Below are 209,986 nucleotides of genomic sequence, written 5' to 3'. Positions count from 1 at the left end.
ATATGCACACCTGTGTGCTGGGCCAGCTGACTCAAAGTCTAAATCTACCAAAATATGATAATAGTACCAATAATCTTTGTGAGGATTTAATGACTTCATTCATATTAAGTGGTCAGAACAGTGCCTTTAACGGGCAGCACTCAGTAAATGTCATGGATAGTAAGATGCCTGTGCTAACCTTGGCAGGGAAGGGGTGTAAATGTTTAGGGGATTGGCTGAATCCCTTCCGCTGACCCAGTGAAGTTTAGAAACTTTTAGGCAGCAACATCTCTTCCAAAAAACTTTTATTTTTAAAAAAAAAGAAAGAAAACATTACAGTCAAAAAAACAAGTCCACCACAAAACCTGCCTTTCTTTTAAATAACGCGGCATGGAGCAGTTTGGTGTCCACTCTATTGCACGTAGTCCGGCCTGGTTTTGTGAATCAGGAAGCTCCTGGGACTGGGTTCCTGCCAAAGAAGTGGGGTTCAGCCCGGGGAGAGGAGACCAGCCCCTCCCACCCCCTTGAGATGTAAGAGGCAGAGCCTGGGATTCCATAGCTACCAGGCAGCACATCCCTGTCATCCTTTGACAGGCCCAGCTTCATCTTCCCTGAGGCTCTAGTGGTCACAAGGGGAGTGGGAAGAGGAGGGAAAGGCAGAAGAATTGCAAAATGGCAAATCTGACTCCCTGAAACAGAGTCTCATTAAGGCATTTGGAACAGATAAATTAATTCAGGAAGACCCACCTTCACAGAAGGCTGGGGTAACCAGATACACACACATGCAAGATGGTTTGTGGAACCCTGAAATGGGGAGAAAGAAGGCCATGGTCACTGCCTAGAGCCCCCACAAAATACACACATACAGAGTTGTATCCAGGGACTCAGCCCACCAAAACTGAGAAGAGGAAGGAAGCCCTCCCTCCAAAGTTTTAGGACCCCAGAATGATTTCCATGATGTGATCCAGTTCATTCCACTCCCAGGACCCTGGGGCACAGAAGAGGTTATGAGGGGGATCTGAGGGGACCAGTGCGGGCTCCTTTTCTACTGCTGATGTGTCAATGTCCAGAAAGAAGTCATCCAGGCCAGAATCCCCCAGGTATCGGGAGCTGAGCGCTTCTAAGAAGACTGGATCAGGCTGGGCCAGAACTTCACTTTGGGGATCCGGGAGAACCACTGGGTTCTGAGGGGGCTCAGTCTCATCCATGGAGGTCTCCAGCTCCCTGAGAATAGAGCCAATAGTGGCTGAGAGGGAGAAGTCCTCCTCGCCCAGGAAGAGGGGCTCTGGAGGCAGGGCCGGTGCAGGAGTCAGGCGAAGTGCCGTCTGGAGCTGCTGGAGGGTGTTGTGGATGAGAACATGTCTGCGGAGGCAGGGTGCCCGGGGGCCCAGGTCACGCTGGACCTTGTCTAGAGAGATGCGGAGAAGGGCTTGCTGATAGCTCCGCAGACCAGCAGGACTCCAGTCCCACTTCTCTTCTTCCTCCTCCTCCAAATCTGAATGTTTCCTCTTCAAGCCTCCCACCATGATGTCCTGTGGAGAGAGGGGCAGGTCAGACTCAGCAGGGATAGTTCAAATCCTGCTTTCTCGCTTGTATGGCTGTCCGGGATTTTAATTTTCTGAACCGGTTTCCTCCTCTACAAAATGCAGACATTAGGAATCCCACAAGGCTAAGGAGGGGAATAAATGCATGTAGTTAGGAAAACAGCATCTGCACTTAAGACAGAGCTAAGTTTGAATCCTATGTGGCCTCCAACAGTTTTTTCTTAACCCCAGACTGGGTTTATTTATTTGCAAAACCTGGGTCCTATATCTCAAGCCCCTCTGAGTCACAAAAACTATTATCGCTACAATACTAATTTCTTTCAACATGTCACACATGGGTTGTGGAGTATGGCGCCCTGGATTGGAAGTAGAGACTCCTGGGTTTGAATTCTGCCTTTGAAATGGCTCGGCTGTGACGTTGGAAAGTCGCGTGTCTAGACCTTAGTTTTCTCATCTGTAAAATGAGGATTGTAAAAATATTTCTCATCACATCGTCAAGATTTCCCGCGTAATATGCACAGAATCTTCAACAGGAAGTGCTGAATGAACAAGTTAAATATCATTTATTCATTCAGTAGTTTTATTTATTGAGCGCCTACTATATTCGAGCCACCTGACTTTCTTGGGGCACCCATTTGTCGAGATTTTTATTACCAGAACGGACATTTGTATAGATGCACTCTTCCTTAACTGACCGGGAGAGCTCTCCAGACAAGGGAGGATGCCTCCCCCACTCCCTCCTGCACCTTCGGCTTCCCCCAAAGCTCGCCCCATAAGAAAACTTGCTACAACTCAACTCAGGCCAAGGCCCCGCCTCCACCCAACCAGACCTCCGGCCTCAACAAGCCCTGCCCCCCTCACTGGTGGCTAAACTCAGCATTCTGTCACGCCCCAATTGGGCCCAAGGGCTTCTGGGAGATATGGGCCAGTTGCCGCCAGGTACAGGACTTAACGTTGAGCCTAACTACAATCCCCAGAGGGCCCCGCCGCAGGACCGACACTCCCCCGCCCTCCCTCAGGGCATGCGCACAGGGGCCCGGAGTGGGTGGGGGAAGGGAGTCCGGACGTCCAGCTGCCGAGCGCCTGCCGAGCCCCGCCCTCTGCTGCCTCCGGGGCGGCGAGTCTGAGCTCCAAGCCCGGAACACCCCTCCCCCACCCCCAGACTCCGGCTCTCAAACTGCTTTCTACCGGTTCCTCGGTCCGCAAACGACCCGGGATTCTTCCCCTAAATTGCCCTCGGACCCAGAGACCCAACACAACCCCTCAAAGACTACAAACGCTCGCCGATTCACCCGGTTCCCGAGACTAGGGATCCCAATATTGAGCGTTCCCGCAACCCCGCCAACTTTGCCCAGTTCTCTCGACTTTGAGATGCCCCGGACATCGCCTTTAAACTCCCTCTCCGGCTCAAGAATCCAAACCTCAAACTCTCCCAGCTCCTCCCCCACCTCCCCGTCACTGCGTCTGGGAGACCAAGATTCCCCAACCCTCGTTGCTTCGCTTCTCCAAATTCTCGGGATCCCACCTCTCGCACTTTTCCAGAACACTGGAGCCCCGAATCCAACCCGTCAGGGAGACCTCAAAGGCCCCAAGTTTTTAGATTCCCTGCCACCAAAGTTCCTTCCCCTGTGTTTCTCTCGCTTCTCCAAACACCCCGTGTTCCAGCTTCAAATTCTCTCCATTTGAAGATCCCGCCCCGGACCTCGAACTCAGCCTCCGGTCTCCAGACACCCCAAATCCTATCTGCCACCCTTACTCCGCGCCCCCGTCCCGCCCAGACCCCGCCTCCACAATTATTCGAGCGACGCCTCCACACCCCCCGACCCAAGGCAGATTCCAAATCGGGCGGCCACTCCTCACCTCAGCTGCTAGGTTGCAGAGCGACCACCTCCTAGAGCGTCTGCAGCCTTGCGACCCACCAGTGCCAGGCAGGGGCCTCGCTCACTCTCCCCCGCCTCTCGGTCGGGCTTCTGGCCCACCCGGCTCCGCCCCGGAGCCCAGCCGCAAGCTGCGATTGGCTGGATCTGCTCGCCGCAGGGCGCCGATTGGCTGGGCGGAGCCTTCCGCCTGTCGCCTGGAGACACCCTCCCCGCCCTAGGCGCCCGGGACCATTTAAAGGATTCCGCTTCGCCAGGAGGCGGGGTCATCCCTCCAAGGGTGGGGGGCGGCGGGGGCATCAAGACCCTCTGCTTCAGTTCAGCTACCCTCCTTGCTCCAAGATAGCACTGCCTTTTGAGGTCCCTTTATATCAAGCCTGGACCCCGTCGTGGTGTAAAGCTAGATGACACTCCCTTCCCCACTACGCTCTCCAGAAGGGCAGGACTGAGCAACTCGCAGAGGCCGCGCCCCCGGAGTTCCGAGGCCTGACGCTAAAGAGCGGGGAAGGTGACGTAGCTAAAGGCCAGCCAATAGGTTGACGCGGCCTGTGTTACCTGGGCGACCATAGCCCCGTCCCTCACCCCCCCCCCCCCCGCCCCCCGGCACCGAAGTTACCCCGCGGGCTCCTAGATAATCGTTTTCTCTACCTGTCCTTCGGTTCTCCCTCCTAGACCGCCCTGAGGCTTTATCCTTCCTCTCAGGGTTGCACCTCCGCTCCTGGAAACTCGTTCCTGACTCCCCACTGCCTTGGGGATAAAGTCCAAACTCCTTACTTTTGCCACAAAGCCCTTCGTAGCTGGCCTGATGCGCCCTCCTTGTTCTCTACGACCGTGCCTCACCGAATCGCGTTCAGTTTTTCTAAAATGGCTTCAAGCGCCACCAGGAGCACAGGAAATCTGTTTTCTTCCTTGTCTTATACCCACCCCACCCCACCCCACCCCCCAGTGCCTACAGTAATGCTAACTGGAAAGAGAATGAAAGGCTTCTGGGGTTTTAAACTTGTTTCCTTATCCTGAAAATGTACCCTCAGTTCCCAGGCTGCCTCTCGTATTCATAACTCCTCTAGAAGGTTCCGTCCTCTCGGAAGCACTCTCTGATACCCCAGATTGGGGTAGAACCCATTCTGAGCTTCCCTCATCAGGGTCCCAAGGCCTCTGCCTGTGCCTTTCCCCTCCCAGCCCCGCCCACCCTGGGCTATGACTGTCTGGACCGTGGGCCTACTGAGGACAGGCATCAGCATTATCTCCGCCATTTCTTGGTCCACCCAGCAGTACAGCGCTGAACACAGAGGAGGCACCAAGTGAAAGTGTGTTATATGCTCTGGCAGTGTGACAGAAAGACAAAGGGAAGAGCAGAAATCAAAGGTGACAGTGCTCGGAAAGCCTGAACCATTAGGGCCTCACCCGCACTCCTTTCTATTAAGCAGGGTGGGGGTGGGGTGGTTTTCTCCAGTCCACTCTTGGAAAGGGAGGTTTAAGGCTACTCAGACCAGTTCCTGCCGGTTGGAATTTGTCAACCAAGTCACCCTGTACTTTGCAGAAGCAATGTATGACTGGAATGGATTTTTCAGTGGAGTGAGGGGGATAGGGAGGGCAGGATTGGATGGAGGGAGGGAGGGAGGAGTGGCTCAGCCAGCTCTGGAAAAGGTGCCCCCAAGGAACAAAGCAAGGGAACAATAGATTTCAAGACAGGGACATGACTAGGAAGGGAGCAACTCTTCTCCTCCCCCCCTCCCCATCTCCAGGGTCCCACCTCTCAGGGGTGACCCCCTGTAACCCCATCCCCAGATGGCAGCTCTCGGGTCCTTTCTGAATGCTTCCCTCCCTTCCCTACAGCCCGTCCACTCAAGCTCATGGGGGCCCTTCTCACCTACTTCTTGCGTCCCAATGGCCCCTACCTTTATCTACCTTTGACCCACGTCCACACAGTGGCCCTAGGAAGTTTTATAAAACCCAAACTTGCCAGTGACCCCCTCCCCCGCCACCGCCACTCCTGACATAAAACCTTGGGATAAAACTCAGCCATTTTTACAATGACTCTGCACAGTTTACCTTCCAGGGATCAGCCTCTCCGGTCTGACCACTCTTTTCCTCAGAGCAGTATATTAACTGCAGGTGAGCAGGTTCAGTTCTTCAAAGGAGCCCCATACGTTCCCACCTCCTGGCCTTCCCCATGTTGTTCCTTCTGCCCCGAACATGGTCACACCTGAAGACCTTCCCCTGCCTCCTTCCTGAACCTTCAGGTTTCAACTTAGACATCCCTTCTTCCAGAAAGCCTATTGTGCTCCTCAGGCTGGTCAAGTCTGGGCTTCCCCTACCTGAGCCCTGGCCACTCTGGGCTGTCACTGCCTGAGGCAGGGTTTTCTCCCCTTCTAGATGTGAGATCTGTAAAGCCAGGACTCATGGCTTTCCCCATCACCTCTGGGTCCCCAGCACAAGACCAGGCACAGAACAGGGACTCAGTAAACTTGCTGAGTGAATGAATAAATGAACACACAGAAAAGCTTACAGAGGAAGACTGAGACACTCAGAGATACCCAGACAAAGTCACAGAGAGGGAGAGTCACAGAGTTGGATTCTCTGAAATAATTTGAAGTGCTTGGCTCAAAATTTATTGCTCTTTGACTCGGGGGCTGCTCCCTTTTGTTTCACATTTCCCAGGATGCCATCCTCCTGCATCCCCCCCATCCTAGAACAGGGGTCCTAGCTGTACTGGTGAGAGGGGTAGGTTCTATGCCCGTCGTACTCATCGGTGGTGAGGCAGCGCAGCATGAAGTGGCCCAGGTCATGTTTGGAGATGACCCTTGAGGGCCCTCGTCCATCCAGGGTCACGGTGTAGGCCCCCGTCAGTGGCTCGTCCCCTGTGAGGTAAAGACAGAGGGGACAGGTGAAGCACCTTACAGACCTTCCCGAGGCGCCTCCTGGGTGCTCAGTCACCAGCAATGTATGAAACCCTTCTCATGTGCAAGGTGCTTGCCTATGTCTTCACTACATTCATTTGACAAATCCTTATTATAACTCCCTATTCTGTGCCAGGGACTGGGTGCACGCAGCAAGGGACAAAACAGACAAGAAGCCCTGCCCTTAGGAAGCAGACGTTCACTAGGAAAAGGTAACTAATGAGATAAAAAAGTAAACTAGGGTGGGCCACAGTGGCTCAGCAGGCAGAGTTCTCGCCTGCCATGCCGGAGACCCGGATTTGATCCCTGGTGCCTGCCCATGCAAAAAAACAAAAAGAAAGAAAGTAAACTAGGTAGTATGTTAGATGGAGAGACATAAAGCAGAGAACAAGGCTAAGAACTATTGTCAACCCCACTTTATTGATGGGCAAACTGAGTCTCAGAGAGAGGAAGGCACTTCCCAGGGAGGCAAAGCAGATATGTGGCAAAGGCTAGTTTTGAGCCCAGCCCTGTGCTAAACTTGATGATGCTTTCCTCCCTCTATACCCCTCTGGGAGGACTGAGTGATGTGTCCAAGGTGTGGGTTAGCATTTTATAGGGAGTGGAAGAGGAGATACGTTTGTTCAGGATTGAATCATGTCCCCAGAAAGACTTGTTCACTCCTGACCCCCAGGCCTGTGGATGTGAACTCATTTGTAAATAGGATCTTTGAAGGGCCTATTGAGATGAGGCCAAACTGAATCAGGATGGGTCTTAATCTAATCTGGCTGGAGTCCTCAGGACATGTGGACAGGGTAGTAGGGGTGAGGAGGAGACAAACAGCCATGGGATGGAGGGAAAGATTGATTGCTAGCAAGCCAGCTCCAGGGTGCCAGAGCATACATAGAAAACAGGGGCCATGAACACCTTGATTTTGGACTTCTGGCCTCCAAAACCATGAGACAATAAATTTCTGTTAAGACAACCATTCTGTGGTACTTGTTATAGCAGCTCTGGCAAACTAAGACAATCTTCTGACCTTGAGAATAAGAAGTTGGCATTTCCTGAGGCTTGAGGTACCACTAGATCCTTCTCAGACAGTGAGGATAACAGACAGGTATGGCTGCTGTTGAGAAGGCATCTAGTGGCTTCATTAAGACAATTAAAAATAATACTAATTGAGAAATTTCCTTTTACAACGGGGTGCAACTGAATTTAGGCATCAAATGCAGCATCACCCAGAAACGGACAACCTGGGATCACATGCAATAAGAAACACAAAACCTCGCCCATGTGGCATTTCTACCAAAAATGTTTACCCTGAATCTGTGAGAAAAACAATCGGAAAAATCCAGAATGTGGTACATTTTAAAAGACATGTGGCCTGGCCAATGTCATGAGAAACATTAAAGAATTTAAAAAAAGACAGGTTGAAAGTGACATGATAACTAAATACAATGTTTGATCCTCGATTAGATCCTGATGGGGAGAGGGTTGGGTCAGGGGTGGGGTCGAAAATGTATTTTTTTAATAATTGTGAACATTTCAATATGGAATGGATACTAAAAGATAGGAAAGAATGACCGTTGACTCTCCAAGGTATGATAATGACCCTGTGGTTCTCATGCAAATATATTTCTTCATGGGAGAGTCCTGTTGAGATATTTAGCAGTGAAAATCTAAATATGACCATGTGTTCCTCTTACTCTCAATGCATCAGCAAAAAAAAAAAAAACAAAAAAAAACCCTGTCCGTATACACACAGAAAAAGAGAAATAGAGAGAGATTGAAAGCCAGCAGGGTAAAACATTAATGACTGACCCTAGACCTTAACCACAAGCTGTAAACCTTTAATTCCTTCAACATTTCTGGAGGTTTGAAAGTTTGCATGCAAAGCACATACGAAAACCTACAAAAATGTTACGGTATGTCAAATAATTTTCAGGCTTGACCTGGGAGGTCAAGAAATTAGTATTAACCTAGTCTAAAGTGGTTAAAATGGGAAATGTTATGTTGTATATATGTTACAAAAAAAAAAGCAGCATTATGATCCCTGTTTAGGACAAGGAAACTGAGGCTCAGAGGTGAAGCCATTGGCCTGAAGACCACACAGAACTAGGGCCTGGGTTTTCAACCAGCTACTTCACCAAGTAGCTTCACTGCTGATTCTAAATTTAGGATTCTGGTCTAAATACAGCTCTGAAAGAGCCCCCAAAATGGAACCTAAACACTGAACTTTGTTTGAATCCTTAAGTGTCAGGGGCCCAAGACACAGAGCAAAGGAGACTTGCTCTTCCAGTGGGCAAGCAAATGTGCAGGAGATATAAGAATTTGCCTCAGGGCCTTTGCACTGCTGCAACCTCTGGCAGTCCTCTTTTCCCCCAGATAGTCACTTAACTTGCTCCCTCCCTGCATGAAGCCATCTCCTTAGAGAGCTTATGCCAAATAAAGAGTAATCCATTACTCCCTTTACTGTGCTTTATTGTTTCTTCATACCCAAATTAATACCCTATCTTTTATCTCTGTATCTTTGCATATCTGTATCTATCTGTCTGACAGACTGTCTATCATCTACCCATCTAATGTATGTCTCCCCTAACAAAGCAGTAAACCTCATGAGAGCAGGGATTGTATCCCAGTGTTTATAATGGTGGCCAGGCACACAGTTCACACACAAGAAACATTTGTTGAATGAATGACTCTGTCTGCAAGCCTGGCTCCTGTTTCTCTCTCAATATTGAAAGCAGCGCAAGTAGGACTGAGTGACTTCTGTCCTAAAAGAAAACACACCTTCCACCAGGCTCTGTCTCTGGGGACTCTTGCCCTATTCACCCAGCCGCCCTGCTGCAAGGCCACAGGTCGGTGTGCCGGATGGAACCCCGACTGAGATCCCAGCCGGCAGCCTGCACCAACCACCGGACATGTGTCACCACGGGAGCCCTCCAAAGATTCCATTCCCAGTTCCCATCCTGTCGCAGGACCTGGAACAAGGACCCCTTGCTGAGCCTACTCAGCTCCCAGGAGGAGGCAGGAGCATCATAGTATATGATTGCTGTTGAGGTCACATCTCTAAATTTTGGGTGGATGGTAAGCAATGATAGCTGATCAACCGCGACATCAGAAAGGACGCCAGATAAAGCCAGGAAGGAGCATAGAAAGGGTTAGAACGAGGCTGGCAATTTTAGGGGATGTGGTAGATAGAATTATGTCGTAGACGGAATCATATTCTTAATCTGAATTCACATAACTGTGGGCCAGAACCCACTGCAAACAGGACCCTTTTTTTATTTTTCATTTCCTTCATTAATTTTTTTAATTGATATATATTATATAGTCACATATCATGTAATCATCCAAAGTGTACAAACAATGGTTCACAATATCATCATATAGCTGTACATTTATCATCACAATGAATTTTTTCTTTTTTTTGTGAAAAATAACATATATATATACAAAAAAGCAATAAATTTCAAAGCCCACCACAACAATTAGTTGTAGAACAGATTTCAGAGTTTGGTATGCATTACAATTCCACAATTTTAGGTTTTTACTACTAGCTGCTCCAAGACACTGAAGACTAAAAGAAATATCAATATAATGATTCGGCAGTCATACTCGTTTATTAAACCCTACCTTCTCTGTATAACTCCACCATTACCTTTGATCTTTCTTCCACTCTTTAGGGGGATTGGGGCCATGCTCATTCCAACTTCTTCATGTTGGAAGGGGCTGTTGATAATATGGGATCAGGAATGGAACTAGCTGATGTTCTGGAGAGGCTGGCCCCTCTGCATTTCAGGACTTATCTGGTCCAGGGACCCATCTGGAAGTTGTAGGTTTCTGGAAAGTAACTCTCATGCATGGAAGTTTTGTAGAATCCCATATAACACCCTAGGTGTTCTTTAGGGTTGGCAGGAATGGTTCTGGTTGGGGTTTGACAAACTATGACAGGTAGCAATGCAAACAAGACCTTTTGAAGATACTATTTTTAGTTAACGTGTGGGCCATCTGAGGATTAGGGTGGGCCCTAATCTCTAGTACTGGAGTCCTTTATAAACAGAAGACATCTGGACCGTGAATCAGAGAAGGCCATGCAGGAAGAAGGGAAGAAGCCAGGAGTTAGCAGAATCAAGGAAAGAGAGAGGTCAACATGTGACGGGAAGCACAGATGCAAACCCAGGAACCCCAAGGACTGAGGCAAGCGAGCCTCCAAACGCTACAGTCTTTGCGGAAAAAGTATGGTCTTGCCTACACCTTGATTTTAGACTTCTAGCCTCCAAACTGTGAGGCAATAAATTCCTGTTTTTAACGCCAGCCAGTGTGGTATTTGCCGCAGTAGCCTGGCAAACTTAAGACAGGGGTGTGGAAGGGTGCATCTTCTCAGAGGGCGGGAGGGGGCAGGCTGGTGGTGACAGAGCTGCTGGGTCCCGGCCCCACTCACCTATGTGCGGTGGCATCACAGCCACGTACTTCAGGCCCGACTCCTGCAGCACCTTGTGCATCCGAATGTGGTCATCAGTCACGTCCTGCAGCCTTGGGGGCACCTTGGCCGGGTCCCAAAACAGGAAGGCTGGGGACAGGGGACAGGCCATGGTTAGCCAAGGTGTCAGAGCAGCCTGACCAGGCCCATAGCCCCTTGGTGCACCATACCTGCTGGGCTCTCAGGTCGTGTGCCAGTACAAAACCCTGCAGTGGCTCCTCCTCATTGCTTTCTGGCTGCTCAGTGCAAAAAATGGGAGTCGCCCCACACTCCTTTGTTTCACAGCCCAAATAAGAGCTGTCAGCAAATCACAATGATTCCAAATCTGATCACTTCTCAACCCAACCTGGTCCTAACTATTGTCACCTCTTGCCCGGACCATTGCAGCAGTCTCCTCTCTGGTCTCCCTATGCCCCACCCACCCCCCTGCCCCAAGCAGCCAGAGGGACCCCGTGTGAGTCACATCAGGGACCTCCCTGCCTCAGTGCCCCTATCCCACCAGGTCAGGCCCATTGCCTCTCTAACCTCACCTCCTACTGCTCTCCCCTTCACCAGCTGTGTTCCACATCATTCCCACCTCACAGCATTTGCAGCTGCTGATCCCTCTGCCGCCAATGCTATTCCCTCTCATGGCCACAGGGCTCCCTCTCTCCTCGGAGACTTTCTTTAAAGGTCACCTTCATTCAGGTGAAGCCTTCCCCAGCATTCTATTTCACGTGCCAAATAGGCCCACCAGCTTAGCCGATCCCCTCTACCTGCCTTGCCTTTTCCCTACAGCACTCATTACCTCCTACCACACTGTAAATTTACTCCTGTGGCTTATAATCCTTGGAACAACCTAGAACACTGTAGATGCTCACTATTTATTGAAGAAATTAATTACTTGGCCTCAAACTATCATAAAGGCTGACATTTACAGCATAGTTACTACCTACCAGGGACCATATTAAGTTTTAGAAACAATTTGATGAAATCGTTAAGAGCTTGGGCTCAGCCTCGGTTCAAATCTGGATCTACCTATGGTCAGCTAATTACTTCCAGCTGCCCGTTGTGAATTGGGATGACAGAAGATGCTGGAAGATTCAAGGAGTTGCTGCTCACAGCAAGGTGTGGCTCAGAGTAAAATTCAAGAAACACTCACTCTGTCTCCCTGGTTCTCAGCAGCAACCCTCTGAGGCAGGGAGCAGGATTCCCTTTTCACAGATGAGGAAACTTCTCTCAGCAAAGACCCCAGGACGCCCCTGTCCACACTGTCAGTGGCTTTAAATCCGAACGGTAACTTGCCTGGGGTTTCTTTCTAAACTTCAGTCACCTCTTTAAAAAACAATTCTCCCCAGGCTCCCGAAGCTCTGAGGATAAAATTCAAGCTTCTTAGAGGACAAGGATCTTTCTAATCCTCTCTCTTGAAATACGAACATGAACAGAATATTAGACCCCAGTAATTAAAGGATAGAGAGAATTAGTATTAACTTTCTCCATGGTTCTAGAAGAGAAAATCCCTTTCTTAGGAGATGGTGAAGGGGTAAAGTGAAAGTGTCTGCACCTTAATTTCAAAGAGTTTAGCAAAACAAAAATATCTGTGTGTGTGTATAAAGCAATTAGGAAAAATATTAAGTTTTTGAATCAAGGTGGAGGGAATATAGGTGTTCACTATTCTTTTAATTTTTCTGCTTGAAAATTTTAATAATAAATAATTGGGAAAATGTGTTAAGGAAATACACACTAAAAAAAAAGGACATGGGCGGTGCGACCGGGGCTCAGTGGCAGAGTTCTTGCCTGCCATCCCGAGACCCAAGTTCAGTTCCTGGTGCCTGCCCATGTTAAAAAAAAGGACATGATGTATGTGACTTTCCCTTAAATATAGGTAGGGGGTGGTTAGAGGGAGAATAAGATAAATATAGAAAGATATGGGTGCTCGTCAACTCTTCTTTAGCTTGAAATTATTTCCAAATTAAAAAAAACCCCAAAAACAAACCTGGACACACATGAGAATATGTTCCCAAGGTAAATAATATTTGAAAGCGATATTTAAAAAAAATCAACATGAATGCAAAAAATTCACAATGAGCAAAATTTCAAAATTTTAAATAAAGGCTAGTGTTGTGCCCACACCTAAAGAATTTAACATTAAAAGAAAAAAAACCCGACATTACAACTTTTTCATACATTACAATAATGTCTGTATGGGTTTTTTTTATTATTTTTGCAACTGTTCTGTAATTTGAAATGACTTCAAAATGAAAAGTTTATTTAAAACAAAAGAAATCCTATATAAAAAAAATCTTAAACAAAAAATTTGGAAAAAAGAACAAGCAGATAAAATCCAATTTTCAAATTCCTTTCATGGAAGCAAAAATTGTTTGAAACTCCCAAATCAATCTTTAAGACATGGATGAAGAAAATGAAAAATTAAGAGCAGCCACTCTAAAATGGCAGGTTTAATATTACTTTTACTATTTTAAAGCCTGGGTAGGTAGAAGCCATAAAATAATTTGTCTCCTGCCCTCCAGATAAAAGGGGCTTTCTATTAGGCCAGGTCTCCAGGCCTTGGCACCTGCTGCCCCCTCGGCTTCCTGCAGCACTCTCACTATGCAGACTACGTCCCATCCCTTCTCAAGGAGACTTTCTGTGTGATAAAAACAAGGCGGAGAAGAGTGGACTGTGGACGTCTGGGCTAACAGCCCAACTCTGCCAGCTAGCAGCTGTGGAAAACCTGAAAGCCCACTGGCCCCCTGCACCTCGGTTCCTTCAGTTATACAAGGGTGTATACAGGAGAGAGTAAAAGCAGCTAGCATTTATTGAGCAATTACTATGTGCCAGATGATTCCCAGTACCTTACATGCAGCTAACTCAGGGGCTTCTGTGCAGACTAAGTGGCTTTCACCTCTCGAGTACCCACACAGCGTTTAGCACACAGTAAAGTGTTCAGTAAACGCTGTTAGCATGACCTGTTTCCTGTTGTGTACCTTGGGGTCTTCCTTTGGGTTATTTAAGGCCAACTGTCTGATTAAATGTTCATGTCCCATAAATGGGGAGCTCTTTGTGGCCAGAGACCTGTCCTGTCCTGCTCATAGCTCTAGCACTTCCTCTGGGAAGAACTCCCTGATCACTTCCCAGGCTGGGGCAGGCACCTCCTCCAGGCACCCACAGTCCTCTGCGCCTCCCCCATCGCAGCCCTGACCCTTCCCCATGCCCTCCCCCACCCCCACCCCCAGACGATGTGTCTATTTACCGTCCCCCTCCCCTCTGGTCTGTGAGCCCTGTTAAGGCAGGCCCCAGAGCTGTCTTGATAATCGCCATGCCCCCAGCAAGGTTCGGGCACACAGCTGGTGCTCAATAAATGCAGAAACTGGGCATGGCTTCAGGGGTCTGTGCAGAACCCAACCCCCCAGCTCAGTGCCACCCCCATTGCCCCGCCACCCACCCGAGGTACAGGCCACGACCTTGTCCACGCTGTGGGCCTTCATGGCAGCCACAATGTTCCGGGCGCCCTCGGACATCACTGTGGTGGGACCTTAGAAGGGACAGAGAGTGGCTGTCACTCGTGGGTGGCGGAGGTGGCTGGGGTGGCAGGGGCGGGGCTGGAGGTGGGGGCGGTGCTGGCGGCCGGGGTACAGGGGAGGGCCGTGGGCAGAAGGGGGGTCCAGTACTGAGGTCGCTGCCAGTGCCCAGCAGCACGATGACGGCATCCTGCCCAGCCACCGTCTTGTCCACATCCGCAGCCTCCCGAACGTCACCCACTATCACGTGGGCTGGCTGCGGCCCCTCCGACGGCAGCCTGGAGGCGTCCCGCACCAGCACCGTCACTTCATAACCTGCGGGCAAGGAGGGCAGAGAGATAGGTCAGTGGGCTGGGGGCTGGCACCCTTGGGCTCCAGGAGCTGGGTCCTGGACGGTGCCACAAACCCCCAAATCCATCTCCCAGAACCCCAGTTCTGGGGCAGTGGTCTTCAAACACTGCCGCTGGCATAGCCACAGTTGATAGCCAGCTGGTTTTTAAAATATGACACTACTTTCATGCTGGTTCACGACCAAAATGCCCTGAGGTCTGCAGGGGTCTCTCTCAGGCCTTCCCAGACTTCCCCACCACCCAGGAACTAAAGGGTTAACACCTAGCCCTGCACTGGTCTGTGCCCTGCTCCATGGTCCCCAAGGAAATAGGTACAGAGAGCAGGATGTGAGCTGCCCAGGGGGTGCCTGGAGCTGGGGTTCGCCCTGGACCCTGCCTCTGGGGATCTCACTTCCGGAGGACTAGTCCTGCCTCAGTGGTCGTTAAAGATTTGGAATCCCTGTAGGACCCTTCCCCAAATAGTCTTGGACAACTCTGTCCCACCATCTCCCCCTACCCTCAACACACACACACATTTGAAAGTTGACAACTAACATGTTTGTTTTAAACAGTGACAAAGGATGTTAAAATTTGAGTGTCACGTAAATGGTGATATTTATAAAATAAAAGTATTGATAGTGGTTGCTAAATATCATTTTCTAAAATAAACCTAAGGTCCTTGGAGAAATGGCTGATCCTGGGCTGGGGCAGGAAAGGGACACGATGAGCCTGCAACATCTCACAGCGCAGGCAAGTAAGGGAATGCTTAAAAAATGATGGACCACGTTGACACAGGAGCCACTCAAAGGGGCTCCCACTGGGCAAATCAGGGACAGTGTATGTCCAAAAGAATACAGACAGCAATAAACTAAAACACATCAAATATATAAAAATCTGTTCATAATGATACTAAGAGGAAAAAAAAACCTGTTTGGTCATCACTGGCAGCAATGAGGAGAATAACCCATTACTCTGAAACGATAAAGGAAAAGGAAAAATATTTATTTTTTTTCATTTATCTTCACAGCCTCCATCATCTATTTCAAAAACAAATGATGGTAAAGTTAGGTTGAAAGAAAAGAAAAAAAAATGATGGAGGGAAATGACAGGAGATTCTTACACTCTGGGATGATGATGATACATATGATTTCTAGGGCACTTACTATGTCCCAGACGCCAAGAGTCTTACTTATACTAATTCAATCCTCAAAACAACTCTGGGTTTGAATTGCAGCCCTACTAGTCAGTTGTGTGATCCTGGGCAAGTCATTTAATTTCTATGGGCCTCAGGGACTTCATCTGCAAAGTGAGAATAATAATTTAAGTCTCTACTTTAGAGTGTGGTTGTAGGTTTAAATAATATATCTAAAGGTTCAGGGTTGTCAGGTGATTTTTGACCAGGGTGCTAAGACAATCTAATAGGTAGCAATATACTTTTCAACAAATAGTGCTGCAGCCACTGGATGGCATAGAAAAGAATAAACTTGGATCCCTTACTCATATCGTATATAAAAATTAACTAAAAAAGATCAGAGACTAAATGTGAGAAATAAAACTATAAAACACTTAGAAGAAAACAGACATAAATTTTCACAACCTTGGATGGTTTTTGAGATATGACAGCAAAGGCACAAACAACAAAAGAAAAAAATAAGTTGGTCATCTTCAAAATTAAAAACTTTTGTACTTCAAAGGACATCATCAAGAAAGTGAACAACACACTGGATAAAAGGAAGCAGGAAAAGAAAAAAAAATGGGACAAACAGAAAACATAGCAAGATGGCAGACAAATCCAACCACATTAAGAACTACATTACAAATAGATTATCTAAACATGTTAATTAAAATACATAGATTGTCAAAAATGGATAAAAAAGAAAGAGCCAATTATATGCTCTGGACAAGGATGACGCAGATAGGTTAAAAGTAAAAGGATGATGTAAATTGAGTAGATTGAAATACTAGTGATCGGCGAAAGGGAGTGTGGTAAGGGCATGTATGGCATGTATGAGTTTTTTCTTTTTTCTTTCTTTTGGGGGTATAACGTTTATGAGTTTTGTTCTGCTGGAGAGATGCAAATGTTCAAAAAAATTACCATGGTGATGAATACAAAACTATGTGATGCTATTGTGAGCCATTGATTGTAACCATGCTAAGAATGTTGGTATGTCAAGAATGTTTGTATATTTGTTGTTTATAATAAAAATATTTTTTTAAAAAGGTAAAAAAAAAAGAAAGTGAACAAACAACCAAAAGAAAGGACTTGTGCCTATAATATATAAAGAACTCCTACGACTAGACAATAGAAAGACAAATAACCCAATTAAAAAGTGGGCAAAAGATCCAGATTTTTTCCAAAGAAGATATACACATGGCCGATAAGCACATAAAAAAGGTACTTAATTTCAAAAGCCATAAGGGAAATGCAAATCAAAACCACAAGGAGATACCACTTCTACTCAGAAGGATGGCTATCAAAGTGACAGATAATTGTACGGCCACTTTGGCAAACAGTCTGGCAGTCTCAAAAGGTTAAACATAGTTATCACATGACTTAGCAATTCTACTCCTTGGTCTATGGCCAAGAAAAATGAAAACATTTGTTCACCCAAAAACCTGTACACAGATGTTCACAGTGGCATTATTTATGACAGCTAAAAAGTGGAAGCAACCAAATGTCCATCAACTGATGAATGAATAAACAAAATGTGCTGTACCTAAACAATGGAAAATTATTTAGCAACAAAAAGAAAAGAGGTACAGATATGTTTTACAACCTGGACAAACCTTGAAAACATTACATTAAGGGAAAGAAGACAATATCTAAGGACCAAAATTTCTAGGAAATGGCCAGAATAGGCAAATCTATAGAGAAAGAAAGTAGATTATGGTTGCCTAAGGCTGGGAGATTGGGGACAAATTGAAGGGTGACTTCTAGGGGTTTCTTTTTGGGGTGATGAAAACATTCTAAAATTGATTGTAATGATGATTGTACAACCTGTGACTATACTAAAAGCCACTAATTGTACCCTTTAAATGGGTGATTTATATGGTATGTGAATTATATCTCAATAAAGCTGCTATAAAAATGGGACAACATAAATAAATAAATAAATAAATAAATAACTGAAAAACAGGAACAAGCACTATAAGGGTGTTTGCTACTTTTATGCCTTTTAATCTTATCCCCAGCACTTTCTCTCCTGCCTGCCCCCTGCCCTGACTCCTGCCCTGGGCGGCTGGTTCCTGGCCCCAGTCTCACCCCCTCCAATCCATCTCCCACTTGGCAGTAAGAGACCTTTTCATGTTTATATCTAAGTGCAGCCCACTCTGCCTTCTGTGACCCACCCCCCAGTGCCCTGGTTTGGATAAAGCCCAGGCTCACCATAACCTTCAAGGCTCCTAGGGATCTGCTCTCTCCTCTTCTGTCTTTGCTGTAGCTACTGCCCACTTCTCTCTCTGCGCCTCTTTCAGTTCCTCAAATGCACCATGCTTAGTTTCCTGCCCCCTGGCCTTTGCAGCTGTTGTCCCTCTGCAGAACATCCTTTACTCTCTTTCCCTAGGCCCCCGGGGTCCCTTGTGCTTCCTCTGTCATGGCTCTAATTATGATGACCTAGAGGAAAACAAGTGCTCTGGGGTTCAGGATGTCACAGGGGTTCCCAAGAACCCAGGAAAGCACAGGCTGTACTGTCCCCACAGCCCTGGGCTCAAACCCTGGCTGTACCGTGCTGAGAAACCTCATGCAAGTCTCTCTGCTGATTGGGTCCCAGTTTCCTCATCTCTAAAATGAGGATCACAATATCCAGCATCCCTATCACACATTCCACCTTTCACAGGGAATGACACAAAACCTGTGCCACCCTTGCACATCGGTGCTGCCCATGGGACCTGGGAACACAGGGGTTTTCAGGCATCCAATGTGGGCATCGGTTGGCATCTGCCATCATAGTGGTTAAAATGGACCCCAGGAAATTGTGGGTCTTTTTGGAAGAAACATGTCCTCATGGGCAGTGATAAAGGATTCAACAAGCCAATGCATATAAAGCTTTGACAAAGGCCCAGCACAAGGATCCAAGCAGGACAAGGCTACTAGAGTCACATTATTGGTGATTGGTGACCAAGTGCTAGCCTAACTTCTTTCTACCCACAAATGGGTTGTTTTTTTTTAAAAAAAACAACAACAACTTAACTCACATTCACAAGACCCAGATTCCCCAATCTTTCTTTGGCTTCATCCTTCTCTTTATGTGTGTGTGTGTTTATTATAGATAATACATTATACATATTTTAAGTGTTTTCCTAAACACTTAAGAGTAACTTGCAGAGGTCATACCCTTTCAAACTCTTTTGATCTCAACCTTTTGATACAAAATGGATTTTACAGTGCAATCCAGTATACACAAACCAAACTCATGCATATACAATTGAAACAAAAGTTTCAGATAACTACTATTTAACATGTGATACACTCTGACACTGTTTTTAACAACAAAATATATCTCAGAACTCAACATGACTCAGTTTTTAAAGCACCAGATTCCAACATCCTACAAAGGTTGGTCATATTATCATTCCCATTTCCGAGGATGGGGAAACTGAGGCAATTTTATGTCACTGGACTATGTTCACACAACTAACAGCTACAGAAGGTAGAATTTTAAACTAACTGAATCTGGTCCAGCCCGCAGAATTCAATGCTAGGCTGCAATTTGAGTTTACTCAACCTAGGAGTGTTATTTAGTGCCAAATATGCGCCAGTCCCTGTTCTAATCACTTTCCACATATTATCTCATTTAATCATCCCAAGAGACCTCAGGGCAGATGCTAAGTGCACCACACTTCACAGAAAACATACATGACAAGGCAATTGGCCACACAGCTGGTACCTGGTGGAGCTGGGATTTGAATGGGGCTTGACTGTGGGCAAGCTAGTGCCAAAGTGTGTGCCTATCGGGACTCTTGGGCCTACAGAATTGTCGAGGTAAATAAAATCCCGGCCCATTCAAGCCCTTCCTTTTTCTGATGGGGACAATAAAGCTCAGAGCTGTGAAGATGCTAGTCAGAGCCACCCACAGTGAGAAGGCAGAGCCTCTCCCAGGCCCCAGTGCCCAATTTTCCTGGGTGCAGTTCCAGCTGTGACCAGCAGGGTGAGCAAGTGAAATTCTGGATAAAAGAGGCAGTATATGACAAACTGGAGTCCCAGGATGACTCAGCATTTCTTAACTTTCTCCCAGTTCCTCACCCCCATCCCCAACCCTGATTCCCCCACCCTCAAAATGTTTATCAGCAAATTTATTTCTCCCCTCACGAGGAGTCAGGAGCCTCACGAGGTCTGCCTGGGGAGGGGGGAGATTTCAGAGATGTTAGGAGTGGGATCCAGCTGGCCTCCACCCTATTGGGGCGCCCAGATAGCCATTATCTTCCCAGTCACTGAGCCCAGCATGGGTGGAGCCCAGTATCTGGAAGTTCCAGGTCCTCTAAGGGGTTGGGGAAGTCTAGGCTGGGAGGTGGGGGCCAGGAATGCTGAGATGCTTACCTCCTTTCCTGCCCCCTTCTGCTGGGGCAACTCTGAATCTTCAACCCTCAACTGGCTTTTCCAGAACCGGTGCGCCCAAGACTTCACCATGCCTCGGTGATCCCCCCCTTACCATTAGGTGCTCATAGCACACAACGACACCCCCCCCCACTCCATCCCCCCAAAACTTTTTTTAATTTCCAGCCCCCGTGCCCAAGTTAAGAGTCCTTGGACTTTGGGGTGGGTAACAGCACCAGCTGGAGTTAAATCCCAGCACTGCCATTTACCAGCTGTGGAGTCTTGGGCAAGTCACTCATAGGCCTCAGTTTTCTCATCTGTCAAGTGGGGTAATAATAGTTCCCAACACTTGTAGCCTTGGGATTTAATACATTGGCGAGGGTGCGTTCCTGGTAGGCAAACAGACACCTAGCTTAGTGAGCCCTCTCTATGCATGTGCCAATAATGCAACATTTATAACATTTCACAAGAGCTCTGCATTTACTCATAATCGTGTCACCTGGGGTCCCCCAGACTCCCAAGGCAAATTCCTAGGCCTTGGATTGGATCTCGCGGCCTCCCTCACTCTGTCCCCGTGGTCAGCTGTTCTGAACTCTCAGTCCCTACACAACCGAGGCATTTTAGTCCCCAACCAACCTCGGCCCGGCCCCCGATGCCCCTTTTCCCAGTGCCCTGCCCGAGAACCCCGTGACATCCCCCGCCTGTCCCACTCATGCCTGCTTGCACCGCCTGCGCCAGGGTGGTGAGCCCGGTCTTGCCGGTGGCTCCAAAGATCGCGATCTTCTTGACGGCCATGCCGCAGGGCCGTGAGGGTGCGAGGTCTCTGACTCCCTGGACGCGCGGGAACCCACTGGCTGCCAGGCCGCCTGCTCCGCCCTTCTCCAGCCCGTGGCCCCGGACTGGGCGGGGCGCAGAGGGCCCCACCCCCGCCCGCTGTGCTAGCCGAGGGGCGGGGCCAAACAGTCCACAGCAATAGCTGGGGCGCAAATCGGTAGGTGGGGCAGCTGTCAGCCTGTCACAGCTCGGCGCCCACCGCGCTCTCCTGGCTGGCAGCTTGGGCTGCGAGGCGGAGCCTCCACGTAAGAAAAGCGCCGGTGGGCGGAGCTGGCAGAGCTTCCTGCCTTTGCCCCGCCTCCGCGCTCCAGCCTCCCAGGGCGGGGCGGGGCGGGGCGGGGCGAGGCGAGGCAAACACTGGCCACCGCCTCCCGCCTTTCCCAGCTCACGCCCCTTCCCCAGCGTCTCGAGGCCCTAGTGGGACGCTTGCTTACGCGACACCCCAGGGCCTCCTCGCTGCTGCGTGGGGAGAAAGCGAAGGAGGAGAGTGTGACACTGTGTAACACTGTGCAACTTGCGTGAATGTGCATCTGGGTATAAACCTGTGTGACTGTGCGTGTAACCCCAAGGGAGAGCATGACTGTGGGTGACACAGTCAGGCACTGATGTTCTTCTGTGACCTTGTGATGACAGTGCGAGTCAGTCTGCGATGCTGCATGCATCCGTGATACCGTCTGATACGGTGTGTGTGACATGTGCAAGATGGGCTGTATGGGAGTGTGTGACTATTAGGCTGTGACAGTGTGTGTCATGAAGGATGTGTGACACTATGATCCCATTTGAGTGCGTGGTTGTGGGTGTTACTGTTCCTGTGATGCTATTTCTAATTCTTTGTGACCGTGTGATGTATGCATGTGTGACAGTGCGGGACGTGTGACCCCATGTGAGTGTGAGGCTAGTGTGACTAGTGACTAGTGTGAATGTGTGACACTGTGATTGGGGACTGTGATGTATGATTATATGATATTCTGTGACTCCACGGGAGTGCGTGATAGTGTGGCATATGTGTGGTTGTGTGTTACACTAGTTGAGTGTGTTACAGTGTGTAACATTGCCAGACACTGTTCCAGTGTGGGACTCCGCTTGAGTGTGTGACAGCATGTTTGACTGTTTGACCCTATCGGACTCTATATGCGGAGGTGACACGTGGGAGCGTGTGGACGTGTGTGCGACGCTATTCGTGACCCCATGTGTGTGTCAGTGTGGGTGACCGTCTGTGTGACTGTGCGTGACGCTACCTCTGCCCCCCGCGAGTGCTTCTGTGTATCACTCGCCGTGGCCGGGTGTGTGAACGCGCGTGGGCTAGCGCTGCAGGCTCCGGGGGAGGCAAGGGACCGCGGGCGGGAGGGGGTCCCGGGGGCGCGCGGAGCGCGGCGGCCGCGCGATCTGGGGGAGGCGCGGCGGCGGCCACGGCGGCAGCGGCGCATGCGGATCTGGCCGAGCCGCGGGGCCGGCGGGGCCGAGCCGAGCCGGGCCGGGCCGGGGCGCGGACGCCGACAGGGAGGGCGGCTGGGCGCGGCAAGCGGCGGGGACGGCGGCCCCGGCGGCCGCGGGCCCAGGTGAGCAGCGTTAGGGCGGACAGCCCTTCCCCCTAAGTGTCTCCCCAGCTGCCCCAGCATCCCTCCACGGCGCGTTGTGGGCATGGTCTGAGTCCCCGGGGTCTCACCGGCTGCGGGGGGGAGCCGAGGGTCGAAGGCAGAACAAGCCCCCCTCCCCCAACCCAGTCCGACCTCCACGCAATGCGTGGATCTTGCTCCCAGGCCTTGCCTTTCCAGGTCCTCTTCCTTGGGAACGGTGACTGGATCTCAGGGAGAGAGGCGTAGCCTGCAAAGGGTTAAAGCATCGGATCTGTACCCTAGCCCGGGCCCGAGCCAGCCCTTGCTGGGGCCGCAGGACACCCCTCCCCGCCCCCCTTGCCCCCCCCCCCCCCCCCGCAGCTTTCTCCCTTCCTGCTCCAATCCATGCACAACGGCCAGGGGTGGCCTCGGGCCTGACAGAGCACTCACAAACTGCTAAGCGCCTCTCCAAGCCCAAGTATCCGCCATCGGGGAAACAGTTGCTGTCACCATTTAAGAGAAGAGAAACTGAGGTTCAGAGAGGCCAACTTAAAGATACTGGGTTAAAGACAGAGCAGGACTTGAACTCATTTCTCTCTGACTCTTTAACAGGCACTTTGATCTGCTAAGATATATGACCAGAGGATGAATAATAGTAACAAGGAAGGCATATTGAGGGCTTGTGATGTACCCAATAGCTCTTTACCTGTAATATTAACTCATATAGTCATTTTGTTCTCAAACACCCCAAGAGCATGGGTACTATTATCACCCCCATTTTTCAGAAGACTTAACTGAAGCCCAGAGAGGGGAAATGACTTGACCAAGGTCACACAGCTGGTAGGTAGCCAACTTTACATGGGAGAAGGAAAAAATAAGAATGGATTTTGATGTGTCCACCAAAAGGGACAGTCTCCATCCCACTGACCAAGACCCAGAACCCTACTCTGCTAGAATCTAGTGAGTTAGCAACTGTCTGGGTCTTTTGAGAAGGGGGACCTTGATCTCCTCCCAGTTCTCTGTTTTCTTAATCTGAGGATCGGCCTGGGGTTACCGATTAGAGACATATCTGAGTCACCCATCCCCTTAAATGTCATATTTACAATCTAGGGGTCTAGAGCATAGTTCTGGACTCAGATGATATTTTGCCCTGCTATGCCACAGTAACACTGCATAACCACCCCCAAACTAGTGTCTGAAACACTAAGCATTTTTTTAACCCCTGAGTCTGAGGTTAGCGATGTAGGCTGAACTCAGTTAGCCAGTTCTTTTGGTCTCAGCTGGGCTCACTCACATGTCTGGGGTGGGGGGTGGCTCTTGGCTGATCTTGCTGGCTTTGGCTGGAACAATTAGGGCCTTGGACCTGCTTTAGTCCAGGGCATGTTTTTCTAATGGCCACAGTGGAGCCCAAGCAGGAACACACAAGATCACTTGAGTCTGAGGCTCAGAACTGACACCCCATTACTTCCACCTAATTCTAATGGCCAAAGCAAGTCACATCGCCAAGTCCAGAGTCAAGGGGTGGGGTATGGTCCCTCCCCTCTACCTCCCAACCCTCCATCTCTGCCTTCCCACGAAAGGGGGACACTGAGGAAGTAGGTTCGAAATGCAATCAGTCTAACAGTGCCTGTAGTTGAATCCTGGATTCCCTGCTTACTGGCTTTGTAGCCTTGGGCAAATGAAAGCTCTTGTGTGCTTCAGTTTACTCCTCTGTAAAATGGGTCTAATACTAGCCTATCTTTTCTTTTCTTTTTTTTTCATGGGCAGGCACCAGGAATCAAACGGGTCTCCAATGGCAGGCAAGAAATCTGCCACTGAACCAGCATCACACAGCCTATAGCCTATCTTTAAGGAATTAAATTTGTGGGAATTAAATGAGATAAGGCATTTAGAGTACTAATGTAAGTGCTCAATAAATAGTAATTATTTTTTAATTGCTGCACTATAGAGTTCTCTTGATAACAAATATTGTCCTAATAGTAACAGTGACAGTTTACCCAGCCCTCAGTGTGGGCCCGGAGCTAAGGTGGGTGCTTTACCATAGCCCTGTGAACTGTTCAGCGGGACCATCATTATCCTTATTAGATCTACTTTAAAGACAAGGAAACTGAGTTCCAGAGAAGGAACGGGACTTGTTCAAGGCCACTCACAGGCAGTCGCGGTTAGAAGCGGGGCCTCCGCGCTCAGAACCGGTTTCCAGCCCTAACCTGCCCGTCCCCACTCCAGGCCTCGGCTTCCCCGATGGCTCAGGTCCCGGGGGAAGTGGACAACATGGAGGGCCTGCCCGCCCCTAACAATAACAACCCGGCGGCGCGCTGGGAGAGTCCGGATCGCGGCTGGGAGCGGGAGCCGCCGGCCGCCGCCACCGCAGCCGCCTCCCTCTTTGAGTGTTCCCGGATCAAGGCCCTGGCAGGTACGGGGTGGGTGGGGGTGGGGCTGGCAGGTACTGGGGGGTCGTGAGGGGTGGAAAGGAGGCGGAGGGGGGTCCTGCTGAGATGGTGTCTGTGCGCCTCGGTGCCTAAGAAGCTTGGGGACCTGGAGTGTGGGGATGGAGCTACACAGGGAGAACTCCCGTCTGTAGCCCCGCACTGTCCCATAGAAAGTTTCGCAGTGACAGCGATGTTCTCCACCTGAGATGGGCGATATGATGAGCCCTTGAAATGTGGGCCTCAGTGCACATATGGGACTGGATTTTTCATTTTGTCTCATTTTAATTAATGTAAATAGCCACATGTGGCTTGTGATTGCTTTAGGGTGTGGTCCAGCCTTAGAACCTTAGAAATGTAGGAACCCCGAAATGTGGGACCTTAAAGCATCCTCCCTTAGAATCCCAGACCTTCAGAAATACAGAATTGTTGAATCTTAGGATCTTTTCTTTTTCCAGATCATGTAAGGCATTTAATTGTTATCTTTTTAAAAAGATTGTTGTAAACTATATAGAACATGAAATTTCCCATCAGCCACCCCCACCCCGAGCACATCCATGGTGTTGTTCTACTGTCTCCTCCATCCATTGCCAGAACTTTCCATCATCCCAAACTGAAACCTGGTACCCATTATGCATTAACTCCCCATCCCCCCACCTGCTCCTAGCACCTGTACTCTGCTTTCTGTCTCTATGAATTTGCATATTCTGGTTATTTTATATAACCAGAATAGTAGTAGTCAGGCAATAACTGTCCTTTTGTGTCGGGCTTATTTGGATCTGAGTGTGATGATCTGAAATTATCATACTCAGAAGTAATTTGAACTCTAGACTTATTGAAATGGAAACCCTTGGAAACTCAGAACTTTTGTAATCACAGCCCTTGGAAATGTTCATCATTAGCTCCTGGAATCTTTGCTCCTCATTAACCTAAACTCTAATATACATAGAACCTTAGAACTTCATAATGATAAATTTTAGTATCTCAGGTTAGAAAACTAGATCCAGAGAATTTGGATAGAGGGTAATCGGCTTTTCCTGGTTTGCCTGGGACTCTCCAGGTTTTAACACTGAAACCCTCAATCTTGGGTAAGTAGGACAGTCAGACACCCTACTTTGATGTCTTAGAACAATATAAGCAAAGGCCAGAGAACATTCAAGTTACAGAATCTTAAAACTTTAGACCTTTACAACTGTAGACCCTGAGTCTTAGGACTTTATATTCATAGGGCTTTAGAACCTCAGAAATGGTTAATCACCAGCATTAACATTTTATGAACAAATACTCTGTGAACCTTAGGCTCTCAAAGACTTATAACTTAATAATCAGAGCTCTTTAAAACATTAGCCCCTTAGCGCCTTTGACCCCAGGAACCTTAAACCAGTATGAACATGGAGCGTTATAATCATAAAACATAGATTGCCATATTCACAATATCTTAAAACCCTGAAGTCAGAATTAGTTTCCTCGGATTCTCAGAACTTTCTAGTGACTCTAGTAACTTTGATACTAAGATTCCTGGAAATTTGCTATTATAAGATGCAGACTAGGGGTATAAAACTCAGATACCTACAGGGCAACTGCTGTCATAAATGACGGGTGAACTAGGGGATGAGGCCCTGTCACTAGCCCCAGCCATGGGGGAGTCTGGCCCAAAGTTATTAGTTCTGGTTTTTATCTGAAACTTCCCATTAAAAAAAATCCTTATGTGCCACTAAGAATGAACCAGATCCAGGTCACGAGTTGCTAGTTTCCTCTGAGCTTGAAACCTAGACTCATAGAAATCTATATTCATGAAACTTAGAATTGTACTCTTAGGCTCTTAGAACCTTCAAAAATTGGGAATGTATCAACTTAGAATTCTAGAATTTATGATTTCATCCATAAAATATTGATTAAGTGTTGGCTTTGTGTCTGGCCCATGCTGGGCAATGGAAGGGAAACAGTGGTGACTGAGATAACCCCAACCCTACCCCCGTAGGGTTCCTGTGCCAGTGGGAGAGAGATTTGGCTGAACAGTGATGACACACAGTGATCAGGGCAGCACAGGCAGAGGGGTCAAGGGTGGGATCAGGAGCTGTGGGAGCCCAGAGGAGGTCCTGATCCAGCCTGAGGAGTTAGGGAGGGCTTCCTGGAGGAGGAGATGCCTGAACTGAGGCGTAAACTCTAAAGGTAGAGAGTGGAAGACTATTCCAGAACAGTATGGACAAAAACCTCCAGACGTTGGGAGTGGCTAGAGTGAGTACAGCAGGAAGTAAATGATGGTGTGGGAGGAGCCAGTGGGAGCCAGCTGTTAGATGGAGGGCACTAGGGAGCTACTGAATGATCCAGAGCTGAGCTGGGATGTGATAATAAGGGAATTTAGGACTTTTCAAATCTTAGAACAACTGATTCAGAGAACATCAGCACTGGATGTTTTAGAGAGCAGAAAGTAGGGGCCTCTTTTAAGGAAATCATAACATAGACTTTCTGTGTCTACTTAATTGTAATTATGATTTCTATAAATGCACACAAATATACAACTCTGTTGAAATCTCTTATGAGTACAATTCTCATTCAGCTCTACATTAAAACACATTTGCAGAGGAGCTCCAGATCCAAACCACACACCCAGGAATATGCAGGTAACAGCAACTTCATGATGGGATTGTACTGCCGAAATTAACTGGCTACACAAAATACCAGTGTGATGCAGCTCACTATTGTGCATCTTCTTCTGCATCCCTCGGCACACTTCTCTCTTCAAACTAACACAACACCTTTGATCAGCGTCATCTATAACTTTCTCTTTTTTTTGTATACTGTATGGCAGGGTCACATTTCATTATTTTCTAAGTGCATATCCCATCATTGCAGCACTATTTGTTGAGTGTCTGTTTGTTGGAGGAAGTGCATGGAGCAGGAATCGAACCCAGGTCTCCTGCATGGCAGGTGAGACTTCTACCATTGAGCTACCATTACACCTACTTTCCACAACATTTTATAAACCTGTTTAGACCCTGTGTTCATGGAGCTCAGTTAATCACTCTCCTCTGTTTGTAGCTTACCATCATTACTGATCTATGCGAGGCACCTCTTCCCTCTAGTTGCTTATTCTTTTATCTCCATATTTCACACCCATTCTTTCTTTGCTGTAGGCAACCATTCTCATAGGTTTAATGCGAATATTTTTCTTCACATGTGGGTTGACTTTGCAAAATGTGTGTTGCTAATTAGTATGCAGATATTTTAATCTTTATTGAAGTATTAAACACATATAGAGAAGCAGATGAACTATCAGCATCTAGCATTTCTACAAATAAGCAGTCTTTTAACCAGTACCCAGATCAAGAAACAGAATATGCCACCCCAGAGAAGCTCCCCATCCTCCTGTTTCACTGTCACTACACCCCAAGTAAGCGTAAACACTCCCCTAATTTCTAACAGCATAGATTAGGCTTGAACTTCATGTAAACGGGAGCATGCAACATATACTCTTTTGCATCTAGCTTCAATCCCTTTACATTATGTTTGTGAAACTCGTCCACATCTTCTTGTAGCTGTAAATCATCCCTTCTCACTGCTGTATAGTATTCCCCAGCGTGACGTGACCACAGTTTGTCCATCTGTTGATTTATTGGTGAGCATCTGGGTTGCTTTCATTTTGGGTCTTTTATGAATGTTTAGTGGGATAGATGTAGATCCAATTTAAGTTTAAGTTAAGTAGAAACTGCACATTTGTACCATTTTGCATCCTCACCGGCACTGCATGAATGTTTCCATTGCAACACCCTCGTCAGCTCTGGATGTGGTCGGTCTTTTTAATTTTCACCTTGCAGGTGGATGTGCTTTCTATTGTGTTTTTTTTTGGGGGGGAGGTGGGACTGGTGAATAGATGGGGATTTGAACCCCAGTCTTCCATTCGCTGGGCAAACATTCTATCACTGAGCTGCCTGTGCACCCTCCATTGTGGTTTGACATGTATTTCCCTTAAGACTAAAGACAACGAATGAGCTGAAGCACCTTTTCATATGTTTATCAGGCATTTGAATATGCTCTTGTGAGGTACCCATTCAAGCCTTTTGCCCATTTTTCTATTAATTTGTCTGCCTTGTTCTGATGATCTTGCAGGAGTTTTTATATATTCTGGGTACGTTCTGGTATATTCTTTGTCCGATATATGTGTCAGGAATATTTTCTCACATTCAGTGGCTTGTCTTTTCACTCTCTTAATGGTGCCTTCTTATGATGAGAGCATCTTAGTTTTAATATAGTCAATTTAAAAATTGTTTCCTATGTGGCTAACATTTTTTGTGTCTTATTTACAAAATCTCTGCCTACTCCAAAGTCGTGGAGATATTCTTCAGTGTTTTCTTATGAAAATCTTATTTGTATTCCTTTCACATTTAGATTTACAAACTAAATAATATTTATTTTGGGGTCTGTATATTGTGATATAGAGGTTTAAGTTCAATTTTTTCCCTGTATGGATATTCAGTCAAACTAGCTCCATTTATTGAAAAAAATGTCCTTTCCATCCTGAACTTTGAAGTCTTTTTTGTCATTAATCAGAGAACTATGTACGGTTTTATACATTCAGATATTGTTCATTGATGCAAGTTTTATCATATTCTAGATTGCGTTTTTTCCTGCTATCTTTTCATTCAGAGCTGTGCCTTGAGACTCATCCATGTGGCTGGATATGTGTCTAATCTGTCGCTTCCAGCTCCTACATGAAGTTCATGATGTTTACTCACCGTATATTTTTTAAAATAATTTTTATTTTTAGAGCATTTTTAATAGAAAAATTGCTCAGAAAATACAGAGACTCCCCCATACACTGCCCCCATCAACACACACATATGCATGTGTAGTTTATCCTATTGTTATTCTTTCAGTGTGATATATTTGTTACCCTTGATGAACAATATTGATATATTATTGGTAACTGAAGTTCATAGTTTACATTAGGGCTTACTCCTTGTATGTACAGTTCTATGGATTTGACAACCATGCTGGTATCGTACAGAATAATTTCCCTGCCTTAAAAATGCCCTGTGCGCCTCCTGTTTCTTTAGCCCTTCCCTTACATCACCCCCCAATCCCTGGCGCAACCACTGATCCTTTTACCATCTTCATAGTTTAGCCATTTCCACGCTGCCATTTAGTTGGAATCAAACAGTACATAGCCTTTTAAGACTGGCTTCTTTTCCCCAGCAATATGTGTTTGAGGTCCCTCATGTTATTTTGTGCCTTTTTTTTTTTTTTAACTCTGTAGCTTGACAGCTCATTCCTTTTTATCGTGATTGATAGTCCATTGTATGGATGTCCCAAAGTGTGTTTATCCATTCACCTATTGAGGAATGTCTTGTTTGCTTCCAATTTTTTGGTAATTGGAAATAAAACCACTGTAAACATTTGCATGCAGGATTTAGTGTGGACATAAGTTTTCAACTTTGTAACGTAAATGCCTAGTAATGCAGTTTCTTTTTGGGAAGTCTGTATGGAGCTTAGTAAAAAACCACTGGGCTGTCTACCACAGTGCCTGTCCCAGTTTTCATTCCCACTAGGAATGAGAAGGAGTTCCTGTGGCCCCAAATCCTTGCCAGCGTGGGTGTTTGCCCACTGTTTCAGTTTGCTAAAGCTGCTAGAATGCAATATACCAGAAATGGATTGGCTTTTTCAAAGGGAATTTATTAAATTACAAGTTACAATTCTAAGGCCGTGAAAATGGCCAAATTAAGGCATCAACAAGAGTTTCCCTTCACCCAAGAAAAGCTGGTTGCATTTGGGATTTCTCTGTCACATGGGGAGGCTCATCTGCTGTCCTTCTCTCCTGGCTTCTGGTTTCAAACGGTTCTCTCAGCTGCTGGCGTCTCCCAGAGCATTTCCTTCTGCATCTTCAAACGTCTGTCTTGGTTTCATCTCTCTGCTCTTTTTGGCTCTGGGCTCTCTCTCTCTCCATGAGCTCTTTTAAGGACTCCAGTTAACTAATTAAGACTCACCTTGAATGGGCGGGGTCACATCTCCATGGAAAAACCTAATCCAAAGGTCCCATCTGAACAGTAGGTCTGGCCCCACAAGACTGAATTAGGATTAAAAGAACATGGCTTTTCTGGGGTATATAACAGTTTTAAACCAGCATTCTCACCCTATTTGATCCTTGCCCTTTCTAGTGGTAGACACCGGGGTGCCTCCAACTCTCCCACATCCCCAACAAATAACACTGCCTTGAACATCTCCCTGCTCGGCTCCTTATGAACCAGTGTGAAAAAAGTTCTTAGGACGTATAGGTGGGCAGAATTGCTGGGTCATAGGACATGCACTAATTTAATCTGATTTAGGAATGTCATATTGCTCCCACCAGCAGGCTTGATGGATAGGTTATCCTCTCCAGCTTCCTAACTTTTCCCAGACTAACAGAAAACAATATGATTTCCATGTTGTTTTTATTCTTTCCTCCTTAGAGGGTAATGGATAGAGGGGTAGTTATTCCTCAGTTCTGTGATAGTCTCAATTTATTAAATATATGAATAAAGTAAAGTCTTATTCTAAGGACACGCAATTCACTTGTGACTACCACAGTGGAGATAAATATATGAATGACAAAATGATTCAATGTGAGTCCAGTGGAAATGGTAAGACAATTGTCATTTGGCCAAGAATCCTGACCACCAAAAAGTATCTGCCTGCTAGGGTCCTGGCTGGAAGCAGATGGTCCCTCTCAAAGGGATAACTGCAGAGAGTTTAATGAAGGGACTCCTAGGGTTAAGAGAGCCTTTGGGGATGGGAGGAGGGCAGGGAGGGCTCCCAACAGGAGCTGGGGCTATAGACAGAGGAGTCAGACACTTCCAGGCGCTAGTTTGGCAGGGAGGGAGCAGGAAGAAATAAATTCCTTAATTCCTTGCCCCCCCCCCCCCGTCCCCTGCCCCACCAATCTCCTGCTGACCAAATCCTGCCAGAAAGCAGGGGAGCCCATTGTCACAGTCCCACGGGCCAGCCTCCCTGGGCCCTGAGCAGGTGCAGGAGAGTGAGGGTGACATTGGAGGAGCAAAAGGAAGACACTGCCCAGTAACCGAGCACACTCACCAACACAGTAAGCATTCAGTGTCATCTTAGGTCAGAAGTGACGCTCCGAGACACATTTGGTTTTACCCCTACCCCCATCCCGCACTTTATAAAAATGTAAATCTGTTGCCAACATTTAAAAATAGGGAGATTATGTCGTAAAAAAAAAAATCCAACTTTTTGGCTGCTCATGAAATATCATATGAGATGGCGACATTGGGCTTGCATTCCTGCAAGGCTCCAGTTGCAGGGGCTGCGTGGCTGCTGCGAGGCCCTGCTTCTCTCGGTTTACATGCTCTGCCAGGTCCCTGTGGCCATGCTAATTCTTGCCTGCCCCATGCTATCAAGACTGTAATCACAAGTATTGAAATCTCTTGGCACATTCCTTTATGAAGTTGCCATCCAGATGGTCCAGGACATGTTTCTGTTGATTTTCTCTTAATATCATCAAAATGAAATGACAATATAAAGACTATTCTTATGGATCCCTCTTGCCCAGCATGACTTCTCAGACTCCCAGGGTCCCCCAGAACCCATGAAGAACCCAGAACTTGGTCTAGTCCAAGACCATGATTTTACAAATGAGAAAATAGAGGCTCAGAGAGGGGAGAGGACCTTGTGAAGTCCCCCAGCTGGTCATCAGTAGAGGTGGGACTGAATCCATTTGTCCTCACTCTCCAGACAGTGCTCTAACAACACTCTGGGAATGCACTAAGGTCCCACTTTGGCTTCAGTATTAGCCGAAAGCTGCCATTTGGCATGGACATCAACTATTAGAAGGCAGAATAACCAAATCAACACCTTCTCTGTTATCCCTTTCTTATGAATGTAGTCCGCAGCCTATCCAATCCACTCAAAAGCGATGTTTAAACAAGCAAGATATTTTATTTGGATTTAGGTTAGAAGTATTATAGGTAAACATTCAAGTTGCAACTTGAAGTAAAAAAAATATATAGGTCAATCAGTTGACCTCACAATTGTATTTTTGACTGCAAGAGAAAAATGCTGTAATATTTAATAATGTTATAAAAGGTGTAAATTTTATGAAAAAATTATCAAGAGGTTATGAAATAAAGAGATTTCAGAAGGTTAAAAAGGGAAATAGACTAACAACACAAATCTTTGTCCCTGCACAAATAGGAAACTGTAAAAAAATGACTATATAATTATTCGATAATAAGATTCTAACAATAACTGTGAGGTTAAACTGCAGTGTAACAAACAGACCCAGCAATTCAGTGACTTGGGAGATGGAAGCTTAGTTTTCCTTCCTGTTTGGTCCTGATGAGCTGTCTGGTTGGCAGGGAGGCTCAGCTCTAAGCAGTTGTCGCAGGTCCCTAGGTGCTTCCATCTTGTGCTCTGCAGACCTGGCATTCCAGCTTGTGAGGGTGGGGGGAATTCTAAAAAATTATAAGTTCTCAGGAAGTTGCAGAGGTAGTACAGACACAATGCAACAATAAAAGACATCCAATTAAAAAGTGGGTAAAGGATAAGAATAGATATTTCTCCAAGGAAGGCATACAAAGGGCCAATAAGCACATGAAGAGATGCTCAATATCATTAGTCATTAGGGAAATGCAAATCAGAACCAGAATGAGCCACCATTTCACTTGCACTAGGATAGCTGGAATCAGAACAACAGACAGTAACATGTTGGTGAGGATGTATAGAAATCAGAAACTTGGGCCACGGTGGCTCAGCAGGCAAGAATGCTTGCCTGCCATGCCAGAGGACCCGGGTTCGATTCCCGGTGCCTGCCCATGTAAAAAAAAAAAAAGAAATCAGAAACTTCATACACTGCTGGTGGGAATGTAAAATGGTAAGGCTTATGGAAAACAGCCTGGCAGTTGCACAAAAAGTTAAACATAGAGTTTTCATATGACCCACCAATTCCATTCCTAGATAAATACCCATGAGAACTGAAGATATAAATCCTCATAAAACCTTGCACATGAGTGTTCATAGCATCATTATTTATAAAAGTCAAGCACTGGAAACAATCAAATGTCCATCAAATGATGAATGGGTAAACAAAATGTGGTATACCCATACAATAGGATTTTTTAAACTTTTTTTATTGTATAGTATAACATACACAAAGCAAAGAAATAAAAAAGCAATAGTTTTCAAAGCACTCTTCAAAAAGTGGTTACAGGACAGATCCCGGAAGTTTGTCATGGGCTACCGTGTGGTCCGCTTATATTTTTCCTTCGAGCTGCTCCAGAATATAGGAAGCTAGAGGGTTTAAATACTTTTGTATCATCACAACCGATTTTTTTTTTTTTGTGAAAATAACATATATACAAAAAAAGCTATAAATTTCAAAGCGCAGCACCACAATTAATTGTAGTATGTATTTCAGACTTTGACATGGGTTACAATTTCACAATTTTACGTCTTTACTTTTAGCTGCTCTAAAAAACTGGAAACTAAAACAGATATCAATTTAAAGATTCAGTATTCCTATTCATTTGTTAAGTCCTATCTTCTATGTATAATTTCACCATCGACTTTGATCTTTCCATACCTCTCATTGGGGTTGTTTGGGCTATGGCAGTTCTAATTTTTTTTTTTTTTTTTTTTGCATGGGTAGGCACTAGGAATCGAATCCGGGGCACCGGCATGGCAGGCAAGAACTCTGCCTGCTGAGCCACCGTGGCCTGCCATAAATTTTTTATATTGGAAGGGTCTGTCACTAATATGGGGAAGAGAGATGGAATTATCTGATGTTCTGGAGAGGCTGGGCTAGGTTACAGGACTTATCTAGACGAGGGACCCATCTGGAGGTTGTAGGTTTCTGGCAGGTTACTCTAGTGCCTGGATCCCTTGTGGAATCTTATAAATTGCCCTAAACATTCTTTAGGATTCGCTGGAATGGTCCTGGTTGGGGGTTGGCAGGTTATGATAGGTAGCAAGGTCTACCTGAAGCTTGCGTAAGAGCAACCTCCAGAGTAGCCTCTCAACTCTTTTTGAACTCTCTCTGCCACTGATACTTTATTAATTACGCTTCTTTTCCCCTTTTTGGTCAGGATGGAATTGTTGATCCCATAGTGCCAGGTCTGGATTCAACCCTGGGAAACCTTTCCCTCATCACCAGGGAGACTTTCACCCCTGGATGTTATGTCCCACGTAGGGGGAAGGGCAATGATTTCACTTGCAGAGTTGGGATTAGAGAGACTGAGGCCACATCTGAGCAACAACAGAGGTCCTCCAGAAGTAACTCTTAGGCATGCCTATACGTAGTCTAAACTTCTGTGCTACCTACAAAAGCTTCACAAGAGTAAGCCTCATGATCGAGGGCATAGCCTATTGATTTGGTTGTCCCTAAAGTTTGACACAGTAGCAGGGGATTCCCTGATGGTAAGGTTTAATAGTTTCATAATCTTTCTCCCCTCCCTCAGGGGATTTTCATGCAATGGAATATTATTTGGCCATAAAAAGGAATGAAGTACTGTTACGTGCTACAACAAAGAGGAATCTTGGAAACCTTTTGCTAAGTGAAATAAGCCAGACATGAAAGGAAAAATATTGTCTGATTCCATTTATATAAAATTCCAGAATAGGCAAACCCATGGAGACAAAAAGTCAATTAGAGGTTGAGAGGCACTGGGGGAGGAAGTGATTGTTGGGAAGGGGGAGTGACTGTTGCTGAGTATGGAGTTTGCTTTGTGCAGTGATGAAAATGTTCTAGAATTAGAGAGTAGTGATTGTTACACTATCCAACCATGGACGTGTAAACTTTTTTTTAATTTTTAAATTTTTTTAAAATACCAAAAAAAACAAACGCAAACATTCATAACTTTTGATCATTCCATTCTTCATATATAATCAGTAATTCGCAATATCATCACGTAGTTACATATTCATCATCATGATCATTTCTTGGGACATTTGCATCTATTCAGAAAAAGAAATAAAAAGACAACAGAAAAAAATTCAAACATACCATACCCCCACCCCTCCCCGTCACCGATCACCAGCACTTCACTCTAAGTTTATTTTAACATTTGTTCCCCCTATTATTCATCTTTATTCCATACGTTTTACTCGTCTGTTGATAAGGTTGATAAAAGGAGCATCAGACACAAGTTTTCACAATCACAGTCACACTGTGAAAGCTATATCATTATACAATCATCTTCAAGAAACATGGCTACTGGAACACAGCTCCACATTTTCAGGCAGTTCCCTCCATCAAGGAAGTGTACACTTTAAAAGGGTGAGTTTTATGGTGTGTGAGTTGAATCTCAATTAAGCTGTTATTTAAAAGACATTATAGCACTGAAAGGTGCAGAAGCCCTCACTTCACTTTAAGCACATGAAGCAAAAGCTAACCTGCACCCCTACCCCACTGGTGAGAACTGAACCCCCAGAGAGGTGGGGAATGCCTTGGGTAGCCCACAGCCCTGGGCCCACCTGTGGAGCTTTGGCTCTGAAGAAGAGATGGGGAGAAATGGTTCTTGCCCTCAGGGAGGACTCGGTCCTCTAGCTATTCCTTCCTCTTCCTCACGACCACAGCCTGTCAGCCTCCTCTGACAATAACTCTCTGATATGCTCCCTCCTTCCAGCTTCTGCCCTGGTCTGGTCTCATCCCCAGTCTCCTCCCTGGGCTCCCACTAGCCGTTTTGATCACCCGTTCACACAGCAGCCAAAGAGATACTCCTGAAACACTGCTCTTGTCCCGTCCCACCCCTTCCTTAAACCCTCCACGACTCCCCAGTGTCCACGTGGGCATCAACGGTGCACCCTTTGCTCTGAGCTCTGTAAGGGAGGGGGGCTCGTCTGCGTGCACGGGGCCTGCAACCCTGGCGGGCACACAACAGGAGCTCAGGAAGTAATTGTTCATGAATTAATGAATGAAGGTGGCAGCATAAGAAATGAGGGGAAGACTTCTGGTGGAAGTGGTATCTCGGGAAAACTTTTCCGGGCAGGTGGGGCGGAGGGGGCGGGGAAGGTGTGGCAGGCAGCGGGCGCCGCCCGGGCAGAGGTTTGGCAGTTCAGAGGGCTGGGTCTGGTCAGAATGTGGCTGCGGTGGGTCCTGGGCGGGAAGGAAGCTGGAGAGGTTGGGTGGGAACCATTTGGGGACTTGGGGTTCCTGGAGACTCGGGTGCTCATCAGGACCTTCACCCCCCAGATGAGCGGGAGGCCGTGCAGAAGAAAACCTTCACCAAGTGGGTGAACTCGCACCTCGCCCGCGTGGGCTGCCACATCGCCGACCTCTATGCGGACCTCCGCGACGGCTTCGTGCTCACGCGGCTCCTGGAAGTGCTGTCGGGGGAGCAGCTGGTGAGGGGCCCTGGGGGCTCGAGCTGGTGGGTGGGCATCCCTGGAAGGGCTGGGGCCTGGCTAATGTAACGGGCTGAGCTGCCTAGTGGGACGGGAGGCTCAGAGACCCCTTTTCGCCAGTGCAGAGGGCCAGGGGTGGAGCTCAGCCACGGCGATGCTGGGGGCGTGGCTTAGGACGGAGGCGTGGCTCTGTCCGGGACGCGGCTTTGAGTATGGGTGGTGCTCCGTTGCAAGGGTGGAGCAATTGGAAAGGGGAGGAGCTTCGTTAGAAGGTACAGGCCCTTGGTTGTGCGAGAGCGAGGGCACTGCTATTAGTCAGGAGCAGGGCTCTGTTGCGGAGGATATAGACAAGGGTGGTGCGAGGGAGTCTAGTCTGGGGGGCGGTCCTCATTACAGGGTAATAGGTCCAGGGATCTTGGGGGGCGCTACAGAGTGCAGAGGAAACTTATTTCGTGTGGGGATGGCTTGTTTGGGGGGTTGTGTTGTGTTTCTGGGCTTGGGTGGAAATCCATTGCAAAGGATGGACTCTGATGGGGCTTTAGAGATTCACCAATGGAGTTTGGGCCCTGAGCTCAGGGAGGGTGGAGGGGCGTGGCCACAGAATAGGAACAAACGCCATGGGACGGAAGAACCGTGGGAACTAGGGAAGAGTCCTGGAATAGGGCGGGGCTTGTCTGAGAGGGGCGTGGCTCTAAACCTGAGAGCTGGTGAGGGGTGTGGCTGTGGGATTCGTGGGGCGGAGATCCAGCGGAAGGAATGGAATGTGGCTACAGGCAGAGGGCCGAGCTTCAAGGTAAAGGGCCTGGTCCTCAGCGCAGTGGAAAGGGCAGGGCCAGGAGCTTGAGTAAACCTTGGAAGGACTCCACTCTTGAAGGGGTCTGGCTATCGGAAGGGGCAGGGCCTCTTTTCAAGAGGTGGGTCCTGGGTCTTGGACTAGTCTGCAGGGGCGTGGCTGTAGGAGCAGCAGCATTTCATGATAAGTTTTGGTTATAGGGCAGCAATGGCGTGTCCTTAGAAAGGGAAGGACCTGTGACTCGAAATCGGGCAGAGTGTGGCTGTGGGAGGGCGTGGCTGCTTTGCAATCCGAGAAACCAGGAGAATGGAGGGTCCCGAGCTTTGGATAGCCTAGGGGTGACTCCGTGAGGGGCATGGTTTCCTTGGAACCGGCAGCGTCTGGTACTGGCCTGCTCGGGAGGGATGGGACTTGCCTGGAAGGGGTGGGGGCCCGGGGCCAGGACCCTCGGGGGGCGTGGTTATGGAAGGGGCGGGGCCTGGGGGAGCCGTGCTCTTGCCCTAGCCGAGGCCCACGCGTGGCCGCATGCGGATCCACTCGCTGGAGAACGTGGACAAGGCGCTGCAGTTCCTGAAGGAGCAGCGTGTGCACCTGGAGAACGTGGGCTCGCACGACATCGTGGACGGGAACCACCGGCTGACTCTGGGGCTGGTCTGGACCATCATCCTGCGCTTCCAGGTGATCCCCAGTGAGCCCTCCGAGGGCGTTCCCCGCCCGGTCGCCTACTCATTCATTCATTCCAAAAATATTCGTTGCATATCTAATATGCTCCAGGAACGTGTTCCAGGTACTGGGGTTGAAAATAATAAACATAATAGTAATTACCAGCACCATCACTCTGATCATTTATATATTGTTAACTCTGTTCCAGGTACCACTCTAATCACCTAACATTTAATTCACCCAATAACCCCACAAATTAGTAATTATTATTATTCCATTTTTACACATGAGGAAACAGACCCAGAGATGTTAAGAAGCATGCCCAACGTCACACAGCTCGTTGGTAGAGCTGGAATTCAAACCTGGGCAATCTTGCTCCAGTATAGAAATAAAACGGTTGAGTGGGGGAGACAGATAATAAACAGAGACATAAACAAGACTAGTATGGGAAAAGAACCAGCTGTAGGCAGAGAAGAAGAAAAAAAGAGATATGCAGAAAAGAATAGATTATGATAAAGGAGTAAAAGAGATATAAAATATCAGGTTGTTGGTTTGAAATTTTAGACATGGTGGTCAGAGAAGGTGACATTTAAGCTGACAACTGAATGACACATGAAGATAAAGGGAGAAAGCGTATCAGGCAGAAGGCATAGCAGGCGCAAAGGTCCTGAGGTGGGCATGAGCTTTGCATGTTGGAAGTATAGAAGGAAGCCAGCATTGCTGGAGAAGAAGAGTCAAGGGGGAGGCAGGGAGGTGAGCTCCTAGGTGTTGGCAGGACCTAGATGAGGCAGTTGCCTTCAAGGCAGTCTGGATTTTATTCTGATCGAATGGAAAGAGTTGGAATTTTATCAGGGGGAGGGGCACAGTCAGGTTTACAAAGATCCCCCTGGATGGGGGGGGGGTTGGAATCTCAGGGAGGAGTTGGTGCCAAGGAAGACCAGGTTCGTGAGAGACATGGAGGCCAGTTTGGGACACGGTGGTTGTGAGGCCTTAAGGACACCTCTGGAGACATCTAAAAGTCCACTGGCTCCTAGGGAGAGAGCAGGAAAGGCGCAGGGCCTGCAGCCAGGCATGGGTGTACTGTCAGTACTGAAGGGAGGAGAGCCAGTGGGGAGATCACCGCTGGAAACCTGCTCTAGGGGGCTGGCACCTCCTTTGAAACTGGCTCCTTCCCTTGGAGCCCAAGTGCCAAATCCAGCTCTTGAGTCCAAGACCCAATCTTGAACACCCAACCTGAGCCTCTAGAACCCGTTTTGGATTCTGGGCCATTCAAACCTTTATTGAGCACCTTCTAAGTGACTCAGCAGTGAACAGAAGAGATAAATACCCCTGCTGTTCTGAAGCAATTACCTGTTGGTGGGAGAAACAGTAAACCAGATGAACAAATGAGATGTATAGATGGTGAAAAATGTGAAGGTGATGAGAGAGCAGGGAAGGGGGGTATGAAATGTGGAGTGCGTTTTGAGATTTAAACTTAGGTGGTTGGTGAGGGCTCCACGAAGAAAGTGACATCTGAGTGAAGACCTGAAAGCAGGTGGGGCAGGCGGCTCTCTGGAGGATGGCTGTTCCAGGAAGAGGCAACAGCCAGTGCAAAGGCCCTGAGGTGAGAGAATGCTTATGGATTTAGTGAGTAGGCCAGCAGGTCTCTGGAGCCAGGTGAGTAGTTGAAGATGAGGTCAGAGAGGTGATGAGGGGAAATCATATGGACTTTGGCTTTTGCCCTGGGGAGGACAGAGCCACAGGAGGGTTTTGAGCAGCAGAGAGCAGAGGAAGCTCATGGTCTGACTTGTGTATTCACAGGGTCTCTCCCTCTGCTTTGAGGGAACAGGTGTGGGGCAGGATCAGGGAGGTCTAGGAGGAAGGCACAGCGCTAGCCCAGGTGCCAAGTTTGGAGACTCCCTGGAGACTGAGACCCAAATCCACAACTGCCTTCCCCAACTGGGGGTGTCCCACAGAATCCATCCTCATACTCCTGGATCCCAATCCCGGCCTGAAGCCATCCCCATACCTCCTCTGTCACCCGCCACTCACCCTGGAGGCTTCGAGCCCTCCAGCCCAGCAGCTGTTCCTTGTATCCTCACAGATTCAAGTCATCAAAATTGAGACAGAGGACAACAGAGAGACACGCTCGGCCAAGGACGCGCTACTTCTATGGTGCCAGATGAAAACGGCCGGGTAAGCCCCCGAGCCTGGGCCTCCGGGGTTCCAGGACAAGAGTCCAAGGGACAGGCCCTGCCCTTGGTGCCCTGAAGGTAACAAACTGGTAAATAAAATAAGTCCACTCCTCCGGCCTTGACAAATAAACCATAACAGCCTGGAAGGCCAGGTTCAAATGCAGACTTCTTGGATTCCTCAGAGTCCAGTGCTGCAAGGGGGTGGGCTGTCCCCTGCCCATGCCCTTCCCTCCGCCTTGTCTCATCCCGCATCTCCACAGGCCTCCTGTGCACCTGTGCACCCTCCCCGCCACCCTCAGCCCCTGTGTCTGAGCTCTGGCCACCCCCACCGGCCACAATCAGCCACCCAGGGAGTGGGTTCCAGCTGCCGGCGAGGGGATTTCAGGGTCCGGGACCCTTCAGTATGGTTGAGAAGTGGGGCTCAGGCTCTGGTGGACATGTCCCTTTGGACCGCTGAGGAGGGGAGCCCCTGGAAGGAAGGGGAGCGGGATGACGACGTGGGGTCGTGGGCTCTCTCTGACTCTCACCCTTCTCAGACTATCCCTCTGTCTTGCAATTCCATCTGCTTCTCTGGCTGGCTGTCGTTACCTCTCTGCATGCTTTTCCTTGTTCTGTCTCTGCCTCTGTCTGTCTCTCCTCCCCCCTCCCTCTCCCTCCCCTCTTCTCTCTCTCTCTCTCTCTCTCTCTCTCTCTCTCTCTCTCTCTCTCTCTCTCTGTGTTCCTCATCTCTACCCATCTCTCTTTATTTCTTACTGTCTCTCTTCCTTATTTCCTCTCCCTCCTCCCTCTCTTTTTCTCTCCTCTCTTGTCTCTATCTCTTTGGCTCTCCCTATCTCTCCCCACCTTCCTGCCTCCCTCCCTCTGTTGCTCCCTCTCTCCTTTGCCTCTGTTTACCCCCCTCCATGCTGCTGCCCGCAGTTACCCCGAGGTCAACATCCAAAACTTCACCACCAGCTGGCGGGACGGCTTGGCCTTCAATGCCCTCATCCACCGGCACAGGTAGCGCCTCGCGTGGGGAGGCCCAGCCCTGGCCTGCACGCCCCCCCATCCCACCCCCATGTATACACCTATATACGTGCATATATAGACACACCCATGCACACAAGAATCCAACCCTTCACCCCGATACACACACACTTATTTCTCTTCATACACACACCTGCCCTCACATTTACACACTTGTACACTGATACTCAGATACTGCACCTGCCCGGATCCTCGTCCAGGCCACATACCCTGTGCACATCACACGCACCCTTACGCAGATGCATGCGCACAGCCAGCACCTGCTGCTCAGCAGCACCAGGGCGGGAGGCTCCCCCACCACGGACTGTCCACTCTGGTGTGTCAGAAAGTCCTTCTGCTTGGCGAGCTCCAGAGAACGCCTCCCTGGTTCTCTGCACACTCACCTCTGCACACTTCCAGGCCTGGGCTCAGAGGGCTGGTGGGTGGCCCCAAGACAAATTACACTTGCGTCATGATTGTGGGAAACTGAGGCCCAGAGGATGAGAGGACTTGCTCCAGAACAGCCAAAGCCAGAACCCAGCTTTTTCTGCTCTGGATATATTTTCACTCGTACTTCTTACTTGTCACACATACATACACTCCTACACAAACAGGGAGACCCTGTTCCATCTATATACACCAACACCCACACACTGTAACTGGGGTCATGCCCACAATAGATAACTTTTGCCAAGTGCTTTCTATTCTAAGTGCTTTTCAGGAGCTTTTTTTTTTTTTTTTAAAGATATTTTTATTGAGATTTCCTCATGCACCATACTGTCCATCCAAAGTATATAATCAGTCGCTCACAATATCATCACATGGTTGTGTTTTCATCACCATGATCATTTTCAGAACATTTGTATCACCATGATCATTTTCAGAACATTTGTATCACTCCGGAAAAAGGAATGAAAAAAACGAAAAAATCCATACATCCCATACCCCATACCCCTCCCTCTCATTGACCACTAGTATTGCAACCTGCCCAATTTTTATACCTCTTGTCCCCACCCCCATTGTTTTTAAATTTATTTTTGTGCTTATTTTTTTGCTCATTTATCCGTGATCTGGATAAAGGGAATGTCAGCCACTTTTTCACTTTTGTGAAAACAAGGTTTTCTCAATCACATGGCCACATTGTAAAAGCTGTAGAGTTATACAATTTCTTCAAGAATCAAGGCTACAGTTTCAGGTACTTCCTTCCAGCCACTCCACTACACCATAACTATAAAGGGATATCTGTATAATGCATAAGAATAACCTCCAAGATACCCTCTCGACTCTATATGAAACCTCTCAGTGACTGAAACTTGACTTTGCCTCATTTCTCTCTTCCCCCTTTTGGTTAAGAAGACCTTCTCAGTCCCATAATGTCAGATCCTGGCTCATCCCCAGGAGTCTTGTCCCACATTTCCAGGGAGATTTACACTGCTGGGAGTCATGTCCCACGGAGGGTGGAGGGCAGTGAGCTTAAAGAGAGAGGCCACATCTGAGCAACAATAGAGGGTCTCTGGGGGCGACTCTTAAGCATAATTATAAGTAGGGCTAATTTCTCTTTTGCAGGAATAAATTTCATAGGGGCAAATCCCAAGACTGTGTGCTCAGGAGCTCATTTAATCCTCAGAATGATCTTATTAGCCGAATGCTGTTATCTCATTTTCAGATGAGGAAACTGAGGCACAGAGCAGTGAAGTAGCTCACTCAGAGTGACCTAGCCAGGAAGTGATTGAGCTGGGGCTTCTAGCCACTATGGCATATTGTATATAACACACCCAGGTAGACACGTGTGTTTCATGGAGTTACGTGTGCACGCACCCTCCCCCAGCACACGTCAGGATCTGAACACGTGAGACATATGCACACTCCCATTGTCAGAGGGCTTCATGGAGCTGAACTTACAGTGAGCTCATCTCTTCAGTGCACCTGCTGCTGACCTGCCTATGCACCTGTGCCCACTTACGTGTGCTCAGAGACAGCTGCACATGCGCTCGCATTCCTAAGAGTCCAGGGAGATATGCCCAGAGTCCATCACACTGACATTCACAGATACGTGTGGCACTGACATGCACCAGCACACACAGCTTTCCCCCTGACTGGGTTTGTGCCTCCACCTGCCCCTTCCCTTGGGTGGCGCTTTTTGCCTGCTTGCCCCTCTGCTCTGAAGCCTGTCTAGTGCCTGCCTGCTCTGTGCTCCTGCTCAGGCCGGACCTCGTGGACTTCAGCAAACTCACCAAGTCCAATGCCAACTACAACCTGCAGAGAGCCTTCCGTACAGCTGAGCAGCACCTGGGGCTGGCGCGGCTGCTGGATCCTGAAGGTGAGCCTTGCATGGCCCCAGCCCAGACTTCGTTTTGGGGGACTCCCGATCCCGATGCCACTTCAAACTCAACTCCATCCTAACCCCAACCCCATCACAAATCCCAAGGCCGTCCCAAATCCCAACTCTCCTCCAACCCAAACCCTTCTCTTTCCTCACCCCCAATCTCTCCCCTTCCCAAATCCCAATTCCTTTCCTATCCCCAACCCAACCCTACTCCCAACCCCCTTTCTCTCCCCAACCCCAAGCGCCAAACCATCTCCAGCCTCAACCCAACACTACCCTCAATGCCATCCCCAGCACTAACACCATCCCTGTCTGCAGCCCCATCCCAATACATCTTCAGCTCTAACTCTGTTCTTACCCCCATTCCCAATCGCATTTCGAACCCCATTCCTATCCCCAGTCCACCCCGAGGACCATCCCCTCTACAACTCTATCCTCACCCCCAACCCCTTTCCCATTTGCAGTCTACCCCCAATCCCATCCTCGACTTCATCTTTACCCCCAATTCCTGGTCATCCCTAGATCAATCCCCCATCTCTGGAATAACAGCTGCTCCCTTTTTATCTGAATATCTACTATGTACCGAGGGCTGGAAACTTTACCAAAACTGTTCCCTTGTATTCTCTCAAGGACTCAGTTGGCTAGGATGGTTTTAAACTGGTAGAAACAGAGGCTCAGAGAGGTGAAGTCACTTGCTTAGCATCATCAGGGCTTTATGGTCCCAATATTCATGATCTGAATCATCCTTGTATCCTGCCTCTTCTAGCTGTATTCTGTGCTCTGTGCCTGGCACACAGTGGGTGCTTAAGGGATGCCCATTTCATGAAATAGTGAAGAATAAGCAGCAAGTACAATGTTGTGCATTCAATAGGCAAATTAAAATGGTCATGTGAATTTGTTGAGTGCCTCCTCTGTGCCAGGCTATTCTTTCTAATACTCAGTGTCCCTAGAAGGCAGGTACCATGTTTATTCTTATAGTAACAAGGGGAAACATAGGCTCAGAGAAGCGAGGGCCATTTCCTGAGGGCACAGAATAAGTATTTGATCTGGGATTCAAGCACCTGTTGCCTTCCAAGCCTGTGTCTTTAACCTCAAACGTCAGACCCCATTTATATGCTCAGTAAATATTTATTGGGCTCCCACTATGTCTGGGCATGGTAGGAACTGTGGTTCAAAAAATATATATAAGCATAGTCCTTGTGCTCATGGAGCGCAAACTCTAGAAAACCATAATCACAAAAGTGAATATTTAATGACAAACTGTGTTAGGCCCTGGGAAGGAAATGATAAGATGCTGTGAGGGAGGATAGCATGCGACCAGTTCTAGACATGGTAAACAGGGAGACTTGCCTGAAGAAATTTAAGTGCAGCCCTGAAGGGTGAGCATAGCTTAGGCAAAGAAAAGAGGGAAAAGCATTCCAGACTGTGAGAACAGCCTGTGCAAAGGTTTGGAGGTGGGTGGTAAAATGGCTTGTTCAAGAAATGATTATAGATAATTTCTTTATGTGATATATATATGTGTTGGGGACTATTTAACTACATGAGGTAGATCCCCATTTGGCAGATACAAAACCTCAAGAACAGAGAGGTTAATTATTTTGCCCAAGGTCACACAGCTAGTAAGTATGGGCTCTCCCCACCCTAACCCGATGCTTCAGTGCCTCTGTCCAGAATGCAGGCTGTCACCCTCCCTCACTCTTCTCCCCCTGCCCCCAGATGTGAACATGGAGGCTCCAGATGAGAAGTCCATCATCACTTATGTGGTCTCTTTCTACCACTATTTCTCTAAGATGAAGGCTCTGGCAGTGGAGGGGAAGCGAATTGGGAAGGTATGAGGAGCCAAGGAACGGAGTGGGTGGGGGTCTGGGACCAGCTGGGGACATATGTGGGATGTGGCCAACCTGCTCCTCCGTTTCCTTTGCCGGCTCAGGTCCTGGACCAGGTTTTGGAGGTGGGAAAGATCATTGAGCGCTATGAGGAGCTGGCGGCAGAGCTGCTGGCCTGGATCCACCGCACTGTGGGCCTCATCAGCAACCAGAAGTTTGCCAACTCGCTGAGCGGGGTGCAGCAGCAGCTTCAGGCTTTTACGGCCTATTGCACGCTGGAGAAGCCTGTCAAGTGAGGCCCAGCTCAGGAGCGAGGGTGGCAGGTGGAGGTCTGGAGGCCAGGCTCCTGAGTTCCTGCCCCTTCAGGTTTCAGGAGAAGGGGAATCTGGAGGTGCTGCTCTTCAGCATCCAGAGCAAACTGCGGGCCTGCAACCGCCGCCTCTTCGTGCCGCGGGAGGGCTGTGGGATCTGGGATATTGACAAGGTGAGGCTGGGGATGGGGGGGGGGGGCGCGAGGCAGGGTTGCTCTGTGGAGTTGTGTAGGTTGTGCACTGCTCAAGAAAGCCACTTGCGTTGTAGGCATCGTGGATTTGGAATATTCCTTTGGACAGTTTCCCAGCAGTAAAAGTGTTCTGAGGTAGCGGCAATCTTTCCCAATTTGGACAGAAGTGCCATAAAGACTAGGAGTTGCCTCAGATCGGGGAGCCAGGGCCTTATACTGTGGGGCATTGCGGGAGCTGACTGCCTTCTCCTCTCTCCTCCAGGCGTGGGGCCAGCTGGAGAAGGCAGAGCATGAGCGGGAGGCTGCTCTGCGGGCTGAGCTGATCCGTCAGGAGAAGCTGGAGCTCCTGGCCCAGAGGTTTGACCACAAGGTGGCCATGAGGGAGAGCTGGCTGAATGAGAACCAGCGGTTGGTCTCCCAGGTACAGGGGGTAGGGCTTGGCTCCGGTGGGGGGAAAGGGAGGGAGGGAGGGGCTGACGGCCCTGGGACAAGGGAGGGGAGACGTGATCTCCTAAGTAACAAGGAAGGGTTGGATTAGTCTCCTAGGTGACAAATGGGGGTGGGAGGGGAGAATCAGCCTTTTAGGTGATTGGTGGGTGAGGGGAGTGGGCCTGGCCTAGGGTAATCAGAGGGGGTATAATTAGTCTCTTCAGAAATAAGGGGAGTTTAAACTAGACGCTTAAGTGACAAAGGAGTTGGTATCTGGTATCCATGGTAACTCAGGAGGATAGAATTTGTCTCCTAAGTAACAGGAGAGAGGAACCCTGATGCCTACTCTCTAAGGCAATGGAAGGACAGGCGACAATTTTAGGGTTGGAGATGTTGTAATGGGAGGATGGGGCTGGTCTCCAGGGTAACAAGGGAGGATGAGGCTTGTTTCCAGGGTAACAGGAGAGGGTGGGGGTGTTTCCAGGGTCACACAGAGTCAGGTAACAACGGGTGGCCGAAGCAGCACGGGTGAGTGTATGTGGCCTGAACTGCCCCAGGACAACTTTGGGTATGAGCTGCCAGCAGTGGAGGCAGCCATGAAGAAGCACGAAGCTATTGAGGCCGACATTGCAGCCTATGAGGAGCGGGTGCAGGGTGTGGCAGAGCTGGCCCAGGCTCTGGCCGCTGAAGGCTACTATGATGCCCGGCGGGTGGCAGCCCAGCGCGACAGCGTCCTGCGCCAGTGGGCCCTGCTGACCGGGCTGGTGGGTGCACGGCGGACGCGGCTCGAGCAGAACCTGGCCCTGCAGAAGATCTTCCAGGAGATGGTGTACATGGTGGACTGGATGGAGGAGATGCAGGTGTGGGGGCCAGGTCAGGGCCCAGGAGGGGCTGGTGTGCGGGGAGGTGTGCATCCTGAGAGAGATGCTGCGGGAGAGATGAAAGGGAGAGAGAGAGGGGCAGAAAGTGCCCCCACGGGTAGTGGGGGCAGGGGGCTACGTGACCAGTGCCAGAGGTCTGCTCAACGCTGTGGTCCTGCCCCCCTTGCAGGCTCAGCTGCTGTCCCGGGAATGTGGGCAGCACCTGGTGGAGGCGGAAGACCTGTTGCAGAAGCATGGTCTGCTGGAGGGGGATATCACAGCCCAGAGCGAGAGGGTGGAGGCACTCAATGCCGCAGCCCTGAGATTCTCCCAGCTGCAGGGTAAGTCTGGGGTTGGGGATTGGGGGAGGGTGGAGATTTCCAAAGCCGTGCTAATAGAGGCGGAATGACTCCTGAGGAACAGAAGGAAGGAATGAGCTCCCTGTCCACGGAAGCATCCAAGCAGAGAGTAGGATCACACTCCTTTAGGGATATTATGGGAGTGGGGGTGGATCAGCACACAGAGTGGGAAGTTGAACCACACAATTTCGGCCTGCTTTGAGATTCTCTAGCAATAGTTCAACATGTATTAAACATTTGCTCTGTGCTAAGCCTGATTGCAGTGAATACATTAAAAAAAAGAAATCAAAACTATGTGAGGTAATGTATGGTCAGGGCAAGTGATAAGAAACTTGGTTCACACTGGCATAAGAGGTAAAGGGAATGTATTGGCTTCTGTAACTAAAAGGTCCAGGAAGGAATGGGCATGGCTGGAGCCAGGGCTGGTTTAGGGATGCTATTAGGGTTCCATCTCTCTCTCTCTCTCCAGTCTCTGGGTTGGTGTCACCATTGGACAGTCCCTCCCCTTGCGGTGTAAACTTGGGACCACTGAGCCTCACATGCACATCCCAGCAGCTTAGCAGACCCTGAAGGAGCAAGGCCCCTTTCTCTCAACAGTCCTGACAAAAGGTCCAAGGAAAGCTTTCATCAGCCACTGCAGTTTGCATCCCTATTGCATCTCCTGGGGTACGCAGCGTCAATGTGACATGCTCACCCCAGGGCCAGGAGAGGGGTCAGCCTCCTCTAGTGACATGGAATGAGAAAGAGGGAGGTTCTCCAAAGAAAAGTGGGGTGCCATTATTGGAAGCAGGAGACTCGGATGCTGATAGACAAAGTAAGGCCTGGCTGTAATAGGGCTTCTTGTTTCCTGATGTCAAAGCTCTCCAGCCAGAGAATACCAGGAATCCCCCAGTAGTCTGACAAAGTTGGGTTTTTGGCTTTGTGCAACAAAGGAGATTACACAATGGAGGGCTGTTAGGCATCTTGGTAAGAGGTTGATCAAGGGGCTTGTTTATAGGAATTAGGCTTCTATTAGGTGATCGGCACCTGATTTAAAGAAGTGTGCTTTGGTTCTGGATTGGATGCTCTGGGGAGGTGGGGTAATTTTATGATTGGGCATCTTAATCATTGTTTATCTAGGCGGTGGGAGGAAATGAGCAAGGCTAATGCTGTCAGTTGGCAGCAGCAAGCGCCTTAGCCAGGTGACGGAGGTGTTTGGTCATTTTTGTGGTTTGGTAGGGGGCCTTGCTTTTGCCTGTGCTCAGGCGTGATGAGGGGAACAGTCATGGTTTTCTTCTTAAACTCCAGCATGTCATGGATGGCTTTGCTGGATATTGAGGTTCTGTGAAATGGTTTATGTTCGGGCCCATTCAGCTGAAAGCAGTCAGGGCTGAGAGGGAAACTGAGGCCCGGGGCCGCAGAGCTGATAAGAGAGCTTTGAGTCTGGTCTGTCTCCTTCCATGTGGATGGCTGCCTCCTTTAGCCAGAGCCATGGCCCTTTGGAATCCTGAGGTGCTGTTAGAACAGGCTGGCAGGACTGTGGAGGAGTTTCTGGCCCTCAGGGGGCGGGGGCATGTCCTCAGAGCAATCGCTGAGGAGGTCTTCTTCTGGGCCCCAGAGCCGACACCCCAGCTCGGGCTCAGCCCCCTTGCAGCTGCATCGCAAACTCAGGGCATCCAGCTAATTGGCAGTTACAGCAATGACTTCTGTGTATACAGCCCTTACTGCGACTTGATGTCATTTACTCCACACTACCATCCTGTGAGGCGAGTGGTTCTTAGGATCTTCTCCTCAACTCAGGGATGTTTGTCCCAGGAGGTTCCTTTCTGTCTTCTGCTCATGAGGTCTCACTACCTGGTGACCCCAGCAGTACCATGGATACAGCCATGGGCCCAGGATGGGGTGTGCCTTGTCATGGTGACGGGAGGCAGCGCTGCCCGAGGAATGGGCCCGCGTGTGGCCTCCTGAGCCACCACTCCTGAGCAGATTCTGGGCAAGCAGCTTCCCCTGTCGGAGCCTCAGTTTCTTCTTCTGTAAAATGGGGCTTATAAAGGACACTTGCCTCACAGGATGGTTGTGAGGACTAAATGACATCAAGTCGCAGGAAGGGCTGGATACACAGAAGCTGTTGTTGTAACTGTCGTTCAGTTGGATGCCTTGGTATTTGGGTCAACATCAGCATATGTCCAGAATTGCAGAAATCCCACATTGCATCTAGGACAGTGGGTCCCAGACTTTTTTGACCCAGTAGGAAATACATGCCATTGTGACCCAGAGTTCATGCACACACACATGCTCCTGCATACACATGCCACACTCACGCAAGTATTTTATAAGACAATACTTCCCCTTACCTCGTGGGTTGCTTTATGATATTGTCTATTCATTCTATTCTATTCCATTAACTAAATGCTGGCATGTGACTCATTAAGGTAATTTCATAGTTCTCTAGACACAAGCTAGAGATCTAGGAGGAAGGTAGACTATCTGAAGTAAAAAGGAGTGTAGGTCATCACTGGGGTTAATAGGTAAAGCAACAGTAGATGAGAGGGAAACCTAGAAACATGACTGAGAGTTGAGCAGTTTTGTCATCAGCCCACTTCTGACCAAAACACAATTTACACTAAAATGCAGATTCTGGGTACCCCTGAATTTCAGTTTCCATCTGTCATTCAGTTAATAAGTCAACATATTCACTAGGTTAAGGCATCCTGTGCCGGGCAGTGGTGGGGACACAGTGGGACACAGACAACTTTCAGGGCTCCAAGTCCAGTAGGGATGGAGACAGAGCAGAGTGGTCAGGGCTGGGATGGGGAAGCAGAGAGGGCTGCAGGAGTCCAGAGGAGGATTGGTCCCAGCCTTTAGGTGGTGGTGGTGGTGCTGTATCAGGGAAGGCTACCTGGAGGAGGAGGTTTTTCAATTGGTACAGGTGAAGTCAGGCCAAGGACAGGACAGGTATCCCGTGGCCCCCTCTCTTGGGCAACCCCAGACCCGTGCCCAAGCTCGGATCCGCCTCTTCTCCCGGTCCAGGCTATCAGCCCTGCGACCCGCAGGTCATCCGCAACCGCGTGAACCACGTGCACGGCTGTCTGGCGGAGCTGCAGGAGCAGGCGGCGCGGCGGCGCGCGGAGCTGGAGGCGTCGCGGAGTCTGTGGGCACTGCTGCAGGAGCTGGAGGAGGCCGAGAGCTGGGCACGCGACAAGGAGCGCCTCCTGGAGGCCGCGGGCGGCGGCGGCGGCGGCGGGGTGGGCACGGGGGGCACGGCTGGCACTGCGGGCGGCGCGCACGACCTGCCCAGCACCGCACGCCTGCTGGCGCAGCACAAGATCCTGCAGGCCGAGCTGGGAGGGCGGCGGGCGCTGCTGCAACAGACACTGAGGCGCGGCGAGGAACTGGCTGCGGCCGGCGGCGCCGTGGGCCCGGGCGCGGAAACCGTGCACCTGGTGAGCCTGTCGGAGCGCGCGGCGAGCGCGCGGCGCCGCTGGCAGAGGCTAGAAGAGGCGGCGGCGCGGCGCGAGCGGCGGCTGCAGGAGGCGCGGGCGCTGCACCAGTTCAGTGCCGACCTCGACGGGCTCTTGGACTGGCTTCGCGATGCGTACCGCCTGGCGGCCGCAGGCGACTTCGGCCACGACGAGGCGTCCAGCCGCCGCCTGGCGCGCCAGCACCGCGCGCTCACCGGGGAGGTGGAGGCGCATCGCGGGCCCGTGGGAGGCCTGCGGCGCCAGCTGGCGTCGTTGGGGGGCGCCAGCGGGGCCGGACCTCTGGTGGTGGCGCTGCAGGTGCGCGTGGTGGAGGTGGAGCAGTTGTTCGCCGAGGTGACGGAAGTGGCCGCGCTGCGGCGCCAGTGGCTGCGCGACGCGCTCGCAGTCTACCGCATGTTCGGCGAGGTGCACGCGTGCGAGCTGTGGATCGGCGAGAAGGAGCAGTGGCTGCTCGCCATGCGCGTGCCCGATTCCCTCGACGACGTCGAGGTGGTGCAGCACCGGTGAGCGCGCGCGCGCGCGCGCTTGTGGGACAAGAGGAGGGATTCCCAGGGCCACTTCCTCACGCCAACAGTCTCTCCTGCGTTGGTTCAGCTGTTCGTACCCATATTGCTCAGCTGCAACCGGGGCTTCCCATCCCGGTTTCGTCCTTAACCAGCTCTGTGACGTTCTGCAACTTGCTGTACCTCAGTTTGTCCATTTGTAAAATGGGGATGATACTGGTCCCTTCCCCACAGGCTCCTGGAGAGTAGTCCATGTGTCAGTCCTGTAGAGCACTAAGCACAGTTGGGAGCAGGGGAGGTGTCTGGGAGACCTACACCAGGGGTTCCTGCTACTGCTACCTGGCAGACCTTCACCTAGCATGAATTAACCACGTGACCTGCCCAGGGGCATCCGGCCTGGCCCCTTCCCCAGGACTCCCAGTGCCCCTGCACGAATTTTACCTTCCCGGCTAATAAAGTGGCTCCAACTCCTGTCACTTTCTCTCCCCTTACCCTGCTTCACCACCAGGTAACATAATTGTCTATTAGCTGCCTTATTAATGAGTTGCTAAATGAGTGGATGAACAATGTCTTTCTCCCTCTGCATCTCTCTCTCTCTCTCTCAGCATCTTGTTCATTCATTCATTAATGTATGCGTTCATTCACCAGCTATTTATCATTACCTTCTAGGTTCTAGGTTTCATGCTGGGCATTACTAGAAACTCAGGCCTAGTCCCTGCACGTCCCTTGCTCGCAGTTACCCAAACTGCAGTCCTGGGCATTGTTTTAAACAAGGGAGGGCCATAGTCAGATGAAAAAAGACCTCCCTGGCTGTCATGTGGAGGGTGGGTTGGAGGGTGTGAGAGTGGTGGCTGGGAGCCCAGAGAGGCAATGAGATGGGGTCCCAGGTGGGAGGGGATAGTGCTGGGCTGGGTGGTGTTGTGGGGAGGAAAAGAGGGAGTAGAAGGGAGAGACACGCAGGAGGCCAAGTGGATAGGCTCTGGGGCCTGACAGGCTGGGGGCAGGGGCACTCAGTGTCCAGCGCAAGGTCCAGTTGGACTCTGGCCTGAGGTAGAGAGGAGCTGTCCCCGGGAAAGGGACCCAGAGGAAGAATTAATTTGGGAGAGAGATGCCAAATTCAGTTTGAGTCATGGTGGATGTGAGAGGCCCAGAGGTAGCGTCCGGCAGGTTTTTGGGTTGGGGCTAGGGAAGCATCGAGGCTAGGGACAGAGATGTGGAGGCAGGAGTGCAGGGATGGGGGCCAAGGCTGTAGGGAGTAATGAGACATTCCTGGGAGAGTGTGAGGGTGTGAGGGAAAACCCAGGGGGCCCAGGACAAAGCCCTGGGGGATCTAATATTAAAGAGACAAATACAGGAGGAGCCAGCAAAGTTGCTGAGAAGATAAGACTAGATATTTAGGAAGGTGGCTTCAAAGAAGCCAAGGAGTGGGCAGATCCCAAGGGTCCAGGTCTCTGAGCACCTCCGTCCTCCTCCCACAGATTTGAGAGCCTGGACCAGGAGATGAACAGTCTGATGGGCCGTGTCCTGGATGTGAACCACACGGTCCAGGAGCTGGTGGAAGGAGGCCATCCCAGCTCAGACGAGGTACGCTCCTGCCAGGACCACCTCAACAGCAGGTAGGCGGGGGCTGGGGCTGAAAGTCCTTCTTGGTATCTGACACCAATTCTTTTCATCATTCCCTTCCTTATTCACGCAACTGTGGAAAGATGTGCAATTCATACCCCTGAGATGATAATTGCCTCCTGGCAAATCAGGAAAATTCTGCAAAAAAAAGCAGTAATACCCAGTGCTGGTGTTGATATGGTAAAATGAAGCTACAGTAAATTTACTTGGCTATTTGCTTATTTGTTCACAAACTATGTATTGAGTATCTACCATCTGCCAGGAATTTTTCCAGGCACTTCACATATCTTATTTTATCTCAATATCCCAATGCCCATAGTAAAGTCTCCAGAATTCAGAATGCACTAAGAATAGTAACAAATCATTATTGTCCCCCACCCTCACCCCGCACTACCAGCAGTTCCCCACGTGTAGGTAGGGGTCACAGATGAAAACACATATCCAGAAGAGAGAAATCCTTATCCAAGATTACTCGATCTTGTAAATCAGAATCAAACTTCGCTGTTTGTATCCAGAGCTTCAGTTCTTTATTATATATATTGAAGTCTTCCCAGCAACCTTGTGAGGTAGAAATTACCCCATGTAAGAAAAAATGAAATGGGCTCAGAGAGGTGAAGACACTGGCCTAAGGTCACACAGCAATACTTTAAGGACTGTGCCATTAACACTGTGCTGCAAGATCCCAGTATCCAGGGATTCCAAAACCTCTGTAGCCTAGACAATCCCAAAATATCATGACCCTAAAAACTAACAAAAACAACAACAATTGACAGCATTTGCTGAAATCTATGTGCCAAGTGCTTTAGCTCATGATCTCATCAAATACTCAAATCCATTCTATGAGGTAGACATTATTATTATCCCAGCTTCCAGGTGAGGAAACTGAGGATTGGAGAGGAAAATGATTTGCTTACGGTCACTTGGTCAGTCTATGGCCAAGCAGAATTTGAACTCAAGTTTTGAGCTCCATCCCTGTGGCATGAGGGGACAGAGTCAGTTAACTAATAACAAACAAAGTTAGAGTGGAAAGGAAATAGAGTATTATGCAGGAAATAGGGTGTCCTGATAGAATGTAACTGGGAGCTTGGGGATAATTTTAGATCTTGTGTTCAACATGACATTTTTTTTGAAACAACTTTTTAATATTTAAAAATTGCAAATGAAATTTATAAACAAATTACCTGTCCAATATCATGCCCATAGCCTTAAAAAGGGATGAAGAATCTCCCAATGTACAGATATGGAAAAGTATCTAGTCTCTTAGAATTGACCCCTAAGAGAAAAAGTGTAATACTTTTTTGTACAAAAAGTGATGCAAATTTATATATGGTATTTGTATTTGCTCTTATAAAATAAACAATAAAATTGATTACCTATGGGATGAGATGGTATAGAGAATGATGGGAGTAGGACTCCTCAATTTATATATATATTTTTCAACTTTTTCTATTGTATAATACAACATATATACAAAGCAAAGAAAGAAAAAAGCAATAGTTTTCAAAGCACTCTTCAACAAGTAGTTACAGGACAGATCTCTGAGTTTGTCATTGGCTACCATACCATCATCTTAGAGTTTTCCTTTTAGCTGCTCCAGAATATAGAAGGCTAGAAGGAACAAATATTTTTTATCATCACAATTAACTTTTTTTTCTTTTTTATGAAAAATAATATATATACAAAAAAGCAATAAATGTCAAAGTGCAGCACAACGATTAGTTGTAGAACAGATTTCAGAGTTTGGTATGGGTTACAATTCCACAATTTTAGGTCTCTACTTCTAGCCGCTCCAAGATACTGGAGACTAAAAGAAATATCAGTTTAGTGATTCAGCAGTCATATTTGTTTGTTAAACCCTACCCTCTCTGTATAACTCCACCATCACCCCTGATCTTTCTGTCTCGCTCTTTAGGGGTATTTCGGCTGTGCGCATTCTAACTTTTTCATGTTGAAAGGGTCTGCCATTAATATGGGATAGGGAGATGGAACTAGCTGATGTTCTGGAGAGGCTGGACCCTCTAGGTTTCAGGACTTATCTGGCCCAGGGACCTATCTAGAGGTTGTAGGTTTCTGGAAAGTTACCCTGGTGCATGGAGCTTTTGTAGAATCTTATATATTACCCTAGGGGTTCTTTAGGATTGGCTGGAATGGTTTTGGTTAGGGTTTGGCAACTTTGATAGGTAGCCATGTCTAACTGAATCTATCATAAGAGTGACCTCCAGAGTAGTCAACATGACATTTTGAGTTGCAACCTGAAAGCGAATGACAAGAAGCCAGCCATGGGAGAAAAGGGTTTATGGATGGAGAGGAAGAGTACAGAGCATTCCAGGCAGGGAACAAAGGCCCGAGGCAGGTAAGGGTGTGATATGTTCCCGAAGATTGTCTTTAATCAATAATAGTGACAAATGGAGCCTGTATAAAGCACTGAATAAATACTCATTTAACTCTCACAACACTCCTGTGAGGTAGGTGCTAAGACTGTGTCCATTTTACTGATGGGGAAACCAAGGCACAGAGAGAGTCACTTGCCAAAAGTTTACAGCTAGGAGGTGTCATACAGCTTGGATTTGACCCCAGGCAGTCTGGCTCCAGCTCTATGCTGATAACGTACCACACACATGCTGCCTGGGAAGGGGGAACTGAGGCCAGAGAATTATTATCTCTGGCCTGAGGGTAACTGAGCAATGCATGATTTTTTCCATTAATTTATTTTGAAATAGAGCAGCTTTGCCTTTGTACCACTATGTCTCAGCACCGGTTTTGTAGTAGATACTCAGTAAATATTTGTTGGGCCCAACATATTATCTGATTGTAGTGAAAAATCCATTGTAAGCCAGTGGTTCTCAAACTTTCTGGGATCAGAACCTCTTTGTGCTGTTAAAAACTACCAAGACAGGGTACAAGGGTAGTTCCGCAGTAGAATTCTTGCCTGCCATGCAGGAGACCTGGGTTGGATTCCCAGCCTGTGCACTGACTCCCCACCCCCACCCCCACCCCCCAAAAAAACCCAAATTCAACAGATGGTGCTGCAATAATGGGATAGTCACATGGAAAAAGAATGTAATGTGACCCCACCATATGGCATGCAGAGGGTCTCATGGGCTTATTTATGTGGCTTATATTTATCAGTATTGACTATGTTAGAAATTCAAAACAATACTTTAAAAAAAAATCAAGTTGCTTAAAACTAACACTAATAAGTATATTACCTGTTAATGTGCGAAGGTATTTTTTTTATAAACAATAACTACTTTTCAAAACCAAAAATATAGCGGGAAGAGTGGCCTTGTTTTATGTATTTTTTGGAAATCTCTTCAATGTCTGGCTTAAGAGAAAGCAGCTGGATTGTCATGTCTGTTTCTGAGTTCAGTCTTTTGTGAAATAATTCTAGAAGCCTCTACTATACACTTTGGAGGAAAGGAGAGTTAAAAAGAATATGTGTTGGGGTGCAAGGGTGGTAGAATTCTTGTCTGCCCTGCAGGAGACCTGGGTTCGATTCCCAGTCCATGCACTTCCCCCCCCCCCAAAAAAAAACATACTCACATGGAAAAATAATGAAATGTGACCCTGCCACACAGCATACCAAAAAACAAAACAAAACAAAAAAACCCCACATATCTTAGTATTTTATGAAAATCGTTCCTGTCTTTCCTGGATCAAAGGTTGAGAAGGCTGTTTTTAAGTGATGTGCTGAATAGGGTACCATTTAAGGAGGGAGAAACTAGGGCCCAGTGAGATCAAGGGACTTTCCAAGGCTGTATGGCCAGGGCCTGAATTTGGCGCCTGCCTTCCACACCCAAAAAGCCCACCTAACCTCCTCAAGCCGCTCTCTTTCCCCTGGGCAGGTGGAACCGCATCGTGGAGCTGGTGGAACAGCGCAAAGAGGAGATGAGCGCTGTGCTTCTGGTGGAGAACCACGTCCTGGAGGTGGCCGAGGTGCGCGCCCAGGTGCGCGAGAAGCGGCGAGCAGTGGAGAGCGCTCCCCGCGCCAGCGGCGCCCTACAGTGGCGCCTTAGCGGCCTGGAGGCGGCTCTGCAAGCGCTGGAACCACGCCAGGCCGCCCTCCTGGAAGAGGCGGCCCTGTTGGCCACGCGCTTCCCAGCGCAGGAGGCGCGGTTGCGCCTGGGTGCCGAGGAGCTGGGCGCCGAGTGGGGTGCTCTGGCCAGCGCGGCTCAGGCCTGCGGCGAGGCGGTGGCGGCGGCCGGGCGCCTGCAGCGCTTCCTGCACGACCTGGACGCTTTCCTGGACTGGCTGGTGCGCGCCCAGGAGGCTGCGGGCGGCAGCGAGGGGCCCCTGCCGGATAGCCTGGAAGAGGCCGACGCGCTGCTAGCGCGTCACGCCGCACTCAAGGAAGAGGTGGACCAGCGCGAGGAGGACTACACGCGCATCGTGGCGGCCAGCGAGGCGCTGCTGGCGGCCGACGGCGCCGAACTGGGCCCGGGCCTGGCGCTCGAGGAGTGGCTGCCGCACCTCGAACTGGGCTGGCATAAGCTGCTGGGCCTGTGGGAGGCGCGCAGAGAAGCGCTGGTCCAGGCGCACGTCTACCAGCTCTTCTTGCGCGACCTGCGCCAGGCACGCGCCGTGCTTCGCAACCAGGTGCCCGCTCGGGGTGCGCGCGAGTGGAGGTCGGAGGCCGCGCGGGGTTGCGGTGACAGGGAAGGGTGTGGGGGGATGCGTGGGAGAACTGCTGGGCTAGTGGTTCATCTCATGAGGGTGGGAATTGAGAGGGTTTGGAATGGATGACTGGGATTGTGGATTATCCGGTGTGACCGTGTGTAGGCATTCGGGTAAGGGGCTTTGAGGATTACGGTTTGTGGGTCCTGGGTGGTTGTTTTTTTTTCCAAGGTGGCTAACAGTTCTTAGACCTCCAGAGTGAGGAACAGAGTTTGGGATTTATTGCAGTGACTTGCTGGGTTTGTCAGGAAGGAAATAAGTATGAAGATGATTGATAATGATTAATGGGGTTCAAAGAAGATCCATTGAACCCCATTCTGAATTTGTCCCATTCAGAGGACAAATATTATAGGGATGGGTAAGTAACCCAGGGTGAGAGATTATTGGGAGCCAGCAAGTGATTATGGATTGTGGTGCATGAATTTGCAAAGTACCTTCATCATTGGGGATGACAATTCACAAATTCTTTGGAGAAGGTAATTGTGTTTGTGTCTTGAGGAACCAAGTTGGTGATTCCCTGAGGACAGGAGGTGCAGTTTGGAGATCATTCAGGAACAGGAACCAAGTTTGAGGATTTGGGCAAGATAGAGTACCCAGTTTTCAGGTTGTCCAAAAAAAGGCACCAATGTTTGGGGATCATCTTAGAAAGGGTGACCACCTGTGCTGGTTATCTAGGGTTAGCTAAACCAGTTTGGGGATTATCTGGAGGGCCTAACTGGGGAGCTCCTAGAATCATGAAGTTGCTGAATATCAAAGCTGAGCTGATGGCCTTTAGTAGCCCTTTGTGACACATTCATTTTACAAGTTGGAAAACTAAGCCCAGAAGGGAAAAGAGCTTCCCTGAGGTCCCACAGCACCCAGACCTTCATCTATTAACCAAATGTTTGCTGAGTGCCCAAGCACAATTCTGGGTCTGAGCACACACCAGGAGACAAATCACAAAAAGACACTCTCATGGGGCTGACATTCTGGCAAGTATGTGTAAGGGAGAGGGGAAGAGACAGTTACCAAGTCATCAATGCATATATGATAGTATAAGGCAGGGTAAAGGGATGCAGGTAGGGTGGTCAGAGACCTGAAGCATGCGAAAGAGCAGGTCCTGGAGGCGCAGACTACCAGGCAGCAGCACAAGCATGGGCAAAGGCTCTGAGGCAGGACCATGCATGAGTGCGAGAACACAGCCAGAGGGAGGAGAGTGGTAATTTCAGGCTGGCAGCCTCTTCCAGGCTACTGGAATGGAGAGGGGCTGACTCCCGGCCCCCCTTCCCAGGAGATGACACTGTCAGGCCTGGAGCTCCCAGCCACAGTGAGGTCAGTGGAGGAGGCATTGAAAAGGCACCGGGATTTCCTCACTACCATGGAGCTGAACCAGCAAAAGATGCAGGTGGCCGTGCAGGCTGCAGAAGGCCTGCTGAGACAGGGCAACATCTACGGAGAGCAGGCCCAAGAGGCGGTGGCCCGGCTGCTGGAGAAGTAGGTTCCCCAGACCTTGGGGAACAGGGGGTGGGGTCTCGGGAAGGGGGTGGAGTCTAGGCATAGGAGGTGGCAGTCTGGGTCCAGGGGTGGGGTGAGGGAGGCCTATTCCGCTCTCCTCCATCACAATTTCTGCTTCTCTGACCCTCTCTGATGGCTACTAAATTCCAAATGGCTTTAGGTTTAACTTCAATTTATGCTTTATTAAAAGGTGACACATGGTTGTTAATCCAAAAGGCACAGAAGGATAGACAGTGAAAAGTTCCTCTCCCACTCCTCCCCTCAGTTTGGGAGAACATATTTCCTTAGCATATGTGCTGAGAGTAGAAATTTGCTGTCCTTAGATGCCCCACATCTGCCCTGCTGCTCTGCCACCCCACCCTACCCCCAGACCTCTCCAGATCTAGCAACCAAAGATTAGGCACAGGTTCTGCCCCAGCTGTCCACATGGGACTGTGTTCCCCACCATGCTGGTTGTCTTATATTAGAGAATGAGCACCCCAGCCACACAGTCCTCCAGGAAGCACCTAGGTCTGTCTGTGTATCTGTGTGGTCTGTCTTCTGTGCTCCCCCTTGCTTTTTACCATTCTCTGCTTCTTTTACCATCTGTTTCTCACTACTGTCTAACTCTTGTTTTTCTGCCTCTAATCAAGAACAGGCATTTATTGAGCATCTACTGTGTACCAGGCCCTGAGCAAACCAGAATTCCACCCACCCACCCACCCCCCCCCGCCCCTTAGAATTCTGGTGCTCATGGCACATCCTTTCTAGGATTTCACCCAGTCCCTCAAGCCTGGCCTGGCCTGGAACTTGGGCCAGCCCTACGTGCGAGGTGCTGCTCTTCAACACATTTTTTAGATGAGGAAATGGATGTTCAGGGAGAGGAAGTACCTTGTCCAAGGTCACAGCCAGGAAGTGGCACAGCTGGAATTTGAACCATTTGTGTGCTCGGAGACTGGAAGGATTGGCCTCATCCCTAGGACTGGCTGACTTGACAATTTGGCTGATAAAGGCATGGAAGGAATGATTTCAGTTCAAATTCAGAGGCATTTCTGAGCTCCTGAGCTGAATTGGGGCCTGAGGGAGTCAGGACTTTACTTGCTTGTCTTGGCCCTTTCTTTCTCTGCAGCTCTGCTTCTTTCCCTCTCTACAACTTTCTCTAGTACTCTCTGTCTATTTCCCTCTTTCTGTCTTTCTCTGTTTTTCTTTTCCTGTTCTTTCTCTCTATATGTTTTTCTCTCCCCCATATGCATCTCTCTACCTGTCTGTCTTGACTGTTTCTTCCTCTCTTTTTTTCTGCCTCTTTCTCAGGCACTTTACTTTGGTTTCTTTCATCTACCTCTGTATGTCTCTCTTGAATTCATTCATTCAACAAATATGTATTGATCATCTACTGTGTGCTAGGCCCTTTTTCTAGCATCGGGAACACAGTTGTGAGTAAAACAGGAAAGTTCTTGCCTTTTTGGAATGACATCCTAACAGGGGAGAGAGACAACACAAATCAGTAAAACACAGTGTGTTAGCTAGTGACGAGTACTAAGGAGAAAATTATAGTATTGGGAGTGGTCAGGTGAGGCATAACTAAGGAGGTGACATTTGAGTAAAGATCTGAAGGAGGAGAGGAAGTGGCTGTGAGTAGCCCTCCAGGGGAAAAGCTTTCCAAGCAAAGGACCCTCAGGTGGGCATGGCGAGTTAAAGGAACAGCAAGGGGGCCAGTGTGGTTTTCCCCAAGTGAGTAAGGAGAAGAGGGCCAGGGGTGTGGGGAGGGCCCAGAAAGTCCCAGAAGGACTCTGAGGGAGCTGGGAACCTCGGGAGGATAGTATCTGTCTGTCTCTGTCTGTTGCAGCCCTGTCTGTCTGTCTGTTGGGCTGTGTCTTTCACTGGTTGATGTTTTGCCACTTCTCTGCCTGCCCCCTCCTGGGCTGTCCCTGTCCTGACTCTCCCTGTCACTTTCCCTCTCTTTATCTATGCCCCCTGCCCCTGCCCCAATCCACCCCATCTACTACTCTTTAACTCTTTCTTTCACTACCCGTGCTGCATTTCTCCCCGTGTCTTCCTATTCTGTATCCCTGGGTCTCTTTCTCTTTGTCTCTCTTTCCCAAGGCCACCGTCCCCATATCCCTCCTCTCTAGGCCTCTGCCAGTCACCCCTCAAGATCTCTGTTTATCTCTTTGTCTCTGGACTTGTGTCTGTGTATCCACGTGTAGCTCTTTCAGTTTCGTTCTCTCTTTAGATCTTTCTTCTTCTCTTTGCCTCTCTCTCTCTGTATATATATATATATATATATACACATATCTCCCTCTCAATATCTCTCTCTCTCACTCTCTGGGTTTCTGTCTGTTGGTATCTCTCACACTGTCTCTAGATCTCTGTTATTTCTGTCTGGGCCTGGGTCTCTGTGTGTGTGTCAAGGTCTCTGTATCTCTACCCCAGATCTCTCCAGGTCTCTCTCTCTCAGGACCTCTGTCTCTGTCTCTACCCGGCTCCAGCTCTCTCCCTGGTCATGCCCCACTGACATTTCTTTGCCTCTTCCAGACTGCCTCTTCCTCCCTTCCCTACCTTGGTCTCTACCCCTCCTGTCTTACATGTGCGCTGGGCTCCCCTACCCTTCTCAGAAGAATGCCCTCACAGACTAGTGCTAGCGCCTCCTGTCCCAGGTCTCCCCCCATCTCCCATCTCATCATCTCCAGGAGCCAAGAAAACCAGGTACGGGCCCAGCAGTGGATGCAGAAGCTACACGACCAACTTGGGCTGCAGCATTTCCTTCGAGACTGCCACGAGGTAGGACCTCCAGCTGTTCCCGAGTGACGTGACCTTTCCGAGGGATGGAGGGAACTGCTCCTGGCAGAGGTGCTGTGGGGGCGGGGACGCCCAGTCTAAGTGGGTCGCGGAGCGATGTTCGATCTGCGCCGCCAGGAGGCGCGCGAAGTCCGTTCTCCTCAGTGCGCATGTTTCTCAGGGCCTCCCCGCCCACGCAGGCACTGGGAAGAGGGGTGGAGCCCCTGGGCGCCCCTGGCAACGGCGCGCGTCCGCGCCTACGGGTCCCGCGGGAACGCGCGCTGATCTCACCTTTCACTCTGGAGATTTGTGAGAGGCACCCCTGCTTGGGGAGAGAGGGGTGGAGGTGGCCCAGCAGCCCAGACCTTCCTTGGCTCAGAGATAGTCCTGAACCAAGCCTTCGCCTCTTTTAAAGGTGTCCAGGAATCAAGCCCGTGCCCCCTTAAAGATGATTTACACACCTATCGGGATCGTCTTAAATCAGACATGGTCCAGACCTTTTTCCCCATTAGAGACAGTTCAGGAGACACATACACACACACACACACCCGCCCTTTCCTTGCATGCCATGAGAAGCTGTACATTAGAGATGGTCCACTTCTTCAAACGAGATGGTCCCGGCCCAAGCTCCTCCATCTGTGCGAGCTAGGATCAGTCTCCCTGCCTTTCCTGGTAATCCAGAACCTAAGTTTCCCCCAACCAAAGTTAGTTCAGGAACCAGGACCTGCCCCCACCTCCAGTTAAAGATGGTTTGGATCTTTCCATGGTGCACCCCCATGATGCTGTCCCGTATATGAAGTGGACAGGGGCCCCCATAATCTCCACTCCCATATAATTTAGGCAGATCAGGACTCAGGCCCATTAGAGATGGGTCCAGGAACCCTTCTCCCTCCATGGGAGATTGTTCTGGACTGTAGTCTTATAAGAGATGATCCAGGGCCCCTTCCTATATCCAACACCCCCATACAGCAGAGGTAGCCTGGGATCCAAGCCACTCCCCATTCGCGTTGGTTCGGGAGAACCCCAATACATATACTCCCGACCTTCACACAACCCAGGCCCCAGGCTCCCCCCTCGCCATTAGAGATGGTCTAGGAGCCCCCTCCATCCCCACTCATGTGAGATTGTGCTGGAGTAAAGAGCAATCATCTGAGATGGGGCAGCACGCCCCTCCCCGGTACTTTAGGGAGGGTGATGATCCCTCCCCCACCAGCAACTGGGGCCCCGGGAGGAGGCGGGCACGGAGGCAGGCATGGGGCGCGCGCGCGGGCGAGCGCGCTGTCGCGGCGCGGGGGAGGGGGCGCGGGCGCGCGTCCGCAGGAGCCTCAGCTGTCGCCGGCGCCGCGGTCGCAGTGGAGGGGCGAGCGACCGCCCGCCCGCCGCAGGGACGCCCCGCCAACGCCGCCGCCGCTACAGGTCTCGGGGGCGCCCAGGGGAGGGGGCTGACGCGCGCCCCCGCCGAGAGGGGCGGGGAAGGGGGCTCCAGAGCGTGCTCGCCCGCCGGGGCTGCGGGAGGGCTAGACTCGGGCGTTGCGGGGGCGGGCCAGGCAGGCGCCGAGACCCCCGCCCTAGGGGAGGGCCGGGGAGGCCGGGAGCTGTCCGCGGTGCTGGGCGGGCGGGACAGAGGGCCCGGGTCCCAGGGGAGGGATGCGGGAGGAAGAGAACTTCTAAGGCTACACCTGGGGGAGTCTGGATTTGCCGTGGGGGGTAGGGGCGTCTCATTCTCTCTAGAGGGCTCTTTTCTGGGTGCTTGGGATCTGAGATTTTCCCAGGGGTTGGGGGACTCTCAACCTTTTGGATTTTTTTTTCCCTTGGTTTTGTGGAATCTGTAGCCTTGGATAATGGAGGTGAATCACTTTTTTGGTGGTGGTCGTTATGGGGGGACTCTGCCTGGGGTGTTGAGGGGCCTGGATTTGCTCTGGGTTTGGGGGCTTTGACTTTTGGGGGTTCTCCATTATCAGTTGAGAACTCTGGCTTTGCCCTCAGTGATGGGGGGGGTGACAGTCAGCTTGAGGGCGGGATACTGTCTCCTGTAGGGGGCTTTGGCCTCACTGTGGGGCTGTGGCTGTCATTGGCAGAGTCTTCTCTGCATGTCGGGGACCTGTGACTTGAGTCGGGGGACGCCGCATTTGCCCTGGCACTAGAGTGTGTGTGAAGGAGTCTGAAGCTGTCCTGGACCCCTGGGAAGCACATGCTCAGGGACGCGGGGTGGGGTTTGGCCGGCTGGGAATTTGTCCTTGGCTGCGACTGCGTTTGCCTTCCGGGACCGCCAAGCTGGAGTCGTGTTGTGTTTTTTTTCTTTTCCGGGAGGGAGGAGGAAGACCTCGTGACTGAAGCAGGGTGGGGGGGGGGGGGAGAAAGGGGAGGAGAAAACAATCCCAGGTGCCAGGTTTTGAAATGAGTGAAGAGATTCTGGCTGGACTTGGGGGGCAGGACCTGTTTATTTATTTTGGGGGGGGGTGTTCAGAAAGCACTCTTATGATTAGTCCCACCCAAGGTGATGAGAGAGGCCCATTCTTTTTGGGGGGGAGGGTACTCTTGATACTTGCATTTTGGGAGACCGGTTTGGGCTGGTGGAAGTAGAACTGACTTTAGTTTGGAGGAGGCTGATCTGGGAGGTTCTCTCTGTTCTGTGTTGGGGAGTCTGGAGCTAGATTTTGGCATAGGCTGGTTTGGGGAGCCAGAAAGCAGCCTCAAGGCTCATCTTTGAGGGGTTGACTTTAGTGGGGGGCTAGAACTGATCATGGCTTGGAGAACTGTGGCTTTGACATCTGGGGGCTGGATTTGGAGAGCCATGTGGACTCATATGGGGGAGGGCTGAATCTGGGTTGTGGGGGATGGGTCTACTTCAGATTGAGGGGATGGTTCAGAGGGAGATAAGACTTGGTACTTTTTGGGAGGCTGTCTGGGATATTGAGGTGGCCATACAGGAGCCTGGGGCTAGATATGGGTCTTCATTTGATACATGGGGAATGAGTTGGGGGATCTTGAATTGGTTCTTATTGAGAGTGGCTAAGACTGAGTCAGAGGACCTAAGTGCTGGTATTGGGAGAGGGGGGCTGGATGCAGGCTGGTGGGGAGTTGAGGAAGGCTGCCCTCAAGACAGAGAGGCCAAGGGACTGGGTATTCTGGGGACTTCTCCAACTATGGTCCATCCCCTAGAAAAGAGCTGGAGTTGGTCCTGTAATAAAGTCCTCACTTGCAAAGAAAGGCTTTTCCATCCCTTCCTCCTTCCCATCCTGGCAACCCAGGCCCTGAACCTGGGAGGTCGTGGAGGGGATGGGGGCCTTGCCAGATTGGGGGGGTCCAGCTGAGCCCCCCACCTTGTCATGCACAGCTGGATGGCTGGATCCATGAGAAGATGCTGATGGCACGGGACGGTACGCGGGAAGACAGCCACAAGCTGCATAAAAGATGGCTCCGGCACCAGGCGTTCATGGCCGAGCTGGCTCAGAATAAGGAGTGGTTGGAGAAGATTGAAAGGGTGAGGATGCAGCAGGCCCCTCTGCCTGTGCATGGTGTTGAAGGCCACCTGGGACCCCTGGCCTTGGTGCCTAGACTCTCCCTTGCCTTGGCTGTTCTCACATCCCTGAAGTGGTTCACATCATCTCCAGGTCTGCTCTAAGCAATGTGGCCTTGAAGAATTCATATAATGTCTTTGGGCCTCAGTTTACCCATCTGTAAAATGACCAGAATCTCTTCTAAATGGTGCCCATACCCTCTACTTGTTAGATATCTTCACCCTGCTTGTACTCTCCCCTACTAGCCTTCCTTCCACACTGTGTGAGGCATCTGAGATGGAAAGTCTGGGAGACAGGGTGGGGAAACCCTAGGAAGCTCAGGGTTAAAATGAGCTTTGGATTCCTACAGGCCTGGGTTCTAATTGTGACTGTGACTATTACCTGCTATGGAGCCTTGGAGAATTGTCTTAACCTCTCTAAGCCTGTTCAGTCTTCTGTAAAATTAAGGGAATAATAAATAAGGAGCTGTAATTACTATGGTATTGTCATTTTAAGTATATAATTATAATAATATATGTGGCTCTGGGCCACCAAGAAGCTTGACTTCAGTCTTGGAGGGACCCAGGCAGATGTTTGTTCCAAGTCTGAACCCCAGAACTGCTTCCTCCTCTGGCTAGATGGCTTGCCCTGCAGCCCTGGATACCTCTGCCCTCCTAACTGAAGCAGAAAGCTGCAGTGCCCTTTAACCTTTGACTGGCCATTGATACTCCATAAATGGTGGGACATGGCAGAGCTTCACCTCTTGGCTCAGAGTTTAATGGAAGTTCATTATCTCTCTCTCTGTCTACTTCTCTCTTATTGTCTCTTACGGTCCCTGCCTCTACCTCCCTCCCTGCATCTCTCCCTGTGTCCCGTTGGCCCCCATCTTTCTCTGTCCTCCCCACCTTCTTCCCCCTCCCCTTTATCTCCCACCCCCCACCGACTCGGGGCAGGAGGGCCAGCAGCTGATGCAGGAGAAGCCAGAACTGGCAGCCTCAGTGCGCAAGAAGCTGGGTGAGATCCGACAGTGCTGGGCGGAGCTGGAGAGCACCACCCAGGCCAAGGCGCGGCAGCTCTTCGAGGCCAGCAAGGCTGACCAGCTGGTGCAGAGCTTTGCTGAGCTGGACAAGAGGCTCCTTCACATGGAGAGCCAGCTACAAGACGTGGACCCCGGTGGGGACCTGGCCACCGTCAACAACCAGCTCAAGAAGCTGCAGGTATGGTTTGGCTGGCCCAGATGGGGGCTCCCTACACTCACACCCTACTCAAGGTATTTCACCCAGAGGAGGTCTAATACAGGGATTTATTTCAAATGGCTTGGAAGGGCTGAAAGAGCAAAAGGGAACACTGAGGCAATCTAGTATTAGCAACTGTTGGAAACAGCCACCCCCCCAAGGCAAGGGGTACAAAGGGAGGAAGAAGAGTTAAGATTGAGGAAGGAGTAGGTAAATAACCAGCACACTGAAGTCTTCGACTAACACCCATTTCCCAGATGGAAAAACCAAGGCCCAGATACTGAGTAATCTTAAGGGCATCCACTGAGTACTTCCTCTCCCAGGCTCTGTGCCGAGCACTCACCAACTCCTCCTGGCAAATGTAGGAGGTTGGCACTATTATTATCCCCCATTTCACCAGTGGGGAAAATGAGGCACAGAAGGTGATGTGCCTGGCCCAAGGACACATAGTTTGCTAGTATCTCCCTTGTGAAACTGGAGACTCTTAGAGAACAGACACCATGTCTGATTTATCTGGGCACCCATCCAATGCCAGTATGTGACTGCTGACGTGCAGAGACTTGGAGGGGCGAGAGTGGGAGTTGCTTCTCAGCTCCCACGATGTGAGGACTCCTGCCTTCATGTGCTGGGAGCACTGCACCTGACAGAGGGGAGCCTTCTTCTACCGGCAGGAGACCGAGGCTCCGGAACATGGACTTATTCCTGGAGGGTAGGAGGGGCAGAGCCTGGATTCAAACCCAGCTCCTCAACTCTTTCCTGCTCTTATTTCACACCCTCCCTCTTTATTATGCTTATAGAGCACTTGGCACAATGTCTGGCAAAAAAAAAAAAAGTCTACTAATAATAAAACATTGACACCAGTTAGTATTTATTCACTCAGCCATGCATCCAACATTTATTGAGCACCTATTGTGTACCTGTTGTGTACCAGGCACTGTTCTAGGTGTTGGGATACAACAGTGAACAAAAGCAAGCAAAAGCTTGCTTCCCTCCTGGAGCTTACAGGCAAAAGGGCAAAAAGACAAGTAGGGATGAATCTGCTGGCTAGTAATGGCATCCCTTCATATACACCAGCTTTTCCCAAATGCTGTGGTCTCCAAGACCCTTTGATAATCACTCAATATCCTGAGATCCCCAAAGAGCTTTAGTTACATGGGTTATATTTATTGACATTTGCTATACTAAAAATTAAAACTGAGAAATATTGAAGTTGATTAATTTAAAAGTAACATAACAGATCCATTAAACATGAAAACAAATAACATTTTTATGAAGAATAATTCTATTTTCCAAAACAAAAAAAAATTTCAGTGAGAAGATTGGCAGTGCCGTCACTTTTCCAGCTTTTTTTAACATCTGGCTTACTTGAAGAGAACTGGATTCTCATATCTGCATCTACATTCAGTCTGTTGCAGTGACACAGATTGTGTAGTCCCTGGAAAACTCCACTAGACACTTGGGAGAGAGTGAGAGTGATAAAAGCAAAGAGCTTCTTAATGTTTTTATTAAGATAGTTGACCCGTGGACCCCCGAAAAGACCTTGGGGGCTCTCAGGGCTCCCCAGACCATGCTTTGAGAACTGCTAATTTAGGCTACACGCCAAGCACTGCGCACCCTTCCCGCCTCCCCAGCAGCCTACAGGAAGGAGCTGCCAATGGGGGAACCACAGCACAGAAAGGATGAGTGGCGACTTGGCTCTTGGTTCCCGTTCCCCCTCCTTCCTTGCTATTCCCAGGCCCTGCTGGGGAAGCTGAGTCTCTCCTGGCTTCTGAAAAGTCATGCCCTGCCTGAGGTCTGGCCCCGTCCACTGGGCAGACAGTGTACACACAGCAAATGGCTCCAATTTGGCTCTGAAGAATTGCCCAAAATATTAGCAGAGAGCAGAGCAGCCAGTGGCCTTGGTAGTCAGCCAGAGGCCAAATGACGAGACCTTGGGCATTGGAGGGAGACAGACTTGGGTTCAAATCCCAGCATGGATGCTTGTTTATTCCCACCCTGAGCTTCTGTCTTCCCGTTTTAGGTAAGGATCTACCAGGGCCTCAGGGCCAGGTGAGGTTGTATGGGGCAAGTGTCACTTAGTGTGCTGCCTGGGTTGTGGTGAGCGCTCCCGAAGTGAGGACCCACCAGTGTCCCTCCCAGAAACAGAAGCGGATGCTCAGTTGAGAGAAATTCGAGGAGGGCTTAATAAAGAGTCTTGACAAAGGTGTGAACAGGGTGAGGGGAAGCCATGAGGGAGAGTACAGCACCGCAGGGCTGCCAACTGCTGGAAGGGCAGGAGCTGGGACACCCCCCAGCACCCTGGCAGCTGTGCAAAGACTCAGGGAAACAATACCCCGGCCTCCCTCTCCTTGCTCTGCCCAGCCTCTTCTGGCTTCCTTAGGCCACCCAGGATGGGTTTCATGGACATGCACTTAGAAGGCCCCACGCTTGATTATCTTCAGTTGAGGTCTTGAAATTCAAAATCATTTCTGAACAATGGGGCCTGCATTTTCGTCATTTTCCTTTTGCACTGGGCTCCACAAATTGCGTAGCCAGTCTGAGCCCAACACGCCTGCGAGTCAGAGGGCAGGGGAGCCTGCCGAGGGGGACCCCGCAGGTCACCCCCTCGCCGTGGCCCAGGACAGGTGGAGGAGCTTGGTGACCGGAGCAGGGAGGAGGGAAGCAATGGAAGACATCACCTAGCAACAATAATGACTAGTTTTTTAATTGTTTTGCTCTGGTTATTCATTCTTCCTGGGAGCCGGGACCCAGGCGGGCGGATTGAACCAGTTGCATCACTTACTAGCTGAGTTGAGCAAGCAAGTGACTTTGCCTCTTGCTCCTGACCTCCATGGGCAGTGAACTGGGCAGCCCTGAGACTCTAAGCCCCTCACCCACTGCAGGCCCGAAGGAGGCGGCGCTGCATCTCGGATGCTGGAACCAAGCTGCCTGGCCCTGCCACTGACCAGCTGGGCAGCCCTGGCAAGAAACTTTGTGCCTCTGTTTTCTCCATGGTAAAACAGGCATAGTGATCCCACTGAGCTCAATAATAGGACTGACACTGTAGGATTCGAGGACATATCGCGTAAAGGAGTGTGGAATTGCTGGTCCCTATCATCGTGAAAAACAAATTATAACTGGGGCTCAGCATTTGCTTTCAGGTGTGTCTATTTAAATCGTCTTTAGCCTGAGGTATACATTGTCACTATACTGTGTTCAGAAGTTACTTGGGTTAGTTATGGCCCCACTTTGGGGTTATGTCATTCATGTGATACAGGGTTCCTTCATCTTTTGTTTCTGTTTGTATTCCTTCTTGGACAATCTGCCCCCCACCCTTTGTTACTTTTTAGATTTATCTGAAGGAAATGGTAGGTGAATAATGATACAGTGTTAAAAGTCAGAACTATCTTCAGTTCACTTGATTTTGCCGAATTGCTTGCCTGGGTCCTTGTACCAATTGATGAATGCTCCCCCCAGCAGTGAGTGACACATCCTGTGTCCTCTCATCCTTGCCAACACTTGGTATTGCCACATTTTAGATTTTTCCCGGTCCCATGGATAGGAACTATCATCTTACTATGGTTTTTGCGTTTGCATTTTTTTTCTGGAACTCGAGCCTCCTTGTATCTGTGTATTGGCCATTTAGGTTTCAGAGGGAGGATTTGGGGCCTCCTGCTCTGAACAGGCCTGGGATCCCATGATGTGGGGTCCCTGAAGGGATGGACACCGGCCTAGGGTCATGCAGCTCTGGGCGCCCGGTTAGGCCCCAGCGCGGGCCTCCTGGGCCTCTCCCCAGCAGAGGGAGCCCGAGACAGGGAATGTCAATGGGCCCGGGCTCCAGATGGAGCCCAGCTGGGCCTCGGGAGCTGCCCAGGGTGAGGGGAGAGGCCTCCCAGGCGCCACCGTCCCCTGGGGCACGCCCGAAAGCTGGGGTGCTGTGCGTGTGCGGGAGTGGGGGGCGGCTGCCACCCGCCTGGCACATTTCCTGGCTCCTTCTGCTCTTCAGGCCGCTGGGGTCAGGCTGGATGGGGGTGGGGGTGGGGTGCTAACCTCTGGTCTGAGGGGGTGTGGGTGGGTAAGCAATCCGTTCCTTTCCCCCCTTCTAGATCTCATCTCTGTATTTCTCCGCAGTCTCTCGGTGTCTTTCTGTTTCTCTTAGAAAGTCTGTTAACTTCTGTGCCTCCCCACCATCTCTTTCTCTTTCTCAGATTCTGTCTCTGTCCATTTCAGTCTCTCTTTGTCCTTCTGTCTCCATCTCTGTGTCTTTCTCTTTATTTCTCTCTGTCCTTCTCTCTCACTCTCTTCTGTCTCTTTTTATTTGAATTTTCCATCTCCGCCTCCCTCCTTCGGTTTCCCCTCATCCCCTGTGCACCCATCACGTCCTTCCCTTGTCCCCCACCCCAGCTGCTGCAGCAGACCCCCAGCCCCCCATCTCCAGGGCCCAGGCCACGTGACATAGCGCAGCCCTCCCGCAGCGCCTGGGGCCCGGCTGCCCGGCCCAGCTGAGGGGCCAGATGGTGGAGTCCCAAGTCCTTGCCTTCCCTGGGCCCGGCCAGCTGGTCTGGCTCCGCCTCTGGCTCCCGCTGGAGGTGGGGTTGGAGGGGGGCTGATCTCCTGCCATGTGAAGGGGCCAGCCAGGGGAAAGGCTCTAGAGGCTTCGCAGCTGCTGGGCTGAGTCCCAGGGGGGCCCCACCACCCCCACTTCCACTCCCACCTGAGCAAGGCTCTTTCTCTGGCCAAGGAAACACCGTCCTCCCCACTTCTCTCTGTCCCACATTTCCTTAACCAGCTCACTGTGGCCTGGGGAAAGAACCCAGTTTGAGAGCCACACAGTACGGGGTTTGAGGGCAATGGACCCCACCTTTCTGATCTTCATTGTCCCCAATTATAGAGAAGCAGACTGGTCGTAAGCTTGGGTTTTGTGGTTACATTCAAATGTAACCTGGGTTCAAATCTTGGTTCTGCTATTTTTTACTCTGGGCTGGTGATTTCGTCTCTCTGAGCCTCAGTTTCCCCAATAAGCAGCAAAGTGGCTCCAAGCGGGAATCATGTTGATCCAGGAATCAGGGCTTACTGTACCTCACCAGTGGTGTGGCAAGTACGTGAAGTTATTTTGGATGTAGGGTCTTCTATTCATCTTTGTCTTTTTATTTTTTTTTTGAATCTTTGTCTTTTTAAACCATTGATTTTTAAAAAAAAGAGAGATAATAGTCACATATGCCAAAATGCACATTTTAAAGTATACAATTCAGTGTTTTTCTTTTTTGTGTTTTTTTTTAGTTTGCAAAATTGCACAACCATTACCACTGCCTAATTCCAAAATATTCATTGTCATTACCCCAAAAAGAAGCCCCTCTACCTTAGCAGTCATTTCCCATTCCCACCTCCTTCAAGCCCCTGGGCAACCACTAATCTACTTTCTGTCTCCAAGGATTCGCCTCTCCTGGACATTTCACATAAATGGAATCATACAACATGAAGTCCTGTGTGTCTGTCTTCTTTCACGCAGCATCATGTTTTCGGGCATGGTGTAGCAGGCCTCAGAACTTTATGGATCCTTGGGTTTTCATGGTTAAAGTTAGATCATATATTTTTTAATGTACCTTTAATATTGCCCGGCTGAGAGAAGCAGAATAGCCTGATGACTGATCGAAGAAACGCAGTCAGAACCCATTTCTGGGGCGCCAACTGTGCCAGGTGCAGGAATCCAGCCGTGAGTCAAAGACAATATCCCCGTCTTCTTTGGCCTCATAGTTGTGAGGATTGAGTGAGTTGATCCTTGTCAGGTGCTCAGAGCAGAGCCTGGCGTGGAGCAAAGACTCAGAATGAATTAGCCATAAACGGAAGGGCAGAAAGTGAAAAGTGAAAAGTCTTCCTCCCCCTCACGCACACGGTTCCACCCCCAGAGATGTATCTGTTCTTCAAAGTTTCTTCTCTGTCCTTCTAGAAACACTCTTTGTGCACACACCAAACACGTGACACACATACACACTGGTACGTGCTTTTTTTTTTTTTCAATGCCAAAATGTCCTGAACATCCTTCCCTATCACATAATATGGATATACCCCAGTCTTTTGAACTGCTGATGAATGTTCCACAGTCTGGTTTGATAATCTTTTCCTTAACTAGCCTTCTCTGGGAGACCTTTAAGCTGCTTCCAGTCTTCTGCTAGTAAAAACAGTGCTAAATCCTTGCAACCTAGCAAGGATCTAGCAGCCTAGATCCTTGTGCGTAGAATTTGGGCCTGTGTGCAAATAGCCAACTTAGGTTTCACGCCCCTCCCGACACAGTCCCCGGGGCTAGGGTGACTCGTGTCTTCATTGACCAGGCCTGGTCCAATGGACACCTTTGGAACTCTGGGTTTCATCAGCCCCTCTGGTAGTTCAGAAAAGTGGATTTTAGGTGGGGGCAAGGGAAGGATGGGTGCTGGCCAGGCAAACCCAAATCAACCAGCTGGGCACCACCAAACCTTGGAACGAAAGTCTTAACTTGGTTCTTGAGTTTTGGTTTGCAGTCATTTGCTGTAATCTGTTACCACTTAATTTCATTATTATTTTGTTTTCGTCTTTACTGGCTTCCCCCCATCTGTTTAGAATCACACGAGTAATATACATAAATATATTCTTCGCGTAATGACTGAACTAGCCCAGATGTCTTCCAGAAAACAGTGTCCCTTACACACACACACACACACACACACAATCCCACAGGCTAAAGGGAACTAACTAATTTAAAATTTTTAATAAATAATAAATTTTTACAGTTCAGAAATAAAAAACTACACTAAAAAGTCCTACATAAAAGTCTCTCTTTCAACCATGTCCCCCATTCACTAAGTTCACATCAGCCCAATAGGTGCCATCTGTTAATGATTTCTTATTTGTTCCAGAGAATGTTTATGCATGTGAAGCCCAAAACAAATATATATTCATATGCAGCTTCTAAATGGCTTTTTCCTCTTAACAGTCGGCTCTGGCTATGATTCTGTACTGGTGTGCATTTGTTTCATCATTTCACTCTTGAGGTTTTTTCCAGTTTTTCATTACAAACTCTATTACAATGAACATCCCAGGACAAACATCTTTGTGCATCCATGCCAATATCTCCTTAGTACATATTTCTAGAAGTAGAAGTACAAGTGCTGGGTCAAAGGATATACCGTTTCGTATTTTGATAAGACCTGCCAAATTGCCTTCCAGAAAGACTCTATCAGTTTGCACCACCACCAACAGTGGCTGAGTGTGCTCATTTCCCTGCATCTTTGCCAACACTAGATATTGATCTTTTAATTTTTTTGCCAATATGATGAGTAGAAAAGATAGCTTGCTTTAATTTTCATTTTTCTGCTGAGTAGTGACAAGGCAGGGCATCTTTTCTTATGTTTATTTCTTCTGTGCATTGCTTGTTCACATCCAATGCCCATTTCTATTTGGGGCTGTCCTTTTCTTTTTTGATGTCATTCATTATTAATAAATCATAATTGAAGGCCTATCATGTGCTAGGCACTCAGGAATACAGGAGTGAATTCTGTATAGCCCCTGCCTTCACAGAGCTCATGGTTTAAAGCCAGGAGACCAAAGAAAAACACACATGTAAAGGCACAGTTGTCCAGCAGGATAAGGCGGAATTCTGTGATTGTTAAAGAAAGTGGTTCCTTGCTCTAATATGTATGAAATATTTTTCCAGTTTGTCATTTAGCTTTTAATAACATCTATGAAACTTTGATTGATGCAGAAGTATTTTTATTTTATGTGGTAAAATTTATAAATCTTTCCCTTTATAGTTTTTATGGTTGGAAAGGTTTTCTCCACCCTGATTGTAAAAGCATTCATGCATTTTTTTCTTCTAGTGCCTTATGGATTTACTTATTCAATTTAAGTCTTTAATCCATTTGGAATTGCTTTGGGGGCAAGGAGCAAGGAAGGGATCCAGCTAAATTGGTTAGCCTGTTGGCCCATGGCCTTTCACTGAATAATCCAACTTTCCCTTGGGGATTTGAAATGGCAACTATAAAATATATGAATTCTCATGCATATTTAGGACTGTTTTTCCACTTTGTATAACTATGGCATGTCAACCATTTAAATCAATGGAGCTCTGTATTTTATTTTGACGTCTGAAAAGGCTGGTCCTTTGAACAAATTACCTAACCTCTCTGGGCCTCAGTTTCCTCATCTTTATTCATTTATTTATTTATTTATTTATTTTTCCTCCTCTTTAAAACAGGGATGAATACACTCATCTTGATGTATTGTTCTGAGACTTAATGAATTAATAGACCACTTTAGTTCAGGGGTTCAAGTAAGCCTCTGTGAGAACGTAATATTTAAGCTGAGGTCTGATTGACAAAAGCAACCTGGTAGAGGAACAGCAAGGGCTAAGGCCCTGAGGCAGGAAGCAGCCTAGTTTGTGGCAGTGCAGTGAGGAGGGCAGAGGGATTGAGGACCGCGAGAGCTGAGCGGTGCGTCGCGGTGATAGTTTTGCAGTCACCTTAAGGGTACCCAGGAGCCGCAGCAGAATGGGGAGGGAGGATGGGGCCCGCTGACTCTTTATCTGTTTCCACAGTCAATGGAGTCGCAGGTGGAGGAGTGGTACCGGGAGGTGGGCGAGTTGCAGGCGCAGACGGCGGCGTTGCCGCTGGAGCCCGCGAGCAAAGAGCTGGTGGGCGAGCGGCAGAGCGCGGTGGGCGAGCGCCTGGTGCGCCTGCTCGAGCCGTTGCAGGAGCGCCGCCGCCTGCTGCTCGCCTCCAAGGAATTGCACCAGGTGGCGCATGACCTGGACGACGAACTGGTGAGGACCGACGCAGGGATCCCGGGCGGGATCGGGATAACGCACCGGGTGGCGCGTGAGTCCGCGGTGTGAGACCCGGGGCGGGACCAGGGGAGGAGAAGCTGGGGAGTGGGAGTGAGGGCGGGGCCGGGGGCGGGGCTGGGGGCGGGGCTAGGGGACCCCGTGAGCCGGAGGGTGGGGTGACTGATGGACCCACCCCCTCCTTGGTGGTAGACCCAGTCATTCAGTCCTTCAGTTATTCATTCATTTTTTTCCCTAGTTCATTCACTTTTTCACGTGCGTTAATGTCATCCAATCACTTTCATTCGTTGATTTGTTCATGAAGTCACTCACTTGTTTTTCATTTATCCATCATTCCTTCCTTCACTCATTTATTATTCACTAATTTATTCATTTCTGTACTCAAGCACACACTTCCTGATTTGCTCGTATCCATTCAGTCACTCACTAATTTGCTCCCTCACGTGGTCATTCTGGACCCAGCCCTGTGCTTGGATAATGCTGGGCATATCTGAGACGGGGCCAGACCCGGTTCTTGCCCACAGGGGGCCCAAGAGTCTAAAGAGAAGAAACACACTTGTCCTCAGACAGTGATGACCTGGGGGGGGGTGGTTAGGGCTGGGATCAGGGAGCCTAAGGAACTATGGGAGCCCAGAGGAGGCAACTGTCCAAGCCTCAAAGTCAGGGAAGGCTCCCTGGAGGAGGAGACATCTGAGCTGAGGCCATAAAGGAGAAAAATCAGTGAGCTAGGTGAGGGAACAAGTGGGAAATTCCAGGAAGTTTGAACTCCATGTGCAAAGTACAGAGGTAAGCATGAACCTGACCAGAGAGCAGAGAGTTAGAGCATGTTAAAAGAGGAGGCTGAGACAGTGACCAGACTCTCAGGTGAAAAAAGGGCTTTGGATACTGTGCAAAGGGCTTAAAGTTTTGTTGGGAAGCAGGGGTCCGTGGGTGCATTCTCCCCCTGCCCTGCCCCCTGTTTCTTCTCCAGGTATGGGTCCAGGAGCGGCTGCCCCTGGCCATGCAGACAGAGCGAGGCAGTGGTTTGCAGGCTGTCCAGCAGCACATCAAAAAGAACCAGGTGAGCAGAGTCAGGGAATGCGAGTAGGCCAGGACACATACAAATGCAAATGACAGAAAACACAGTTCCAGGTGATTAAACCCCCCCCGCCAAAAAAGGAAAAGACCCCACATACACATACATCCGTGTACTTACCTGATATTGTCATGAATTTCTCAGCTCCATTTTTCCCTGTTACCTTTGTCCTCAGACCAACTCTCCTCTTCTGGGGTAAAAGACCTCCACTGGATTCAGATTTACATCCCACCAGCAAAACTGAAGGGAATTTCTCCTTGTTAATAAATTCAGCAGTACTTCCAGGAATGACTCCCTGGCTCCACTTGAGTCACCTTCCCAAGTCTGAACCAGTCACAGTGGCCAGGGATTCGGACTGCTCGGATTGACCCGGAGTCTGCTTTAATTATTTCAGCTGAGACGGGGGGAGGGGTGCCCCAGATCGGGGTGCAGTGACTAGAAGGAAGGTAATGGCTGTTGGGCAAGGAAAAGAAAAGCAAGTAAACAAAAATGCAAAACACTCCTAAGGAGAAAGAACATAAGCAGCAGGAGGGTGCCAGCAGAGAGGGTGATGGTCTGATAGGGAGCTTTTGACCAGTGAGAGCAAATGGGCCCCTAAAATCTCTGCGGATCTCTGTCCACCCCTCTGAGCCTCAGTTTCCACACTAAACAAGAGGATAGTGGATCTAGAGCAGTGGTTCCCAAACTTCTTGGCAAAGGAACCCTTTGGTCAAAGCAGCTTTTTCACCCAAACCCAAATTAAGACACACAAGATAATTACAAGGACAGTAACAATAATAATGGTAAATGATGCAATGACTAAAGATTTACATGTGTCAAGTACTGGCCTAGGGAGTTATGTCATTTTTTTAGATTTAATTCCCACAATAACCCCCTATGAGACAAATACTATCATCACTCTCATTTTACCGAAATATAAGTTGGGAGAATGAACACTGAAGAATGTTGGCAGGAGGGAGGAAGTCCGCAAATTATTTGGAAAGGTTTCTGGTCATACTGCACTAGATAACTTGGGCTTTTGTCTGAGATTTTGTTTTCTATCTTGATGACAGTGCTCTTGGCTTTCAATGATGTGGGGAACAGAACTGGCCCATCATTTTCACAACTGAGGAAACTGATCAAGTGCACTTAATAACTCAAAATTAGGCCAACCCAGTTGTGTGTGCTACCTTGGCCCTTAAACGGACCCAAGCGGTTAATATTGATTGCACACTTACCACCTTGTGGGCACAGGTCTAAGTGCTCACAAGCATTTACCTCCTTACAACTCCCCCATAAGGCTGATATTAGCAGGCCACCACTTACTCCAGTACCTCAACCTCTCCGGACCTCAGTTTCCTCATCTGTAAAATGGGAATAGCAATAATGTCTGACTGCTGGGTTTGAAGCTCTTACTTCGCAAAGTGCCTTGGTGGGCAGGGGGCACTCAGTAATTATCCCTGTTTACCAGCTAAGAACAGTGAAGCCCAGAGAGGTTCAGTAAGGAACTCAGTTTTAGAGCTGGGTGAAGGACCCTCTGGGGGTAACGGTTGGGTAGTGGTTACTCAGATGAAGACGTGTAAAACTGTGCAGAACTGTTCAGCTCAAGTCCTGCAGTTGCTGTGTGTAAAGTATACCTCGGCTGAGCTGACACAGCCCATTCTCAGCCTGCATTTCAACCGTTCCGTGGCACGTTGTACCACCCGGTGTCTTGGCTTGGAGTAGTCTTTGGAGCCAGCCTCCTGAGTTCCAAATCACGTCAGCCCTTGCTAGCTATGTGTTCTTGGGGAACTGGTTTCACCTCTCTGTGCCTGTTTTCCCACCTGCAACATGGGGGTTTGAGAGCGCAAGAAACGGCAAAACGCAGACATGGCGCCCGGCAGGCACCTGCCACGAGACCCGAGGGTGCTTAATAGTTTCTGCGTGGACCGCGCAAGGTGGTGGAGGCGCGTGAGGTCTTGCTGGCCTCTGAGCGTCCCCTCCGTCCCCGCCCCCAGGGCCTGCGGCGCGAGATCCAGGCGCATGGGCCGCGCCTGGAGGAGGTGCTGGAGCGCGCGGGCGCCCTGGCGTCGCTGCGCAGCCCGGAGGCGGAAGCCATGCGCCGCGGCCTGGAGCAGCTGCAGGGCGCCTGGGCCGGACTGCGGGAGGCGGCCGAGCGGCGGCAGCAGGAGCTGGACGCAGCCTTCCAGGTGGAGCAGTACTACTTCGACGTCGCGGAGGTGGAAGCGTGGCTGGGCGAGCAGGAGCTGCTCATGATGAGTGAGGATAAGGGCAAGGTGCGCCCGGGCTGGGGATGGTCCTGGGGGTGCTGGAGTCAGGGGCCGGCCGCTGCCACCTCATCGCGGGTGCCGTGTGCCCCCAGGACGAACAGAGCACCCTGCAGCTGCTCAAGAAGCACCTGCAGCTGGAACAGGGCGTGGAGAACTACGAGGAAAGCATTGCGCAGCTGTCACGCCAGTGTCGGGCTCTGCTGGAGATGGGGCACCCGGACAGGTGGGTGGTCAGGGGGAGGCGGGGAGGCGGGGAGGCCGGGAGTCCTGGGCTTGTCCAAAGGGTGGGGCCAGGAGGAGGGCAGGGCAGTATTTAGGGAATGGTGAAGAGAGGCCTAAAGTCTCGGTCTAAAAATTGGGGCAGGGTCAAAATTAGAGAGTAGGGTGGGAGGGGACTTCATTGGAACCATTGGATTTTGACTAGCGGGCGGGGCGGGTTTCGGGTGGGGGACTGTCATTGCCTAGACATAGTTGAGAGAGTGGGACCAGGAACAGTGAGATTTGGGTTTAGGAATGGAGCTTCGTTGGCGGGGTTGGGGGGCAACATCTAGGCCGGAGGAGAGAAGAAAAAGCCCAGAACAGGGAAGAGTCCTTTTCCTACCCTGTGTCTTGGGCAGTGTCTGGGAGGACAAGAAAGCTTGGCATGCCAGATTAGGTATGGGGCGGTGCCGCCTGACTGATGTCAGGGCAGCCTGGACCAGGGATGAGCTCTGAGAGGGGGCGCAGGGTGGCACCTCAGTCTGCATGAGGTGCGGGAACCCAGAGATCAGGCACAGGAGGCAGAATGGGTTGGCTGAGGACCCAGGAGGGGAGTGGGGGGTGGAGGGGAGGCATGGAATGAGAGTGCAGTTAGAGATAGAGTGTTGCTTAGGGGAGGAAGTTGGAGTCCGGGAGGCCGAACTTTCCCTGGGTGCAGAGGTCTGAGATGCAAGGTCTGGGCTGCGTGAATCCAAGTGCAAGGTGACATGGCCCTGCCCTGGGGGCAGGGTGGGGGCATAGGAGGTTGTGGCCTGCCTTGGCATCCTCAGGGGACTCCATCCCTGCCCTTCCTGGTCCACACCAGCGAGCAGATCAGCCGGCGGCAGTCACAGGTGGACCGCCTATACGTGGCGCTCAAGGAGCTGGGCGAGGAGCGCAGGGTGGGTCTGGAGCAGCAGTACTGGCTGTACCAACTCAGCCGCCAGGTGGATGAGCTCGAGCACTGGATCGCAGAGAAGGAGGTGGTGGCCGGCTCGCCCGAGCTGGGCCAGGACTTTGAGCACGTCACGGTGAGCGTCGTTAATTATGATACATTTGGGTGGGCCACGGTGGCTCAACAGGCAAGAGTTCTCGCCTGCCGTGCCAGAGGCCCGGGTGCGATTTCCGGTGCCTGCCCATGCAAAAAAAAAAATTTTAAAAATAATGATACTATTTCCAGCAGCCATTCTGAATGCTGCGAAGGTTCTCTGGGCCTCAGTTTCCCCACCCATGATGGGAGTTTAATGATACCACCTAGCTCATGGCTCTGTTATGCAAACGGCTGGTAGACCATAAAGCAGATAGGATGGTCCCTGGCACACACAGTAAGCGTGCATTATTATTATCTTATGGTTTTTATTATTGTTGTACAGTTGTTCCTAAGTGCACAAAAGTGTTAGATACTAACTAGGATCACTATCATCGTTCATTATTGTTATTATTATTATTTTTTTAATTTTTAAATTTTTAAAAAAATACCAAAACAAACTCAAACATTCGTAATTTTTGATCATTCCGTTCTACATATATAATTAGTAAATCACAATATCATCACATAGTTGCATATTGGAACATTTGCATCTATTCAGAAAAAGAAATAAAAAGAAAACAGAAAAAAATTCATACATACCATATCCCCCACCCCTCCCCCTCACCGATCACCAGCATTTCACTCTAAATTTATTTTAACATTTGTTCCCATTATTCATCTTTATTCCATATGTCTTACTCGTCTGTTGATAAGGTAGATAAAAGGAGCATCAGACACAAGGTTTTCACAATCACACAGTCACATTGTGACAGCTGTATCATTATTCAATCATCCTCCAAAACATGGCTACTGGAACACAGCTCTACATTCTCAGGCAGTTCCCTCCAGCCTCTCCACTACATCTTGACTAACAAGGTGATATCTACTTAATGCGTAAGAATAACCTCCAGGATAACCTCTTGACTCTGTTTGGAATCTCTCAGCCATTGACACTTGGTCTCATTTCACTCTTCCCCCTTTTGGTCGAGAAGGTTTTCTCAATCCCTTGACGCTGAGTCCCAGCTCATTCTAGGATTTCTGTCCCACATTGCCAGGAAGGTCCACACCCCTGGGAGTCATGCCCCACGTAGAGAGGGGGAGGGTGGTGAGTTTGCTTGTTGTGTTGGCTGGAGAGAGAGGCCACATCTGAGCAACAAAAGAAGTTCTCTTGGGGGTGACTCTTAGGCCTAAAAACTTAAAAGTTAAAAGTTAAAAACTTAAAAACGTAAAAGACTTAAAAGTAGGCTTGACCTATCCTTTGTGGGGTTAAGTTTCATATAAACAGACCCCAAGACTGGGAGCTCAGCCTATAGTTTTGTTTGTCCACACTGCTTGTGAGAATATCAAAAATTCAACTTGGGGAAGTTGAATTTTCCCTCTTTGTCACCATTCCCCGAAGGGAATTTTGCAAATACTTTTTTATTCATTATATTGTTATCATTATTATTTTCACCTGCCACAGAGGGTGAGGGGGTGCTTTGCCCATGCTGTGCTCATCCCACCCCCGACTTCCCGGTGGCAGGTGCTGCAGGAGAAATTCTCAGAGTTCGCCAATGAGACGGGCACGGCAGGGCGGGAGCGGCTGGCGGCTGTGAACCAGATGGTGGATGAACTGATCGAGTGCGGCCACACAGCGGCAGCCACAATGGCCGAGTGGAAGGACGGGCTGAACGAGGCCTGGGCCGAGCTGCTGGAGCTCATGGGCACGCGGGCCCAGCTGCTGGCTGCCTCGCGGGAGCTGCATAAGTTCTTCAGCGACGCCCGCGAGCTTCAGGGACAGATCGAGGAGAAGCGGAGGCGCCTGCCCCGCCTGGCCACCCCGCCTGAGCCGAGACCCAATGCCAGCTCCATGCAGCGGACCCTGCGCGCCTTTGAGCATGACCTGCAGCTCCTCGTGTCCCAGGTGGGGCGCCGGCAGCTGCAACTGGCAGGTGGGAGGGCCTGGACAGCATGGCTGAGGGATGTGGGCAGCTGAGCAGGTAGAACTTGGGCACTGTGTCTTGGGCAGTGTCTGGGAGGACAGATAGAACAGAACAGATAGAAAACAGGCCACAGATCAGGAAGAAGTTGGATGATGGGGCAGATAGAAAATGGACTGATTGCATGATGTAAAGAAATCAGGCAGTGGCAGAAAAAAAGTTGTATAGGAGGTCAGATAGAAATTAGACAATATTTCTAATGAAGAGTGGGCAGCAGTTCTCCTAGAATTGGAGAAGTGAATCCTATGTAAACCCAGGATTCACTTCTCCATTTCTAAGAGTTTACATAGAACCTGTGTAAACCCAGGGTCTCAAGGGAATTGCAACAGTGCTAAGAGAAATCTGGCCGGGGGCAGATAGAAATTAGACAGCGGGTCTCTGATAGAAATCATATGCTTTTTCTGAAAGAAATATGATAGAGGTGGATTAAATAGAAATTGCAACAGAGCTCACAGAAATCAGGCAATGAGTCTGACAAGAATTGGAAAGTAGGTCTGAAAAATCAGATGGAAATAAAGCTGTGGGCCTCATAGAAGTCAGGTGGCTGAACTGAAGGAAATTGGGTTGCAGGCTTAATGAAAGGTATAATAGAAATTGGATAATTGTTTTTATATAAGTCAGACAGATGACTGTTAGAAATTGGGCTGAGAGATCAATAGTGATGAAGTGGTGGATCTGATAGAAATGGAGTGGCCACTCTGAAAGAATTCAGGTCAAACCATTAAATAGGGCAGGAGTTGTAATAGACATGATTGAATCACCATCCTGAAAGAAATTGAGTTGTAGGTAGTGTGTCTGAAATCAATTGAGTGAAATAAAATAGAAAAAAAAAATTGGGCAGCAGGTCTAACAGATGTCAAGGTGGGAAGGAATTTCCTGGAAGAGATCAAATCAGTCTGAAACAAGAAGGAGATGGGCCTGAAAAAAATAAGGTGGCAGACCCAATAGAAATAAGAGCTTTCAGACCAAAAGAAATCAGACAGTGTGGACTGAAAGAAACCTGGTCATCAGTCTGAAAGAAGTCAGAGAGCAAAGTAAAAAAGAAATAGTTCATTCCGTCATGAGGGAAATCCAATTTGGGGAACCCAGGGGCTCAGGCTGCTTGCACGTTGGGGCTCTTCACCCAGCAAGCAGATGGGAGAAAGAGCAGGTGGAGCCCGGGCCTTGTGGAGAGCTGGCACTCGACCTGGCTTGCACTGCAGGTGCGGCAGCTGCAGGAGGGGGCAGCCCAGCTGCGGACGGTGTACGCAGGCGAGCATGCGGAGGCCATCGCCAGCCGGGAGCACGAGGTGCTGCAGGGCTGGAAGGAGCTACTGGCAGCCTGCGAGGATGCCCGCCTGCACGTCAGTTCCACGGCCGACGCTCTGCGCTTCCACAGCCAGGCCCGCGACCTGCTCTCCTGGATGGATGGCATCGCCAGCCAGATTGGGGCAGCCGACAAGCCCAGGTGCCCCTTGTCCCATGGCAGCCTTCGTATCTGCGTCCCGGCAGCCACCAGTCCATCAACAGTCCCCTTCCCCTAAGAAATCTTGACAGCCAATACCTCTGGGGCCCTTCTGTGCGCCTGGCGCTGTCTTAAGTGCTGTCAGACCTGGCCTTGGGGATACAGGGCAGGCTAAAACCAGGATAGGAGCAGGGGAGGTTGGGGGTGGTATTTGTCAGGGTGGGCAACCAACTAAAATGGTGGCTTAATGATGTAGGTGCTGATATATTGTCACAGCATAGTTTAGGGTGGGTGTCCGGCAGGAGCCTCTCCCACTCTGATTGAAACCCAGGGTACTTCTTTCACTCAGCCCTGGGAATCATTTTCCGGAATCTCTGCATCCTACTGCAGATGGCAAAGAGAGCAGAGGTGGGGGGGTGGGGGGTGGGAATCACAGGAGGTCTTAGGGACCAGGCCTGCAGCCCCATTTTGTCGGGCAAATGGCCCCACCCTGTCTGCAAAGGGAGACTGGGAAATTTAGTCCAGTGGGGTACTCAAGAGGAAAATATCCTCAAGAGAGTAGTGGACAGTTGGCATTGTTTCTGAGGTTGCACAGCCTTGAACCTACCTTTATTTACTCAGCAAATCTTCATTGAATGCCTTCTTTGTGCCAGATGGTGAATGAGACCAGGTCCTTGCTCTCATGCCACTTACATTCTGAGGACGGAGACAGGCAACAAATAGTAAACAAATAAACAGACACATAATCCTATTTCAGGTAGTGCTAATGACTGGAGAAAGATAAAGCAAAGTGAGGGAAGGGGGGTGGAAGCTATGTCAGGGTGGTCTGGTAAGGACTTTCTCTGAGGATGTGACATTTGAGTGGAGATCTGAATGAAGTGGTGGGTGAGTCAGGGAAAAGGTTTGGGAGATGGGTGTTTTAAGTGGAGAGAACAGCCTGGGCAAAGGAAAAGCAAGAAGATTCTCATGGCCAAGGGAGAGAATGAGAGAAATGAGGTGGGGGTGGGGGGTAAGAGAAGCCAAGGTGTGAAGGGTGTGCCTTTTCTGCACGTTGAAATGGGAGTCATAGGAGAGTTTAGAGCAAGGGAGTGATGTGATCTGATAGACATTTGAAAACAATGCCTCCAAATGCCTTGAGCAATGAGGAGGCTATTGCAGTCATCCTGGTGAGAAAGCTTGGTAGTTTGGACCACGATGATGATGGCTGCAGAGATGGAGTAATTGGTTTGGGGGATGAAAAAAAAAATCCTTTTCTTATGAAAAATTTCAGGCATGTGCTAAAGTTGAAAGTTAACATGAAATGGCTTCACCAGCCATCAACACTTAGCCAATCTCGTTTCATCTGTACACTCCTCCTTGCCCTCTCCACCTCCACTGAACTATTTTAAGAGGTTTCTCAGACTTCATATCATTTCCCAGGAGGTGTCTTAAAGTTTTAAATGCCCAGGCTTGACTGACGAGGGGCTGGAGAGGCTGAAAGAAAAGAGAGGAGTTAGAGATGAATGAGGGGTGAAGTTACTGAGATGAGAACATCAGGGAAAGGCTTGGAGGTTAGGAGAGAATCAGGAGGACTGTTCTGAACATATTGTCTTGGGAATCATTCTACGGTGGGACCTTCAGAAAGAAGTTTGGACATATTAAGTTTTATAAAGATACAGTAACTCACTGGCCAGAGCTTCAGAAATGTGCATTTCCAAAGGTTTAGAACAGCACTGCCCAATAGTTTTACAATGCAAGCTGCAAATGCAAACCACATAGATAATTCTAAATTTCCTTGTAACCATATTAAAAAAAGTGGAATTAATTTAGGATTATATTTTATTTACCCCAATTTACCCCAAATATTCTCATGTTATATGAAATCAATATTAAAACCATTGAGACAGCAGACATTCTTTTTTTTATATATACCAGATCTTCAAAATCTGGTGTGTATTTTACACTTTTACACATCCCAGTACAGGCTAGTCACATTTCGGGCGCTCAGTTACACACGTGTAACGTGGCTGCCATATCGGACAGATATGGAAGGTTGGAATCATTGGCTCGTGGAACCCTCAGAATCATAGCTATAGAAAGCTTTAAATTTATTATTATTATTAGATCCTAAAACCCTAGAAGGTTAGAATGGACATGTGTCGAATTTTAGCACCTTGTAAGGTTGGAATCCTTGAATCAGTGAAGGACTTTGGACCCTGAGGACTTGGTCATAGAAGGCGGGTGTCCCCAGATGGTATGGCAGTACAGGCTCAGGGATTTGGGCCACCCAAAAGTGGTGTGTAGAGGGTGGGCCTAGGGAAGCTGTCAGTGGCTCAGATCCCTGCCTGCCCCCCACTGCAGGGACGTGTCATCGGTGGAGGTGCTCATGAACTACCACCAGGGCCTGAAGACTGAGCTCGAGGCGCGGGTGCCTGAGCTGACTGCCTGCCAGGAGCTGGGGCGCTCTCTACTGCTTAACAAGAGTGCCATGACAGATGAGGTGGGGAGGGATGCAGGGCTTCTTCCCCACCCCACCCCACGACCTGGGCCGGCTGGGGTGGGAGCCTTGCAGCACCCCCTGATGCCTCTCCAACCCCGCCCCTGCCCCCCTCCCCCCAGATTCAGGCACAGCTGGACAAGTTGGGAATCAGGAAGGAGGAAGTGTCAGACAAATGGGACCGCCATTGGGAGTGGTTACAGCAGAGTGAGTGGGGGCCCCAATACCCTCGGCTCAAGGGCGCAGGGACACACTCTGTGGGCACGGGGTTTGCATGCCACTTGTGAGTCCCCTTGTGCAAATATGAGCGCCTGGGAGCGTGGACAAAGGGGGGCTACCTTGCCACAGAATCCCAGGTGGCAGATGTATGCTAAACCCTTAGGGGGTGCCCTCAGGCACACCCCCAGGCTCCCCCATTCCTGCAGAGCCCAGAGGGGTTAGGGCTGGGCTGGGGAAATCCTAGGCTGAACGAGCAAGGCTCTGACGGGGAACCCAGGGAGATGTTCAAGGCCAGCAAATTCATCCAGTGCCCCACGAAGGGCCCACAGGTGCCCCCAGCACCCTGCCCCCCGCATGTCTCCCCTCAGTGCTGGAGGTGCACCAGTTTGCCCAGGAGGCGGTGGTGGCCGATGCCTGGCTGACGGCCCAAGAGCCGCTTCTGCAGAGCCGGGAGCTGGGCAGCAGCGTGGATGAGGTGGAGCAGCTGATCCGGAGGCACGAGGCTTTCCGAAAGGCAGCGGCCGCCTGGGAAGAGAGGTTCAGCTCCCTGCGGCGCCTGACCACGGTCAGCACCCCAGATCCTGCCCCACCCACCCCAACGCGGGACAAACCCTCCCAGGGCTCCCAGTCCAGTAAGGGGACAGACCTGTCACTAGACAGTGGCAGCCCAGAGTGGGCAGGACTGGGATGGGGAAGGCACAGGGGACTGAGAAACTAGAAGAAACACTTGTCCCGGCTTGGGAGAGTCTGATCTGAGACTTGAAGAGAAGAGACCATTGTAAGAAAAAGTCTTAAGCTCTAGGAAGGGGCATAAAGGAGAGAAGAAAAAGGGGTCCGACAGGCACCTAGGGAAATTGATGATCCAGCGGATTCTTTAACAAGTAATAGGTGTTCGCAGGAGGAAATAGGAATTACATTCCCGCCTACGGTAAATCCTAGGCCTGGCCAACCTTGCGTTTTCAGGAACTAATAAACGGTCCGGACTGGGTGGTGAGGCAGACCGAATCCAGAATCGCCTTCCCAAATTACGGTTCCCCGCCCCCCACCCCCCCACCTCCGCTTCCGTCCCCAGATCGAGAAACTCAAGGCCGAACAGAGCAAGCAGCCGCCCACCCCACTGCTGGGGCGCAAGTTCTTCGGGGACCCCACGGAACTGGCGGCCAAGGCAGCGCCCCTGCTGCGGCCAGGGGGCTATGAGAGGGGCCTGGAGCCCCTGGCCCGCCGGGCCTCGGACACGCTGTCGGCCGAGGTGCGGACCCGGGTGGGGTACGTGCGCCAGGAGCTCAAGCCCGAGCGCCTCCAGCCGCGAATCGACCGGCTGCTGGAGGTGCCGGGGAGGGTGGAGCCCACGGCGCTGCCAGCCGCACCCGAGGACGCGGTGGAGACTCCGGGGTCCCCCGCGGTGGTCGAGCAGGTGCAGCCGCGGCCGGAGCGCCAGGAGTCAGCGGATCGCGCGGAGGAGCTGCCCAGGAGGCGGCGGCCAGAGCGCCAGGAGTCAGCCGATCAACCCGAGGAGGCTGCGCGCAGGCGGCGGCCGGAACGCCAGGAGTCCACAGAGCACGAGGCCGCACACAGTCTTACTCTGGGCCGCTACGAGCAGATGGAGCGGCGGCGCGAGAGGCGTGAGCGACGCTTGGAGCGGCAGGAGTCCAGCGAGCAGGAAACACCCACCAGAGGAGACCCGGTCAAGGGGTGCGGCCCTCTGTGGCCAGGGAGTGAGGGAGGTGGGGCGGGAAGAACTCCTAGAGCTGCGCAGACCCAGAGGAAGGGGTTCTGGGCTCAGAACTATCAGAGGGAGGTGCCATCTTGGTACCTATTTTGAGAGGTGTAAACTGAGGCTGAAATAGAGTAGGAGGCTCTTCCTGGTGCCAGAGCCCTCAGGTTCTCACCACTGGTGCTGACCCGTGCTCTAAACCTCTGGGTGGCCTGGGAAGGGATCTTGTCCTCTCTGCACCTCAGTTTCTCTGCTGGGCTAATGGTGGAACCATCACCTCTCTGGCTGGATATAAGATTCTTTATCATAGTGTCACTGATGCCTCTCAAGAACCTTGTGGGGGCTGTTGGCATCTCTACTTTATGGATAGAAGAACTGAGGCGCACAGAGGGCAAAACACCCAGCTTGCATGAACCAAGACTTGAAACAAACTCTGGAATTAACCAGAGTGTGTTAAGGAGATCAGTCTAATCAAGTTTTGTTTCCAAAGAGAGACCTTTGGTCAAATATATTTTGGAGATAGTGCCTTCTTAATGTCTTTTAAATCTGCTATTTCACGAACATTTGTTGGGTGCCCACTCTCTGCCGGGTGTTTGCTGGGGACGCCATGACTGAACCAGCCCCAGCCCTGCCTTCATGAGGTTTAGAGTCCAGTGGGGAAAACAATCTGTCACGGAGCAACAATGGCCCAGAATAATCAGCAGTGGGATAGAGAGGCACAATGAGCTTGGGAGCTCAAGGGGTGAAAAAAGGCAGTGAAGGTAGTTTGCATTTTGTTCTCTGTGCTGCTTAAAACTCAAAGCGGAGATGTGCAGTCCTCCATTCAGCAGACATGTCCCAGGCCTCTGCAGTGTGTAAGGCTGGCATCTGTGAGACCGCTGCAGAAGTGGACACGGGCTGCACATTCCAGGCTAATACGTGCAGGAGGCTCCTTGGTTAGCCAGGTTGGACACCCAGAAGACACCCAATTCCATCGTGTCTTTCTCCCTGCCCACTCCCTCTCCAGGAAGGCCACGCTGGCTGACATTGTGGAACAGCTGCAGGAGAAAGAGGCGGGTCCAGGGCTCCCTGTTGGGGTAAGTTGGGTCTTGGGATAGGTGAGGGCACAGGGGCCTTCTCAGGGCAGGGGTCAGTGCCCCACATGGACCCTGCTGAGACACCACAGACTCCAAAGGATAGTGAAGGCCCTTAGAAGCCCCCCACAATCTGACTTCTCCCTTAGAAAGATGCCCTCCTTCCCTGCCTGACCTGAGATGCAGAGACACTCTCCCAGACCTGAACAAACAGGCTCACCAGACTTTTCTTACAACTATGCTGGACTCCGTATTTCTCCACAGCCCAGTGGGGTCCCAAACTTCCTAACAGACAAATGGGCCGGGTAGCGGTGTGGGGAGTCCTGACATTCCCTCCTCCCACCTACACACACAGAAGGAAACCCCAGATTCCTGCTAAACACAGCTCCCATAGATCAGCCTCCTCCAGACAGGCGCTCCTCCCGGTGCACCTTATCTTCCCGATAAAGGGGGATTCCAACTCTATGAATCCTGACAGACTCACTCCCGAGACGAGTGGGGCCCCGAGGATTTGGCCTTCTAGCCCTGAGGTCCCCCCAGGCTCCCCTCCAAGACAGACGAACCGCAGATAGAGGGGATCCGCGGGCTCATGAACCTCCCTTGGACAGCACGCCTTTCCCCCTCCTTTCACACAGCCGTCGCTGCCTCAGCCTCGCGAGCTTCCCCCCGGCCGCCTGCCCAACGGGCTTGAGCCGCCCGAGCGGACACCTCGGCCGGACAGGCCGCGGGCGCGGGACCGGCCCAAACCGCGACGGCGGCCACGGCCGCGAGAGGGTGGTGAGGGCGGGGGAAGCCGGCGCTCGCGCTCGGCCCCGGCCCAGGGAGGCTCCGCCCCTGCGCCACCGCCCCCACCCACTCACACCGTGCAGCACGAGGGCTTCCTGCTGCGCAAGCGCGAACTCGACGCCAATCGCAAATCGTCCAACCGGTGAGCGGGCTGGGCGGGGCTTTGTAAGGCGGGACCAAGGGCAGGCCGAGTAGGTCGGCCTGAGGAGGGGCGGGGTCCAGCTTCCGGCCGTCCAACCGGTGGGGAGGTGGGCGGGGCTGAGGAGGGACGGGGCTCAACTTCAAGGAATTCGCTAAGGCGGAGTAGTGGGCCTAAATTTAGCGCACCCAATGGGAGAGTTGCACCTGAGCAAAAGGTTCCGGTCGTGGATAAATTGTGGCCCAATCTCAAAAACAACCAGCCCTGGAGTTGGCTAGGCTAAGTGACAAAATGGGGGTGAGGCCTAGCCAGCAGGTTCCAATGGCATGTGAGGTGGAGCCTGGAGAGGTTATCCCACCAGCGAGTGGGGTGGCTCCAGCCCTGAAGTTTCTAATTAGGGGAAGATCTGAAAAAAGGCGGGGCGTCCAATAGGTGAGCTGGATGAGAGGCAAATGGAGGGCTCCACCTCGGGCCCACGGTATAACAGTATAACAGTGTACCTTTGGAGTCCAGCTCCTTGTCCTCTAACCCCCTTTTGTCCAACTGGGAGACAGCTGGACAAGAGAAGTGGGTCCAAAAAAGGGAAGCCCTGGCCACCTAGTGGAGTGGGATTTAGAGGCAAGATGCCAAGTGGGCAAGACTGCTTGAGATTTTGCTGGCGGGAACTGGGGGTAGTCTTTCCTCCTTGTCCCTGAGCCAAGGAGGGGATAAATAGGGCCACCTCAGTGTAATTTGCTCTTGGGGGATTTCCTCTTGGGTTGGGGATGGGGGTGGGTGGGGAGACAGAAATGCCTCTTTCTGTATAGCAGACTAATAGGTCTTCCTTCATGGAACTCTGGGGGTGGAGGAGGAGTATTATAATAAGGTTGTTTTGGGGCCAGGGAACTGGCCTGAGTAAACTTTTAGGAGGAGAAGGCTTAAATCTTGCCCTCAGGAAATTCAGTATGAGAGGGAGGGCCAGCCAGGGCCAGTCGCTCCTCTCAGCTCTAGGAACAGCCAAAAGGAAAAGCACCCCGACATAGGGCTCAGCTTTGGCATGTTCAGCCCAGGAAGGGTGTTAGTGAAGCACACTCAGGCAGTGCTGGAGCTCTGCCTTGAGCCCTGTCTCATTGCCCCAGGTCATGGGTGAGCCTGTACTGCGTGCTCAGCAAGGGGGAGCTGGGCTTCTACAAGGACTCCAAGGGCCCGGCATCGGGGGGCACACATGGCGGGGAGCCACTGCTCAGTCTGCACAAGGCCACCAGTGAGGTGGCCAGTGACTACAAGAAAAAGAAGCATGTCTTCAAGCTCCAGTGAGCCCCCCCCCCAATGGACAGGGGATGGGAGGGCATCCGAGGCCCAGCTTCCCCCTTCCAGTAGTATCCTGGGTCTCCTGTAGGATGGGTGGTGGGTGAGTAGTCCGTGCCCCTGCCCCAGGTCCCCCAATTCCTGTGTCCCCTACTGCAGGACCCAGGATGGCAGCGAGTTTTTGCTCCAGGCTAAAGACGAGGTGAGATCTGGACCTTTCCCTCCCCTATGTGGGCTTCAGGAATGACCTAGCTGGCTCCTGGGCCAAGTGATGGGACTGTGATAGGAGAAGCACAAGCCAGAGCTACAAGAGCTGCGATGGGGAAGCCCATGGGCTATGAAATGGGTTAGAGGAGGTTCCTGACCCAGCCTGGGGTGGGAGGGGGTTGGGGGTAGGAAAGAAGATGGGAGACGGGGAAGACTGCCTGGAGGCCCTCAGTCCAACGCCTTCCCTTGGCCCCAAGATGCAACTAGAAAGACAAGAGGAGTCAGCTAAAAAGGAGTTGCAGGGGTGAGCCAGGCAGAAAGACCTGCAAGTGCAAAGGACCAGAGGTATGGAATTACAAAAGTTTAACTGTGCTGGAGGACAGAGTTCAAGAAGGAAGGCTCCAGAAACATTCTTATAGGGTGGCCAGATCTCGCAAGATGTTGTTGCCATTTGGAGGTTGGACTTGTCCCGGAAGCACTGGAGAGCCACGGCAGGGCTTTGAGCCAAGGAGGGCTACAGTAATGCATAAGAAAAGGTCTCTCTGGCTGCTACTTGCAGGGAAGGTAGGAGGAGGCGAGGGTGGAGGTCAGGAGCCCAGGATGCAGCCAGCATAGGGTCCCAAGTGGAAGAGGAGACAGCTGGATGGGACAGGCCTGTGGGGAGGGGAGAGGGTAGCACAAGAAACAAGAATCTGAGTGGATCTCCGCAGGAGTTCAGAATTCCTGGGGGTGTGTGTGTGTGAAGGAACAGGCATAGATCTGGCTTGAAGAGATGATGTGAACAGAAACATTTATCACATTCAGTCCTCACAGGAGGCTATGAAGCAGGCCTTATTTTACTTATCTGTACAATGCAGATAAAAAATAATTCCTCATTATAGGGTCATTGTGAGAATTAAATGAATGGATACATGTAGACCACTTGGCACATGCCTAGTAAATCTAAGTGTTGTCTGCCACTGTATCACCTTGGGTTTTCTGTTATCTCCATATGGGAATTATTATAATAATACCTGTTGCAGGTATTTAGGATTAAGCAATTTAATCCACCAAGTACTTAGAAAAGAGCTTTGCATATATATGGTGACTGCTCTGTAATTGCATTATTATCATCATCCCATTTAACAGATGAGAAAACAGGTTCAGAGAGAGCAGTCTGATTCCAGACTTATCTACTACTGGAGCTCCTCTCCTCCCAATATCGACCCAGTTATCCATTTCTCCCCCTAGGAGGAGATGAATGGCTGGCTGGACGCAGTGGCCACATCGGTGGCCGAACATGCCGAGATTGCGCGCTGGGGCCAGACACTACCCACCACGTCCTCCACAGACGAGGGCAACCCCAGGCGAGAGGCTGGGGAACGCAGGGCCAGCGGGCGCCGAAAGTGACTCCCCAGCCCCGGGGCCTGATGTGTCTCCCTCCCTCTCCTCTCTGCATCGTGGGCACAAAGACTCTTTCTCTTGCGCCTGGGTCTGGAACCCCTAGTTCCAACACTGCGGATGTGGATGCGGCATGACGGGCGCTGGCAAGGAGGGGACTTATCCTGCCCCTATAGCCATATCTCGGCCCCTTCCCGCTCGCCACCCCCACCCCAGGTGCTGGGGCTCTATTATTTTTATGCAATAACTGAGCTTGGGGGGGGGGCGGGGAGGGGGGCCAGTTGAGCCAAGCCCCCTGCCCCGACCCCCAGATCTTGCCTCAAGGAGCTGGAGTTGGGGGGCAGTCATTCCTGCCCCCCCCTCTGCCCTAGGGGTGGGAACGGGGGGGGGCGCTGGTGAGGTCCCCTGGACCGTCCAGGGTGCTAGGGGGTGGGGAGGGGGCACCCCCTCCCCACCTTTACCTCACTTCCAAAGCTGCCTTGATCTTTGTCTGGGAGGGGGGAGTGAAGGGGGCCCTAGCTCCTGCACTCTGCTGCCTCAGAGCCATGCGGTTAATTCCTTATTTTTTTTTGCAAAACGTCGACCTCCTCCTCTCCCACCCCGTATCCTGAAGGCTTTAAATGGGAGGGGTGTCAAAGCTCAAAACTGTCTTCCTCTCTCCTCCCCCCTCCAGCTCTAAATGCCCCATCATGAGGGGAGGGGCGAGGGGGGGCTCTCCCCCTGCATGCTTCTGGCTGGAGCACCTCCTGGGGGGCGGGGGGGGGGACCAGGGTCGTGAGTAAACCGCATGGCCCCCAGGAGAAGTCACTGGGGCGCGGGGGTGTGGGGCGGTGTGGCTGGCGCACACTGTACCTATAATAAACCCTTTGGCTTTGACGGTCTCTGCTGGTTTGTCCGCGTTTCCTGGGCAACAGGGGAGGAATGGGGCGAGGGCTGTGGGAGGGACCGTGATGCTATGTCTCCCGTGATAAGGATTAATTTCAGGGTCTCCGACGGATCACCTAAATGCTATACCTAAAACGGGGACCCTGGGAGGGGAAGAGAGAATGTTTTGTTATTCTTCAGCAACTGAACTTCCCTCAGGAAGCCGCCCTGCCCGCCCCGTCCAGGCCAGGAAAGGCGGGCCCCTTTAAGGAGGCTGAGCTATTAGCTGCGATTAAGTTACGTCCTGCCCAATCACCGCGCCTCCGGGAGCCACCGGCCCAATGTACACGCGGAGGGGGCGGAGTCCGGACGCACACCCGGAAGCGGGCGTAGGCCGGCCGGCTCGTCCGGGGGCCATGGCAGCAGCAAGTACTGCTGCTGAGGGGGCCCCGCGTCGGGCATCTCTCGGAGAGGTGATTCATTTGAACGTGGGAGGCAAGAGGTGAGTGTGTGTGTGTGTGGGGGGTCGTCCTGAAGCCCCACCTCGAGGGCGGGGGGGCGGGGTGGGAGTGCCCGCCTCTCCAGGGGGGAATCCCTGTCCATCAATGATTGCTCCGCCCCACTGCTGGAGGCGCGAGAGGCTGGAAAAGCTTCCGGGAAGCGGCGGGAAGCTTCCCCTATCCTAGGGGAGGGGGCCCTGCATCTCTGCTCCTCCCACTGTCATCTCACGCGGCCGCTCACTCTCCCACCTCCCCACTCCCGTTCCCAGATTCAGTACCTCCCGCCAGACCCTCACCTGGATCCCAGACTCCTTCTTCTCCAGGTGATGGGGAGAGCGAGTTTGGGAGGAGTTGGGGGGAAGCGAAGGAAGGGGGTGGGGAGACCTAACACCCCTCCCCGCTCCAGCCCATGACACCTGCTCTGCGTCCCCTCCCTGCAGTCTTCTGAGCGGGCGCATCTCCACTCTAAAAGATGAGACTGGAGCGGTGAGTCGAATAAGGGATGGAATGGGACAGTCGGTAAGGAAGCGGGGCAGGACCCCCGACTCAGCCCTGCTCGTTGCCTCGCCCATCAGCTGCCTCCTCTCCCGCAGATCTTTATCGACAGGGACCCCACCGTCTTTGCCCCCATCCTCAACTTCCTGCGCACCAAAGAGTTGGACCCGAGGTTAGCATGGAGGGGAAGGGGAAGGGGTACCCTACTGTCTCCATTTCCTAAAAAGTCTTTTCTCTTCCTCAGAATTTTCACTTAAGTTTGACCCTAGTAGAATTCTCGTTTAGAACCTCAGTGATCTTGACATTGTATTTCCCACAACACCAACCCCACATTTTTGGTGCTCATATCTTCTCGGCTTAGAATCTCTATCCTGTCAGAATTCTCTGCTCCTAGGGATTCTCTGCGCAGTTTTGAAAACTTCCTTCTCAGCATTCTCTGCTTGCCCCCACTCCCACCCTCCTCATCCCCCAGACTTTGACACTTAGTCAATTCTACTACCCAGGGGTGTCCACGGTTCCAGCCTCCTCCATGAAGCCCAGTTCTATGGGCTCACTCCTCTGGGTAAGTAAGGCCCCAACTAGCATCCTCATCCACACCGAAAGGCAGCCAGCGATTCTCTCTAAATCCTCCCGGGCCCTCTTCCCACTCCCTTGTCATAGAGGGTTGGGTTAGAGCTGATCGCACTGGATTAGGCCCCGAGTCTGAGTGGAATGATGGAGGAAGAGTTGGGAATGGGGAAAGGGGTGTGCCTCAGTACCCCTCAAGTTGTTCCCTCTCAGTTCGCCGCCTGCAGCTGCGGGAGGAGCTGGATCGATCTTCCTGTGGAAACGTCCTCTTCAACGGTTACCTGCCCCCACCAGGTGGGCATGCCTAAGGATGGGGGTGTGTGGATTAAAGACTACATTTCCCATAAGGTCTCAGCCCTTGAATGGCTGTGCTGTGAGCCCTGTGACCTGATGGGAATTGTAGTTTTGATAGGGTTGGCTGCTTGGAGAGGAAATAGGAAATTGCATTTTCCATGAGGCAGGGGGCCAGCTAGTCCTTCCTGAGGCTCAGAAGCAGGCCCAGGGGCCCGATGGGAGTTATAGTCCAGGTGTGATTTCTTGGTGGGCTGGCTTAGGAGGAACTGGGGTCCTTCGTATGGAGGAGAGAAAAAGTAAAGGGTCATTATTGACTATAAACCCCACGAGATCCTGGAGCAGCCAGCCCACTGATCGTGGAAAATATGGCCCAGGGGTTATTGGGAACTGTAGTCCACTGGGCTCTGTTGCTTTGTAGAAGGAACAGAGTGGGGCAATTGCAACTTACAGCTTTCTTTTATCAACCTCAGTCATGACCTACTACCTTCATGAAATTTGCCAAATATAAAGACCTAGAGTATTATTTCTTAATTTAGTTTTACTTGCTTTTTTTTAAAGGTGTTTTAAATGGAAACTTTGTATCACTACCTATCTACCATAAATATAAAGTAAATATGAAAATAAAAACTACACATGACAGTGTTAATAAACTCTGCCTTAGCCTGGGGGTTGCTGTCCATTGACTAAAAGGGAAGATTAGCAGATATTGAAGAGGCATTAATATCACAGCAACACTACACAGAGTCTTCCTATGTGAGCAGTGCTGAGTACCACATCCATCCTGTCTAAAGCCTTTTCTCCAGGGACTGGGCTGCACACCTGGGGAAATCAGCATCTGACATATTCTGAGTGCTTGCTATGTGGTAGCATTAATGACAATGGCTGTCACTCTGCCTCTTCTCCCCCTGCCCCCGTTAGTGTTCCCGGTGAAGCGGCGAAACCGGCACAGCCTGGTGGGGCCCCAGCAGGCGGGAGGACGCCCAGCCCCTGTTCGACGGAGCAACACGATGCCCCCCAACCTGGGCAACGCAGGGCTGCTAGGCCGCATGTTAGAGGAGAAAGCCCCCCCTGCCCCCTCAGGTATGTTTCTGTCTGTGGCCACCGGCGGGTCCCTGTGGCCCTATACCCTGATCCCTACACTCCCCCCACCCCAGGGCTGCCGGAGGAGCCCGGCATGGTGCGCCTGGTGTGTGGACACCACAACTGGATCGCTGTGGCCTACACCCAGTTTCTTGTCTGCTACAGGTGCTCAGGGACGAGGGGGGGGTTGGGGGTGGCAGGAAGCTTTGGGCCTGGTTGATGGGGGAAGGGTTTGGGGTGAAGGTTGATGATGTCCCCCCCCCCCCCCCGCAATGCTGCAGGCTGAAGGAAGCCTCTGGCTGGCAGCTGGTGTTTTCCAGCCCCCGCCTGGACTGGCCCATCGAGCGACTGGCGCTCACAGCGCGTGTGCCGGGTGGGGCTTTGGGTGAGCATGACAAGATGGTGGCGGCCGCCACTGGCAGCGAGATCCTTCTCTGGGCTCTGCGGGCAGAAGGCGGTGGCTCGGAGATAGGTACGGCACCAGGAGAACCCTCTGGCCTTCAGAATTCTACCCCAACCCAGACCTGTCAGAATGATCGACTCCATTAAGATTCTATGTCCTGTTAAAAGAATCCACCCCATAACATTTTCAAACTCATCAGAATTCTCTGCCTCGTTAGATCCCTTTGCCCTAATAGAATTCTCCAGCCCTTTAGAATTCCATGGCCTGTTAGAAAAATCCACCCACGTACGATTCTCTAACCCATCTGAACTCTGTCTGTAAGAATTCCCTGCCCTGTTAGAGCTCTTTATGTGGTTAGACTCCTCCATGCCAATAGGATCCCAGAGCCTTCTGGCAATCCCAGCCCTGTTAGAATTTGTGTTCCCATCAGAAAACTGTGACTTGTTAGAATAATCAGTCCCCTAACAAACCAGAGTCCTTGTGAGAATACTCTGCCACCACTCAAGTTCTGTACTTTGCTGGAAATCTTAACCGTGTTTCCATCCATGATCTCGCAGAGTCCCTTCAGGCCCCTTGTTATCCTCTGGAATTCTCTCTCCTCTGGGGATTCAATGGCCCAACAGAATCCGCTGGCCCTTCTCTCACACATTCCTGCCATGCATCCCCCCACCCCAGCGGGATCCTGACTGAGCCCTCTGCCCACTGCAGGTGTTTTCCACCTGGGGGTGCCCGTGGAGGCCTTGTTTTTTGTGGGGAACCAGCTCATTGCCACCAGCCACACAGGGCGCATCGGGGTGTGGAATGCTGTCACAAAGCACTGGCAGGTAGGAGCCCTGGCCAGCCTGGCTGCTCCCTCCCCAAGTGCCCAGACCCTACAGATCCAAGGAGGGCTTCTTTCTGCCGCCCCTCCCCCCACCTGGAGAGAGCCGGAGCAGTAGGCCAGACTCTGGGAGCATCAGGGAGGCCTTCCTGGAGAAGGCAAGGTGAATGTGGTTTAGAAAGGAGGAGAGAGTATTCTCCAGGCACCGGGTGGTGGGAGTGGATGATGGGGAGATGGTGTAAGAGGCAGAGACCCAGACAGAGACATGCAAACATCCGTCACTCACCCAGCCCCTATCCCAAACCATGTTCAAAATGTAAAACAAAAACCAAAAAAAATCTATAGTATTGATTTTCTCCTACTAAAGTGTGAGCATAGGGTAAAAAGAGAGACGGAAAATAGATTGGCAGAGAAAAGAGAGAGGAAGAGGCAGAAATAGAGGGAAAGAGATGGACGAAAAGAAGCAAGGAAAAACAGAAAGAGGCAAAAACACAGAGAGATGGTTGAATGGAGAGAAACCCAGACAGACAGAAACCAGGACAGAATGCCTGTGATAGAGGAAGAGACCCGGAGACTGATAGGGAGGAACAGAAGAATGTAAAAAGTACAGAGTCCAGGAGTACTCAGAAGACAGAAACGCCCACCAAGAGACATTAAGAGACACAAAAGGGGTCCTAAGGAGAATCAGAACAAGACAGAGAGATGGAGCCGGGCCTGGGGCAAGTCTGGGGAGCTGTGAGCCTCAGAACCCAGAGACGAGAGGAAAGGGCATGCTGTGGGGGTGGGCACTGCGGGCACAAAGGCATGGAGGGGGACCCACGGCCCCAGACCTGTCCCGCCGGGCCCCCAGGTCCAGGAGGTGCAGCCCATCACCAGTTACGACGCGGCCGGCTCCTTCCTCCTCCTCGGCTGCAACAATGGCTCCATCTACTACGTGGGTGAGCAGCAGCGGAAGCCCCCGGTGCCCGAGAGCCTCCCTGGGAAATGGCAGGAGAGGGGTGACAGGCAGGGGGCTGTTTTGAACAAGCCTGTTCTCCCTTCCCTGCCCCCACCCCCCAGATGTGCAGAAGTTTCCTCTGCGCATGAAGGACAATGACCTCCTTGTCAGTGAGCTCTACCGGGACCCAGCCGAGGATGGGGTCACCGCCCTCAGCGTCTACCTCACGCCCAAAACCAGTGAGCTGTAACCTGCGGCTTCTCCCGCTGCCATCACCAGCTGGTGGCTGTCCCCACCACTCGCATGCAGGGTGGGATTTATTGGGAGGGAGAATGACATTCATTTAGTCATTCAACAAACACTTTACTGAGCATCACTTGTATGTAAGCTCCGTTCTAGAAGCTGGGTGGTGGTGAGCCTCTCCACTGGGGGCAGGATCAGCCAGCCACTAGTCATAATTCTTTGTGTTTCTTTCCCATCTCAGCAAAGAGAGGTTTAATGTTTGCATGGTCCTAAAACAAAGAGAATGCATGTTTCACGGTGGATGAAGCCAAGTTCTCGCACTTGGAACAGTTCTTTTGTTTTGTTTTCTTGACCTCAAATGCAGAGGAAAAGGTTAATTGTTTTTTAGTTGGTTTGTTGTTTTTATTGAGATGTGATTCACATACTATAAATTTCACCCTTTTAGAGTATACAATTTAGTGGTTGTTAGTGTATTCACAAGGCTGAACAACCATCACCACTAATTCCAGAGTCTCTTCATCACCCGCAAAAGAAACCCCATACCTATTAGTCATCACTCCCCATTACTCTCTCTCCCCAGCCCCTGGAGACCACTAATCTACTTTTGCCCCTATAGATTTGCGTATTCTAGACATTTCATATAAATGGAATCATACAGTATGTAGCCTTTTCTGTCTGGCTTCTTTCATTTAGCATAATGGTTGTTTTTTATGGCTAGTGCTTTCAGGGTCTTAAAATAATCTGCCTACCCCCAGTTTGCAAAGATCTTCTCCTGTGTATTTTTCTAGAAGCTTTATAGTTTTAGCTTTGACTTGTAGGTCTTTGTTCCATCTCAAATGAACTTTATGTATGGTGGGAAGTAGGGGTCAAGGCTCATTTTTCTCTGCAGAAATAAGGTAATAATACTCCGAAATTCACAACACATAATCACTTTTCTCCCACAAAAGGCACCTTTCTTTTCATTTATTTATTCCTGTTTCTCCTCATCTCCTTCTCCATTCTGTAGGCTTAACATTCATCTTTTTCATTAGTATGTATCCTTACTATAAGGGTATTGTTTTAGTGGGCATGATTTTTCATTTATGTAAATGGGTATTGGCTATTAATCTCAATTGTCCCCTTTTTCCCCACCCTGCCTGAGGCTTAATATCCATCCATGTTACCAGGCATAACTCGAATCCATTGCTTCTCACGCTGCACATAATACTCCAACCCCATGCCACCCACCTCTGCTCCTTAGGATGGTTCACTCGGTTTCTGAGAGTTGCAAAACATATATTTTTTCCCTTTGGGAAGTTGGCGAGGGGCGAATATACCTCTGATACACTGGATTATATTTTCTCGCTTTCTGCCTCTGGTGCTTGCTCACTGTCCCTCCGATCTGTCCTTCTTTCTCCCTGTTCCTCCATGTCTGGTGTCTCTTCGCCAGCATCTCTCCCTCTCTTTCTCTTCGTGCTTTGTGACTCAGTTTCTGTACTTTGTCTGTCCCTTTCTGCCATGATTTTTGTCTGTCTGTGACTCCATCCTTGGCCCTGGCCTGACCATCTCTTCTCTCCTTGGCCCCTCGCCAGGCGACAGTGGGAACTGGATCGAGATTGCCTATGGCACGAGCTCGGGGGGTGTGCGGGTCATTGTGCAGCACCCCGAGACAGTGGGCTCGGGGCCCCAGCTCTTCCAGACTTTCACCGTGCACCGCAGCCCCGTCACCAAGATCATGCTGTCTGAGAAGCACCTCATCTCAGGTGGGCCTCGTGAGCTGCCCCGGGGGCAGCTCCCAGCTGCAGAGGAGGCTCAGAGAGGAACAAGGACACCGTTGGGGAGGGACACTGTGGGGGTGGAGACCTCTTCCAGAGACAGAACGTTCAACTGGGAGGGAGTTGTGGAGACAGTGGAACACTTAGAAGGGAGAGTGTTCCCAATCCGGAGGAGAGTGACTCGGAGTGGGGCAGGGTAGGATCAGTCCATCCCACAGACACTGACTGAGCCAAGCCACTCTTCTGGGCATGTGCCCGGCAGTCTTCTAGGCCCAGGGGAGCCAGCAGTGAACAACACAGGCAAAGTTCTGGCCCTCAGGGAGCTGATATTCTCATGGGGATGCCAGGCAATAAATAAATAAATAAAACTACAGCTCCATAGCAGTAAGTGCTGTGAATGCAAATAAGGCAGTGTGAGTGGCTGGAGAGTGTTGGGGGTTACTGGAGAGTGGGGGATTCAGGGAAGGCCTTTCTGAGGCCTTTGAGCAGAAATGAGATGAGCAGTGCAGCTTGCGGGGGGGCGGGGGCGGGGGGATGGGGGGAAGCGTGCCAGGCCGAGGGAACAGCCATTGCGAAGCCTCTGAGGCAGGAGGATGTGTAATGTGTTTGAACGAGAGCAGGGGGCCCTGTGGCTGCAAGTGAGGTGAGCAAGGGGAAAGCGGGAGGAGATGAGTTTGGGGAGATGCCAGGGCAGGTCAAGTGGGACCCTATAAACCAAGGAGGGGAGTTTGGCTTTTACTATGAGGGAGCTGGGGGCCATGAGGGGTTCTGAGCAGGGGAGGCCTGTGACCTGACTTGGGTGCTTCCAGGATGTCTCTGGCTGCATGTGGGGAAGGCACTGTGGAGAGCAGGAGTGGGAGCAGGGAGACAGTGAGGGGTAAGGTGAGGGGTGCAGGACCAGGGTGGGGGCTGTGGACAAGGTCACGTAAGATCAGGCTCTGGAACTCTTTTGAAGGCAGAGCCAACAGGAGTTCTGACTGTTTGAAATTATGGGAAAAAGAGAATTCTCCGCAGGGGGTAGGGTGCTGACACCAAGACTCAGGAAAGTTGAGCAGCGGAGCTGCCATGGCTAGACCTGACCTGCTGCTGCCTTGTTCTCCTCAGTGTGTGCTGACAACAACCATGTGCGGACGTGGTCTGTGACTCGGTTCCGTGGCATGATCTCCACCCAGCCCGGCTCTACCCCGCTCGCTTCCTTCAAGATCCTGGCACTGGAGTCAGCTGACGGGCACGGCGGCTGCAGCGCTGGCAACGACATTGGTGCCCACCTTACCCCTGACCCCTATCAACCTCCACTGACGTGCCCCCCCCCACCCGATTCATCTGTTGACATCCCACCTAACTGACCTGGTTGACTTCCACTGACCCCTACCTAGGTCCCACCCCCATGACTCCACTGACCCCTGCTGGCCTCCATTGACTCCCAGCTGACTCCTCTTGACCCCCATTAATACCTGTTGATTGCTGCCGGACCATGACCCTCACCACCACTGGCCTGCACCTGATCCCTGAGAGGCCTGAACTCCATTGCCTGTTGCTGACCCCCAGCCCTCTCTGACCCTGTCCCAACCCCAACAGTGTGGGCACGGGGACCTAGCCTGGGGGTGGTCTCAGCAGTGGGGAAGGAAGCTGGCCCTGACCCCCTACCCTATCTGGCCCAGGCCCCTATGGTGAGCGGGATGACCAGCAAGTGTTCATTCAGAAAGTGGTGCCCAGTGCCAGCCAACTCTTCGTGCGCCTTTCATCCACTGGTCAGCGGTGAGCATTGTTCTGACAAGCGGGGAGGCTGGTCCGAGGAGAAAGTGAGATGCCAGCTGGGTCACCGAGGCCAAAACAGAGCCCGACCCAAGGGGTACCAAAGGAGCAAAGGCTGGGGAGGAGGACAAGCCTGTAGGTCCGGGGGCTGGAGATATCAAAGGTGTGACATGTGTGGGGTGGGAGTGAAGCTGGAGAAAGCCCGGCCCTTTGTTTGACCTCAAACAGGTAGCCCAGGGCTAAGAGGGGAGAAGCCCCAGCTGGGACGGGGAGGCCCAGGCAGAGGTGTCAGGGCTGGAGTGAAGGAAGCACAGAAAGTTTTGGAGCCCAGAGGGGGTGCTTGCTCTAGCCTGGGAAGGGGATCGGGGAGGGTTTTCTTAAAGAGGAGACTCTGAGCAAAGACTTGAAAGATAAATTGGAATGAGCCAAAGAAATAAGGGAGAGAAAAGAGTGTAACAGGTTGAGGGAGCAACGTGGGCAAAGGCTGGGAAGGGCAAATCGTGTCTCCAGTGAAGCACACATGGCCTTGTGGCTGGAGCATGGAACTGGAGGCCAGGATGGGACTGCAGAGGTCAGCAAGGCCTTGTCAGTCCTATTGGGGAGATGCATGTACAGGAGAGCCAGGGCTACTGGGAGGGAGGTGGACTGGAGGTTGGATAGGAGACTAACACCCCATGGAGGAGGCCGGGACAGGAGCCTGGTGGGAGAGGGCAGGGCTGGACCAGAGTGGTATTGGGGAGGAGACAGATGGCTGGAGGGACAGGCCGTGGGGAATGACAAGAGGTGGAGAGAGCATCTAGGGCAAGGCTTAGGTGGGGCTTTCTTGAGATGGGAACCAGGAACAGGAGCAGATTTTGGGGAAAAAAATCCCAGGACGTTTGGGGCATGTGGAGGGTGTACAGGGCCAGGGCTGTCCAGGAGGCTGCTGGAGTCCTTAGGGCCTGAGCTCAGGAGAGGAGGAGGTTGGGGTGGGCACATATAATTGGGGGTCATCAGGAGGGGCAGGAACTGAAGCTGTAATAGTAGGCATTGTGACCTCAGGAGGGGTGTGAGAATGGGAGGCAGATCCAGGCTGAGCCCCAGTGTCCTGGGGTGGCCAGGAGGCCCCTCACACCCTCCTCCACTCCCTTTAGGGTGTGCTCAGTGCGCTCAGTGGACGGCTCCCCCACCACTGCCTTCACCGTGCTCGAGTGCGAGGGCTCCCGGCGGCTCGGCTCTCGACCCCGGCGCTACCTGCTCACCGGCCAGGCCAATGGCAGCCTGGCCATGTGGGACCTGACCACCGCCATGGATGGCCTCGGCCAGGACCCTGGTATTCCCTGCCCCACGTCAGCCCCGTTCCCAGTCCCCACAGGCCCTTCCACAATCTACTTCATTGGTATCTCTCTTCCCAAGCCCCTGCCCTCTGATCCCTTGTCCTTGTCCTCTGACCCCTTTGCTCTGCTTTCCAACCCCTCCTTGCCCTTTCATCCCTTGCTGACCCCTCTCCCTTGATCTTTGAATCCCTGCTCCTACCTCAACCCCTGATCCCTGGCCCTTGCCTTGTGACCCTTGTCTTGCCCCCTGACCCTGCTTCCCTGCCCTGCAGCAGGTGGTCTGACAGAGGAAGAGCTGATGAAACAACTGGAGCAGTGCGAGCTAGCCCCAATGGGCTCCTCACGGAGCTCTCTTCCCAGCCCCTCACCCCGCACCTCTCTCACCAGGTAGCAGGGACCCCACTTTCCCTACTGTGCAATGGGGGGAGAGGGGAGGACGGTGGCCTTGTGGGAGGAGTGGCCCAGCGGCCCCATGGTGACCTGCACTGATTTCCTTCCCAGTCTCCACTTGGCTTCCAGCAATACCACCCTGTCTAGCCACCACGGGAGCCCGAGTACCCCGCAGGCTGAGGCCCAGCGCCGTGGGGGAGGCAGCTTTGTGGAACGCTGCCAGGAACTGGTGCGCAGCGGGCCGGAGCCCCGAAGGCCACCAACACCAGCCCCCCGGCCCTCCACGGGTCTCGGGGCTCCCCTCGCACCCCCCAAGACGAAGCTCAATGAAACCTCCTTCTGAACACAGATACCATGATGCCTTTGGATGCCCTGGTCCCGGGGGCCTCAGGTGCCTCCTGCTTCCAGTCAGACCCCTGAGCTCAGGGCCAGGTCCAGAGTGGTCATCGTTATTAGGCCACCACCTTCCCCCTTTTCTCAATGCCAAAGTCACGCTGCCCCCAATAAAGTCCTCACTGCCAACACCTGGCTTATGTTCTTGGAGGGAAGGCCGGGGTGGCGCTGTGCGGCCCAACCCAGTCCCTTGCAGCAGAGTCAAGAACATCAGATGCCAGCTTTAGGCATGACAAAATCCAGGGGTTCAAACACTCCTCCAAGATCTGCCTTTCCATCTCTCAGCTTTTGCTTCCCTTTGGGATGTGTCATTTAGTCAGGATTTCCCTTCTGTGCCAAGATGACTCAAGGAAGCTCCGTGCTAAGCATTTTTGCCCAAGACCAGCAAAAAAATTCCAGGAATGGCTCCTATTGGCCTGAAGGGGATCATGTGACCATTCCTGAACCAATCACCATAGGCAGTGTGAGGAAGGGATTTCATTGGTCCAGCCTGGGTCATTTGCTCTCACAAGCCAGGAGGTGAGGTCAGCCCCACTTGGAATGAGAGGACTAGAGGCTCCTGAGGAGAGAATTCAGGATACTGTTATCTCAGGAAGGAGAGAATGGCTTCAGGAAGGGGACAATGGCTACAGATAGGTAGGAATACAGATGTCAAGTACAGAATTGCTCCTTCCCCCAACTTTGCCACCACAAACACATTGTCCAGCCCCCTGGCTTCTCAGTCCCTCTCCCCTTTCCTGCCCATACCAGAAAGGGCGTATGGTACAGGGTCAGTTCATCCCAGATCAGACATGCTTGAGATTTTTTTATTTTCCCCAATTAGTGTCTGCTTTCTATGGCACCTCTTCTGGGGAGCTTTTGGCCTCTTTTCCTTTGGTCTAGTAAAGAGAGATGGGACAAGAGACTTCAGAAAGTGTTACTTCTTGAATGCCTGGATTTTCTGGAATGCTGGAGCTTCTGAAACTTGAGGAAGAGTGGTCTAGAATGTTAGGGAATCTAGAACCGAGATCTCTATTCTAGAGTGCTAGTAGATTTACAATATTAAGGGTCTCCCTGGCATTTCTCAGAATCTAAGATTCTAGAAGTTCTGACAAACGAATCTGGAAAGCCAGAGATTCTAGGATAGGGAAGTATCCTAGAAGGCCTGTGAATCTCCACCAGTATGAATATTTTGCATGCCAAGAATTCTGGAATAGTGAGAAGTATAGGACATAGAGCAAGGGTTGTGGATTACTGAGAAATCTAGACTATGGAAATCAGTTTCCAGTTCCACACATTGGGTTGGCTTAAACAATGGGAATTTATTGACTCATATTTTTAGGGACTGAAAACTTGCTTCCTTCTGGGGTCAGTAGCATTCTGGTGGATTGGCAATACTTAGGGTTTCTTGATTTTCCTGTCACATGAGGATGTCCTCTCCTTTTACTTAGGGTTTCTTGATTTTCCTGTCACATGAGGGTGTCCTCTCCTTTCTCTTCTGGGTTCCACTCCTCCCTGTGACTTTCCCTTTTTAAGGTTTCCAGTAATAAGACCAAGACCCAACCTGATTCTGTTGGCCACACCTTAACAGCATCTTCAAAGGTTCCTATTTCCAATGGGTTCACAACCACAGGAGTGGGATTAAGAATATGTTTTTTTTTCTGGGATACATAACTCAAAATACTGCAGCGGGGTATTTTGGAATGTCAACATTACTAGAGCATGAGAAGGTTTGTTTGCATTTCAAGAAATCCATAATGTCAGGGGATTCTGCATTGCCAGAGAATCTAGAATACAAATTGGGGTTCTAGAAAGTTAATGATTCTAAAACCTGGGTGTTCTGGGATACTTATGAATTTTAAACTGGAATTGTTTTTACATGACATTGATTTCAGAACATAGGATATTTGAATGTCAGGATTTCTAGAATATAGAGGGTTGGAATATCAGAGTGTCTAGAATTTGAGTCCACTTCGTAATGCCCACAGATCTAGAATATTGAGCTCATTTTTTGAGTGATGGATCCAGAACACTTGTGTTTCTGGACTTCTGGTGATTCTAAAACTGAGGGATAGAGATCTGGAGTGTCAGGGAACTTGGAATGCTAAAGATTATTTTGAAGTTGCAGGGATAAAACTGAGGGAGAGGGAAGAGCAGAGAGTGGGAGGAAGATTCTGGAATGCGGGGGGTCTAGCACTCTGAGGGATTCTGAAGGGTTGAAATAAGCTCCAGATCCAAGGGGTAAAATAGTTACAGTCTGGGAGATCAGGGCACTGGTTTGGAGCGACTGGAAGCTGGGGGACTCCAAATTCTGGGGGGAAGGGAAGCCGACGCCATCCCCGGAAGCAGCAGTGGTGAGCCAGAGGCTGTTGCCTAGCAACTAGCATTGAAGATGCCCTGGATCCCAGGCTGAAGGGAGAAATTTCTACAGCGCCCCCGAGCAGATGCTCCGGCCAGAGGGTAGGAGGGGAAGAGGGGGGGAAATGGGGTCAGGGACACGCTGTCCTACAGAGCCACACTGGCAGGGATCTCGGGGGCCACACAAAGACAGGGTTGGGGAGCGCATTTAGTGGGCAGAGCCGGGCCCACCGTGACACACTTCCTCCCACCGTCACATGGAGACTGCCCACGAATGGCCGTGCATGAGGCAGAGTGCCGTTGCCATTGCTCCGGGGGGCAGTGTGTCCCTGGATGGTGGGTAGGCCCGGATTTCTGGGTGTCAGTGTGGAATGGAGGCATGACTTGCTGTAGGTAGCAATAGCGGTGTGAGTGGCTGTGAGGCAGCCTCTGTGTCTCATTGCATGGGTGGGGGGTGGGCTCTGAGGGGTCCCTCGTCTGTGCTGGGGATGGGGACGAAGTTGGGTCAGTTGCTGTTCTTAATCTGATCTTGGATGGGTCTGTTGTCAGGGGCGGGGCCTAGTCCCCTTTGTGGGTGGAGCCTAGGCTGGAGGGCGGGGCTAACGCCGCAACGGGAAACATTGAGGATCAAACTGAAGCGAGAGAGGGGGCCTGGAACCCTCGTAGGCAGGGCAGATTTTCAGGGGATCCTAAGTGTGGGGCCGAACCCCAATTCTCTGTGGGAAGGGGTGTGGCCTGGCAATCTAGGAGCCATGTCTTTGTGGAAAGAGAAGCGAAGTTTGTGTTGTATTAATCTCTAATGAAGAGAATGGGTTGGGCTTGAGGCCCTCAGAGTTGGGAAGCTGTGAGCAGGGCTTGGAGGATGGAACCCACTCAAGGGAGTGCAGGTGGGGCCTAAGACCCTCTGTACCCAGGAGCTCCTGCTGGCTGAGATCCTTCCGAAGGGATCCTAATCCCAGTCTGGGACTCTGAGGCAAAGACTGTAACTCTGAGAGTGGGATTGGTGCTCTTAGGAATCTTTCAAGATACAAGCAGAGAAAGAAGTCTGGTTCCCTCTGAGGGTGGAGGGTGAAGGGGGCTTACAGGAAGGGGATGGAGCTAGATGACCCCAAGAGACCCCTGGGCCATCTGAACATCTGAAGGACAGGAACAAACTTTTTGCAGGTGGTGAGCCTGCAACTCCCAAAGTACAGGTCTTTGAGAAGGGGGCAGATCCTTTGGGGTAGATCCAGCGTGGGTCTGGGACTCTCAGAGGGCTGGCCTGGGGCTCAGTGCAGATTCGCTTCCCGTTCCCAGAATCTTGAATGCCTCGCATGGGGACTGGGCACCCATGGGGGCTTCCAGCATCTACAACAGCTAGAAAGCAAATTCTGAGCGACTTCTCCCACAACCGTGGATGGATGGATAAGACCCGCGAGCCGGTGTCTAGCCTGGGAGTCAGTCTAGTCTCCTCCGCACCTCTCCCAGTCTCCGGCGGGACCCCAGCATTCCCACAGTTGGGGGCCTCGGCGTTAGCGAGAGGGGACTCAGTACCCCGACCTCTGACTTCCCCACACAACTCGGAGAACGCAAGGCCCGGCCGCCCCCCTCCCAGCACCTGTCCCTCTAGCTCCTCCCCTGCAGCCTCCCGATTGGCAGCAAGGGGAGCGCCCCCTGGCGGCGCCGGTCTCTGATTGGCGGGAAGTTCGCAGCCGGTGGCTTAGGAGATGGAGAAAGTGAGTCTGCCTGTGGCGGGGGCGGGGGCCGAGGGGCGGGGCCGCGCCGAGTCGGACCCGCTGGACAGAGCGCGGGCCTGGAGGGGGACTCGGCGCCTGACACGATGCGGCGCCCTGGCCCGGGCGGCCGCCGCCCCCTCCTGCTGCTGCAACTGCTGCTGCTCCTTGCAGCCGCCGCCGCCTCCGCTGCGAGCCCCAGCCCCAGCCCCAGCCAGGCCGTCGAGGTCGCGGTGATCCCAGGCCGCCCGGCCGGGTAAGACCCGCTGTGTCCCCTCTACCTTGTGTCTGTCCATCCAAAAAGTCTGGTGGTCCCGGAGGTCCAGGATTTTCGGATTTAGGGGAATACGAGCCCACTGCTTAGGTTTGAGGATGAAAGGGTCAGGACTCCCGGATTTGTAGACACCCCCCCCCCCCACCATATTTTGTAGGGATTAGAATCTGGGAAGAACTAAAAATTTGAAGAAAGTTCCCTTCCGCCGTAGTGGAAACGGATACGATTCCAGGGAATTTGGGGATTTATTAGAGGAAGGGTACCCAGTTTATGTGGGCATAGGATGATAGAGACGGGTGGGGCCCTTAGGCAGGGGTGAGTTCCCCAGGTTTCTTTGGTGTTTTGAGGAGGAATGGTATGGAGAGGTTTATAAGGGAGCTTTATGAATAGGTGTTGGGATATCCTGGCTTTCTAGGATTTGGAGGCTCCTGGATTAACTAAGAGGGACTCGGATTTTTCCAAGGTGTTAGGAAAACCTGGAGCTGAAGCGGAGGGGCTTTGGGGAATTGGGGGGTGGTCCTCAGGTTTCAGGAGAATTGAGGATGCCCGAGTTTTTTTAGAATTATGAGGCTTAAGAATTGAGTGAAGTAGTGATTTCATAGCGAAAGATTCCATGATTTCCTATAGATTTGAGGGTTACAGCTCCCCCCGGCCTGCGGGTGACGAGTTCGAAGGAAACAGTCAGCCCACCCCCCTACCCCCGCCCCGCGGCCCCGCGCTCCGCTGGGTTACAAAGGCCCCGGGCTCAGCTCCCGCCCGGGTCTCTGCGAATGCATTTAGTAACTCGAGCCGCGCCGGGGGCGGGGCCCGGAAGGGGTTAACCCCAAGAGAAGGCGGGAGGGAAGACTGCTGAATCGGGGGTCCCAGAGGCTCCCACAGGAGCGGCCTCCTCTCCCACTGGGTCCCACCTGGCTGGAAGGGTCCCATGCACCAAATTTCCCCTTCGCAGTGCCCCCAACCCACCCCCATTTACCTCCTCTCGGCTTGTGTGAATGGCTTCATCCCTTGCCCCCCTTAGCCTGGGAATCATGGACTTCTCTGGGGGACCCTTGGTCACTAAACGCTTGCTCCTGAGCTGGAGGCTCCACCACCCAGAATCTGAGACCCTCTGGGCTCTGAGACTTCTCCAAGGAAGACCCTGTTCTCCTGGGAAGGAAGGAACTGAGACCCAGAGACTAGGAGATGCTAGTACCAGGACACACCACGTGGAAGGGCAGGGCTAGAATTCAGGCCTCGGGATTCCTCATCCCGGGCCATTGCTCCTTCTGCACCCATTTCCACCACAGCACCCTGCTGAACCCACAATCAAAGGGGAGACCTCTCGCCCCAGTCGTTGAACCTTATGGAAACAGCGTCACCTGCTGTCCATGAGTGGGATGGTGGCTGAGTCCAGGACAGAGTTGTTCTTTGTGGGGTGGGGTCCTAGATTCCAGACAGTCCCAGCCTGGAAATGCGCTTAGGAATCCCCTTTGAAATTTCCTTTTCTTTTCCTTTTTTTTTTTTTTTATTTCAAGACGTTGAAATGTCTTTTCCAACAAAACCTTACCACTAAACCATCCACAAAACAAATAGGAGTAGTGTTACAGTGACCATCTGTGGAGAATCTAAGCCAGTTTGATTCCCATTGCTCGGATGGGGAAACTGAGGTTCCAAGAGACGTGACTGAAGTTAGTTTCACAGCTATTCGAACTCCCTCAGGCCTAATCTTGGGCTCCCTCCCCCCACCCCAGCCCCAGCCAATGACACCCTTTCGGGAGTTCAGGGGCACCACAAACTTGTGTGACCTTCACCCTTGCTATTATAGGCTTCCTGCTTGTCGCTGCTGCTCAGGCCCAGTGCTGGGGAGAAGCCGCTGCATCAGAGGTGGGTTCTTTAGGTGGGACATGGGTAGGGGCGAAAGGGGTGGGAGCAGAGGGCTGAGAGGCCCCTTTCCACTGGAAAGTTGGATACATTAAGTCCAGAGAGGTGGACACCACCACCCACCATACCCCCTTCCCAGGCCCACAGTCACCACCATTAGTATCTCATGTCTCCAAAGCCTCCTGCAGGGTCCGGAGCTGCCTGCCCAAAACGTGCAAAGGCCCCCAGCAGTGTCTGGCCCCGGTGTCCTCCCGACCAAGTTCCAGCGCGAGGAAGAGACAAGTGTCCCTTAACTGGCAGCCACTGACGTGAGTGTGCAACCCTGCCCCTACCAGAGCCTGGGGAGCTCCCAGTTGCTCCACCATTTCCCATTTCCTGGTACACCTCTTTTTCTGCCCCCTGGATTTTCCGTCTCTTCTCCTCTGTTCTCTCTCTCCTATAACCTGATTTTATTTCTTCACTTTTTTCCCTGCCTATCTCAGACTCGGGGTCTCTAGGTCTCCCTCTCTGTCCCCAACTCCCTTTCTCTTGTTCTTTCCAGCTCTGTCTCATCTCCATGTCACTTTCTGTTTTCTCTCATCTGTGACTGGTGCTTTCTCCCTGTGCGTCTCTCTTTCTGTCTCTGTCTCACTGCCATCTCTTTATCTCAATGTCTCTGTCTCTGCCCCTCTCTCTCACCCCCTTCCTCTCTCTACCTCCTCATCTCTGTTTCTCCCGCGGGTCTTTGTTTCTTTTCAAGAGTCTGAAGCGCGCTGGGGACCTGATCTCCGTAAGGGAGAGGAGGGGGTGGGTGCAGAGCCGCTGCTCGGAGGCCTTCTCCTGGCGTCTGAGGCCCCTTTAGCGCGGGGTTCCGCCTAACCGCTGTGACAGCGTCTTCGCCGTCCCCTCCCACCCAGGCTGCAGGAGGCGCGAGCTCTGCTGAGGCGACGGCGGCCCGGCGGGCCGGGGGGCCGGGTACTGCTGAGAAGGAGGCCCCCACTACAGCGCGCCCCCGCCGGCCAGGCCCGGGGTAAGAACGTCCGCCCTTCCTCGGCCTGGGGGCGGGGGGTTCCGGGCCAGATAAAGCCGTCTGGTTCCCACGGTCCAGCCCCCGCCTACCCGCCCCTCATTGTAGTTCAGCCCCCCGCCCCCCCCGCCCTTAGGACGCGGCCCCCTCCAGGGACCCCGGCGTCCGGCCGTGAGAGGTGAGCCCGGGACAGGACCAGACGCCCGCCAGAGGCGCTGACCCGCGGGGGTGGGGCCGGGAAGCCAGGCGTCCTGGCCCCCCGCGGCTGAAGAGGGGGGGCGCTGGCCGGGCAGAGAGCGCGGCCCAACCAGCCCAGACAACAAAAGCGATTGTGCGGGTTGGCGCCTGCCCGGGCACCGAACTCTCAAGATTGCCGGGCGGCTGGGGGCCAAAGGCCTCCCCCTGCTCTCCCGGACCCTCCCCCCTTGCCCTCCTCCCGCTCCGGCTCGGCCCCGGGGCTAAATCACCCTAGTCTCAACCACCCTCAGAAGTCCCCCTCCGGCTGTGGCCTTCAGCCCAGATGTGTCCCCTCCTCCCTAAAGTCTTCCAGATGTGGGCCTCCGGCCAGATGTGAGGACCCCCCCCCCCCGCCCACAGCCTCAATTCACTGCTTCCCTCTGTCCATTCTGACTTCTCCCACCAGGTGTGGGGATTCTTGGCCAGATGTGACTGCCTTCTCAGATGTGCCCCACCCCTAACCCCAGCCTTCTGCCCAGGACCCTCAATTCCTTCATGTGCCCAGGTTCACCCACCCTTCTCCTGCCCCCACACCAAGATGTGCCACCTGGCTGCCCAGATGTGCCATCTCATCCACCTACCCAGATGAAGCCCCGCTTCTCTACGCTCAGGGCAGAGGGTCATCTTTTGGCGGCCTCCCCAAATAAGGCCCCCACGACTCTTTCCTCTTTATGAATATAGCTCTGTCTGGGGAGAAACCCGCCTGCCCCCACCTGTTCCTTCCTCGCCACTCCCCTGCGGGCCCCATTCACTTGTTGGTGCGAGCAGGCGGGGACAGAGGGGGCGCCCCCTCCCCCTTGCGAGTCTAGCGCCCAGCCTGCGCGCCTCTGGCTGCGCGCCCAGCCCCACGCGCCCCCGCGCGGCCGCCGGGGAAGGAGTGGTGGGGAGGGGGGGCCTGAGCGGGGGCGCGGCCGCCCTCCCCCGCGGGCGGGCGGGTGCGGCCGGGCCCCTCCGGCGGGCTGGGGCGGCGGCGCGGCGGAGCGCGGCGCTGCAGCCATGGCGGGCCGCGCGCGGCTGCTCTGGGTGTTGCTATTAGCGCTGCTGGCGCTGCTCGGGACGCAGCCTGGGCTGGGCCGGCCCGGAGAGCGCCTCCGCGTGCGCTTCACCCCGGCCGTATGCGGCCTGCGCTGCGTCCATGGGCCCACCGGCTCCCGCTGTACCCCGACCTGCGCGCCCCGCAACGCCACCAGCGTGGACAGCGGCGCGCCCGGCGGGGCGGCCCCGGGGGGACCCGGCTTCCGCGCCTGTGAGTGCGGGGAGGTGGTCCCGAGGGAGGGAATCCTGGGGGAGGAGGACCCCTGGGAAAGGGGAGACAGTTCCCTAGAGAGAGGGAGCCCAGATTCCATGTCCGGGAGTGCCGGGGAATCCCGGGGGTATTTGGCGAAGGAAACCCCACATTCCTGGCTTGTGAGCGTGGGTCCTGAGGGGTTTTTTGTGTGTTTTGCAAGAAATGAGGGGATTGGGGTCGTCTTTCATGCCTTTTGAGTCAACGTAGGGGATCCCAGAAATGAGGGGCCTGGGAACATTTGAGAAGGGAGCCTGAGATCTGAGATTGTGAGTAAGGGGTCTCCGGGGAGCAAGGGAGAATTTCAGCGATGCAGGGGTGGGAAGGGGGTGGGGGGTGGTTCTCAGTTTATGGGAACTTTGGGTGGTTGAAATTTAGGGGAACCTAGGATGGGTGTGCTGCTGAGGAGAGGGACTGAGTTGGGGGAAGTTACCCTGAGAGGGAAAGCACCCAGAAAGGGGGTGGGGGTCTCTACAGGCCCTGAGTTGCAGGGATCCCACGTGCGAGAGAAATCCAGATAGGAGGCCTAGGGGAAGGGGCGCCCTCTGGGGGCGGAGAAGACAGGAGGCGGGTGCGCACCAAGCTCCGCTGGAGATGGGGAGCTCCCGGGGGTTCAGGTGAGGTGAGGAGGGCGTGCCACCTGTTGGCCCCAAGACACGTGGGTGCTTGGTTTCTCTGGTCGGGTCTTCCCTGCTCCCACCCCCCAGGCCCTCGGCAGTGGGGAGTGGGGGCCCCTGGCGCCGAGAATTCGCCCAGCCTGGCCCCCAGCCAGCCCAGCCCGGGCCGGCGTGAGCTCATCTCCAGCCTGAGACCCGCCCGCTGCCACTCCCTCTCTCCTCCCCTTCCTCTCTCCTTCCTTCACTCCCTCCCGTCCCAGCCCTAACGCGCCCGTGCCAGGCGCCGTGCCCAGGCGGGTGCCAGGCCCCTGGAGGCTTAAGGAGGGGCATGTGAAGGGGGGGGGCTGACCTCGGCAGGACTCCGATGTCCTCAGCTTCCCATTCCTCCAGGGGCTTGGAGCATGGAGTTGGCACTGCCAGTCTAGCGGCCGCGGGGAGTGTGGGCGCCACCAGGGAGCTGTGCTGGGGGCCGGCATTCAGGCCAATAGCATGCAGAGAAATGACTTTGGAGGCTTAGAAATGCCCCCAAGCTTGGATGGGTTTCCACCCCCCAACTCCCACCCCACCATCTCCCCCCCCCCCCCAGAGACCCCTTCCAATTTGGAATCTTGATTCATAGTTAAGCCTCTCCTCGGCCCTGTCATTCAACTAAGGATCTCCATTGGAGCACCTGGAATCCTGGCTTGACTCTATCTGAAGGGCCCCAGAGCCTTTATCATCAGCACCCTAAGCCCCCTCCTCTTCCTCGACAACACTCCAGAGACCAGCTCCTTCAGTGTTTTTCCCCGTTATTCTAAGGTACACCACACCCCCAAACCATGCCCCTCACTAGAGACCTCTATAGAATTCCGTAGTGCTGGTAGTTCTGTCCCTAGCTACCCCTCCCCACTTCCAGGAAAAACTCCGAATTATGAACCCTATACAGTGGTAACTCTGCTTTCCACTTGAATTATTTTCCCCACAAAAGGCTCCTCTTTTCTTGTATTTCTAACTGAGCCTACCACAGTCCCATCAGAGATTCCTGATTTCCTGGATTTCCTAGTTTTCTTCCAGCTGACCCCTTCCCAGGAAGCTCTGATCCCATCTCTCTTCTGAGGACCTCAGAGTTGGTATCTATCAGTTGATTCTCCAAAGTAACACCAGACACTGTGGTCCCCTCCCCCCACACCAGGCAACCATTACTCAAAAGACATGGGCCCCAAATCCCTTACCCGGGGGTGGGGATGGGCAGGAGGGTCAGGATCCTAGGGTCTTCCTAGTCATGTGGTTCCATTCCTGGGGACCCCGAGGAGTCCCAGTTCTCCATCTAAACCCTGTTCTCAGCACCCTCAAACTGTAAGTCCCCTAGAAGACCCTAAAGTCCAATGTTTTCTAGGAAACTCCCCCAAAAGGATCAGGGGACTCCTGTTGAAGGAATACCTCAGTTTCCTCCAGACTAGTTTTCTTCTCCATTCCAGAAACTCTGAACTCCATAGTGCCTGCCTTCTAACTGATCTCCTCCCAGGACTCCAGCCCTATTCCCTTTCTAATTTGAGGGTTCCCCCCATGCTTTTCTTTCTCCATTTGTGGCTCAGAATCCCCCACACGTCTCCCTGGACCGCATCGGCCTCCTGCTTCCTCTTCCCCTTTCGCGCAGCTGTCTCCAGCTGTTCTTGGCGGCCCCGGGGGAGAGAGGGAGGAGGTGCCCTCACAGGACACGTCCAGCCTCCTTTGGCTCGATGGGTCCGGGACTCCCCAAGGGTCGGGAATGCGAAGCCGCCGCCCTGCCCCCGCCGCACCCTTCTCTTTGTTTACCCCGCCGCACAGCTGGCAGGGTCCCGCCTAGAGGTGGCCTGGGGCCCAGCGAGGGCGCGCATAAGGGAGAGAAGGCTTGTTCCCGCTCGTCGCTCCTCCCCAGAGGCAAAAAGGCGGAGCTAGAACTCTAGAGCCAGAGTTGAGGGGAGGTGGGTGGGACTAGGATGCCTGGAGAGCCCGGAGGTGGGGTGGGAGGGGAGTGAATGACTGGGCTGGAGCATATCAGCGTGAGGAACGGGAGGTGGGCGGAGCTAAAAGCCAAAGGTTAGACGACTTGGTGGGCGGGGCCTACAAGCCTGCCGTTGGAAGTAGTAGGTGATGTAGGCGGAGCTAAAGGGGGGCGCACAGCTGGTAGGCGGAGCTGGAACTGGATGAACCCTACCAGAAGGGGTGTAGGCAGGCCTAGAATGCCAAGGAGACCGAGTTGGGGTGAGGGGGTAAGTGATGCCAGGGCGTGGCTAAACTCTGGTTTGAGTCAATGGAACGGACTAGGGCTGAGTGGGCGGGACTGGAACAGCCAAGGATCCTGCCAGACTGTGCATGAGTGGGGCTAGATGCTAGGGAGAAGCGATTTGTTCTGGGCGGGGCTGAGTAATGGGCGGGGTCAGCACTATCTGGACGCGACTGGAACGCCGTGAATTTAGCCAGAAAATAGAATCCGACCAACCAGAGAGAGAGGGAGGGGCCACATGCAAGCGCGTTAAGAGTTAGGGGCGGGGTAGCCGGCCTCGTGGGCGGGGCTAGACTTCCTAGGGCTGAGCGACTGGGCCAATGCAGGTGGCCAGAGTTGGGACAGGGCCTCGACATCCAGCTGGGCGGAGGGACATAGAACTGAGCGCTACCCGTAGGGCGTCGTCGCTGAACAACTGGGCTAGCTTGGGTCGGCTGCCCCCAGGGCTGCCGATCCTGAGTGTTGACGCTCCTCCCCCCTAGTCCTGTGCCCCTTGATTTGTCACAACGGCGGGGTGTGCGTGAAGCCCGACCGCTGCCTCTGTCCGCCGGACTTCGCGGGCAAATTCTGCCAGCTGCACTCTTCCGGCGCGCGGCCCCCGGCCCCGGCCATGCCGGGCCTCACCCGCTCGGTGTACACCATGCCACTGGTCAACCACCGCGACGATGAGCACGGTGAGGAGACTGCGGCTGGAGAGCCCCTCCGACTCCTCTAGCCACACCTCGCTCTTCCTCTGCCCCCCATCTTTTCCTGAATACCCTTCCCTGCTCGCCTTTCCCCCAATTCCGAGTCCTAGTCGTGCCTCTGCAGGCGTGGCGTCTATGGTGAGTGTCCACGTGGAGCACCCGCAGGAGGCGTCGGTGGTGGTGCACCAGGTGGAGCGTGTGTCCGGACCTTGGGAGGAGCCCGACGCCGAGGCGGTGGCGCGGGCGGAGGCGGCGGCGCGGGCGGAGGCAGCAGCTCCCTACACGGTGCTGGCCCAGAGCGGGCCCAGAGACGAGCGCTACACCGACGCCTCGGGCTACGGTTACTGCTTTCGGGAACTGCGGGGAAGCGAAGTGAGAAGAGGCTGGTGGGGAGGGGCGTGGAGCGCGCCATCGCGCGGAGGCGCGCTCACCCTACACTTCCCTGCAGTGTGCGTCCCCGCTACCGGGGCTTCGGACGCAGGAGGTCTGTTGCGGGGGTGCCGGCTTGGCCTGGGGCGTTCATGACTGTCAGCCGTGCTCGGAGCACCTGGGTAAGCCTCATGACGTCCCCGAGGTGCTCGGAGCAGGCGAGCGGTTGCATTCCCCAGCTCAAGGTCCCCAGCCCAGAGGTGAACCCCGTTCGCAGGTTCTAGCCACGCCCATCTCGTTGTGGGGGTCATTTCCAGTCTAGACCCACTCATATCTTTCTGGGACCATCCACCTCATCTCTGTCTTTGGCTCCACCCATGCACTTCTGGAACCTCCCACGTTGCCTTCTCAGACCGCAAACTTAAAACAGTCCTGGCACTCAAGCCACACCCACACCCTCAATCCCTTTCACCCCAATTCAGTTCCACCACTCTTGCTCCGCCCACTCGTCCGGGACCCACTCCCCTCCTCTCTCCCCAGCGAACACCGACCGAGTGGCTGCCGCGGATAGACCATGTCCAACCGGCTTCGAAAGGATTAACGGATCTTGCGAAGGTGAGAGGGTTCAGGGATGGCAATGAGCCAGAGGGCGAGCTTGGCGGGTCTGTGGTCCCCGACTCTGCCATCATCTCTCCGTCTCTTGCAGACGTGGATGAGTGCGCCACAGGCGGGCGCTGCCAGCACGGGGAGTGCGCGAATACGCGTGGCGGGTACACCTGCGTGTGTCCCGATGGCTTCCTACTCGACTCTTCCCGCAGCAGCTGCATATGTGAGCCACCGGGAGGGGGCAGAGGGTGCATCTCCTGTCTGCCCTGCCGCCAAACCACATCCAGAGCATCTCAGGGCCTGTAATCCCTTCGGTACTCCCAGATCCTCTCAGAACCTCAGGTCCCCCTCGGTTACTCTTGGGTCCCTCTCAGAACTCCTCGGACTCCCTGGACCTTCTTCATATATACTAGGAGCCGTTCAAGCCTTTAAGTCCACAGATTTCTTCAGATCCCTAGACTTTTTCTCAGGTGCTCTCAGAACCCCCCCCCCCCCGAGATTCCCCACCTTCCTCGACCACCAGACTCTTCAGATACTCAGATCCCTGTCAGACGCTCTTATTTGCCTCTCACACCCTTGCAGACCTCCTCAGGTCCTCAGACCCTTCTCAGGCCCCCAGAACTCCAGACCTCTCAGCTCTCCCTCAGACTCTCTCAGAATTTTCCCACTGCCCCTCCTACCCATCGATCCCTCCTTGGGAGCACTCCCTGAGTTCCACCACTCTCCTAACCTCGTCCCCTCCTCATCCTGGTCGGTTTCCTTTCCTCACTCAGCTCAGCACGTGATCTCCGAGGCAAAGGGGCCCTGCTTCCGCGTGCTCCGCGATGGCGGCTGCTCTCTGCCCATCCTGCGTAACATCACCAAACAGATCTGCTGCTGCAGCCGCGTGGGCAAGGCCTGGGGCCGGGGCTGCCAACTTTGCCCACCTTTTGGCTCAGGTGACCTCCTGCCCGGCGGGTCCCTACACAAGACGCCTTCCCAGGGCTCAGTCTAGGCTCCGCCCCCAGACCCTGAGGCACGCCTCCCGCAAGCCTTATCCACGCCCCCAGCCTCAGACCCGCAATCCTCATCCTGGTCTTCCCCCAGGGCCCCGCCCCCACATTCCCAAGCCAAGCCCTGGCCCAGCTAGGCCCCTGCTCCTGGATGCCTTTCTCATGTTTCTCTGCTGTCTCCGCCTCCCTTTGCCCCCGTCCCTCCCTTTCTTCTTTGTTTTCAGAGGGTTTTCGGGAGATATGTCCAGCTGGCCCTGGCTACCACTACTCGGCCTCCGATCTCCGCTACAACACCAGACCCTTGGCCCAGGAGCCACCCCGAGTGTCCCTCAGTCAGCCCCGTGCCCCGCTAGCCACCTCTCGGCCTTCTGCAGGTGAGAGGGCTTCTTGAGGAGGGGATGTTGCCTCTGAGGGGCTGGCCCAGGCCCATACAGAAAGGAGGAGAGAGACAAGAAGGGACACCTGAATCCAGGACTCTACTCTGTCATACCACTTCCTTACCAGGTTTTCTGCCCACCCATCGCCCAGAACGCAGGCCAGAGCCGCGACCAGAGCTCCGGCCAGAGCCCCGGCCCCGCCCGGAGCTTCCTTTGCCCAGCATCCCTGTCCGGCCTGGTCCTGAGATCCCTGAATCAGGTACAGTGGACGAAACCCTGGGTATTGATGAGGGCATTACAGGCATGGACACTGGGAAAAGAGGCTCCAAGGTGACAATTCCAGGATAGAACAAATAGGGATGTCACAGGCACAGGATTACTAAGAGAATTAATCCTCTTCAAACCAGAGATAAAGATATGATGGGTTGGATAGTGGTTAGATGAGGAACCGAAGCCAAGCGGTCCTGGGTTCAAGTCCTCCGCCAATTGAGTCATTTAACCTCACTGGGGTGCAGTTTTCTCGTCTGCAAAATGGGGATCATTGTGAGGCGTCAATGAGGTGTCTCCGAAATTAAGTACTTAATTAATGTTAAATAATTACCTGTCACTGAGGGTAGCAGGCAAGTAACTCAGGCATAGCGTTGGAGAGCAAAACATGTAAAGGTGGAGGAGTTCGTGGAGGGTATTATGGGGGGATTCAAGCAGAAGATCTGATGAGAAGGTTGGATGATAAATGAGAGGGGCATCCCGGGTGGAAGATTTCGCTTGAGAAGGGGTCATCGACATGGTGCTGTAGGTAGAGGATCTGAGAGGATTGTACTGGGATGAAAGGGACATTGGATTCAGGGATGGGGGAACCCTGGCTGACTGGACCCCCCAGGTCCCCCCGCGGGCGTGTGTCAGCGCAATCCCCAGGTCTGCGGCTCTGGACGATGCATCCCCCGACCCAGTGGCTACACCTGTGCTTGCGACTCGGGCTTCCGGCTCAGCCCTCAGGGCACCCACTGCATCGGTGAGCCGGACGGAAAGGGTGGACGGAGGCGGGAATGGAGGGTTCTGCCCGGTCACCCCGTGACCAGCCCACACCATCTCCCTCAGACTTGGACGAATGTCGCCGTGTACCCCCGCCCTGTGCTCCCGGGCGCTGCGAGAACACGCCGGGCAGCTTCCGTTGTGTGTGCAGCCCGGGCTTCCAAGCGAGCCCGCGGGCCACGGAGTGCCTGGGTGAGAAGCAGGTCCCGCCGCGCTGCAGCCCCGCCCCAGCCCAGGGCCGGCTCCGCGCTGCCTCGGCGGCAGATCCCTCCCTTCCACGCTTACGCACGCCCCTCCGCCCCACTACTTACTGCCTCCCCCCTCTTCCCTGGCCCCGCCCCTCAATAGGCAACTGCCCTCCCCACCACTAGACCCCACCACTGCCTCACCCCCAAAACTGGCCCTTCCTATTCGGGCTCAGCTTCGGCCCTATACTGCCCCGCCTCCTGCCCCCACCAGGTTCCGACTCTGCCCCGCCCACTCCTCCCGGCTTAACTCCCGCCCTCCGCCAGGTCCCGCCTGCCCCACAATTGCCCGCAGCCAATCTCCTGACAGCGATCTCTGATTCCTCTCCTGCCCCACCACCGCCCGGTCCCTAAGCCTCCCCCTTTCCTGTCTAGCCCCGCTCCTGCCTTCCCTTTGCCAAGTCCCAAAGCTGCCCTTCCGGTCCTTGCCCCGACTCTGCCCTCCCTAATTTGCCCCCCCGCTTAAGGTCCCTCTCTCTAAACCCCCCTCGTCCCGGTCCCATGCTCTGGTCCTGCACCTGGCTTCCACCTTCGGTTCTGCCCTCCCGGCTCAAGCCCCGCCCGCGCCTTAATCCTCCCTTCTCCGAGGCCCCCACACCGCCCTTGGCCCCCGCCCCAGCCTGGCCCCGGCCCCAGCCTGGCCCCTCCCCCGACCGCCCCGTCGTCTCTCCGGGGAGTGTCTGATCCAGTCCCAGACGTCCGGCTTGTACCCGCAGACGTGGATGAGTGCCACCGCGTGCCGCCGCCGTGTGACCGCGGGCGCTGCGAGAACACGCCAGGCAGCTTCCTGTGCGTGTGCCCCGCCGGGTACCAGGCTGCGCCTCACGGAGCCAGCTGCCAGGGTGAGGGCCTGGGAGGGGCAGAGGGGAAAGGGAATGTGGGGCAGGGTAGAGCCCTAGTGCTGAGAGATGGAGAGACCGAGCAACCCGCCAAAGGGAGGCAGATTGCTGGGAGACGGAGACTGAGGCCAAGCGCTTAGTGCCAGGCATGTAGGGCAGTAGAGACAGTGATGTGGGAATGAGAGGCCGAGGGATGGGCAACAGAAAAGCTGAGTCAAGGAGGACGGAGGGGCAGAGGGATGAGAGATGGAGATGTTGAATCAAGTGGAAAGGAGAGGCCAAGTTATGGAGGAGAGAGTGATGCTTGTCCATGCTGAGCTGGGAGGCAGCTTAATAGGGCTTGGCAAGGCAGAGTGCTTATGGCAGGAGAGCAGGGCGTTGGGGGACAGGGTGAGGGAACGGTGGTTGACAGGTCAAAATGAGGGAGGTCAGGGAGGCAGAGGAGTATGGGGGACTTAAGGAGGTGTGGCCTGGGGCTCCTTGTCCCACGCAGATGTGGATGAATGCATCCAGAGCCCGGGCCTCTGTGGTCGAGGGGCCTGTGAGAACCTGCCCGGCTCTTTCCGCTGTGTCTGCCCTGCTGGCTTCCGGGGCTCGGCGTGTGAGGAAGATGTGGATGAGTGTGCCCAGGAGCCCCCGCCGTGCGGGCCGGGCCGCTGCGACAACACAGCTGGCTCCTTTCACTGTGCCTGCCCTGCTGGCTTCCGCTCCCAAGGGCCTGGAGCGCCCTGCCAAGGTGAGGGTGCTGAGTCCAACCCAGCTATGGGGGTTGGGAAGACGTTATTGGGTAGAGAGGGCAGAGAGGTAGAGAGATGGGGCTCAGTGATGGGGATTTTAAGAGGGTGGGGAAGGTCTGACTCCAGAGTCTTCTCCCCTTCCTCTAAAATATGAGAGGGCTCCCCATTGCTTCTCCCTTTTTGAGATTGTTGGAACCTTGAGGAGAGGACAACTCTAAGGCAGGGAAGGCAATATGGAGGACGTGCTGCCAGTGCTCACTCTGGCAGCTGGAGAGACATTCAGTGGGGAAATAAAAGGAGGAGGGGGGCAGCCTCAGCAAAGTCCAGGAGACTGGTTCCAGACTGGATTGCTGGGTAATGGGGGTGGGCTCAGGCCCCACCCTCAGCCCCACTGGCCCTCCCTGCCCCAGATGTGGATGAGTGTGCCCGTAGTCCCCCGCCCTGTGCCTACGGCCGGTGTGAGAACACAGAAGGCAGCTTCCAGTGCGTCTGCCCCACAGGCTTCCAACCCAACGCTGCTGGCTCCAAGTGCGAGGGTGAGGCCAGGGAGGGAGGGAGGAGTGTGGATGGGTGAGGGGGCGCTGGACCGTTTCTTCAAGATCACCCTTTCCCCTGCCTCCCAGACGTTGATGAGTGTGAGAATCACCTGGCATGTCCTGGACAAGAATGTGTGAACTCACCCGGCTCCTTCCAGTGCAGGGCCTGTCCTGCTGGCCACCACCTGCACCACGCCCAGTGCATTGGTGAGACTAGACCCCAGTCCCGGGCCTGTATTGTTACCCCTGACCCTGACAATATCCCTAACCTGGACCACAGCCTTGACCTAGCCCATAACCTCCTGACCTGGAGCTCGGTTACCTTACGGGGAGCCAGATTCTGACAGTGTCACCTAACCCTAAATGTGACTCCTGACTCTTACCCGGGAACCCTGAACATGACTGTGACAATTGACCCTACCATGACCCCTCCTCATAACCCCTGACCACAGCCATGATAGCAGTTAGGACCCTCCTGACTGTCCCTTGGCCCTAAATGTGACCTTTGACCCCAAAATTTGACTGTGACATTTGACCATAACCATAACCCTTACCACATCCCCTGATTCTGTGACCTTTGATTCTTTTTCTTCTTTGCTCCCTTTCATTGTTTCTGCTTGGCTCAGAGCCTCTTCCCTGGAGCCTGATTGGGTTCATGATCTCTGACCTCTGAACTTGACCCTGGTCCATGACTTCAGGCAGAATTCTGGACCCTGACTGAAACTCCTGACCCTAACTGGCCTCAGATTCCAGGCACTGATACTGACCCCTGATTTTCTAGAAACCCATCCAATGATCCTGTACTATAATACTTGACTTTTTACCCTAATTAATTTCTGACCCCTGCCCTAATCCAGAGTCCCCTCCCCTGATCCCGGGATCCTGGCACAGGAAATTCCCAGAAACCCAGACCCACAAGACCCCTAGAACCAGGGAAACTGGACTCCCCTACCCACTTCTGCCACGGAGCCCTCATCCCACCTTGACTCCAAGACACTTCCCACTACCTCTCCCCAGACCTCACTGCCCTAAGGGGATCCATCTGGTATGTCCCCTGACCTGAACCCCACTCCTGAAAACCCCGCTCCCACAGATGTGGACGAATGCAGTTTGGGCGCCCCGTGCGGCCCCCACGGCCACTGCACCAACACTGACGGCTCCTTCCGCTGCAGCTGCTCGCCGGGCTACCGGCCTCGGGCGGATCAGCCCGGACCCTGCGCAGGTGGGCAGGGTGGGGAGCGGGGCTGGGTTCCCAGGTAGTACCTATGATAGAGGACTTCGGGACCCAGGCGTGCTACCTGGGGTGTGGCCTTGGGGCGGGGCTTAGGCCTCGAGGGGCGGACCCTGCAACCGTGCCAGGCTCTCCTGTACCCTAGACGTGAACGAATGCCTGGAGGGTGACTTCTGCTTCCCGCACGGCGAGTGCCTCAACACGGAAGGCTCCTATGTCTGTACCTGTGCCCCTGGCTACCGGCCTGGACCCCGCGGAGCTTCTTGCCTTGGTTCGTGCGGGATGGGCCTGGACAGAGAAAGGGCGGGCTTATACCGTACCAGGAAGAGGCAGGGCAAGGAGAAGACAGGGAATGGGGAGTCGCAAGTTTTGGCGGGATCTAACTGCATGCTGTAGGCGGGGCTTGCAGGATCCTGGCGTCAACCAGGGAGGGGTGGGGTACGGAGAGGAAAGGGGGAGAAGGGGTGGAGTCTGGATAGTTGGGCAGTGACGGGGAAGGACAGGGCCTAAACCTGTCAGAGAGGATGGCTTGCAAGGTCAGGGCTGAGTCCAAGGTCAGTAGGGGTGGGCGTTAAAGACCGTAGAGCCAGGAGGGATGGGAAAGGGCGGTGGAGGGGTGCAGCCTGTAATGACAAACACAGGAAGAGGGAGGTGGGGTCCAGGTTTCCAACGGAGTCTTCCCTGCCGGGCAGATGTGGACGAGTGCAATGAGGAGGACCTTTGCCAGAGTGGCATCTGTACCAACACCGATGGGTCCTTCGAGTGTGTGTGTCCTCCGGGGCACCGCGCTGGCCCAGACCTCGCCTCCTGCCACGGTGAGGGGTTCTGCCTTGGCCTGGTCCATCCCCACTCTGCTTTCCCCACTGCCCCTTTCCCTGTCGGCCTCTGCCTCCCCTCTGTGCTTTTCTGGTCTCCTCTCCTCTGTCATCTTCCTCTCCTGCTCTCTCTTCTGCTTCCCACCCCCCACCCTGCACAACTGACTCTCTCCTCTTCCTTCTTTGACTCTCTCACCTTCCCTCTGCCTCTCCCTGCCTACCCCTGCACTCCCTCGACTGCCCTGTCTTCCCCTCAGACGTGGATGAATGCCGCGAGCAAGGGCCAGGCCTGTGCGGGTCCCAGCGCTGTGAGAACTCCCCTGGCTCCTACCGCTGTGTCCGTGACTGTGACCCTGGCTACCACACGGGCCCTGAGGGTACCTGTGATGGTGAGAATATGTCCCAAATTCCACAACAGGTTGCTGGAATCTGCCCCTGTTGGGACCCAGGAGGGATGCCCTACCTCCTCATTGGGCCAAGGGAAAGGGCCCTAGACCTTACACCCGTACCCCCTCTCGCCATATCTCTGGTGGAAATAAGCCACCATTGAGGCCTCATACTTGCTTGGGGTGGTGCGGATATTCCTCTCAGGAAGCAGGCCAAGTGTCGCTTCTTGAAGGTGACCAGGCTGCTCTGCAGCTACAGCCCAATCCACACTTAGGCTATACCCCAGAAAAGGGGAGCACTGGTAGGCCCTCCCCTTCCAGTCTTGGCCTATGGGTTAAAACTACCAGTTTCTCCCTCTTCAGGTTCCTTCTCCTTTTAACCTGTCTGGATGTATCTTCTCCTCATTCTCCTCCTACTTCCTACTTCCAACTGCCCCTCCAAGACCCAACTCTAGCTCCCCATCCCTTCACAGTATGAAATCTCCCCAGGTTTCTCCAAGTCCTGACCCCCGCCTGTTTACGTTCTGCCCTTAAATTCCACTCATCTCTCCAGATCTGTCCTTTCCATCATTCCACAGATGTCTCCAGCCCTTCAGAACATGTAGGTTCAGCCCTTCCAATTCCAGCTCTGCCTTCAGGCCCACCACTTCCATTTCCCTCTCAGTTTCCTTGGCCTCTTTCCCCCCATCCCCCCCCCCCCCTGCAACAAGGAACCCACCCACCCAGGCAGCTGGTGCTAATCTAAGATTTGGGGGAATGGGTGTGTGGGTCAGCACTTTTTTTTTTTTTTTTTTGGGTCAGCACTTTTGTGGAACAAATGAAACAAAATGACTGTGGGCTGCATTCGGCTCTCTGGTTGCCAGACTCGACTCACGGAAGCCTAGTTTCGTGGGATTTCATTCCTTAAATTCCATGAGAACTCACTACACACCTACTGTGTACAGGGACTGGGAATACAATGGGAAATGAGTCAAACAAAAACCCCCTGCCCTCGTGGAGCCAACATTCTAGTGGGGGTGACATTTGGAGTATCAATAAACCTGCAAATATTATGTCATAGCCGGAGAAAATAATATACTACTACTAATAATAATAATATAATCTTGCAAAGGAAACAAGATAAATGACAGAGTGACAGGGCAGGTCATGGTGGTGTGCTGGGAGGACCTGAGCCAGGCACCCTAATGGAGTGAGGTAGGGAGCCATGCACATAGCTGGGGCAAGAGGCCTCCTGGCAGAGGGGACATCTGGGACGAAGGCCTGGAGGTGGGACCATGTTAGGGCTAATACTTGTGGCTCTCGAGAAGCTCAGACTCCTCCAATACCAGCTTCATAGAGAATTCTCAGTCATAGGAACTGGAAGCAGCATCAGAAAACTGGGCATCCAGGCCTGTGACCCCACTCCCCCATCCTCTCCTCACTCTCGTGCAGATGTGGACGAGTGCCAAGAATACGGCCCTGCGATTTGTGGGACCCAGCGCTGTGAGAACACCCCTGGCTCCTACCGCTGCACGCCGGCCTGTGACCCTGGCTATCACCCCACACCGCGGGGCGACTGCCAGGGTGGGTAACTGGAGGGCCTTGGGTGAGGGGATAGGAGAGGGCCCAGCAACAGCCTGATTGTCTGGTGGTTGCAGATGTGGATGAATGCCGAAACCGGTCCTTCTGCGGGGTCCATGCCGTATGCCAGAACCTGCCGGGCTCTTTCCAGTGCCTCTGTGACCAGGGCTACGAGGGGGCACGGGACGGGCGTCACTGCGTGGGTACGGGGTTCTGGGGGAGGGTGGGGTCTGGGTGAGACCAGAGGGCAGGAAGGGGTTGGTCAGGCAAATGGAAAGAATTGTAGAAGGAGCACCTGGGTACCCGTTACCTAAATTCTACTATTATCATTTTACAATACTTGCCTCATCACACATCTATTCATTAACCCATCTAAATTTTTTGGATAGATTTCAAAGTAAATTGCAGGCATCCCCTGCAATTTAGACTTCCCCCCAAAAGTGCATATATCATTAACTCGTGTTCAATATGTATTTACAGATATTTTCCTTTGAGATACAGTTTACATACATGAGAAAATTACATACATATAAAATAGATGAATCTTAGGTATACATTCTCTCAGTTGGGACAGAAGGAATGAAAAATGCCAAGTCCTGGGAGTATATTTGAATTTCGGGCATAATTGGATCCAGAAATTGAAACAAGGCTACCTCTGTCTCTGTTTCTCAGCTCTTTTCTCCTCTACTGGATTTCTTTTCAGGCAGACTTTCTTTCCACAATGGGAAGGGCGACTGGGCACATTTGAGTTAACATCCTCACCTTGGCCTCCCTAGAGCTAAAGAGAGAAACTCCTTTTCAGGATTTCTAGCAAAAATCCCAGCACTGGCTTTGATTGGTCTAGTGTGTTCCCTGTCTCTCTCTGAGCCAGTCATGCAGCCAAAGAAATGCAGTAATTGCATTTGGGACTCATGCCCACCCTGGGAGCAGATTTCACCCTACTCAAAACCCAGGGGATGAAAATACAAGAGCAGCGGGTCCCCAAGGAGATTCAGGGTGTGTCACCAGAAGAAAAGAAGATGATAGGGTCTGGACCATTAAAAATTCCTGGTATATTTGAGAGCTTAGACTCTTAAGACCTTTGAAATCTCTGAAATTTAGAACCATTGACTCCTCCCCTGTTGTTTCCTGTCACAGATGTGAATGAATGTGAAACACTACAGGGCGTATGTGGAGCTGCCCTATGTGAGAACGTTGAAGGTTCCTTCCTCTGTGTCTGCCCCACCAGCCCTGAGGAGTTTGACCCGATGACTGGACGCTGTGTTCCCCCACGGACTTCTACTGGTGAGACTCGCAGTGTCTATTTAACTGATGGCTGTTGGCCCCATCAGAAAAAGACATGGTTTCACCATCCCTGTTATGGATATCTGCCATCAGTTAAATGTTTTAGAAACAACCAAAAACCACGAGAACACCCATGTTAACAAATGAGTAATGGGACTCAGCATCAAGAGAACTGGATCTTATCTTTGGTCTTATCAGATTGTTTCATTCAGCAAGTGTTCTTATGGCATCTGCTGTGTGCAGACTGTCTTCTGGGTACTGGGGACATAGTAATGACTAGGAAAGACCCCTCTCTGTCCTCAACGGGACTCACAGACCCGTGGAGCAGACAGAAATAGTACGAGGCAGTGGCAACCTAGAGGACTCAGGGTTGGGATGGAGGAAGCACACAGAGGGAACAGAGCTGGATGGAACCCCCCAGAAGGAGGTTGTGGCATCCAGAAGAGGTGCCTGCCCCAGCCTGAGAGGAGGGTTGTGGAGGGCTTCCTGTAGGAGGGACAATCTGAACTGAGGGCAGCAGGGTGAGCAGAAATGAGCCGGTACAGTCGGCAAGGAAGAACAGAGACCATGCAAGGCAAGAGAGCATTGCTGCATTTGAGGAACTGAAATAAATTCAGTGGGGCCTGATTTAGAGAGCAAGGGAAGGAGTAGGGAGAGATGAAGCTGAAGAAGGGGATGGAGGCCAGATCAAACAGGGACTTCCCAGCGTCAGGAGTGTGAATTTTACCTGAGGGCCCTGAGATAGCATGGAAGGGTATAGCGCAGGGTTAGGGTATAAGCAGATGTGACACTTCTCTCTAATTGCTATAGAACAGGAGAGTGACAGTGGGGGCTGGGACCCTAGGGAGGAGGCGGGGCAGATACCGGGCAGGAGAGAACAGGACTGAACCAATGCTGGGGTGATGGAGGGGAAGAAGAGGGGGTGGGAGAGATGCTCAAGAGGCCGAATGAATAGGACTGGGGCTGTCAGGGTGAGGAAGGGGTGTCTAGGACAAGGCCTAGGTTTTGGGGTGAAGACTTTGAGGCCAGTTTGGGACACGCTGGATGTGAGAATCCGGGAAACACCCAGGGGAGGCAACTCAAGAGTCCAGGGGACCACCCCACCCCAGCCTTCCCTCCTCAGAACTGAATCTGCAGTGATGGGGGAAGATGCAAAATGGGGAAGCAAGAGACCCAGAAATGAAATGAGAGTGGGGTAAAAAGACAGGGACAGATGAGAAATATGGAGTTGGGAGGGAGATGGGGGACCCAGAAACTGGTGTCTCTGGGCTTCTGTTTCCCCATCTGTAACGTGGGGGGCCAGGGGATCAGCCGACTTTGGGCTAAGGCTTCCTGTCTCCCCAGGCATATTCCCGGGTTTGCAGCCCCAGGTGCCTGCCAGCCCGGGTCTGCCAGCCAGGCCGCCCCCACCACCCCCTCCCGGCCGGCCCAGTGCACCTAGGCAGGGCCCTGTGAGCAGTGGGCGCCGGGAGTGCTACTTTGACACAGCGGCCCCAGATGCATGTGACAACATCCTGGCACGGAACGTGACGTGGCAGGAGTGCTGCTGCACCGTGGGTGAGGGCTGGGGCAGTGGCTGCCGCATCCAGCAGTGCCCAAGCACCGAGACAGGTGGGCCTTGATGGACAGGGGCTGATGGATGGACGGAGGGCTGAGGGTTTGGTAGAAATGGGTGGGTGAGTGGCTGGGGTGAGTTCCAAGATTGGTGGGCCCTGGGCTGGGACAGGGCACACATTTGGACCTGGGGCTGAGGTTGCTAGTACTGGAAAGGCAAAAGTGAGCTGCCTAGCATGTGGGCAGGGGGCACAGGTAAGCACTGAGACAGGTGGGCGTGGGCTGGTACATGGGGGTTTGAGCTTGGCTCAGCCTTGTCTCTGTGCACAGCTGAGTACCAGTCACTGTGCCCGCATGGCCGGGGCTACCTTGCGTCCAGTGGAGACCCGGGCCTCCGGAGAGGTGAGGCCAAACTTCATCCCCGACTATCCTCAGTCCCCGAGCCCAGCTCAGGTCTCATTCCGTCTCGCCCTGTCATGGTCTCTTTCTGTTTTCTTTATCTCTGTCTTTTACCCTACTGCTTCTCTATACATGTTGCCCCACTCCCAGCTTTCCCTGTCTCTCTGTCTCTGTCTCCCAGTCTCTGTCTTTCCCCATCTATGGGGTCTCCATCCCTATATCTCAGCTTCTCTCTTCCCTGGTCATGCCCTGCCCCCATCCACTCCTCCAATTCAGCCGGCCCCACTCCCTGCCATGCCCCCCTCTCTCATGGTGGAGGGGTGTGACTCTGATCACCCTTCTCGCAGATGTGGACGAGTGCCAGCTCTTCCGAGACCAAGTGTGTAAGAGCGGTGTGTGCGTGAACACGGCCCCAGGCTACTCGTGCTACTGCAGCAATGGATACTACTACCATACCCAGAGGCTGGAGTGCATCGGTAAGAGCCCCACTTCTGCCGTCCTCCCCCAGGACTCTCCCCAGCCCTCGGCCACAGCCACGCAACCACCACCAGCCGGAAGTCCTTCCTGGAGTCTAGACTCCATCCATCACACTGTCAACGCGTGGGGGAAGAAATGGGAAGGGTAGGGCGGTGAGGAGGGGCTGCCTCCTGATCGCCCCGCCCTGCCTCCCTCCCCAGATAACGACGAGTGCTCGGATGAGGAGCCAGCATGCGAAGGCGGCCACTGCGTCAACACCGTGGGCTCTTATCACTGCACTTGCGAGCCCCCGCTTGTGCTGGACGGCTCGCGGCGCCGCTGCGTCTCCAACGAGAGCCAGAGCCTCGGTAGCCCCGCCCCATACTCCCGGCCCCACCCCTCACCTTCTTTGGGTCTGCCTCACGCCGGCCCCAGGCCACGCCTTCACTAAAACCACGCCCCTCGCGCCTCTAGGTCCCGCCCTCACCAGGGCCACGCCTCTCTCCTGGCCACCCCGGCTCAGGCCACACCTGGGCTCTGGTTCTGACTGAGTTGAGAAGCCTGGGGGCCGGGAGGAGGGGGAGGGGGAGGGGACGGGGAGGTGGAGGTGGCAGACGAAGTTTTGAGAGGCAGCCTGCCACTTATGGCCGTGTGAACACATGCCGGTAGCTTATACCCTCCTGGACCACTTTCTGCACACTGGGTGATGACAGTAGCCCCTACCTTACAGGGCAACTTTATTTTCAAGGACTTAGAACAGGGTCTGGTCTTATTAAGTGCTACATAAGTGCTGCCTGCAGTTTCTCTGTGTCTTGGGGTCTCTGACTTTCCCCACCTCTCTGGGTTTGTGTGTTTAGATTCTGAGTTTCTGACTCTTTCAAGAGCCACCTTTGTCTTTATCTAGGACTGCTTTTTGCTGTCTCTGCGTCTTTGTTTTTCTGAGAATCTCTGATGCTAGATATGTTTGTATCTCTTTGGGTCCTTTCTTTCTCTCTCTCTCTGACTCTCCAACTTTCCCTGGGCCTCTGACAATTTCTCTGAATCTCTCTCTTTCTGTGTGTCTCCATCCTTCTCTGTCCACTGAAGTGAACTCCCTTCTCCTCCCACTTCCTCTTCCTACAACATGCCCCACACCCTGAGACAGCATTCAAACAACGCCCGCCCGGAAAGGAAAAGCAGCTGCTCTGAGGTCACGCAGCCCTCCGGAGGCTGCATGTGGGTAGAATTGCATCACACCCTTTCTTCCAGGCACTGGGCCCTTTCTTCGGCCCTTTCTCCCTATGTGCCAGCCTCATGCCAGGTCGGGCCCTGTCCTCAGTCTGGAAACCAGTCGAGACCTCTCGGGGTCCCTTAGTGGGAGTCACTTCACAGTTGATGAGGAAGGATCTGGAGATGGCAGAGGGCAACTGAGTAACTCCAGCAGGGGAGAGGGTCAGGCAGTAGGGAGCACCTGAGCTCTAGCCAGTCACATCTTGATACATACTGTCTCTGCTGTTAGATGACAATCTGGGAGTGTGCTGGCAGGAAGTGGGGGCCGACCTGGTGTGTAGTCGCCCCCGGCTCGACCGCCAGGCCACCTACACGGAGTGCTGCTGTCTCTACGGCGAGGCCTGGGGCATGGACTGCGCCCTCTGCCCCGCCCAGGACTCAGGTACTACCACTACTTGGGCTGCCCTCAGAAGCCCTGACTCTCAGGCTCTGGGTCCAGGCCTCAAACCCCCCTCGGACTCGGCCCCTCAGAGCCCCATGTCCCAGCCCATCCCTAACCTTGGTTCCTTAAACTAGAAGTCACATCCTAAAGCGCTCCAGGTCTCACCTACAGAAACCCAAAGCAGGACTCTACAGGTCCTGTAGTTCAAATCTCTCAGGTCCCTAGAGTCTGGTGTTTTAGACTCTCAACTCCCTGTTTCTAAACCCTCAAATCACAGCCCATGAGATTTGCCAATACTGGACTCTAAGACCTCAAATAGCAGTTGCTCAGGTTTCCCCATTCTGGCCCCACAAACCTCCAAGTCCCACCCATGGACACCATATCCAGGTGCCTGAGACCCCAACACACAGCCCAAGAGACCTTCAATCCTCAGCACTGGGGAATCCAGCTCCTGTCCCAAAGACCCCAAGCCTGGGTCCTCAGATTTGCCAAGTCCCAGTTCCACAGGCTCCCACCCCTGCACCCTGGGATTCCCTAGCCTTGGCCCATGAAACACGTGTTCTGTTTCTTTAGGCCCCTAGTCTTAGCTCCCTGCATCCACCAAACCCAACACCTTGGACCCTGATTCCTTAGCTTCGGTCCCCGTTGATCCCAGCACCTTGTAATCCCAGCCTCAGCTCCTCCATCCTGGCTCCAGAAGGCCCTGATCCTGGCTGTCCAATCCCAGCCCCCTTTCAAGCCCCTCACCCCTCGATGCTGCAGCCCAAGGCCTCCCCTGACCTGCTCCTCTGGGTTCCTCTCCTAAGAAGCGGGATGTGAATGGTGGGAGCTGAGGGAAGGAAACACTGATTCTGGCTTGGCTCCCACTCACAGATGACTTTGAGGCCCTGTGCAACGTGCTGCGGCCCCCTGCATATGGCCCCCCACGGCCGGGTGGCTTTGGACTCCCCTATGAGTATGGCCCAGACCTAGGGCCACCTTACCAGGGCCTCCCGTATGGGCCCGAGTTGTACCCACCACCTGTGCTGCCCTATGACCCTTACCCCCCACCCCCGGGGCCCTTCGCCCGCCGGGAGGCCCCCTATCGGGCACCACTCTTCGACATGCCCGACTTTGAGGACGACGGTGGCCCCTATGGCGAGGCTGAGGCCCCCGGCCCTGGTGCCCGCTGGCGTTATCGGACCCGTGATACCCGGGGGTCCTTCCCGGAGCCCGAGGAGTTGTCTGAAGGTGGCGGCTATGCTGGTGAGTCCCGCGAGTGGCGTGATGAGGGAGGTGTGCGGGGACACGGAGGCCAGGGGTGAGAGAGGGAGAAGCTGCAAGAAGTCAGGGGGAGAGGCAGGCTCAGAGATGGGAAAACAGGCACAGAGAGTGCCAAAGGGGAGCAGAGATGAAGAGCCACAGAGAAAGAGACAGGGATAGAGGACCAGAGACCAACAGGGAAAGACCTGATGGAGAAGTCAGCCAGAGAGAGCCTGGGCACCAACACAGAAAGGGGCAGAGATGCGGACAGGAAGAGACAGAGAGCCAGGCAGAAAGGAAGTGATTTGGGGACAGAGAAAGAGAGGCAGAAAATGGAGCTATGGGGAGATCCAGGGGTAAGGAGAGAGACTCACAGAGAGGGGGAGACATGGAGAAAAAGAGGGATGAGCCAGAGAGAAGGCCAAAGTCTCAGAGGAAGACTCAGGGAGGCTGGGAGTGGAGAGAGTGGTGGAGCCACGGATTGCTGGGGGCAGGGGAAAGCCCCGGGAGCAGCGCAGATAAACCTGCTGGCGCCACAGCCGCCCCCTCGGCCCTGGGGCACGCATTTAGGAGACTCACGGGGGGCCCAACCGCACCTTCCGAGCCACCGCGTTCTCTGCAGGTGCTCTGCCTGAGTCCTACGAGGGGCTGGAGGGGGAGGAGTGCGGGATCCTGGACGGCTGTGCCCACGGCCGCTGCGTGCGTGTCCCTGAGGGCTTCACCTGTGACTGCTTCGACGGCTACCGCCTGGACACGACCCGCATGGCCTGCGTTGGTGAGGGCGGCGCCCGGCCCAGGGGCGCAGGGACAGGGGCCTCCAGGGAAGGGCTGCAGGTGCCTGGGCAGGCCGGGCTGGGGGAAGTAATTGTTGCATCTCAGCCGGGCTTGCCTGAAGGAGGCCAGGCTTGGCCAGGAGCGGGCCCTGAAGCAGGAGAAGCGTGGAATCCTGCAGATAGGTTTCCAGGGACTCCCAGTGCTACCTACCGTGGACAATTTGCTTGATCTTTTTAGACAGCCTGTTTTCCTATGTGTCGAGGGGGCCTATTCATCGTGTCTGCCTATTTTAGCCAGTAGCAAAGTAGAGTAATTCCAATTCAGGACTTTGGGTAGAGTGCAGGCTGGCTGTGTGACTTGGGCAAAGGTCTTTCCCACTCTGGGCCTCAGTTGGCGCATCTGCAGAATGGGACAATAGTAGTACCTACCTCCCTGGTTTATTTAGGAGGATAAAGTTAATAAATGTTATGTGCTTAGAAAAATGGCTGATATACAGTTGCTATCATTATCATCTTCATAAGCCTTAATGTCCTAACAAAAACCTAGCGACCCAGGGCCTACTAGAGCTGGAAGCTGAGGCACAGAGAGGTTGATCCACCAGGCTGACAGAGCCAGCAGATAGGTCAAGTGGGAAATGCGCATCCACACAACTCCCCCCACCCCCTGCCAAGGCCATAAGCAGTCCTGGAGCCTTGTGTCCCCTTCCCCAGACATCAACGAGTGTGAGGAGGACGAAGAGGCCTCGCCGCTGTGTGTCAACGCGCGGTGCGTCAACACCGACGGCTCCTTCCGCTGCCTCTGCCGCCCTGGGTTTGCACCCACGCACCAGCCGCACCACTGCGCCCCCGCCCGGCCCCGCGCCTGAGCCCCAGCGCGCCTGTGGGGCCCCGCTGCGGACGTGCAACTGGCCGCTCCCTGCATGCACACAGGAGGAACGTAGGACTGGCCGGAGAAGAGGGCTGGAAGGACAGAGGAAGGAGGGACGCCCCTCACTGCCCCCGCTACTCCCAGCCACCAACACTGCGGACCGGACCCAGCCCAGGGTCCCCTTCACGCTCCCCTTCCTTTTTATAAACTTTTCAATTAAAAAAGAACCTCACCTATTTTGTACCTTTTGCCTCGGTCTGTGTTTCTTAAAGTCTGATTCTAGGATTTGTTGAGGCACTAAATTACATCACTTTCCCATCTCAGATGGCCTGCCTGACTCAATCTCCTATCTCTGTAGTTTGGGTCTCTCAGGCTCTTCCTATCTCTCTCTGTCTCTCAGTCTCTTTCTCCTGGCCTTGTCTCTCTGTTTTATAACCTCTCTAATCTCTGGAGAGATGTCACTTCTGGATTTTTAACATTTACTGACCCTCCTAATAAATCATCCTGGAGCCTCCCCTTCCCCTGTGTGGGGCTCCGGGAAGGGATGCAATGGGGTCAGACCCTGCTGGGGGATACTCCCTCCTGGCTCAGCTGGAGGGAACCCCACATTTCACTTACTGCCCACAGAAGTCAATCCAGTCTGGGACAGACTGGGCAGTGCTGGGGGTGGGAGGACAGGGGGCAGGAGTCTCTGCAGACCTGGGCCTCCAGCTGGGATCTGGCTGTGGGCAGAGAGGAGGACGGCAGTCCTGGAGGGTGGCGGAGGCAAGGACGCGTATGGGGGCAGAGATGAGGTTTCTGTGTGATGGTGATGTTCTCAGCATGGACTGCCGCCCTCCCGTGCCCTCTGCTGGCTTCCTGGCTGCTGAGGACTCCAGACTCCCCTTTTCCCCCAAACGGAGAACAGCCTGCACCTGAATAAGCTCAAAGCCCGGGGGAAAGGTCAGGAGGTGAGGGGCCCATGGGCACCGGGCCAGGCTGAAACAGAGGCCCATGTGTGCCTCCCCGCAGGCCTCACACGCAGACGCTTCAGGGACAGGCGAGTGATATCAGAAGGAAGCAAGTGCAGTAAAGACACCCAGACAAGCTGAGCTTACATGACAGATGACCTGCTTAAGGGTTGGGGTGGAACAGAGAATAATCTTTACATTTTCAATATGAATGAGAATAAATAAATGAATATATATATATATATATAACAATTTTATTGAGATCACACACCATAAATTCACCCATTTAAAGTGTCTAATTCAAGGGTTTCCAATACATTCACACAGTTGGACAACCACTGCCATAGCATTCTGGACTTTCACATGAATGGAATCACATCACATGTGAGCTTTTATACCCAGCTTCTTTCACTTAGCATGTTTTCAAGGTTTAATCAAGTTGTAGTATCTCTCAGTACTTCATTCCTTTTTCTGGACAAATGATATTCCATAGTCTGCATGGGTTCCAGTTCGTTTCTCCATCTGTCCATTGATGGACATTTGGGTTGTTTCCACTTTTGGGTTATTATGAATAATACGGCTATAAATATCTGTGTACAAATTTTTATTTGGATGTACATTTCCATTTCCTTTATGTATTGACCTCGGATGGAATTTTTGGGTTAATAATAACATTTTTTAAAACCACCGATAGGTCATTATGGAGCCCGTGAACCACCAGATGTCATCTTCCAGGTACAGCTCAAGTTCTTTAAATGTGGGATGGGGGCTCCCTCACAGCCTGAGCCCCACCAGCCCTAGGAGGGGGGTCATATACCGTAATACTGCCTACCACGCATGACGGGTGGTGGTTTTAAGTGAATCATTAAATATGTCAAGTTCTTAGAACTGCACCTGGCATCTAGGGAGCATCGTGATGGGGCCTCCAAGAGAAGCTGAGCCCTGTGGCTAGCCAGATGGTGGGGGCAGAGGGCTAGGTCTTGTTTTGGACCCTTTCTCTTCCCAGGCTGAGGGTGGAGGCCGGGCTCCACCCTCTTTAACAGGACAGTGGGAAACACCTAGAATCCGGGCCCCTGGTGGGAAGAGAGTGTCAGATCACGAGAGGGCTCCACAAAGTGGGTTGGGAAGTGATTCTCCAGCTCAATCCAAACACTGCTCCCTGCATTCAGTCTTTCAACAAACATTTTCTATAATACCTGCCTGGTAATGAGTGAGTGGTGAGGACGCAAACAAACAAACTTTAACTCAGCCTTGGGGGATGGGAGTTCAGGAGGGCTTCCCAGAGGAGACATCTGACTTGGGGCCTGAATGATGTAGGAGAACAAGCCAGATGAAGCAGCGGAGAGGATATTCCAGGCAGAGGGACCAAAATCTGCAAAGGCCTGGAGGTATGAAGGGCAAACAGCTATTATATGACTTCCATGGGTGTGCCAGGCCTGTATCTGGCAATGCTGGTAACGTTTTTGGTACCTAAAGAAATCCCTGGTCCCTGACTTCATGGAACTCCAGTAAGGAAACCAAACACATTGCCAACCAGTGCTGGAAAGAGGTAAGTCCAGGCAAAGTCAGGGCTGGGGTGCGGGAAGCAGAAGCAGAGGGGTCAGAGCTGGGGTGAGGAAGTGCATCATAGACTGTATTTTTTTATTTTTGGGTGCATGGTCCAGGAATCGAACCCGGGTCTCCCTCATGCAAGGCGGGCATTCTAACCACGAAACTACCCGTGCATTCCAGAGAGTGTATCTTGACCCAGAATGAGAGAAGATCAAGAAAGCCTTCTTGAAGGAGAAGATACAGCTGCAAACAGTCTCTGTTTGAGGGTCTAGATTCCTTTGAGAATCTATTGAAAGTTCTGGACATTCATAGGAGAAAACCCTCGCTCTCTCAGTCACTCACACACACGCACACACACACACACACACACACACACGTGGCCGGCAATTTCAAACTACGTTCAATCCCTCCAACCCTTCTCCCTGGAAGCCCGGGTTGACACCCCCCCACCTCCAACCACCTTTGTTGTACAAATGTTCCAAAATTGGGGGTAGGAATTGCCAACAACGCTGGGAAACTTCGAGGGCGAATTGCAGCATTTCTGGGAGTGGGAGCCGCCTTCTGACCACCCCAGCCCCACCCCCGGCCCACCCTGCCTGATCTGGAAGATGTGCCAACGACCTAGTTCTCAACCTGCCTGTCTCACGCACGAATCCCCAGCCAGGCGCGAGGGCCCTTGGCACAAGCAGGAGCCGACGCGTTCTCCTCTGGAATGTCCAGAAGGAAACCGTCCAGGCGGTCGCCGCGCCCGCGCAATCAGCGCCGCAGCTCCCCCTGGCGGCCACCGCGCGCCAGCGCCTCACAAGCCAGCCCCGCCCTCTAGTGGCCGGTACTCGCACAGTCACCAGCGACCGCCGAGCACCTTCCGCGCGTCAGCCTTTGGTGGCCGGCGGCGTCATCGTCACAGCAGGTACCGAAATGACGCTTCCTTTGTTGCAGGCACTGTGCTGAGTGCTTTACACATACCCCATTTAATCCTCACATCATCCCCATTTTCCTAATTTCACGCACAGGGAACTCACGTGAAGCCACACAGCTACTAAGTGGCAGAGCCTAGACAGAACCTAAGCAGTCTGGCTCCGAAGTCCATTTTCAGAACCATCAAAAACAATCATTAAGCGAACTAACGGGATGGCCTGGGATTTGCTTCAAGATCAGCTGAGGCTCCTGATGGAAAGAAACCTGGGCCCCTGGAAGGCCATACTGTCAACTCAGATCATGAAGTATTCTGTAAGAGAGCAATTAACTTGTTTTTTATTATCGTATTTTGAGATTTCTTTGTTCCAGGAGCTCAGCTCATCCCCTAAATGAGTCCATTGGTGAAAGGATAGGTTAAATCAGAGCTTGCTGGGCTCCACCCCCAGGTTTCTGATTCAGTAGGTCTGGGGTGGGGATGGGGAATTTGCGTTTTGAATAAGCTCTTATGGGATAAGATGCTGCTGAATTTGGGGACTATACTCTGGGAACTGCTGCCCTCAATAAGGCAGGTGCTTGGGCGGTGTTTTGCCTGCACAGCATTCATTCTTTCCTTTTGGGAGAACCTTCTTCTTACCACAGTCCGCGTGGTTCAGGTTAGGCTGGTCTCACGCGAAGATTCCTTGTGTGGGCACATGACCCAGGCCTGGCCAATGAGTGACTCCCTTTTCCTGGGCCTTTGCAATTGGTTCAGGGATAGGCATGCCCCCGAAGCTGGACCAATGAGAGTCAGCCCTGGGACTGTTGCTGGACTACTGGGGAAGCAGCCACGTAGGCTTGCTGTGACGGAAGGGCGTAAGCTTGGGGCACCTGGAAGCTACGTGAGGGGAGAGCCGTCTGGAGAATGAAGGCAACACCAGGGGAAGCAGGGCTGGGAGATGACCCACATCCCCCATACAGGGCTGTACCTGATGCGCATCTTCTGGGCCTCCGGACCCAACCGTTCCCCAGAGCTTTTCAGCAATGTGGCATTTTTTCTCTCATATTCCACCCCAAATCTATCAGCCAATTCTGTCAGCTCTACCCATAAGAGATGTCTCAACTCCACTCACAGGTGTATACCCCGAAGGATTGAAATTAGGGACTCAAGCAGATACTGGCCCGCTGATGTTTGAAGAGGCATTATTCACAATTACCAAAACGTGGAAACAGCCCAAGGGCCCATCAACAGATGAATGAAAAAGCAAAATGTGATTTACAGACTCGTACAACAGAAAATCACTCAGCGATAAAAAGGAATGAAGTTCTGGTACGTGCTACAATATGGACGACCTTGAAGAGGTTATGCTGGTGAGATAAACCAGAGGCAAAAGGACAGATATTGTATGACTCAACTTACATGAACTACCTAGAATAAGCAAATTCACCGAGTTAAAGAGAGGGGAGAGATGGGGGACTGAATGATTGCTTAATGGGTACAGAGTTTCTTTTGTGAGTGGAGAAAAAGTTTTGGTAATGGATGCTGATGATGGCAGCCCAACATTGTAATTAATGCCACTGAATTTTACACTTAAAATGCTAAAAATGGCAAATTTTATGTTATATATGTTACCACAATGAAAGAGAAAAAGGGGTGTCACATATTTACTGTGGTATAAGTTAGAACATTAGTGGGTCAATTAACAGGATTGGAATACAAACAGTAGATTAGGTCAAATTCAGTAATGATGTCAACATGAATTACTCTACTTGGGTTACATTAAAGTTGAACCCCATTCTTCGGAAATATATACTGAAGTATTTAGGGGTAAAGAGCCATGGTGTATGTAATTTAACCTCAAATGTTCAGGAAAAATATATCACTGTAGACATACACATATATATAATAGGGGGGAAAAGAACAAATGATAAAGCAAATGGGGAAAAAGTTTAACAGGTGGTAAATCTGGGTAGAGAGTATGTGAGTCTTTTACTATTCTTAATCTGGCAACTCTTTTGTAAGTTTGAAATTACTTCCAAAATTAAAAAAAAAATCAATGAGAGGTCTAAAAATGTATGGTCCAGGTATTCTTTGGTACGCTGATTAAGCTATTGATTAAACTTTACACTTTATTTTAACAAAGTGTGCATGGTAAAATTTCAAGGATTGCTACTGAAAGACTAGAAATAGGATGTGCCTATTGCAGACTAATAGAGGGAAAAAAGTCAAAACAAACAAAAAAGCATAAGACCAAACCAAGCAGGAAATGCAGCCAATTCAAAGAAGCCTAAATGAGAGGGGAAAAAGAAGCATCTAAAATATGTGAGCAATAGAATCATAAAGTATGATGGTAGAAGTAAATAAAAATATCTTACGGATCACATACAGATGAAAAACTGAATCAAATCCAAACACTTCTCACCTCTCCACTGTTTCGACCCTGGTCTCACCCTCCTCTCTCTCTCTATTTTAATAGGACAAGAATTTTATTTTTATAAATTTTCATTAATATATGCTCATCCTCAAGAGTCTCACCTGCTAGCCTTTTAAGCAAATATCTAAGGCAATTTGGCAATTCATTTAAAAGTTAACAAACCATACGCTCCTGCAACCTTAACACCTTACAAAAGAAAAGAAAAATTGCTTCAAAACTGCTGTCTTAGATTGTTCTTTCTATCTTAATGCCTCCTATAATCAGCCAGTATGTCCTGGATTGCCATATAAATCTTGATTGTGACATGCAAAATGGATTCTGCTTTGAAAACTGGCTAATTGGCATGCAGATTTCTGTAAAGTTCCATAATCCCAAAAGCAAAACATTCCCCTCCCCTCTTACCCAGACTTTGCAGTAGCTGACCCTTCACTGTCTCCCTACTCCCGCCCATATCCACTCTGTGGAGGCTCCCTGGAAACACCTGAGTCAGATCAAGCCCCATCTTGGCTCAGAACCTTCCTGTTGCTCCATCTCACACAGCGTAAAAGCCCTCGTTTGGCTCACAAGGCTGCACACCTGCCTCTGGGCCCCTCAGACCTCACCTCCTCCTGCTCACTCCTTTGCTCCTTCCCCTCCAGCCACGTGGGTCTCCTTGTAGCTTCTGATACACGTTCCAACCTCAGGGCCTTTGCACGGACTCTTCCTGACTGGGACCCTCTGTCCCGTTGGGCTCACTCCGGCACCTCCAAACGAACCAGCTACAAATAATGCAATGAGGGTGAGTCTCACGCTATGTTGAGTGAAACAAATGCCAGACACTAAAGGGAACCTATTTTCAAATTCCATTTAGGTGAAATGAAACCAGGCATAATCAATCCATGCTGTCGGAAGTCAGAATGATGGTTTGTGTGTGTATGTGTGCGTGCGCGCGCATGCGGGTGTGTAACCAAAATAGGCACGAGGAGAATGGGGGGAGGGGCGGGGTGAACTGGAAATGTTTTTTCTCTTTTTTTGTTATGAAATATAACATATATATCAAAATAAAAAGCAATAAATTTCAAAGTACATTTTAACAAGTAGTTATGGAACAGATTTCAGGGTTTGGTTTGGGTTACAGTTCCACACAATTTCAGGTTTTTCCTTCTAGATGTTCCAAGACACTGGAAACTAAAAAGAAACATCAATGTAATGATTTAGTAGTCATACTCATTGATTAAATGCTAACTTTGCTTTTATAACTCCTCTTTCTCCCTTGATCCTTCTTGATATTTGGGCTGTGCTCATTCTAACTATTTTCATGTTGAAAAGTATAGGATGGGGGATGGAACTGGGTGACGTTCTTGGGTTTCAGGACTTACCTGGCCTAGGAACCATCTAAGTGCAACTTTTGTAAGATCTCAGCTAGAGGCCTGGGTGTTCTTTAGTGTTAACAGAAATGATGTTAGTTGGGAGTTTGGCAAACCATGGCAGTTAGAGTATCTAGCTGAAGGTTGCATAAAAGTAACTTCCAGAATAGCTTCTCAACTCTATCTAAACTCTTTTGAGCCACTGATATCTTATTTTGTTGTTTTTTTCCCCCCTTTTGGTCAGGAAGGCATTGTCAATCCAGGGTGCTAGAACCAGGCTCATCCTTGGGTATCACGTCCCACGTAGAGGGAGAGGGTAATGATTTTCCTTGCAGAGTTGGGCTTAGAGAGAGTGTTCTAGTTTGCTAGCTGCCAGTGTGCAACACCCCAGCAACATATTAGCTTTCAATAAATGGAGATTTACTTAGTTAACATATAGTTCTTCAGAGGAAAGACTAAAAACTTTCAACTGAGGTTCTTTATTACGTTGGAAGGCACAGGGTGATCTCTGCTGGCCTTCTCACTGGGCCTCTGGGTTCCAACAACTTTCCCAGGGTGGTTCCTTTCTGCATCTCCAAAGGCCTGGGCTAAACTGTGAGTGCTGAGATGAGGTATGCTGAGCTACTTGGGCTGTGCTATGTTGACCTCTCATTTAAGCACCAGCCAATTAAATCAAGCATCATTCATTGCAGCAGGCATGCCTCCTAGCCAACTGCAGATGTGTCATGTGTCAATTTGGCCAAGTGGTGGTACCTGTTTTTCTGGTTGGGCAAGTAGTGGCCTGTCTGTTGCAATGAGGACATTTCATAGAATTAGATCATGATTACATCAGCTGCATCCACAGCTGATTCCTTTTGTAATCAGTCAAGGGGAGTGTCTTCTGCAAAGAGTGATGCTCAATCTAATCACTGGAAGCCTTTTAAGGAGGATTCAGAAGAGACAGGTTCTCTTCCTGCTTTGGCCGGCAAACCTCTCCTGTGGAGTTCATCCAGACTCTCCATCAGAATCATTGACTTCACAGCCTGCCCTGTGGATTTTGGACTCTGCATTCCCATGGTCACGTGAGGCACTTTTATAAATTTTATTTACGAGTGTTCCCTGTTACTTCTGCTTCTCTAGAGAACCCTAACTAATACATCTTGGTACCAGGAGTGGTTCTTTTTTTTTTTTACATGGGCAGGCACCGGGAATCAAACCCGGGTCCTCGGGCATGGCAGGCAAGCACTCTTACCTGCTGAGCCACCGTGGCCCGCCCAGGAGTGGTTCTTAAGAAACAGAATCTTAAAAATGGGTTTTTATGAATGGTTTTCTACTCTGACTGGACTCAAAGGCACTAAGGACTCTGATTCCCATAATCAGAATGACACTTCCAATCCATGGAGTGAGTTGTCAAAAGAGAGAGTCAAAATATCACCATTCAATTCTCCTAATGCTTTGCTTGTGCGAAGCCAGGTTCTGGGGGATGATGTTTTTGACACCTTTACAGAGTTTTGTGGAAATAAGAGGCATAGAGATATTGGCTGGTTGTTGTTAGATACACTGGATACAGTAAGGAGTGAAAGGGATGGGCTTAGGGCTTCAAATGAGAAGCTTAAGCACCATCTGACAGATGTAGAAGTTTCTATGAGTATCCTGAAGGAAAATCTTATTTCCTGTAGCTGTAGACTTGAGATCTCTGAAAATCAGTCTCAGAATCTTATTGTTACAGTAAAAATTTTACAACATGAACTGAAATCTCAATGTTAACATGGTGTCTGCCATTAAAATGAGGGCATTGATTGGAAAGGAGTGGGACCCTGAAAAATGGGATGGTGACATATGGATTGATAATGATGTTGGGGGTGAGGTTGAAACCCTAGGCCATGCTGAGTCTTGTCTAGATAACCCTGTAATAGTTTGCCCTGAGGACATAACCACCCCACCTACAGCTTGCCCTGAGGTGTTGGCCACCCAACCTCCTCCTGAAGGGTTTAGCCTTAGAGTGATTAATCCTGTTTCACCAGATGAAACTGCAAATGAATGCCCTGAAGCAAAGGTCTTGGAAGATATTTCTAATTCTTTTCGTGACCCACCCCCACCATCCCTCATTTCTTTCAGACCTATCACTAGACTAAAGTCTCAACAAGCCCCTAAAGGTGAGGTACAAAGTATCACACATGAGGAGGTACATTATACTTCAAAAGAACTCTGTGAGTTTTCCAATTTTAGACAGAAATCAGGGGAATATATGTGGCAATGGATTTTAAGGGTGTGGGATAATGGTGGGAGGAATATAAGGCTGGATCAGGCTGAATTTATTGACATGGGCCCACTAAGCAGAGATTCTGCATTCAGTGTTATAGCTTCTGGGTTAGAAAGGTATTAACAGTTTGTGTGGATGGTTGGTTGAAACATGGGTCAAAAGGTGGCCAACATTACCTGAGGTTGAAATGCCAGAACTTCCCTGGTATAATGTAGATGAGGGAATCCAGAGGCTTAGAGAGATTGGAATGTTAGAGTGGATTTATCATGCAAAGCCTGTTCATACACCCCAGGAATGTCTGGAGGATGCACCTTTTACCAGAAGAGCGAGAAATAAATTTGTGAGACTAGTGTCATCAACACTGAAGAGCTCTATAGTTGCACTTCTCTGTAGGTCAGATATACTGTAGGAACTGCTGTCATTGAGCTGGAATCCTTAAACACAATGGGGATGATGGGATCCTGAGTTGGCAGAAGCCAGGTGGCAGCACTTAATTGCCGAAGACAGGGTAAATGTGGCTATTATAATAGACAGCAAACTCAAAGCAGAAGTCAAAATTATATGACTCGCAGAGATTTGTGGCATTGGCTAGTAAATCATGGGGTAGCTAGAAATACAATAGATGGACAGTCTACTAAATTCTTTTTCCAGCTGTATAAGCAAAAGAGTTCTAGATCAAGTGAACAGAAGTCTAACCTGAATTACAAAAACAAGAGTCACGGCCCCTTAATCAATTTCCAGAACTGAGAGAGTTTACAGACGCAGAACCCCTTGAATGAAGGGGAGTCCAGGTCCTTTTTGGGGAGAACCCTGTTACACTGCCACAAATTTATACTGTTAATCTTCCTCCAAGCCTTCCCCAAGGAGACCGACGGCCTTTGACCAGGGTAACGGTGCATTGGGGAAAAGGAAATGATCAGATATTCTGGGAATTATCTGAAACATAATTCAGATACTGGTTCAGAAGTGACATTAATTCCAGGCAACCTAAAATGTCACTCTGGTCCACCAGTCAGAGTGGGGGCTTATGGAGGCCAGGTGATCAATGGAGTTTTAGCTCAGGTTCATCTCAAAGTGGGTCCAGTGGGCCCCTGGACCCATTCTGTAGTTATTTCCCCAGTTCCAGAATATATAATTGGTATAGATATACTGAGTAACTGGCAGAATCCCCACATTGGCTCTCTCACTCATGCAGTGAGGGTTATTATGGTGAGAAAGGCCAAGTGGAAGCCACTAGAACTGCCCCTACCTAGAAAAACAGTAAATCAGAAACAATACTGGATTCCTGGAGGGATTAGAGAATTACTGCCATTCTTAAGGACTTGAAGGATGCAGGGATGGTGATTCCCATCACATCCCCATTCAACTCTCCTATTTGGCCTCTGCAGAAAACAAATGGGTCTTAGAGGATGACAGTGGATTATCGTAAACTCGACCAGGTGGTAACTCCAATTGCAGCTGCTGTTCCAGATGTGGTATCATTGCTTGAGCAAATCAATACATCCCTGGTACCTGGCATGCAGCTTTTTTCTCAATAGCTAAAGACCAACAGAAACAGTTTGCTTTCAGCTGGTAAGGTCAGAAATATACTTTCACTATCCTACCTCAGGGGTATATCAACTCTCCAGCCCTATGTCATAATCTTGTCTGCAGGGGCCTTGATTGTTTCTCCCTACCACAATGCATGACACAGGCCCATTATATTGATGATATTATGTTGATTGGATCTAATGAGCAAGAAGTAGCAACTATTCTAGACTTACTGGTAAGGCATTTGCGTGTCAGAGGATGGGAGATAAATCCAACAAAAATACAGGGGCCTTCCACCTCAGTGAAATTTCTAGGTGTCCAGTGGTGTGGGGCATGTCGAGATATCCCTTCTATGGTGAAGGATAAGTTGTTGCATCTGCCCCCATCTACGACCAAAAAAGAGGCACAAGGCCTAGTTGGTCTCTTTGTATTTTGGCAACAACATATCCCTATTTGGGTGTGCTACTCCGGCCCATTTATTGAGTGACCAGAAACACTGATAATTTTGAGTGGGGACCTGAACAAGAGAAGGCTCTGCGACAGGCCCAGGCTGCTGTACAAGTTGCTCTGCCACTTGGGCTATATGATCCAGCAGATTCAATGGTGCTGGAAATCTCAGTGGCAAATAGAGATGCTGTCTGGAGCCTTTGGTAGGCCCCTATAGGAGAATCACAATGAGACATTTAGGATTTTGGAGCAAAGCCTTAGCGTCAGCTGCAGATAACTACTCTCCTTTTGAGAAACAGCTTTTGGCCTGCTACTGGGCCTTAGTAGAGACTGAATGCTTAACCATGGGTCACCAAGTTACCATGAGACCTGAGTTGCCTATCCTATCATGAGCTGGGTATTGTCTGACCCACCAAGTCATAAAGTTGGGTTTGTACAGGAGCACTCTATTGTAAAATGGAAATGGTATATACAAGATAGGGCCAGAGCAGGTCCTGAAGGCACATGTAAGTTACATGAAGAAGTGGCCCAAATGCCCATGGTTTCCACTCCTGCCACGTTACCTTCTCTTTCCCAGACCAGAGCTATGGCCTCTTGGGGAGTTCCTTACAGTGAATTGACTGAGGAAGAGAAAACTCAGGCCTGGCTTACAGATGGTTCAGCATGATATGCAGGTACTACCCAAAAGTGGACAGCTGCAGCACTAAACCCCCTTTCTGGGGTGTCCTTGAAGGACAGTGGTGAGGAGAAATCCTCCCAGTGGGCAGAACTTCAAGCAGTGCACCTGGTTGTTCATTTTGCTTGGAAGGAGAACTGGTCAGAGGTACGTTTGTATACTGACTCATGGGCTGTTGCTGATGGTTTGGCTGAATGATCAGGGACTTGGAAAGATCATAATTGGAAAATTGGTGACAAAGAGGTCTGGGGAAGAAGTATGTGGATAGACCTTTCTGAGTGGACTAAAAACATGAACATATTTGTGTCCCATGTGAATGTGCCCAGAGGGTGACTTCAGCAGAGGAAGGTTTTAATAATCAAGTAGATAAGAGGACCTGTTCTGTGGATACCAGTCAGTTTCTTTCCCCTAGCAACTCCTGTCATTGCCCAATGGGCTCATGAACAAAGTGGTCATGGTAGTAGGGATGGAGTTTATGCATGGGCTCAGCAACATGGACTTCCACTCATCAAGGCTGACTTGGCTACATCCACTGCTGAGTGCCCAATCTGCCAGCAGCAGAGACCCACACTCAGCCCCTTATATGGCACCATTCTCCAAGGTGACCAGCCAGCTACATGGTAGCAGGTTGACTATGTTGGAACACTCCTTCATGGAAGGGGCAGTGATTTGTTGTAACTGGAATAGACACATACTCTGGATATGGGTTTGCTTTCCCTGCACGCGATGCTTCAGCCAAAACTACCATCTGTGGGCTTGCAGAATGCCTTATCCATCATCATGGTATTGCACATAGCGTTGCTTCTGATTAAGGAACACACTTCACAGCAAATGAAGTGCGGGAATGGGCACATGCTCATGGAATTCTCTGGTCTTACCATATTCCTCATCATCCAGAAGCAGTTGGATTGATAGAACGGTGGAATGGCCTTTTGAAAACTCAATTACAGTGCCAACTAGGTGGCAGTACCTTGAAAGGTCGGTGTAATGTTCTCCAGGAAGCTGTATATGCTCTGAATCAGCATCTGCTGTATGGTGCTGTTTCTCCCATAACCAGGATCCATAGGTCCAGGAACCAAGGGGTGGAATTGGGAGTGATACCACTCGTTATTACCCCTAGTGATCCATTAGGAAAATTTTTGCTTCCTGTCCCTGCGACGCTGAGCTCTGCTGGTCTACAGGTTTTAGTTCCAAAAGGGGTAGTGCTTCCACCAGGAGAAAAACAATGATTCCATTGAAGTGGAATGTACGATTGCCACCTGGTTACTTTGGGCTATTCATGCCCCTGGATCAACAAGCCAAGAAGGGGATTGCATTATTGTCTGGGATGACTGACCCTGACTATCAGGGGGAAATAGGACTGCATCTACACAATGGAGGTAAAGAAGAGTTTTCTTGGAATATAGGAGATCCTCTAGGGCATCTTTTAGTACTACCATGCCCTGGGATTAACGTCAATGGAAAACTGCAACAACCCAATCCAGGCAGGACTACCAATGGCTCTGAAACTTCAGGAATGAAAGTTTGGGTCACCCCACCAGGCAAAGAACCAAGGCCAGCTGATTGCTTGCTGAGGGTAAATGGAACATGGAATGGGTAGTGGAAGAAGGTAGTGATAAATATGAACTACAACCACGTGATCAGTTACAGAAACAAGGACTCTAATGCTGTTTTGTTCCTGTTATACTATGTAAGTTGTAAGATACCAAGTTTAAGAATGAATATTACCCAAGTACTTGCACCCTATTCTGGAGAGATTTAATGTGTTTCCAGTCATATGCAATATAGTTGAGTGCTGTTAGGAGAAAGAAAAAATTCAGAAGAGACAGGCTCTCTTCCCGCTTCAGCCAGCAAGCCTCTCCTATAGATTTTGTCCAGACCCTCCATCGGAATCGTCAGCTTCACATCCTGCCATGAGGATTTTGGACTCTGCGTTCCCATGGTCATATGAGACACTTTTATAAAATTTATATTTGGGAGTGGTCCCTGTTGATTCTGTTTCTCTACAGAACCCTAACTAATTCAAGATGTAATCAGCAATAGTTCCACAGCAATAGAACTAGGCACTTTCACCTGGGCAAGTTGACACCTGAATATAACTACCACAGAGTGAGACGCTACATCTGAACATCAAAAGAGGTTCTCTGAAGTAACTCTCAGGGATAATTATAGGTAGACTTAGTTTCTCCACTACAGAAATAACTTTTATAAGAGCAAAACTCAAGATCAGGAGCTTGGCCTGTTAACTTGGGAGTCACGAGTATTTGAGAGAGTATCAGGTGTTTCCCAGGTGGGAAAGTTGAATAGTTCCATATTTTTTCCCAGTCCCTCAAGGGACTTTACCAATACATTTTAATTATTGCCCAACATACGCTGGGATATATCCAGGTATTTATTAAGCTACACAGAATGTCAGCCCTTGTTTTTTTTTTTTTGTTTGTTTCTGAGCTCAATGTGTTTGAGTTGTTTAAATGAAATATCCAGACAGGTTGAGTTAGACTGTGTGCTTCAGAAAATTTAGGTTTTTGACAAAATAAAGCTCTCCTCCTTTCGTCTCATACAGTAAGGAAAGTTCTAAAATACACACACTGTCATTCTTTTCCCCTGTATTCTGATTTACTTTAGTCCCAACCAGATTGGCTTCATTCTTATCTCTAATAGAAGTTCGATCTTTTTATCCGTTTCTTTAACGGTTGTATGTAGCAATGCTGATTTTCAGAGCTGCAGAACTCTAATTCTGAGTCTTAAGTGTCATACAGGTACCCAGAGTTCCAGGGAAATATTATATTTCTATACCCATATAGCACAGCATCTCAGATTCTAGAAATAACACTTAAAGCTTAGGAATAAATATGAATATGCTATAAAGTTTACATTCTTTTATAGGCCACAATTTTCTTATAAGTGTTTTCTAAAAGAGACCATGCAATATTTGTTCTTTTGCTTCTGACTTATTTTGCACAACATAATGTCCTCAAGGTTCATTCACTTTGTTGCCTGCCTTACAACTTTGTTCCTTTCTGCAGCTGCACAATAGCCCATCATAGGTATAAACTTAAGTTTGCCTTTTGACTTCTCAGTCATTGTACCCTTTGGCTACCTCCATCCATTGGGCATCATGGATTATGTCCAAAATAATCAATCCATGGCTCACAGTGTCCTCGCTTAGTTGTACAATCATCATCATTGTCAATTTTAGACACTTTTCATAGCTCCAAGAATAAAAATAACAGATAGACACAACCTTACCAAAGAGAAAATCCAAAACTCCCCTTAACTCCTGTCCCTCCTACCGCCCAGTCATTTACCCCTAGTATTGCTGTGGTATTGGTGATGTCTTCCTGTTAAATATAGGCCATAGCATGCAATTGTAGTTTTCATCCTATATCCCTCTATTATAGATTCTTTGTTCAGAATTCATACCTTTGAAGTGGTTCATGCAAAAACTTACTCATATTTGTAGTGTTAATCAGTGAGATATATAGTTCTATATAACACTTTTCCATCATATTCACTTTAGTAAGGCAATATTACTTATAACCCACTAATGAGCTACCATCACTTCTATCCATTCCAATACATTTTAGTTCAACTTCATTAGGTAACTGTTCACCTGTCTCTAGCTTCTGCATATCTCTAGTCCCCTATAATCTACATTATAAGACTCTGAGTTTACCTTCACCAGTGCCATATTAGAGAAATCATACAGTAGCTATCCTTTTGTATGTGACATATTTCATTCAGAATTATGTCCTCAAGTTTTATCCATGTTGCCATATGCTTCAAGACCTCATTTTGTCTTACTGCTGCATAATATTCCATTGTATGTATATGCTACATTTTGTTTATCCACTCATCTATTGATGGGTACCTAGATTATTTCCACCTTTTGTCAATTGTAAATAATACTGCTCTGAACATCAGTGTGAAAGTGTCTTTTCGTGTCACTGCTTTCAGCTCTTCTGGTTATATACCGCGTAGTGATGTTGCTGGGTCATAGGGCAACTTGATGTTTAGTTTTCTGAGGAACTGCCAAACTGTCTTCCATGGTAGTTGTATCATTATACATTCCCACCAGCAGTGAATAAGTGTTTTTCCACATTCTTTCCAACATTTGTAGTTTTCTGTTTAATAGCAGCCATTCTTACAGGTGCGAGATGATGTCTCATTGTAGTTTTGATTTGGATTTTCCTCATAGCTAATGAAGATGAACATCTCTTCATGTATTGTTTTAGCCATTTGTATTTGCTCTTCAGAAAAATGTCTATTCATGTCTTTTGCCCATTTTTTACTTGGGTTGTTGTTGAGTTGTATGATTTCTTTATATATACTGGATATCAAGCATTTATCCGATATGTGGTTTCCGAATGTCTTCTATTGAGTTGTCTGCCTCATCACTTTTTTGAGAAAGACCTTTAAGGCACAGAAGCCCTTGACTTTGAGGAGTTTCCATTTATCTGTTATTTCATTTGTTACTTGTGCTTTGGGTGTAAAGTTTAAGAAGCTACCTCCTATTACTAGGTCTTCAAGATGTTTCCCTGTATTTTCTTTTAGGCATTTTATGGTACTAGCTCTTATATTTAGGTCTTGGATCCACTTTGAGTTAGTTTTCATATAGGGTGTAAGATAGGGGTCTTCTTTCATTCTTTTGGCTATTGATATTCAATACTCCCAGGACCATTTATTGAAAAGACTATTCTGTCCCAGTTCAGTGGATTTGGGGGCCTTGTCAAAGATCAATTGACCATAGATTTGTTATCTATTTCTGCACTCTCAATTCTATTCTATTGATCAATATGTCCATCTTTATGCCAGTACCATGCTGTTTTGACCACTGTGGCTTTAAAATAAGCTTTAAAATCAGGAAGTGTTAGTCCTCCCACTTCACAGTTCTTTTTTAGGATATTTTAGGCTATTTGAAGCTACTTTCCCTTCCAAATACATTTGGTAAGTAGTTTTTTGTAGATCCTCAAAATAGGTTGTTGGAACTTTGATTGGTATTGCATTGAATCTGTAGATCAATTTGGATAGAATTGACATCTTAATGACATTAAACCTTCCAATCTATCAGCATGGAATGTCTTTCCACCTATTTAGATCTTCTTTTAGCAATGTTTTCTAGTTTTCTGTGTATAGGTCCTTTACATCCCTGGTTGAGTTTATTCTTGTGCCAGTTTGAAAGGATTTATGTATCCTAGAAAGCCATGTTTTTTTAAATTAATAAAACCAATCAACGTACAAACACGATCATTCTTAATGTATGAATATTCCATATTTGGTGTGCAATCAATGACTCAAAATGTCATCACATACTTGTATATTCATCACCATGATCATTTCTCAGAATGTTTACATCACTCCAGAAAGATAAATTAAAAAACGAAGAAGAAAAACTCATACATACCATACCCCTTACCACTCCCTCTCATTGATGACTAGTATTTCTCTCTATCCAAATTAACATTTGTTCCCCTTAGTATTTATTTATTTTTAATCCATATTTTTTACTCCTCTGTCCATACCATAGATAAAAGGAGCATCAGAACAAAGATTTCAGAATCATGCAGTCACTTTGCAAAAGCTATATCATTATGCAGTCATCTTAAAGGAACGTGGCTACTGGAACACAGCTCTACAGTTTCAGGCACTTCCCTCTAGCCTTTCTAATACACCTTAGACTAAAAATGAGTTATCTACATAGTACATAAGAATAACCTCTCGAATGTATTTGAAATCTCTCAGCCATTGACAGTTTATTTTGTCTCATTTCTCTCTTCCCCCTTCAGGCGAGAAGGTTTTTTCAATCCCTTGATGCTGAGTTCCAGCTCATTCTAGGATTTCTGTCACACGTTGCCAGGAAGGTTCACACCCCTGGGAGTCATGTCCCACGTAAGCAGGGGGAGGGTGGTGGGTTTGCTTGTTGTGTTGGCTAAGAGATAGGCCACATCAGAGCAACAGAAGAGGTTCTCTGGGGGTGACTCTTAGGCCTAAATTTAAGTAGGCTCAATCTTTCCTTTGCAGGGATAAGTTTCTTATGAATAACCCCCAAACTGAAGGTTTGGCCTGTTGATTTTGTTGTCTTCACTGCTTGTGAGAATATCAGGCCTTCTCCAAATGGGAAAGCTGCATTTTCCCTCTTTCTCACCATCTCCCCAAGGGGACTTTGCAAATACTTTTTTATTCACTGTTAAAATCACTCTGGGGAGACTTCCGGAGAAGATGGCGGCTTAGTAAGATGCGCGGGTCTTAGTTCCTCCTCCAGAACAGCTACTAAAGAAATAGAAACGGTACAGAACAGCTCCTGGAGCCATGACAGACACGAAAAAGACAGCGTACCCCATTCTGGAACAGCTGAACTGGCAGGGAGAATCCTCTGTGGTGAGATACCTGAGGGGCGTGCGCTTCCCCGGGCCGGGGCGGCTGGCGGCCAGAGTCCCTCCCTCCCTCCTTCCCGGGCCGGCTGGGAGAATTGGACAGGCGGTCCCCTCAAGCTGCGGTGGCTGGCGCCCGCCCCCCCCCACACGGCCTCCTGGGCTGGCTGAGAGAATTGGATAGGAGGTCCCCCAAGCCGCGAAGACTGGCGACCGGGGTCCCTTCCACACACGTGGCTTCCTGGTCTGGCTGGGAACATTGGATCGGCACTCGCCCAAGCCGTGGTGGCTGGTGCCCCCCACCATGCTTGGCTTCCCGGCCCGGCTGGGAGATTTGAACCGGCACTCCCCCAAGCCGCGGAGGTCGGCGCCCCCCCCATGCGCGGATTCCTGGGCTGGCTGGGAGATTTGATTTGGAACTCCCCCAAGCCGCTTCGGCTGGTGACCCTCCCCCACAGCGAGAGTTTTCCAAAGGTAAAGGAGCCACAGCATCTTTTACTGGTGGGACCCGCAGACAGACGAGCGCCACAAGTGCCACATACTGGGCAGGATAAGAAAAACAGAGCCCAGAGATTTCACAGGAAAATCTTTCAACCTGCTGGGTCCCACACCCAGGGAAATCTGATTAAATGCCCAGACGCAAGCAGAAAATAATGGATCACGCTAGGAAAATTGACGATATGGCCCAGTCATAGGAACAAACCAATAGTTCAAATGAGATACAGGAGTTGAGACAACTAATTCTGAATATACGAACAGAAATGGAAAACCTCTTCAAAAACCAAATCAATAAATTGAGGGAGGACATGAAGAAGACATGGGCTGAACAAAAAGAAGAAATAGAAAGTCTGAAAAAACAAATCACAGAACTTATGGGATTGAAGGACAAAGTAGAAAAGATGGAAAAAACAATGGATACCTACAATGGTAGATTTAAAGAGATAGAAGAAAGAATTAGTGAACTGGAGGATGGAACATCAATTCCAAAAAGAAACAGAAACTATAGGGAAAAGAATGGAAAAATTTGAGCAGGGGATCAGGGAACTGAATGATAATATGAAGCACACAAATATGCGTGTTGTGGGTGTCCCAGAAGGAGAAGAGAAGGGAAAAGGAGGAGAAAAACTAATGGAAGAAATTATCACTGAAAATTTCCCAACTCTTATGAAAGACCTAAAATTACAGATCCAAGCAGTGCAGCACACCCCAAAGAGAATAGACCCAAATAGGTGTTCTCCAAGACACTTACTAGTTAGAATGTCAGAAGTCAAAGAGAAAGAGTGGATCTTGAAAGCAGCAAGAGAAAAACAATCCATCACATACAAGGGAAACCCAATAAGACTATGTGTAGATTTCTCAGCAGAAACCATGGAAGCTAGAAGACAGTGGGATGATATATTTAAATTACTAAAAGAGAAAAACTGCCAACCAAGACTTCTATATCCAGCAAAATTGTCCTTCAAAAATGAGGGAGAAATTAAAACATTTTCAGACAAAAAGTCACTGAGAGAATTTGTGACCAAGAGACCAGCTCTGCAAGAAATACTAAAGGGAGCACTAGAGTCAGATACGAAAAGACAGAAGAGAGAGGTATGGAGAAGAGTGTAGAAAGAAGGAAAATAAGATATGATATATATAATACAAAAGGCAAACTGGTAGAGGAAAATATTATCCAAACAGTAATAACACTAAATGTTAATGGACTGAATTTCCCAATCAAAAGACATAGACTGGGCGAATGGATTAAAAAACAGGATCCTTCTATATGCTGCTGACAGGAAACACATCTTAGACCCAAAGATAAACAAAGGTTGAAAGTGAAAGGTTGGGAAAAGATATTTCATGCAAATAACAACCAGAAAAGAGCAGGAGTAGCTATACTAATATCCAACAAATTAGACTTCAAATGTAAAACAGTTAAAAGAGACAAAGAAGGACACTATCTACTAATAAAAGGAACAAGTAAACAAGAAGACATAACAATCATAAATATTTATGCACCGAACCAGAATGCCCCAAAATACGTGAGGAATACACTGCAAACACTGAAAAGGGAAATAGACACATATACCATAATAGTTGGAGACTTCAATTCACCACTCTCATCAATGGACAGAACATCTAGACAGAGGATCAATAAAGAAATAGAGAATTTGATTATTACAATAAATGAGCTAGACTTAACAGACATTTATAGGACATTACATCCCACAACAGCAGGATACACCTTTTTCTCAAGTGCTCATGGATCATTCTCAAAGATAGACCATATGCTGGGTCACAAAGCAAGTCTTAACAAATTAAAACAGTTTGAATTCATACACAACACTTTCTCGGATCATAAAGGAATGAAGTTGGAAATCAATAATAGGCAGAGTGCCAGAAAATTCACAAATACGTGGAGGCTCAACAACACACTCTTAAACAACAAGTGGGTCAAGGAAGAAATTGCAAGAGAAATTAGTAAATATCTTGAGGCAAATGAAAATGAAAACACAACATATCAAAACCTATGGGACGCAGCAAAGGCAGTGCTAAGAGGGAAATTTATTGCCCTAAATGCCTATGTCAGAAAAGAAGAAAAGGCAAAAATTCAGGAATTAACTGTCCACTTGGAAGAACTGGAGAAAGAACAACAAACTAACCCCAAAGCAAGCAAAAGGAAAGAAATAACAAAGATTAGAGCAGAAATAAATGAAATTGAAAACATGAAAACAATAGAGAAAATCAATAAGACCAGAAGTTGGTTCTATGAGAAAATCAATAAGATTGATGGGCCCTTAGCAAGACTGCCAAAAAGAAGAAGAAAGAGGATGCAAATAAATAAGATCAGAAATGGAAGAGGAGACATAACCACTGACCTCACAGAAATAAAGGAGGTAATAACAGGATACTATGAACAACTTTACGCTAATAAATACAACAATTTAGATGAAATGGACGGGTTCCTGGAAAGGCACCAACAACCAACTTTGACTCAAGAAGAAATAGATGACCTCAACAAACCAATCACAAGTAAAGAAATTTTATCAGTCATTCAAAAGCTTCCTAAAAAGAAAAGTCCAGGGCCAGATGGCTTCACATGTGAATTCTACCAAACATTCTGGAGAGAATTAGTACCAACTCTCCTCAAACTCTTCAAAAAAATCGAAGTGGAGGGAAAGCTACCTAATTCATTCTATGAAGCCAACATCACCCTCATACCAAAACCAGGCAAAGATATTACAAAAAAAAAAAAAAAGAGAGAAAACTACAGACAAATCTCTCTAATGAATATAGATGCAAAAATCCTCAACAAAATTCTAGCAAATCATATCCAACAACACATTAAAAGAATTATACATCATGACCAAGTAGGATTCATCCCAGGTATGCAAGGATGGTTCAACATAAGAAAATCAATTAATGTAATACACCATATCAACAAATCAAAGCAGAAAAATCACATCATCATCTCAATTGATGCAGAGAAGGCATTTGACAAGATTCAACATCCTTTCCTGTTGAAAACACTTCAAAAGATAGGAATACAAGGGAACTTCCTTAAAATGATAGAGGGAATATATGAAAAACCCACAGCTAATATCATCCTCAATGGGGAAAAATTGAAAACTTTCCCCCTAAGATCAGGAACAAGACAAGGATGTCCATTATCACCACTATTATTCAACATTGTGTTGGAGGTTCTAGCCAGAGCAATTAGACAAGAGAAAGAAATACAAGGCATCAAAATTGGAAAGGAAGAAGTAAAACTATCACTGTTTGCAGACAATATGATACTATACGTTGAAAACCTGGAAAAATCCACAACAAAACTACTAGAGCTAATAAATGAGTACAGCTAAGTAGCAGGTTACAAGATCAACATTCAAAAATCTGTAGCATTTCTATACACTAGCAATGAACAAGCTGAGGGGGAAATCAAGAAATGAATTCCATTTAAATTGCAACTAAAAGAATAAAATACCTAGGAATAAATTTAACTAAAGAGACAAAAACCTATACAAAGAAAACTACAAAAAACTGTTAAAAGAAATCACAGAAGACCTAAATAGATGGAAGGGCATACTGTGTTCATGGATTGGAAGACTAAATATAGTTAAGATGTCAATCCTACCTAAATTGATTTACAGATTCAATTGGTATTGATTGCAATACCAATCAAAATCCCAACAACTTATTTTTCAGAAATAGAAAAACCAATAAGCAAATTTATCTGGAAGGGCAGGGTGCCCCGAATTGCTAAAAGTATCTTGAGGAAAAAAAACGAAGCTGGAGGTCTCATGCTGCCGGACTTTAAGGCATATTATGAAGCCACAGTGGTCAAAACAGCATGGTATTGGCATAAAGATAGATATATCGACCAATGGAATCGAATAGAGTGCTCAGATATAGACCCTCTCATCTATGGACATTTGATCTTTGATAAGGCAGTCAAGCCAACTCACCTGGGACAGAACAGTCTCTTCAATAAATGGTGCCTAGAGAAGTGGATATCCATATGCAAAAGAATGAAAGAGGACCCGTACCTCACACCCTATACAAAATTTAACTCAAAATTGATCAAAGATCTAAACATTAGGTCTAAGACCATAAAACAATTAGAGGAAAATGTAGGGAGATATCTTATGAAACTTACAGTTGGAGGCGGTTTTATGGACCTTAAACCTAAAGCAAGAGCACTGAAGAAAGAAATAAATAAATGGGAGCTCCTCAAAATTAAACACTTTTGTGCATCAAAGAACTTCATCAAGAAAAGTAGAAAGACAGCCTACACAATGGGAGACAATATTTGGAAACGACATATCAGATAAAGGTCTAGTATCCAGAATTTATAAAGAGATTGTTCAACTCAACAACAAAAAGACAGCCAACCCAATTACAAAATGGAAAAAAGACTTAAACAGACACCTCTCAGAAGAGGAAATACAAATGGCCATAAGGCACATGAAGAGATGCTCAATGTCCCTGGCCATTAGAGAAATGCAAATCAAAACCACAATGAGATATCATCTCACACCCACCAGAATGGCCATTATCAACAAAACAGAAAATGACAAGTGCTGGAGAGGATGCGAAGAAAGAGGCACACTTATCCACTGTTGGTGGGAATGTCAAATGGTGCAACCACTGTGGAAGGCAGTTTGGTGGTTCCTCAAAAAGCTGAATATAGAATTGCCATACGACCCAGCAATACCATTGCTAGGTATCTACTCAAAGGACTTAAGGGCAAAGGCACAAACGGACATTTGCACACCAATGTTTATAGCAGCGTTATTTACAGTTGCAAAGAGATGGAAACAGCCAAAATGTCCATCAACAGATGAGTGGCTAAACAAACTGTGGTATATACATACGATGGAATATTATGCAGCTTTAAGACAGAATAAACTTATGAAGCATGTAATAACATGGATAGACCTAGAGAACATTATGCTGAGTGAGTCTAGCCAAAAACTAAAGGACAAATACTGTATGGTCCCACTGATGTGAACCGACGTTCGAGAATAAACTTGGAATATGTCATTGGTAACAGAGACCAGCAGGAGTTAGAAACAGGGTAAGATAATGGGTAATTGGAGCTGAAGGGATACAGACTGTGCAACAGGACTAGATACAAAAACTCAAAAATGGACAGCACAATACTACCTAATTGTAATGTAATTTTGTTAAAACACTGAATGAAGCTGCATCTGAGCTATAGTTTTTTGTTTGTTTGTTTGTGTTTTATATATATATTTTATTTATTATTATTATTTTTATTTTTTTCTCTATATTATCATTCTATATCTTTTTCTGTTGTTTTGCTAGTTCTTTTCCTAAATCGATGCAAATGTACTAAGAAATGATGATCATACATCTATGTGATGATATTAAGAATTACTGATTGCATTTGTAGAATGGAATGATTTCCAAATGATGTATTAATTTTTTTAATTAATAAAAAATAAATAAATAATAGGGGGAACAAATGTTAAAAATAAATTTAGTTTGAAGTGCTAGTGGTAAATGAAAGCGAGGGGTAAGGGGTATGGCATGTATAATCTTTTTTTTTCTGTTATCGTTTTATTTCTTTTTTCTGTTGTCTTTTTTATTATTTTTTAAATCGATGCAAATGTTCTAGAAATGATGAATATGCAACTATGTGATGATATTAAGAATTACTGATTGTATATGTAGAATGGAATGATATCTTAATGTTTTGTTTGTTAATTTTTTTTAATTAATAAAAAATATTTAAAAAATCACTCTGGAATTTATTGGGGTATCATTCTGGACAAACCTAAAAAATCTCATGCCCTACTCAAGGTTCCATGTACTTATGGTGTTCAATCAAACTGTCCATATAAGTTAAATTAGGAGATGAACTAGTCAAAATATAGAGTTTGTGCAAAATAACATTTCTTGCTTTAGTCTCATGCATAAGTTAAAGTTTTAAAATATTAACTACCATCTATTTTTAACACCCTGCAATACTGACATTCTTTTGTTCTTCCTCATGCAAAAACATTTTTTTAATTTGTACATTCAATCACGCTCGTTGTACATGCTAGGCATTCCTAGATTATACCATCTCAGTCTTCATCGTCTGTCAGAAAGCCATGTTTGAATCCTAATAAATCTTGTGGGAGCAACAGTTTCTTCTAATCCCTATTCAGCACTATAAATTGGAAACTTGATTAGGTTATCTCCATGGAGATGTGACTCAATCAATTGTAGGCATTAAACTTGATTAGATGGAAATGTGTCTTCTTAATTGTCTCCTCAGGTGATTTTTGCACATTAGTTTTGTATTCCACCACTTTGCTGAATTTGTTTATTAGCTGAATTAACTTTTTCTTATATTTCTCAGGATTTTCCAAGTATAGGATCACATCAGCTGCAAACAATGAAAGTTTTACTGTTTCCTTCTGATTTGAATGCCTGTTCTAGTTTGCTAGCTGCCAAAAAAATGGCATATACCAGAACTGAATGGCTTATAAAAAGGGGAATTTAATAAGTTTCTAGTTTACAGTACTAAGGCCGAGAAAATGTCCCAATTAAAACAAGTCTAGAGAAATGTCCAATCAAAGGCATCCAGGGAAAGATACCTTGTTTCTGGAAGGCCGATGAAGTTCAAGGTTTCTCTCTCAAGTGAGAAGGCACATGGCAAACACAGTCAGGGCTTCTCTCTCACCTGGAAGGGCACATGGCAAACATGATGTCATCTGCTAACTTTCTCTCCTGGCTTCCGGTTTCATGACACTCCCCGAGAGGTGTTTTCCTTCTTCATCTCCAAATGTCGCTGGCTCATGGACTCTCTGCTTCGTGGTGCTGCAGGATTCTCTGCTCTCTGAATTTCTTGTCTCCAAAATGTTTCCTCTTTTATAGGACTTCAGAAACTAATCAAGACCCACCCGAATGGGTGGAGACATGTCATCACCTAATCCAGCTTAACAACCACTCTCGATTACATCACATCTCCAGGGTGATGATCTAATTACATTTTCAAACATACAACACTGAATAGGGATTAGAAGAAAAGGCTGCCTTTACAAAATGGGATTAGGATTAAAACATGGCTTTTCTAGAGGACACACATACTTTCAAACCAGCACATTCCACCCCTGGACCCTAAAAAAGACATGTTTTCCCCATATACAAAATACATTAATTTAATAACAATATCAGAGAACCTTAAACCATTCCAGTAATAGTTCAAATACAAGATTAATACAAGATTAAAATCAATACAAAGTCACATCAAAGTTAGTTAAAGGCATGAACAGTCCTAAGGTAAAATTTTCTCTATTTGCTCTGGACCTTTGAAAACTCATAACAAGTTATTTGCTGCCAACATATGAAGGAAGAACTTTCATAGGATACATATACACATTTCCATAGGGAGGAAGGAACACAGGGGTCACTGGACCCAAGCAGTGTGAGTTTTCCAATTTATATAGACAGAAAACGGGAATATGTGTGGCAATGGATTTTAAGGGTGTGGGATAATGGTGGGAGGAATATAAGGCTGGATCAGGCTGAATTTATTGACATGGGCCCACTAAGCAGAGATTCTGCATTCAGTGTCTTAGCTCGAGGGGTTAGAAAAGGTATTAACAGTTTTTTTGTATGGTTGGTTGAAACATGGATCAAAAGGGGGCCGACATTCCCTGAGTTTGAAATGCCAGAACTGCCCTGATGTAATGTAGATGAGGGGATCCAGAGGCTTAGCGAGACTGGAATGTTAGAGTGGGTTTATCATGCAAAGCCTGCTCTTGCACCCCAGGAATGTCCAGAGGGTGCACCTTTTACCAGAACAGTGAGAAATAAATTTGTGAAACTAGCGCCATCATCCCTGAAGAACTCAGTAGTTGCGCTTCTCTGTAGGTCAGATACTAATGTAGGAACTGCTGTCACTGAGCTGGAATCCTTAAACACAATGGGGATGATGGGATCCCGAGTTGGCAGAAGCCAGGTGGCAGCACATAATCGCCAAAGACAGGGTAGATGTGGCTATTATGATAGACGGTAAACTTAAAGCAGGAGTCAAAATTGTATGAGTCGCAGAGATTTGTGGCATTGGCTAGTTAATCGTGGGGAACCTAGAAATACAATAGATGGGTAGTCTACTAAATTCTTTTTCCAGCTGTATAAGCAAAAGAGTTCTAGATCAAGTGAACAGAAGTCTAACTTGAATTACAAAACAGAGTCACGGCCCCTTAATCAATTTCCAGACTTGAAACTGTCTACAGACCCAGAGCCCCTTGAATGAAGGGGAGTCCAGGTCCTTTTTGGGGAGAACCCTGTTACACTGCCACAAATTTATACTGTTAATCTTCCACCAAGCCTTCCCCAAGGAGACTGATGGGCTTTGAGCAGGGTAACGGTGCACTGGGGAAAAGGAAATGATCAGATATTTCAGGAATTATTAGACACTGGTTCAGAAGTGTCATTAATTCCAGGTGACCTAAAACGTCACTCTGGTCCACCAGTCAGAGCGGGGGCTTATGGAGACCAGGTGATCAATGGAGTTTAACTCAGGTCGGTCTCACAGTTGGTCCAGTGGGCCCCTGAACCCATTTGTAGTTATTTCCCCAGTTCCAGAATGTATAATTGGTATAGACATACTGAGCAACTGGCAGAATCCCCACATTGGCTCTCTCACTCATGCAGTGAGGGTTATTATGGTGAGAAAGGCCAAGTGGAAGCCACTAGAACTGCCCCTACCTAGAAAAACAGTAAATCAGAAGCAATACTGGATTCCTGAAGGGATTGCAGAATTATTGCCACTCTTAAGGACTTGAAAGATGCAGGGGTGGTGATTCCCACCACATCCCCATTCAACTCTCCTATTTGGCCTGTACAGAAAACAGATGGGTCTTGGAGGATGACAGTGGATTATCATAAGCCCAACCAGGTGGTAACTCCAATCGCAGCTGTTGTTCCAGATGTGATATCATTGCTTGAGCAAATCAATACATCCCTGGTACCTGGTATGCAGCTATTGATCTGGCAAATGCTTTTTTCTCAATAGCTATTAGTAAGGACCACTGGAAACAGTTTGCTTTCAGCTGGCAAGGTCAGCAATATACTTTCACTGTCCTACCTCAGGGGTATATCAACTCTCCAGCCCTATGTCATAATCTTGTCCGCAGGGACCTTGATCATTTCTCTCTACCATAAGGCATCACACTGGCCCATTATATTGATGATATCATGTTGATTGGACCTAGTGATCAAGAAGTAGCAACTACTGTAGACTTACTGGTAAGGCATTTGCGTGTCAGAGGATGGGAGATAAATCCAACAAAAATACAGGGGACTTCCACCTCAGTGAAATTTCTAGGTGCTCAGTTGTGTGGGGCATGTCGAGATATCCCTTCTAAGATGAAGGATAAGTTGCTGCATCTGCCCCCTCCTACAACCAAAAAAGAGGCACATGGCCTAGTTGGTCTCTTTGGATTTTGGCAACAACATATTCCTCATTTGGGTGTGCTACTCTGGTCCATTTATCACGTGACCAGAAAGCTGCTAATTTTGAGTGGGGACCTGAACAAGAGGAGGCTCTGTGACAGGTCCAGGCTGCTGTACAAGCTGCTCTGCCACTTGGGCTATATGATCCAGCAGATCCAATGGTGCTGGATATGTCAGTGGCAAATAGAGATGCTGTCTGGAGCCTTTGGCAGGCCCCTATAGGAGAATCAGAATGAGACCCTTAGGATTTTGGAGCAGAGCCTTAGCGTCAGCTGCAGATAACTACTCTCCTTTTGAGAAACAGCTTTTGGCCTGCTACTAGGCCTTAGTAGAGATTGAATGCTTGACCATGGGCCACCAAGTCACCATGAGACCTGAGTTGCCTATCTTGAGCTGGGTGTTGTCTGACCCACCAAGCCACAAAGTTGGGCTTGCACAGCATCAGTCTATTGTAAAATGGAAATGGTATATACAAGATAGGACAAGAGCAGGTTCTGAAGGCATATGTAAGTTACATGAAGAAGTGGCCCAAATGCCCATGGTCTGCACTCCTGCCACATTGCCTTCTCTTTCCCAGACCAGAGCTATGGCCTCTTGGGGAGTTCCTTACAATGAATTGACTGAGGAAGAGAAACCTCAGGCCTGGTTTATGGATGGTTCAGCACGATATGCAGGTACTACCCAAAAGTGGACAGCTGCAGCACTACAACCCTTTTCTGGGGTGTCCTTGAAGGACAGTGGTGAGGAGAAATCCCCTCAGTGGGCAGAACTTCGAGCAGTGCACCTGGTTGTTCATTTTGCTTGGAAGGAGAACTGGCCAGAGGTACATTTATATACTGACACTTGGGCTGTTACTAATGGTTTGGCTGAATGGTCAGGGACTTGGAAAGATCATAATTGGAAAATTGGTGACAAAGAGGTCTGGGGAAGAAGTATGTGGATAGACCTTTTTCAGTGGGCTAAAAACGTGAACATATTCGTGTCCCATGTGCATATGCACCAGAGGGTGACTCAGCGTGACTCAGCAGAGGAAGGTTTTAATAATCAAGTGGATAAGATGATCCATTCTGTGGATACTAGTCAGCCTCTTTCCCCTAGCGACTCCTGTCATTGCCCAATGGGCTCATGAACAAAGTGGTCATGGTGGTAGAGATGGAGGTTATGCATGGGCTCAGCAACATGGACTTCCACTCACCAAGGCTGACTTGGCTACATCCACTGCTGAGTGCCCAATCTGCCAGCAGCAGAGACCCACACTCATCCCCCGATATGGCACCATTCCCCAAGGTGACCAGCCAGCTACATGGCGGCAGGTTGATTACACTGGACCACCCCCTTCATGGAAGGGGCAGTGATTTGTTCTAACTGGAATAGACATATACTCTGGATAGGGGTTTGCTTTCCCTGCATGCAATGCTTCTGCCAAAACTACCATCTGTGGGCTTGCAGAATGCCTTATCCATTGTCATGGTGTTCCACATAGCATTGCTTCTAATCAAGGAACACACTTCACAGCAAATGAAGTGCGGGAATGGTCACATGCTCATGGAATTCTCTGGTCTTACCATGTTCCCTGTCATCCAGAAGCAGCTGGATTGAGAGAACAGTGGAATGGCCTTTTGAAAACTCAATTATGGTGCCAACTATGTGGCAATACCTTGAAGGGCTGGGGTAATATTTTCCAGGAAGCTGCATATGCTCTGAATCAGCATCTGTTGTATGGTGCTGTTTCTCCCATAGCCAGGATCCATAGGTCCAGGAACCAAGGGGCAGAAATGGGAGTGGTACCACTCACTATTACCCCTAGTGATCCACTAGGAAAATTTTTGCTTCCTGTCCCTGCAACCCTGAGCTCTGCTGGTCTACAGGTTTTAGTTCCAAAAGGGGTAGTGCTTCCACCAGGGGAAACAGCAATGATTCCATTGAAGCGGAATGTAAGACTACCACCTGGTCACTTTGGGCTACTCATGACCCTGGATCAATAAGCCAAGAAGGGGATTACATTATTGTCTGTGGTGATTGACCCCGACTACCAGGAGGAAAAGAGGACTACATCTACAGAATGGAGGTAAAGAAGAGTTTTCTTGGAATACAGGAGATCCTCTAGGGCATCTTTTAGTACTACCATGCCCTGGGATTAACGTCAATGGAAAACTGCAACAACCCAATCCAGGCAGGACTACCAATGGCTCTGAAACTTCAGGAATGAAAGTTTGGGTCACCCCACCAGGCAAAGAACCAAGGCCAGCTGATTGCTTGCTGAGGGTAAATGGAACATGGAATGGGTAGTGGAAGAAGGTAGTGATAAATATGAACTACAACCACATGATCAGTTACAGAAACAAGGACTCTAGTGCTGTTTTGTTCCTGTTATACTATGTAAGTTGTAAGATACCAAGTTTAAGAATGAATATTGCCCAAGTACTTGCACCCTATTCTGGAGAGAGTTAATGTATTTCCAGTTATATGCAGGACAGTTGAGTATTGTTAGGTGAAATAAAAAATATGTGTTTTATTTAGAAATTAGACATAGTTTAAGGTGATATGTATAGCTGCCAAGTTCACAAGGGGTGGGCTGTCATGGTCAGGTTCATGTGTCAACTTGGCCAGGTGGTGGTAATTGTTTGTCTGGCTGGGCAAGTGGTGGCCTGTCTTTTGTAATGAGGACATTTCATAGAATAAAATCATGATCACGTCAGCTGCATCCACAGCTGATTCCTTTTGTAATCAGTCAAGGGGAGTGTCTTCTGCAATGAGTGATGCTCAACCTAATCACTGGAAGCCTTTTAAGGAGGATTCAGAAGAGGCAGGGTCTCTTCCTGCTTCCTCTGGTGAGCCTTTCCTGTGGAGTTCATCCAGACCCTCCATCGGAATCATTGGCTTCACAGTTTGCCCTGCAGATTTTGGACTCTGCATTCCAGTGGTCATGTGAGACACTTTTATAAATTTTATATTTGTGAGTGTTCCCCATTGATTCTGTTTCTCTAGAGAATGCTAAATAATACAATGCCTTTTATTTCTTTTTCTTACCTGATTATGCTAGCTTTTTCAGCATCAGTTGATATGATCTTGTGATTTCTCCCTTCGATTTGTTAATGTGTTGTATTACATTGCTTGTCTTTTTGTGTTGAACCACCCTTGCATGACTGGCATAAAATCCACTTGGTCGTGGTGTATATTATTTTAATGTGTAATTGGATTCGATTGTAGGTATTTTGTTCAGAAATTTTGCATCTATATTCATTAGGGATATTGGCCAATAGTTTTCCTTTCTTATAACATCTTTATCTGGTTTTGGTATGAGACAGTTGTTAGCTTCACAAAATGAGTTAGGTAGTGTTCATTTTTCCTGAATTGTTTGCAAGAGTTTGAGCAGGATTGGTGTTAGTTCTTTTTGGAATGTTTTGTAACATTGTGAAGCCATCTGTCTCTGGGCTTTTCTTTGTAGGAAGATTTTTGATGACTGATTGAATCTCTTTACTTGTGACTGATTTGTTGAGATCTTTTATTCTTGAGTCAGTGTAGGTTGTTTGTGTGTTTCTAGAAATTTGTTCATTTCATCTAATTGTCTAGTTTGTTGGCATATAGTTGTTCATAGTATCCTCTTATGATTTTTTTAAAAATTTTATGTTCCATGTAACAACTCCCCTCTCATTTCTGGTTTTATTTATTTGAATCCTCTCTCTTTTTTCATTAGCCTGCCAGGGACCTATCAATTTCATTGAATTTCTTAGAGAACCAGCTTTTGGTTTTATTGATTCCTTCTATTGTTTTTCTGTTCTCCAATTCATTTATTCTGCTTAAATTTGGTTATTTCTCTTCTTCTGTTTACTTAGGTGTCAGTTTACTGTTCTTTCTCTAGTTCCTCCAGGTGAGTAATTAAGTCCTTGATTTTTGCTCTTTCTTCTTGTTTAATATAGGCATTTAGGGCAATAAATTTCCCTCTCATCACTGCATCCATAAGTTTGATATGTTGCATCCTCATTTTGCTTCATTTCCAGATATTTTCTGATTTCTCTTACAATTTCTTCTTTGATCCAATGATTGTTTAAGAGTGTGTTATTTAATCTCCATATATTTGTGAAATGTTTTTACTTTATTTGAGAAATGGTGTGTTCAGTTGAAGATTCATTCAGCTGTATACTTAAAAGCATTCGTACTTTTCTGTTTCCGAATCTACTTCAATAAAAAGTTAAAAAGCTCTGTTCCCACCACCCAGTTGAAGAAACAGGACATTCCCAGCCTCCAGGGCCCCCCTTTCCCCCCAGCTCCCTTCAAGAAGTGCTTTTATATCTGTCAGGGCGTGCCGGCCACTTTAGTTCCTCTCCCCAGCTTGCTAAGTGCAAAACCCCATGCGTGCTCCACACCCCGCTGTGGAAGTTTGCGGAGAGAATTCAGGCAGTGGGCAGGGCAGCAGGCAGGCCCGGGGTCAGGGCGGTGGACAGGGTGCACTGGGTGGAGGGAGAAGAGGATTCCAGGTGGAGCCAAGGCACGGGCAGATGACGTTTCTGCCAAGCCCTTGCCTCAGTCCTGATGGGGATGCAGGTCGCTTGTGGGGGCTAGGGGCACCTCGAGGCGCCCCCCAAGTGCTCAGGGAAGAGCATCTGGGAAGTGGGGCTTCCTGTAATGTTGGCCTTGGTTATGGAACCTGCTCGCTCTGTCAAAAGAAAGAAAAAGACTTCCGGGTCAAGATGGCCGCTTAACAATGTGCGCATTTTAGCTTGTCCTCCAGAACAACTACTAAATAATGAGAAACAGTACAGAACAGCTCCTGGGGCCACGTCAGTGACCAGACACACAGCATATCCCAGTCTGGACCAGCTGGACCCGCTGTGAGCACCCCCCAGAACTGTGAGTTCCCAAAGCTGCGGCAGCCAGCGCCCCTCCCCCACAGGCTGCTTCCCAGAGGGGAAAGGAAAGGACTTTACCAGCAGCAGGGACTGGGCACAATCAAACGCCAATTGTGGAACTAATTAACAAATTCTGACTACTAAAATAGGCCCCCAGCTTAGGTGAACCTGATCAAAGCAGAGGTTGCTCATTTTTGCCACAGCGCCAGGGGGGCAGGACTGACAGGAAAAGGGGGGGGAAAAAAAGAAGGACACAGAGGTTTTTGTGGCTGTGTATCTACAAAGGCTTGACTGCCTCTGGATACAGTGGCAGGACTTTTCAGGCTGCAACAGCCCCAGGCATAGGCAGAAGTGAGCTCTTTTGGGGGCTTATCTGGAGCCTGTGCCTTCCCCAGGGGATGGGTGAAGCCCCACCCAATTGGAATCCCTCCATCAAGGAATTCAGACTCCAGGGCTTGGTAATTTGAAGCCATTAAAACCAGCCTACAACCTCTCCTCTGTCTCCACCATGCCTCCAACAGGGAGAGTCTGCCAAAGTTAAAGGTATCACATCATCTTATGCTGGTGGGACCTGCAGTCAGACAAGCACCACATGCTGGGCAGGATAAGAAAAAGAGTCCAGAAACTTCACGGGAAAGTCTTTCAACCTGCTGGGTCTCACCCTTAGGGAAAACTGATGCAGGTGACTCTTCCCTCCTGATAGGAGGCCAGTTTGATCTGGGAAAATCTGGCTGGGGTCTATAATATCTAAGTAGACCCTCCTAAGTGTGTGTGGGGGAAAGGCACCACACAAGCAGGGCAAGAAACAAGAAAACAAGAACTGAAAAATTCTCCTCTATTAAACAAAATTTAAGGTCCAGATAAAGCTGAACGGAATGTCAAAGAACAGATAGACAACAAATTCATCCAGCAAGAAAACCCTAGATAAAAGAAGTGAAAGCAATCTCCAGAATAAACTAATTAAGGTAATTAAATGCCTAGATGCCAACAAAAAATAACATATCACACCAGGAAAATTGAAGATATGGCCCAGTCAAAGGAACAAACCAACAATTCAAATGACATACAGGAGCTGAAACAATTAATTCAGAATATACAAACAGACATGGAAAACCTCATCAAAAACCAAATCAATGAATTGAGGGAGGATATAAAGAAGGCAAGGAAAGAACAAAAAGAAGAAACTGAAAGTCTGAAAAAACAAATCACAGAACTTATGGGAATGAAAGACACAGTAGAAGAGATGAAAAAAACAATGGAAACCTACAATGGTAGATTTCGAGAGACAGAGCATAGGATTTCAAAACTGGAGGACGGAACATCTGAATTCCGACAAGAAACAGAAACTATAGGGAAAAAAAATGGAAAAATATGAGCAGGGACTCAGGGAATTGAAAGACAATATGAAGCACATGAATATACATGTTGTGGGTGTCCCAGAAGGAGAAGAGAAGGGAAAAGGAGGAGAAAAACTAATGGAAGAAATTATCACTGAAAATTTCCCAACTCCTTAGAACATATGGAATAAAAATAAATAATAGGGGGGAACAAATGTTAAAATAAATTTAGTTTGAAATGCTAGTGGTAAATGAAATTGAGGGGTAAGGGGTATGGTATGTATAATCTTTTTTACTCTATTATCGTTTTATTTCTTTTTCTGTTGTCTTTTTATTTCTTTTTTTAAATTGATGCAAATGTTCTAAGAAATGATGAATATGCAACTATGTGATGATATTAAGAATTACTGATTGTATATGTAGAATGGAATGATATCTTAATGTTTTGTTTGTTAATTTTTTTAATTAATAAAAAAAGTTAATAAAAATTTCCCAACTCTTATGAAAGACTTAAAATTACAGATCCAAGAAGTGCAGTGTACCCCAAAGAAAATAGATCTGAATAGACATACTCCAAGACATTTAATAATCAGAATGTCAGAGGTCAAAGAGAAAGAGAGGATCTTGAAAGCAGCAAGAGAAAAGCAATCCATCACATACAAGGGAAGCCCAATCAGACTATGAACAGATCTCTCAGCAGAAACCATGGAGGTGAGAAGACAGTGGGATAATATATTTAAATTATTAAAAAAGAAAAACTGCCAACCAAGAATTGTATACCCAGCAAAACTGTCCTTCAAAAATGAGGGAGAAATTAAAACATTTTCAGACAAAAAATCACTGAGAGAATTTGTGACCAAGAGACCAGCTCTGCAAGAAATACTAAAGGGAACACTAGAGACAGATACGAAGACAGAAGAGAGAGGTGTGGAGAAGAGTATAGAAAGGAAGACTATGAGTAAAGGTAAAAAGAAGTAAAATTAGATATAACATATAAAATCCAGAAGGCAAAATAGTAGAAGAAAGTACTACCCATGCAGTAATAACACCGAATGGTAATGGATTAAACTCTCCAATCAAAAGACATAGTCTGGCAGAATGGATTAAAAAACAGGACCCATCTATATGCCATCTCTACTCAAAGGACACGAGGCCAAGGACACAAATGGACATTTACACACCAATGTTTATAGCAGCATTATTAACAATTACCAAGAGATGGAAACAGCCAAAATGTCCATCAACAGACGAGAGGCTAAACAAACTGTGACATTTACATACGATGGAATATTATGCAGCTGTAAGACAGAATAAAGTTATGAAGTATGTAACAACATGAATGGACCTTAAGGACATTATGCTGAGTGTGATTAGCCAGAAACAAAAGGACAAATACTGTATGGTCTCACTGATATGAACTGACATTAGTGAATAAACTTGGAATATTTCCTTGGTAACAGAGACCATCAGGAGATAGAAATAGGGTAAGATATTGGGTAATTGGAGCTGAAGGGATACAGATTGTGCAACAGGACTGATTATAAAAACTCAGAAATGGACAGCACAATATTACCTAACTGTAATACAATTATGTTAAAACACTGAATGAAGCTGCATATGAGAATGATAGAGGGAGGAGAGCTGGGGCATAAATGAAATCACAGAGAAAGATAGACGATAAATATTGAGATGGTGTAATCTAGGAATTCCTAGAGTGTATAATGATAGTGACTAAATGTACAAATTTAAAAAATGTTTTTGCATGAGGAAGATCAAAAGAATGTCATTACTGCAGTGTGCCGAAAATAGATTTTACTTAATATGTAAAAATTTCAACTAATGTTTGAGACTAAAGCAAAAAATGTTTATTTGGTACAAATCTACACTTTGACTAGTGCATCTCCTAATATAACTTATATAGATAGTTGATTGAACACCTTAAGTACATGGAACTTTGTATAGGACATGAGATTTTGTTGGTTTGTCCAGGTGATGCCCTTATGAATCCCAGAGTGATTTGATCAGTGAGTGGAAAAGTATTTGCAAAGTCCCCTTCAGGAAATGGTGAGAGTGGGGGAAAACTCAACTTCCCCAAGTTGAATTCTTGATATTCTCACAAGCAGTGTGGACAACCAAAGCTATAGGCTGAGCCCCCAGTCTTGGGGTTTGTTCATATGAAACTGAACCCCACAGGGGATAGGTCAAGCGTACTTAAAATTAAGCCTAAGAGTCACCCCCAAGAGAACCTCTTTTGTTGCTCAGATGTGGCCTCTCTCTCCAGCCAACATAGCAAGCAGACTCACCACCCTCCCCCTGTCTACGTGGGACATGACTACCAGGGGTGTGGGTCTTCCTGGCAGCGTGGGACAGAAATCCTAGAATGAGCTGAGATTCAGCATCGCGGGATTGAGAAAAACTCTAGAATGAACTGAGACCCAGCATCAAGGGATTGAGAAAACTTTCTCAACCAAAAGGGGGAAGAGTGAAATTATACAAAGTGTCAATGGCTGAGAGATTCCAAACAGAGTCAAGAGGTTATCCTGGAGGTTATTCTTATGCATTAAGTAGATATCACCTTGTTATGCAAGATGTAATGGAGAGGCTGGAGGGAACTGCCTGAAAATGTAGAGCTGTGTTCCAGTAGCCATGTTTCCTGATAATGATTGTATAATGATATAGCTTTCACAATGTGACTGTGTGATTGTGAAAACCTTGTGTCTGATGCTCCTTTTATCTACCTTGTCAACAGATGAGAGGAACATACGGAATAAAAATAAATAATAGGGGGAACAAATGTTAAAATGAATTTAGTTTGAAATGCTAGTGATCAATGAAAGGGATCAGTAAGGGGTATGGCATGCAAAAAATTTTTTTCTGTTTGTTATATTTTTCTGTTGTCTTTTTATTTCTTTTTCTGAATTGATGCTAATGTTCTGGGAAATGATCATGATGATGAATATGCAACTATGTGATGATATTGTGAATTGCTGAGTGTATGTGTTGGGAATGTTTGTGTTTCTTGTAATTTTTTTTAATTAATAAAAAATTTAAAAAAAACAGAAAAAGAAGGAGGAAGGAAAGAAAGAAGGAAAGCAAGAAAGAAAACCTCACAATTATTTACAGAAAATTCTATGACATCAGAATGTCACCAAAGGATTCAAGTTCAAACTTTGAGTGTTTCAATAAACTTTGTATAAATAGTGCTCTTTTTCTCACTGTAATTAAAAAATTTTAATCCAATTTTATTGATATATATTATATATTCACATACCATGTAATCATCCAAAGTATACAATCCTTGTTTTGCAATATCAAAATATAGCTCTGCATTTTTCATCACAATCAACTTTTTTCTTTTTTGTGAAAAATGTCATATATATATATATATAAAAGCAATAAATTTCAAAGCATGCTGCAACAATTAGTTGTAGAACAGACTTCAGAGTTTGGTATGGGTTACAAGTCCACAATTTTTTTACTACTAGCTGCCCCTAGACACTGGAGACTAAAATAAATATCAATGTAATGATTCAGCAATCATATTCGTTTGTTAAACCCTACCTTTTCTGCATAATTCTACCATCTCCTTTGATATTTCTCCTACTCATTAGGGGTATTTGGGCTATGCTCATTCTAACTTTTTCATGTTGGAAGGGGCTGTCAATAATATGGGATAAGGAGATGGACTAGGTGATATTCCAGAGAGGCTGGGCCATCTGCATTTCAGGACTTATCTATCTGATCTAGGGACCCAACTGGAGGTTGTAGTTTTCTAGAAAGTAACCCTAATGCATGGAGCCTTCGTAGAATCTTATATAGTGCCCTAGGTGTTCTTTAGGGTTAGCAGGTATGGTTTGGGTTGGGGTTTGGCAAACTATGATAGGTGGCAATGTCTAACTGAAGTTTGTATGAGTCACCTCCAGAGTAGCCTCTCAACTCTATTTGAACTCTCTCAGCAACTGATCCCTTATTACTTACACTTCTTTCCTCCCTTTTGGTTAAGGTTGGCATTGTTGATCCCCCATTACCAGGGAGAATGTCTTGTTCCATGTAGGGGGGGGCAGGCAATGATTTCACTTGCAGAGCTAGACTTAGAGAAAGAGAGAGGCCACATCTGAGCAACAAAAGAGGTCAGAAGTAACTCTTAGGCATAGCTATAGCGAGGCTAAGCTTCTCCGCTACCTACATAAGCTTTACAGGAGCAAGCCTCAAGCTCAAGTGCATGGCCCATTGATTCGGGTGTCCCTAATGTCTGACAGAGTATCAGGGTTTTTCCGAATGGTAAAGTTTAATAGTTCCATATTTTTTCTTTCATCCCTCATGGTATTTTGACAATACTTTTTGATTATCTGCTTAATATATTCTGGGATGTTCCAGGTATGTAATATTTATTTTTAAATTCTTTTTTAACTGGCGTAGTTATCTATATATATATGAAGTTCAATAAAAGAAAATGCTCACTGTTGGTATTTCTGGCCTCAGAAATATTGCTGGTTTCACCTCCGGATTATTATTTTTGTTGTGTAGAGAAGGGAGGCTCTGGGCCAGCCTCCAGGTTGTCCGGTGGGCTACAGGAGGGTGTGGTCAGATTTAGGAAGTCCCCTAGGGTGGCAGAGTGGGGGGAGGGTTGCCCAGGGGTGGGAGGCCCGGGCTGCAGGGATGGGCATGGTGGGGGGGGGGTGCGGCTCAGCAGTGGGGGTGGGGATTCCACCTCCAGGTTAAATGGCCCGGAGGGAGAAGGGACAGAGCATTAGGGCGAGGCTGGCTGCCAGGGAGATGGAGGAGTGCGGGCTGTCCTGCGAGGGCGCAGCGGCTGGACCAGGGATGAATCAGGCTGGGGGGCAGGAAATGAAGGAAGGGCAGGTCAGAACAACCCCTGCTTCACTGGGTGATCATTGACGAGGCAGCTCCAAGCCCCAGTCACCTTCGGCCTAACCCTGTGCTCTGCAGACACTACGGGTGATCTTAAATAATGTCAGGGCTTAAAGCGCCTTCCGTTATTGCCTTTTCGCCCATCAGAAAAATAAATACAGAGACATCCAAACCAAAACTATTTGACAACACAAAGGCAGCGCGCAGGAATCTGTGTGTGTGTATATGTGTTTGTGTGTGTGTGTGTGTGTGTGTGTGTGTGAAAGAGAGAGAGAGAGAGAGAGAGAAACTGTCATGTCCCCTCACAGTAAAACGACTCTGTGCATTTTTCAAAACTCCTGGAACTGCACCCACACGCATGCCGCCCCCACCCCGAATTGTACTGTTTGCAAATAAAAATAAAAACAAACGGGAACAGGGCGGGCAACAGTGACTCAGTGGCAGAGTTCTCGCCTGCCATGCCGGAGACCCGGTTTGATTCCTGGAGCCTGCCCATGCAAACAAACAAACCAAAAAACCAGAAACGAAAGTATATACAATGAATGTACTTTTTTCGGATCCCATTTCAAACAAAAGTGGAAAAAGATGTTTTTGAGACAGTTGAGGAACTCTGAATATGGATTGGTTATTAGACGATATTAAGGAATTGCTGTTAATTTTGTTAAGAAGTGTTAATTATATTGTGGTTATGTAAGGAAACGTAACTCTTCGTTTTTTTTTTTAAAGCTGTTTATGGAAGTATTTAAGAGTGAAACAACATGGTGTCTGTCACTTGCATAAAAAAATAATATTTTCCAAAAAATGGGAGGGGGGAGAAGATGAAATTCATATGAAAAAATGTGGATGGTTCTTGAAGCAAAATTTTAAAAAACTGAATATACAATAAAGGAGTCCCTGTTCATTAAGCACAGTCTGGAATAAACCCAGAAAACTAGAAAGATCTCCAGCGCCTACTCCCCAGTCTCACACCGCCATTGCTGTTCACATCTTAACGTACTTCCATTCAGTCTTTTTTATTCTATGAGGGCTTTTTTAATATGCATTTTTTTAATGTAGCTGTATGAGCAAATTGTTTATACAATTTTGCTTTTTCCCTTTTTAAAATGTAAGCTGTTCCCCTGTTAAAACATCTTTGTATAAACACAATCTCTAATGTTTGCGCTATGTTTACTCAACGGGGCAGTGTTGCCAGACATTGAAGCTGTTTCCAATTTCCTCTCATTATAAATAATGCCACAATGCACATCCCTTGTGCTTCCCAGAGGCGGGATTCCTGGGCCAAAGGGTGCGGACTCGTTGGCAGCTCACGATCAAAATCTCGGCAGAGTTTCTGCCTGACCCGAGGACGAAATGACCTCATCCTGTTAAAGTGAAATTTCAGTGCTATTTGTTATTTCCTAAAAGTTTGGTTCATGATTCAGGTTCATAATAGGATTTCTCTCTCTCTCTCTCCTTTCTGGATGTGTTCAGTTGAAAGAAACAAAAATTCATTCACACTAATGTCAAAAAGCGGTTGTGTCAGTCAGTAAGTAAAGCAAATATTCAGCATGGAAAAACTATCTTTGCTATGAGGATTGTTAAAAGATTGAAATATTTGGGTACTGACTGGTAAATCTACCTCATGGAACCACCCCAGCTGCCCTAGTTCTCTCCCCACCCCCGCCCCCAGATCTCCTCATACGCAGCAGGTAAAGGGTTAATGTTGGGCACAGATTGTTCAGTGCCCGTAGTAATGGTTGCTAAATATTCTGACGATTAGTCTTGAATGCAAGTTACAGAAAAACTGACTCAAATGGCTTAAACTGTCAAGAATGGAAAAGTCCACAATTGGGCTGGCTTCAACTAAAGTTGACACAACAGTTCTGCAGTATCACCAAGGGCCCCATTTCTTTCCATCTCTCAGCTCCATATTTTCCAGTACCAGCTCCCAAAATACCTGCCAGCAGCCCTCTGGCCACCCAAAACCTCCTTCCTCTCCTGCGGAAAAAAGGAGACGCCGTTTCCCAGATTTTCCAGGCACAGTTAAGAGGCTGATTCTGATTGGACCAGTCTAGAGCACATGCCCATACCGGAGCCAATCATCGTGGCCTGAGGCAGCAGAATGCCCTGATTGGTTAACTCGAGTCACATGATTTTCCGTGGCCTGTTGGGCATCTCTGAGTAGCAGCCTATTCCCCCTGAACACAGAATTGGGGGTTACAGAGGGGTAGGAGGGCAATGGCGGTGGGGAGACCAACAACAAATGCCTGTATTAGAAGCTAAAACTGACCATTTTAAAATACAAAAGTAAGCAGTACACAGCAGACATTCCATTAGCTGTTGGGGCAGTGACGTTGTGGAGCCTCTTGGAAATTACATTGTACATTTGGGAGAGAATGAGAGTGGGAAAAGCAGAAAACATTCTGGTATTATGAAAAGTTTTAACTTTGCAGACAAAAGGTGTTGGGGACCATTAAGGACCCTGTTGAGACCCACCCTACAGGTATTTAGAAGCTGGGGACCGGGTGGCGACATCATACAGGGCACGCCAGCTCCCAGTGTCAGAAGGTGCCTCTTTGGATGGCACTTTTTGTCCAGTTGTCTGTGGCCTGGAGGGGGTGCTTTGTGACAAACAGGGATGGGGATGCATATGGGAGGCACCTCAACCACATGGCTCAATTTGGTACTATCCGCTGGAAACCTTGAATATGAGTACGCTCTCGCTACTGCCTGGGTTCTGGTCTCCACTCCAGCATTTGCTCGCTGTGTGACTGCAGACGAGTTCCATAACAGTTCCGTGGCTCAGTTTCTTATCTGAAAAAGGGAGATGGTAATAGTATCTCCCTCCTAGTGTGGTTGTAAGAGTTGACTTGACAAAGTAATTGGCAAGAGTGTTTTACGAGTGTTTGTAATTTGTAGCACTGATGTTACAGTGATTATTCAAATCCAAGATGTGGTCAATGGTAAGAGGCATTGTTACTTCAAATCAATAAGAAAGAAAATTTGCCAGTTTATGACACGTGATTACTTGGAAGATGCATCATAATTTTTCTGAAATATTAAAATGTGGGAGGGAAGGGATCAATAAAATAGGGTCTGATCATGTATACACATGTACAGAAGAATTTAACAACAAAAATGTCCACAACAGTCCTGCTTATAATAGCAGATCATGCTAAAAACAATCATGGATTTGTCACAGAAGTTATGAAACAGCCACAAAATGTGGTAAGGAGGGGGTTTTCAAAGACTGTTCCAAAGCCCTGCAGCTCCTCAAAAGTGAATTTCTGTCTCTGTCTCCCAGTCTTTTTCTTTCACCCTTTTTCTCATCCCCACTCTCTCTCCTACTCTCTTCTTTTCTGTGAGTTCATACATTAAATAACAGGTAATGAACAGTTGACTTCTACAAAGAAAAATCTCTGGAACACATATCCCCTGCCCCCAATCCAATGTTTTCTGGTTCAGCTGCCCAGAAGATGAAGAGCATGCCCCAAGCTGACCCTCTCCCAAGCCCAGCCTGGACCATTCCCTACATCCTCTGTCATCGATTGCACATCTAGAGCCAAACTGAACAGATGTATCCAGAGAAGCAGCTTGTCTTCACTCACCTGTCCATCAGCCCACCAGTTTTCTGATGCACACATCCCTGGTGTCTCCTGGGCAGAGACCCTCAGAGCTCTAGTGCCACATTCCAACACCAGCAGGATGAGCCTACCTGGAGAACATCAGGCCTTACTATTTAGCCTGATCCTTATACTAAATTCTTGCAATTGAAATTCCCTGTGTGGTTTCCGTTTTCTTGGCAAGCCTCCAATTGACATTCTCTGTGTCTTTCTGAAACTGCTGATTTTCCCCTTTATACCTAGCCCCTCCACTTTTAGGGTGTTCCCCATCTCAGTCAAGAGTGTCATCTTCCACCTAGGAGCTCAAATCAGGATTCAGGGTAACATGGAGGTCAACTTTCTTTCTCCATTCCATTGGCAAGTCATGCCTATCTCCAAAATAGATGCTTCTTTCTTTTCCAACTTTTTATTTTGTGAAATTCCAGATTTATGGGAAAGTTACAAAAATAGTATGATGTGGAGATCCAGGGCCCAGGTACCCCCTCCATACTGAGAGTAAGTTGCTGCATGTAGCCACCTATGTGATCAAGACAGAAGTTAAAGATCAACAGCCCTCCTAGAGGAAAGGATGTACAGATGGTATCATAAACTACTTATCTTGTAAAACATTAAAACTTCTCTCCCCTGACTATATGTTGATAACAAATCTCCAGACTCTTGTGTCATGAGACCCTGCTGAAACTCTGTTCTCATACCCTATGGAATGTCTTTGTCCTAAACTCTTTTAAGTTGCACCTTAAGGAGGCTGCCGTTGTCTTCTCTGGATGACCACCACTGGAGACTCTCCTGTTTGTGGGTCATAATAAAACTCATGTCTGACTCTGTGCCTGGTGTGTTCGTTGGTCTTGCAGCTGTCCGGACCCGAGCCCTCCAAGAGCTGGGGTGGAACATATGATGAACATTCATATACACTTCATATGGATTTACCAGTTGTTAACAATTAGCCACATCTGTGCTGGCTCCCTCCACCCCAATCCATTTGAGAATTCCTTGCAGATATTTTGTGACACTTCACTACAACTATTGCAGCAGACATTTCTTAAGAACAAGGACATTCTTCTAAATAAGCACAATACAATGATCACACTGAGAACCTTTAATGTTAATACAATACTCTCGTTAATATCCAATCCATATACAAATTTCCCACACTGTTCCACTGTCCTTGATTTTTATGGATCTGGATTTGCTCTTCTAAATACTGCCCAATTCATCCTTTGTTCTCCCCATTGTTTCTGCCCTGGTCTAACTCATCATCATCTTTCACCTAGGTTAATGCCATAGCCTCCTCACTGGACTACCTGCCTCCATACTTGCCCAACTCCTCTCATGGCAACCAGGGAGATCCTTTCCAAACTGTAACTCAGATCAAGTCACTCCGCAGATGAAAACCTGCCAGGGACTTCCTATCATTCTCAGCCTAGATGTAAAGTCTTACCATGGCTTCCAAGCCCATATATGATCTGGCCCTCCATATCCCTCTGATTTCATCTCCGACTACTCTCCCCTTTCATCATGACTCTCCAGCCCACTGTCCTGCAGCTTGTTCTCACCTCAGACACTTTGCACTCCCTGTTTTCCCCTGCCAGGAATACCATTTCCCCAAATGTGGGCATGACTCTCTCACTTCAGTCAGGCCTTTGTTCAAATGTCTTCTTCTCAGAAGAAAAATGTGGGGGGATGGAGGTATATAGGAATAGTGTTTGTAAACTTCCTTCCTACCAGAAGGAAGTCAAAATTGTATGATATAAAAAAATCGAATAAATATGAAAGTAGGCATTAACAGAAGAACTGAGGGAGAAAAAAGGCATAAGACTTACAAAGACCAAATAGAAAAATGGCAGAAAAAATGTCCAGCATTATAAGTAGCTACTTTAAATGTAAATGAATTAAACTCTCCAGTCAAAAGGCAGAGATTGGGAGAATGGATAAAAATCATAACTCAACTAAATGCTGTTTGCAAGAAACTTACCTCATTCAAAGACACAAATAGGTGAATATGAAGAGTTGAGAAAAAGTATTCCATTCAAGTAGTAGCCAAAACAGAGCTAAGGTAGTTATAATAATGTCATATGAGATAGATTTAAGTAAAAAAAAAAAAACTGTAACGAGTTTATATACCGATAAAGGGGTCAATTCAACAAGAAGATATGACAATTATATATACGTTATATACACACTCAACAGCAGAGCCCCAAAATATATGAAGCAAATATTAACAGATTTGAAGGTGAAATAGATGGTTCTACATTAATAGTACAAGACGTCAATATACCATTCTTTTTTTTTTCTAGTACTTATTTCTTTCTGCTCATTTTTTAAAACTTTTTTTATTAATTAAAAAAATTAACAAACAAAACATTAAGATATCATTCCATTCTACATATACAATCAGTAATTCTTAATATCATCACATAGTTGCATATTCATCATTTCTTAGAACATTTGCATCGATTTAGAAAAAGAAATAAAAAGACAAGAGAAAAAGAAATAAAATGATAACAGAGAAAAAAAAAGATTATATATAACATACCCCTTACCCCTCACTTTCATTTACCACTAGCATTTCAAACTAAATTTATTTTAACATTTGTTCCCCCTATTATTTATTTTTATTCCATATGTTCTACTCTTCTGTTGATATAGTAGCTCAAAGAAGCATCAGACACAAGGTTTTCACATTCACAGAGTCTCATTGTGAAAGCTATATCATTGCTCAATCATCACCAAGAAACATGGCTACTGGAACACAGCTCTACATTTTCAGGCAGTTCCCTCCAGCCTCTCCGCTACATCTTGAACAACAAGGTGATATCTACTTAATGCATAAGAATAACCTCCAGGATAACCTTTCAACTCTGTTTGGAATCTCTCAGCCATTGACACTTAGTCTCATTTCACTCTTCCTCCTTTGGTCGAGAAGGTTCTCTCAATCCCTTGATATTAATTCTCAGCTCATTCTGGGGTTTTTCTCAGTCCCTTGATGCTGAGTCTCTGCTCATTCCAGGATCTCTGTCCCACGTTGCCAGGAAGGTCCACATCCCTGGGAGTCATTTTCCACGCAGAGAGGGGGAGGGTGGTGAGACTGCTCATCATGTTGGCTGGAGAGAGAGGCCACATCTGAGCAACAAAATAGGCTCTCTTGGGGGTGACTCTTAGGCTTACATTTTAAGTAGACTTGACATATCCTTTGTGGGGTTAAGTTTCATATGAACAAACCCCAAGACTGGGGGCTCAGCCTATAGCTTTGGTTGTCCACACTGCTTGTGAGAATATCAAGAATTCAACTTGGGGAAGTTGAATTTCTCCCCACTCTCACCATTCCCCGAAGAGGGCTTGCAAATACTTTTCCAGTCACTGATCAAATCACTCTGGGATTCATTGGGGCATCACTCTGGACAAACCAACAAAATCTCATCTCCTACCTGAGATTCCAAGTACTTATGACATTCAATCAAACTATCTACATGAGTTATATTAGGAAATGCTCTAGTCAAAATATAAATTTTGTAACAAATAAACAATTTTTGCTTTAGTCTCACACATAGGGTGACATTTTAAAGTATTAATTATCATCTATTTTCAGCACACTGCAATAATGACATTCCTTTGTTCTTCCTCATGCAAAAACATTTTTAAAATTTGTACCTTGTACATTTCACTATTATTATACAGTCTAGGCATTCCTAGATTATACCATCTTGATCTTTACCATCTATCTTTCTTCCTGATTTCATTTATGCCCCCAGCCCTCCTCCCTCTATCATTCTTACATGCAGCTTCATTCAGTATTTTAACATAATTACATTACAGTTAGGTAGTATTGTGCTGTCCATTTCTGAGTTTTTATATTCAGTCCTGTTGTACAATGTGTATCCCTTCAGCTCCAATTACCCAATATCTCACCCTATTTCTATCTCCTGATGGTCTTTGTTACCAAGGAAATATTGCAGGTTTATTCACTAATGTCAGTTCATATCAGTGAGACCATACAGTATTTGTCCTTTTGTTTCTGGCTAATCACACTCAGCATATTGTCTTTAAGGTCCATTCATGTTGTTACATACTTCATAACTTTATTCTGTCTTACAGCTGCATAATATTCCATCTTATGTAAATGTCAGTTTGTTTAGCCTCTCGTCTGTTGATGCACATTTTGGCTGTTTCCATCTCTTGGTAATTGTTAATAATGCTGCTATAAACATTGGTGTGTAAATGTCCATTTGTGTCCTTGGCCTCGTGTCCTTTGAGTAGAGATGGCATATAGATGGGTCCTGTTTTTTAATCCACTCTGCCAGACTATGTCTTTTGATTGGAGAGTTTAATCCATTACCATTCGGTGTTATTACTGCATGGGTAGTACTTTCTTCTACTATTTTGCCTTCTGGATTTTATATGTCATATCTAATTTTCCTTCTTTTTACCTTTACACATAGTCTTCCTTTCTATACTCTTCTCCACACCTCTCTCTTCTGTCTTCATATCTGTCTCTAGTGTTCCCTTTAGTATTTCTTGCAGAGCTGGTCTCTCAGTCACAAATTCTCTCAGCGATTTTTTGTCTGAAAATGTTTTAATTTCTCCCTCATTTTTTTTTTTTTTTTTTTTTTTTTTTTTTAAAGGAAAGACAGAGAGAAGGAAGGAAGGATAGAAGGAAGGAAGGAAGGAAGAAAGGGAAACATCTTTAAACATTTTCTTGTTTTATTGTATTTTGTTTTTCCGTTTTTTGTTACATGGGCTGGGGCCGGGAATCGAACCGAGGTCCTCCGGCATAGCAGGCAAGCACTTTGCCCGCTAAGCCACCGCGGCCCGCCTCTCCCTCATTTTTGAAGGACAATTTTGCTGGGTATACAATTCTTGGTTGGTAGTTTTTCTCTTTTAATAATTTAAATATATTATCCCACTGTCTTCTTGCCTCCATGGTTTCTGCTGAGAGATCTCTTCATAGTCTGATTGGGCTTCCCTAGTATGTGATGGATTGCTTTTCTCTTGCTGCTTTCAAGATCCTCTCTTTCTCTTTGACCTCTGACATTCTGATTATTAAATGTCTTGGAGTATGTCTATTTGGATCTATTCTCTTTGGGGTACACTGCACTTCTTGGATCTGTAATTTTAAGTCTTTCATAAGAGTTGGGAAATTTTCAGTGATAATTTCCTCCATTAGTTTTTCTCCTCCTTTTCCCTTCTCTTCTCCTTCTGGGACACCCACAACACGTATATTTGTGCACTTCATATTGTCTTTCAATTCCCTGAGTCCTCGCTCATATTTTTCCATTTTTTTCTCTATAGTTTCTGTTTCTTGTCAGATTTCAGATGTTCCGTCCTCCAATTTTGAAATCCTATGTTCTGTCTCTCGAAATCTACCATTGTAGGTTTCCATTGTTTTTTTCATCTCTTCTGCTGTGTCTTTCATTCCCATAAGTTCTGTGATTTGTTTTTTCAGACTTTCAGTTTCTTCTTTTTGTTCTTTCCTTGCCTTCTTTATATCCTCCCTCAATTCATTGATTTGGTTTTTGATGAGGTTTTCCATGTCTGTTCGTACATTCTGAATTAATTGTTTCAGCTCCTGTATGTCATTTGAATTGTTGGTTTGTTCCTTTGACTGGGCCATATCTTCAATTTTCCTAGTGTGATTTGTTAATTTTTGCTGGCATCTAGGCATTTAATTACCTTAATTAGTTTATTCTGGAGATTGCTTTCACTTCTTTTATCTAGGGTTTTCTTGCTGGATGAATTTGTTGTCTATCTGTTCTTTGACATTCTGTTCAGCTTTATCTGGACCTTTAGCTTAAGTTTTGTTTAACAGAGGAGAATTTTTCAGTTCTTGTTTTCTTGTTTCTTGTCCTGCTTGTGTGGTGCCTTTCCCCCACACACACTTAGGAGGGTCTACTTAGATATTATAGACCCCAGCCAGATTATCCCAGACCAAACTGGCCTCCTATCAGGAGGAAAGAGTCACCTGCATCAGTTTTTCCTGAGGGTGAGACCCAGCAGGTTGAAAGACTTTCCTGTGAATTCTCTGGACTCTTTTTTTCTTATCCTGCCCAGTATGTGGCTCTTGTCTGACTGCAGGTCCCACCAGCGTTAGATGATGCAGTACCTTTAACTTTGGCAGACTCTCCCTGCTGGGGGCGTGGTGGAGACAGAGGAGAGGTTGTAGGCTGGTTTTAATGGCTTCAAATTACCAAGCCCCGGTGTCTGAATTCCTTGATGGAGGGATTCCACCTGAGTTGAGCTTCACCCCTCCCCTGGGGAAGGCACAGGCTCCAGACAAGCCCCCAAAAGAGCTCACTTCTGCCTATGCCTGGGGCAGTTGCAGACTGAAAAGTCCTGCCGCTGTATCCAGAGGCAGTCAAGCCTTTGTAGATACACAGCCACAAAAACCTCTGTTTCCTTCTTTTTTTTTCCCACGTTTTTCTGTCAGTCCTGCCTCCTTGGCTCTGGGGCGAAAATGAGCAACCTCCACTTTGATCAGGTTCACCTAAGCTGGGGGCCTATTTTTAGTAGTCAGAAGTTGTTAATTAGTTCCACAATTGGCGTTTGATTATGCCCAGTCCCTGCTGCTGGTAAAGTCTTTTCCTTTCCCCTCTGGGAAGCGGCTTGTGGGGGAGGGGCACTGGCCGCCACAGCTTTGGGAACTCACGGTTCGGGGGGGTGCTCACAGCCAGTCAAGCTGGTCCAGACTGGGGTATGCCTTGTGTCTGGTCACTGACATGGCCCCAGGAGCTGTTCTGTACTGTTTCTGGTTATTTAATAGTTATTCTGGAGGACGAACTAAAATGCGCATGTTGTTAAGCCGCCATCTTGACCCGGAAAATATACCACTTTCAATAATGGGTAGATCATCTGGAAGATCATATAACAAATACTATAAACCAACCTAACCTTAAAGCTATATATGGAACACTTCACTCAACAGCAGCAGAATACACATTCTTTTCTAGTGCACTTGGGACACTTATCAGGATAGACAATATCTTAGGTTACATAACAAGCCTCCCAATAAATGAAAAAAAATTGAAATCATACAATGTATCTTTTCCATCCACAATGGAATCAAGAACTGGGGGAAAACTGGAAAATTCACAAATATGTGGAAATTAAATAACATACTCTTAAACAACCAGTGGGCCCAAGAAGAAATCACAAGGGAAATTAGGAAATACCTTGAGGTAAATGAAAATGAAAATACCACATACCAAAACTTATGAGATGCAGCAAAGACAGTGCTGAGAGGGAAATTTATAGCTCTAAATGCTTACATCAAAAGAAGAAAGATTCAAATCGGAGACCTTCTCTCACATATGCAGGAACTGAAATAAGAAGAGCAAATTAACCACAAATCATGCAAAAGTGTGGAGAAAACAAAGATTAGAGTGGAGATAAATGAAATAGAGAGTAAAGAAAACAATAGAGGGACTCAAATAAACCAAAAGTCAGTTATTTGAATAACTAAATCATAACTAAATAACTAAAATCATAAACAAAAGGGGGACATTACTACCAACCTCCTCTGTGTTAGTCAGGGTTCTCTAGAGAAATGGAACCAACAGGAGAGATCTGTAAATACAAGATTTGTAAAGGTCTCTTACACAATCATGGGAATGCAAGAGTCCAAAATCCACAGGGTAGGCTGTGACACTGTCAGTTCTGATGAGGGGACTGGATGCACTCCACAGGAGAGGCTCACTGATTGAAGAAGCAGTGAAACAGTCTCTCTTTTCCCTTAAAAGCCTTTAACTGATTGAATTATCCCATTGTGAGAGGCACACCTTAGTTGAACACTGATGTAATCAGCCACAGAGGCAATCAGCTGACTGGTATTTAATCAGCCAGCCAGGAAATATCCTTGCAGCAAAGGTCAGGCCAGTGCTTGTCTGACCAGACAACTTGGCATAATCATTTGGCCAAGTACACCAGAACCTAATCATCACAGTCAACCCGTGTCAACTTGGCAGCTATATACATCACCTTGAAACATGCTTAATTTCCAAATAGAAAACAATAACTGACATATGTTTTGCCTAACAACACTCAACTGTCCTGCATACTACAGGAAATGTACTACATCTCCCCAGAATAGGGTGCAAGTCCTTAGGTAGTATTCACTCTTAAACTGCTTATCTTATGACTTAAATAGTATAACAAGAACAATACAACTTATGTCATATGATAAGAGGAAAACAAGATAATTGCTTATGTACTAATGCAAACATACTCATAACAAAACAGGGAGGAAATAGTCATACAATCTCAGTTCTCATTTCTGTAACTGGTGATATGGTTTTAGTTCATGTTTATCACTACCTTCTTCTACTACCCAGTCCATGTTCCCTTTACCCTCAGCAAGCATTTCAGCTGGCTGTGGTTCTTTGCCAGGTGGGGTGACCCAGACTTTCATTCTTGAAGCTTCGGGGCCATTGCTAGTCCTGCCTGGATTGGGTTGTTGCAGTTTCCCATTGACTTTAATCATAGGGCATGGTAGTACTAAGAGCCACCCTAGGGCATCTCCTATATTCCAGGAAAACTCTTCTTCACCTCCATTGTGTAGTTATAGTCTTATTTCCCCTTGATAGTCAAGATCAATCACCCCAGACAGAACAGTAATCCCCTTTCATGCCTGTTGATTCAGTGGCACAAGAAGCCCAAAGTGACCAGGTGGCAGTCATAGTTCCCAGTTCAATGGAATCATCATTGTGTCTCCTGGTGGAAGCACTCCTCCCTTTGGAACTAAGACCTGTAGACCAGAAGAACTGAAGGTTTTAGGGACAGGAAGGAAAAATTTTCCTGGTGGATCACTAGGGTGATAGTGAGTGCTGCCACTCCCATTTCCACTCCTTGATTCCTGGACCCGTGAATCCTGGCTGTGGGAGAAATAGTACTATAGAGTGGACACTGACTCAGAGCATACACAGCCTCCTGGAGAACACTGCTCCAGGCTTCTAGGTATTGCCACCTAGCTGGCACTGTAATTGGGTCTTCCAAAGTCCATTCCACTGTTTTACCAATCCAGCTGCCTCTGGATGATGGCAAACATGGTAAGACCGGACAATTCCATGAGCACTTGCCCATTCCCGCACTTCATTTGCTGTGAAATGGGTTCCTTGATCAGAAGCAATGCTGTGTGGAATACTATGATGGTGGATAAGGCATTCTGTAAATCCACAGATGGTAGTTTTTGCAGAAGCACTGTGTTTAGGGAAGGCAAACCCATATCTGGAGTATGGGTCTATTCCATTTAGAACAAATCACTGCCCCTTCCATGATGGAAGTGGTCCAATGTAATCAACCTGCCACAAGGTAGCCAGCTGATCACCTCAGAGAATACTGCAATATCGGGGACTGAGTGTGGATCTCTGCTGTTGGCAGACTGGGCACTCAGCACCGGCCATAGCCACATCAGTCTTGGTGAGTGGAAGTCCATGTTGCTGGGCCCATGCATAACCTCCGTACTTACCACCGTGTTCACTTTGCTCATGAGCCCATTGGGCAATTGCAGGAGTGGCTGAGGAAAGAGAATGACTGGTATCCACAAGATGGATCATCTTATCCACTTGATCATTAAAACCTTCCTCTGCTGAAGTCACCCTCTGCTGAGCATTCACACGGGACACAAATATCTTCAAGTTCTTTGCCCACTCAGAAAGGTCTATCCACATACCTTTTCCCCAGACCTCTTTGTTGCCAATTTTCCAATCATGCTCCTCCTAAGTCCCTGACCATTTCAGCCAAACCATTAGCAACAGCCCATGAGTAAATATTCAAAGGCATCTCTGGCCAGTTCACCTTCCAAGTAAAATGAACAACCAGGTGCACTACTCAAAGTTCTGTCCACTGGAGGGATTTCCCCTCACCACTGTCCTTTAAGGACATCCCAGAACAGGGTTTAGTGCTGCAGCTGTCCACTTCTGGGTGGTCCATGCATATAGTGCAGAATCATCTGTAAGCCAGGCCTGAGTTTTCTCTTTCTCAGTCAATTCACTGTAAGGAACTCCCCAAGAGGTCATAGCTCTGGTCTGGGAAAAAGAAGGTAATGTGGCAGGAGTGACAGCAATGGATATTTGGGACACTACTTCATGTAACTTACTTGTGCCTTCAGGACCTGCTCTGGCCCTATCTCGTATATACCATTTCCATTATACAATAGAGTGCTGCTGTGCACACCCAACTTGATGGCTTGGAGGGTCAGACAACACCCAGCTCATGATAGGCAACTCAGGTCTCGTGGTAACTTTGTGGCCCATGGTTAAGCATTCAGTCTCTACTAATGCTCAGTTGCAGGCCAAAAGCTTTTTCTCAAAAGGAGAGTAGTTATCTGCAGCAGATCGTAAGGTTTTGCTCCAAAATCCTAAGGGTGTACATTGTGATTCTCCTATAGGGGCCTGCCAAAGGCTCCAGACAGCATCTCTATTTGCCACTGACACTTCCAGCACCATTGGATCTGCTGGATCACATGGTCCAAGTGGCAGAGCAGCTTTCACAGCAGCCTGGACATGTCGCAGAGCGTCCTCTTGTTCAGGTCCCCACTCAAAACTAGCAGCTTTTCTGGTCACTTGGTAAATGGGTTAGAGTAGCACTCCCAAACGAAGAATATGCTGTCTTCAAAATCAAAAGAGGCCAACTAAGCATTGCACCTCTTTTCTGGTCATAGGAGGGGCCAGATGCAACAGTTTATCTTTCTCCTTAGAAGGGATTTCTCGACATGCCCCACACAAGTGGACACCTAGAATTTCACTGAGGTGGAAGGCCCCTGCATTTTTGTTGGATTTCTCTCCCACCCCTGACCATAAACGCTTTTCCAATAAGTCTAGAGTGGTTGCTACTTCTTGCTCACTAGGTACAATCAACATGATATCATCACTATAATGGACCAGTGTGATGTCTTGTGGGAGGGAGAAATGATCAATGTTCCTGCAGACAAGATTGTGACAAAGGGCTGGAGAGTTGATATACCCCTGAAGTAGGACAGTGAAGGTATACTGCTGGCCTTGACAACTGAATGCAAACTGTTTCTGGTGGTTCTTACTGATGCCTATTGAGAAAAAAAGCATTTGCCAGATCAGTAGCTGCATACTAGGTACAAAGTGATTTCCTGATATGCAAAGCAATAATACTTCATCTGGGACAGCAGCTAGAATTGAAGTCACCACCTGGGTTAAGTTCATGATAATCCACTGTCATCCTCCAAGACCCAGATGTTTTCTGCAGAGGCCAAATAGAGTTGAATGGGGATGTGGTGGGAATCACCACACCTGCATCCTTCAAGTCCTCAGGAGTGGCACTAATCTCTGCAATCCCTCCAGGAATATGGTATTAGCCTCTGATTCACTATTTTTCTAGGGAGGGACAGTTCTAGTAGCTTTCATTTGGCCTTTCCTACCATAATAGCCCTCACTCCATGAGTCAGAGAAACAATGTGGGGATTCTGCCAGTATTAGTATGTTGATTCCAGTTATGCATTCTGGAACTGGGGAAATGACCACAGAGTGGTCTGGGGATCCACTGGACCCACTGTGAAACAGAACTGAGCTAAAACTCCATTGATTACCTGACCTCCATAACTCCATATTTTTTTAAATTTTATTTTATTTATTAAACATACCAACATACAAGCACAAACATTCTTACCATATGATCATTCCATTCTACATATATAATCAGTAGTTCACAATATCATTGCATAGTTGTATATTCATCATCATGGTCATTTATTAGAACTTTTCATCAATTCAGAAAAATAAAGGGAAAACAGAAAAAAATTCATACACACCATACCCCTTACCCCTCCCTTTCATTGATCACTAGCATTTCAATCTAATAAATTTCTTTTAACATTTCTTCCCCCTTTTATTTATTTATGTTTAACCCATATGTTTTACTCATTTGTCAATAAGGTAGATAAAAGGAGCATCAGATATAAGGTTTTCACAATCACAAAGTCACATTGTGAAAGCTATAACATTATACAATCATCTTCAAGAAACATGGCTACTGGAACACAGTTCTACATTTTCAGGCAGTTCCCTCCTGCCTCTCTATTACACTTTAATGAAAAAGGTGATATCTATTTAATGCATACGAATAACCTCTTGACTCTGTTTGGAATCTCTCAGCCATTGACATTTTATTTTGTCTCATTTCACTCTTCCCCCTTTTGGTTGAGAAGGTTTTCTCAATCCCTTGATGCTGAATCCCTGCTCATTCTAAGATTTCTGTCCCACATTGCTAGGAAGGTCCACACTCCTGGGAGTCATGTCCCATGTAGACAGGGGAGGGCCGTGAGTTTGCTTGTCATGTTGGCTGAGAGACAGAGCCCACATTTAAGCAACAAAAAAGGTTATCTTGGGGGTGACTCTTAGGCCTAATTTTAAGTAGCTTTAGCCTGTCCTTTGTGGGGTTAAGTTTCATATGAACAAACCCTAAGATTGGGGGCTCAGCCTATTGCTTTGGTTATCGCTACTGCTTATAAGAATATCAAGGATTCTCCACTTGGGGAAGTTGAATTTCCCCCCTGTGCTGGTTTGAAAGGAAGTATGCCCCCTAAGAAAAGCCACGTTTTAATATAAATCCCATTTCATAAAGGTAGAATAATCCCTATTCAATACTGCATATTTGAAACTGTAATCAGAGCATCTCCCTGGATGATGTGATTTAGTCAAGAGTGGTTGTTAAATGGGATTAGGGGACGACATGTCTCCACCCATTTGGGTGAGTCTTGATTGGTTTATTGGAGTCCCTATAAAAGGGGAAACGTTTTGAAGAAAGAGATTCAGAGAGCAGAGAATGCTGCAGCACCACCAAGCAGAGAGTCCACCAGCCAGTGACCTTTGGAGATGAAGAAGGAAAACACCTCCCAGGGAGCTTCATGAAATAGGAAGCCAGGAGATGAAGCTAGCAGATGACGCCGTGTTTGCCATGTGCCCTTCCAGATGCGAGAGGAACCCTGACTGTGTTCACCATGTGCCTTCTGACTAGAGAGAGAAACTCTGAACTTCATTGACCTTCTTGAACCAAGGTATCTTTCCTGGATGCCTTAAATTGGACATTTCTATAGACTTGTTTTAATTGGGACATTTTCTTGGCCTTAGAACTGTAAACTAGCAACTCATTAAATTCCCCTTGTTAAAAGCCATTCCGCTTCTCCTATATTGCATTCCAGCAGTTAGCAAACTAGAACACCCCCTTTCTCACCATTCCCCCAAGGGGACTTTGCAAATACTTCTTTATTCACTGTTCAAATCACTCTGGGATTTGGGCATCACTCTGGACAAACCTACAAAATCTCATGTCCTACTCAAGTTTCCATGTACTTTTGGTGTTCAATTAAGCTGTCCTCATAAGTTATAATAGGAAATGCACTAGTCAAAATATAAATTCTGTACCAAATAAACATTTTTTGCTTTAGTCTCACACATAAGTTAAAGTTTTAAAATATTGATTGCTATCTATTTTCAAGACCCTGTAGTATTGACATTCCTTTGTTCTTCCTCATGCAAAAACATTTTTAAATTTGTACATTTATTCACTATCATCATACATGCTAGGCATTCCCAGATTATACCATCTCAATCTTTATCATATATCTTTCATTTTGATTTCATTTGTGTGCCCAGGACTCCTCCCTCTATCATTCTCACATTCAGCTTCATTCAGTGTTCTAACATTATTGTATTACAGTTAGGTAGCATTGTGCTAGCCATTTCTAAATTTTTACAATCAGTCCCTTTGCACAATCTGTATCTCTTCAGTTCCAATTACCCAATATCTACCCTATTTCTATCTCCTGATGACCTCTTTTCTTAACTGAAATTCTCCAAGTTCATTCATTAACATTAGCTCATATCAGTGAAACCATAACAGTATTTGTTCTTTTGTTTCTGGCTAATCTCACTCAGCATAACGTCCTTAAAGTCCATTCATGTTGTTACATACTTCATAAATTTATTCTATCTTATAGTTGCATAATAATCCATCATATGGATATACTGCATCTTGTTTAGCCACTCGTCTGTTGATGGACATTTGGGCAGTTTCCATCTCTTCAGAACTGCAAACAATGTTGCTATAAACATTGGTGTGCAAATGTCTGTTTGTGTCCTCACCCTCATGTGCTCTGAGTAGATTCCTAGCAATGATATTGCCAGGTCACATGGCAATTCTATACTTAGCTTCCTGAGGAACCGCCAAGCTGCCTTCCATAGTGGTTGCACCATTTGACATTCCCACCAATAGTAGATAAGTGTGCCTCTTTCTTCACATCCTCTTCAGCACCTGTCATTTTCTGTTTCATTGATAATGGCCATTCTGGTAGGTGTGAGATGATATCTCATTGTGGTTTTGATTTGCATTTCACTAATAGCTAGGGAAGGTGAGCATCTCTTCATGTGCCTTTTGGCCCTTTATATTTCCTCTTCTGAGAAGTGTCTGTTCAAGTCTTTTGCCCATTTTGTAACTGGGTTGGCTGTCTTTTTGTTGTTGAGTTGAACAATCACTTTATAAATTCTGGATACTAGACCTTTATCTGATATGTCATTTCCAAATATTGTCTCCCATTGTGTAGGCTGTCTTTTTACTTTCTTGATGAAGTTCTTCAATGCTCAAGGGTGTTAAATTTTGAGGAGTTCCCATTTATTTATTTCTTCAATATTTGTGTTTTGTGTGTAAGGTCTAGAAAACTGCCTCCAAGTATAAGATTTATAAGATATTTCCCTACATTTTCTTCTAACAGTTTTATGGTCTTCGATCTAATGTTTAGGTTTTTGATCCATTTTGAGTTAACTTTTGTATAGGGTGTGAGATACGGGTCCTCTTTCATTCTTTTGCATATGGATATCCAGTTCTCTAGGCACCACTTATTGAAGAGACTGTTCTATCCCAGGTGAGTTGGCTTGACTGCCTTATCAAAGATCAATTGTCCATAGATGAGAGGGTCTATATCTGAACACTCTATTTGATTCCATTGGTCAATATATCTATCTTTATGCCAGTACCATGCTGTTTTTGATCACTGTAGCTTCATAATACGCCTTAAAGTCAGGTAGCGTGAGACCTCCAACTTCATTTTTTTTTTCCTCTCAGGATACTTTTAGCTATTCGGGGCACCCTGCCCTTCCAGAAAAATTTGCTTATTGGTTTTTCTATTTCTGAAAAGTAAGTTTTTGGGATTTTAATTGGTATTGCATTGAATCTGTAAATCAATTTAGGCAGAATTGACATCTTAACTATATTTAGTCTTCCAATCCATGATCACAGTATGCCCTTCCATCTATTTAGGTATTCTGTGATTTCTTTTAACAATTTCATGTAGTTATCTTTGTATAGGTCTTTTGTCTCTTTAGTTAAATTTATTCCTAAATATTTTATTCTTTTGGTTGCAATTGTAAATGGAAATCTTTTCTTGATTTCCCCCTCAGATTGTTCATTACTAGTGTATAGAAACACTACAGATTTTTGAGTGTTCATTTTGTAACCTGCCACCTTGCTGTACTCATTTATTAGCTCTAATAGTTTTGTTGTGGATTTTTTTTGGGGTTTTTGACATATAGTATCCTATCATCTGCAAACAGAGTTTTACCTCATCCTTTCCAATTCTGATGCCTTGTATTTCTTTTTCTTGTCTAATTGCTCTGGCTAGAACTTCCAACACAATGTTAAATAACTGTGGTGACAGTGGACATCCTTGTCTTGTTCCTGATCTTAGGGGAAAAGTTTTCAGTTTTTTCCTATTGAGGATGATGTTAGCTGTGGGTTTTTCATATATTTCCTTTATCATTTTGAGGAAGTTCCCTTCTATTCCTATCCTTTGAAATATTTTCAACAGGAAAGGATGTTGAATTTTGTCAAATGCCTTTTCTGCATCAATCGAGATGATCATGTGGTTTTTCTGCTTTGATGTGCTGATATGGTGTATTATATTAATTGATTTTCTTACTTTAACCATCCTTGCATATCTGGGATGAATCTTACCTGGTCATGGTGTATAATTCTTTTAATGTGCTGCTGATTCGATTTGCAAGAATTTTGTTGAGGATTTTTGCATCTATATTCATTAGAGGATTGGTCTGTAGTTTTCTTTTTTTGTAATATCTTTGTTTGGCTTTGGTATGAGGGTGATGTTGGCTTCATAGGTATCTTTCCCTTCTCTTCAATTTTTTTGAAGAGTTTGAACAGGATTGGTACTAATTCCTTCTTGGATGTTTGGTAGAATTCACGTGTCAAGCCATCTGGTCCTGGACTTTTCTTTTTGGGGAGCTTCTTAATGACTTATCCAATTTCTTTACTTGTGATTTGTTTGTTGAGGTCATCTATTTCTCCTCGAGTCAAAGTCGGTTGTTCATGCTTTTCTAGAAAGTTCTCCATTTCATCTACATTGTTGTATTTATTAGCATAAAGTTGTTCATAGTACCGGTCATTACTTCCTTTATTTCTGTGGGGTCAGTGGTTATGTCTCCTCTTCCATTTCTGATCTTATTTATTTGCACCCTCTCTCTTCTTCTTTTTGTCAATCTTGCTAAGGGTCCATCAATCTTACTGATTTTCTCATAAAACCAGCTTCTGGTTTTGTTGATATTCTCAATTGTTTTCATGTTATCAATTTCATTTATTTCTGCTCTAATCTTCATTATTTCTTTCCCTTTGGTGGCTTTGGGGTTAGTTTGCTGTTCTTTCTCTAGTTCTTCCAAGTGGACAGTTAATTCCTCGACTTTTGCCCTTTCTTCTTTTTTGATATAGGCATTTAGGGCAATAAATTTCCCTCCTAGCATTGCCTTTGCTGCATCCCATAAATTTTGATATGCTGTGTTTTCATTTTTATTTGCTTCGAGATATTTACTGATTTCTCTTGTAATTTCTTCCTTGACCCACTGGTTGTTTAAGAGTGTGTTGTTGAGCCTCCACATTTTTGTGAATTTTCTGGCATTCTGCCTATTATTGATTTCCAACTTCATTCCTTTATGGTCTGAAAAAGTGTTTTGCATGATTTCAATCTTTTTAAATTTATTGAGACTTGCTTTGTGACCCAGCATATGGTCTATCCTTGAGAATGATCCATGAGCACTTGAGAAAAAAGGTGTATCCTGCTGCTGTGGTGTGTAATGTTCTATAAATGTCTGTTAAGTCTAGCTCATTTATTGTATTATTCAAATTCTCTGTTTCTTTATTGATCCTCTGTCTAGATGTTCTGTCCATTGATGAGAGTGGGGAATTGAAGTCTCCAACTATTATGGTACATGTGTCTATTTCTCTTTTCAGTGTTTGCCTCATGTATTTTGGAGCATTCTGGCTCGGTGCATAAATATTTATGATTGTTATGTCTTCTTGTTGAATTGTTCCTTTTATTAATACATAGTATCCTTCTTTGTCTCTTTCAACTGTTTAACATTTGAAGTCTAATTTGTTGGATATTAGTATAGCTACTCCTGCTCTTTTCTGATTGTTATTTGCATGAAATATCTTTTCCCAACCTTGCACTTTCAACCTATGTTTATCCTTGGGCCTAAGATATGTTTCCTGTAGACAGCATATAGATGGGTCCTGTTTTTTAATCCATTCTGCCAGTCTACATCTTTTGATTGAGGTGTTTAATCCATTAACATTTAGTGTTATTACTGTACGAGTAGTACTTTCTTCTACCATTTTGCCTTCTGGATTTTATATGTCATATCTAATTTTCTTCTTTTTACCTTTACTCATAGTCTTCATTTCTACACTGTTCTCCACACCTCTCTCTTCTGTGTTTTCGCATCTGTCTCTAGTGCTCCCTTTAGTATTTCTTGCAGAGCTGGTCACAAATCCTTTCAGTGATTTTTTTTTGTCTGAAAATGTTTTAATTTCTCCCTCATTTTTGAAGGACAATTCTGCTGGATATAGAATTCTTGGTTGGCAGTTTTCTCTTTTAGTAATTTAAATATATCATCCCACTGTCTTCTTGCCTCCATGGTTTCTGCTGAGAAATCTACATATAGTCTTATTGGGCTTCCCTTGTATGTGACAGATTGCTTTTCTCTTGCTGCTTTCAAGATTCTCTCTTTCTCTTTGACCTCTGACATTCTGATTAGTAAGTGTCTTAGAGTATGTCTATTTGGATCTATTCCCTTTGGGGTATGCTGCACTTCTTGGATCTGTAATTTTACATCTTCCATAAGAGTTGGGAAATTTACAGTGATAATTTCATTAGTTTTTCTCCTTTTCCCTTCTCTTTTCCTTCTGGGACACCCACAACACGTATATTCATATGCTTCATGTTGTCATTCAATTCCCTGAGTCCCTGCTCATATTTTTTCATTTTTTCCCTATATTTTCTTTTTCTTGTTGGATTTCAGAGGTTCTGCCCTCCAGTTCACTAATCCTATCTTCTGCCTTCAAAATCTAACATTGTAGGTTTCCATTGTTTTTTTTCATCTCTTCTACTGTGGCTTTCATTCCCATAAGTTCTGTGTTTTGTTTTTTCAGACATTTGATTTCATCTTTTTGTTCATTCCTTATCTTCTTTATATCCTCCCTCAATTCATGGATTTGATTTTTGGTGAGGTTTTTGATGTCTGTTCATACATTCTGAATTAATTGTTTCAACTCCTTTATCTCATTTGAATTGTTGGTTCATTCCTTTGACTGGACCATATCTTCAATTTTCCCAGTGTGGTTTGTTATTTTTTGCTGGCATCTAGGCATTTAATTACTTAATTAGTTTATTCTGGATATTGCTTTCACTTCTTTTACCTAGTGTTTTCTTGATGGATGAATTTGTTTTCTGTCTGTTCTTTCACATTCAGTTCAGCTTTTTCTGGATCTCTAGCTTAGGTTTTGTTTAACAGAGGAGAATTTTTCAGTTCTTGTTTTCTTGTTTCTTGCTCTGTCTATATGGTGTCTCCCCCAACCCCCCACCACCCTTAGAAGGGTGTACTTAGGTATTATAGACCCCAGCTGGATTTTCCCAGACCAAACTGGCCTCCTGTCAGGAGGAAAGAGTCACCTGCGGGTGACACCCAGCAGGTTGAAAGACTTTCCTGTGAAGTCTATGGACTCTGTTTTTTTTATCCTGCCCAGTATGAGGCGCTTGTCTGTCTGCAGGTCCCACCAGCATAAGATGACGTGGTACCTTTAACTTTGGCAGACTCTCCCTGCTGGGGGCATGGTAGAGACAGAGGAGAGGTTGTAGGCTGGTTTTAACGGCTTCAAATTACCAAGCCCTGGTGTCTGAATTCCTTGAGGGAGGGATTCCACCTGAGTTGGGTTTCACCCCTCCCCTAGGGAAGGCACAGACTCTAGACAAGCCCTCAAAGAAGCTTGTTTGTGCCTATGCCTGGGGCAGTGGCAGCCTGAAAATCCCTGCCACTGTATCCAAGGGCAGTCAAGAGTTTGTACAAACACAGCCACAAAAACCTCTGTTTCTTTTTCTGTCAGCCCTGCCCCCTTGGTGCTGGGGCAAAAATGAGTGACCTCCGCTTTGACCAGGTTCACCTGCGGTGGGGGCCTATTTTTTGTTGTCAAAATTTGTTAATCAATTCCACAATTGGTGTTTGGTTGTGCTCAGCCCCTGCTACCGGTAAAGTCCCTTTCCTTTCCCCTCTGGGAAGCAGCCTGTCCCACAGTAATTTCTGATCTACAGAGAAGGGCAACTACCGAGCTCTTCGGGGATATTGGAGCTAGTCTCATGAATTTATTTCTCAAGGGTCTGGTGAAAGATGTGTCTCTGGACATTCCTGGGGTGTGTGGGCACGTCCCCCATAATAAATCAATTCTAACATTCCCATCTCTCTAAGCTTCTGGATCACCTCATCTACATTATACCAGGGCAGTTCTGGCATTTTGACCTTGGGTAATGTCAGCCACCTTTGGATCCATGTTTCGGTCAACCATCCAAATAAACTGTTAATGCCCTTTCTAACCCTTCCAGCTACAACATTGAGTGCAGAATCTATGCTTAGTGGGCCCATGTGCTGGTTTGAAGCTATTATGTACCCCAGAAAAGCCATGTCCTTTAATCCTCATTCAGTATTGCTGGATGGAATCATTTTGATTATTCCCATGGTGATGTGACCTACCCAATTGTGGGTGGTAGCTTTTGATTAGATGGTGACCATGGAGATGTATCTCCACCCATTCAAGGTGGGGTTGCTTTCTGGAGCCCTTTAAGAGGGAACCATTTTGGAAAAAGCTTTAGAGCCACCAAAACTGATAGAGCCAAGAGAATCAACAAAGCCCACACTGCCAGAGATCTTTGGAGAAGAAGGAAAATGCCTCTGTGGAAGCCTTATGAAATGAGAAGAGAAAGCTAGCAGACATCACCATGTGCCCTCCAAGCTGAGAGAGAAACCTTGAACTTCATCGACCCTTTCTTTGGCATTAACGTATCTTTCCCTCAATGCCTTAATTTGGACATTTTTCATGCCTTAGCACTGTAAACCTGCAACTTGATAAGTTCCCCTTTTTAAAGCCTTTCCATTTATGGTATATAGTATTCCAGCAGCTTTTATAAACTAGAACAGCCCATATCAATAAATTCAGCTTGATCCAACTTTATATTCCTTCCACCATTATCCCACACCCATAATATCCATTCCCACACATACTTCCCTGATTTCTGTCTATATAGATTGGAAAACTCATGCAGTTCTTTTGGAGTATAGTGTAGCTCCTCATGGGTCACACTTTGTATCTCACCTTTTGGGGACTGCAGGGACTTTAGTTGTATGTCTTGAAGAAAAGGTGGGTGGTGGGGGTGTGTCATAAAAAGAAATAGAAGTGTCTTTCAAGTCAATTACCTCAGGGCATTCCGTTGCAGTTTCATCTGGTGAGTTAGGATTAGTCGCTCCAGACAGAGAAGTCAGGACTGTTTCCCCAGGGAAGGTGGTGAGGGTTAGCAAGCAGTGAAGGGTTCATTTCTTTGGGTGGAGGTTGGATGGCAGTCTCTGTTACTTCTTTTGCCCAACTTGCTCAATAACCAATTCCTGAGTCACTAGGGTTTCAAAATGAGCAAGAGTTTATTACGAGGCATGTAGTAGGAGACCAGATGGCCTAGCAGCCCAGGTTCTGTCTCCCTGAACTGCAGGAATTCTGATAGTTTTATTAGAGAAAAGATGGGCAGGGTTTAGGATAATGAGCACTGTGGCCCCAGATGATGTAATTAGAGGTGATCTGATTATTGAGCAGGCACAGATTGATTACATGCTTAGTCACTGAATGTATGAAAGAAAATGGCAGATGGAAGGAGGTCTAGGTGACTTGTAGGTTAAAGTCTAAGCTATTGCACATGTCAAGCAGGCCCACTTTATTTAGATCCAGTCTCGATTATCATGATAACTTTAGATTTGAGGTGGGTTAGTTCTGGGCTGACCCAAGACCCTTCATTAATAAACATTAGGGGCTGTCTTTAGCAATTACAAGACTCTAAAGCTGAAAAACTGGATAAGTGGGTATAAATGAAGGTTAGTCACAAGGCTTTTATAATCTCAGGGGCAGAAGGTAAGGGCTACACAATCATTATCAGAGATCAAGGCAGCTGGATTACAATGTAGAGATTTCAGGAATTTCCCTGTTCTACTTCAAATTACCAGAAAGGAAAAGGGAATATCTATATAATGATTCAGTAACCAAAATCATCCCTTAAATCCTGATTTCTTGGTTACAATTCTTCTAAGGAGACTGGAGGCCAGGAAGCTGTTTCCCCAGGGCAGTCCATTACGGGTCTATTTAGCCAAGGCTCAGCAGATTCCAGGGATCCTGCCTCCCCATCACTGTCATTATCAAGCTATATATCACCATCCCTTCTTTCAGGATCCCATTCTTTTCTAATCAATGCCCATACTTTAACAGCAGACATTCTGCAAGGCTGAGATTTTAGTTTCTACTCGTACAATGAGACTTTGCATCTGGTTTTCAGAGATCTCAAGTCTGTGACCAGAGGAAATAAGATTTCCTTTCAGGGCACACATTGAAACTTTTCCATCATTCATTCAGTGCTGAAGTTTAAAATTTGAAGCCTTCAGCTCATCCCTTTCCCTCATCACTGTATCCAGTGTATCTAACAAAATCCAGCCAACATCATTATACCTCTTAATTCCACAAAACTCTATAAAGGTGAGTTTTGAGGAATTAACAAAATTCCACAAATTTGGGGATAAAAAACATTATCACCCAGAGCCTTGTCACGTATAAGCATACAATTAGCAGAATCTAATGGTGATATTTTGAGTATCTCTTTTGCCAACTCACCCCATGGACTGTCAGTGCCATCTTGATTATTGGAAACAGAGTCATAAGTGCCTCTGAGTCTAGTTAGAGTAAAAAAAACCAATTGGAAAAAACCATTTTTAAGCCAGAGACCCAGGTTCAATTCCTGGTGCCTGCCCATGTTAAGCAAGCAAGCAAACAAACAAACAAACAAAAAACCATTTTTAAGATTCTGTTTCTCAAAAGCCACTCCTGGTACCAAGCTGTGTTAGGCAGGGTTCTCTAGAGAAATAGAACAAACAGCAGAGATCTGTAAATACAAGATTTATAAAGGTATCTCATGCAATCATGGGAATGGTAAAGTCCAAAATCTTCAGGGTAGGCTGTGAAGCTGGTGGCTCCGATGAAAAGTCTGAATGAACTCCACTAGAGAGGCTTGCTGGCAGGAGAAACAGTGAAAGAGTCTCTCTTCTTCCTTAAAAGCCTTTAAGTGATTAGATTATCTTATTGTGGGAGACATGCCTTAGTTTCTTGCTGATGTGATCAGCCACAGATGCAATCAACTGACTGATGATTTACTACCCCAGCCACAAGATATACTTGCATCAATGGTCAGGCCAGTGCTTGCCTAACCAGACAACTGGGTATAATCATTTGGCCAAGTTGACACCAGAACCTATCATGCCCCCAAATAAAAAAGATTATAAGAGGATACTATGAACAACTGTAAATCAACAAACTAGGTAGGCTAGATGAAATGGACAAATTACCAGAAACACACAAACTACTTAACACTGACTCAAGAAAAAATAGAAGATCTCAATGGACGAATAACAAGTAAAAAGATCGAATCAGTCACCCAAAACTGATCAAATCAGTCATCAAAACGTCCTAAAAAACAAAAAGCCCAGGAGCCGATGGCTTCATTGGTTAATTTTACCAAACATTTCAACAAGAATTATCACCAATCCTACTCAAACTCTTCCAGAAATTTGAAAAGGAGAGAATACTTCCCAACTCATTCCATGAGGCCAGCGTCACCCTAATACCAAAGCCAGATAAAGATATAACAAGAAAAGAAAATTTCAGACTTCCGGAGAAGATGGCGGCTTAGTAAGACGCGCGGGTCTTAGTTCCTCCTCCAGAAAAGCAACTAAAGAAACAGAAACAATACGAAACAGCTCCCGGAGTCACGACAGAGACCAAAAAGACAGCGTACCCCATTCTGGAACAGCTGAACGGGCAGGGAGAATCTGCTGCGGTGAGATACCCGAGGGGCGCGCGTTTTCCCGGCCGGAGCAGCTGGTGACTGGGGTCCCCTCCACGCATGTGGCTTCCCGGTCCGGCTGGGAACGTTGGATAGCGGGGCCCTCCCGTCACGCTTGGCGTTTCGGGCCAGCTGGGCAATTAGGACCGGCACTCTCCCAAGCCGCGGCGGCCAGCGACCCCCGCCTCCACGCGCGGTTTCCCGGGCCGACTGCCATGCAGACAGAGGAGCGCCACGAGCGCCACCTACTGGGCAGGAAAAGAAAAACAGAGCCCAGAGATTTCACAGAAAAACCTTTCAACCAGCTGAGTCCCACACCCAGGGAAATCTGATCAAATGCCCAGACACCAGCAGAAAATAATGGATGACGCTCGGAAAATTGAAGATATGGCCCAGTCAAAAGAACAAACCAATAGTTCAAATGAGATACAGGAGCTGAGACAACTAATGCTGAATATACGAACAGAAATGGAAAAACTCTTCAAAAACCAAATCAATAAATTGAAGGAGGACATGAAGAAGACATGGGCTGAACAAAAAGAAGAAATAGAAAATCTGAAAAAACAAATCACAGAACTTATGGGAGTGAAGGACAAAGAAGAAAAAATGGAAAAAACAATGGATACCTACAATGGTAGATCTAAAGAGACAGAAGCTACAATTAGTGAACTGGAGGATGGAACATCTGAATTCCAAAAAGAAACAGAAACTATAGGGAAAAGAATGGAAAAACTTGAGCAGGGGATCAGGGAACTGAATGACAATATGAAGCGCACAAATATACGTGTTGTGGGTGTCCCAGAAGGAGAAGAGAAGGGAAAAGGAGGAGAAAAACTAATGGAAGAAATTATCATTGAAAATTTCCCAACTCTTATGAAAGACCTAAATTTGCAGATCCAAGAAGTGCAGCGCACCCCAAAGAGAATAGACCCAAATAGGTGTTCTCCAAGACACTTACTAGTTAGAATGTCAGAGGTCAAATAGAAAGAGAGGATCTTGAAAGCAGCAAGAGAAAAACAATCTGTCACATACAAGGGAAACCCAATAAGACTATGTGTAGATTTCTCAGCAGAAACCATGGAAGCTAGAAGACAGTGGGATGATATATTTAAATTACTAAAAGAGAAAAACTGCCAACCAAGACTCCTATATCCAGCAAAATTGTCCTTCAAAAATGAAGGAGAAATTAAAACATTTATAGACAAAAAGTCACTGAGAGAATTTGTGACCAAGAGACCAGCTCTGCAAGAAATACTAAAGGGAGCACTAGAGTCAGATACGAAAAGACAGAAGAGAGAGGTATGGAGTAAAGTGTAGAAAGAAGGAAAGTCAGATATGATATATATAATACAAAAGCCAAAATGGTAAAGGAAAATATTATCCAAACAGTAATATCACTAAAAGTTAATGGACTGAATTTCCCAATCAAAAGACATAGAATGGCAGAATGGATTACGACCCAGCAATACCACTGCTAGGTACCTACTCAAAGGACTTAAGGGCAAAGACACAGACGGACATTTGCACACCAGTGTTTATAGCAGCATTATCTACAATTGCAAAGAGATGGAAGCAGCCAAAATGTTCATCAACAGACGAGTGGCTTAACAAACTGTGGCGTATACCTACGATGGAATATTATGCAGCTTTAAGACAGACTAAACTTATGAAGCATGTAATAACATGGATGGACCTAGAGAACATTATGCTGAGTGAGTCTAGTCCAAAACTAAAGGACAAATACTGTAAGGTCCCACTGATGTGAACCAACATTCGAGAATCAGCTTGGAATACATCATTGGTAACAGAGACCAGCAGGAGTTAGAAACAGGGTAAGATAATGGGTAATTGGAGCTGAAGGGATACAGACTGTGCAACAGGACTAGATACAAAAACTCAAAAATGGACAGCACAATAATACCTAAGTGTAATGTAACTAGGTTGGAACACTGAATGAAGCTGCACCTGAAATATGGTTTTTTGTTTGTTTGTTTGTGTGTTTGTATCTTTTGTTTTTGTTTTTTTTCTTTTTCCTTTTTATATATATATATTATTAGTATTATTATTTTAATTCTCTTCTCTATATTAACATTCTATATCTTTTTCTGCTGTTTTGCTAGTTCTTTTCCTAAATCGATGCAAATGTACTAAGAAATGATGATCATACATCTATGTGATGATACTAAGAATTACTGAGTGCATTTGTAGAATGGAATGATTTCTAAATGTTGTGTTAATTTCTTTTCTTTTTTTTGATTAATAAAAAAAATTTAAAAAAAAAAAAAAAGAAAAGAAAATTTCAGACCAATACCCCTTATAAATATAGATGCAAAAATCTTCAACAATATACTAGCAAACAGAATCCAACAGCAGATTAAAATAATTATAATGATGATCAAGTGGGATTTATCACTGGTAGGCAAGGGTGGTTCAACACAATAAAATCAATTAATGCAATACACCGTATGTGTAGGTTTGAAAGGATTATGTATCCTAGAAGAGCCATGTTTTAATCCTGATCCATCTTGTGGAGGCAGCCATTTCTTTCAATCCCTATTCAGTACTATAGGCTGGGAACTTGATTAGATTATCTCCATGGAGATGTGACACACCCAATTATGGGTATTAACCTTTGATTAGAGGGAGATGTGACTCCCCTCATTCCAGGTGGGTCTTGATTAGTTTACTGGAATACTTTAAAGAGGAAACATTTTGGGAAAAGATCAGAGCCATGAGAGCCCACACAGTCAGAAACCTTTGGAGATAAAGAAGGAAAACACTTCCAGGGGAGCTTCATGAAACAAGAAGCCTAAAGAGAAAGCTAGCAGATGTCACCATGTTCACGATGTGCCTTTCCACTTGAGAAAGAATCCCGAACTTCATCGGCCTTCTTTCCCTGGATGCTTTAGATTGGAGATTTCTATAGCCTCGTATTAATTTGGACATTTTCATGGCCTTACAGCATGCAAATTCACAATTTAATAAATTCCTCTTTGTAAAAGCTGTTCTGTTTCTGGTACATCGCATTCCAACAGCTTGCAAACTAGAACACCATGTTAACAGAAGGAAGGAAAAATCTACATAATCATCTTAATTGATGCAGAAAAGGCATATGAACAATTCCAGCACCCCTTCTTGATAAAAAACACACACAGAAAAGTAGGAACAGAAGGAAATATCTTCAACATGATAAATGACATAACATCGTACTCAATGGTGAAGGGGTGAAAGCTTTCCCTCTAAGATCAGGAACAAGACAAAGATGCCCTTTGTGATCACTGTAATTCAATATGTTCTGGGACTTCTACCCAGAGCAATTAGGCAAAAAAAAAAAGAAGAAATGAAAGGCATCCAAATTGGAAAGAAAGAAGTAAAACTTTCCCTTATTTGCAAATGACATGATCCCATATACAGAAAATTGTGAAAAATCCACAACAAAGCTACAAAGGCTAATAAATTCAGCAAAGGATCAACATGAAAAAATCAGTGGTGTTTATAAACACTAGTGATGAGCAATCTGAAGAGAATGTCAAGAAAAAAATTTTCATTTACAAAGCAACTAAAAGAATCAAATATCTGGGAATGAATTTAAGCAAGGATGTAAAGGACTTGTATGTTGAAAGCTACAAAACATTTATGAAAGAAATCAGAGGAGATGTAAATAAATAGAAGGATGTTCAGTGTTCAGAAAAATATTTAAGACTAAATATTGTTAAGAAGTCAATTCTACCCAGAGCGATTTACAGATACAACACAATTCCAGTCAAAATCCCAATAGCTTTCTTTGCATAAATGGAGAAGCCAATCATCACATTTATGTGGAAGGGCAAGAGGCCCCAAAGAGTCAAAAGTGTCTTGAAAAAGAAGTTGGAGGACTCACACTTCCTGATTTAAAATCTTATTACAAAGCTACGACAATCAAAACAGTGTGGTACTAGCACAAGAAAGACATTTAGACCAATGGAATCAAATTGAAAGTTCAGAAATAAACCCTCACATCTATGGTCAACTAATGTTTGACAAAAAAAGACACATCCCTTCAATGGGGAAATAATAATCTTCAAAAAATGTTGTTGATATTGTAATGGTTACCCTAGCCATTAGTTCTAGCTTAGCTCTGCTTCTTTACATTTGTGTATTGTAGTCTTTTATACTTGCTATTGTAATGGCAACCACTCCATCTCCCCTTGTTCGAACTTATAAAAACCCTTAACTCCTAAGACTTGGGGAGAAAGATTTTAGGTCCACAGGCCATACTTGATCCCCTTGCTTTGTGTTGCAATAAACTCTTTGTCCCTTTGGGAAAAAAAATGGTATTGGGACAACTGGCTATCCACAGGCAAAAGAAAGAAAGTGGACCCCTCCCTCACACCATATACAAAAATTAACCCAAAATATACCACAAGAACGAAATATAAGAAAGAACATTTCTAGAAGAAAAAATAGAGAAACATCTTTAGGACCCTGTGTTAGGCAAGGTTTTCTTAGACTCTCCACCAAAAGTATGAGCAACATAATAAAAAACAGATAAATGAGACTTCATCAAAATTAATAACCTGATTCCCAGTGCCTGCCCATGCAAAAAAAATTAATAACCTGTGCACGTCAAAGGACTTCATTATGGAAGTAAAAAAGACAAAGCCTGCCTTCCATGTAGGAGACTGGGTTCAATTCCTGAACCATGCACCACCACCCCCCAAAAACAGACAACCTACAAAACAGGAGAAAATATTTGGAAACCTGGTACGTGTTTAATATGCAGAATTAATATAAACAAATCCTATAACTCAACAACAAAATAACAACCAACACAATGGAAAAATTGGCAAAAGACTTGAACAGACATTTCTCTAAAGATATACAAATGGCCAATAAGCACATGAAACAATACTCACCTTCATTAGCCATTTAGGGAGATGCAAATTAAAACCACAATCAAATATCCACTAGAAAGGAAAATAAGAAGTATTTGTGTGGAGGCGGAGAAACAGGAACACTTGTTCATGTTGGTGGGAAATTAAATGGTGCAGCTCCTGTGGAAAACAGTTTGGTGGTTCCTCAGAAAGTTAAGTACAGAACTACCATAAGACTTGGCAACCCCACTTAGGTATATGATCCAAAGAATTGAAAGCAAAGATGCAAACAGATATTTGCACACTGATGTTCATAGCGACATTATTTGCAATTGCTAAAAGGTAGAAGCAACCCAAGAGTCCATCAATGGATGAATGGATGAACAAAATATGGTATATACATAATGGAATATTAGTCAGCCATGAAAAGGAATGAAGTTCTTTTGCATGCTTCAACATGGATGAACCTTAAAGACATTTAAGTCTTTAAGACACTTAAAGTGTTAAGTTAAATAAATCAGACACAAAAGGACAAATATTGTTATGTTTTCACTTACATGAAATGAATAGAATAAACATATCCACAGAGTTAAAAACAAAAATATACGCTACCAGGGGCCAGGGTGGTAGCAGGGAAAGGGGAGTTGATGCTTAACTGGTACAGAGTTTCTGTGTGGGGTGATGGAAGAGTTTTGGTAATGGAGGGGGGCCATGGTAGCCCAATACTGGAAATGCAATTAATACCACTAAACTGTATATTTGAATGTGATCAAATGGGAAATTTTAGGATGTATATATTATCAGAATAAAAATTTAAGAAAACATGGGGAAAAAAAACGTTGAAAAAAAAGAAAAAACATGGAAATACATAATACAGTGCACCCTAATGTAACATATGGATAACATAACTATTATGTAATTAGAATAATATTAATAATCAAAATATTATATTCTGTAAAGATAACAATATTGTTTCATCAACTGTAACAATAGTACCACACTAGTGCAAAGTGTTAATAATACGAAAACTGTGTGTTTGAGGGGATACAACTCTGTACTTTCTGCATGATTTGTCTGTAAACCTACCACCATTCGAATAAAAAACAAAACAAAACAGATACGCTGAAACTGTTTTCGTAAAATGAAGCAAAGGATACAAAAAGATCAGCCGCTGGCTGAGGCTGGGGATGGGAATTAGGAGTGAGTGTAAATGGGCACAAGGGAGCTTTTGAGGTGATGGAAAGTTCTAAAATCGGATTGTGGCGACGGTTGCTTAACACTGTAAAACCATCCACAACCTTTAAATCACTTAAAACGGGTGTATTTTATTATCTGTAAATTAGATCTCAACAAACTGTTGTACGTGTTGAAGAAGAACAGTGACCGCCCCCAGGAGGCACCGCAGGTCGCCAGCCTCCTTGGGCGCTCAGTCTTGGGCTGGGCAGTGCTGAGGACACGAGGTGACCCCGGTGCACTGAGGCAGGCAGACCTTACGGACTGGGACAGCCGGGGCGTCGGGGCTCGGATGGGGGAAGAGGGCCCAGCCAGAGCGGCCCCAGCTGGGATGCGGGAGGCGGGGGTAGGAGCCGCGGCTCGAGGGAGACAGGAGGATTTCCTAGAGGAGGGAACCGCCGGGGCCAGGAAGGCTGTTCATGGCTGCGGCACCTTTTTTTGTTTTTTGTTTTTTGTTTTCTTTCTTCCCATTTTTCTGCTTTGGGCGCCGGGGTGGTGGGACTCTCGCCAGGATCCCTTCCGCGGAAGACCACGGCCGCGAGGGGGCGCTGTTCCACAGCGCGAGGAGGGCCGCTCGGGGCTCCCACGTGGCCTGGCAGGCGCCGGCGGTGCTGGTGTGCGGGGTGGGGGCGGGTGTGCGTGTGTGCGCGGGGGAGGGGGTGTGGTCTCCTGTTGCAAGTCCGTGGACCGTTCCAGGGAGTCCACGGTCATAGGGGTGGCTCGTGGCCCTGTGCAGGGTGGTGGGGGCCCTGGGACACCGCCCCGTGGGTGGGGGGCGAGGGCTGTTCCCATCTCGCGTGGGCCGTTTCCCAACAGGCCGGAGCTCTGCAAAGCGGCGGGGAAAGGGGACGGTGTCGCGCGCCGCACAGGGTAGGCTGGCTCCTTAGGGGCGCCGGAAGTCCCCAAACTGACCTGGACCTGGAGAGTGTGTGTGTGTGTGTGGTGGGGGCGGGTGGTGCGCCACGTGGCGTCTGGTGGGTCGAGCTCACGGAAAGGCCGGCCTTTAACCCCGCGTTCCCTTGGGCTACTCAAGAGAGGGCTCGAAGCCTGGGCAAGTAGAGGGCAGGAGGGTAACCTCAGATTAAGGAGATCTTGGAGAAAGATGCACCTTGAAGAGCTGAGTCTCCACCAAAGCGAGGACCGAGGAGTCACACCGAGGAGTCAGTGGGAGTTCCCTCCTTCCCACCTACATCTCCTGGGGCTGTTGTGGGAGGTGGGGGGAGCGCTAAGGAAGACTGCCCTGGTCCCGGGGAGAAAGGTTTTGTGCAAAGATCAGTGCAGGGAGGGGTCTTCTCGATTCTGTCTCTGGTTTGCTGTGGCCTGTTTCCCCATCTGTCCAATAGCTCTAATCATCTCTGCCCCAGTCCTGGGCCTTGTGGTTTGAGGAAGTGGGCAGCCGAGAGTGCTTCCTCTGGACCTGGCCCTGGACAGGTGACCTAGCCAGCCCCAGGCTCGGCCCTCACAGACCAGTGAAACAGACAGACCCGCCTCCAAACTGATCAGGTGTGTAACAGAGGACACAGGCCTCGGGATGGGGCCAGGTTTTGGGGGAGAGACAGGCCGAGGGGCACAGGTGGGGATGGCGGGCATAGGGGCATGTAGCTAGAGGGGTGGAAAAGATGCCTAAACTTAACCATCTAGGATAGGGGGACTGGGCCTTGGGAGACGGTGGCATCTAAGGAGAGGAGAAATTGGAACTAAGACCCTAAACCAGGGTCAGGAAAGGGTGCAGCAGGCTGAGAGGATGGCATATGCAAAGGCTTGGAGAGAAGAATCAGTGGCTTATCTTGCCTCTCCTCCCTCTCTGGGGATCCCCTGGTGTACCTGGACAGCGTTTGGTA

The 209,986-nt window shown here is 48.4% G+C and overlaps 5 protein-coding genes across 7 annotated transcripts; 3 read left to right on the top strand and 2 right to left on the bottom strand.

Moving 5' to 3' along the window:
* Positions 1 to 267: 267 nt before the first annotated feature.
* SERTAD3 (SERTA domain containing 3) lies at positions 268 to 3,862 on the bottom strand. Its single transcript, XM_077131816.1, has 2 exons — positions 3,384 to 3,862; positions 268 to 1,511 (listed from the first exon to the last, which is right to left on the bottom strand). Exon 2 carries the CDS (start codon positions 1,503 to 1,505, stop codon positions 912 to 914), a length of 594 nt encoding a protein of 197 aa, XP_076987931.1. The 5' UTR covers positions 1,506 to 1,511; positions 3,384 to 3,862; the 3' UTR covers positions 268 to 911.
* Positions 3,863 to 5,971: 2,109 nt separating this feature from the next.
* BLVRB (biliverdin reductase B) lies at positions 5,972 to 21,026 on the bottom strand. Its single transcript, XM_077131815.1, has 5 exons — positions 20,841 to 21,026; positions 14,413 to 14,577; positions 14,187 to 14,276; positions 10,724 to 10,852; positions 5,972 to 6,261 (listed from the first exon to the last, which is right to left on the bottom strand). The coding sequence occupies exons 1-5, from the start codon at positions 20,917 to 20,919 to the stop codon at positions 6,104 to 6,106; spliced, it is 621 nt and encodes a 206-aa protein (XP_076987930.1). The 5' UTR covers positions 20,920 to 21,026; the 3' UTR covers positions 5,972 to 6,103.
* A 1,460-nt stretch (positions 21,027 to 22,486) lies between these two features.
* SPTBN4 (spectrin beta, non-erythrocytic 4) lies at positions 22,487 to 94,400 on the top strand. Its single transcript, XM_077131814.1, has 37 exons — positions 22,487 to 22,517; positions 23,300 to 23,354; positions 24,741 to 24,927; positions 37,122 to 37,273; positions 38,571 to 38,744; positions 40,813 to 40,904; positions 41,822 to 41,902; positions 44,113 to 44,228; positions 45,951 to 46,063; positions 46,165 to 46,352; positions 46,427 to 46,544; positions 46,825 to 46,983; positions 47,549 to 47,851; positions 48,042 to 48,192; positions 51,220 to 52,174; positions 53,653 to 53,790; positions 57,643 to 58,393; positions 59,742 to 59,944; positions 62,635 to 62,725; positions 66,060 to 66,206; positions 67,176 to 67,439; positions 76,003 to 76,227; positions 77,219 to 77,308; positions 79,300 to 79,578; positions 79,665 to 79,795; positions 80,636 to 80,840; positions 82,362 to 82,742; positions 84,021 to 84,265; positions 86,603 to 86,741; positions 86,861 to 86,945; positions 87,326 to 87,522; positions 88,030 to 88,649; positions 89,678 to 89,747; positions 90,380 to 90,672; positions 91,788 to 91,961; positions 92,116 to 92,158; positions 93,394 to 94,400. Exons 3-37 carry the CDS (start codon positions 24,756 to 24,758, stop codon positions 93,550 to 93,552), a joined length of 7,704 nt encoding a protein of 2,567 aa, XP_076987929.1. The 5' UTR covers positions 22,487 to 22,517; positions 23,300 to 23,354; positions 24,741 to 24,755; the 3' UTR covers positions 93,553 to 94,400.
* Positions 94,401 to 94,472: 72 nt separating this feature from the next.
* SHKBP1 (SH3KBP1 binding protein 1) lies at positions 94,473 to 105,483 on the top strand. Of its 2 annotated transcripts, XM_077131812.1 has the most exons (18): positions 94,474 to 94,909; positions 95,177 to 95,230; positions 95,348 to 95,393; positions 95,501 to 95,574; positions 95,906 to 95,964; positions 96,183 to 96,263; positions 97,182 to 97,343; positions 97,418 to 97,508; positions 97,625 to 97,815; positions 98,455 to 98,570; positions 99,417 to 99,504; positions 99,626 to 99,742; positions 101,318 to 101,488; positions 102,605 to 102,760; positions 103,162 to 103,258; positions 104,389 to 104,567; positions 104,844 to 104,958; positions 105,073 to 105,483. In XM_077131812.1, exons 1-18 carry the CDS (start codon positions 94,749 to 94,751, stop codon positions 105,302 to 105,304), a joined length of 2,190 nt encoding a protein of 729 aa, XP_076987927.1. In that variant the 5' UTR covers positions 94,474 to 94,748; the 3' UTR covers positions 105,305 to 105,483. The 2 variants fall into 2 exon arrangements, with proteins under 2 accessions (XP_076987928.1, XP_076987927.1); XM_077131813.1 differs by lacking the exon at positions 95,177 to 95,230 and having other exon boundaries at positions 94,473 to 94,909.
* A 4,018-nt stretch (positions 105,484 to 109,501) lies between these two features.
* LTBP4 (latent transforming growth factor beta binding protein 4) lies at positions 109,502 to 135,808 on the top strand. Of its 2 annotated transcripts, XM_077131810.1 has the most exons (33): positions 109,502 to 109,659; positions 111,482 to 111,540; positions 111,716 to 111,845; positions 112,434 to 112,546; positions 117,410 to 117,601; positions 117,738 to 117,985; positions 118,062 to 118,164; positions 118,523 to 118,597; positions 118,689 to 118,811; positions 119,362 to 119,526; positions 119,805 to 119,954; positions 120,085 to 120,216; positions 120,838 to 120,969; positions 121,056 to 121,181; positions 121,951 to 122,076; positions 122,567 to 122,809; positions 123,221 to 123,346; positions 123,434 to 123,553; positions 124,440 to 124,568; positions 124,723 to 124,848; positions 125,270 to 125,392; positions 125,650 to 125,781; positions 127,210 to 127,341; positions 127,416 to 127,541; positions 128,476 to 128,622; positions 129,967 to 130,233; positions 130,507 to 130,578; positions 130,923 to 131,051; positions 131,253 to 131,399; positions 132,530 to 132,682; positions 133,556 to 133,927; positions 134,547 to 134,699; positions 135,409 to 135,808. In XM_077131810.1, exons 1-33 carry the CDS (start codon positions 109,511 to 109,513, stop codon positions 135,561 to 135,563), a joined length of 4,875 nt encoding a protein of 1,624 aa, XP_076987925.1. In that variant the 5' UTR covers positions 109,502 to 109,510; the 3' UTR covers positions 135,564 to 135,808. The 2 variants fall into 2 exon arrangements, with proteins under 2 accessions (XP_076987925.1, XP_076987926.1); XM_077131811.1 differs by lacking the exons at positions 109,502 to 109,659; positions 111,482 to 111,540; positions 111,716 to 111,845; positions 112,434 to 112,546 and adding an exon at positions 113,760 to 114,026.
* Positions 135,809 to 209,986: the final 74,178 nt, after the last annotated feature.

The sequence above is a fragment of the Tamandua tetradactyla genome, chromosome 16 (genome assembly GCF_023851605.1).
Source record: "Tamandua tetradactyla isolate mTamTet1 chromosome 16, mTamTet1.pri, whole genome shotgun sequence".
In the NCBI taxonomy this organism is placed as follows: domain Eukaryota; kingdom Metazoa; phylum Chordata; class Mammalia; order Pilosa; family Myrmecophagidae; genus Tamandua; species Tamandua tetradactyla.
This window is presented reverse-complemented; position numbering and strand designations above follow the sequence as displayed.

Bases quoted from the DNA above. Each gene is read 5' to 3' on its own strand.
- SERTAD3 (XM_077131816.1), bottom strand. From the start codon at position 1,505: ATGGTGGGAGGCTTGAAGAGGAAACATTCAGATTTGGAGGAGGAGGAA.
- BLVRB (XM_077131815.1), bottom strand. From the start codon at position 20,919: ATGGCCGTCAAGAAGATCGCGATCTTTGGAGCCACCGGCAAGACCGGG. The intron at 14,277-14,412 runs GTACTGGACCCC...GTCCCTTCTAAG, and splicing joins GGGCACTGGCAGCGACCTCA to GTCCCACCACAGTGATGTCC. The intron at 6,262-10,723 runs GTGAGTGGGGCC...TTTACCTCACAG, and splicing joins TGTGATGCCACCGCACATAG to GGGACGAGCCACTGACGGGG.
- SPTBN4 (XM_077131814.1), top strand. From the start codon at position 24,756: ATGGCTCAGGTCCCGGGGGAAGTGGACAACATGGAGGGCCTGCCCGCC. The intron at 41,903-44,112 runs GTAGCGCCTCGC...GCTCCTGCTCAG, and splicing joins GCCCTCATCCACCGGCACAG to GCCGGACCTCGTGGACTTCA. The intron at 92,159-93,393 runs GTGAGATCTGGA...TTCTCCCCCTAG, and splicing joins TGCTCCAGGCTAAAGACGAG to GAGGAGATGAATGGCTGGCT.
- SHKBP1 (XM_077131812.1), top strand. From the start codon at position 94,749: ATGTACACGCGGAGGGGGCGGAGTCCGGACGCACACCCGGAAGCGGGC. The intron at 99,505-99,625 runs GTGAGCAGCAGC...CCCACCCCCCAG, and splicing joins TGGCTCCATCTACTACGTGG to ATGTGCAGAAGTTTCCTCTG. The intron at 102,761-103,161 runs GTGCCCACCTTA...TATCTGGCCCAG, and splicing joins CAGCGCTGGCAACGACATTG to GCCCCTATGGTGAGCGGGAT.
- LTBP4 (XM_077131810.1), top strand. From the start codon at position 109,511: ATGCGGCGCCCTGGCCCGGGCGGCCGCCGCCCCCTCCTGCTGCTGCAA. The intron at 124,569-124,722 runs GTGGGCAGGGTG...CCTGTACCCTAG, and splicing joins TCAGCCCGGACCCTGCGCAG to ACGTGAACGAATGCCTGGAG. The intron at 125,393-125,649 runs GTGAGGGGTTCT...TCTTCCCCTCAG, and splicing joins AGACCTCGCCTCCTGCCACG to ACGTGGATGAATGCCGCGAG.